Source organism: Lissotriton helveticus, chromosome 5_1, assembly GCF_964261635.1.
Source record: "Lissotriton helveticus chromosome 5_1, aLisHel1.1, whole genome shotgun sequence".
NCBI lineage: Eukaryota > Metazoa > Chordata > Amphibia > Caudata > Salamandridae > Lissotriton > Lissotriton helveticus.
In genome coordinates, this window is record NC_136065.1 from 2,018,448,308 (window position 1) to 2,018,736,665 (window position 288,358).

General features: G+C 46.1%; 1 protein-coding gene across 1 annotated transcript; it reads right to left on the bottom strand.

Moving 5' to 3' along the window:
* Positions 1-16,218: 16,218 nt before the first annotated feature.
* Positions 16,219-147,375, bottom strand: LOC144756192 (butyrophilin subfamily 1 member A1-like). Its single transcript, XM_078645793.1, has 4 exons — positions 147,300-147,375; positions 106,982-107,055; positions 53,403-53,756; positions 16,219-16,835 (listed from the first exon to the last, which is right to left on the bottom strand). The coding sequence occupies exons 2-4, from the start codon at positions 107,052-107,054 to the stop codon at positions 16,366-16,368; spliced, it is 897 nt and encodes a 298-aa protein (XP_078501919.1). The 5' UTR covers position 107,055; positions 147,300-147,375; the 3' UTR covers positions 16,219-16,365.
* Between the last annotated feature and the right edge of the window lie 140,983 nt (positions 147,376-288,358).

The window sequence follows — 288,358 nt, forward strand, 5'->3', positions numbered from 1 at the left end:
GTCTCTACCTTTATTGGTAGATGGGAGAGCTTTGGTGACGTCTGTTTAAAATCTCATTCATTTCTTAAAAGGTGCTGCTGTTCATTTTACATTGGTGAACAGAAGATAATTATGTGCAGATGCCATGAGTGGATCATGAAAATCTCCATACAGTACAACTTTACAAAAGAAGTAAACATGCTAGACATAATAAGGCATGTGAATAAAAGGAAGGAATCAAAGGAAGCCCTCGGATTGCTTTCTTTATGGTCCTCTCCCTTAAATCCATTTAGCATTGCTGCATATATGGGATGACTGGAGAAGGTGTGGACAAAACAACTCGCCTGCTGAGGGAAATTTAAGACCCGCTCACAATCCAGGGTGGTAAGCTGCATGTGCCGGAGGGGCATAGTTAATGTTCTGACATTAAAATATTTATATTGTTATTTGGTTTTTCATGGATGGATTGATGGGTGGCAAAAATTATTACTGCTGTATGCCATAGTTTATAATAACCTAGCTTAAAATTATGTAAATTTGACATGTGTATAAATCGGTATGGCATGAGTATCCAAAATAGAAGTGAAGGGGCAGGACAGAGTATGTGGCATAACGGCCAGTACTGCTAACCTTTGACCTGGGGGTCGTTTTTGGCGTCGGTTCAACATCTTGATCAAGCACACTAAAATACATGCAGACAACGAGCACACTTCAAATGCGGGTTTGCAATGCAAAATGGTATTAAGTGTCTATAGTATGCAGGTGCGGGTCTGTGTTTGTGTGACGGAGTGCAAGGAAGGAGAACAGAGTATATGCTTGATGAGTGGCTGATTGCTTTGGATACATAGCACTATTGCACTATTTAATTTACTTCCTCTGGAGGAAAACAGAAATTTAACCATACCCATTCCTGCTATGTGACTTGGCACGGTGTTTTAAATTGGAAAATAGAGTGATGTCAATTCCTGTGTACCTTATCCTTCATCATTGGAATTATAATTTAGGACTATTGTCTTGACTCAGGCAAACACTCAAATATAGGGAGTTGTCCTCTACTTGCAATCTACTGCAATGACTGAATTTATTAAATGGCATTACTAAAAAGACTGAATAAAAATCATGTTAGGAGCTACGGGGGGAAGGGGCAGATAACACACAGGAAGTGCATGCTTGAAAGTAAACCTTCAGTAGCACAGTATGGGTGTGCGAATTCTAAGAAAAAGAGTGATGCGGTACCCGAGAAGAGAGCAGGAACTGAAAGGAACAATCACTGTTACAGTTTGTTCTATATTGCTCATATGACCTTAGGCTTTCTCAGCTAAAAGTATGCTTTACTTAGTTTAGCCTTATCCCACTAGAATTGGTTACCCCTATTATAGCAATTCTGAATAGTTGAACTGCACAAAACACGCAAGTGCCAGTTAGCTTAAAGTAAAGAAAGACAATGTGAATGAGGACAGCAATTAGAGAAAAAGATTGGAACCATCTGTTTCCCTTCCCTCTAAGAACGGACATGTGAACATACCACATAAGTAGGCCAAGTGGTGCAAGGGTGAATTTTTGCATCTGGTCCCAACCTGTTGCCAAAGCATGGTCTTTCTCTCTCCAGTCTAACATTTTAACACTCCCAGGATTCTACTCTCGCACATAGAAATGTCTCAGAGATGTCATACATGAGCAGTTTACCTCTTTCTAATTTGGGGTCAATTCAAATGTCGTTCGGAAAGCATTCCTACAGAATCAGTTCCGGAATGCTTTCTGGACGACTCAGATTGGCGGATTTGGATGTATCCAGAAGCTTCCAGATAAGATTCAGTCAGACTCCCATTGACTTCAATGGCAGACTGTGTTCCGAGCGAGAACACAGGCTCCCACTGAAGAAAGGGGTGGCTGGGGAAAAACTTTCAGCATGTGGCGGGTACCCCATGGTGCCTGCCACAATGTGCATGGTTGGAAAGGAAGGTGCCCTGGGTACCCCCAAATGCCCTATTCGGAAGGCCTTAGGTGGAGGGGGCCTGCTCTGGTCCCCCAAAGACAGATTCTGGCAGCCCATTCATTACGGAGAAACCGATTCGTAACAACTGTCCGAATCAGTCATCATACTCGCTCACTCAGAAACTGAGTCCATAGAGCTGTATGATTCTGCTCCGAAAGATACGACCTGTCCGAATGACTTTTGGAACCGATCCGGACAGCCCTACCGGTTTCCAGGCATTGTACTCGGGGTGTACGATTCGGTCGGAAATAAGGGTTCCAGATCAGATCAGACTGAGCAAACACAAATGTGTGTTTGCCAAATTCAATTTGTAGCCCTTCCAAACGACATCAGATTTGACCCCTTTGTGTATTTTGGTACTATAACACCCCTTCGCACTGTATCCAGAATGTAACAAAACCTAAATGTGGACTCATTTGGTATTTGCAGCCTGAGAGGAGACAACTGGAGCAGAGTTTTATTTATTTTTATGCAACATCCATAACAAAGTGTCTTTTAAATCAAAACAGGACCTCATGTATGAGAAAAGGAAGGGTGCCACCGAGATTATTTGCAGTAACATTAGTGAGCTGCTGCTGTGACCTGGCGAAAGGGGCATGAAAGACCTGAAATTTGATCATAAATTCAAAGCAGTTCCAAACAGGGACCCCTAAAATATATTTGGCCCAGCGCCCCCCAAAGCCTTAAGATGTCCCTGAACTGGAGAACTTTATGTAAGACCTGAACTATGCAAGATATCTCAATGTGTGCTACTGCATGAGATCAAGAGGCACTCTCCGAACCCTATTTTTTCTGTTTACATCCCGATAGTTATTAGGCCTACATGTACAATAGGAAAAGACAGCACAGCTACCTAAAAATAAGGGAATGCAAAGAAAAGCATCACACGCTATTCACAAATGACACCGCACATCTTGATATTCACATTGGCACCCACAAAAAAATTACAATTTAAAAACTTTTTCAAGCATGAAGCTGAATGTTCTCTTGACCATGTATAAATGCAAGCTTTAACAAAAAAATCCTTGAGCGAAGTGGGTAGTAAACATTTTCCCAAGCTATTCAGCGTTCTCGCTGAGCAATGCCATCCAGTTAATTTGATTGGCAGTTTTACAAATTCGCTGTTGAAAATATTTGACTGCTGATATGGTCTACTGTAGAAACAACACTTTTTCAAATGTGGCACTGTCAATGAATGAAAGCAATTCTAGATGGGTCTGTGTTGTAATCTGTCTTTTTATTCTCTCTGCCCGTTACCCTTTTCTTCCCCTGGTTTCTTCCTCCTGGAACCCCCGCCTCATTTAAAATGTTGGTGCTTTCTGTCACTTGTGGAGAGTGGATGACCTTCAGGATTTCTTCTTTTCAACAGTGGCAACGATTCTGCGCAGGGGCAGTTGGTTATCTCCCCTTTCAGTTCTTTCTCCAAGATTACAGATTGGATTCCTGTGCTGTGTGTTCTGCAACTGCTTGGTGAACCATTCCAGCCACTTTATTGTTCCTCTTTTGACAGGCACTGCCATTGCTATCTTTTTATTACAGCAACTCTTGACCCTGTGTTGCCTCCTGTTTTCTGCTGTGGTGTTGGAATATATGTCTGGGTAATTTTTTTGACCAGGAAGTTTGCTAACTGTAAGGGAGCCTCCCGATTGGAGTGTCACCTCTGAGAATGCCCGCTCCAGAAACACTGGAGACCGAGGCATATATATAGCATTTCCATACAGCGAGAGTTGGTGCTTCAAACAGCCTGCTGGGCAGAGCACACCTGCAGACTCTTCCGCACCTCTAGGCCTTGAGTGAAATAAGTGAAAGGAGTGAGATCAGCTGCCTCAGAGCTCTGCAGCGGATCCACCAGCCCCAAGGTACCTGTGAGCAGGAGCAGTGATTGAACTGCAAAGTCTGCGCATGTTGGTGCTACGGGCGGACACTTCATGCAGTGAGCGTGTCAAACATGAGATAAGTGCACACCTGACTGCCAGTGCACGCCTCCTGCAGCGCTAGTGAATTCATGCAAGAATTCGCTGTCCACAACTTCTTAGTAAGCAAGAAAGGCCACTTCATTAAGACAGGTGTGAAACCAAAAACATGTTACAACATATTCCATTTATTTATTTATTTATTTATTAAACCCAAAACTTTCAGCTCACTGAGCAACCTTACTAAGGAGTAAAACCCCACCAAGTAAAACCTAACCAACCAAAGGCAACTAACTCTTGTACTACCCCCTCCTTTCCTTTACCTGCCCTTTGAGGATGGACCAACCCGCTCCAGGCTGCCCACCCCCCACTAAAAACCCGCCTACAAAAAGAAAAATAGCAACCTGTCTTAGCGTGACAAACCTACAAAACAAAATCACCTAAAGCACTGATAAGAAAAAAGGCCTAAAGGGAAAAAGAGGGAAGGGTGGGTGGGGCAAAACAAACACCGCCGCCCGCCTCCCACCGGAAAAAACGCCCTTTGCTCCCTGCGCTAGCCCTATTTAACACTTCTGTCCCTTCTCTAATTATTCCCCACCTGTGGCCCTCTCTCTGCGTGAACCTGCCCAGGGAGAGACCGGCTCGCGCACGGCTCTCCCTGGGTCCCCCCTCGCGCAAGAATTTGCTGTCCACAACTTCTTAGTAAGCAAGAAAGGCCACTTTATTAAGAAAGGTGTGAAACCAAAAACATCTTACAACATATTCCATTTATTTATTTATTTATTTATTAAACCCAAAACTTTGAGCTCACTGCGCAACCTTACTAAGGACTAAAACCCCACCAAGTAAAACCTAACCAACCAAAGGCAACTAACTCTTGTACTACCCCCTCCTTTCCTTTACCTGCCCTTTGAGGATGGACCAACCCGCTCCAGGCTGCCCACCCCCCACTAAAAACCCGCCATCCAGGAAAACCTTTAGAGTTTTCCTGCCCCACCTAGAAAGCAAATTAAACATAACTCTGAGAACACCGCAACTGAACATCCCAAAAAATGTGGCCAGCAAATCACGAAAGTCTAAGAAATAAAAGGCCTGATCCAACTGGGAAAGGTGAAACCCCATCCTCACGAAACAAATGACGCTCAGAAACTTGTAAATGAGGATGCGCCAAACTGAAAATATCATGCCCTTACAAAATAGTTGCATAGATTGGTTCAGTGTCTTCCTCGTCTGTCCATAGCTGTGCGATTCAAAGCTCCATTCCAGAGTAGACGTGGCAGAAAACCCGTCCAGATCACCATGGTGCTCGCCCAGGCGTCCTTGATGACTTCCAGATCCATCTTCATCATTCTTATCAAAGTCAGACCAGATAGAGAAAACGGATCATGTTCACCCAGGTAAATTACTAGCAAGACTGGTAGACCCCCCTCCCACACAGAGGGAAGACAAAAATGAAACAATCCCCCCAACACATTCCCCCTTTACCATGCCAATACACTTCATGCGGTAACTGTTGAGACCAAGAGACCTCCCACAAATGATGGCGTTCTGCAGAGACTGCGGCCCAATTCAAGAAGGAGTGACCAACAATCCAAACCCTCCCGTAACTCTGACCCTCCAGTGCAAAGGACCTAGGGGGAAAGAACACATATTAACAAAAAGAAGATGCACTACTTTCTAACATATTAATAGCGGCATCCCGACCTCCATCTCCAAATTCTGCGTATCTGTGACCAATCCCACCCCAATCTGGCAGCCTCAGTCGCCGCCCCAATCCTAAAAGAATGGGTGCCAAAGTGTAAAGGATTCTGCCCCACCCTCATAAGTACCTACTTTAAAAACGGCCAATAACTGGGCAACAGAAATTGGGTGCCATCCGCATGGTAAAAAGAACTACCGGCCGAAAAGCAGAAGAATCCACGAAAACCTCCCATTCCCGAACCGGGCAACCAGAACCAAACCACTCCTCCCCAGGAAAACCCATGTACCCCTACCCAACTGAATCCGCGTTAGAGACTCGTAGTCAAAGGCGCAATCTATCCCCTTCCACAAAACCTCAGTACCAGACATGCCAGGCCTGTGCTGCAGACCCAAGGGTTCCGAAGCCCAAAGTACCCCAAAAATAACCATACAAACACAACCTAAATTTGACGCACTCAAAATCATCTTAACAGCAAGAAGGCAACTGTGACAACATTTGCTGAAGGAAATCAAAAGTGACAGGCTGCCGCAGCCTCTTAGAACCAGCCTGTAGCCCACCCAAACCTATCAAAACCTTTTTGACCAAAAAACACCCCCCACCGGATCCCTCCCCCACCTGAGCTGCCCATAAAAGAGATCCCGGACAGTTTAGTGTAAAATAAAAACTCAACAAAACTGCTCCTCAGACAACCCCCCCCCCCCCCCTGGAAAAAGGAACTCATTCAAATTTCTAAAATTCCTGCCATGCTTGGAAGTAACTCCGCCGAGTAAAAGTAGCCACTGAATTCTCGACCACCTGGGCGACCCTCAAACAACTGCCTTGGAGGTACCACGCCCAGTGGTGAAACAATCATAGCAGGCAACGGACAGTGCATAAACGGACAAACAAATCCTGCCCACAGCAAGTTCATCTTCCAAGTGATTCCCACAACCTGGGGACTCTCTTTCGTGGACTGCAAGGTATCCGACCACCTACCCTGCCGGGTCCCCTGTAACCAATCGTGAAACCCACCTTGAAGCCCCATAACAAGCGCTGTGCTGCATCAGAGTCCGGATAATCCGGCAACCACTATTCCAAGACCCTCACCTTAAAAGGAATAGGAGCCCTCCAAAACGCTGTCCCAGGAAGCAGTGTGTGAGAGGGTACCTGCCCCCACATTGGAACACTCATGTTTATACTTACAGTACTGTCGGGTGACACATCCACAACTTCATGATTCCAAATCCTGGATTTTATGTGGACTGACAATTCAGAACCCAGAGGCATACCAATACCTGAATAAGGCAATGTCTTATTTATGCTAAGGTCCTCTTCCTTCTGGGCCTTGTGTTGATCAGAGTCCCCTGTCCGCCCATTTGAAACGGCGGCATCGTCCCCTCGAGACTTATCATTCACATCCGCTTGCCGCACAGGCAGCGGTTTAATAGCAACTTGCTCCCCCACATTCCCATCCCCAACACCAATAGATCTAGTACACTTAACTGGGAGACTCTCCCTTTGTCGAACAAGTTCTGTCGAAACACCGCAGGGTCCCCTCGTCACGGCTTGCTGGTCGAAGAGAACGATGAAACACAATCTTTTTCTTGGTCCGCACTTGACTCCTGCAAAAGACTAAGCGAACCAGATTTCCCCAAAACTCCCCTCCGAGTCATGACTGTCACAAGTGGAACCTCCACATCTCGTAATGCACCCACCTCCAGATCATCATCATAAACATCCATAAGGAGTTCAACTGCATGCCCAGCATAAACCCCACTGCCACTGGGCCATTTCCCATCAATTCCACCATCGTAAAAGCCATAAAATATCGTCATTGCGCACTGCGCCTCACACCCCAGAAGAGAAATCCGCTCCAGATCCCTCTTCTGTGCCCCCCCAGACTGAACCGATTCCTGTATAGGGCAATTTTTGTGCATGTTCTTGTCCCCCTTCGTCTTGAACCATAGGTGTAGTAGCGTCCTCTGTCCGCCCATTCTGAATGGCGTTAGCGTCCCCTCCAGACTTAGCATTCACATCAGCTTGCCGCACAGAAGCATTTTAAGAGCTACTTGCTCACCGACATCCCCATCCCCAATACCAAGAGATCGGGTACGCTTAACGGGGAGACTCTCCCCCTGTTGCCACACAGACCACCAACCCACCTTACCTTTAGGCAACTGCGCCAATTTCTGTTGAAACACCACAGAGTCCCCATGACGCGGCTTGGTCGATGATGGTACTCGTACTTTTGCCGGGTCCGCACATGACTTCTGCAAAATACTAACAACATGGGATTGCCACAACCCCCCCTTTTGAACCTGTGTGGCAACATCTCCAACAACCCCATCTCGTAATTCTCCCTCCTCCAGGTCATCATCATCAATATCCAGACGTAATGCATCATCATTTCCAAAACATTCCACACTGCTACCAGGCAACTCGCCAGCTCCAACACCCCCATCAGAAAAGCATATCCATCCGTATGCTATCACCATGTTCAACATAATCCCCACTGCCACTAGCAGTTCCCCAGCACCAACTCCACCAGCACAAATTGCCATTAAATATCATATCATTATTGTCCAGACCGGCGCCCTCCGCAGAAAAGAAATCCGCACAAGATCCCTTTCCTGTGCCCCCCCAGACCAAAACGCAGCGTGTTCAACCCCCAACTCCCTCTTGCCAGCCGCCGACTCGCTCACTGTAGGTGGAATCCTGCCCGCGCAGCCGCTCAAGCCAGACCGCACCGGACCAAGAAGCCCACATCCCCCACTGCGCCATCCCAAACTGACCCTGAAGCAGAACGTGGGCCCACCCACACCCAAAGACCACCCTGGGAAGCCGGGACCATCCACTGAACCCCCGCCCCTCCCCTGGGGGCCCGCGCCAGAAAATGCCGCAATGTCAGCCTAGGTCCCCTGTTACCCGCACGCACAACCATGCCCGGGTGACCTATAGCTAGCAATGGCTTGTGGGAAAGGGGCAGCTGCAAAGCATCCCAAGAGCCACAGTCCCATGTCCAAAATCGCTGCGACCACAGGCTGGCCAGTACGTCATGGCCGCAACTACATGCACCAGAAAGGGGGCTGCTCCACAGCCCCAGCCACCCTGAGCACATCAAGGGCTACCGAAATGTGAGCCAAAGGGGGCAGGACTCACCATAGAAAACCGCCCTGCAATCCGTAGAAATTGGGCCGGGTCCATCATAGAAAACTCAACTGTCCAGGACTATGTAAATGCCGACCCAGTGTGCCTGTGACTTGAGAGTATGCCATTTATTGCAGTATTACCCGTCTACCTGCGTTTGGGACTCGTGTGTAATATTTCCCCGCCACTTGTCTCTTGTAACACACTATGTGCTACCTCCCACCTTCGGGCTGCTGTCGATACCTGCACAAGCACCACCATTGAGTGCGCAACGTTAGTTCCAGTGTTTGAGTATCCCCATGCATTGCAGTATTATACCTCCGTGTGTATTCCGTACACTTGAAACCTGCACACATGGCACTGCTTCCTCCGAAAATGCACCGTTTGCTACCTCTGGTATGTGGTCAGCACACGACTTTCAATTGTACCTCAAGGAACGCAACGTTCACTCTAGAATGCGTGCACTTGTAACGTTCTCCTGTATCAGGTCTCTACCAATTGTGAAGCATACTGACACGTTCGCGGAAAGTCCGCGCTATATAAAAGCGCATAACTAACAAGAAGAAGGAAACTGCAGTGCTACTGAGGCCTGCAGCAACCCTCCGCGAAGCAACTGCCTTCCCAGCCCCCTCCGGCACCCAGAACCCCCCCACCCCTCCCATTAGAAACAGAGCAAGGACTATCCAGGGGCCCGCCCCACGACCTCGCAGCCCACCCCGAAGACCTCCCCCGCCCGCCCAGGCACACACTCAGCGGGCCGCCTGGAAATGCGGGGGTGTCCCCCGCCGCCACCGCACCGGACACGTCCTCTTTTGGCATGCCCGTCGCCATCGTCCTCAACCGCCCGCGGGGCAAGCAGGCAGACAACGGCATCGCGACGCCTCCGGCCGCCGTCCCGGTGAGCCATTCCTCCCCAGGGACACCCAGCAGCAGAAGGTCTTCCTCGCTTGCAGCCCGTAAGAGCCAGCTGAACAGCCGACGGCACGGAAGCAAAACAAACACCGCCGTCCGTCTCCCGCCGGAAAAAACGCCCTTTGCTCCCTGCGCTAGCCCTATTTAACACTTCTGTCCCTTCTCTAATTATTCCCCACCTGTTCCCCTCTCTCTGCGCGAACATGCCCAGGGAGAGACTGGCTCACGCACGGCCGCTCCCTGGGTCCCCCCTTGGGCACAACTCATAGGCCAGCTTTGTGGATCTTTTCACAAGAGCCTTCATCCTGAGAGCTACCCTGCCTCCATCCTTCATGGATTCTCAGATGAGCTTACGCTCCTCCTCTCAGCTGGTTTTGCCCTCAAGACGATGATCTTCACTCCGTAAACCACACAGCGCAACTACATACCTCCGCTCCTCCCTCCTCAGCTGTTTCCGCCTCAAGACGTCATCCTTCAGCGCCGCACCATCCTCAAGAGACTCCTGTGAGAACCTATATGTGTGTACTCAGCTGTTCACGTGATGCTAGCCTCCTGCGCTGTTCATTCCTGAGGAGATCTCTGTCTGTCCCGCGTCCAGCTTCCATCCTGTCTTTTCAGGATTCAGTGTCTTCGTGCCTTGGGGAAGTATTGTTATTGTTCCTTGGTTATCACAAGTAAGACATGTTTTTTCTTAGTAATCCTTAAGACTATTTCCTCCATATTTATATGTCTATCTCCTCATACCACGCTCAATCTCTCACGGTGATATGCACACCAGTATTGCGTGTTATTTTTCTTTCAAAAAGTATGGTTGAGGGTCCTCTGTACCATTACTTTTACACAAGCTTCCAGTAATTTTACAATATATACTCTTGCCATCAATTCACTTCTCCTCACTGTGGTACGCACACCAGTTATTGCGTGCCACTTTCCTTTAGCATCTGTGGCCTTGGATACTCTGTGCTTGGAACCCTTAGACGCAATTCTAGGTATTTTACAGTAACACTGTTCTCTTGCCAGTATCTGTGTTCTCCTCACAGTGAGACGCATACCAAACTTTTATTTCTCGCACTGCTTCAACAATTCTACTTTTATTGTTGTACTTATCTGCTTTCCAATTCGTTCCTGTTCTTTTTTCAGCATGGCAACCACTGGAATGTGTCAACCCCCATCTTTCCTAAATAAGTCTGGGGAGCCTGCAATCCACTGGAAAGATTGGATAACGGTGTTCGAATGAATCGTATATAATTGCATTGGGAGGTGAAAATTTTTTGGCATTACGTAAGCACCAAATGCTACTGCATAATTTGGGCATACAAGGTCGCAGAATATATGAGACATTACCTGAACCGGAAATTGACGATGAGGAAGATTTAGATGCTATGATGTTACATTATTGAAATTAGAAGTTCATTTTGGAGACAGAGTCAATGTAGTCCTTGAACGCCATAAGATTTTTAGTCGCGTCCAAGGTAAACATGAATCTGTTAGTAATTACACTGCAGCATTGAGGGGACTGACTCAACTTTGTGAGTATGGGGAACTTTCATAAGAGACCAATTGGTTAGATGTACGAGTAACAGCAGGATTCAGGAAAAGTTGCTTTCTAAGAACCCCCCACCCAGAGAAGCAGTCACCTTAGCACAATCAATTGAGCACATGGCCAAATGTATGCGTGAAATTAAGGTTAAACAGGAAACTGTTGCTGCAGTTAAATTAGAAAAGGTACACAATGAAGTCCTTAAAGTAAAACATAAGGATACCTATGTTAATAAACCTACTAGAGAAAGTAGTGGTTTGAAATGCTTCAGATGTGGAAGTAATAATCACTTGGCCAACAGTTTACAATGTTCTGCTCACAATGTTACCAGTAAAAAATGTATTAGAAGGGGGCACTTTGCAAGAGTATGCATGGATGAAGAAAACAAACAAGTTAAATTGGTGAATGCGGGGAGTGAGCAGCGTCAAAAGTTTGTATTCCAAGTGAAAGATGAGGAGAGTACATACAAACCAGACTACCCCAAATGTATGTTTTTACTCAATAACAGGCCAATAGACATGTTTGCAGACTCCTGTTCCCCGTTTATCCTACTCAATCAGTCAGATTTCAAACACGTCCTGGGCACTTCAGGGATAAGAATGTGTAAGCATGACATATCTCCAGAAGGATATACTAAAGATCCTATTCCCCTGGTGGGCATCATAAAAGTTCATGTAAATTTCACAGGCAGATCAACAGTGGGAAAAGTATACATTGTGGAGAAGGGTTCCAACCTTGTTGGTTGGCAACAACAGAAGGAGTTGGGTATCATACGAGACCCTAACAACAAAGACCAAGTTATACTTGTTGAGGAATCTAATAATGAAAGTAAACTGTGTAAAGAATTCCGTAAATTGTTCGTGAATGACCTTGGATTGTTGAAAGATTTCCAATATAGGATCAAAGTGAAACAGGGAGCCAAGCCTATAGTGCACAGATCTTGCCCAGTTCCTCTTCTTGTGGGAGGTTGGCGCCCATCGTCATAGCAGCCATGGCCAGGCATTTGCCTCTGTGTAGACCTACGTAGCCTTAATGAGAACAAATGAGTAGAGCGATTTCCCCTCCCCAATATAAATGAGATGTTGAGCACAATGTGGGAGGCCAACGTTTTTTGTGTTATAGACTTATCCATGGCATACCACCAAGTGGAACAACACCCAAAGTCCAGTCCACTAACAGCTTTCACATCTCCTTTTGGGGCATACATGTTTATGAGAATGCCTTTGGTCTGGCCTCTTTGGCGGCTGTCTTCCAGAATATGTGGCAACAAATTCTAAAAGGTGTCATGTTTTCAGGATGACATCCTTATTTATGGGTCATGAGTTGAAGACCATGACAGCATCTTCAGAGCCGTGTGTGAAAAACTTTCGGATGCTGGCCTTACAGTCAAACCCGAGAAGTGCAAAATCAGAGTGAGTTTGGTTGACTACCTGGGCCACACCATTTCTCTGGAAGGTTGTAGACCTAAACATAATCTCATCCAAGCCGTTAAAGATGCTCCTTACCCCAAGAATAAAGTGAAGCTCAAATCCTTCTTGGGCCTTATTAAATATATAGCCAAGTTTGCAAAATAACCTTTCTGAAAAATGTGAAGGCCTGCGTGAATTCCTGAGGAAAAACAGAGAATTTTCTTGGGAAAAAGAATACTGCTTGTTGGTGGACAAATTGAAGGAGATCATCGCCTCTCCAGCTTTGGGATCTTTTGATCCTAAAAAGAAGACAATAATGACCACGGATGAGTCCAACAAAGGTTTGGGTGCCTCATTATCCAAAAAAAGGAGAGGGTGTCGAAACCATTATTGCTTTTGCTTTCTGATCTTTGAGTCCAGCTGATCAAAACTACTTTGTTATTCAGAGAGAAGCATTAGCATGCTACTGGGCTGTTAATCATTTTACATTTTATCTGTGGGGTACCAGATTTACCATCCGCACTGACCATAAGCCTTTAACATTTATTTTCTCTTCCAAAAAGGTGCAGTACACCTCCCCACTTATATCCAAGTGGGTCCTAGGACTGGAAATGTTTAACTTTAAAGTGGAGTACTTGCCTGGGATAGAAAATATTGTGGCAGATTACTTGTCAAGGGCCCCATTGATTGTACCTCCCCAAGAAGAAAACTTAGATACTCCCACCCTTGCCATACAGGTTCCGTCTTTGATGGTGGAGGAGTGGGAAGTTAGCAGGAATAAAGATGCCAACATGAGTACCCTTAAGAATCTAATTGTGAATGGCTGCCCTGAAAAGCGTAGTGTCGTGATGACGTAATGAAATAATTTTGGGAAGTTAGATTTGAATTGACAATTATAGACAACAAAGTGTATCGCAATGAGAAAGTTGTTCCTCCTTTTGATCTCCGTAATAAAATAACAGATTTAACCCACGAAGGGCACTTGGACAGGAGCATCACAAAAAATAAAGTAAGAGCATGCTTCTGGTTTCCAAAGATGGATTCTATGGTGGAATAAAAAGTAAAAAAGTGCATTGGCTGTGCTAGGAGTGACAAGAGTAAAATCTAGCGTAGAGGTCCATTATCTCCTGTGGAGGTACCAGTCACTCCATGGTCGAAACTAGCTATTGCCATAATTGGTCCCATGGAGAGTCTGGGACCCCACAGGAGATTCATGTTCATTCTGATGGGCTACACCTCTCACTGGATAAACTTCAAATTCACACCATCTACCACAACAAACAATTTCATTGCATTCATAAAAACTGTTTTTTGTAATGAAGGTATCCCAGCAGGTTTAGTTACAGATAACGGTGTACAATTTACATCTGAAGAGATGAAAGTGTTCTTGAAAGAATTGAATATTAAACATGAAAAAAATGCTCTATACTGCCCCAAAGCAAACAGTCTTGTAGAAAGAACACATCGCATGATAAAGGGAACATATCCAACTTGCGATCACTACTGGACACAGGGTGGATTAATCCCTTAGAGAATACGTCTGGGCATACCACACTGCACCCAATCTTGTCACAGTAGTGCCCCTATTTGTTGCCTCAAGTGGAAGAGATGCAAGCCCCAAAATGAACCCTATGTGGTTAAAAGGTGGGAAGAGTGTTATAACCAATGGTCTAGACTGTCAAAAGAAAGTTCAACAGCACCAATTGAGGTACAAAAACTGGTATGACCAGAAACATGGTGTAAATGGACACAACCTGGAGTTAGGGAACTGGTAAAGAAACCCACAAAAGGACATTTTGGTGAAAGCAAATTCCAGCCTCCTCAACAATCGCTCAAGGTAGGCAGAAATGTGATTCGCCTTGAAAATGGACAAACATGGAGTGGTGACAGATTTGTAAATGTAACATGATATTCCCTATATAAGGAAGTTGTGTTGTAATCTGTCTTTTTATTCTCTCTGCATTTATTACCCTTTTCTTCCCTTGGTTTCTTCCTCCTGGAACCCCCCCGCCCACCACTCCTCTGTAGTCAATAGAATGTTCCTTCAGGAGTAAATTTACAATGTTGGTGCTTTCTGTCCCTTGTGAGGAGTGAATGACCGAAATAAAGAAGCTATTCAACTTACCTGGTGTAGACTAGACCTTCATGATTTCATCTTTTCAACAGCTTGCTTTACCTAACGAGCTTTCTTGTAGTTCCTGCACTATTCTCAGTCTCCAGGTCTTCCTTGCTCAATGCAGGACTATGCCCTACTTTGCCTGCTGATGCAATAATCCCATCACTATTTCATTTGTACTAATCTCACAGCAAGTACCACTGTTCTACCACAACTTGTAAGTGTGATTGTAAATAACCCTGGGTGGCCAACTACACTACGCTCGTGTAGTTTGTGCTACTTCACCATATTTGAATTGCACGTAGCACAGTGCACAAATGCGTAGCGTAGTTGGCATTTTTTGCCCGCTCGCGGTCGTCAACGTCAAGTTGGCGACCGTGAGCAAGCAAAATGACAACATCAAGTTGGCAATCGCAAGTGTGTAAAATACACCTCCTGGCAAGATTCTCAAAGCGGGAAGGTCAGGTTTCTCATTGCGAGTGGTCCATATGCTCGCGACCGCTCGCGATGAGAAACTACCAGTCCGCGTTGAGAAAGCTGCCGCTCAAGTAAAAACCTAATCGAGCGGCAGAAAATGACAGCTTGCACTGTGCAAGATGCAGGTCTCAATGATTGCACCGTGCGGACAAGCATCCGATAATGTGCAATCATCGCAAACAGTGCACTACGCAGTTCGCTGGGTGGACTGGTGAGTGCCATACCAGAACTGGGATCATGAGGTCTCTGCTGAGATCAGCACAGCACGCTGAGTGCACGGCATTCAGCCAGTGCTGTAGCTTCAAAGCAAGGGTGTAGATCTTGTAGTGACAACAGGGGTGCTAATGCTAACAAGCTGAAAATTGTTCCAGCAAAGCAGACTGACAGAGTGCTTGGGCAAAGGCAGACTGAAAAAAGAAACACACGAGGAACAATAGGAAATAGTATGATACAGCCAATAGAAATGGAGGAAAAGTAAGTAGCAAGCACACGTACCAATAAAAAGCAAGGGCGGGATGTAAGCCCCTTTTAAGATTGATATTTAATACAATAGATTTCACAAACATGCAGGCAAAACCTAAATAAATTGCTTTCTGGACCAAGAGCTACCTTTCTGCAAAATGTAGTGTAATTCCGTCCAGCAGTTTGGGCTGTCGTTGCGTCTGAAATATCTAAGGGAATTAACATAGGGAAAAAGCATTTTGGGACCACCCCTTTTTCTTGGCCTCCACTTGGAAAATCACCCCAAAACTTTTAACACAGAAGCTCAATGGAGTGTTGTACTAATTTTTAACATTTTGTGAAGATTCGTCTAACGACACAAAGGTTATTGGCAAAACAAAAAATGCTTTTCCTATGGAAACTAGATCCTAATTATTACTACCTACTGGCGACGCCCTGTGGGTAATATAATCGTAGAAAGATATAGATAGATAGATAGATAGATAGATAGATATTCAAGAATACAATAAACTGATCTCAAATTTGTTGTATCACAATTTGATATTGGACTGTTGTTTATATCTCTGATACAGTTTTAAACTACGAGTCATTTAAAATGCTTTATTAACATGATTCGTCATTGATAACTGTATTATATTTTGCTACAATTACATCCCATATGTTTATTGAAGTTTCATATAATCACTACACTAAACTATACATTACACCCTTTTCCTATTATCTAGGATGGGATCTAGGCATAAGCACTGACCAGGTCAAAGAGGCTGAAAACATCTTTTGGGTTCTTTTGGGCCTCTATAGTGTGTATTTCAATACCGAGGTAGTAAATTCTGGACAGAAAGAGTCCGTTGGATGCCTTAAAAAGCACCTTCTCATTTTCATATTGAACTTCAAATTGAGAATAGGGTTGATTCCTGAATTTTACTGTCTTGATGCTTTTACGGTAGTCATGTGGGTCCAAACTTAGATAGTTGCCTTTGTAGTCGGTGATTTCCACATTCCCATCATTCATCTGACAAACCTGAAACCAACAGGTGTGGTCTCGTATTTTTTTCCCTCTGATCCCATTCGGCGTTGAGCTCCAGTACATGCCGTTATCCATCTTGAAGGAGGTGCCCTTAGGAGTGCACTTTAACTCCACGGAAGGGTGAAGACCTTCGATGAAGTGTGAGTAAAAACTGGAAACATGGGGATCCTTAAATTCTAAAAAAAAATTAAAAATTGTCAAAGAAAAATGATATTAATATACCTGTCATCATTTGAGTCATGATATTCTTTACTTTGCCTCACGTTCCTAAATAGTGCTAACTGCTTCAGCTTAATAGTTTTCAAAACATGTCCATCTTCAAATCCATGTTCATGGACTTTACATTTGTATCACAGATTTTTACCCTGACGTGGTGAGAAAACATATTCAGATAGATAGCTCTCTCAACAGAGAGCTAGCTATCAAAGAAGCTGGGAGAGAAGACCAGTTACATTCTCATGCTTTTACCATCAGTGGCTTATGGCTCAATCACTCAAGCTAGTGCCCTATTCCTCTTTCTCCGTCAATATGGGGAGGGACAATTACTAATATTATTACCTGGTTGTAGTAAATAATGATAAGTTTCAGCCCCTCTAAAGACCTTGTTTGTAAAGATCGCGCACACATATGCACAAATGTTCTAGAAGACAGGTACTTACCCTAGTGACTCGCCAAGCTAGCATATTTTATAAAGTGTATGCAGCTATATTGAGCATTGAGGACCAGATTTACCAGGATGTCACTCAGCGCAGCAAGGCAACTTGCTGTGCTGCGTGAAAAGGAAACAGCAGAAATGCTACATATTTAAAAAGGTATGCCGCATTTCTGCTGCCTCCTAGGGCTGTTGCACTGTGTGCAGGCTTGCGCCAATGGGGGCATCCTTGCACCCTGGATCAGGGAGATGTAGCATTTTGGTTCAATCCAAGGTTTACTGACCTTAGTACATCTGAGGTTGTATCAAAATACATGGCTAGATGCACGGAAATGTACATACTCCATCCACGGCACTGTTTACCTTACTCACCCGAAACCATTGCATTACTTGCATTTCATTACAAAGCCACGCAAATTGGCCTTTACATGTCTTCGTAAATCCCAGTTAAGGTCTTGCGTTGCCTTGTGATCACTTGCATCATGCAAGGGCGTGCGATGCAAGTCCTTAGTAAATCGCAGTTGCGACTGGTGCAAGTAAGCGCGGAGGGGTGGGGGCAGTGGGAAAGTCAACAGACAACTGAAAAGGTAAAATAAAATAAATAAATAAACAAAACCACTTACCTTGAGCTCGCTGCATTGCTGACTAGACAATGCGGCAAGTGCAAGGTAAGTGGTTTTATTTATTTTCCTTATTTCATCATCTGTCAACTACCCGCTCCACCACGCTCACCTGCACTGGCCGAGACTTGTAAATTAGGGCTCTAGTATTCTCTGAAAAAGCTGCTACCTTTTCATTATATGCGATTTTGGTGAAGGTCATTACAGAAGAAAAGCAGAGTCTCCCACTTCAAAACCCTGATGCACTGAGAGCAACTATATTGAATTTTCCTTTAATGTATATGACGAGACTTGGATCCCCCTACATGTTATAGAAGACTCTGTGGGACATAATACTCAAGAAATGCACGCAGCGCACCCCACCTCTGCCTGGTAGCCATTTCTTACAGCAGATGAATGATGTTAGTCCACCGTACGTGTACTGACATTATCAATGGGGCGGAGGCCTGAGGGTGGCACTGATGATAATCTGCATCAGACGAAAATAGTTTGTTTACTTGTGAAATGCTTCCCGTATGGGTCTCAGAGGGTTCCCCAGTTTCCCATGAGGAAGAGAAGTTCACATCCTGCACCCCCATCAGTGCCACCCTCAGGCCTCCGCCCCATTGGTAATGTCAGTAACTAATAACAATATATTTTTTTTCTTAAAGAAGGGAAGCAGCATCATGGTGCATCCAGTAACAACAACAGAGCTACGTGTGCTGTTGCTAGCTATAAAAAGTATTTTTTTCAGACTAAACATGTAAACTTTTAAGGCTCTGTGTATGTACCACCGCCTGCCCCCAGATGTGTGCAGCAGGAAAACCTCTGTAAAGTGGAAGCAGGCAGGCCTGACACAATCTCTGCTTGAAAATATTAGAAGTGCCTTGATTTCTGTCTTTAACTCTTTCAGGGTTGGGCACGTCGGTCTTTCCAAGGCGTGCTCGAGGCAAGAGGTAAGTTATAGGCCAGCTTCTGTCCCTAAGCCTCAGAGGGCGCTGTGGTGTCCAGGGTTCTATGAAATGTATATTTTCTTCAGAACTTTCCTGGTGTGAGCTCACCTCGTCCCTCTAGTTCAGTTTTTTTTCATCCTGAAAGATTCAGTTCCAATCTCGGCTTTTAAACTGGTAAACATTGTGTGATACTTGTCAAATCCGTTTTCTATCCGGGATCGACTTGGAAGAGACAGAACAGTATATGCAATAACCCCCGCACTCGGCCCCACTCCTTTATGCATACACCATCTCTTTCCCTTCGGTATTTCCCCTCCCGCCAAGAAAGCCACTACACTTCTTGTCTCGTGGTGGTCATTTGTTGGCCGCAGATTATTAGGGTTACAAGGAAACAGTTATATATTGCAGTTTGCATGTTATATCATTATACATTTCCTTGTGATCATCTCTTGGCCCATCTGGGCCGGTTCTTTGGTAGGTTGGAATTTTCTTTGCGCCTCGTTTGCGCGGGAAGGGGGTAGCCTTTGTCCCCAGAGTTAGGCCGCCTCGCTACCTTGCCAGACTTTGTTATGCCCTGCCATCCGGCGGGGGCTGGGCTGAGAGCGCCATCTCTGCTTGCTACGCCTTCCTTTCAGTAGCAATGAAACTCTGCCGTGAGGCCTCCCAGAGTCGCTTTCCTTAGGCCACCTCACCCAGCCGTGCGGCATCTGAAGGTGAGTGGACCTATTTGGCGCACCGCCCTCCGGTGTGCCTCCGCACCAACCGTTCTCAGTGTAGCCCTTCGCCACGACGTCAGGGAGGCTGCCGTCTTCCTGCGGGTCCCCCTGCTACGTTCCGCCTTATTACTGACACCCCGCCAGTACCATGGCGCCCCACAGGTTGGACCAGAAGATTCTCATGCCCTGCTCGGAGAGGTGTACCCCATCGTTGGCATAGTACTCCGGGCAGCCCATGTGTATCAACCCGTGCCTGATTGAGCCCAGGCCATTTGCCCTGCAAAACTTGCTCACTGTGAGGTTCAACTTTTTCATTGAGTTTTCAACCCCTTTGTATGATTCCGCTCCGCGCCATTCCTTTCTACTTATCAGCTCGGACCAGATTATTGCCGTGCGCCCAAATGCCCTGGACGTCTCAATGAGGTCTTTTTGTATCCCGAGGAGCAGCGCTCTCCGCCCCATCCAGGCTAGGTCGTTCCCTTCCAGGTGTATGATCAGGACGTCCGGGTGCCGGCCTGCATCTTCCCGTAGGCCTTTGAAGGCTGCCGCCAGCTGCTCCCAACGCATGCCCGACCGTCTGAACCATCGGATGCATGTGTGCTTCGGTCTGTCCCCGAGTGAGCGCCCCGAGTTTTTCCACCATGCCTCCCTCCGTCTGACAAAGGAGTGGCCAACTACCCACACCAGTTGCGGTCTGTTGCCTGTTGGAGCAAATGGAAAAACGGCCAGTCACTTCCTGGGTCGCCCCACGCGCCCTTTGGTCATAGCAGCTGGGGGCGCACGTATGTTTTGTATGCGCGCGAGCGCCATCTTCCTACCGCTGTATTCCTGCCTCAGACATCCCATGTTGCACAGCGGTCGTGGCCGCCCCTATCCGGAAAGAGTGGGACCCAAAGCCTTTCGGCGGAAGGCCCGCCCTGCTGAGTGCTAGGCGCATCACTGCTGTGACCTGAAATTTGCTGAGCTGGGTGCCGTCCTTGTGTTTGAACAATGGCCCCTCCCCCGCTGGACTTACTGCCATGAATGCAAACAGGCAGCATTCAGCACAGTGTATCTGATCCTGGATACAATGTAATCTGATTATGGCCCCTTTGCCCCCTTTGCCTGCCTGATCCGCCTTAGGACCATCTCCACTCCCTTTGCCCTGGGCGTCACGTCGCTGGGTTAAATGCAGTGCTCAGCCAGCCCTTCCCTGGCAGGGGCCACTATCTCGCTGATGCGGAATGCCTAAAAAATGGCTGTGGTCAATGCAGCCCAAAAAAGCAGCAGCTCGTATCTATCTGTTGTTACGCCTTCCAGTGCCTCCAGCAGCACTCCTAGCTTTTCAAAGTCTATTGGGCGCCTTATGTCCACTGCCTTTCCTTCCTTCCTTCTCCGCCCTGATGTAGTGGGATGCAATTGGGCTGTGCCCTGTTTCTAGCTTTGTGTAGTGGGCCACGTCTGCCAGGTGAGGCTGTGCCCAAGACCTAGACCTCTTTCCCCTGTAGGTCCAGCCAATGAACTGCTCTGCTGCCCTGCTAGTGTCTCCGTCGTTAGCTAGTGATTGGATGCCCCCCACTTTCATCACTGTCTCTACGTATTTACTGTAGCGTTATGCTGCCGCTGGGGCGAGAGCGTGTGTAATCAGTTCCAACAGGTCTGTTCTGCCAGCTCCCATAGCTGGTTCGGGAAGGGGGTCATGTTCCTCTCTGCCCTGGTTGCCAGCTCCCTGAATTTGCACAGCATGTTTCTTGATAGCGCGTCTGCTATTTCATTCTCCACCCCTGGCACGTGCCTTGCTCGCAGCTCTGTGTTGCCTTCCAGCTGTAATGTAACCAGACGTCGCATTAGTCTCAGTGTGTCTGGGCACCTAGCCGACCCTCAGTTAATCGCCTGCACTACGCCCTTGTTGTCAGACCATAGGGTCAGTTTCTTGTCCCGGAGTTCCGTTTTCCAGATTACTAATGCCACTACGATGGGGAAGAGCTCCAAAAATATTATGTTGCCTGTTATGCCTCGCCTGTGCCAGCTGCTGCTCCACTGGCCTGCGCTCCACTGTTCCCTCGGAATCGCTCCAAATCCTGTGATTCCTGATGCATCGGTGTATAGCTCAATTTGTTTACTGGTCAGCCAGCCCTCCCTCCAAATCAGCACCCCGTTGAAGTCTGCCAGGAAGGTGTCTCACATCTGCAAGTCCCTCTTCACTTCGGCCCCGAGCCGCACGCGGTGGTGTTTGTGCTTGAGGCCCCGTGTCAGCTGTGTTAATCGCCTCGCGAACACCCTGCCTGCTGGTATGACCCTTCGTGCGAAATTTAAATTCCCTATGAGCTGTTGCATGTCCCTCAATGTGGCCTTGTCCCGCCCGCATAGGTTCCTTATGTCCTGTCTAAAGTCTTCCACTTTCCCCGGGGGTAGCCTAGATGTCCCTGTGACCGAGTCAAGCTCAATCCCCAGTAAAATGATCCTTGTGGTTGGCCCCTCCGTCTTGTCTTTAAACAGGGGTATCCCCAGCTCGCCTGCTAGAGTAATGAACGCCCTCAGTGTGTCCTCGCACTCGGAGGACGCAGCTGGGCCGGTAAACAGGAAGTCGTCCAGGTAATGCAGTTTCCTGCCCGCGGGGTGCCTATCATGCAGTGCCCACTCTATGAATGTGCTGAATAGCTCAAAGTATGCGCATGACACTGAGTATCCCACGGGCATTGCCTTGTCGTGATAGTACTGTCCCTCCCACTGGAAACCTAACAGGTGGAAATTGTCTGGGTGGACTGGGTGTAAGCGGAATGCTGACTTGATATCTGCCTTTGCCATGAGAGTCCCGCTGCCTGTAGCCTTTATCAGATCTATTGCATCGTCAATCGTGGAATATGTTACTGAGCACACCTCAGCCTCAATCCCATCGTTCACTGACATGCCTTCTGGGAACGAGAGGTGGTGGATAAGTCATAATTGCCCTTGTTCCTTGTTTGGTACCACCCCCAGCAGTGACATGACCAGCTCCCTCCCCCTTCTGGCCGGGAGGGGGCCCTCAATCCTGCCCAGTTGCCTCTCCTTCCCTATCTTTTTGGCCACCACCCCTGCGTGTTGCATTGCTGACTTCAGATTTCTCTCGCAGCTGGGAGGGAGGGGGCCGCTGAAGGGGATGGGAAAGCCATGCTCAAAGCCGTGTACTAGTGTCTCTGCATCCGATTTGTTGTGGTATCTATTGGCTAGCGCGTGTAATCTCTGTGTGTTAATGGGGGACCACGCTCGCAGGGTGCTGCCTTGCTTTACTTCCCCCTCCACCCTTTCCGCTTGCCTCATTGCTTCTTTTTCTCTCTTTTGTCGCGTTTAGGGTCGTCTTTGCGCCTACAACTTGATGCGGGGTGCCCCCCTGCACGTGGAACATGCGTGTTAGAATTTACACGCTGCCCCATATGTACATTTCCCGTCCTCAAATTTCCAGCATATAGCTGGTGGCCCGTTGGCGTGTACTCCTCTCCCTGCGCTGGCGCTCTTGTGCTTCTGAAATGGCTGAAAAGGCCTCCCTCTGCCCTTCTGAAAAGGGGTCCGAAAGGAGTGGTCGCTCCTTTCTCCCCATGTCCTGACCTCTTTTGCTACCATCATCTTATGGATGAACCCGGATACGTCCTCCTCGTTCCACTCCATCTCAGGGTGTGTCTGCATTTTTAGCCTGAAACCCTTATCATATTCTAGCCAAGCGTCGCCCTGGAACTGCCGCTTCGAGTTGTGTATGTTGGCTTCGTAAAGCCATAGATCGGCTGCGCAGCGCGGGAATTTTTTGACTATGATGCATGCCATGATCCTGAATGCGTTTAACCAATTATCGAATGTCCGTTCCTTGCGCTCCCTCCTTCTCTGCCTCCTATATTCCTCCTTCTTATTGCATGTCGTCAGATCCAGACCCTCTAACTGAATTTCCAGCAAAGAGAATATATCTATAAACTCTTTCCTCCAGATCCTTTCTTTCACTGCTAGGGGTATGAGGCTAGCTAGCACCGTGGCTCTGGTGGTCATGGATGCCGGACCCGGTGAGGGCCGTGCGTACGCCTCGGGTAATGATTGCGGTTGGGGTGTTCCCCCATGCTACCGTGGGTGACCCCATCTCCCCTTCCGCGGGTGCTGAGGCCTGGTCCCCTAACCGGTGCTGTCGCGCCGTCCCTGGGTTGAGCAGGTGCCAAGGTAACCCTGTGGCCTCCCCCCTTGTGGGTCCGTGGCTCCTCCCATCAGCCCCGCCCCTTGCCCTGTGCTTGCTTGCGCCCCCTGTGTCACTGTACCCTGCACCCCCAATCCTTTCAATAACATTGGCGCCATAGACCTGCAAAATTCTTGAATGATTGCGCTAATATGCTCACCATTAGTTGCTGTGTCCTTGGTCCCCTGGACCGGTCCCGCCGCCGCCGTGCTGGCTGCAGGTGGCTGGATCCGTTTGCCAGGTGCCTTTGTGACTTTTGCTGCGTCTGCGAGTTTCCCTGGTGCCTTTCTACTCCTTTTTGCTGCCGGTGGCATGCTCGTGCCGTGTTGTTGTCCGCTGGTCCCCTCCCCTGGGTCGAGGTCGAGTTGTTGCTGCATCCAGCCTTCCCCGTGCACTGCCGCAGCTGCTTGCCCCCTTTCTTGGCCATGTGTCCTGCGCGGGGTGCTGCTGCGGTAGTTATGCACCAAAACAACCTTGTGGTGGGGGGGGGGGTCCTGCAGCCAATGCCTCTGCACAAAACCTGGATGCTGCTCCTTGGCACCGACCTGCCTCCCGCTCCTTATTCAGAAGCACCGCCTTTGTCTTGCCACAGCTGCTTCCTTGCGGCAGCCTATGCTTGTTTGGCCCTGGCCCTGGGTCTTGTTCTGAGCCCTCCCGCCGCTAGAGGGCGCCTGGAGCCGTTGCTTGTTCCTTCTTCTGTGCTCCTTGCCGAGGGCGCTCTTCTCTTCCCTTCCCCCTGTGCGCGCTCGTTATTTCCCCCCACTCACTGCCTGCCGGGGCTCGGAGGGAGCCAGCTGCGTCCTTCTGCCGGTAAGAATACCACTGCGGGGCTTTTGTTGGTAGCTTTCGGTTGGGCCAGATTCTTTTGTGTCCCGGAGGCCCCGGGGGAGTGCTCCGCGCTGGCCGCTGCTCTCTCCAGTCCCGCGCTGACTGGTTGGGCTCCGGTCGCGTCGGACACTTCTCCGACCACCCCGTGCTGACCGGGTGGACTCCGTTCACGTCGATTGACAAACCCGCCAGCAGCTCACTTACCAGGTGGGCTCCGGTCGAGTCGGGCACTTCACCCGGCAGTCCCGCGCTGACTGGGTGGGCTCCGGTCACGTCGGGTGACTCCCGTAATCGGCTCACTCACCGGGTGGGCTCCGGTCGAGTTGGGCGCTTCTCCTGACAGTCTGGCGGTGACCGGGTGGGCTCCGGTCACGTCGGGCGATTGCCGCAGGCCGCTCACTCGCCGGGTGGGCTCCGGTTGCGTTGGGTGATCGCTGCAGGCTGCTCGTTCACCGGGTAGGCACCGGTCGAGTCGGCTAGATCCTGCAGTCCTGTGCTCGCCAGGTGGGCTTCTGTCGAGTCAGCTAGGCAGCACGGTGGCGTTGCTCACTGGCTTAAGGTGCCACGGTGTAGGGTCCCGCCGGTCGCTCCTATGTCGTCGAGGCCCACGTCGTCGATTACAAGCTCTTTGTTCTTCCGTCGCGCTGCTCCCCCGCTCCTGGATGCTAGGAGCCTACTTGGGGGAGCTGCGCTTTTAAGCCCCCCTGACTGGCGCTCTGGTGTTCGTGCACTCTCGGGATAGGGAGGTTTGAATCCCGCGTGCCCCCCCCCCATTGGCCACGGCCACGTCGGGGGGGGGGGACCCTTGTGGGCTCTCCCCCACAGCTTGCCAGGTGCCTTCCTTTTCGCGCCAGGTCGAGTCCCCCCTCCCCCTTTCTTCTGGGGGCTCCTCGCCGGGTTATGGCGCTGGCTCCTGAGTCCCTTCGGGGGCTCGCCTCTGCAATAATGCTGTTAGTTTGTTAGACACCAGGGCAAGTCTTCATTCAATCTGACGAGTGGCTCTTCGACTAGCTCGACTAGGCTTGCCCTATGCTAGGCCTTGATTGCTCCTGCCTTAGCGCCTGGATACTCTCCCGGGTGCTAGAGCGCTTTACCACTGCTCATAACTATCTTCACAAATTCTCTGGCAGAAACTACAACCAGTTTCAAAAGTTGGGAGAGCAGCTAATGTCCAGAATTTCGTTCCTAACGTAAAATGTATTTACATCTGTGCTTTTCACTGCAGTGTTCGTGCACTCACTGGAGCAAGCTTTGTGCCTGATGTAATACGCTGCAGTATGCTACCTTTTTGTGACTATTATGTTTCCTTGCAGATGCTCTTGGCTGCAGTGTGCTCAATCCCGATTCTCTTCAATGCAGTGTGTTTTGTGCAGTCACTGTGCTCTGTTCCCGATGTCTCTACACTGTGCAAAGCCCTTGATGCACCTCCTACAATGGACTATGTGCCCGTTGTTCTTTATGGCAGTGTTCCATTCTCTCTGTCTCCACTGCAGTGTGTTCAACCCTGATACTCTTCACTACAGCGTGTTTTATGCCGCACAGTGCTGTTGTTCCTAATGTCTCCACCCAGTGCAATGCTCTTGATGCACCTCACTCCAATGGACTATGTGCCCGTTGTTCTTTATGGCAGTGTTCCATTCTCTCTGTCTCCACTGCAGTGTGTTCAACCCTGATACTCTTCACTGCAGCGTGTTTTATGCTGCACCGAGCTCAATAACCAATGCCTACTATGCTTATTATGGCAGGTGCAGGGCGGAATTTACTTCTCTACTACACATGAGCATCAGTATACCCGTAGTTGCTAGGGTTTCAGATTGCTTATGTGAGACATTTTCATAATTTCGAAATTCTATAGGAACATGTGGCTTGCAGCACTTTCCTGAATGCTTTCAAGATTTCTGACGTGTGTTAGGAGCACCTAGATGATTTCTTGAAAATTACTGGGGGTCATTGGTAGTGAAAAGTAGAAAGAGCCCTAGGAGCAGTTACAGGAACAGGATTACTGGGAAAATGCTGCATTCACTAAGGAGTTAAATTAACTGAATCTAACAAAAACTGGAATGCAGTGGCAATCTCGTAGTGCATGCCTTTTTACGTCTCGCCTAGCAATGAAGCGCATGCGCTGCACGCTTTGCGAGGCATGCAGAATTTGCTGTCTATATCATATTAATTCATGTTTTTATTCTTTACAATTAAAAAAACAATACCCACGTTTATAGAGCAAATACAAAAAATTATCAGCAAACTGGAGCAGTGTCAGTTTTTTGATTACATACTACTTTAGCATCACATAATATTAAATTACTTATAACATTTCCTTTTCGAAAAAAACAAAAAAAACATAAAAATGGCAAGTCCGATTGGCATTGCCAATAATTGATTAATCTTGTCATGCTCATACTGTCCAAGTAATAGACTACAGTACATACTCAGGCACACAGAACTTACTAACACACTGTAAGGAGTTGGATTTAGCGCAGATGGTGGCCAAAGATGCAAAGAATACAAGCTCTCCTGAACCTAAGCAGGCTGCCACTGGGAGTCATTAATAGAGGTTCACCTAGAACTTGCACAGTATTATTAAGGACTCCGTGAGAGACAAAGACATGAAGTGACAGTTTAAAATGAGCGTGTTTCCATAGTGATCTTACGTAGGTAGAGGGCAGATGGCCAAGGTAGCAGTAACAAACAGAGCATATCAGTTACCACTAATCACATAGGTCATACAGCTGACAGACACTTATGAACCACATATACCATCCACCTGTAAACTCAGCAGTCTTGTGCATTTGAACAATTATACACACGCCAGACAAAACAAAAGGAAACTCGTGGGTGAGTTCATGGGTGAGGGCTTGCTTCGTACACAATTTGTATCCTAAAGTAAAAAATAGAATTTCAGTTGATTGTATCAGTGATCTGATGAGCAATTGAGTAAATTCGTCATATTCCATCATTTATCATTCTCACACTTCTCTCCACTACCATTAATTTGACATTTCTGTATGTGCTCTCTCAGGGGACAGGTTTGGCACAACACCCAAATGCAGTCAGAGAAAACTTCACAAAGGGTGTTACTGGAATATTTTAGCCCAGGGTAGTCTACCACTCAGGTAAAACAACCTAGAAACTTCTGAAAGCTAGACACCCAGTGGAGTTCAGAGACATGATAGGATCTCATTATGTTTCTTACCCAGAATGCCCTGATGATGTCAAACTGTGGCTAAAATGTTCCTTATCTAGAGGACTTCCAGAATCTGCCAGAATTCTTACAATTTCTACCACCTAGCATTCCAATAGTTTCTCTATAACAGTGTTACCTGAGTGAAGCAGTTAACCCCATTGGTGCAGGTCTCAGCCAATGGCCATCACCCGTGTCCACTATCCAGTGTGTCTGTCAGTCATTGACTACAACTGGGCTTGCACTCTTGGATTCCTTTTTTTTAAATTAAAGGGGCGGATAGACGAGTCAACCCCAACCTGCTCTCAGAGCCATCTGTGATGTCAACGTGCCACGAGCCCTGCTGACATCTCACGCCATCCAGATCCCGCGTTGCTCCTTAGGTAAAACAGAACTTAGGAAGCTCCACTGGCTCCCCGTCAGGGACAGAATTACATTTAAAGCTCTGTGCATCACACATCGAGCATTCTGGAAATCAGGCGCCACTATTAATCACACACTGGTCACCCACTACCAACCTAACAGACAGCTCAGATCCACACTTTCACACCTTCTCACAGTACCCAGAATCAAGAAGGCTAGATGTGGTGGACGCTCCTTCTTGTAAAATACGGCCAAGCTTTGGAACTCCCTACCCCTCCATCTACGTAAAGAACCAAACCTACTGTCTTTTAGGAAAAAGCTTAAAACCCAGCTGTTCAACAACTAAAACAGACTCTTGTTGCCCTCCATCACGCGTTGTCCATAGCGCTGGGACGCCTCCGGGCAGCTATCGCGCTTTACAAAAACTCTTTTCATTTCATTTCATTCATTTCATTCACTGTTGGCAAAGGAGACAAAAGGTGAGTTCCTCCTCTGTGGCCCGGTGCGGATTTAGAAGGCCGCCATGGCTCCTCAGGTTTTAGGGAGTCCTTATTGGTAGGGGGAGAATCATCTTCCCTTTCCAATGATGCCTTCTTGAAATATTTTCCTGGCTTCGGATAGCGGTTACGCTGCAAACCACAGCCAGGAAAACCACTCGCCCAAATGAAACCAGTGTTTCTGGGGTTTTGCTCTCGTGGCAAACCGGTCGGCCACCCTTGGGGCCACCATGTAGTTTTTCTTTTAAGTGGTATTACCCCTGGGGGTGCAATTGTATGTCCACAGGAAGGGAAAAGCTGTTTTCTTTTTACATTATGATTAAATTGTCAGTGTTCAACCCTCCTGGCCAGTGTTCCCTCAAACCTGCGAGTGTGAGCTTGCACACACCTTTTTCACCCCCAGCGTGCATTGTCCTATGTGAAGCACGCACATAGCCGATCCCTCGAGCAGCTTGCAGCAGGGGTCTGACTCACTCAGCTCGATCTGGGCTGCCAACAAACCTAACATTCACTCTGCGACATCCCGGCGTGGCACAATCAAATTCACTAGCACCGACGTGACAGTTAATTAGGCAGCCTAATACGATGGCCTAACGTCGCTCATCTCAGTCATCCATGCAAAGACCACCCACTCAGCTGTCTATCTCCTAAGCGTAGCACATCCATCATTGCGACCTTTCAGAACGGAGACTGCCGCCCCCGCAGAAATGCCTCAATCTACGCTGACTATACATTATAACTCACCCATGGGAGGGCTCCATCCGGACCATCTGGTGTTCACCTGAAGATGACTGTTTGATATCTTGATAGAAGGCGCCAGTGCACTCCAGACAGGTTTGTTCATGGGGAGTACAAACGCGAGCACATTCAGCCTTTCAGTGCCCCCTCAAATACAGATGTCCGTGCGCCCATGTGCCAGGTAGGCCGTAAGAAACAGGGCCGCCTGGCAGTCCAGGCGCGCAATGCCCTTAGGGCTCAAAAAACCTCCACCACCTCCCCCGTCAAGTGTGTCAGCATGGGCTGAGAAAGCTTCTAGGGCGCACAGACAGTTTTTCATCTGCCAGCCGCACGTAAGTACTTCACAGGTCTTTAAACACCATTGACTTGTTAACGAGGCTTTGTTTCACCCCTTTTAGAGCCCCTACATCTCCACTCTGCATATTGCTGGAAGAATTAGCCCCCCGCCCCGGAATTTTAATCGCCTGCCCCTCCCTGAAATTTGGCTCTAGTTGTGCCTCTGCCTGTCACATTACAGTGTAAAGCAGGGTACTCACACTGCAGAGAAGCACACAACAGCAAGTGAGCACGGCTACTGACTGGGATCATGTCATGTGGATTCCCTAGCCAGTACTGGCTTTTTAAGTAACCTAACAGCGCTTTGAAAGCCATACCACTGGCTGAACCCACACATGCAACCTTAATAGCGAAAATGCAACTTTTGCAACAACTTCTTCTCTTGGCCTGGCTTTCCCCTTTCTGCCTGTCTTATCTCTGACTCTCGCGCTCCTCAGCCAGAACTTAATTCATTGTTATGTTATGTTATAAAGGGCTCTTCTATAGCGCACGGCTACTCCATGGAGTGTCCCGGCGCTTTGGCAAAGAGAGAAATAGAAGGAAAGTACATAACACAATGCTCTCCACCTGGCAGCAAAGAAATTACTGGGCGAAAAGCCACGTCTTCTGGTTCTTTCGAAAAGCAAGCAGGTTAGAAGTAGTTCTCAAAGCAAAAGGAAGCTCGTTCCAACAGCACAAGGCCAAATACCGGAAAGAGCGGCCTCCAGTACGAGCACGTTTAATGATGGGAACAGGTGCTTTGGCCTGCATTGCGGACCTCAAGGACCTTCTTGGAGCGTAAAAAGTCATCCGCTTCCGGAGATATTTAGGACCGGTCAAGTGGAGAGCTTTAAAGGCCAGAGTCAGGATCTTAAAGGTGACTCTTTTGGCAATCGGAAGCCAATGAAGTCTCTCAAGCAACTCCGACGCGCGAGCCCTACGTGGCAGTCCAAAGATGGCTCTAGCGGCCGAGTTTTGCACGACCTGCAAACGAGCTAGGAGATATTTCGGGAGGCCTAGATAAAGGGCGTTCGCGTAGTCAAGACGCGAGCCTATCAAGGCCTGAACTATAATTTTTTTATGTTGGAGGGATATTAGAGGAAGGAACTTCCGCAGCATTTTCAAAATACCGAAGCACTTTCCGGTCAGCCCTACAATCTGGGGTCTAAAAGAAAGATCAACATCACATAAGACACCCAGATGTTTGGCTTTTTGTGAGGTATCCTCAGGCGGTGACATGTCACGCGGCCACCAAGACTTCCACTCGGGGTTCGGAGGACTTCCGAAGAAGAGCAGCTCCGATTTATTCTAATTGCATTTCAGACTATGTCTCTATAACCATTCAAACACGGCTTCCAAACATTCCCTGATCTGATTGCTGTCAAAATCTTCACCCTTGTTACACGTGAAAAGTAGCTGGGTGTCATCAGCATAGGATATGATCTGGGCACCAAAAGATTCCGCTCCTCCGCCAGAGGGGCCATATAGATATTGAAAAGGATGGGGCTCAGGATAGACCCTTGAGGAACCCCTACCTCCAGCGGAGGCACTTCAGCGGAAAACGGGGGTGCCCAGATCACTTGTCAGCGGTTGGTGAGAAATGACTTAAACCATTTCCACACCGTCCCCCGAAAACCGATCTCCCAGAGTCTTGAAAGGAGACCGACGTGGGGGACGGTGTCGAACGCCGCCGACAAATCCAGCATGACCAAGATAGCTTTCCCTCCTCCATCCAAAGTCTCTCGAATGGCATCGGTAATCTCTAAGAGGGCTGTCTCCGTGCTGTAATTCGCTCGGAAACCTGATTGAGAGTCGTGCAACAAGTTGTTATTCTCTATGAAGCTGGAAATAGAGAGGTGCACGTGTTTCTCAATCACCTTAGCCAGAGCGGGAAGGAGGGAGATTGGTCTATAGTTCGCGTGAGCAAGGGGATCTGATGTTGTTTTTTTTAACAGCGGCAGAATCAGGGCGTGCTTCCAGGCCATGGGTACCTCTCCAGATGTCAGGGAGGCGTTGAGCAGTGGGTTGAGCAAGATGTTAATTGCCGGCGCCACTCTCCCAAGGCAAGTAGCAGGACAGGGGTCAAGCGGCGAGCCTGATTTAAGTCGAGATAGGAAGTCGAGAGAGGAGGCAAGAGAGATGGATGGAAAGTCCAAAAGCAGAGGTCCTGTCTCCTTCAAAAGTGAAGGCATAGGAATCAGATGACATACACCTGAGCTAAGACCCGCTCTAGGAAAGGAGTCTTGGATAAGCTTGATTTTATTAATAAAGAATTCACTGAGTTGGCAGATCCAAGCTTCCGTGTGAGAGTGATTAGGAGAGCTCGAGGCAGGAGAAATAAACTCTTGTACAATTCTAAAAATTTCTTTGCTCCTACTATCTGCTGCGTCGATTCTGTGTTCCAAATAAGCTTTTTTTGCATCCAAGATTTGCTTATGGTAGAGACGGATGAACTCCCTGTATTTGGTTTTATCTTCAGGATCATACAGGCGCCTCCAGACTCTTCCGCCCTCTTACAGTCCTGGCGCATCCTGCCAAGAAGGGGAGTAAACTAGGGGGCCGAGATGTGTATGCCCACCGAATTACCTGTCTTACCAGGAGCTAACTCCTCAAACCTAGTTTCGAGCCATTTCTGGACCAGTTCAGTATCTTGCTCCAAATCCCCTGATAGAAAGCAGGGGTGTTGGCAAAGAGCGGCGGAAAGCATTTCGCCGTGACTTGATGAAAAGGCCGCGACAACCTTCTGGTGTCTTTCACTCCTCTAACACTGGGCATGGCCCTGATGGAGATGCAAAATTCTACTAAAAAGTGGTCTGACCAAAGGACAGGAAGCGGTGGAGAGGCCTCGATAGATCTAGTGGAGAAGATCTGATCGATCGTATGGCCTTTAATATGAGTCGGGCTAAAAATGAAAGGGGACAGCCCAAGCGGACAGACTATGTCTAGGAGCTTAATGGTGTCAAGATCAGCAGCGTTGTCCATATGGAGATTAAAATCTCCCAATAGGATACAGTGCTCCGATCTCAGGCAAGGTACAGAAAGTGCCACCTGTAGGTCCTCAAAAAAGGAACCTAAAGGGCCAGGCGCTCTGTAGATAATAATCCCTGTGCAAGTTTGGCGGGGAGATAGTTTGAGAGTGAAGCCTAAGGCTTCACTCCCCTTGATGTTATCCACAGGGAATGTCGAACAGGACAGACTCTTGTCGACAACTATAGCCACACCTCCACTACGACCCACCACTCTGTCTTTCTTATAGATGGTGTAATTTGGAGGGACAGCAGTGGCAATATCGGGGCCAGAGCACTCACTAAGCCAGGTCTCTGTGAGAAACAGACACGAGGTTTTAGAATCAGATATCAAATTCCAGATATCCATGGAATGCTTACTGAGAGATCTAGTATTAAGCAGATGACAAAGAACATGTGGTGAAGAGGATACCGGCAATACACCTTCCCGCATCGGCAAAGTCCAACCGCAGCCAGCGCAACCCTTCCTAAGCGAGCGGCCTCCTGGGAAGACATGATGACATGATGTAAAGGATCCTCGTAGCGCTAATAGCTCAGTGGAAGAATACGAAAGCATCAGAACTACTGAAACGTCTAAACCACCAAACAACAAACTACAGACAGCCAAATAGTAACACGCCTACCTCGCCGACTTCCGAGACGCGGACGAGCGCTGACGTTCATTATTGCTCCATTGCGTGCTCTTTCTTTTTTTACTGCTTTTCTCTTTTTTATGTTCATTCTATCCCTTCATTTCTCGTTTGTCCCGTTTCCCTCCTTCAACTCTGCACAGTCTTTTCCGTGGTACACTTCAGAACGTGCCATAGTGGCCTCGTGGGAAGGGGTCGGAGATAATTTCAATGCCTATCTAAATGCGATTGGTCGTTTTGTCTACTACTGAACCTTGAGATCTCGGCGTAAGACCTTTTAAGCAAACATCTGATGGAAAATGTCAAAAACACATGGAGTCCAGTGGCTCAGACTGGTTTGTGTGTCAGGAACGGCAGTCAGAGGGGGCGAGGACTTTAAGGAAGGGCTGTCACTGTCAATTATGGGAATGGCCAGATGTGGAGATATTTTATGGGGTTTCATGAAATATAAGAGCAGGTAAGAGGCAGGGAAACAATATATATTTGTTTTCTCTGGTAGGAGCCAGAGTGCTAGAGAACCCTATAGCTAGGATGTTCACTTTTCAAATGTAAAAGAAGCTGAGCAGTTCCAGTAACTTATGTTATTTGAGATTTTATTATGTTTATACATGACTTAAGAGGGAACAGCAAGAATCTGTTAATAATGTAACAGATTCTCTCTCCTCTGACATGCCGACATCTGCCAGTGGAGACTACTTGTCTTGCAGTTCCAGCTTAGTCTGGGAGACCAAGGATGCCAACAATATGTAGGCCAGAGTCAGACTGGCAGCATTGTGAGTGCAGCGATTTCTGGCACCTCAACTGCTCCCAGCCTTGCTCACTGCCCGCAGTCGCCATTACAGATCCTGGCTCCATCCCTTCTTCTCCTCCTCACCTCAGCTATTCTGCTCTCCTCGAATGCCCAGGTGGTGTATAGTGCACCCGTTCAGGGTTGGAAAGAAACAAAGTGGTTCACGTTGACTTTGTGCCAACGTGAACCTAACCAATCCTGTTGCTGCTCTCAGCATGAGAGAAGCCCCAGCATTTGTTTGAGCAGGCTAACCTAGTGCTACTTTTAGCCTAGGTCCCTGTGCCTGCAATACCTGTCAGGTTAACACCAGCTGTGCGTTGTGCAGTGTGAAATGCGCATGTCTAGCTGGCTGTCGCAAGGCGGACGTCCATTCCGACAATCCTGCTGCTGCCAGCCTGACCACCCTGAAACTCTGCCACTAGCCACTAGAACAGTGCGCACGTGCCTGACTGCCTCTGATAATTATAAAGTAGTTACAATGGTATGGTCTAGAGGGTGGGGGAGAGTCACCGCAGGTGGGGCGACGCTCCTCCGTCCTTAAAAAGGATCCACCCAGAGGTCATATTAGATTGTGTCCTGGGGTCCCAACTGGTGCTTGTGCACATTTTCTTCACACAGCGCTGTATCATTTTAGGCCAAGCGCCTGTTCGTTTTCAGTTCGAGCCTGGGCAGCCCATGTGCTGCTCTGCGAGGCAAGCTATATTGAGGTATGGCATAGAAGCTCTGCCTATTTCCCACCCATCTTTTAATTGGCTCCTGATACTGTCCTTTAAAAATTGTTGCTTTTTATTTGAGAATAGGCTTAGTAGTCTCTCCTTTGTATCGCCTTGTCTGCATTTGTATCCTCTCATAACGTCTGGACTTTTTACTTGTGTTGTTACAGTGTCTGCTTTATCTAGTGGGTGAGCATGTTTTCTTTAAATGATATTCCCTAGTCCACCCACAACGTCGCAGCACATTTTATATCATATCCCAAATGGGATGTACGACATTACAACGCATGCTTTTACATCGCATGCTTTTACAACGCGAGTTTTACAACGCATACCATTACAACGCATAGTGCTTTGGGGCGATGGATAGTGAATTATTTAATTTACTATTCCAACTCCAGTCCCCGTGGATAGTAGGGAAGGTGTTGGATAGTAAATCAAATATATTCCCTATCCTAGAGCACCCCCCAGCGCAATGCGTTGTAATGGTTTGCGTTGTAAAAGCTGCGATGTAAAAGCACTGCGTGGTAAAAGTCGCATTGTAAGTGATGTTCGCCTATCATTTGCTCATGTATTTTTTCCTTTCCGGCGCAGTCCGCTTTAACTACAGTGGCCGCGCTTATTTAATTTACGGCGGGGTCCACTTTCACTTGAGCAGCTGCGCTTATCTATTTATTTAATTTCCAGCACAGTCCGCTTTAACTACAGAGGCGGTGCTTATTTATTTAATTCACGGTGCGAACTGCTTTCGCTTGAGCAGCTGCGCTCATTTATCTATTTAATTTACAGAGCTACCGCTTTTACTTTAGTGGCTGTGCTACAAAAGCTTTCTATATTTCTTTCTTTCTTTCTTTTTATTACACTTTGTGTAAAAGCTCCCCCTAGGCACTTTCACTTCAATATTGGCCGCACCCCTTTCTTTAGACGCTGCACCCACATACGCGGTCTGGTTCCTGGCGCACATAACCTTGGCTGGAGCGCACAGAAACCTTACACTGCCGCACACAAAGGAAAAAATTTGAGGGAACATTGCTCCTGGCATACGAGCAGACCCTTGTGGGGCCCAATTTATTTTTGGAAATGAGGTTTCCCCATATATTTTTCTATAGGCAATAGTTTTTCATATAAATAAACAGATTGTGCAGAAATTATAGATTATGTGGCATTTTTTTTCTTTTCTTCATATAAGTGTGTGTTTTCCCCTTGGGAAGGCCACTGTGCACCCCACCCTCCAGGGGAAAAAACACATTTGTAAAACAAAATGACACACAATCTATCATCCCTGCATAAGCTGCAGATTTGTAGCTCAAAGTAATAAAAAGTGACTAAAAGTGATCATATTCAAGTCCCAGCAACCTTGGGTTATTTTTTAAGCAAATATGAGATGTTGTCCTCCCCCTCCAGTGATCATTGACCAATTTGTCTCATGTTTTCTTTTCTTTCCACAGACAGACAGATTGCACCATTAACTTTCTTCCAAAACCAATGGGGTCATGGAAAATGGAAAAATACAGGCCCGCCCATAATTCCCTCTGAACTGATTTCAACTAGGTTTGATGAGTTTAATTATTGTCTAACTGAAAATATTGACGTTGGGATAATTTGGAATAGTTTTGAGAACATCTGCACTTTCACTGAAAGGCTGTTAACCATGGGCAAACCATTGAAGGCCCGCCCCGTGGATTCCTGGTTTATTGAAGGCTCCACTAAGGCTCTCAAACCCCTGAAAGAAGTAACTAATAAAGTGCCCCGTGAACATGTGGAAGTTAGAGAAGCGAGGAGGAATTATACTGTTACACTTGAAAAACTAAAACAAGAGATAGAAACCCAGGCATGGGAAGATCTAGAACACGCTGCCTCTGCTAAAGATAACAAGGTGTTTTGTGAGATAGTAAGTCATTCTTTTTTTTTTACTGGCAAAACACCCTCAGGAACTGACTGTCTTATTTTAGTGGAAGACTGGGCTACCCCTTTCTTGAAAATATTCACTGATGAGCTTTTTAACTATAATCTTGATCTCCGGCCCCATTGTTAACAGATGTCTTAGGAGCTCTGTTCATTAGTGGACCGGTCAAATCTTGGAAGAAATCGGTGACAATACCTATTTATAAGAAGGGTGATTAAAAACGAAACAGCAAACTACCGGCCCATTTTTCTCATTGATTCTACTGCAAAGATTATTCGGAAAGTAATACTGGGGAAACTGGAAGCCTGGGCAAATGAGAGTGACTGCTTTACGGAGATCCAAGATGGGTTTTGACCAGCCTGTGCAACTCCAAACAAGCATTTAATCTGCCCCATATATTAAATAATTATGTCAAGGCCAGGAGAGGTGCCATGCACACGACTTTTATGGACCCCTCATCGGCCCTTGATTAAGTGGACAAAGATAAACTGTAGGAGATTATGGGGCAAACTGGGTTGATTACCCCCAATTATAAATGGTTTTGGGAAGGTTACATCAAGACACAAGCAGGAGGGTTCGCTCTACACAGGAGGGTGATTCGACGTCTCCGATTCCAGTTACTCGGCGGGGTCAGACAAGATTGTATTTTGGACGCTTTTTTTATTTTCATTTTATATGAATGCACTTGATGCATTTTTCAAGGTCCCTAACCACAGATACTCCCAAAGTGGGCAAACGTTCGATATTCGTACTCCTGTATGCGGACAACGCTGTGCTTTTATCGTACACCGCTAAAGAATCACACATTTTTTGGGACAGGTTCAATACCTTTATAGCCAATTTGTAGCTCAAGGTCAATCATAAGAACTCATATTTTGCTTAGTGGGCTGAAATACACCCACTCTAGGGAGTTTAATGTGGGAGAAACACCAATAATGAAAATATCTACTTTTAGCTATCTGGGGATTTTATTTTCAGCTAATCTGACCAGGGATAGACTGGTAAATCAGAGGTCTTAATTTACTGAAGCAGCTTGTGAGGCACTTGATAGATTTTCTAAAATAATTGGGACATAACCCCCTGAAAGAAATAGTGATGTTATGAAAGCAAATGTCTGTCAGTCACCACACATAGAGTGGGAGAATGGGGTTGCGGCCTGGTTTCATCTTTACACTCAGTAGAGATACATTTCTGTCCAAACATTTAGGATTCCCTAGATCCATTACAAGCCTGAACACACATAATGAAATAGGACTACTTGTCCTGGAAGATTTGGTGAGGCTAGCTCCTATCATACTATGAGTCAAAATATGGTTATGACTGTATTTGATATTCATCGGTGATACGGTAGAAGAATGTTTAAAACACAGCAATGCATAGGCCATTCTATGGTTAAATTATGTCAAATTATCTCTGCAAGAATTGGGGGTGGCACATCTATGGGCAAACACAGGAAATAATACCAGGCTTACCAAGGTGCAGATTAAGTTAAACTTCTTAGTTCAGAAGGAAAACCTAAGAATGGAAAAAGCCTATGACATGATAACAGCCCAAGAGTATATAGCTCTTTCCATGTGCTCTCTCAAGGAGCCCTATCTTTAGTGGATTCGAACTCCCCAATACAGCTTTTCTCTTTCACCGTTTCGTGGAGAAGTGTGGCTCAGGGGTTTGAGGCGGCAGACCTGGAAGCTGAGATCGGTCCTGGACCAGGGTTCAATTCCCCGCCTCGGCGGGTCTTGGGCTAAAAAATTCCACGGACTCGATAATTCTCACTTCGGTGCCTACTCGACTCACGGGTTCCGACTCTGGGCAATAGCTTGCTTAATCTCCACTACGGCCCCTCGCGGGGGTTTCACCTTGTGGATACCCTGCCTGGGGTTATCTCACAGGGGAATACCAGGACGGGTTCCCTAAGCAAGCGCCGTGAGACCCCTTTGCGGGGGTGATACGTGCGCTATATAAGTAACCACGTTTATGTTTTACGTTTACGTATGTACATGATTCATCATTTAGGGGCGTTCCATCCCACCGGTTAAGTCTTTGCCTCCTTGTCACCTTGTTATTGTGACGAGATTTCCTGCCAATCTACCATGCACTTTATATTATTCTGCCCACTTCATGTAGCCTATAGATCCTGATTCTTATGACTAATCCTTAACACCTTCGGCGCTTGTCATGAGCCACGGCACTCCGGTGCTCATGACGAGCTCAGCTCGCCATGAGCCGTGGAACGCTCAGGTGCGGGGAGTATTCCCCCGCTGTGCTGAGCGTTCCACGGGAGCCAATGCACCTGTGAAGAGCTCAGCTCGTCATGAGCACCGGAGCGCCGTAGCTCATGACGAGCTGAGCTCGTCATGAGCATGCGGGTGCTGTGCGCGCCCCCCTCCCCCCAGCACAGCGGGGGAATAGCCCCCGCAGTGAAGGGGTTAAAGAGAGGTATTTTAACTAGCATCTTGAAGGTTCGACTTTCTTACAGCGCTTAGAGTCCCCAGTGATCTGTTTCACTGTTTTAAATTTAGAATTCAGGCCCTGATACTGAGAAAAAGGTACCCATCATGAAGTTAAATTGGCATTGTGAGGTCCCATGATTTGTTTTGATCTGATGTTTAACCCCTTCGCTGCTAGGCCTTTTCCCCCCCTGTGCTAAACCTTTTTTTGGCTTTTTGGGGCAGTTTTCACTTAGGCCCCTGTGAAATTTTGACCACATAAGGTAGCCACGCCAAGTTTGCGTCCTTTTTTTCCCATATCATGGGGATTCTAAAGATACCCATGGTTTGTGGATTCCCCTGGGGAAAAAGTGATGTAAATGAAAGCGTCTGGTTTTTCCCCTGCAAATGTTATCAACATAGGGTTTGTGGGGCTGAAATCACAATGTTCCCAGCTTTTAGGGACTGACAGACTTTTGTCAGAAAACCAACATTTCTTTCACAGTCTTGGCATTTTACTGGGATATAGCCTATTTTTGCTATTTTTTGTGCTTTCAACATTCTTCCAGTTAATGGTAGAAATGGGTATGAAAGCAATAATGGTTTCTAGAGAGCTATACATTTCAATAAAGTAGACGATATTCTGAATCCAGCAAGGGGTCAAATGTGTAGATCCTTCAAGGATTCTTAATAGAAACTAGCAGTTAAATATAGGAAAAATTGTAAATTAGTTGAAAAAACAGCCATTTGTGCCAATGTTTTCACCTGTAACTTCTTCTAAATATGACAGCTGTTTGAAAGCAAGATACCGTTGCATATGCTGGACCTCTCTGGTTATGGGGATATATTGGACTTGTAGGTTAAGCAAGAACCTGACGAACCCAGAGCCAATAACTGAGCAGCGTCTTGCAATGGTTTTTCATTATGTACCGGCTATATAGCAATTAATTGGGGAAAATATATGCATGGAAAAATCGGTATGAAAGACACCTATGTATTTCTGAAATTAGAACAAAATATAGAGTTTAGAAACAGTAGATATTTGCACATTTCCGAAATTGGAAGAACCCATATTCACATGAGAATTCTAGGTCGTTTTTCAAAATGACTTATTTTTTACAGATTGTCTTTCATTTGGAAGGCAGAAATGCATCGAAAGTCAATAGGTAATAACAGTTGCTTCACAATTCTGTGTTACCCTAAGTCTCCCGATAAAAATGGTGTCTAGTGCTCGCGACAGGAAACGACCCAAAACGCAACGTGGAGACACTTTATTTTTACAGTGAAAACTGACCCTTGTTTTTCAATATGCCTAGCTGTAGATTTTGAACCCTAGCTCTGCCGGTACCTAGGAAAACCTAGCAAACCTTTATATTTTTGAAAACTAGACACCCAGGGGAATCCAGGATGGGGTTACTTGACTGACTCTCACCAGATTCTGTTACCAAGTTGCAAGTCTCCTGAATAAAATGATACCTCACTTGTGTGTTTGGGGCAAGGGCCTGTGACTAGGAACAGCCCAAAACACAGGGATTAAGGGTGTAGCACCGAGAATTCTAAGCGCTATATATTTTTTTATCAATTTTTAGCCAATTCTGCATTGGACACCCAGGCAAGTGAGGTATCATTTTACTCGGGAGACTGAGCGTAACGCTGTGGGGTAGGACATTTGTGCTGGCACGGTGATTCCACCTAAAAATATGTGGAAAATATGTTTTTTCAGCTAAATGTGAGGTTTGCAGGGCATTCTGGGTAGGGAAACGTTGGAGAATCCACGCAAGCCATACCTCTTTGGACTCCCCAGGGTGTCTAGTTTCAGAAATGTGTGGGTTTGATAGGTTTCCATAGATGGCGGCGAGCCCAGGGCCTAAACCCCAGGTGTCCCCCCCCAAAACAAGGTAGTTTTGATATAGGTAATTTTGAAGTCTCCACAGAACGATTTGAGCCATTTCCTGTTGCAGCCACTATGCCTACGCACACAAGTGAGGTACTATTTTTATTGGGAGACCTGGGGAAAAGCTAGGTGGGAAGAAATTTGAGGATCCACGTAGGCTCCAGAACTTTCCGACACAGAAATTTGAGAAAAAAGTGATTTTCCAGCTATATTTGAGGTTTGCAGGGAATTCTGGGTAGGAAAACATTGGAGGACCCACGCAAGCCATACCTCGCTGGACTTCCCCGGGTGTCTAGTTTTCTATAATGTGTGGGTTTGGTAGGTTTCTCTTAATGGCCGCCGAGCCCGGGGCCAAAAAATCATAGGACCCCCCTTGCAAAACCAGGTTGTTTTGCGATATGTAATTTTGATGTCACCTCAATAGGTTTTGGGCCCTTGCCTGTCGCGGGTACTTGACCCACCCATGCGAGTGAGGAAACATTTTTATCGATTGACCTGGGGGAAGGCTGGGAGGGAGGACATTTGTGGATCCACGCAGATTCCAGAACTTTCTCCCACAGAAATTTGAGAAAAAAGTGACTTTTAAAGCTAAATTTGAGGTTTGCAGGGGATTTTGGGTAGAAAAACGTTAGAGACTCATGCAAGCCATCTGAATGGAAGAATGCGGTGGTCAAGCCCCTCTTAAAGAAGCCCACACTTGATCCAGAGGTGCTCAAGAATTATCGCCCCATTTCTTTGCTCCCAGCACCTGCAAAGATGCTTGAGACGTATCTCAATCAACATCTGGCGGCTTTTCTTGACCCCTCAGATCTCTTGGATCAATACCAGCATGGCTTCAGGAAACACCATAGTAATGAGTCAGCCCTCACGGTCGTATTGAATAACATCCGCATGGAGGTAGACCAGGGACATTCCATCATCCTGGTCCTTTTAGACCTCACGGCCGCCTTTGATACCCTGTCCCCCTCGGTGCTAACATCTCGCCTGAGGGAGATAGGGGTGGAAGGGGCGGCTTTGAGTCTGCTATCCTCCTTTCTCGACCAGAGGGTACAGAGGGTTAAGCTGGGAGAATTTCTATCTCCATCCCTACCTGTGCAATGTGGGGTCCCACAGGGGTCGGCATTAAGTCCGACCCTGTTTAACATCTACGTGACCCCACTTGCCAAGTTGGTTAGATCTTTTGGGATGGAGGTAGTCTCCTATGCAGATGACACACAGATCTTGGTGTCCCTCTCGCACCCTGATGGCTCGTCCCCGCTCAACTTTAGGAACTGCATGGAAGCAGTGTCGCAATGGATGATTTACAATTCATTGAAGTTGAACGGGGAGAAGACCGAGATCCTGGTGTTCGGCCCTAACAATAACATCTGGTCACCTGAATGGTGGCTGTCCTCGCTGGGGTCTTGTCCCACCCCCACAGAGTCAGCGCGGAATCTGTGGGAGTATTGATTGAACCTGCCCTTTCCATGACTTTGCAGGTAAATAGAACTGTTGCTACCTGCTGGGGGATCATCAAAATACTCAGGAAAATAAAACATTACCTGTCCCCCCAGGCGCGGAAGCAAGTGGTGGTAGCACTTGTCGCGTCGCGACTCGACTACTGTAACGCCCTATACTTCGGTATTAATAAGAGCCTAACACAGCGTCTTCAGACCGCCCAAAATGCGGCTGCCAAATTCGTTCTGGACGCCCCCAGACTAGCGTCATCGACAGCAGCTAGGAAGGCCTTACATTGGCTTCCTATTGAAGCGAGGATCACTTTTAAAGTGCTCTGTCTGACCCATAGTGCACTTTCTGGCAATGGTGCAGGAGGGGTCAAGAAACTGCTGGCCCCCTATGTCTCGGGCAGACTCCTACGCTCCTCCTCAAAGAACCTGCTGGTGGTACCTCGCTTACGTAAGAGCAGATGGGGCGGTGGGCCTTTTCTTCAATCGCCCCTAAGTTATGGAATACCCTTCCATGTGAAATTAAAGCTCTGCCTTCGGTTTTGCGTTTTCGTAAAGCACTAAAAACATGGTTGTTTGCAAGGGCGTACTTGTAGTCCCTTTTTATTGCTTTTGGCCTTTCTGTTAGGCGCCTTGATGCCTTCGGGCTAAGTTGCGCGTTATAAGATTCTTTTCATTTCATTTCATTACCTCGCTGGACTCCTCCGGGTGTCTAGTTTTCAGAAATGTGTGGTGTTGGTAGGTTTCCCTAGATGGCCGCCGAGCCCGTGGCCAAAAACTCATGGGACCCCCTTGCAAAACCAGGTGTTTTGCGATAGGTAATTTGATGTGGCCTCAATAAGTTTTGGTCCCTTGCCTGTCGCGGGTACTTGACCCACCCACGCAAGTGAGGTATAATTTTTATTGGGAGACCTGGGGAAATGCTGGGAGGGAGAAAATGTGTGGCTCCACACAGATTTCAGAACTTTCCCACACAGCAATTTGAGAAAAAAGTGATTTCTTCAGCTAAATTTGAGGTTTGCAGGGGATTCTGGGTAGGAAAACTTTGGGGGACCCATACAAGCCATAACCTCCCTGGACTCCCCTGGGTGTTTAGTTTTCAGAAATGTATGGGTTTGGTAGGTTTCCCTAGAAGGCCGCCGAGCCCGGGGCCAAAAACTCATAGGACCCCCCTTGCAAAACCTGGTTGTTTTGCGATATGTAATTTTGATGTCACCTCAATAAGTTTTGGGCCCTTGCCTGTCACAGGTACTTGACCCACCTACGCGAGTGAGGCACCATTTTGATTGGGAGACCTGGGAGAATGCTGCAGGAAGGAAATTTGTGGATGCACGCAGATTCCAGAACTTTCCCCACACATAAATTTGAGAAAAAGTGCATATTTCAGCAAAATTTAAGGTTTGCAGGGGATTCTGGGTAGAAATGCTTTGGGGGACCCATACAAGCCATACCTCGCTGGGCTCCCTGGGGTGTCTAGTGTTCAGAAATGTGTGGGTTTGGCAGGCTACCCTAGATGGCCGCCGAGCCATGGCCAAAAACTCATGGGACCCCCATTGCAAAACCTGTATGTTTTGGGATAGGTAATTCTGATGTTGCCTCAATAGGTTTTGGGCGCTTGCCTGTCGCAGGTTCTTGACCTGCACACGCGAGTGAGGTATCATTTCTATACGGAGACCTGGGGGAAATCTGAGAGGGAGGAAATTTGTGGATTCACGCAGATTCCAGAACTTTCCCAGACAGAAATTTGAGAAAAAAGTGATTTTTTCAGTTAAATTTGAGGTTTGCAGGGGATTCTGGGTAGAAATGCTTTGGGGGATCCATGCAATCTATACCTCGCTGGGCTTCCACGGGTGTCTATTTTTCAGAAATGTGTGGGTTTGGTAGTTTCCCTTGATAGCCGCCGAGCCTGGGGCCAAAAACCCAGGTGACCCCCTTGCCAAACCAGGTTGTTTTGTGATAGGTAATTTTGATGTTTCCTCAATACGTTTTGGGCCCTTGCCTGTCGCGGGTACTTGATCTACCCACACTAGTGAGGTATAATTTTTATCAGGCGACCTTGGGGAACACTCGGTGGTAGAAAATTTGTGTCAGCCGGTGATCCTATAACTTTCTCACACAGAAATGTGAGAAACAATATATTTTTTCAGCAAAATTTGAGGTTTGCAAGGGATTCTGGGTAACAGAACCTGGTGAGAGCCAGAAAAGTCACCCCATCCTGGATTCCCGTGGATGTTTAGTTTTCAAAATGTATAGGTTTGCTAGGTTTCACTAGGTGCCGGCAGAGCTAGGGTTCAAAATCTGCAGCTAGCACTTTGCAAAAAAAGGGTCAGTTTTCACTGTGAAAATGGGGTGTGTCCACGTTGGGTTTTGGGCTGTTTCCGGTCATGGGCACTAGGCCATCCCACACAAGTGAGGTACCATTTTTCTCTGAAGACTTTGGGGAATGCAGGGTAGCTGTGGATTTTTGGGCATGTCTGTGCCGCCACCCAGGCAAATATACCAAATCCATGCGTTTCTGAAAATTAGACAATCACGGGAGTCCAGGGGTGCCTGATTTGCTTGGCTTTCACTTGGTAATTTCACCCAGAAACCCCTGCAAATGTCAAACTTTGATAAAAACCACACATTTTCCTCTCATTTCTGTAATGGAAATTTCTGGAATCTGGAGGGAGCCACACATTTCCTGCCACCCAGGATTTTTCCAAGCCATCCGGTAAACATAATACCTCACTTGTTTGGGTAAGCCTAGTGTCTGCAACAGGAAAGGGCTCCAAATGCAACATAGACACATCACATTTTTGCACTGAAAACAAAAGCTTTTTGCAATGTGGGGAGCTGTGGATTTTGGTCCCTAGCTCAGCTCGAACCTAGAAAAACCTAGCAAACCTGAAATTTTTTTTATAGCTAGCCAAGCAGGGGAGTCCAGACGTGCCTGACGTGCAATGGTCTCACTAGATAATTTTACCCAGAGCCCATGCAAATGTCAAACACACATTTTCCTCACATTTCTGTTCTGGATTCTGCCGAGGTCCACACATTTCCTACCACTCTAAGGGCCAGATGTAGCAAAATCAGAAATACCGACTCTTAATTACCGAATTTTACCGATTCGGTAATTAAGAGTAGGTATTTCTAATGTAGGTACCAATTCAGTAAATTTTACCGAATCGGTAAAAATCGGTATTTACCGATTCGGTAAATACCGAATCGGTATTTGCTATTGAATCCTATGGGCCTTGAAGCCCATAGGATTCAATATCAAATACCGATTCGGTATTTACCGATTCGGTAAATACCGAATTTTGCAAGGGTGCAGGGGGTGTCACTTTGACACCCTCTGGCACCCCTGTTTTAGGCTTGTGTGCCATGTGGCACACATACATGCCCTAAGGGCACACATACATGCCCTAAGGGCATGTATGTGTGCCACATGGCACAGGTGTACATGCACAGATGTGCATGTACACCTGAATCGGTATTTTACCATGCAATTGTATTGCATGGTAAAATACCGATTTTCAAAGCCCTGTGTCAATGTTAAAAATGGCACCTACATACCAAACATGCATTTTCAGTAATTTTACCGACCGGTATATTTACCGATTCGGTAAAATATACAGAATCGTTAATTTTACCGATTCTGTAATTTTACCGAATCGGTAAAATTACCGATTCGGTAAAATTACCGAAAATGCATGTTTTTTATCTCCCTACATCTCCATGGCCATTTACCGGTCGGTAACGGCCGAATTCGGCCGTTACCAGCCAGTAAATGGCCAAAATCTCCCACCTACATCTGGCCCTAAGTTCTTGATGAGAATGGTACCCTACTTTTTAGATGGGCCTAGAGACCAAGACACAAAAGGCCCTGTGACAGGGTGGGTCCGGATAATGAGAGAACTGACCCATGTACGGACTGGTGGTTGCCAGAGACTCAATCTACCCCTTTTGTCTCCCCGCAGCATGACGAAAGGACATCGCCACTGTATTCTCCTTGGAGACTGACGAACGAGGAAGAGGACGGCGGTACCTTTAACTGGGGTTTCGAAGGAGAGGAAACCCCGCCCCCAGCCGACGTCATTACTCATCCACCAATAAGGACAGATGCAACACGGAAGCTGGTGTGTACTGACACCGGCCGGGAGGAAAAGGACGCAAGCATTGCTGTGGTTGGAGAAGACGAGGCACGGAATTCGGGACCAAGGGCGAGTAACGAGGGAACCGTAGCTGCGCCAGGAGGCTAACGTCCCCGCGATTCGCTGAGCCATGCCCCAGGAGGAGCATGGCTTTCTCAGGTACGGAGCCGGATCTCGGGGGGGGGGGGGGAGGAAGGAAGCCCCTGACTCCTAGGCTAAACACCCGCCGAGACTGTTTTCAGCCGACTGCTACTCCTGCATGTTTTTTATTTCTTCCCCCGTTTTATTGAACACCTAACACGCTGCTATAAAGTGATCCTAACTAATTTCAGTTAAAAGGCACTTGAGTGTGTGGTGTCCCCTCACTCCCCTGCCCCTGACTACTGATACGATAAGAGGACTCAGTCCTGATAGTATCGCTCTGTTCTTTCTCCCCACACGCCTCGGAAGAGGAAGACCACCCACCGAGCAAAAACCGACCCGGGAGTTTAGAACAGAAGAGACAAAAGAAGATCCGGCCAGACTGACTACTCCTTCTTCATTTTGCATATCCTGTCCACTCAGCATAAGTGTACTTACTTAAGAAATAAACCTTTGTTTCTGCACCCCTGGCCTCAGCCCTATTCTTGCAACCCCGCCACAGGCCCTAAAGGGCTTCCTTAAGAGACAGGCAATATGGGTTGCTGTGGTGATTGGAGCTCTGCTGTGGCCCCACCAACCTACAAACTGCAGACAGTTTTGAAAACTAGACAACCTGGGGATTCCATAGAGCTGTGCCTTGCATGGATCCCATGAGGTTTTCTTACCTATAATGCACTTCAAGCTTTGACAAAATCACACATTTCCCTTACATTTCTGTGAGGGAAACGTCCGGAATGTGCAGGAATCCATAAAAGTCCTATTACCCAGCGTACCTCCCTTGTGCCAATAAAAATACTGTCCCACTAGTGTGTCTGGGCATAGTGTCTGTGACGGAAATGGATCAAACCGAGGTCAGGATGACCACAGCTACCCACATCTCAAAAAAGAGTCAATTTTCAGGGCAATAATTAGATTTGGTTATATTGCATGTCCCCTGGGCATAGTTGCGCCACGCGTAGGTAGGCGAAGTGCACTTCGCACTACGCAAGCTACGCGAACTGCGTAGTGCAATAGGGAAAATGCTGTTCGCTCTGATTGCACAGTGCTGTTTGCACTGTGCAGTCATTGCAAAAGGCATTTTGCACAGTGCAAGCGGTCGTTTTATTCCGCTCGAGTAGATTTGTACTCGAGCAGCGGTTTTCTCAACGCGGACTGGTAGTTTCTCATCACGAGCGGTTGTGAGCATACACGACCACTCGCAATGAGAAACCTGACCTCCCCGCATTGAGAATCTCGCCAGGAGGTTTATTTTCCACCCTCGCGATCGGCAACGTGATGTTGCTGATCGCGAACGAGGAAAAAGTCTCGCCGGGGTGTCATTTTGCTCACTCGCGATCGCCAACTTGACGTTGAGGACCGCGAGCAAGCAAAAAATGCCCGCTACGCTACGCTACATGTTTTCACGTAGCATATAGTTACGCAAACTACGCGGGCGTAGCATATTCCTACGCCCAGGGTTAATGTGGAGTGGAGTCCTTCCTGTCGTAGGCACTAAGCCTACCTACACAAGTGAGCTAGAATTTTTATGTGGACGCTTGAGGTATTGCTGGGTGGTAGGAAATGTATGGGTCCCCACAGACTCCAGAAGTTTCCATCACATAAATGTGAAGAAAATGTGTGTTTCTTACTAAAGTTTGACATTTGTAAGGGCTTCAGGGGACAATTATCTAGTGAAAGCTATGCAAACTGCCCAAACTCGACTTTGTCCTCATCAAGTGCGGCAAAGTCAATGCTCTGTTTTTAATATATGTCAGTCACCCTTGAGGAAGGCCTCCAAAAGCCCAAGAGGTGGGTGCATAATATATTAGGTGTGGGAATATAAGTCCCTATATGTGCCCTTCATTATCAAGGGACGCTGTAAACAATAGATGATAAATAGGATAACGCAGGCTGGCACCCAGGCACACCTGGGGTAGCCAACTCCTTTATGGTACCACCTAAATATGTAGAGTTTGGAATCAAACAACATGCCATCATCACTCCTGACACAAAACTCATGCCAGGAGCAATGTGGCATGCATCCAAGCAGCTACCTTAGAAGTACCCCACCGGGTTGCCCCAGCTTTCCTATGCTCTGACTGTATGTCCATGGTTGCAGCCTCCAAGACAGGATTCTGACCTCCTGCCAGGCAGTGGAGCCCTCCCAGGAGTCAGGAACAAAGACCTGGGCAGCTTCCTCCCAGGCTGGCCAGTGAAGTGGCACATCAAGGCAGAGAGCTTCAAAGGCTACACTGCCTCTGATATGCATCCAGCTACCTCCAAAGAAAGGGACAGCTATTTCCTACCCCCAGGCAAATTTGCGCCCGGGCAGGTGGGAACCTTAGATATTCAGGAGGAGTACTCACCCAAAGGGCAAGCTACACCTCTGGGGTGGGCTAATTGGTTTGTACAGCAGAGGAAGAGTTATGCCATTTTTAAAAGTGGTAGAATAGAGGATTCAGGGTAAAGAAAGTGACCTACAACCAACAATGTGGTCACTTCAGGAGAGTATTAGCCACTGGGGCTAGTAACATATTGGCCACTTGCACTCATACCCCTAACATGCATACATACAGGATTTAAGGGCCGCCACTGACATCAGAGCCTCCATTCTTATCCAACTTGCAGGATTTGCACAAACCAAAAGAGGGAGACTCTGTACCTTTTGCAACACTCCTGGAACTGCTCGATCAAGGCTGGCCCCAGGCTAAAGGTCAGTTCAGCCAGACAGAGGTACCCCTGTGAGAGAAGACACAACCTCAGACTATCTTGGACTAATGACACTAGTCACCTGTAAACTACAGTTAAAACAACGCTCTGGATCATGTGTTTACCATCGGACCCTTTGAGGGATCGCCCAAATCCACATGGTGTAGTGCATCATACAAACTTTAATCCTGCCTGCCAAGTAACAGGCAGCTACAATGTTCCTTGGGACCAACGGATGTTGAGATATCCAAATTCTGTACTTACCTCTGCCAAGACTTGTTGGTTGGCCATCTGATAACCGACCCCTACACTCAATGCTTCACTTAGGGGGAACTTAGAGGGAACTCAATTTCATCTTCATCTCATATCAGTAGTGGCCCCCTTGTTTTGTTTTTGAATCCTGCTCTCCGCACTACTGTGTAAGCAGTAAAAGCAGCTCTGCCACAGCGTCAGTTTGGCACCAGGGACAGCCAGGACAACTGAGCACCCAGGCTCCATGGCCCAGGTAAAATGACTCCTGTGGTCTGGTCCTGTAACCCACACCACCTTTACCCTCATTGGGTTCCACACAACTCGATCTGCAGGTGACTGATTGGCACTACCACTTTTTTTCCTATTGACCACAATTAAAAGATTCTGCAATTTTGAATTGCTGTGATTTATTTTTTCTTCTGAAATCCATAACTCCAGTCATATGTATCTGATCACGTTCATTTTGGTGTCTACATGAATATAAAAATCTGCTTTATTTATATAAATTGGTGCCGGATTTCTTTTGATTCCTGCCAATTATTTATCGTCCATGTTGGTACTCTGAAATGTTTAACACATGTTCCAATAGTAAAGCCTGGCTGCTCTTTGCCACACAACCACACACAGGAAAAAGGTTTTCAGTGGAAAAATGTGATGTATCTATGTTGTGTTTGGGCACATCTCCTGCTGTGAGCACTAGGCCTACCCACACAAGTGAGGTAGCATGTTTATCGGAGGACATGTGGGAACAATTGGAGTTTGCTGCATTTGTGCCTTCCAAATGTAAGCCAGTGTGAACAAAAGAAGACATTTTGAAAAATTCTCTCTGAATCATATCCTACTATGGGTACTCACAAATTCAGAGATGCACAAATAAGCACGGCTCCTAAACATCATATCTTGTGTGCATTTCTGAAATACATAGGTTTTATTGATACTCATTTTCCACTCAACATATTTAATCATATAAATTGGTCTATATACAGTACCCAAAGAAAAAACTTTGAACAGAGCAGCTCAGTTGTTGACTCTGGCTACCTCAGGGTCTTGGAGAACCTACAAACCAAATATAACCCCTAAAACACAAGGGTCTACCTTATGTAATGGTATTTTGCTTTTGCACATCAGCAGTCATGACAAAAAGTTACAGATGAAAATGTTGTCACAAATTGCCATTTGTTCACCTAATTTTCTATATTCCTATATTTCAACATTTAGTTTATTTGTGGAATCTTGGAGGAATCTACACGTGCTGAATTTGGAATAGAATCTTTTTTTTCAGAAATCTATAGCTTTCTTGGATCAACCATGGGTTTTACACTGGTTTCCAGAACAAACTGAAAGTAGGTTAAAAGCGTAAATATTAGGAAAAATAGACTAACTCTTTGAAAAATGCCAAAACTGTAGTGAAGAATGTGGGGGCATATTACCAAGCAATAGCGATAATTATCGCTATTGCTTGGTTAGAGAGAAAATTTTACCGCTGATCTGCGGCGATTTTTACTGCAGATAAACCTTGGTATTACCAAGGTTTATCGCAAATGCGATAAAAAACGGCCGCAATGCATGAATATCGCTGAAAAGTCAGCGATATTCATGCATTACCGAGCTAATGCTCTTAGCCATGTTATCCACCTCCCATTGGATAACATGGCTAAGAACTGCTCAGGGGCAGGTTTTAGCTTTTGGAGATATTCGCGCTTAGCGCGAATATCTCCAAAAGTTGGTAATAGGAGATAGCGATGTTAGCGACTGTTTCCAGTCGCTAACATCTTGGCACGCCCACTTTCCATGTCATTAGTGATAAATATCACTGACATGCAAAGTGGGGCCCAAGATGGTCGCTATCTCCTACTAGCTGTCGCTAACTGGTGTTAGCGACAGCTAGGTAATAGGGAGATAATTTTATCTCCGCTTTCTTGGCTTTTAAAGCCAAAAAAGCGGAGATAAACCCCCTTGATAATATGCCCCGTGGTTCTTTGATTCAGCTTTGCATGTTGCCAAAAGCCGGGCAGATGATGTCTTTAGCCAAGCAAACAGTTTGTTGAGGCCATTTTAAGGAAAAACCAAGCACTTTTATCTGGAGCACTTCCCCCCCCCCAAAATTAGAAACTACTACATGTTTCTTATTCTTGGTCCCCTCTAAAGGGATTCACAAACTGTGGGTACCTGCAGAATTTCTAGGATGTTTGAAAAAAAGGATGCACATCTGGGATGGATACCTTCTATGAACGAAATGTTATGCCAGCCTAAGTGCAAACCTCCCCAAATAGCCCAAAAAAGGCTCAGCATTTGGGGGGCATGGAAGGCCCAGCTGTCTGTGTTTTTCTCTTACCCTTTCCCTATTTTGTGTTCTCTACTGCATGTCTGTTGTTACATGGATAGGGATTCAGGACTGACAGAGGAGTTCCGTGGTTTCCTCAACTCGGAATTTGACACCTTCTCAGAGCTGCAGTATCAGGGTGTCCTTATATAGTGTCCAATGAGTGTTTCATGATAATTTAATTTGCCTACCTTTAACAGGAATACATTTCAGAATTATTATATATTTTTTTAATCTTGTGACCAGGCTCCAAGCTGCATGTAAGGCTGCTTTGGAAAGTGTGTGGTGAATGTATGGAATCAATACAAATAAGGGGCCTCATTTATGAGGCTGTGCGTCACTTTTACGCCACTGGTGCGTCACTTTTTGTGACGCACCAGCAGCGTATAAAATGTGCCTTGTTGCACCAAATTTACAAAGTGACGCATCTATGTAGATGCGTCACTTTGTAAACCCCTGCGCTACATTATACCTGCGCCAGGTATAATGTATGCAGGAGGGCGTTCTGACGCAAGAAAAGGTAATAGAAATGACGCAGTGAAATCTATAAGAGTTCACTGCTCCACTTCTAGGACGCAAATGCGTCAATGTCTTACGCCTGCCTCACAGCAGGCGTAAGACTGACGCAGGCTCTTTCACATGGGGCTTGCCCCATGTGAAAGGACACATTGCTGGAGTTGCGTCACTTTGGTGACACACTCCAGCAATGCGTCACTTTTGCGCCATGCAGATACGTCAGAAATACTGACGTATCTGTAACTCCTTGCGCAATGATGCGTCATATTGTAAATATGACGCATCATTGGTGTCGCAAGGAGGGCGCAATGAAAAGTGACGCATCGCTGTTTTGACGCAGCGATGCGTCACTTTTCATAAATGAGGCCCACGGAATGGGTGACTGACATTGGACCGAGGGTCTAAGTACTTCAGTCCTACTTGGGACGGGGCGGAATAGTCAGGCTTTCAGCCTGTATTGATAGGGCAATCTCTATTGGTTATATGTGTAGATAAACAAGGTCTGCTAAAACAAGATATCACCAGAGCACAAAGCAACAAAGAAAGAAAGGAACCTTAGCTGAGCAGGGAACAGCATCTAGCTTTTAGCTCAAGGGAATAGATAAAGAGAACATCCAGTTTAAGGGTCACACATTTATGTCCTCTTGACAAAGGGGAGGTGCTAAAAGTATTTGTTAAGTTCAAAGACATATCCTCATTCCATCACTTACCTGTTGCTAGCAGCTAGTTTTGCGCTCTAGAGAAACCAAAGCATATATACATACATATATACATACATACTACACACATGTATAAAGAAAAGAGGAAGAAGAAGCAATACCAAGACGCTGAACAAACCCCCTCACCTGATACTTTGAGCTGCAGAGCAGCCTGAACAAACGCAGCCTTTGATTGGATCTGGCATAAGTACGTCCCTTTATCAGAAGCACTGATGTTCCTCAATCTCAAGCCAACAATTCCTTTTCCGATATCTTCTGTAAGGATCTCTGTCCTCCCACGGAAATAGGGGTCCTGTTTCAGGTTGTCATCGCGCCCATTGCGGTATATGTGGACTACGGACGGCGAGCAGCGCTCAGGATAGACCCATCGCACCTCCATCATCTCAGCACTCACTTCATTGGTTAGAGGGCAGAAGAAGTCCACATCTTCACCAACAGCAGCTTCAATAGATTGACTGGGACTTTCGACTGTAAAAACATCTGTTAAAACCGGAAATTAGATAAGTTGGATGCATAAGTGATAATAATTTTTAATGAGACCATACAATCTTAACGGAATGCTACTTCATTGTAAAAACCCCTAATCTAAATATATATCTTTGTCAAATAAAGGAAATGTACTTTCCTTTATGGTTAGCGCTTGTCTTGTAATGATGACATTCTAGGCCATACTTATAAGGTTAGCACAAAATGTTTGACTTACAAAATATGTAAAAAGTTGAATTTATAGTACTGAATCCGAAATACGAAGTTTCGGAATCGATATTTGAGGATTTTTCAGTTTAAATTCCAATTGAAGCCAGGGAAAAAACTTCCTTTGTGGAAAGTGTTCTTCTGTTCCATGTATAACACAGCATTATTGTTACACTCCTGAGAGATTAAGACTGTTCATCAACGTAAGCAGTGCAACTAAACCCAAATCAGACAGAACCTTTTCAGAGACCAGTAAACCGTCATTAGTGAAAACAATCTGAAGCCATTACTGGATCTGCCTTGCAGTGCACATACCGGTATACATTGAATTATGGAAGAGTACTTGGCTAGTCTTTGCACAGTGAAGCAATGGCAAATGCAAAGTTCTCTTCAGAGAAAGTTTTTAAGACCTACGGTCAATGTATCTACCCAGAATTTTAAAACTGATAACTATTTTGGCATTGATTGCCAAAGAATGATATCATGTCTTCCAGCTTTTATTTCAGTTAACCGCACAGCTTGCCACTCATATGACAGCTGTACTGCTTTGGTGCATAGAAAGTGGCTTGAGGTGCTGCAAATGCATCCACCTTGGCTGCCTCACTCATATTCACTTTTGTCAAATCCTTCCTCCCGCTTGCTGCCACGCATGTCTACTGTACTCAGTCCTATGATGTCCTTTCCCTCTTAACATCTCCCTCTTTCGCTTTCACTAAATTCTCCCCCTCTCTTCTTGCTTCCTTCCCCATTTTATCTCCATTCCTCTCTGTCTGTTGCTTTCTGTTGAACATCCTTCTCTTGCCTGCATCCTAATTCTCTATTTCTTGCCCCACCGTCTAACAGCATCTTGCTCTTGGCCCACACTGTACTCAAACATAAAATGACATTACCAAATGGAAGGCAGCAAAGCAGACTGGAGGTGGGGGGCCAGCGCCACAGCTTGAGCTGGATGACATGGAGGAGCTGGTGTCGACAGTCATCGTTGTGGAGACTGTGGCCGGAGTCGGAGGATCGGACACTGCTCAACAGGACACAACACCACAGCAACTGGGTGAGTGACCACCAGGTACTGGGGGGACGGGAGGAGATGGCACAATGGCACACATGCACAATCAAGCACAGCACAGTGCACACCCACAATGACTCTGGGTCCTCGCCCAGATCTACAGACTGTCACAATGTACAATGCCATGCTGTCTGAATGTCAACATGTACCATGCGGCTACATACATGTGGACACTTCGTAATACACCATCTCCCCTTCACATCGCAGCGGTACCATCAACACCTCCTGCAAAGCTGTCACAGCCACCCTTCACTGATGACGAGGAGGACAACACCAGCATCGACACCCAAGCCATCCAAGACATCATGGACCTCATCCGCAACTCAACTCTAGGATCAGGGCAGGCCAGCTGCATTGAGGAGACCCCACCCACTACCCAAACCACCCAGCAAGAGGCACGCACAGCACCGGCACCCCACCAAGACCCCCAGGCACAACACATGACCTTCCAACGCCATGTGCTGGAGGGCCAGAGGGAGATCGCAGAGCAGGTTCGGTTGGGCTTCGGCAACATGGCAACTAAACATGACGCCGCCCTTGGGTGTGTAGCCATGCTACATGGTCTTCAACGAGCCCTGACTGACATCGCTGGAGTCATGACGCGGAGAGAAGAACACCTATCCGCTCAGAGTGGCTCCAGCGATACCAGCCGTTAGCTGGCAGACATGCGGAGGCTCATGGAGGACAGGGTGCGGATGGAGCCGGAAATGATGGCAGCCAAGCGCCAAGAAACCCTCCAGGGTACGCGCGCCATATACATTTTTATTAACATAACATGACATGACAGCCACCACTGCACATCAGTGGAATGTAGCAGGGATCTACCATGCCCTGCAGATCCTCATCGTGGCATTGCTGCCACCAGGCGTGGTGAGGTTGAATGCTGATGCCCCCACACAATCCACATCTCCACCCCCTGGTGTGGCTATGCCTCCCTGTGTGGCAGGCCTAACCGCTCCGGCACCTGAGGTGTCAGTGCCACACTGTGTGGCGGACAATCCACCTTCGGCACATAAGGTGTGAGTGCCACACAGTGTGGCAGATAGATTCCTCCAGCACCTGAGGTGTCAGTGCCACACAGTGCCACAGCCTGTACAGCAACACCCCAAGGTGGGGCAGGGCACATATTCGGGGGCGTGGACGTGGATGGGCTTGTGATCAGAAGGGCTCAGTAGCATTCATTTCCACCACCTCGCCTGTTCCTGGTAGGTTCTGCACGTGGCCTCATGACCTGCCACTGACCCCTGATTCACTCAGATGCATTCACCTTGGACAGCGACATAGACCACCACATCCTGTTTGATGACCAATGACAGAGCGATCAGACTGCGGACTGCACCCCTCCTCTTCCGCAGTACTTCTCTTCCACGGATGGAGTCTGGCTGGCCCTCCACGGGCATAGACAGTGTGCTGTATTCAGAATTGCCCTGTACCGCTCCAGCTGCGGAAAAGCACTGGATGTGCAATAAACATCCAGTGACGCAATGCTGTGTCATGTCTTTCCTCATTCATGTATGTATGTGTGGATGAATGTAGGGACAGTTATTTCCCTTGTGTCAATGAGGCACATCCTGTGGGATGGCAGTCAGAGGGGGCAACATGGCAATTTGTGTCACGGGTCCCGTGGACACCACAACAGGGACACATGCAGCAGCCATTTTCTTGTGCGGACATGGACTGAACCACGCTCAGTGCCCACGAGTAATTTTTCAAGCCCTGCCCCGTTTTGGCATACGGCAAGCCAGACCACTCCGCTCATGCTCCGGGGGGGGCCTCGTTGCTAGCCGTCGCAGGCGTACTCGCTGGTGGTGTGCAGGTCACTGGTCTAGTTGTCAGCATGTCACAGCCACTCCCTGAGGGCAGGTTTGCACACACACCACACCCACCCGGCACAGGCGTCACAGGCCATGTGATCCCGCAAATATAAGGGGCAGACGACATCACATACCCCTCTGCCGGTGATGGCTGGATGGTGGACCGAGGCCTTGTGGCCGGCATGGGCCTGCCCCCACGTGGCGCTGACTGGGTTTGCACAAGGTTTGTGGCAGTCGCTGCGTTGCAGCCTGCACAGGCACTCCGCCATGGGACGGTGACTTAGGGTGCACTGAGTCATTGGCACCTTGAGCTGCTGAGCCGGTGTGCAGCCTGCGATGATGGCCAACCTGGCGATCCGGAATGCCCAGGATTGCCTTGCTGGACCGCATTGTAGTCCGTCCCAGCATCCTGTGTGGGCCTACCGCAACGTGGCCCCGCTTCCGGGGTCACACAGTTAGTGGCACCCATTGGGCTGAGCGGCTGAGTAGGCTGCGATGTTGATGGGTGCCCTGGTTCTTACCATGCCATGGTGTAATATAGTCCCAGCACCAGACGTGTTACCTGGTGGCCAGTGCAGTGTGGATGCATGGTGCGGAGGGTGCCATGTCTGTGGGCCCCTGCCTTGTGGCTTGCAGAGGCATGTGGACCTGCAGTCTACACGCCGGTAGCGGAAGGTGAGCAGTGAGGCCGTGTGTGCATGGACAGGCATGCTCCGATGGGCAGTGGGAGGGGCTGAGATGCCTCTGTCTGGGTGTGCATGTGCGGACGAGCGATGTTGTCTTGTGCAAGTGTGTGTACTGTGCCAGTCATGTCTCTGGACTCTGGTTCAGATGACGGCGCTGTCTCAGATGTGGGACCTGGTGTACTGCTCTACGTACCCGCAAGTGGTTGGGGACACACCGGTGGCAGCAGGTAAGCAGTGTGGCCTGGGTGCGCAGGGTTGACTCTCTCTCTCTTCCTCTCTCTTTCTCTCTCCCCTCTTCTCTCTCTCTCTCTCTCTCTCTCTCTCCCTCTCTTCTTCTCTCTCACTCTCCCCTCTCTTCTTCTCTCTCTCTCTCCTCCTCTCTCTCTCTCTCCCCCTCTCTTCTTCCTTCTCTCTCCCCCCTCTTCTTCTCTCTCTCTCTCGCCCCCTCTCTTCTTCTCTCTCTCTCTCGTCCCCTCTCTTCTTCTCTCTCTTTCTCCCTCTCTTCTTCTCTCTCTCTCCCCCTCTCTTCTTCTACTCTCTCTCTCTCCCCTCTCTTCTCTCTCTCTCTCATCCCCTCTCCTTCTCTCTCTCTCCCTCTCTTCTTCTCTCTCTCTCGTCCTCTCTTCTTTCTTTTCTCTCTCTCTCCCTCTCTCTTCTTCTCTCTCTCTCTCCCCCTCTCTTCTTCTCTCTCTTTCCTTCGCTCTCCCTCTGTCCTTAGATGTGCGCAGGACACTCCTTCTCATCATGTTTTTTGTCTTGCAGGCTGTGACCTACGGAATGTGTCAAGGGGAGGCGCCATGTGTCTTAATTTTATTTCTGTGTTGTTTCAATAAAGTTTAATTGTTTGCTTCGATAGTGAATGTGTGATGGTCATTTCTGTGCCAACACATGCATGTCACCAGTTGTGATTGTGCGACAACAGGCGGAATATTTGGTACAAGTTTAGGTGTAGCTGATGTGGCATGTCTTTGCCTGGGGGATCTGGGGGAGGGGGGGCCTGGGTGAGGTGGCGGTGGATGTTGTGGCCCTCTTGGGTGTCCGGTGGGCATAATCAGTAGCTCCATGGCATCTGTTGTTCTTCTGATGTGGCTCTGGGCTGGGTTCCCTATTGTGGTGCAGGCTGCTGTCCAACTTTACCAGGTCAGAGCAAGTGTAAATTTCCCGCTGCTAACGCGCCTTATTGTGTGTTTTGTGTTCTTATCAGCAATCTGTCTGGTCGTTGTGAATGTTGAGGTGTGGTGTGGTGTTGTTGCGGGATTTTGCAGGGGAACTCCTACTCTGCATCTCATTAGTGATAGTTGCGGGGGTCCTCTGTGTGGCGATGTTTTTTGCGGCTGCTATCGCGAGAAAACTGGTGCTGTGGGCTTTTAGCACCAGCTTGTGAATAGGGAGGTAAATTTATCACGACTTTGGCTGCGATAAAGTGCCGTTAATTCGGCGATAGCTCCTTGTGAATATTCCTCCAAATTTACTAAAACTAAAAAATAAGGTGCCAATGAAAAATTAACCTTTAATTAATTTATCACGTCTATCCAAAGTAAATATGAGAAAAGTGAATGAGTAGTACACTGAGGTAGGAATGAGAAGTTAAACTAAATGCATGTATTATATAATAAAATGTGTACTCAATCTACATACTTACGCACAATCAGTGTACATTTAACCATACGATATAACAACAAATGATTGCTAGACAGTCATATATTATACACTAGATTAACATGATTTACGAACTTCAATTAAATTATTAACTAAGAAAAATAATCTTTAATGAGGGTTTTTAGTCAGTAACGGCAAATGAAACCATAAGAGGCAGCAAAAATTTGGGAGGTTATGTCATAAAATAGACCTCTCTATGAAAAAATAGGAAAATTAGCTTCAATTAATCAATCAGTACTTAGAAGGTGCAGGGTTGTTGAGCTTAGCAGAACAGCAAGGACTTAAGTCTCTTACTGAAATCCAGCAAGTGAGGGTGATGTTCCGAGGTGAACGGGGGTGGAGTGAGGGGGTTACAGGAATTGGCTGTGAGGTGTGGAGAAGGAGCAGCCTCCGTTGTGACTATGGTGGATGCGTGAAGTCTGTGCATGGGAGGCAGAGTGAAGGTTTCTGGATGGTTGGTGGAACCAACCCCTGGATACAGTTAAGGCGAATCACTGCTCGAGGCCATTTTACTTGATGACACCTGAGGCCATTCAGTGTGCGCTGCGACAGCAGCCGATTCTCTTAAGTGGCGTCCTGGAACAAGATGTGAAGATCTTAGAAGATTGGTTACAGCAGCAAGCCACTGAATTGCACCCCCCCTTTTGTGAGGCCTGCCAAATCCACTCGAGCTTGGGCCCCTTGGTTCTCTGGTTCTCTGAGGCCTTAAGGGATAGTAAAAGGGCCTGTAAACATCTTGAAAGAGATAAACTGACTTACAAACTGGCTTTGAAACATCATTATAAGCGTATACGTGAGGGAAAGAAACTCTTTCTGTCTACAAAAATAGATTTGGCAGCTAATAAGAGTAAAACCCTTTTCAATGTTGTAAAAAGTTTCTCCTCCCCTGCGTCTATTAGCCAACCGTTTGTTCCTACAAGCGACTGGACGGAACGAATGGCCGTCGTTTTTTATGAAACAATTAAACTGGTCCAGGATTCCTTTGAAGTTCAATCACTGGATCCGGAGGGCGCTGAGGGCTTCCACCTAGCTGCTTGTTCCAGCCCCAGTGCCTCCCTTAGGGAGTTCCCAGAGATCATTTTAGAGGAATCTTTGGTGTTCATGAAAGCTTTGAAATCTGGCTCGCCCACTGATCCCTGCCCAGCAAAGGTTTTGTCTTCATTAGCAGATGTGATCAACCGCTGTGTGAATTCTATTTTGAACACTGCTTTACGGGAAGGGCTGATGCCACAAATGTGGAAACATGCTAAAATCCTCCCGCTACTGAAGAAACCGTCGGCAGACCTTGAGGCAGTATATAATTATAGACCTATTTCGCTTCTGCCTTTCTTTTCACAGGTTTTGGAAAAATTTGTTAACAAAGTCCTAACAAACTATGTGGAGACCAATGAATTGCTGCACTCTAGCCAGTCAGGCTTTATAGCCAATTTCAGTACTGAAACGGCTCTATTGGAAGTTGCAGAAACTATTAAAGCTACATTGGACAGAGGAGGTAATGCCGTTTTGGTTCTACTGGACCTCTCCGCAGCTTTTGACACCGTGCCTCACTCGAGATTACTGAAAAGACACAGTGATAGCTGTATTGGAGGCACGGTGTTGAGTTGGTTTGCATCCTTTCTCGCCAACCGCTCTCAAACCCTCGCTGAGAAATCTGGTGCCGAAATAGTGTTATACACTGATGACACTCAGTTGTTGTTCACCTGCGAGAAAGGAGTGGAGTTTTATGCCAACTTAGGCAACACCTGTCGTTCTAAAGTCTTCTCCTGGTTAAGTCACAATCATTTAAAATGTAACTCCGAGAAGTCTGAGATTATCTTCTTCGGGCCTCAGCTACCGGATATCTGGCATGAATGGTGGCTCCAGGATAGGTCTCCCTCTGTGTCGGCTGTTTCCACAGTGAAAAATCTGGGAGTTAAGTGGACTCTACTCTTTCTATAAAGGCCCAAGTACACTCGGTAGCAGGGGTTTGCTTTTGGTTGTTGAGAATGTTGTGAAATGTCCTCCCATTGCTCTCAATCCCCTACAGGAAGACAGTGGTTCAGGTGTTGATAATGTCTAGATTGGACTATTTTAATTCCTTGTATCTCGGCCTTCCTGAATATCTTCTGAGCCGACTACAAGTGATCCAGAACGCAGCAGCCAGAGCCATTATTTTGGCAGGATCTAGAACCCATACCACCCAGCTCCTGTCTTCACTTCATTGGCTCCCGGTACAAAAAAGAATTCAGTTTAAAGCCCTGGTTCTAGTTTTTAAAGCCTTCCATAAGATCGGAGCCACTTATCTTAGGGACAGATTTCAGCCTTATCTCCCTCAGCGCACCCTGAGATCTTCATCCCAACTTTTGATCCTTACTCCCAGGGTGCTACGGGTCCGGATAGGGGGTAGATATTTTCATGCAGCTGGCTCACGGATGTGGAACAGTCTTCCTTTCTTTATTAGACAGAGTCCTGATCTACTTTCCTTCAGGAAAAGTCGTAAGACGTGGGTCTTTCAGTTGTAAGTCGCTGGCAGTGGTATGGCTTTGTTCTGTGTTATGTGTTTAGCGCCGGGACACTCCAGGGAGTAGCCACGTGCTTTATAAATATATGCTAACATAACATAACAAGTTCATGCAGAGGTTCATGTATACTGGTCCTTGGTTGAGGAGGGCTTTGTAGGGGTGTATCAGAAACCTTAATTGGCATCTGTTCTGGAACAGGAACCAGTGAAGGTTCCTCTGGGGATGTATGATGTTACAACGCATACTTTTACAACGCTTACTTTTACAACGCATTTTTTACAACGCAACATCCATTACAACGCATTCCATTACAACGCATGCATTTACAACAAATTTTTAAGAACTACCTTTACAACGCATTCCATTACATCGCATACTACCTTTACAACGCATACCATTACAACGCATAACATTACTTTGCATTTAAGGTAAGTATTGGATAGTGTAGAAGTAATAATTACTATTCTAACTCCAGGGGGTGCAACAGTAGGGTAAGTGTTGGATAGTGTAGGGGTTAAAATTACTATTGTAACTCCAGGGGGTGCAACAGTAGGGTAAGTGTTGGATAGTGTAGGGGTACTATGTGTTGTAATGCTATGCATTGTAATGGTATGCGTTATAATCACTGCGTTGTAATGACATGCGTTGTAGTGGTGTGTGTTGTAGTGTCATGCGTTGTAATGACTGCGTTGAAAAAATGCATGCGTTGTAATGGATGTTGCGTTGTAAAAGTTTCGTTGGAATGGTAGTGCGTTGTAAAAGTTGCGTTGTAAAGGTTGTACACCTTCCTCAGGTGTTGGGTGATCTGGGTCTGTTTGGGCAGTATGATGATCAGTATGGCAGCTTAATTCTGTATCGTCTGGAGCCTTCTCATGAGTGTGGTGGTGTTTCCTACATACAGTGGGTTGCCGTAGTCCAGCAGGCTGGTGATCAAAGCCTGCATGACTGTCTTTCTCATTCTTTTGGGGAGCCATCTGAAGATTCTTCGGAGCGTGCGGAGAGTGCGGAAGTAGGTGGAAGAGGCTGTGTTGATCTGACGATTTATAGTAAGTTTGCTGTCCAGGATGTACCTAGGTTGCGGTTGTGTTTTTTTGCTGCAGGAGTGGATCCAAGTTCGGCAGGGCACCAGGTGTTGTTTCAGAAGGAGGCGTGGTTGCCAAAGATCGATCTTCAAACAGTTGTCCTTCATCCAGTCTAGGACATTTTTCATGCAGTTGTGGAAGTTGGTCTTGGTGGTAGTGGGGTCTTCTGAGAGCGAGAGGATAAGCTGGGTATCGTCTGCGTAGGATATGATGTTGAGATCGTGGGCTCTGACGATGTTACTAGAGTCATCATGTAGGTATTGAAAAGGGTAGGTTTGAGGGATAAACCTTGAGGGGCGCTGCAGATGGTGAGTTCTGAGGTGAAGGCAGATAAGCAGATTCCCTGCGATCAATCCGTGAGGGGTGATGAAAATTCATCTGAGTGCGTCTCTCTTGACCCCAATCTGGTGCAGTCTCTTGATGAGTATGTGGTGGGATACAGTGTTGAAGGCTAAGGAGAGGTTCAGGAGGATAAGGTCTGTTGATTCTCCACTGTTGAGTAGGGTGCAGATGTCGTCCATGGCGGTGGTCAGGGCAGCCTCAGTGCCATCAGTGCCATAGCCAGGACAGAAACCGGATTTGGAGGCATCTAGCAGGTTGTTTCTCTCTAGGTTTCCAGGGATCTGCTGGTTGATGGTGTTCTCCAGGGCTTTAGTGGGAAAAGGGAGAAAAGTTGATGGGGCAGTAGTTCTGGAGTTAACTTGTGTCAGTGGAGGGTTTCTTGAGTAGGGGTCTGACTGCTGCATGTTTCCATGCAGAACACAGAGGGTCATGCTCCCTCCTTTCCTCTCCAAACCCACCGACATCATCTCCAGAGTCCCCCAGGGATCCTCTCTGAGCCCGACCCTATTCAACATCTACATGGCCCCCATCTCCGCCATCGTCAGACAGCACGGACTCAGCATCATATTCTACACCGACGACACCCAGCTCATCCTCTCCCTCACCAGCAACCCTAAGACACCAGAATGAGCTTTCAGGAGGGAATGAGTGGAGTAGCCACCTGGATGAAAGGCAGTTGCCTCACACTCAACTCCGAAAAGACCGAGCCAACATACCCTCGCCATAAGTTGGCAGGGTATGCTCAGACGTTGAGTCCCTTGCTCACTTTGCCACTGGATTCAAGCAAGCCTGGCTGAAGACGGCTGAAATGCCATAAACCAGTCCTAGGAAACTGGTTTCCGGTCCAGGGAAGGCATGGCTTGGCAGTTCGGGCTGGACTGTTCCCATGAGGCACAGGGTCAGACTGATTTGCATATGGCCATGTCTGAACTGGGGTGGCAGAATGGACTAAAGAACGGTGATGGATTAAGCCCAGATTTGTTGACTGGGTGTGAGTGTTTGATTGGTTCAGATGCTCCGTCCATCGCCACCCCCTTTTGTACAGCTAGTAAACTTACAGCACTGATTGTGCCACCCACTTATGTAGCCTTTTCAATCAGGTCTCAGTCCTGCCATTGCAGTCTTTGTGTGAAGATTAAAACTTCCATTTTGGGGGCTTGACCTGGAAGACCAACATGGCAGATTCTCATTGACAGCGCTCCATATACATCCCCTCTAAACCAACATGCATCCGTGCAACTAATCACCACCTGGAGCTCTCCCCAAGGTCCTAATAACCCTTAGTGTGGAGCGATGATGCGTAAGCGGCTTGAAGTGGTAGAACATCTTACTGTGACGCTCCACCAGTTGTGAAGCTGCTGGGCTGCGTGGGCTTCGGAGAAGCATCTACCACGCATGGGGCCCTTTGGGGTAAGAGCCTCACACTGAGCGTCAACTGAGGTGGGGCTCTGTCAATGCTGCATCCGGTCACCCTCCCCTGGGTGCACCATGCTTCGGGAGGGGCTGTGGTGGTGATCGGGTGGGCCTCACTACCGCTTGCAGGCTGTTTATTGGGGCCTGGGCCCAGCAATTGGTGGCAGCCAACAGCGGCCCTACTCCGCACTGGTCTCCCCCATCAATAGAGCAATGGCCTTCGCTGCCTGACATTGATGGCGGAGTGACTTCCTGGGCCCTGGGAGGACAGTGGTGCTGCCCTGGGGGGTGAGGTCCTGGTTATGAGGTGTATCCTCGGGTTGCCGCCGAATCAGTTCCAGCGGATGGTGGGGCCTGGCTGTAGAGGTCAACTACCTTGAGGCTTGACCTGGATGTGTCAGAGTTCCGGGCTTATGTTAATAATTCCGGCACCCATAGTCCCCCGGATCTAAAGATACTTGCCACACCATCGCAGTCTCCAAAATCGGGGCATCTAATGCACAGGCACATTGTTACCCACTAGCAGTGCTCATGATTGAATCACTGACCCAAGATGCGAGAACAAGACGATCGCCTTTGTGCGACACCCGAAGGAAGATGGTGGCCTCCTACATCGCATTGAGGTAGACCGGTGGCCCGGAGTGGTGTCTAGACCTCTTCCGACATGGCATACCAGCGCTGCCTGCATTGACGATCGCGGTCCAGAGTAGGCAATCCCGACATGGCGCTTTCAGGTGAAAATACCAGCTGACACTCCTGAGGACGTGAGGGGTGAGAGCAGAGAGACAAGCCGCTGCGACCGCCAGAGCCCTGAGAGATTTGCAAGGCCAACGAGGAGATGACCCAAGAAACCCCAGAGCTGCAAGCACCATCTGCATCAAGGCACAGAGAGAGGGGTCAGAGCAGGCGAGTCCTGCTGATTGGGGACTCCGGCGGAGAGCCCAGCACCACGGTGTTTGCAGACACCGTGATTGCCTTCGCTTAGCCACATGCCGAGTTACATCGGCGACACCCGGGCAGAGGAGATCTCGGGAGGCCACAAAGCCGTGTTGGGCAGGCAGAAGGCGCGAGAGACTGCTGTAATTCTTTCACTAGCTGGGCCCTGTTACAGCTTTACGACCTACGGTGGTGAGTGCTCATCTTAAAATCACACTTGCGGTGATTAACATACCAGGCGGCCCTGGGCTGATTTGGGGTGACCGCGATATTGCCCAGAGTATATGGAACTGAGTAAATAGTTGTGTGCAAACAGAGGCCATCGAGTCGTTACCATTGGATGAGCTGCTGGGATCACTAGACATGAGACGTGCAGCCCAGTGAGAAGTGCGCAGTGCCTAGTGGCGTAAGCCAGGAGGTTGCTTCACCACGCTCTGGGAACTCACAGTATAGTTACTTGGCCCGGTGAGACTTTACATACTGGGTTGGATTGCTGAACCCATCTGCGCTCTCTGTTTGCGTATGAGTGTGCACGCACATTTGTGGGTGCTTGTGCATGTCTGTGTGTGTGATGGTGTGTGTGGGCATGTACCTGTGTGTACGTCCTTGGGTATTTTTGTTCTGGAGCTTGTGATTGTATGTGTGCTTCTGTTTTTAGCAGTTTCTGTATGTGTGCGTGTGTGTGTGCGTCTGTGCGTGTATGAGAGTGTGAGTGCATTTGTGTGTGCTTGTGCATGTCTGTGCATGTGATGGTGTTTGCGTGTGCATGTACTTGGGTGTTTTTGTACTAGAGCATGGGATTTTATGTGTACTTGTGTTTTTGGATGTCTCTGTCTATGTGCTTGAGTGTGTGCTTATGTACGCATATAAGAGTGTGTGCCCACATGTGTATGTGCTTGTGCATGTCTGTGCGTGTGATGGTGTGTGCACACTGGATTTGTTATTCTCTGGCAGCCACTGTCCTGGAAATTGACTCTAACTGCCAGATGCCTGACCTTAAGATGGCCACCAGTGTACTTTACAGTCTCCTGCCTGACCCCAGGAGGGCTTCCATAGTGGTCCCCTCCACGTTGTTTTACTTCCCTGGGACTACAATTGGACATTGATCAGACCTTGAACCTATCCCCTAACCTCCTTACACATCAGGACTTGGAAGCTGTGGAACTTACCGCAGACTGTAGAGATCAAGTGATTTGGCTGATTCCCGGTGGAGCTACTATATACCTAAAGAGGAGATGGGCTGTGGACTCCCCCCCTGCCATTACCTATTCAGCCAGACCTTGGGCAGATCTTCCCCTCGTCTCAACGTCCTATCTTCATCCTACCCCTTTACCCTATCCCCTTACCTTTTCTTGCGCCATTCACCTTGTCCCCTATGTTCTTTAAATGCTTTTCTTGATACTTATGTAATTTTTAACTGATGTAAATTGCAACATTATTGTTCCTCGTGTAAAGCTCTCTGTTTCCTTCGGGTCTAGCCAGCGCTATATAATAACTCATTAATTTAAATGTGTTCCCATTTAGTACTCTTTCTCTCTTTGTCTACTTCCCTAGCTCCTATCACCTCTCCCCTGAATCTCTCACCTTTACTGCTAGTCTGCCTAGCCCGCAGTCCTTTGTGCCCTTTGACTAAGCACCCCCTCTCCCCTTTTTGGGGAAAGATCCAATATTTATACTCTGGAGTCTCAGCAAACCCGCTGAGAGAGTCCACTGCGCAAGGGAGCCACTCACACTGAGGTATGGTATGGCACCTGTAGGAGAGTAGGGTCTGCTTTCCTATGGTCACCCCAATTTTTGCTTTTTGCTTCACTGGTTTTCGACATAATGTGGCTGTGGGCCTGCTAATCAGACCCACAGCCTGCTGTTCTCTCTCTAAATTCACAGATATGTACTTTAGGTACATCACCAATTTGGTACTGGACACCTTATCAGCCCCTGTACAGTGTACTATAGGTACCCAGGGCATAGGTGCATCCAAGGCCTACCAGGGGCTGCAGCATATCTTTTGCCACCCCTGCTGGCCACCTAAACTGACACAACTGGCTGATCACTCAGCTGGGGCAAGGTCGTGTAATCACCCCTTGCTTAGATATATTATACCTATATCTAAACCTATATCTGGACACATATATACCTATAAGTCACTCCTATGGCAGGCCTTAACAATCCTGGAGGCAGAGTGCTTGGTTTTATGTGAGATGGTGCTCTAGCATGAGCTGAGCCTGTCTGCAGCTTTCGGAACCATTTCCTTATAGCTGTTCTAGGATGCGGCCATACCATATACTCTTAAGTGCATTATAATCCTTGCGGTTATTGCTAACTTTGGTTTGGCTTTAAAACATGTCGTGTAAGGTGTCATACAGTTTGTAATACTACCCCCTCGCCAGTTCTGGCGACAGGGGTAGCATTCCACCCTTCTAGAGGGAGAAGGCATGCGGGTAACAGTAAACGCAGTTAAAAATAACCAGAGCCTCAGCATCACAAAATGGATGCTGCTGCCCCGACACAAGTCTGGCCTCCTGCTGCTGACCGAAACCTGGCAGGGGAGGCTTGGACAAAGAGTTTCCTGTCACAGTGAGGTGATACACCACCCCAGACAGGAGATAGTGGATTGGAGCAGGGAGCGCTGAAAGAAACTAGACACTGCCTGGGGCACACAAGGTGTCCCATGCAAAATCCAGTCAAACCGGTTCTAGGGCACTCCAGCCCCAGCTCTGGCGCGAAACTGGACAAAGGGAAAGGGGTGTAACCACCCCCTTCCTGGGTCCCACCCATAGGAGGGACCTAGCAGGTAAACCAGCCCCTTGATTTGGAATAAAGGTGGGAGCCTTGCCCATGAGCATTAGATTTATACTGGCTGAAACTTTGATACAGAACTCTGGACCCTTCGACATCCCACTCGACGTGGAAGACTGAATAATCTCCCTTGTGGTCAAGGAGTGACCACCCTGTGCAAACAGGTACCATCCAGCGCCCAACGGTTTGCTTTGTTGCAGTTCCCGCTGGAACTCGAGCGACAGAGATCCACAAGACCCAGCCTTCCTGCCTTCCAACAGGCCGATCCACAGTTCAAGTGAATCTGAGACCCGTGGAGGCGACCTGAAGCGTGGGGCCAGCCATCTTGAAACGACTGCGAAGTGCTGACCGTGCAGCTCCCAAGGCACCCTCGAAGCTGTGCATTGGGGTTTCAGAAGCCCCAGCCCCGAGCAGCTTGTGCACCGAATGATCTCCCCTCCACACTCACCGAGTGCTGCGTGGGGCCCTTTTGCATTTTCCTGCTCGACGCGTTGGTCCGGTCGCTTGCCCGTTGGCTAGCGGCCCCAGTACCGACGAACCTTTGAATTTGCTCTGCTAGTCTGGTTGCTCCAGACTGGCCCTCGCTCCCCTGAAAAGGAGCAACCCCTCCGACCTTGCTGGTCTGAGAAAGAAGCAATCTTCTATTCCTGCGTGGGTTGCCTTTGCCTCTGTTGACTCTGATCCGGAAACCGACACGGCCGACAGCGAGAGCCTTCGTGGTACAGCTCGTGATTCACTCCTGGTCATCCTCGGTGCCCCAGAGTCCACGTAAGTAAGTAGTAAGTAAGTAATAGTTTATTAGCATAGTTAATTAAAACCATTGCAATTCATCCTTAAAAACACTAAGATGCACACAATACATTTTTCATCAGTTGAATAAAATTTCTTTCACATAAAATATGTAGTCTAAATTTAAAAATCCTAACAAAAGTTCGTGAAAATGTAATATATGTAGTAAGAGTAAAAATAGTATTCATGTTGTTCTAAATGTCCTCTGTAGGTTAGGCGAGGTAACGAATTCCAGTATTCTCGTTATTTCCGTCATCCTTAGTGTCAATCTTTATAGGCTGCCAGTAAGGGATTCTGCTTTGATTAGTAACCTCTAAAAACATGACGCAGGGTCAATTTTCTGCATCTTTGTTTCTACCTTCATGAAGTACTTCACCAGACTGCAGTTCAACTGTGGGTCGTTTGGTGCAAAGCAGGCAAGAACTGCCTGTCTTAGCGAGCGTATTCCACGCTGGATAAAATGATATTTCAACAACTGTTTCCGTTCCACCAACAACTTCTCACAGGAGCACAGCAGATGTTCCATATCTTCCGGCACCATACCACATAAACGATAGAGGGTACCCCCATTGACCCTCAGCCTCTGTGGGAGATGGCGTGTGCAAGGTAACGTGCCCAGTCTGTATTTAAGGAACTTCAGTTTTGTATAACGTGAGTACCCGAGGTCAAGATAACTCTGCTGGCCTTGCTTAGAATAGGAGTTCAGGATAATCCACCCATGTGACCTCTTTGCAACACACGCTTTGTCTTCAATCCATGGGAGGTGTTTTATTTTTTTCTTTACTAATCTTTTAATCATACTATGATTAGTAGGGGTGTTCCACAGCTCCTGTAACCCCAGATTCGCTAGGCTGTTTTTCAAATATCTGGCGGCTGGCGATGCCGATTCAGTTCTAATTCTGCCCATAAGTAGCTATTTAGGGTTCCTTTGTTTGACTTTATCCCAAGTAATTACGTATGCGCCTTGTCTTGCCAGAGACTGTTTCTGTCCTCCAAATTCCAGCCTAAGTTGGGCAGGAGAGGTTTGTTTTGGCAAACTGAATATGGTTCTATATGCCGCTATCACAGTTCTGTCTAGAGTCGCCGCATCCCTTCCTCTCTGTACTTCACTCCCATAAGTGATCGTGGGCAGCAGTTTAGCTCTTATAACTTGTGCCAGGGGCAGAAGAGATGGACGAACAAGTTTGCTATTTAGTTTTTTTAGAGAAATCGATATCGCAATGCCTTTTCCTCTAATGCTTGCTGTCTGAATTGAAAACTGGCCGCTGTTGTCAATTTTGACTCCCAGGTACTTATACACTGTTGTGTCTTCGATGCGGTTTTTGTTCCAAAACCAGCCATAGTTCGTTTTCCCTTTTTTGTTAATTGACATAGTTTGTGTCTTCTGTAGATTTATCGTCAGTTGGTTACCACCTGAGTACAGCCGAGTTGCATCCACAAGGTTTTGCAGTCCTATTTTTGTTTGACTGATTAACACTATGTCGTCCGCATATAGTAATGATGGTAGTATTTGGCCTCCTAATTTTGGTGCATGGGAATTGCAGTTGTTTAGAATCGGGGGTAGATCTCCTAAGAACAAGTTAAAAAGGGTTTGAGCAAAAAACACATACCTGTTTTAGGCCCTTGTTGGTTGGGATGCGTCTGGACAAAAGAGATCCATCACCCAGCTTCACCTGTATCCATGTGTCACTATACAGGTTAATCAGTAGGTCGAGCAAGGGCCTCGGGATCCCCCATTTATTCAATTTGGACCACAGGAGATTCCGGTTAATATGGTCGAAGGCTGCCTTATAATCGATAAAGCACAGGTGAATTGACATTTTGTTGGTTTTGGCTTTATCAATTAACAAACCCATTGTCAGAATGTTCGTTGTTGTCCCAACAGTTTTGGCAAAGCCTGTTTGAGTTGCAGGGATTAAGGAATTTTCTGTAGCCCAGGCCTGCAGTTCTTCTAAGAGGATCCCGGCAATGTACATGGTCTTGTTGTCCATGAGGGCTATCAGTCTGTAGCTACTTGGTCGTGATTTATCCCCTGATTTCTATATGGAGGAAATAATCAAGCCCTTCCAGGAGGCAGGTAATATGTTAAACTGCATTATTTCCTTGAATAGTGGCTCTAGTGCTCCAGCCCAGTCCCTTTCGCTCCGTTTATAAAGAATGGGCGGAATGCCGTTCGGGCCTGGCGCCCCTTCCCTTCTTCCCTTTTTAATTTGGTGCACGATTATATTTTGCAGGTTTGCGTCTCCTGTATTCTTGATTGTATTGCCACCTTCTTGTGTATAAAGAGTTTCACGCGCTGTTGTTGATTTGTTATCCTCATTTCCTATCCCAAAGTCGGAGGCCCTTTGTTGTGTGAAGTGATCTTTGAGATACATTGCCCATGCTGCTGCACTAATGTTGGAGGATACTCCATCATGTACAGGATTTAGAAAGGAATTGATTGATTTCCCAAATTTTCCCCCTTCGTTATTTTTTATGTCAGTATGTAGTTTTGCCCATAAGCTGTCCTCCATTTCTTTGTTAGCTTCCCACTTTGTTTTTTTCAAGGAAGCCTTCAGTGTCCTTAAGCGGTCATGTTTCACCGTGTCTCTTGGGGAGTACCTAAGTTGGCGCATTATTTGGTAGATACATATCTTTGTGTGTTTAATCTTTACTTGGTGTTCCTTTGTAAACTGGGTCATATTGTTTCCAGTCCGTCCTGTTCGAAGTTTCGGTGTTGTGGAATAACCTGCCATTTTTGTTGTAAAACACTCCCATTTCTCGACTTCCTTTGCTCCGATTCTTCCCTCAAAATGTAGTTTTGCCATATCATGCAAGCTTTCCTCATTAGCTGCAAAAAAGTTTACCCTTTTATAATTGACGGTATAAACTGAGTCAATAGGGAGCAGAGACTGCTCAAATTTAGGCTTGTAGATGTTCAATGTGATTTCCTGGGGGCAATGATCACTGTCGGTCTTTTCCCCTATTTGGAGAGAGGAGGCGTAGTGAAAGAGAGATAGTGACATAAACGTATAATCCAAGATTTTGCTAAACCTTGATGAATGAAAAGTGCATGCTGGTGGTGTGTCTCCAGAGAGTCTTCCATTTAGTACTCTGATGTTATGGGACTCAAGGTTCTCTAATGCCTGCTTATCTAATTTAGTGTATTTAGTTGTTTCTGAGATTGCTTGATGTGGTATATTCCAGGCTATATTTTGGAGGTGAAATCGCCAGTGAGCACAACGTCCGTAGTCAATATTTTAATTAAGATTTCCTCTAGGAAGTTAGCTATTTCTTTTATTACCTTACCTTTCCTTTTTGGATGAACTTAAGCATTGATTAAGATTAAATTTTCGCCCCTCTTGCCTTGTTCCGCAGTAAGAAGATTTAGTATCAGTAAGTTGGGAGTGGGCGGTCCAAGTTCCTTGATCTCGTGGACACATGCCGCAGAAACGTAAGTCACAAGGCCCCCTTGAAGATGACCATATTTTGCAGCTCACACCGCGCTTGTAAAGAAACGTAGAAAGCCAAGCAGATGCGGAGGTTCTTCTTGCCAGGTCTCTTGAAAGGTCATAATATCAAACGATCTTATGTAGCTGACAAATTCTTGATTGTTTATTTTGGAAGCAAGGCCATTGACATTCCACGAGCATATTCTGTAGTTGTTTTGTCCGCTCGGTGTGCGGGGGTTCGCTGTTGGTCATTTTGCTTGATTATTAATTGTTCTGGCGATCCATCTTAGGTCAAGTGGACCTGTTGTTGCGCCATCTAAGGCGTGTCCCCTTGCTTCCAGATCTTTTGTAATTCTTGGTCTGGTGTTCCCTATTGCGCCTCGGAGTACGGACATTCCAGATCTATTATCGCAGTTCTGCACTCCTACTCTTCCTAAAGGGATTAGAAGATTGGGGTATCTTGGTTTTGTAAAGGGGGCAGTTGAGATTCCCCAGTTCTTAAAGGTATGGCTCTCGGCCAGTATGTTCTGTGTAACTGAAGCAGTGGCCCATGTTGCCTTTGTTTTTTCCACCTTCGATGGAAACTAGGTCCAGAGTAGTCACGCTTGCCAGAGAAGGAATATGAGTTAACAGCCGTAGGATGTTCCCTCTATTCAGTATGTCATGCCTTCCTTTCGAAATGTAGTCAGGGATAAACCAGACAATATTTGCTGTTGTATCTCTATTGTCTTCCGACTTCCTGATCTTTTTGTATTCGTAGTTTCCTTCATGTCCTAATCCCTGTTCTTGCACTTCTCTCGTTGATGCTTGGTGTGTGGAAGGTTCCACCCTGGTGTTCCCTTCAAGTTGTGAATTCTGTTGTCCTTCCATGTTTGTTATTTGGTTCCCGTCCCTTTGTCCGAGGATCGATGGTTCGGATCCCCCACCACTTGTACGTTCTTTAGTGTCCGTACTTGGAGTTGCCCTTATATGCGTAGATATAGCTGTTTGTCTACTTAGTGCCGGTGTGTTGCCATCAAACTCTTCCATGACTCTCCCCTTTGTTTTGGTTAGAGAGTGCAGGGCGCTTTCACTCCCATGCAGTATTCCACTGTTTTCATTAGGATTCCTTGTAGAGTTGATGATTAGGCCGACTCATTCACTTTGAGCTGAATATTGTTGTTTTGTTCTTTTTTCCAGGCTTGGTGGAGAAGGTCTATTAGTTATTTCATGGTGAGGATCTTCTCTTCCTTCTGTGTCGTCGGTGTCTTTAGAGCTCCTTCCTTCTTCATCGTCAATATTGATGTTGTTAGGTCCACTTTGATTGGACTGGGGCGTTGGCCCAAAGAGGTGGCTGAATCCCGCTCTATCTAGAATTATTTTTTGATTTCTGCCTTTACGTTTGTTTGCCCGCCTTTCCTTTGCGTTTAAATGGTTGTCAACCCTCTCATTTAGTTGATCTACAGGCTGTTTGTCGTTCGCTATTAAGGTCTCATTGGCCACTCTTTTCCGGTACTTGTGGATCTGATTCTCCGGTACCTCGGTGTGGACATTATCAGTGGTTGCGGGGGGTGCTGTAATTTTTATTTTGTCTGTTTTGTTCGTAGTACTGGTTTCAGGAGGGTCCTTATCTATTTCCCCAGGTATTTGTCCATTATACCGGTGACTCTCTTTTTCTTGCGATGGTGGTTTTATTAAAGTGCATAGATCACTCAGCATTGATGGAAGTGTGGCCAGTTTATCGATTATCGGGCCGCATCCACAACCCAGGCCCTTGTTTTGAGCCTGATCGTGTTTGTTTTGTAGTAATGTATTTAGTGTTCCCAGTTTCCCATCAATCGCGACCACAAAGACCGCCAGTGTGTCTAAGAGTGTCAATTGAGTGTCCATCTTATCTGACTGGTAGTGGAGTGCTTCTACCAATAGTTGGACTGTTTTCAGCAGGCACTGCCATGCTGTATCCTGGGTAGCGTTTTTTTGTATTTCCTCCTTACTAACAGGATTTGATGTTTCATCTCAAGTTTCAATTGTTTTTCCTCCCTCGTGTGAGTCCTGTTTTATGTTCACATATTTTGGCATTTATTTAGAAGTTGAGCCCGCTCCTGCTTTTATCATCGTTGTAAGCAGCCCTAATATCTTCCCAGTCCTCCATTCCGAGGTCTGTGACGATTTCCGTCCCTTCTGTTCTCCCAGTTAGGTTTAGTCCCTCCATTCCAAGGTATGAGGCCATTTCTGTTTCTTCTAGTTTCCCAGCCAGGTTTGGTTCCAGGATCCTAACTTTGGTTCCTCCCCCCCAGTAGATGATCGACAAGACCCAGTGTTCCTGCCTTCCAACAGCCCGATCCACAGTCCCAGTGAATCTGAGACCCGTGGAGGCGACCTGAAGCGTGGGGCCAGCCATCTTGAAAAGACTGCGAAGTGCTGACTGTGCAGCTCCCAAGGCACCCTCGAAGCTGTGCATTGGGGTTTGAGAAGCCCCAGCCCCGAGCAGCTCGTGCACCGAAGATCTCCCCTCCACACTCACCGAGTGCTGCGTGGGGCCCTTTTGCATTTTCCTGCTCGACGCGTTGGTCCGGTCGCTTGCCCGTTGGCTAGCGGCCCCAGTACCAACGAACCTTTGAATTCGGTCTGCTAGTCTGGGTGCACCAGACTGGCCCTCGCTCCCCTGAAAAGGAGCAACCCCTCTGACCTTGCTGGTCCGAGAAAGAAGCAATCTTCTAATCCTGTGTGGTTTGCCTTTGCCAAGGCCTGTTGACTCCGATCTGGAAACCGACACCGCCGACAGCGAGAGCCTTTGTGGGACAGCTCGTGATTCACTCCTGGTCATCCTCGGTGCCCCAGAGTCCACGTGGCAGCGGAGACAAGCTTCCCGTCAACCACCTGAGTGCGCCCGACATCGCCTGGTTCCTTCCTGGTGCCATCCTCGTCACTGGCTAGTGACCGAGACTCTGTCCCCTCTGCTTTCAGGTACTCTACATCTTCGATCCACTCTTGGATCCAACCTGACTCTTCTCTCCTGGCCGCCTGCAGCATCTTCATCTCCAGGCTCCATAGAACTCCACGACGAAACCTGACACTTTGGCACCTATGCACCCACTTCCTGTGGGTGAGGTAACGATTGAACGGCGGTGCTCCTGTAGTGGTTTACACCTCTAGCATCCTAGTTTTAAGTGGCTAAGTTCTAGTTGAGTCGGAAGACTTCTAAAACAGTAACTTTGTAACTTTTATGCACCATTGACTTTGCATTGGTGCATGCGTATGCTTTTAGCACTGCACCCGATTCCCGCGGGCTACTCCCGTCCTAACTGCTGTTAGTCCAGTGTAGTCCAAGCGATTCCCAAGGCCCTAGGCCTTACCATTGTTCGTAAAGTGATACTTATACAATTTTTTTAATATATGGTTTGAGTGGCCACCGGCCCTATCCATAATTGTGCAACTTGTGTATGTTTAACTGTGTTTAAACGCTTGTGCCTCTAGATTCATAAAGAGTATAGAGGATTATTCTAGTAATAAATACAAATATTTTTATAATATATAACTTGTGTGGTGTCCTTTCATTTGATGTTACAAGACTGCATATGGTAAAACAGCTGGCTTCACATGCCCCCTTGAGTTTAGCCTGAAGGCTGCTTAGTCCATGCTACCTCTAGGATAGCTTGTCTATAAGGTTGACTTACAACCACCACCATAAGGGATTGTGTGGACTGATACAAGGTGCCCACAGAATTGTGGACATCATACATCAGGCCAACTTCTCACATTGGTGTGCAGCGGTTGGGTTTTGAGCTTGCTGTTGTTTTACCATTGCAATCTTTATATCATTTGAAAGATCACATTAAGTACTATAGGTACATATAAAACAAAAGCTTAGCATACTTAAGTTCTACTGAACTTAGTAGTTGTAGAGAAAAGGGAGTAGCACACCCTGACTACAACTCACTAGCAAGGTTCCAGTAGGAAAACACTTAGTGTAGGTAAGTGCACCACTTACACCTCACTAGAAGCATGTCTGGCACAGGTGAAACTTCCTGCTCTCTACCTGTGAGAGGTGACCCGACCAGGGAACCTTCCAGATATGCAAATCTCAGCTTTAAAGACTTGGGTGGCTTGTGCACCTCAAGGGGGCTGAGAAAGGGTCACAACCCTACTATCTCACTCCTGATAGCAATCTTAGAAAAAGATGATTTTGAGAAAGCTAGGGCAGGTCCCTCAGGGAACCCAGGAGATGGGGTAAACCCCCCAGAGACTGACCCCATTACCCCAGAAGTAGACCCCATCACTCCCATAGTGGTAGATGAGGAGGAACCAGATACAAGTGGGGATGATTCAGATGATCAGGGGGATATCCAGGTCCAAGTTGGCAGGCTTAACCAGGCTAACTTGAGCCTACATGAGAATGGAGAAGGTAATCACCTCCCCAGACTCAACAGCAGAATACTCCCAGGCAATAGAAGGGATATATCCCTTTCCAGGGACTCTCACCTTTCTAGTGCCTCAATGAACTCTCAAAGGGGAATGACTTCCCCCCAGAGAAAAGAGCATAAGGCCAGAATGAGAGCTGTCAGACTCCAGATAGAGAGGGAAGAGATAGCCATGGCCCAAGCTAAACTTGCTTTAGCAAGGGAACAAAAATTGAGTGGGGAAATACCCACTGGTGGCAGCATTATCCCTAGAGATAAAGACAGGTCCTATGATCATAGAAACTTGAGTAAGATTGTGCCCCCCTACAGAGATGGGGATGACATCCACAAATGGATAACTGCTCTGGAGAGGGCCTGCATGGTACAGCAGGTCCCCCAAGATCAGTGGGCAACAATCTTGTGGCTCTCCTTTTCTGAGAAAGGGAGAGATAAGCTCCTCACTGTTAGACCTGAGGATGCTAAAAACTACTCTGTCCTGAAGAGTGCTCTTATTGAAGGGTTTGGCCTAACCACTGAGCAATACAGGTTGTTGTTCAGAGATACCCAAAAAGCTCAGACTCAGGACTGGACTGCTTTTGTTGATTGTGCCACTAAGGCTCTGGAAGGTTGGTTGCTGGGAAGTAAAGTTACAGACTATACAGGATTGTACAATCTAATAGTGAGAGAACAGATCCTTAATAATTGCCAGAACCAGTTGTTGCATCAACACCTGATTGACTCAGATCTGACCTCTCCCCAAGAATTGGGAAAGAAGGCAGACAAATGGGTCAGAACCAGGGTTAAGCAGAAACCCCAGAACCATGGAGGTGATCGGAAAAAGGCAGACCAGAAGGGTGGAGATAAGAAAGAAAAAGACCAGAAGTCTTCTTCAGGCCCCCAAAATAATTATAATAAGGAGGGTGGTTCCCAAAATGGAAACAAAAAGAAGAAGGTTGAAGTCCCAAAGAAACCTTGGTGCGATGCCTGTAAATCAGTTTCACACTGGGGTAGTGAATGCACCAAGAAAAACCCAGTCCCTACCACTGCAGCCCCTAAGGCACCTGCACCCCTAGTACAGTCAGCAGTGGTGGTACACAGCCCAAGGGTATAGTGGGGTTGACCCTGGGTACTGAGGGGCAATCTGGCCTAGTCAGAGTCCCTACTCAGGAAGTTTTGCTCTATGATGTGGACATGGATATGTCCCCTACTGTGAGTCCCAATACTTTGGGCAAGTATAGGCAGACACCTTTAATCAATGAGAAAATGGCTCAGGCCTACAGGGACACATGTGCCAGTGTCACTATGGTGACACCTAACTTTGTGGATCCTGGACAAATTGTACTAGGTGAGAACTACCTAGTGACCAATGCTAGCAGTGCCACTTCTACACATAGTGTGGCAGTTGTTAACTTCTCCTGGGGAGGGGTAAATGGCCTCAAGAAAGTTGTTGTGAGTGCAGACCTCCCAGTAGACTGTCTGTTGGGCAATGATCTAGAGAATTACATATGGTCAGAAGTGGAGTATAGGACTCATGCAGAGATGCTAGGTATTTCAGCACATGTTGTTGCTGTAACCAGGTCCCAGGCCAAAAAGTGCCTACCTGAACCTGTGGTGGATCTTAAAACAATAGACGAACCACAACCCAAGAGAAAGACCAAGAGGGTTAAGGCAGTGCCTTCCCACTTGCCCCAGGTTGAGGATCAGCCCTCTCAGGAGGATGGTTCTGTGAACCCAGAGGAGACTGTCCTGGAAGGGCTTGAACCTGATCAGGTTGAGTTTCTGGGGACGGGGGGGGGACCCTCAAGGGCAGATCTGGGGCTGGCTCAGTTAACTTGCCCTTCTCTTGAACCCCTCAGACAGCAAGCTGCTGCTGAGGCTGCTGAGAATGCTCAAGGTACCCATAGAGTGTATTGGGATGATGGGCTCCTTTATTCAGAGGCTAGAGACCCCAAGCCTGGTGGTACCAGGAGGTTGGTTATTCCTCTGCAATTTAGGGGCTTCCTTCTCACCTTGGCCCATGAAATTCCCTTGGCAGGACACTTAGGCCAGACTAAGACTTGGGAAAGACGTGTCCCACACTTTCACTGGCCTCACATGTCAGAGAATACAAAGGAGTTTTGTCGCTCCTGTGACACCTGTCAAGCCAGGGGCAAGACAGGTGGCATCACAAAGGCCCCCTGATACCACTACCTGTGGTGGGGGTGCCCTTTGAGAGAGCTGGGATGGACATTGTTGGACCAATGGATCCCCAAACCGCATCTGGGCACAGATTTATCCTGGTGGTAGTGGATCATGCCACCAGGTACCCAGGGGCAATTCCCCTGAGGACCACAACAGCTCCTGTTGTGGCAAGGGCCCTACTTGGAGTTTTCTCCAGAGTGGGCTTTCCAAAGGAGGTACTTTCAGACAGAGGTACCAACTTCATGTCTGGATATCTAAAAGCAATGTGGAAAGAGTGCGGAGTAAACTATATGTTTACCACACCCTACCATACACAGTGCAATGGGCTTGTTGAAAGGTTCAACAAGACCCTAAAGGAAATGAGGGTTACCTGAAAAGCTTAGGCGAAGATGGGACATCCTTTTACCCTGCCTGCTCTTTGCTTACAGAGAGGTCCCACAGAAGGGGTTGACTACAGCCCTTTTGAACTTTTGTTTGGCCACCCTGTAAGGGGTCCATTGTGTCATGTGAAGGAAGGATGGGAGTTACCTCTCAAAAAGCCTAAACTTGATGTTGTGGACTATGTACTTGGTCTCCTCTCCGGGATGGCTGAATACACGGTGAAGGCAACCAAAAAACTGGAGGCCAGCCAAGAATTACAGAAAGCTTGGCATGACCAAAAGGCTGTTCTGACTGAGTACCAGCCAGGGCAGAAGGTGTGGGTGTTGGAGCCAGTGGCCCCAGCAGCTCTCCAAGACAAATGGTCTGGACCCCACACCATACTGGAGAAAAAGGGAGAGGTCACCTACTTGGTGGACCTTGGCATCCCTAGGAGCCCCCACAGGGTGCTCCATGTAAACAGATTGAAAGCATATGTGGACAGGGCAGACATGGGCTTGGTCATGGCATCAGATGGGGGCCAGGAGGAAGAGAGTGACCCTCTCCCAGACCTGTTATCCCAAAACCCTGATGATGGTTCAGTGGATGGAGTAGCCTTGGCAGGCAGCCTCTCTGACCAGCAGCAATGGGACTGCAGACAAGTGTTGCAGGCTCATAGACATATGTTCTCTCTCACACCCAGTCAAACTAACTGGTGCACCCATGAGGTGGACACTGGTGACAGTCTGCCTGTGAAGAATAAAATCTACAGGCAATTGTATAAAGGCTGAGGTGCAAGAAAATGCTTGGAGTTATTGAGCCATCAGAGAGCCCCTGGGCCAGCACAGTAGTCCTTGTGCCAAAACCTCATACCAAAGATGGAAAGAGAGAAAAGAGGTTCTGTGAGGACTATAGAGGTCTCAATGCTGTCACTAGGACAGATGCTCATCCTATTCCAAGGGCAGATGAGCTCATAGATAAATTGGCTTCTGCCAAATTTCTGAGCACATTTGATCTGACAGCTGGCTATTGGCAAATCAGGTTTGCTGAGGAGTATAAGGCCAAAACAGCATTCTCAACCCCCAGTGGACATTATCAATTTGTGGTAATGCCCTTTGGTTTGAAGAATGCACCTGCCCCTTTCCAAAGGTTGGTGAATCAAGTCCTTGCTGGGTTGGATGACTTTTGTGCAGCATATCTCGATGATATTGCTGTCTTCAGCTCCACCTGGGAGGATCACCTGATCCACCTGAAGAAAGTTCTGGAGGCCCTGCAAAAGGCAGGCCTGACTATCAAGGCTACCAAGTGCCAGATAGGGTAGAGCAAGGTTGTGTACCTGGGCCACCTAGTAGGTGGGGGTCAGGTTCAACCATTGGAGAGCAAGATACAGGCCATACAGGACTGGGCTCCTCCAACTACCCAGACACAAGTCAGAGCCTTCTTGGGCCTGACTGGGTATTACAGGAAATTTGTAAAGAACTATGGGTCCACTGTGACACAATTGAATGATCTGACATCCAAGAAGATGCCAAAAAAGGTTCAGTGGACAGTTAGCTGTCAAAAGGCATTTGATGCCCTGAAGAAGGCCATGTGCTCTGCACCTATCCGAAAGAGTCCTGACTACTCCAAAGAGTTCATTGTCCAAACAGATGCTTCTGAGTTGGGGGTGGGAGCTGTGCTTTCACAACTTAATGTAGATGGTCAAGACCAGCCCATTGCTTTTATTAGCAGAAGGCTGACCCCTAGAGAGAAACGTTGGTCAGTTATTGAGAGGGAGGCCTTTGCTGTGGTTTGGGCCCTGAAGAAGTTGAGACCATACTTATTTGGCACTCACTTCAAGATTCAGACTGACCATAAGCCCCTCTTGTGGCTAAATCAGATGAAGGGTGAGAATCCCAAACTGCTCAGGTGGTCCATTTCCCTACAAGGGATGGACTTTACAGTGGAGCACAGACCAGGGACTGGCCATGGCAATGCAGATGGTCTCTCCAGGTACTTCCACTTAGAACATGAAGACTTATCTAGTCAAGGTTAAGTTTAATGTACCTGCATTTGGGGGCGGGGGGGGTTATGTAGGAGAGTAGGGTCTGCTTTCCTATGGTCACCCCAATTTTTGCTTTTTGCTTCACTGGTTTTCGACATAATGTGGCGCTGTGGGCCTGCTAATCAGACCCACAGCCTGCTGTTCTCTCTCTAAATTCACAGACATGTACTTTAGGTACATCACCAATTTGGTACTGGACACCTTATCAGCCCCTGTACAGTGTACTATAGGTACCCAGGGCATAGGTGCATCCAAGGCCTACCAGGGGCTGCAGCATATCTTTTGCCACCCCTGGCTGGCCACCTAAACTGACACAACTGGCTGATCACTCAGCTGGGGCAAGGTTGTGTAATCACCCCTTGCTTAGATATATTATACCTATATCTAAACCTATATCTGGACACATATATACCTATAAGTCACTCCTATGGCAGGCCTTAACAATCCTGGAGGCAGAGTGCTTGGTTTTATGTGAGATGGTGCTCTAGCATGAGCTGAGCCTGTCTGCAGCTTTCGGAACCATTTCCTTATAGCTGTTCTAGGATACTGCCATACTATATACTCTTAAGTGCATTATAATCCTCGCGGTTATTGCTAACTTTGGTTTGGCTTTATCAAAACATGTCGTGTAAGGTGTCATACGCTTTGGAATACTACCCCCTCACCAGTTCTGGCGACGGGGGTAGCATTCCACCCTTCTAGAGGGAGAAGACATGTGGGTAACAGTAAACGCGGTTAAAACTAACCGGAGCCTCAGCATCACAAAATGGATGCTGCTGCCCCGACACAAGTCTGGCCTCCTGCTGCTGACCGAAACCTGGCAGGGGAGGCTTGGACAAAGGGTTTCCTGTCACAGGTAGGTGCTACACCACCCCAGACAGGAGATAGTGGATTGGAGCAGGGAGGGCTGAAAGAAACTCGACACTGCCTGGGGCACACAAGGTGTCCCATGCAAAATCCAGTCAAACCGGTTCTGGGGCACTCCAGGCCCAGCTCTGGTGCGAAACTGGACAAAGGGAAAGGGGTGTAACCACCTCCTTCCTGGGTCCCACCCATAGGAGGGACCTAGCAGGTAAACCAGCCCCTTGATTTGGAATAAAGGTAGGAGCTGTGCCCATGAGCATTAGATTTATCCTGACTGAAACTTCGATACAGAACTCTGGACCCTTTGACATCCCACTCGACGTGGAAGACTGAAGAATCTCCCTTGTGGTCAAGGAGTGACCACCCTGTGCAAACAGGTACCATCCAGCACCCAATGGTTTGCTTTGTTGCAGTTCCCGCTGGAACTCGAGCAACAGAGATCAACAAGACCCAGCGTTCCTGCCTTCCAACAGCCTGATCCACAGTCCCAGCGAATCTGAGACCCGTGGAGGAGACCTGAAGCATGGGGCCGGCCATCTTGAAAAGACTGCAAAGTACTGACCGTGCAGCTCCAGAGGCACTCTCGAAGCTGTGCATTGGGGTTCGAGAAGCCCCAGCCCCGAGCAGTTCGTGCACCGAAGATCTCCCCTCCACACTCACCGAGTGCTGCGTGGGGCCCTTTTGCATTTTCCTGCTTGACGCGTTGGTCCGGTCGCTTGCCCGTTGGCTAGCGACCCCAGTACCAATGAACCTTTGAATTTGCTAGTCTGGTTGCTCCAGACTGGCCCTCGCTCCCCTGAAAAGGAGCAACCCCTCTGACTTTGCTGGTCCGAGAAAGAAAGCGATCTTCCAATCCTGCGTGGGTTGCCTTTGCCAAGGCCTGTTGACTCCGATCTAGAAACCGACACCGCCGACAGCGAGAGCCTTTGTGGGACAGCTCGTGATTCACTCCTGGTCATCCTCGGTGCCCCAGAGTCTACATGGCAGCGGAGACAATCTTCCCGCCAACCACCTGATTGCGCCCGACATCGCCTGGTTCCTTCCTGGTGCCATCCTGGTCACTGGCTAGTGACCCAGACTCTGTCCCCTCTGCTTTCAGGTACTCTACATCTTCGATCCACTCTTGGATCCAACCGGACTCTTCTCTCCTGGCCGCCTGCAGCATCTTCATCTTCAGGCTCCATAGAACTCCACGACGAAACCCGACACACTTTGGCACCTATGCACCCGCTTTCTGTGGGTGAGGTAACGATTAAACGCCGGTGCTCCTGTAGTGGTTTACACCTCTAGTGTCCTAGTTTTAAGTGGCTAAGTTCTAGTCCAGTCGGAAGACTTCTAAAACAGTAACTTTGTAACTTTTACGCACCATTGACTTTGCATTGGTGCATGCGTGTGCTTTTAGCGCTGCACCCAATTCCCGCGGGCTACTCCCGTCCTAACTGCTGTTAGTCCAGTGTAGTCCAAGCGATTCCCAAGGCCTAGGCCTTACCATTGTTCGTAAAGTGATACTTATACCATTTTTTTAATATATGGTTTGTGTGGGCACCGGCCCTATCCATAATTGTGCAACTTGTGTATGTTTAACTGTGCTTTTGTTTAAACGCTTGTGCCTCTAGACTCATAAAGAGCATAGAGGATTATTCTAGTAATAAATACATATATTTTTATAATATATAACTTGTGTGGTGTCCTTTCATTTGATATTACAAGACTGCATATGGTAAAACAGCTGGCTTCACATGCCCTCTTGAGTTTAGCCTGAAGGCTGCTTAGTCCATGCTACCTCAAGGATAGCTTGTCTAACAGGTTGACTTACAACCACCACCATAAGGTATTGTTTGGACTGATACAAGGTGCCCACAGAATTGTGGACATCATACATCAGGCCAACTTCTCACAGCACCCCTTGCCAAAGCACTCCCTCTCCTCTTTTTAGGGAAGGATTCAGTATGTAGGCCTTGGAGTCTCAGAGACCCCTCTGAGAGAGTCCACTGCGTAAAGGGAACCTCCCACAACAGAGATAGAGAAGTGATACCACTTCCCCTGGGATCACAGCTTACTGGACTTTGGATGTTGCTTTGACTTGTCTACCAGTTTGTGTCCCCGTCGCACTTCCCCTCCTCTTTCCATGCTGTGTCCGTCACCCTCCTCTTCTCTTTCCCCCCTCATTACCCCTCTCCTGAATCTTTCCACTTGCCTGCTTTTCCACTTACGTATTTTTGCTTATTGTTTTATCTTGACCTTACAAGTAACTATGTTGCCATGCTCTAATAACTGTGAGCCTTTGTAACGATGTAACCTGTAACTATGATCTGATGCTCATGTAAAGCACTCTGATACCTCCGGGTCTAGCCAGCGCTATATAAAACCTTTAAAATAAATAAAAAATAAAATTAATAAATTGTGCTATACTCCTTTGGCCATCCTGACCTGCGGGACATCTGGTGAGTTTGGTGGCCTGTGCGGAGTGGTGCTGGGCGTTTGATGGTGAAGTGGAGCCCCAAAGTGCCACTTCATTTGTCCCTGGAGTGACTAGGAAATGTGATTTACGAAACACTGCCTGGACTACTTGCTGAGGCTGAATGGTATTCCTGAAGGGACTGAGCCTCAACGTGTTGCAGACTTCCAGGAGGTTTGGATTTGGTCCTGGACCCCCTCAGATCAACGATCCTCCTAGGTCGCAGGCAAAAAGGCCCACGAGCGCTGACCCCTAAGCATTCTCCGGGTGCCTCTACAAGACCAATGATTGGGTGAATTTGTAACTTCAGAAACAGGGAGGACCAATCCAGGTCTGAACTTCGCTGTGGGGATGCTAGAGTTCGCCTCTTTCCTGACTACACCTGAGAGCTATAGCAGCGGTGCTGCTCGTAAACTGAGGTCAAACAGAAACTCAGACCTATGGGCCTCCAATATTGTCTCCTATTTCCTGCCAGGCTCCGTGTGTTACATGTGATGGAGCGAGCTGGAGTTACAAAATTTTGTATACCCCTCGTGAAGTCATTTCCTCATAACAGTAATCTTTATTAATTGTGTGATTGGTATAACTAACCTACATAGTATAGTATGCACACACACAAATACACACAAATACACGTGGGAATACTGATCTGCTTGTATGGCAAAAATATAACTGACTAATTAATGTTGTTGTTGAGATGTGAAATAATGCAAAAGCTTTGAAATAATCAAAAGTGGCATAAATATCTTGTTGTGCATGTATTTGTGGCAGAAACCGAAGGATAAGTGAGTATAAATCGCATACGTGTTGCTTATTTGCTAGATAATAACTAACAGGGAAACCTTAGTATGGGGGGAGGTAAACAGAAGGGCTAAAATTCAATAATTAACATGTATTTGTGTTTGTTTCTATGATAGTTCCCATTCTGGCTCGTGAGGCCTACTAAAACATGGAGGCTCTCGATTACTGTGACAGTGAAAGACATTGCGCACGCGCGGCTGGAACCGAGAATGAATGTGAGCTGCCTGTGCCTGAACGAAAACGGTTCAAGGACAACTTGCCCTGGAAGTCCGATGACTGCCAATATAATATGGATGACTCTATTGTATAGCGTGGGAATAAACTCTGAACCTACAACTTGCAGACATGACAGTGCCGGACGCTAATAAAGACAATAGACCCTTTAATTTCTGCAGAAGCTACACAAACTGAATATTAGAATGATGAGGTGATGCTCATCCACCCTCGAATTGTCCAATCGGAATTTGAGTTTGTACTGACAGTTACTTTTGTGGTCAAAGTAGTGGGAGGTGTAATTCTGAACAGGTTAACAGCCTGGGCTGAAGAAAACAACATAATTTCCCCGATTCAGTACGGTTTTAGACCAGGTCACTCCACCACCTCACAGTGCCTAAACCTGTACATGGTACTGGGAAAATATACGTTGGCACCTCAGGGCACAATTCATATGGCCTTTATGGACCTTTCTTCGGCCTTTGATTGTGTCAACCGGGCCAAGCTATGGGAGACTATGGGAAATATGGGGGTGGAACAGAACCTGATCAACCTCCTGGCGGATTTACATCAGGACACCCGGGCTAATGTCTGATATTCCCAGGACTTGAAGGTAACCAGGGAATTCGGAGTACACCGGGGTGTAAGACAGGGCTGTATTCTGGCCCGTTTCTTTTTAATTTATATAATAATAATTTAGAGAATACTCTTTTAAATACAGGAGCCGATTACCCTTATGTTGGGCGCAAAGGGTTACCGGTCCTCCTTTATGCGGGCGATGCTGTTTTGCTAGCTAGGACCGCAAAAGGCCTTCAATTGTTGCTTGACACCTTTTACAGTTTTATGAAAACCAGGGATCTTGCCATAAATAATTCAAAATCCTTTGTAATGAATGTAGGCAAAGGACATAACAAGATGGTCCCATTTCATGTAAACGGGGAGAAGATCCCCACAACAAAAACCTTCTCATACTTGGGGGTCTTGTTTGACAACCAACTGAAATGGGGACCCGCCCTACAGAAGAAAAAAAAAGGGATAACCCGGGCTAATGTGGCCATCTTTAATTTCTCAAGGAAAATGGGCAAACGGCCAATTGCCGCGCTACTAAAAATTTACCAGGCGATAGGCTGTTAAGGAAGTGAGTTATGGGGGCATATAGCTACTAACGATTTGGTGGTAGCTGAAAATAATTTCTTGAAACAGCTGTTGGGGGTCCCGAGGGTATCCGCTAACTTTATAGTGCACGAAGAACTAGGTTCTCCCTACTTAAGTGACATCATAGCACTACGACCTTTAACATGCTGGCTGAATTGTTGGCTTAACAAGAATTTACCGCTAAACCACCAGCTTTTGAGAGAAGCTTTATCATGGGATAATATGTTAAAAATCCCATGATTAAAATATTAGAAAAATTGCTTCCTCGCTTTAGGGCGCCCTGAACTCTTCCTAAACCCTGACTCTATCACCATAGCTGATGCAGAGCTCGTAAAGAACACTTTTTTTCTCAGGCAGAACCTACAGCGTGAGGAGGCGGAACTAAACAAAAGTAGTGTCCGTAAATTTGTTGTTTTACAAACCATACTCTGTATGGAACCCTATCTGTCCTGGCCAATGTCAAGCTTTGACCGTTCCCTGTTACTCAGGTTTCGCCTGGGTCTTTTTCATTTACAGCTAGCAGTCCCAAAAGGTAGCCATCAAGGCCAAGTGCTACCGTCCTGCGGCTGCGACCATGAGTCTCTGCAGGATCTGGTGCACTTTTTATTTATTTGCTCATTTTATGATATACCTTGGAGGATTTATCTTAAACCTCTCCTTAAAATACTGAATTTTACCTAGGTTAGACCTGCACTTTGTTATTTACAGCTGGTAAAAGGCGAATGCACTTTATTTGTAATCAGCTTTTTAAAATTAGCTCTAAAATTTAGAAAAAGCATGGAGGGTTAAAATGCCTAGAATCTTTGTAAATCTTTGCACTAGATCAAATGTGTTTATATTTCTGGTTAAGAGGATTTTAGACATTTGGTTTTTATGATGATGATGTTTTATTAAACTGTGCTTTTATGGTTGTTTTGTGCAAATAACCGAATAAAGATATTCTGATTCTACTTTTGTAGATAGATAAAGTTAGTGACAAAAGGTATAAAAAGCCCTGACTTTTCTTAAGAAAAAACTCTCTCTCGATTTCCTCCTGAGTTGCTGTCGGAATGCTGATTTTCCTGTGATGTAAGACTCTTTGCTAATTTTTCTATTATTTCGAATGAGAACTGAATCCTTACTTGAGGTTATTAGTTATGGAAGTTAGGTAAATGAATTTTGGGAACTGTCCTTTGCTAATATTCGTGTCCTCTGATCTTAAAATAATGTCTATTTTCTGAATCTTTTAAATAAATTTCTGAATTAAATGTTTCCTCCTTTAATATTAATGATGAATAAAGAAAATAAATAAAGTGAATAAAATGAACTGACATGCTAAACCTTGCTTTGAATAAAAATTAGATTAATGGAGAATTAAGCTGGCCTTGTATTTTCCTTAGCCTAATTTTTTACTAGCAGATACATTGACCAAAATGGTGGTGTGTCTGAATAAAATGTCTTGTTAATAAACCATGGTAAAACTCATTTAAACTGCAGGTGTAAATAGTATAAATATTTAGTTTTTGATTTAGACACTCCGCTATGATACAGTAGTTCTCCTTTGAATCACACCAATCCATGAAGTAGGGTGAAATGGATTTGTGAGTAACTCGCAGTGTTATGGGCCCCACTGATGAGTAAATGTATGATTTAGTACTTCAGGGAAAGGTGATATGGTTTTAGAAAACATTTCCGGAGTAGCGCTGCATCACATGCCAACAACTTTCACTTTTTGAGACTCTAGAGTCATCCTGGTTATGGCTCACCGAGGAGCGACCCCTTCAAATTCCTGCAGAGATATCACCTTAGTAGATGAGGACCACCGGTTCGAGTTCACTGACACCCAAACTACAAAAATACTGCACCCGTTCATGCAGGAGGCGCAGTTGTAACCACTTTGCATCACCCTCCAAATCTCCCCCAATGCGGGAACTTTCTCCTTCCCTGTCACATCAGTCCCAGACCTACGATGTGGTGAAGCAAGTAACAGACGGAAATACGCTCATTGGGACAGCAACCCTCTTGCCTGCTGAAAATCTGGCCGCACGCGCCCTCTACTTAGAGAGAACTCTCGAGCAGACCCTGGTAGAGATACCCCCCGACAGCTGGCCCTTCTTTATGAAGAAATTTGTCTTCAATCCCTAGAAGCTACCACACATCTCTGGCGTGCCACCATGGCAGGGTCTATGGGTGGGAAGACAGAAACTGGAAACTTCTGTACTGAATGGAGTCCGACCAGCAGGTGAACAGCATTGTGCCAGAGATCGTCAATTGTAATGGTACGTCCTTCCAACCGCTCTGGGAGATCACCCAAGCGTTTACCCTCTGTTATGATAATTTATCCACTGACCCTGGGAGAGACTATTCTCTGTAATTCCTTACAGATGTTCCCTTATCTCACCTCCCTCAGACCGAGGCTCGAGATTTAGATGAACCCTTCTCAGCTGAAGAAGTGGGTATTGCTTTATCAGCGATGGCACCCAAGAAGACTAGAGGTCCAGATGGCCTTCCCGCTGAGTATTACATGGCTTTTCGAGACATCCTGACCCTATATCTACTAGCCCTCTGTGAGAAGGTGGGTATATTGGGTGCCTTTCCCACAGAGATTGATACAGCCACGATTGTGTTAATTCCCAAAACACAACTGGGCAGGAACTCCGCTCCGCTTGCGGTGCTTGCGGATTTTTGCATAATCCGCATTCCACGGAGAGCGTGAAGTTCATGCGAAACTTCAGACTCCACAGCGGAGCGGAGTTCAGCCCTGGACCCTCCCACCTCCACCCCCCCCTCAATAAATATTTTGTTAAATAAAAATGAATTGAAGGTAAATAAAACACATTTACCTTTATAGCAGCGTCTCTCGCCTGCCCTCCTGCTGCTCGCCATGGTCCTGCAGAATCCCTTATGTCAGACGTATGTCATGGTAGGACTGCACATGCACGCGCAGGCTCACACGACGTACGTCTGATGTAGGGGATTCTGCAGGCCCACGGCGAGGAGGAGGAGGGCAGTCCAGAGACACCACAATAAAGGTAAGTGCTTTTTATTTACCTTCATTTTTATTTTTATTTTACAAATATTTATTGAGGGGGGTTGAGGCGCGGAGCGGAGCTCCATTGAGTTTTTGCCCAACTCCATGGAGCTCCGCCTGCTCCGCCTGCTCCGCCCGGGGTTAATATTATGCCGAATATCATCCAATATCCCTAATCAACGGGGAAGTGAAGATCTTTGTGACCTTTCCCCTTTAATGCCTCTGTTAAGTGTCCTCAAGGGTTCAAGGGGCATGAGGGCTGACCAGTCATTTCTTGGGATGGCCCTTATGGTTGCCAAATGCGACCTAGCCACCCAATGGAGGTCCACTAGCTACCCGACTCAAACAGGTCCTACCCCCAATGATACATCCAGATTAGTGCGACTTCATTTATTTATTTATTTATAGTTGCTTGTAAAGCGCAGCTGACACCCTACGGGTAACCTGGCGCTGTGATAGAATGTAGACTGAGTGTAAAATAACTGTAGCTCCTGTCCATGCCAACTCGTAGTACCCGACACTGCCTTCGCCGGCTTCATGTGGGCCTGGCCCACCATCATCTTTTATCTTCTGACCTGGGTTTTTTTTTTTGATTGATTTTGAAAAGGCATTTGATCCAGTAGACTGGAATTACACCTGGCTTGTACTGGCATGGGCTGGGTTTAGGCCCTGATTTTGTGGAATGGTCCAGGCCCTGTATTCCAATCCAACGGCGAGAGTTCAGATTAATGGAGTTCTTTCACATGTTTTCTGCAGAGAGACTAGGCAGTGTTGTCCCCTGTCCCCGCTCTTATTCACGCTTGTGACTGAGCCACTGGCACAGCTCATCTGAGTAGATGCACAGATAAATGGGAGGAAATAGAGCAATGGCCTTGAAGACCAAATAGCCCTATATTCGTCCTGCTTTATTTGGCAAACCCTTCAACGAGTGAACTCTGCTGTTTTCATGTCCTGCGCTGCTTTGTGGAGCCATTAGGCCTCCAGTTCAACCCCACTAAATCAATCCTGGTGCCCTTCGACCCTTCCAAGGAGTGTTTTGATTGGCAAGATAATATACCCATCTGTCGTCTTAGCTTTAAGCATTTGGGCATCTGCGTTGCTCAACACCCCAAGCTCACGTGGTCTATTAATTTGGAACAGCTGCCGCAGAAATCCAAAACGTATCTTGTTAAATGGCAATCTCTCTCGTTAAATGTCATGGGCCGTATTGCCCTTTATAAAATGGTGATCCTACCTTGATTTCTTTACACCTTTCAAAATGTGTCACTTCTGATACTATGGAAGTGATGATACTATGGAGGTGGTTTCGGACCCTAAATGGGGTAGAATAGGAAAGTAGGATCTGCTTTCATGGTTACCCCCACTTTTTGCTTGGTGTCAGTAAGGTTTTAACTAGTCTGACTGGGATCCTCCTAAACAGCACCCCAGTCACTATGCTTTCTCCCTAAATTGACCATGATAATTACTTTTGTACATCCACAATTGGCTTCTGGTGTACCCATGTATGTCTCTAGTATATGTGTGAGTTGGTGCTTGCACCCCTCATGGCAGATATAAGTTTCCTTATATCTGTGGTCACTGCACGTAAAATCTATGAGTCTCCTCAATGGCAGGCTCTTCAGTCCTGAGGGCAGGGTGCTTGGTTATAAGTGTACCCCTGCATGAGAAGGATCCCCCTAAAACAGCGGAGTCCATTCTCCAGTCTTTGTAATTGGTGTCAGCCATTTTAATACATATAATGGATATCAGTCCTTACGTGATGTCTAACTATATCTCCTTGTGTTTGCTTTGTTCGCCCTATGCTGACAGGGTATGCCCAGACATGGCCCCTTGCTCACTTTGCCACTGGATTCAAGCTAGCTTGGCTGATGAGAAGTGTTAACCCGAAACTGGTCCCAGGATGCTTGTTTCCGGCTGAGGGAAGACCTGGCTTGGCAGTTCAGGCTGGACTGTTCCCATGAGGAACAGGGTCAAGACTGATTTGCCAATGGCTGGGTATGAACTGGGGTGGTGAAGTGAGCTAAAGAACGATGATGGATTCGACCCAGATCTATGACTGGAGGTGAGTGTCTGCTAAGTTTCAGCGTTCTGTCCATCATCTACTTGTGTTAACTATATAGTCGATACACCGAACCCATGTTTGGTATCAACCATGTTGGAATCATACCACAACACCTAATCCGGTGTTAGTAGTATGATTCCGATGTACTGAGGGGCTCCCAATGGGTACCCCCCTGTACTGCCAGTAACAGCCTTTCAGGGTCTGGCAGCAAGCTAGTGCTGCTGCCGACCACAGACATGATTGTGCGCTCCTGCTGTTGAGCCAAGTGCAAGCAGGGGCAGGCAGAACAATAGGTTTCCTGTCATAGGTAGGTTTGACCACCTCCCAGACAGAACTTAGTGATTTAGGCTGGGGTGGGGGTGCTCGCCAGCGCCTCCAGATGTCTTTGAAGGGCACATTTGATGCCCTCCTTGCATACTCCAGTTTTTAGCCAGTTCAGTGTGCCCTTGGAACCCGCTCTGGTGTGAAACTAGGCCAAGGACATGGAAGTATCCTCCCCTCTGTCCAGCAACTCCTCTGGGAGGAACCCCTGAAGCATTCTAACTCTTCCCGAGGGTACTTAAGGTCTTTCCTGTGAGTAGCTCAGCAGAATTGTTGTGGGACAAGACTCATGCCTGAAACCACATACATTTTTGACAGTCTGCACACTTGGAATTCGCCTGGAACCATAACTGCACCAAGGAAGACTCCTGCTGCTCATTGTCACACTGTTCTGCAAGTCTTCTTCACAGTCTGTATTTTTTCCAGGATCTCCACCAGACCTGTGGTGATCAAGAGTACCCAAAGTAATCTTCCTTGGAGTGAAGGAGTTACTCCCCTGCATCTGCAGGCACCACAATGAAGTTGACCAGTCTGCTGCTTCTGATGTCCCACAGACTTCAAAAGGCTCAGAAACACAGTTAGTGGTTCGGCAACTCCTGCAGGGGCTGGCCTCTCCTCTCTGCAATTTTGAGGCTAGTGTCCCTCGTTGGAACCGCTGGAACTGAACCCCTGTGCACCGCATTGACTTGCCGTTGCCAAGGATTTTTGGCTCAACACTCCAGAGATCTTGGGACTACAAGAAGCTCCAGCCACCAGCATCTCTCCTTGCCAAGTACAACATCCTCACTGCATCCTCTGCACCCTGGGTATTTCTTCTTGGTGAGCTGCTCCGTGGGGTTCCTGGGTACTTACTTTGGGAGGTGTCCCCGACTTCTCTGGGTCTTCTGGTCCAGGTCCCATCCTCTTCTGCAGTTTGCATTCCACTTTCTTAATATATGGTTTGGTCTCCCCCTGGAGACCACTGTATTTTTTGCTACGTACCTTATTGCAATTTAAGTGTTGTGTATTTGTTTTGATTTCTCAGGGTAGTGTTAGTAAGTGTATTATAATAAATAGCCATTATGTTTTCATTTAACCTATACTACAGGATTAAACTGGTAAAACAAGCTGCTTAACACTCCTTCAGGGTAAGCCTGAAGGCTGCTCTCTAGAGCACAGACTCAGATGACTTCTGTAGCCGCGCAAATACGCAAAGGGCCCAAAAGAGTTTGGAAAGAGCTGCGCCAGCTGAGAACTGAAAACACAGCTGTCACAGGGAGCCTCCATGGCCTGATGGGGGACCAGCAGTAATGAAAGACAGCCACCTGTCAACTGCTAAACCTAGGCCGGTTTTGAGAAAAGTGCTCACACGCCTCTGTTGTTAAAGTGAATGCACAATGCAAAAATAAACACGCTGTCGCCATTGTGCAAAGGCAGCCGCCTGTTCATCCAGGCGTGATCCATCCATTCATCCAGGCGCGATCCAAACATACGGGAGCCTCCATCCGCTTGTGAGGTCCGCCACTGCATGTAAAAAGAAGCCCCGGTCGCAGCGGGAATACCTGACATGTTCGCAGGAGCCCAGAAACACTTGTAACTGAAAGCAGAGGTGAGCGGTCCCTCACCTCCGCCTCCTCTTAGTTGTGCGGTGCATTCAGGACAGAAACAGGGGGCAACAGAGGGTGGCTGTCTACACCTGGACCTCCCTGGTCCCTGACCCCTCTGAGAAACAGTGTGGGTGTGAAGGGTGTTAGGCGAGAATACACTCAAGGAGGAGGATGCCTGACTCCAACATGGCGGCCGTGCGAGCCCCAATCATCAGGAGGCAGCGGATGAGGGATCTCAGAATACCCGAGTGCCTGACCTCGTCATGGCCACCACACAAATGGACTAAACCACTAGGCTCCTACCTACTATTGCTCACTCTCGAAGCCCTTACACCCCCCACCCCCTTCTCGCACCACTGGTCTGCAGAAAATAGTCCCTCCAACCACACCAGACTCCATGTACTGGCTCATCAAGCTTTCACCAGCGAGGCTAGGGGTGCTCATCCACCATCCTTCCCCACCCGGCTCTCCCACCATGACATAAGCTAAGTGATCTTCCTCCGACCGTTGAGACCTAGCTAGCTCATTGAAGCCCGGTGGAGCTACCTGCTAGCTAAAGAGGAGCTGGGTTGTGGACTTCCCCCTCAGCCGTCACCTACCCAGCCAACTTTGGGCAAACTTTCCTTCGTCTCTCCGTCGTATCACCCCCCTACCCTTTTACCCTTCCCCCCTACCCTTCTATGCTCCATGTATCTCTCCTTCCTATGCTCTTTAAATGTTTTTCAACCGAGATCTTGCTATTTGGATGATGCCCGGTGGAGCTACCTGATAGCTAAAGAGGAGATGGGCCTAGGACTTCCCCCTAGGCCGTCACTAACCCAGCTAGAATAGGGGCACTCTTTCCTTTGTCTTGCCGTCGTATCTCCCTCCTACCCCTTCATCCTACCCCTTACCTTTCTACGCTCCATATTTCTAATTTTCTATACTCTTTAAATGTTTTACTAGTAACTGATGTAACCTGATGTAATTTTGTAACTTTGTGGAACCTCATGTAAAGCGCTCTGACACCTTCGGGTCTAGCCAGCGCTATATAAAACTCATTAAAAATAAAAAAAATATAAATATTTGCATAGCGCTTTCACGTTAACAATAGCTGCCAGCTAGGGGTGGGCGGACAACTCCGTTCCGCCCACGGAATGTGCGGAGATTTGCCCCTTCTGTCTTCCGCAATGTAGGTGGAGAAACAAGGCAAATGTCCGCACACTCGGGGCATAACGGAAGTTGGCCTTCCACCCGCTGCCCACCTTGATAAGGTAAGGTTATTTTAAATGTAATTTTTGCTTTTTAAGGGTATTTAATACTGCGGGCGGGAGGCAGGCGGCGGGCGGGCGGTGCGTAACGGAACTATGCGAAGAGTGCGGAGATTGGTTTCATCTCTGTGCCTCTCCGCGTAAGTCCCTTACGCACATTACGCCCACCCCAACTGCCGGCCCACACAGCACTAGCGGGGTGGGGCGGCAGCTATTGTTAAAGTGAAAGCGCAATGCAAATATAAATACGCGGCCGCCATTACCAAAGCCGAATGAAATGAAATGGAAAAAAAAGTGCCTACTGACTATTGAAGGAGACCGTCCTGATGGGGAGTCTCAAAGGAAGATAGGGCAGTAACAAGGAGGGACTAAGAAGCCTCATTATGAATCGGAAGCCAGCATTTACCATGGAAAAGGACACCAGCCAATGAAAAATATGGGCAGAGCTTCCACACCACTTTTAAAACGTACCCTACTATAGCATGCCTCGCAGAGCGAGCAGCGCTTGCACTGTAACGCTAGGTTCGAACTAAAAAGGAGTAAATGTATGCACATTTTTGGGCTGGAAACTGAAAGTCCAGTAAGTCTCCTAAAGAGAGCTCCTATTTGGAGCCAACCCTGGTTTAAAAATGTCTTATCCAATATGAGGAGTGGACCCCATGAAGAAGCAGGCCACTTTAGTGGGCGAGAGTTCAGTCAAATAAGGGAAATTTATCTTGAGTGTGAACCATTACTATGACTGTGCCAATTTAAGAAAATCGCTGGGTATGGGTATTTGTAAGTTGAGCTATACACAATGCTACTCACTGCTCAATAGTTTCTTCAATACTGAACAATTTGCACTAGCGGTTCAGACATTACAGAGGGCCCTAGAACACCATGCTGACAGGATTTAACAGATGAAAGGAACCGGGATCTCTGTAAAAAAATATATAAATGTAAATCCGTATCTGTAAAGCGCAAACTACTCACCCTTATGGGTCTCAAGGCGCTAAGGGCCGTTGTGGAAATTAAGTGAGCTATTGCCCAGAGTCACATGGTGCTGAGCTGAGCTGCCACCGGAGCCGGGGATCGAACCATGAACCCTGTGCTCCGAAGTCAGCAGCCCTGGCCGCTGCACCACACCAGTCAAAAAATCTCATACTGAAATGGTTGAGCATCTTCTTTCTATGATATCACAATGTGTATTTTACCAATAGCATGGGTGATTGCACTGAAATTACTTCAGCTTCCACAATTGGCAGATAACATGTAGATCTGCATGGCTAGTGCCTGTTTTATTTATGTTTCCTATATGCAAAGAAGGACAATAATGTTTCTCCTATGTCTCTTTCCACTGCATATCTGTGCACTCATTCCCCAAAGGTTCCCACTCACTGCAATGCTGTTCTGCCTGAAATGTGTGTCTTGTGGTATGGACCAATGTTGAACTTGATACTTTCTGAAGGGTCATCCCCAGACCTTTTGTCTTCCTCCTCCTATTTTTGCTGAATTCATTTTTGTTAGCCGTAGGACTCTGTGCTCTTTACCACTGCTAACCAGCTAAAGTGCTTGTCCTCTCTCTGTAAAACATGTTAGAATTGACTTATACCCAATTGACACATTTAATTTACTTGTGAGTTCCTGTTAAAGTGGCACTACAGGTGCCCAGAGGGTGTAAACTAAATACTACTAGGGGGCTTGTAGCACTGATTGTGCCACCCATTTAAGGAGCCCTTTAATCATGTCTCAACCCTGCCACTGCAGCCTGTATGTACAGTTTGTAACTGCCAATTTTGACCTGGCATGGGTTTTGATCTTGTGGAAGAGTTGGGTGTCGTCGGCATAGAGGTGGTAGTTAATTCCAGCTTGTTTAAGAATGTGGGTGAGGGGTCCCATAAAGCGGTTAAAGAGAAAGGGGGAGAGTATAGATCCCTGTGGGACACCTAATGAGACCGGAGTAGGGTTAGAAAGACAGGCGTTGATTTTGATTTTCTGAGTTTGTTGTTGTAGATAGGAGAGAAACCATTTGTGGGCAGTACCATTTAGACTGAAGTGATCACTGAGCACATTAAGTAGGGCAGAGTACTTAACAGTATCAAACGCTGCTGAGAGATCTAGGAGGATAAGGAAGCAGGTCTCGCCATTATCCAGGGAGTGGTGGATGTCATTGACAATATTAAGCATGGCAGGTTCAGTGCTCCAGCCTTTCCTGAAGCCTGATTGTAGGGGGTCGAGTAAGTTGAAATTTTCAATGCGTTTGTCTAATTGGAGCAGGACACATTTTTCAAGGGCTTTAGAGAGAAGGGGGAGGTTGGAGTTGGGGCGAAGATTGTTAAGATCATCGTGGTTGGCATTAGGGTTTTTAACAATGGGGGTGATCTGACCAAGTTGAAGGGAGATGGGGACGCATGCTGTGGTAAGGGAGGTGTTGATGATTGTGGTCCAAGATTGGGTAAGGATGTGTTTTAGGTCTTGGACAAGGTTAGATGGGAGGGGGTCTTTAGTATGGGAGGATGATTTACGTTTACCAATGATGTTTAAGACTTGCTGTTCAGTTACCAGGAGGAAGTGAAGTAAGGAGGCATTGTTTTTTAGTTGTGAGTTAGGGTGATTGGTTTCAAGTGGTGTAGATGAGGATGAGTGTGGGCAGTAGCCTAGGGGAGGTGCAATAGGTAAGTGAGGGGAGTAGTTGAGGTAAGGTGCTGAAGTGGGTAAGATTGAGGATGGAATAGGGGATGTGGGGAATGAGGTATGTGCTCTGGTGGTCATGTTAGGCTTGTGTTGGGAGTTGGTTGGGATCTGTGTTAAGAGGAAGGATTGATCGCGTTTTGTGAGGGCGGGGTGAGGAGAGGTTGAGCTTGGAGTTGAGCCTCAGGAACACCAGGGGGATGGGTTTAAGATTCCTGGTCAGTTTTTGTGGTTTGTTAATTTTTTGGGGGTAGGTGGTGCTGAGGTAACAATGGTGAACAGTATGAGGTGGTGGTCAGACCAGTCGATGGGTTAATATTGGTCAGGAAGGCCAGATCCTTATTGGTAATAATGGTGTCCAGGATGAATGAATGAATGAAGGGATTTTTATATAGCGCATGGCTACACGGGAGCATCCCAGCGCTCAATGATTAGTAGAATCGGTGAACACTTTTAAGGAAAGAGCCAGGTTTTGAGTTGCTTGTGAAAAACAAGATGATTAGATTGTTTCCGCAGCTGCAACGGCAGGCTATTCCAAAGCTTGGAGTCGTTGTAAGTAAAGCAACGGCCTCCACTTCTGGTCTTCCTTATCCTTGGTACCACTGCGAGGTTCAGCTCACCTTAACAGAGGCTTCTAGAGGCCTTGTAAGGGTGAATCAAAGATTCGATGATAGGAGGCTCATTGCCCCCCAGGGATCCATGAACGACGCACAAAGCCTTGAAGTAAAATAAATAAATAAATGTAAATCTGTATTTGTAACGCACAAACTACTCACCCTTATGGGTCTCAAGGCACTGGGGGCCGTCGTGGAAATGATGTGAGCTATTGCCCAGAGTCACATGGTGCTGAGCTGAGCTTCCGGCAGAGCCGGGGATCAAACCATGAACCCTGTGCTCCAAAGTCAGGTGCCCTGGCCGCTGCACCACACCTCCACACCTGTAGTAGATTCTTTCATAACCGGTAACTAGTAGAGCATGTGGAGTCCTGGTTTAGCGGAGCTTCATTTCTGGGTACCCGTAAGGAGCCTTGCCGCTGAGTTCTGCACGGTCTGTAATTTTGAGATTACATTGAGGGGGGCACCCAGGTAAAGGGCATTATTATAATCTATCCTCGACAGGATCAATGCTTGGACCAGTATTTTTAATGCTTGCTCTGGTAGCAAAGGCAGAATTTTTCGAATAATTCTGAGTAGGCCGAAACAGAGCGCTGTGGTTTTCCTGGCTTGGACTTTAAAGGATAGGTCTTGGTCCAGCCACACACCCAGACTCTTTAATTCAGTTTTCGGTGTGGGTATTGGGCCCGTGCAAGCTGGGCACATGGTATTGACTTTGGGGATAAGCTGGCTGCCCAGTAGCATAAGTTCAGTCTTATCGCCGTTGAGTTTTAATTGAGAGAGACTCATCCAATTGATGACTTCCTCCAAGCACTGGTGAAGGTCCAGGGATGCATGATTAGATTGGGTCAATGCTACCACCAACTGGGTATCGTCGGCGTATTTGACTATGTGAATCCCAAAGGGCACGACTATCTCCGACAGTGGGCGCATATAAATGTTAAAAAGTGTATGGCTCAGAGACGAACCCTGTGGGACTCCACATTTGAGAGGGACTGGTTTAGACAGAGCGTCACCTGAGAACACATAAAAGCACCTGTCCTCCAAAAAGGATTTGAGCCACGATAGTACCTTACCCGATATGCCTAGATTCATCAGACGGTGGGTCAGAATCTCGTGGTTCACCGTATCGAAGGCCGCACTTAGATCGAGAAGTATAATGGCGGCTGTGCCTCGTGAGTGAACAATCTTCCTTGCTTCCTCCACCACCGCCAGTAAGGCGGTCTCGGTGCCCTGTCATGGGCGAAAGCCCGTTTGTGAGGCATGGAGCAGGTGATTGGATTCCAGTTATGTAGATAGGGTGTGGTTAACTATTTTCTCTGCGATTTTGCTAATTGCCGGGAGCAATGAGATGGGGTGGTAATTGCCCAAATCTGACTGGTCCAGGTGTGGCTTTTTAAGCAGAGCTTTTACCATGGCTTTCTTCCAGTCCCGGGGAACAGTCCCCAGAGAAAGGGAGGAGTTGATCAGACAGGTCATAATAGGGGCCACCGTAGCTGCTGCCAATTTTAAAACCTTAATGAGGGCGGGATCCAGTGGTGATCCTGACTTCACCTTCGTTTAAGGTGGCTAAGAATGACTCCTGAGTCAATGGTGTGAAGGTTTCAAGATAATGTATGTCTCCAAGCTGACCTATGGCAGTTAATTCGGAAATGTCATTTTTTTGTTGGGGGAGATTTTTAGAATATTAAGCACCTTAGTAGCGAAAAAATCTGCCAATTTATTGCAAGGGTCGATGGACGGGTCGGGGGCTGCCGGGGGGGGGGGTCTGGGCATTTAAGACGTTTTTTTGCAATCAAGAGGGTCTCTCTGGAGGAATTGGCTGACCCTGAGATCTTTTCCGCAAAGTAGGAGGCTTGGGATTGTTTTATTTCAGCCTCATAGTTAACAATGGCCATCCCATATTCCAATTTCTTTGCTGCCAAGAAATCCTTTCTCCAGATCCTTTCTAGGCGTTTACATTTTTGCTTTAACACCCACAGTTCAGGGGAAAACCATGCAGCCTTGTTGTCGCCTAGTTTCTTTAGTATTAGTTTCTTAGGGAGCACTGCATTCAATGAATCCTCAATCCAGTGGGTGAACTTCTGATAATCTGTAGTGGGATTAAGTTCCAGACCAGGTGCGGTGTTCTTTATTACCTGGACCCACTCTTCCAGTGGAAGTTTGGCCCAACGTCGGGCCAAAACTCGCCTAGGATGTAAGTGCGGTACCTGGGAGGGTAGGGTCCAAATTGTGGGAATGAGGAAATGATCGGACCATGGTATGGGCATGGGTGCTTTGGCACTGAGATCAGACATGTTGGAAAAGATCGTATCAAGAAGGTGACCCTTAATATGAGTCGCTTTGGAGACCTTCAGGTGAAGTTGACAAGCAGCAAGGCCTTGTATTAATTCTCTGGCTGATGACGCTAGAGGGTCATCAAAATGTAAATTGAAGTCTCCCAGTAGAGTAAAATTAGCTGAGGAACTGGCCATCGTTATAACAGTTTCCATCAAGGATTTGTCAAATTGGCCCAGTGTCCCAGGAGGGCGGTAAATAAGGATGCCCGAGAACGATAGTGATTGCAAAATTCACATTCTCACAGTCTGCAAGGGGGCTGTCAAGTAACCTACAGACCAAATGATCTTTATATATTATAGCAATCCCACAACTCATCCCCAGCATTCTGTCTTTCTTCTGGATTAAGTATCCTGGGGGCAGTGCCTGGGCCATTCCGGCTCTGAACTAGGATTCAACCATGTTTCTGTAAGGAATAAAATTTCCGGCTCCTGATCCTTTAGGAGCATAAAAATCTCGGCCGTGTGTTTTGGCAAGGATCTGCAATTAAGCAGAAGGAGCTGGAAAGAAGGGCCACCTAGAGCCTTGTGGGAGAGCCGTGGAGCCGTGGAGCTGCCCATAGTCTGATGCTCGTTCAGAGACTAAGTATGCCTACAACCGGGACCCATAGTATTGTTCAACTGTTTGAGGACAGAGCTAGAATAGCGAAAGGTTTCTGGGGTCAGAGGGGTAGGGGTACTGGCCCCTGGTCCCGGTCGGGCGCAGACGGGATTGCCTTAGGCGCGCCAGCTGCACGCCCCCTGCGTGGTCGCGTCATGTGTCGTAATTGTAGAGTCAACTGGGTGTCGGGTTCAGCAGCTAGAACGCTGACCCTGCGCCAATCTGCAAGATTCCTAGCCCAAATGTTCCCTCACTTCCCCTTGATCATTGAACACAGCTCCTTGTTAGCAATGTCAGCGAGCAGCAGTGAACGTGAGTAGAGGCAATTCAATTTTAAAACAAAGTGTCCGATAAAACAACACACACAGATTAGCACCAATCCAATATTAAAATTTTTAGGCAGAATGAGAGAGGCAACAAGCCTCGTAGTGTGAGTGTACAGATCATACCTCTTCTAGTAAGCCTGTAAGGATGGCTCCTTTGGTGTGGGTTGGAGACTGGCATAATTGTTTGAGGTCATTAACCTCAAGCAGATTAGTGAGGAGGGTGATTGAGGGATCATCGGTAGCGTTCAAGTGGAGGTTGAGATCACCAAGGAAGAGATTATTAGAGTTGGAAATTGAGGATTGTGCAGAAGTTTAGAGAATTCATCAATGAAAGGTTGAGGGATTCCAGGAGGGTGATAGATGTTATGTAGACGAATTGGGAGGGAACCTTATACATTTAGTTCAGCTTCGAGGTATTTAAAGGAGGAGTGGCCAGAATTATTGACAAGGGATAGCTGAAGTTCATTTTTGAAGATTATGGCTAAACCGCCCCCTACTCTGTCAGGTCTATCTTTCCTAAGGATAGAGTATCCTGGGGGAAAGTAAGTAAAGTATGCTTATTGAGTGGTCTTTGAGCCATGTTTCCGTGAGGAACGCAATGTCAATGGATTCACTAAGGATCGTTTCAGAGATTTCAGTGGCATATCGGATGGCAGATTGACAGTTCACGAGCATGCAAGGCGAGGGGTTTGAGGTTGCTCTTGGGTGGAGGGCAGGAGTGGATTGTGGTGAGTTGGGGAGGGGGTCTGGGGGAGACGGAAGAGGAGGGGGTTCTGTCAGTTCCTAGAATGACGGGGATGTTGGAGTAGGAGAGAGGCGGATTAGTGATTGGTGAACTAGTATGGTAAGAGTTGCATAGGTAGGAAAGGTCAGAAGGTGAGAGAAGCTCAAGGTGTGGCGAGGTCTATGCATACGACAGCGGAGAGGGGTCGTTCTCCAATGATTGGAGGTAGTGTTGTAATTTCGGTTGGAGTAGGGGGACTTAGCACATTTGGGAAGGGTTCTTGAGCTGAGGTAAGAGAAATTGTCTCTGATTCAAGAGAGTTCAGTCGTCAAATTAGAGAGATTGTGTTCAATATTGCGTAGGCTCTGGGTTATTCGAGTGAGGGGGACACTGTTTGGTAGGGGGAGGGAATGGTCTGTGTTAACTGTAGAGGGAGGATTGTAGAGAGTAGGATGTGAGAGGTCATTGGGGGCATAGTGAGGGGGGACCAGGCTATTGGGTGTGATGGGTGGTGTGATGAGGCACAGGAGATTAAGAACCTCCCGGGATGTGGTAGTAGAAGTTAAATAGGTGTGAAGAGTGTGGAGAGAGATCACGCCAGGGTGAAGGGGTGGTGTGTTATATGGGGGAGGAATAATGGGATAGGGGAGGGAGAAGAAGGGGCAGGGGACAGGGGGACACGATAGGGGAATCAAGGTGGGTGGTCTGGGGGAAGGATGGGGGTTAAGAGTTTTATTGAGGGTAGGAGGGGGTAGGCTACTAGTGTGCATGTGTGGATGGGCGAGGGGGAGTGAAGTAGGGATGTCAAGAGGGAGGGTTGTTGGGGGAGAGAATATTTGGGAAACAGAGATTGGGGGTGGCATAAGTCAAAGAGCTGTCTGGGGAGGGTGATGTCAGTGATTGGAGGATGGTGTTAGCTGGTGGGTGGGAGGAGAGGGGGAGAGTGGGGTCAGAGGTACGGGAGAGGATGGGAGGGCATTGTGCGATTGGAAGGATGGCAGGTTAGGAGTAGTTTTGTTAAGGTGGAAAAACAGGATGTTGAAGTGGTGTTCAAAGACGGTGAGGTGGGATTCAGCGGCTTTGCAGCGCAAGCGTCATGGATGGGATCCTTGATGATGGCGCAGGACCTTGCATCGCAGTCTTGCCACATCTCGGAACCAACACATCGCCACGATTTAAGGTATTCTGTTCAGTGGGCCTAACTGGGTCCCTGTAGACAGCCCATGCTCCATCGCAGTGGGCATGAACTTGTGACTTTGTCCCGGTCCAGTTAGACCAAATACCACAGTTGGGGCTTTCTGCTTTTTGGCATTATTTTTCTGAAATCTTTAAAATTGCATGTCTCCGGTTTTACTGATTGGATTTTTGTCACTCTGGTCTTGTTTTATTCATTAAAATTTACTCTATTTTAAAAACCTTTTGGGGTTCCTTTTGTGGTGTGATTGTAAAGTGTTACTGAATGAACGATTGCATAAATATGTTGCACATTGCCTCTGAGTTAAATCTGACCACTCTGTGCCAAGCTACCCGAGGGTTGAGCACAGGTTAATTTAGGGTTTGCTTGTGACTTCACCCTGAGAAAAATTGTGGTTGTTGCTTAGGAACACAAACCTCAATGAATACTCAATGTATTACACCCTGGGTATGCTTAAACAAAGACTGCACTTTGCCAGACATCATGGCAGCCTGAGCCCCCCAGTCCCCACTGCAATGGAGATCACAGTGATGTGCCTTGGGTCCCCACTAGTGAGCCCAAGTTGACCTACAAAACAAGATTAGCTGTTCAGGACATAGGAGAGGCTTACTCAGTAAGGGAGGAGTGGTAACCAGAGAGGGATGTAGGATCACAGATCATCTCCATTGTTTTACACACAGCAAAGGTTATCATCAACCAAGGCCCCAAGATAGAATTTTCACTTGTCCCAAAGAAAACATAACTAGAATATTCTCCCAAGTCAGGATTCTGCCCTGATGCATCCCACTCCTCCACGGGGCGCCTGTTGCCTTCCTTGAAACATTATCCATGTTTGCACTAGATGGAATCCCTTCCATTCAGTAATCTACATGCTTTCTTTAAAGAGGGGTTTTGTAATGTCTCTCCAACATATTGAATATTTGAATGGATCCTGAGTACAGGCTGAGAGCGTAGGGTTTGCCGTGCTAGGCTCTAGCAGGAGCCATGTATTTACCCATCCATGTACTCATTTGTCCATCCATACACGCACTCATCCATTGATACACCATAACACTCATTTATCCATTCATCCACCAATTGATTCATTCTGATATTCACTACTCCCTCTTACTTAAAACCAAACACATGAACTCCCTCATCCATTACGAGGACTTTCTCTGATCAAAAAGTCTTACCTAATGACTTCGTCAATGCCTTTTTAACTCGGAGCACATTCAAAATCAAGCACAAATTAGCACCTGCAATAGCTACATACATGTGGGCAGATTAATATGTGAATAAGGCAAACACCAGGGCTGGGAGGGGCTGACCTGTTTCCTGTCCCTTTGTGTGTATGGCTTTAGCTCGGCAATAATAGCTAAGTCTAACTATATGTAAAAGAAGCAAAATCATAGACGTATCTTATTAATGTAATTATCCTTCATTTAACCTCTTGGAAACAAATGTGGTGGTTTTGCAATTGAGTCTGAAATCCTTGTTTCTACATTTGACCACTTTATTCTATCCAAGAAGACTCCCTTGTTCTTCTTTTACTTGCAAACATAGGGAATGCTTCAACGATTTATTGATAATACGATTTTCACAAAAATAGATTTTAATAGGTCATCCAAGAGCACAACAACATATATAACCACAAGTCAGCTCCTTGAATGTTTAAAGCACTTATTCCAATATGCCTAGGCCTATGTTTGAAGTACATTTGTGACTTTTTAGGAATTTACAACGGATTTCAGGTGCACTCCAGGGAATCTCCGGCAGTTGCAGATTCACAGGAGTAGCAACATTGATAATCATTCACGCACAGGACTTTGCTCCAGGTGTACGTTTTTGCATGGGCAAAGGTGGCGCTAGATTTTCTAAATTATAGTTTTATTTTAATTGATAGAACATTGTGGCTAGTGAAACTGGTGTCGCGTGCTGCCAAAGTCTGCCATAAATCCAGAAGCGGCTCCTCCGTTAAGGCGGTGGAGCATTACCCCACCTCTCCGAGCAGATGAAAGAGGCTCAGTTGGGGGGAGCTAGGCTATGTGACGTCAGAGCACTGCAGGGGGAGGAGCGGTAAGTGGTAAGAGCACTCAGTAAGTGTGCATGACGCTTTGGCCGGCCGTCTGGGGCCATGCGCACTTTGGATGATTGCATGTTCTCCACCAAGGCTACATTACAGCCTGGGTGAAGAACATGCCCAGGCCGAAAGCCCCTGTCTGAGCACCGAACCACGGTGCAAAGACCAGTGTCAACACTGCAATGCAGCTTTGTGATTGGCTGTGGAAGACTGGGAGCCTAGGTGCTTCCTGCTGCCAGATTCAAGCACGACCAAGAGGACCAGGTAGAGGCGGTGGCAAGCGCAATTCCAGGTGGGTTATTCTCACTCCTCCCCGCCTCACCACTCTATATATCAATAATTCTATCCAGGATAACAAGCACTAGGATGCACAGCATTTGGTGGTAGGAGACACCTGGAGTTACCCAGTTTCACAAGTATTCGAGGTAGTATCTTAACTCTTTAATAATCACAATCAGCTGAGTATGGTCCATTTGACATTTATTAGTTCCTTGTGATACAGGCAGCCACTGTGTGTTTCGCCATGGTATTTATAAAACCATCCACTTTTAGGGCCTAATCAGACACTCATAAAATCACTTATCATCCAGAAAAGATCCCCATAGTCTCTCTAAGTCTACTGGTAGAAAAGTTTACTCGAAAAGTATCTCTAAGGCAAAATATGCAGTCTATTTCATTTTTATTTTTGTTTCTCCAAGGTGTTCACATTTTGCCTCTGTAGGAATAAATTCCTGTATACCACAAACTATATTGATGATACGGGTTTCTCTTTCCTATTTTGAAAGCTAATCTATCTATTCTCTTTAGAGGAGTAGATTTGTGTATCTTTTTGAGGAGAGAAACTGTCTGCAAATGTTTGTGGTTCCTTAACCATATGTGCTTGTTGGTGACTGGAAGGCCCACGCCCCTGCAACTAGATTTGCTCAAAAGAAAATCCTCCTAACTGGTACAATATCTGAGTAAGTAGACCTATTTGTGAGGATGAGATCCAACCACATCTGAGGCTGTGAATTAATGCTGACATTTTGCCTTGCAGCTTTTTTTATTGGGGCATCTGCATTGGACATAGCTCAGTGAATTAGGTATTTCATCTTTTTGTAAACAGATGGAATTTAAAGGAATCTGTTGGATTTGGCGGGTATTGCTCACATACTTGATAGATTTGTAGACAGTGTCATGCAGTTGGAGGTCTCAGATATCTTCTGAGTTAAGGCAGAACACTCCATCCCGCCCCTTTGCACTGCTGCTTCACACATTTATTACCTATTGCAACAGAAAGGATTCCTACCTGAAGATTCACCTCCATGACTCGAAAGAAGAAGCGCGAAGACAACCACCACCGCGTGACGGATCACCACCATCCTGCAGGAGAATCAAGGGCAAGGGTTATTATGTGCAATAAACTGTATGACTTGTGATCTCCTGTTCCTTGCGAACATGGGATTATGTGTATGGAATAATTCATCCTCAGTTGTCAGCATCGGCAACAACTGTGTATTTAATGAAGGTAGGTTTGGATATGGCAGCATCTTACAGGTAATGAGTGTTGGAACTTCAGGTAGACAGTGATCCCACAATTTGGAAGGTCTCTCCGTGGAAACAAAGGGCAGGGTTCCTGCCACTGACTGAATCTAGGCTAGAAGCGCAGGGAAATTAGTTGTTCATCTGTTGATGTGATATTTTTGTGATGGATAATAATCATCCTATCAATGTGTAGTTGCTAGAAATTTTTATATTTTGGTTTTGTGAATAGTGGAATAATTGACTCTCTCTTAAGGTGGTAAAGATGAGAGCACAATGTGCTTGTTAAAATACCCCTCACACACTAAAAAAATCCAATAGTGTCATGCTTCATCATTGGGGTCTAACACTAACTCTGACCAAGTTACCAAAATCATTAACAAGAATTGGAAAATCCTCAATAGTGGTGGTCTCGACATTCCGAAACCCATGTTCTCTCACAAAAGAGCCCAAAGTGTAAGAGACATACTGGTACATACCAGACCAAAGGAGGCTAAGACCCCAGGTAACTCCAGCTTTGTACAAGGACACTACCCATGTGGTGGATGCAAGGTATGCTGTCTTACCAAGAAAAGCAAAAAATTGACTTTCATGAATGGAACTACATGGGAGCAGAGAAGCTTCAGCAACTGTAACAGCTCGAATGTCGTCTACATGATCACCTGCCCTTGCAATCTCAAGTATATTGGCATGACAAGCAGGGCTGTAAAAATAAGAATAGGCGAACACAAAAGTACTATCAAGTGCAAAAAGTCAAGCACGAAACTAACCAACCACTTCCTTGAAAGTGGGCACAAACCTGAGGACATAGCCTGGACAGTGATCGAGCAGATTGACAACGAGAAATACCTACTGGAAAAGGAACAAAGATGGGTTTTTCGTGTCCAGTCAAACAAACATGGGTTGAACGATGAAATACCGTGGGGTCAGCTGTAGACCATCCTACTCCCCCTTGCTAAGCACCACCCCCCTGGGCCACACACACAATCTTCGCTCACCCTGTAGAGACCAATGATGGACAATATTGTCTGTGATTTACTTCACCATCGCCACTAAGAAATTGATTCAAATTTGTAGTGGCACTCAGCACCTGGTTAATAGCCGCTACCATGATTGAGTAGATACTAAATACTTTTCCGGTGACCTTGTAAAATAATCTGGACTAATGCCATCTCGAACTACCTTAGTGACCCCTCGGGACTTTCAGCAGCCGGCAGCATCGTTTTAATGGTCCCTGTGTGAGCCTTCTCGCATTATCAGGAAAAGGTTCTAATAATATAAACTAACAAACAGGACCTTTGAGCTCAAATTTGTAATTAATAATAACATTCTCAATTTAGGCAAAATGTTTATTGACCAACAGAATAGACATTGTAGAAAGACTTCCGACATTGCACACCCCGTGTTCCATCGGGGGCGGCCATTTTAGGTCAGCGCGCTAGTCTTCTAACGCGTGACCAGCGCTCAGTGAAGCTTAAAGGTTTACCGGTCTCCAGACGCGAGCAGTCTCCAGAGCGGCAGCACGGGTAGGAGTAAGGTAATACCCTTACGCGGCTATTGTAAGTACTAGACTTTGCCAAAGGTCTCTAAACACCTGGTCTAAGAGACAGGGGATAACATGGAAATGTGTGTGTGTGTGTTTTGACGCTATGGGCGCGGTTTTCTTTCCTTCCAGATTACCGCGGTGACACACCTACCGACTGTCAGCTCATGAGGCACATCCTAAGCGCCTCAGCAGTATGTATGGCAATCTATATAACAATCTGTGTGTGCGTCATGGGGATTTTAATGACTACCTCTTTCGGTATTGAAACAGAAGACATTATTATCGGTTGTGAAATCGAAAAAACGGGTCTCCCTTTTTTTAACCTCGTGTGGTGCCGATGTGTGCATCGAGTTATGAATGTGTGTGTGAGTTATTATGAATCCGCCTCAATTATGTGGGGCAACAATATGTTCGGAATAAAAACGAACGCGCAGGGGATGGCAGATTGAACCATCACTCTGTCCATAAAGTTTTAAATACATTCTTTATGAAATGGGCAAAACATGAATGACCCGTGGGACTTGTGGCGCTACTTAAATGTTGTGTCTATAGACAAATCACAGTTACAATGGTAAAGATTTGTGCTTCTCGCTTTTTTCTCCCTTTTCTTACAGAGACCAATTTAGGTCATCACTTTTGATACTTTTTCGCTTCCCTTGGGCCAGCTCATGCCCTGAAGCTAAAACTAACAGTTGATTTTTACTGCTAGTTTTTAGGACGACAGGCTTACTATACTTAGCAACTGAGTTAATTCCTAGTAGGGGCCACTAGAAGGTCCTGATGAGTAAGCAGTAGGGGACTGCTTACGAAACATGTAGACCAGGTAGTAGCTATTTGCTCTACCCCAAAACCCCCTTCTTAACGTCCCCAGCTAGGGAAGTGAATAAATTGTTTTTTTCCACTAGCCAGAGGATTTTTAGCTTTTTTTATTCCCACACATTACTAGGTCCCTACACTTCACTGACACCACTCACCTTGCACTATCACATAGCCTTGTCACATTATCAGTGCTCCCGCGTAGTCCGTCAGGTCGTAGCACGCCCCGCCCCGTAGAGGGACGGGAAGACCCCAATGATGAAGCATGACACTATTGGATTTTTTTAGTGTGTGAGGGGTATTTTAACAAGCACATCGTGCTCTCATCTTTACCACCTTAAGAGAGAGTCAATTATTCCACTATTCACAAAACCAAAATATAAAAATTTCTAGCAACTACACATTGATAGAATCCTTTTGTTTGTGCATATCTGACCGGAGGGTGATTCTGTCAACACCTCTTCACTTCCTCTTTTGTTTTGGGATAATAATCATCATCTGGTCGACGGATGGGTAACCACTACCTCCTTATTGCGAATGCTCACATCCCCCTTCTATTAGTTAGAATGATCAAGGGTTTCAGGATATAACTCCTCAACTCATGAACTAACACTATTGAAGCCAAAGTGCTTAATGTGTATGCAATGTTGAAAACAAGGGTAACCGCAACATGTTTGAGTACCTGGGGTGATAGAATATGGTTTTGTTTGGAACAGGGGTTCATTATGTAATTAACCACGTCAAAAAAGTAATGTCTATATCATATATAGAGATTCAGGAAGAAGTTATTTTTTGCTATTATTAGAATATACATAGTACGTGATATCCTATATTATTAGATTATACCTAGTGCAGATGATACCCATATTAACCAAAACAAATAAAATGTCTATAAGACAGGAACTGATTATACTGTAAATGTTTTTATTTTTGCAGTACAAAGACATTTTTTTATGTAGTATGTTCCAAATGATCAGGTGCTCACAAACTTGAACAAGTGTGCAGTGATAAGTGACCAGTGAAAAAACATTGCATCAAAAGAACTAAAAAGACACATGACTACTGTTATTTCTTTATTTTTGAAGTGCAAGGATTGGAGTCTATATGTGTCCGTTGTCAACTGCATTTCGGCCTCGAGTTAATGTGAGATCATTATCAGAATAGGGTAGTAAGTCCCGAATATCGTCTGTATCACAAGTAAGAGGGGTATCCTAATCATGCCTCATAGGGTCTCCTTCCTCATAATTGTTTTAAATAAAAGTCCGTTTACCATGGAACTTGAACCCAATGACATCAGAGTTTTTGCTTTTGGTGAAAAAGCGATTAATATAATTGGGTATCTTGTGGCTGAGATTAGTTTGTGCACATGGCTATGTTATGTAATGTATATGTAGTTATTGATGGTCAACAGGTATTAGGGTTGGAAACATCAGGGTAAGTTAGCAATGTCATTAATTCCTAATGCTAAAATAAAAATCCACAGTGTTTATTTATTGTTGAAGGAGGGAAAACAGTCAATAGTTTAAGATTCAAGCATGATCGATTGGAAAAGTTGTTAAATACTCACAAAGCAATTATTTCCTTATTGTGAGAAGTTGGCCTGGTATATGATGCTCACTAGTTCTAGTGATCACCTTGTACCATGCCAAGCAACCCTTATGGTGCAGGTTGTAAAGTCAACCTTATAGACAAGCTATCCTAGGGGTAGCATGGACTAAGCAGTCTTAGGCTAAACTCTGTAAAGGCATGTAAAGCAAGCTGTTTTACCTTACACAATCCCCTGAATACCAAATGAAAGGACACCACACAGATATATATTGAAAATATATATAGATTTATTTCTACAAATATCCCTGATACTCTGTATGAGCACAGAAGCAAATGCGATAAAACAAAACACAGTTTAAATGCACGAAAGTTGCACAATTATGGATGAGCCCTAGGGGCCACCTAAACCATATACTAAAATAGTGGTATAAGAACCACTATGGGGAAAGTGAAGAGGCCTAGGGCCTGGGGAATCGCTGGAGCTGTTCGGGACTAGCAGTGAAGAAGTCGGGAAAGGCCCGCGGGACTCGTGTGCAGTGCGGAAAGTGCACGCTTTACCAATGCAATGTCAATGGTGCGTAAAAGTTACAAAGTTAGTTATTAAGGAACCTTCCGAGTGACCTAGAAGGATGAAACTTTAGACACAGACACTAGAGGTGTATACCAGTGTGGGAACACCGGCGTTGCTGAGTTACCTCACCCACAGGAAGCGGGTGCACAGGGTCGAAGTAGTGTCGGGTTTCGTCACGCAGGTCGATGGTGCTTGGAGCTGAAGATGCTGCAGGCGGCTCGATGTGAAGAGTTCTGGTGGATCCAAGGGTGGATCTGAAGAGGTGAAGACCTGAAAGCAGAGGGGACAATGTTCAAAGTCACTAGCCAGTGACTACCGTGGAACCAGGAAGGGACCAGGCGATGTCGGGTGCAAACAGGTGATGTCGTGAAGATTGTCTCTGCAGCCACGTGGACATGAAGAGGTCAAGGACGTCCAGGAGTCGGTCACGAGCTGTCCCACGTAGGCTCTCGCTGATGGCGGTGTCGGCAACTTGATTGGAGCAAACAGGCCTTGGCTAAAGCAAGCCACGCAGGAAGTGATTCAAGCTTCTCACTCGGACCAGCAAGGTCAGAGCGGGTGCTCCTTTTCAGGGGAGCAAGGGCCAATCTAGAGCAACCAGACCAGCGGTGTAGTTTGTCGTTTTCGTCGCCAAGATGGCCGCTAGCCACGTGGCAAGTGGCTGGGATGGTGCGTCGAGTGGCACGGTGCAAAAGGGCCCCACGCAGATCGTGGAGATGCTGGGGGGCTGATCTTCGGTGCAAGGGCTGCTCGAGGTTGGGGCTTCTCAAACCCCAAAGCACAGCATCGAGGGTGCCTCAGGTGCTGCGCAGTCAGCTTCTCGGGGGTCTTTCAAGAGGTCCAGTCCCACGTCTCTCGGTGCCTCCACGGGTCCCTTCTTTGCAGGGACTGTGGATCGGGCTGTGTGAAGTCTGGGAGTCTGGGTCTTGTCAGGCTCTGGGCTCGGGCTCCGGCGGGAGGCGGCGGCAAAGCAGACGTCGAGTTGCTGGATGGTGCCTGTGTTCACAGGGTGGCCACTCCTAGGCCACAAGGGAGATGCTCTTCAGTCTTCTGTGCAGCAGAATGTCGAAGTCCAGTCGTCTTCTTTATTTCAAGTTAATTCAGGATGATCTGAAGTCTCAGGACACAGCTCCCACTCTTATTCGAATCTGGGGGGCCGGATCACCTACTAGGTCCCTCCTCTGGGTGGAACCAGGAAGGGGGGCGGTTACACCTCCTTTCCTTTGTCCAGTTTCGCGCCAGGACTGGGGCTGGAAAGCCCCAGCACCGGTTTGAACTGGCCTATGCACAGGGACACCTTGTGTGCCCCCGGCATGTCTGATTCTATTCAGCCCTGTCCTACCCAATACACAAAATCCTGTCTGGAGTGGTGCTAGCACCTCCCCAGGCAGGAAACCCTTTGTCCCAGCTGCCCTCGCTGGAAGGACTCTCAGCAGCAGGAGGTCAGACTTGTGTCTGTGGTGGCAGCATCCATTTTGTGATGCTGAGGCTCGGTTTAACTTTAACCGGGGTTCAGGCTAGGTACATGTCGTGTCCCTCTAGAAGGGTGGAATGCTACCCCCGTCGCTAGAACTGGCGAGGGGGTAGTATTCCAATTCGTATGACACCTTACTCGACATGTTTTGATAAAGCCAAACCCAAGATAGCATTTAACCGCGAGGTTCATAATGCACTTAAGAGTATATGGTATGGCAGTATCATTAAACAGCTAAAGGACATGGTTCCGAAAGCTGCAGACAGGCTCAGCTCATGCCAGAGCACCATCTCACATATTTCCAAGCACTCTGCCTCCAGGATTGATGAGGCCTTCCATAGGAGTGACTGATAGGAACATATGTGTCCATTTTAGGTTAGGTATAGGCATACTACACCTAAGTAAGGGGTGGTTACACCGACTTACCCCAGCTGAGTGATCAGCCAGTTGTGTCAAATATGGAGGCCAGGCCAGGGGTGGCACAATACATGCTGCAGCCCCTGGTAGGCCTTGAAAGCACCTGGGTACCTGGGTACACTGTTACAGGGGCCAATAAGGTGAACCAGTTCCAATTTCGTTATGCACCTAAAGTACATGGGTAACAATTTAGAGAGAGAACAGCAGGCTGTGGGTCTGATTAGCAGGCCCACAGCCACATTAAGTCATAAACCAGTGAAGCAAAAAGGGTGACCATAGGATAGCAGACCCTACTCTCCTACACAACCCCCCCCCCCCCAAACGCAGGGACATTAGACTAACCTTGACCAGTTGTGTCTTCATGTTCTAAGTGGAAGTACCTGGAGAGACCATCTGCATTACCATGGTCAGTCCCTGGGCGGTGCTCCACTGTAAAGTCCATCCCCTGTAGGGAAATGGACCACCTGAGCAGTTTGGGGTTTTCACCCTTCATCTGATTAAGCCATAAGAGGGGCTTATGGTCGGTCTGAATCTTGAGGTGAGTGCCAAACAAGTATGGTCTCAACTTCTTCAGGGCCCACACCACAGCAAAGGCCTCCCTCTCAATGGCTGACCAACGTTTCTCTCTGGGGTCAGCCTTCTGCTAATAAAAGCAATGGGCTGGTCTTGACCATCTACATTAAGTTGTGAAAGCACAGCTCCCACTCCCAACTCAGAAGCATCTGTTTGGACAATAAACTCTCTTGAGTAGTCAGGACTCTTCAGGATAGGTGCAGAGCACATGGCCTTCTTCAGGTCATCAAATGCCTTTTGACAGTATTCTGTCCACTGAACCTTTTTGGGCATCTTCTTGGATGTCAGATCATTAAGAGGAGTCACAATGGACCCATAGTTCTTAACAAACTTCCTGTAGTACCCAGTCAGGCCCAAGAAAGCTCTGACCTGAGTCTGGGTAGTTGGAGGAGTCCAGTCCTTTATGGTCTGAATCTTACTCTCCAGTGGTTGAACTTGGCCTCCACCCACAAGGTGGCCCAAGTACACAACCTTACTCTGCCCTATCTGGCACTTGGTTGCCTTGATAGTGAGGCCTGCCTTTTGCAGAGCCTTTAGCACTTCCTTCAGGTGGACCAGGTGATCCTCCCAGGTGGAGCTAAAGACAGCAATATCGTCCAGATATGCTGCACAAAAGTCATCCAACCCAGTAAGGACTTGATTCACCAACCTTTGGAAGGTGGCAGGTGCATTTTTCAAACCAAAGGGCATCACCACAAACTCGTAATGCCCACTGGGGGTAGAAAATGCTGTCTTGGCCTTAGACTCCTCAGCTAACCTGATTTGCCAGTAGCCAGCTGTCAAGTCAAATGTGCTCAAATACTTGGCAGAAGCCAATTTGTCTATGAGCTCATCTGCCCTTGGAATTGGGTGTGCATCTGTCCTGGTGACAGCATTGAGTCCTCTGTAATCCACACAGAACCTCATCTCTCTCTTTCCATCTTTGGTGTGAGGTTTGGGGACCAGAACCACTGGGCTAGCCCAGGGGCTCTCTGAAGGCTCAATGACACCTAACTCCAGCATCTTTTGCACCTCAGCCTTGATACAGTCTCTGACATGGTCAGGCTGCCTGTAAATGTTGTTCTTCACAGGAAGACTATCACCAGTGTCCACCACATGGGTACACCAGTTAGTCTGACTGGGTGTCAGGGAGAACATATGTCGATATGACTGCAAAACCTGTCTACAGGCATGTTGCTGATGTTCAGTGAGGCTGCCATCTAAGGCCACACCATCAACTGAGCCATCCTCAGGATTCTGAGTCAGCAGGTCTGGGAGAGGGTCACTCTCTTCCTCCTGCCCCTCATCTGTAGCCATGAGCAAGCCCATGTCTCTCCTGTCAACATATGCTTTCAGCCTGTTAACATGGAGCACCCTGTGGGGGCTCCTGGGAGTTCCAAGGTCCACCAAGTAGGTAACCTCTCCCTTTTTCTCAATGATTATATGGGGTCCAGACCATTTGTCTTGGAGTGCTGCTGGGGCCACTGGCTCCAACACCCATACCTTCTGTCCAGGCTGGTACTCAGTCAGGACAGCCTTTTGGTCATGCCAGGCCTTCTGTAATTCCTGGCTAGCCTCAAGGTTTTTGGATGCCTTCTCCATATACTCAGCCATCCTGGAGCGGAGACCAAGTACATAGTCCACTATGTCTTGCTTGGGCTTTTTGAGAGGTAACTCCCATCCTTCCCTCACCAGACATAGGGGTCCTCTTACAGGGTGTCCAAACAACAATTCAAAGGGGCTGAAGCCAACACCCTTTTGTGGGACCTCTCTGTAAGCAAACAGAAGGCAGGGCAGAAGGATATCCCATCTTCGCCTGAGCTTCTCAGGTAATCCTTTGATCATGCCCTTTAGGGTCTTGTTGAATCTCTCAACAAGCCCATTGCATTGTGGATGATAGGGAGTGGTGAACTTATAGTTGACACCACATTCCTTCCACATAGCTGTCAAGTATCCTGACATGAAGTTTGCACCTCTATCAGATACTACCTCCTTAGGAAACCCCACTCTGGAGAAAACTCCAAGTAAGGCCCTGGCCACAACAGGAGCTGTTGTGGTCCTAAGTGGAATTGCCTCTGGGTACCTGGTGGCATGGTCCACCACCACCAGTATGAATCTGTGCCCAGATGCTGTAGGGGGATCCATTGGTCCAACAATGTCAATCCCTACCCTTTCAAAGGGCACCCCCACCACAGGTAATGGTATTAGGGGAGCCTTTGTGGTACCACCTGCTTTGCCACTTGCTTGGCAGGTTACACAGGAGCGACAAAACTCCTTTGTATCTTCTGACATGTGAGGCCAATGAAAGTGACAGACAAGTGTGTCCCATGTTTTGTTCTGGCCTAGGTGTCCTGCTAAGGGAATATCGTGTGCCAAGGTAAGAAGGAAGCCCCTAAATTGCAGAGGTATGACCAACCTCCTGGTTATACCAGGCTTGGGGTCTCTACCCTCTGAATAAAGGAGCCCATCATCCAAATAAACCTTATGGGTACCATGAGCATTCCCAGCAGCCTCAGCAGCAGCCTGCTGTCTGAGGGGTTCAAGAGAAGGACAGGATAACTGAGCCTGCCCCAAGTCTGCCCTAGAAGGTCCCCTTGTCCCCAGAAACTCAACCTGATCAGGTTCAAGCTCTATAGGGACAGTTCCTTCAGGGGTCTCAGAATCATCTTCCTGTGAAGGCTGATCCTCACTTGTAGGCATTTGGGAAGGCACAGCCTTTACCCTCCTGTTCCTTGTCTTGGAAGGTACTTGGTCCATTGTTCCAGGATCCAAGACCTGAGGTTCAGAGAGGCACTTTTTGGCCTGTGACCTGGTCACAGCAAGGACATGTGATGATATCCCTAACATCTCTGCATGAGTCCTGTACTCAACTTCTGACCATAGAGAGCTCTCCAGGTCATTGGCCAACAAACATTCTACTGGGAGATCAGCACTAACCACAACTCTTTTTAGGCCAGTTACCCCTCCCCAGGAAAAGTTAACAATTGCCACACTATGTGTAGTAGTGACATTGCGGGCATTGGTCACCGGGTAATTATCACCTGGTATGTACTGTCCAGGGTCCACAAAGCTAGGCGTCACCATAGTGACACTGGCACATGTGTCCCTGTATGCTTGAGCCACTTTTTCATTAATTAAAGGCGTCTGTCTGTACTTGCCCAAATTATTGGGACTGACAGTAGGGGAAATATCAATCTCCCCATCACAAATCAGAACAGCCTGTGTGGGGACCCTGACTAGGTCAGAATCTCCATCAGTTCCCAAGGTGATACCCACTACCCCCTTAGTCTGTGGACCAACACTGCCAACTGTACTAGTGGGTGCAGGTGCCTTAGGGATGCAGTGTTGGGGGCTCCACCCTTTTTACAATCACTTGTCCAGTGAGTGGTGCTTTTGCAAAAGCTACACCAGGGTTTTCTTTGACCTTCTTTCTTCTTCTTCTTCTTGGAAGTTTGGGACCCACCCTCAGTATTAGTTTGGGGCCCTGTTGAAGACTTCTGGTCTTTAGCTTTCTGCTCCCCACCCTTCTGGTCTGTTTTCTTTTGGTCACCACCCTGGTTCTGGTTCTGGTTCTTTTGCTTAACTCTGGTTCTAACCCATTTGTCTGCCCTCTTTCCCAATTCTTGGGGAGAGGTTAGATATGAGTCAATCAAATGTTGATGCAACTGCTGGTTCTGATAGTTATTTAAAATCTGTTCTCTCATAAGCAAATTGTACAATCCTTCATAGTCTGTAACCTTACTTCCCAGCAACCAGCCCTCCAGAGTCTTAGTGGCACATTCAACAAATTCAGACCAGTCCTGAGTCTGTGTCTTCTGGGTGTCTCTGAACATTAACCTGTACTGTTCAGTGGTTAAGCCTAACCCATCAATGAGAGCACTCTTCAGGACCAGGTAGTTTCTAGAATCCCCATCACTAACTGTGAGGAGTCTGTCTCGGCCTCTACCTTCAAAGGAGAGCCACAAGATTGCTGCCCACTGCTCCTGAGGGACCTGCTGTACTTTGCAAGCTCTCTCAAGTGCAGTTATCCATTTGTGGATATCATCCCCAACTTTGTAGGGGGGCACAATCTTACTCAGGTTTCTATTGTCATAGGACCTGTCTTTATCCTTAGGGATAGTGCTGCCACCAGTGGATTCTAACCCACTCTCTCTAGGCTGCCTTGCTCTAGCAAGTTTCTCTTTGGCCAGGGCAACCTCTAACTCTTGCCTCTGGATCCTAAGTTCAGCCTCTCTCATTTTGGCCTCATGTTCCCTTCTCTGAGGGCTAGTCAACTCCCTTCTGGAGTTGCCATGAGAACCTCTAGAAACATGGGAAGCATTGGACTCACCTGAGTGATTCCTCCTCCTCCTATGCTCCTGGTTAAGTCCATTTGGGGGTCTGAATGGGTTGGACCCACCTTCAGTCCCAAATAAGCTTAAGTTAGCCTGGTTAAGCCTGCTGACTAACACCTGGCTATTTCTACCATCATCAGAATCACTTTCTTCCTCCTCCTCCTCCTCTTCTTCTTCCTCAGGCTGAGTATTCCCAGGGGTCTGGTCTTCCTCATCTATCTGGATGACAGGGGCAGGGGCATCAGGGTTATCATCTTCAGTGGGAGATCCTCCATCTCCAGTCCCTGAGGGGCCTGGTTTGGAGTTCTTTAGAGCTTCAGACTGGTCTAACAGCTCTCTGAGGTGTCCTGCTGTAGGAGTAGGAACTGTTTTGATTCCACTCATGGAACACAGTTGCCTCAGTTCCTTAAATGGAAAGATAGCAAATTTGGATGGTGCCCTTGGAGGGTCACTCTCAACAGAGATGGGTCCAGTGGATCCCTCTGCTCCAGACATTGCTCTAGTGTGGTGGATGTGTTGCAATCTACCTACACTTGTGTTTTCATACAAAACCTATCTAGTAGTTGTAGTCAGGGTGTGCTACTCCCTATCCTCTACAACAACTAAGTTCAGTAGAACTTAAGTATATCTAGTCTTGTTTTAGTGTACCTATCAGGTACCTGTATGATCTTTCAAATGATATTTTCAAAGATTGTAATGGTAAAACAACAGCAAGCTCAAATCCCAATCCGCTGCTCACCAATGTGAGAAGTTGGCCTGGTATATGATGCTCACTAGTTCTAGTGATCACCTTGTACCATGCCAAGCAACCCTTATGGTGCAGGTTGTAAAGTCAACCTTATAGACAAGCTATCCTAGGGGTAGCATGGACTAAGCAGTCTTAGGCTAAACTCTGTAACGGCATGTGAAGCAAGCTGTTTTACCATACACAATCCCTTGAATACCAAATGAAAGGACACCACACAGATATATATTGGAAATATATATAGATTTATTTCTACAAATATCCCTGATACTCTTTATGAGCACAGAAGCAAATGCGTTAAAACAAAACACAGTTTAAATACACGAAAGTTGCACAATTATGGATGAGCCCTAGGGGCCACCTAAACCATATACTAAAATAGTGGTATAAGAACCACTATGGGAAAAGTGAAGAGGCCTAGGGCCTGGGGAATCGCTGGAGCTGTTCGGGACTAGCAGTGAAGAAGTCGGGAAAGGCCCGCGGGACTCGGGTGCAGTGCGGAAAATGCACGCTTTACCAATGCAATGTCAATGGTGCGTAAAAGTTACAAAGTTAGTTATTAAGGAACCTTCCGAGTGACCTAGAAGGATGAAACTTTAGACACAAACACTAGAGGTGTATACCAGTGTGGGAACACCGGCGTTGCTGAGTTACCTCACCCACAGGAAGCGGGTGCACAGGGTCGAAGTAGTGTCGGGTTTCGTCACGCAGGTCGATGGTGCTTGGAGCTGAAGATGCTGCAGACGGCTCGATGTGAAGAGTTCCGGTGGATCCAAGGGTGGATCTGAAGAGGTGAAGACCTGAAAGCAGAGGGGACAATGTTCAAAGTCACTAGCCAGTGACTACCGTGGAACCAGGAAGGGACCAGGCGATGTCGGGTGCAAACAGGTGATGTCGTGAAGATTGTCTCTGCAGCCACGTGGACACGAAGAGGTCAAGGACGTCCAGGAGTCGGTCACGAGCTGTCCCACGCAGGCTCTCGCTGATGGCGGTGTCGGCAACTTGATTGGAGCAAACAGGCCTTGGCTAAAGCAAGCCACGCAGGAAGTGATTCAAGCTTCTGACTCGGACCAGCAAGGTCAGAGCGGGTGCTCCTTTTCAGGGGAGCAAGGGCCAATCTGGAGCAACCAGACCAGCAGTGTAGTTTGTCGTTTTCGTCGCCAAGATGGCCGCTAGCCACGTGGCAAGTGGCCGGGATGGCGCGTCGAGTGGCACGGTGCAAAAGGGCTCCACGCAGATCGTGGAGATGCTGGGGGGCTGATCTTCGGTGCAAGGGCTGATCGAGGTTGGGGCTTCTCAAACCCCAAAGCACAGCATCGAGGGGGCCTCAGGTGCTGCGCAGTCAGCTTTCGGGGGTCTTTCAAGAGGTCCGGTCCCAAGTCTCTCGGTGCCTCCACAGGTCCCTTCTTTGTAGGGACTGTGGATCGGGCTGTGTGAAGTCTGAGAGTCTGGGTCCTGTCAGGCTCTGGGCTCGGGCTCTGGCGGGAGGCGGCGGCAAAGCAGACGTCGAGTTGCTGGATGGTGCCTGTGTTCACAGGGTGGCCACTCCTAGGCCACAAGGGAGATGCTCTTCAGTCTTCTGTGCAGCAGAATGTCGAAGTCCAGTCGTCTTCTTTATTTCAAGTTGATTCAGGATGATCTGAAGTCTCAGGACACAGCTCCCACTCTTATTCGAATCTGGGGGGCCGGATCACCTACTAGGTCCCTCCTCTGGGTGGAACCAGGAAGGGGGCGGTTACACCCCCTTTCCTTTGTCCAGCTTCGCACCAAGACTGGGGCTGGAAAGCCCCAGCACCGGTTTGAACTGGCAAATGCACGGGGACACCTTGTGTGCCCCAGGCATGTCTGATTCTATTCAGCCCTGTCCTACCCAATACACAAAATCCTGTCTGGGGTGGTGCTAGCACCTCCCAAGGCAGGAAACCCTTTGTCCAAGCTGCCCTCACTGGAAGGACTCCCAGCAGCAGGAGGTCAGACTTGTGTCTGTGGTGGCAGCATCCATTTTGTGATGCTGAGGCTCGGTTTAACTTTAACCGGGGTTCAGGCTAGGTACATGTCGTGTCCCTCTAGAAGGGTGGAATGCTACCCCCGTCGCTAGAACTGGCGAGGGGGTAGTATTCCAATTCGTATGACACCTTACTCGACATGTTTTGATAAAGCCAAACCCAAGATAGCATTTAACCGCGAGGTTCATAATGCACTTAAGAGTATATGGTATGGCAGTATCATGAAACAGCTAAAGGACATGGTTCCGAAAGCTGCAGACAGGCTCAGCTCATGCCAGAGCACCATCTCACATATTTCCAAGCACTCTGCCTCCAGGATTGATGAGGCCTTCCATAGGAGCGACTGATAGGAACATATGTGTCCATTTTAGGTTAGGTATAGGCATACTACACCTAAGTAAGGGGTGGTTACACCGACTTACCCCAGCTGAGTGATCAGCCAGTTGTGTCAAATATGGAGGCCAGGCCAGGGGTGGCACAATACATGCTGCAGCCCCTGGTAGGCCTTGGAAGCACCTATGCCCTGGGTACCTGGGTACACTGTTACAGGGGCCAATAAGGTGAACCAGTTCCAATTTCGTTATGCACCTAAAGTACATGGGTAACAATTTAGAGAGAGAACAGCAGGCTGTGGGTCTGATTAGCAGGCCCACAGCCACATTAAGTCATAAACCAGTGAAGCAAAAAGCAAAAATTTGGGGTGACCATAGGATAGCAGACCCTACTCTCCTACACTTATGAATTAGGAAAAGTGATTGGTTTCACACATTAGATTCAGCTTATTCATAATGATTGTCCTGTTAAACATAAACAAAGGCATATGCCACTGTCTGTTAAGGAAGAATGTTCAATGATGATAAAAGGTATGTGGAAAGCGGCATTATTGGATCTGTGGATTCAGCTGAATGGGTTTCTCCTATTCTATTAGTTAAGAATGAAACAGGCAAGTTGAGGATATGTGTATACCTCAGATCTTTTAATAAACGGATTGTAGTGGATTGCAATGTATTACCACACATTCAGAAAAGGTTTGCGAAATTGGAGAGGAGGGCATTATTATTCAGTTGGACAAGTGTAAATTCTTATTGTAAATTCTTACAGACGGTGGTGGGTTATTTGGGTCATATAATTTCTCATGCGTGTATTTCACCAAAGAAAGATTACCTTGAAGTAATATTTGGAAAATGTTCATCTCTGCAGGGTTAGGCCCAAACCCTGAGAATTAATGCATCTTCTTCTACAGGAGCAGAACCAATGCATCACATTTGGAACGAGCGCATCACCCTCTGAACCAATGCATTGCTGCCTTTGCATGGGGAGAACCAATGCATTTGCCTCTGTTGTGGGAACAGGACCAAAGCAGCACCCCAGCTGCACTCCAAATCTTCCTCCATGTCAGTGCAAAACACTATCCAGGTACTTTTGTTAAGGAGGCCCAATACGGGTTCCTCCATCTGGCCCATGCTTCATCAGACTGAACTATTGACTTTGCCCTGACCAACCTGACCGGATATACTATTGTTTCTAAGTGCTAATTGACAGTTATTCTTTCAAAATTCATATCTCAAGTTCAATTATTGCATTTTTGTCATTTCTAGTCTTGTTTTATTTATTAAATTGCATTCTCTTTTTCTAAACTGTTGTGGATTATTTTTGTGTGGTGTTTTCACTGTTTTACTCTTTAAAGTATTGCACAAATACTTTACACATTTTCCCTGAAGTTAAGCCTGACTACTCTGCACCAAGCTACCGGAGGGTGAGCACAGGTTAATTTAGGCTGTTTGTGGCTTGAATGGTGGTTTATGCTAGGACAGGATGCATACCTCTGCCAACCAGAAACCCAGTTTCTAACAGCAATTAAATCTTTTCAGTCTACCAGTGATAAAGATCAACTTAGATATTTATTTTTGAACTTGCAAGTACTATTCCAGATTTGTAAAAATATTTAGTGGCATTGACTTGCCTCTCTGGTTACTATTAAAAGAAATTGCCAAATATGTAGATGGTGGAGAACAAGAACAAGCCTTTGTTACATTGAAAACACAGATTGTTAATTCTTCACTTTTATCTGCATACACTTGCAAAGCACGCAATGGTGTGACTGTTGCTACCGGTGCTAATGGTTTAGGTGCTATTTTGAGTTAGTTTAAAGGTGATGTTGAATTTACTATCACTTTTGCCTCAAGGGCTTTACCTTTTGCAGAATGTAAATTTACAGCTGCTGAACAGGAGTCTTTAAGAACATATGTTTGGAGTAAACAATTTCAACTGACGACAGATCATGAACATCTTATTTCTTGACTGTCCACCAATGGTATTGAAAAGGCTTTGTCAGGAGTTATAAGAATCCTAGCTAAATTATATTAAGGATTAAGGCATGGTTTTTAAAAATTGGGTTGGGGCAGCTTTGGGAGGAACCTGGGACCATTACTAAATCCTTGGTACCTCTTGTTAAAAAAAGGTTCTGGGTACTGATGTTCTCGGAAAGTATTGAATATTTTGCACATGGCACTTTAAACATGAGGTTTTTAAATGTTAAAGACAGCTACGGCTTTGAGTCCTTCTTGGACGACATCAAGCCACCACAGGCATGAGCGCTGTATACCAAACTTAGATATGGAATAATTCCTTTAAACACAAGGAGATGTAGCTGGGGAAATGTGGTGGTTAATGTACTGTGTCCATCGTGCCGAGACACTTGAGCATTTTCTCTTTTGCTGCCCGTCCTCTGCTGACTATAAAAGAACCTGGATAGCCCCTGTCTGTCGTATGCTTTCTATTAGGTGTCATTCAGGAGCTATACACATTTTTAAATCTGATACCACACTTTGGCTAGTTTTTGCCATCTCAAGATTCCTGCTATTTGCTTGGAGGTTGAGGCTAAAATATGTAATTAAGCCTACAAAAATGGCTGTGTTTACATAGCCTAATTTGTCCAAATGGATGACTTAGCCTACTGTGCTTTTGCAGGAATGTTAAACCTTGTTTTTAATGGATATTTTGATAATACTATTTTAATGTACATTAACTGTTTTTATTTTTATGTGTTGTGTTTTTTTTCTACGATGTGATTGATCATATCTTTGATCGAATAAAACAATATCAATATTAATATATTTGCCAGGTATTCAAAATGTAGGAGAGGACTGTTCATCAAGATTGTCGAAGAGTCAAGACAAACCAGCTGATGAAGGTGATGTGGAAGAGTGTTTTGTAGCATTTGTTGATGATGCTGTTTTTATTGGTTGTCATATTCTTACTACAGCTGAATAAATTTAAGCTTCATTGAAAGATGAAGAACTTAATTGCCTTAGAAAATACATTGTGGAAAGTTGACCTTTAGAAAACCATCTATTTAACCATCTATCTAACAATAAGTATTTTGGAAGATCAAGAATGGTTTATCCATTGAAGAGTTAGTTATGAAGGGCCAATGTTTTATTCCACCTAAAAATATCAGACATGACATTGTTTTGTATTGCACATTTAGGCCATCTGGGGCAATATGGTACCATTAAAAAGGTTAGGGAGTTTTTTTGATGAGCAATTATGGATGCTGACATTGTACGTTTAGTTAAGAATTTTAATTTATGCCAGAATTCTGATAGAGTTTTGAAGACATTAAGTGACTATATTATTAGGAGAGTGATGGCTGGTGAGCCAAGGAAGGACCTAGCTATAGATCTTTTAAGACCATATGACAGTGTTGTTCCATTAAAATCATATGCCTTAGTGGTTATTGACTATTTTTCAAGATAGCAAAACCCAAATGAATATCTACACTCAATAATAATGAAGTCATTACATTTTTATAAGAATGTTTTAAAAAGGGGGAAATTCCAGCTTTGTATTGACCTCATATGAATGGTTTAGTGGAAAGGTTGAATACATTGATTGTGGAAGGTGTTGAGTTAGCCAGCAAGTCTAGAATTGATGTAAAGAAACATACTTCTGAGTTAATTTGGTCATACCATTGTATCCCTCATTCATCTAATGGCTTTGTCCTTACTTGTTAATGAAAGGAAGAAAGCTGAGACAAGGACTAAATCCTAGTTGACTTACTGGATGTAATGTTGACCTTTTTATGAGGGGCATTTATACCAAGCAAAACATAATGTAATGCATTTGTGCAACAAATCTGATAATTGTCAATACATGGATTCCAAGAGTGCAAGGCCGAATTCTTTGCAAGTTGGAGATTGTGTCAAGATCAAGATTCCCGGACATGGCATCAAGGGAGACTAAACGTTTTCTAAGGCATGGAACGTCGCCATTGTCTTCCTAATATTGCCAGATTTTGTTGATGATTCAGTAGGTAGCTCTTTGTATAATGTGAATAACATAATTTTTTGGGTGCACCAAACATCAATACTGTACTAAGTGAACGATCTTCAAGAGGTAGTAGAATTGTACTCAATGCAAAACCTTCTAAAAAGTTGGAAGATTTTGAATGATGCTGTTGTGTATTATTTTGTAAACTTTCGTGTAACATGAAACTTCAAAATTTTCTTTTATTTTTTTAATTTGTTTAGTTTCTTGAAAGGGAGGTGGTGCATTCAAGTTTTACAAGTTCTAGTGGTGAAAGACTCCTGAAAATGTTTTTCGATCCTGTAAGGTCTATATTTCCCATAGGATAACATTGGCTTACCTTATTACTTTTAATAAGTGTTAACTTTGATTGGGAAAAGGTAGACATGTCATGTTTGGTCTCAAATGAAGGGTAATCTAAAATCTTCTTTATTGGTAAAATTAGATCATTAGCCACAATTCTGAAAATCTCACTTTTAGAAAATTGGCATTTTTTTGTCCTAACCATTTAGTACCTGCTGCCAGTGTTCAGAGTCACATTGCCCTGCTGTTAGGCTTTGTGTATTCCTCTTATTCCTCTTATTCTCTGGTGCTTACATTTCCACTTCGTGAGCATATTATCATATATTTTGAACATTCTGTACAAGGACTAAGTTTAGCACGCATATTGTTGTCAGTTATCATTGGCCTCTCAGCAGCAAAGCTATCACATTAAAATAAACAATAGCAGTCTAACTGGGACTTCAGCATGGCCACATTGGTGATGTTTATTATATAAACAGAATCACTTCCTTGTTTAGTTAGAGGACCATTTTGCTGACACTGTGAGGCCATCCCATGTCAGAATTCTAACCCAGCGAATTCCTGTTCACCTCAGCGAAGGATGCAACAATAGGGCTTAGGTGTGCGCAGAATGAACCATCTTGACAGGATGAATGGGGCAAAGGTGTTACCTGCCACACTTGTACATCAAAAGGGTTTGTCTCCACCACGCACAAAGAAACCTAACACTAGCTTTTTGTCAAAGAGAGGGGGAAGGAGTCCACTACCTCTCATCCCAGCACAGTTCACCCCATTGTATTTTAGTAAACGTGGTATGCTTACTTCAATGTTCCTTTAGTTTTTCACCACGGTTGGTACATAGAGTGCTGTTGTCTTTAGACCTGTGTTTCTGGGATTAATCCACCATCAATTTAGAGCAGAAGTAGTATAGAGAAAAGAAACATCATCCAGGTTTGCTGGAAATGCTGCTCAAGTCTACACAGTTCCTAGTACCACTCATAGGCACACAGGTGCATCTCCGGAGAGCTTGTCTGCTCGTTCGCTCAAGGGAACCCTTTAAACAGAGAGGGGTGAGGGAGCACACGGCCTCTCATCCCAGCACTGTTCGCCCCAATGCCACCTGGTAAATGCAGAATGCTTACTTCAAAGTCTCTGTCGTTTTTCACTACAGTTATTGCAGATAGTGCTGTTATCTCTGGACACGGGTTTCTGGGTTTAGCCCTTCATTAGCAGAGAGAAGTGTCATATGAGCACATTCTAAGATCAGGTACAACATCACCACCTGTCTTTTGTTGAACACTAAACATTGACATTTGACACACTTTCATTGAGTGCCTTTGCAGTATATTATTCTCTGGTGCTTACATTTCCACTTCTTGAGCATATTATCACATATTTTGAACATTCTGGTCAAGGACTAAGTTTAGCACGCAAATTATTGTCAGTTATCATTGGACTCTCAGCGGCAAAGCTATCACATTAGAATAAACAATAGCAGTCTAACTGGGACTTCAGCATGGCCACGTGGGTGATGTTTATTATATAAACAGCATCACTTCCTTGTTTAGTTAGAGGACCGTTTTGCTGAGCCTGTGAGGTCACCCCATGTCAGCATTCTAGCCCAGCTAATTCCTGTTCACCGCAGCGAAGGATGCTTCCCAGCTCTGCACCAAAACAAGCTCCCTGATGATATTTACCTTCAGGTAATGGGAAAGCTATATCATCCTACAGGGACTGGCTGATTCACCCACCGTAGACATACTAGGATATGTAGCGCTAAGTAGGAGTAGATAACATTATAGTACTTATATGCAAGTATACATTCTCTGTTACAGCACAATGGTTGAACTGTTTATCTTCTTCACCATTTTCGTTATGCTGATCACATTATTCTGTTTCTCTCTAATGATTATTGCAGCACATGTCTTATACTCAAGAATCACAATGCTTCAAAAAATATTGAAATGCCATGTTGTGTATCTCTTCGGGTGCATGTGTTACTAAGCAAAAGTATACTCGATCTGTTACCACAATTTCCTTGGGGAGTCAGGATTGTCACGTTTTGAGGTTGCACAATTCATTTTTTCCCTTGTCATATTAGGGGTACAGACGGTGCACTGTGAGCTAGCAGGACTTATGGCCAACATAACCTAAGGGTGTGCGTGGAATCAGACTCACACAATCCTGACTTTAGGTTGTTTAACCAACGCACAGTTCATACTGAGAAAGTATAAGCTGCACAACAGCAGAAGTAGTAGAGAGAAAAGAAAAGTAATCTGGGTTTTGCGGGAAATGCTGCCAAGTCTTCACAGTTTGCAGTACCACTCACAGGCACACAGGTGCATACCAGGGGAGCTTGTCAGTTTGTTGCCTCAAGGAAACCTTTTTTAAAAGAGAGGGAGGAAGGAGCACACTGCCTCTCATCCCAGCAGAGTTCAGCCCATTACATTCTGATAAATGCAGAAAGCTTATTCAAAAATTGCTGTTGTTTTTTTCCATAGTTGGTGCAGATAGTGCTGTTATCGCTAGACACATGCTTCTTGGTTTAGCCCTTTATCAGTAGAAGGCAGAAGAAGTAGAGAGAAATGAAAAGTCGTCTGGGTTTGCTCGAAATGCTTACCAAGTCTTCACAGGTCGCATCCCAAGAGAGCCAGTTGGTTCAAGGGAACCATTTGAACAGAAAGAGGGGAAGGAACCCACTACCTCTCATCCCAGACATTTGTCACCCCAGACCTCTCACAGCCTTGGCAGGGGCACATGTTCAGTAATTGTTTTACAGAACTGTGCCAACACCAGATAGATAGGTAGATAGATAGATAGATAGATAGATAGATAGATAGATAGATAGATAGATAGATAGATAGATAGATAGATAGATAGTAGATAGATAGATAGATAGATAGATAGATAGATAGATAGATAGATAGATAGATAGATAGATAGATAGATAGATAGATAGATAGATAGATAGATAGATAGATAGATAGATAGATAGATAGATAGATAGATAGTAGATAGATAGATAGATAGATAGATAGATAGATAGATAGATAGATAGATAGATAGTAGGTAGATAGATAGATAGATAGATAGATAGATAGATAGATAGATAGATAGATAGATAGATAGTAGATAGATAGATAGATAGATAGATAGTGGATAGATAGATAGATAGTAGATAGATAGATAGATAGATAGATAGATAGATAGTAGATAGATAGATAGATAGATAGATAGATAGATAGATAGATAGATAGATAGATAGATAGATAGATAGATAGATAGACAGATAGATAGATAGTAGATAGATAGATAGATAGATAGTAGATAGATAGATAGTAGATAGATAGATAGATAGATAGATAGATAGATAGATAGATAGATAGATAGATAGATAGATAGATAGTAGATAGATAGATAGATAGATAGATAGATAGATAGATAGATAGATAGATAGTAGATAGATAGATAGTAGATAGATAGATAGATAGATAGATAGATAGATAGATAGTAGATAGATAGATAGATAGATAGTAGATAGATAGTAGATAGATAGATAGATAGATAGATAGATAGATAGATAGATAGATAGTAGATAGATAGATAGATAGATAGATAGATAGATAGATAGATAGATAGTAGATAGATAGATAGATAGATAGATAGATAGATAGATAGTAGATAGATAGATAGATAGATAGATAGATAGATAGATAGTAGATAGATAGATAGATAGATAGATAGATAGATAGATAGATAGATAGATAGATAGATAGATAGATAGATAGATAGATAGATAGATAGATAGATAGATGGTTCAGGTTCCCCTCAGCACAGTGAGGGCCAGGCCTGGATGAGAAAGACAATTCCCTTCCCAGAGTATGGTAGAAGAAAGGGTTCTCTGCAGCCTGAAGAGTCAGGTTCACCAGAGCTTTGCTGTGGTGGTCGTTGAAAGCGGAAACATCTTGGCCTGAATGGGCCTGGTCGCAGTCGCAAAGAGACTGAAGTTTCAGGATCTCTTCTTTTTCACTTGAGGAGTGCACTTTGATGCCTGCCAAGGGTCCAGGCCTAATTTAGGAGTTTTTCACTACCAGGACATGTAACACGTCAATGTGCATGTCCAACATTTAAAATATACTGCACCCTGCCCTTTGGTCTGTTAAGGCCTACCCTAGGGGTGACATTTATATATAAAAAAAAGAAGGTTTAGGCCAGACAAAATGTATATTACACTGTTTGCTAGTGCTCACTTGTGCTGAAGTGTCCTTATAGAGGGGAGCAACCTACTTCAGGAATTCCCACCCTTATTCACATCTTTCCAACACCTTCCTCATAAAGTGCTAGAGTACCTAGCCACCTTTGTTTATTTAACATGTTCCATTGTTATAAATGTTTTCCCAATGTTCATGGTAGTGTTTCCTCTTGCGAAAACGCTCTGGTTTGTGTGCATCAGCTTCTCCGCTGCCTACAATAGTCATTTTGCGAATATTTTGCGTAATATTTTAGTGCCATTGGTAATCATTGACCTGTAAAATTCATAATGCTCCTGAGTATCTGGGAGCTCCCCTTTGTTATTGCTTCATAGTACATTGCCAGCATGCCTGGGGCAAATATCCCTAAAGTCAGAAAGTTTTAGTTTTTCTATAGATAGTTAAATGTTGATACATATTCCATTGCCATTTCGTGTCATCAATTCACTGTTGGAAAAAAATAAATGAATAAAGGGGCTGATTTGTAGTTTGGGGGATGGGGGTATAATCTGTTAGTGCGATGGTGTAAAGTACTCTGTTGCCCTGACAGAGTCCCTGCTTGCCAAGTGTCGAGATTGGCACTGGCATCACGACGGTTCCTGTCAATGCATTATAAATTTAATGTCAACACGATGGAGCAGCACGGCACTCTTACAATGTTTTTCTTTTAAAACACCAAAGAGGAATTTGGCTTTAAAAAATAAAACAAAAGCAACGCCCCCCTTGTCACAAAAGTTTTCTTTCCTTGTGTGTGAGGCGTTTTTCAGTTTTCACTGCCACTTACAACCAGGATTTACCTGATGGTGATGAACAGTGAAAACTCACTATGTGTTCACACAATCTTGATCAAGTAGGCAGACACATGGCAAAACCTTCGACCTCCCTTATCCTGTGGAGCTGCTGGAGGGTTAAGTCAGCGCCGGAGATAGACTAGCCTTTTTTGATGACATAATGATGGTCTACCCAACTATAAACGAGACAGGTGTACATTCAGTTTAGGGAGAGGGTACTCTGTCACAAAGATGAGGGAGTACCCACTCCGACAAACTATAAATCAGGCCCTAACTATTCAGAGACTGACTAGGCATTAGCTTAACATGGCAGTTCCCCTGCTGTTTCAAGGTGTCTTCAGTACAATTGGTCACATTGTTGTCTATTAACATATCTAAAGGTATGAGGATCCCTTGTATGCTGCAGCCTTTCCAAGCACATGTCGGGTTAACAGGCATTCTGCACTGAGCTGGGACATCCCATTGGCCAGAGGTTTGTCTCACATTCCTTGGGGGCAGCATTTACCTCTCATATGATTCTTCAGGCTGAGTAAGACAAATAGTGGGATACAAACCGATAATGCGACATATCAACTTAAAGGTTTTGCCAATGGTTTTATCTACACTGCACAGCTTCCCTGTTGCTCTGCAGTATGGCTACAGTTGAATAAAAATGGTAAAGAGGAAATGCTCCATGGGAGCTGCAAACACAAGATTGACAAGCTCAGGCCTGAACAAAATACAGAAAATGAGTGGGACAGGAAGCCCAACCAATGAAAAGCAATGGGCAGTTTCCAAGCCCCTCTATGTTCTTGGTATGCCGCAATATGTCTGCAACAAACGGAAGAGGACTTCTGGCATGAAGTGATCCTTTAACAGCTGTTGGGGCATCACTTGTTCAAAAAGTTAGGAGTATCAGGCCTGTCTTCCTCGGCGATAGCCCATCCTCATTCAGTTGTAAGTCCCTCTTTCTGTAGCATTTAATCCTAGAGGGATATCAAACCATGTCAGGATTTGCGCGACCTCTAGCTGTGGTAGTGGGCGAGGAGAAAATAAATTGGAAATGATGCTTGGCTGCTACTTCAGCCAAAGCCTCATGTGAGTTTTGAAACTGGAATTATAACAATAAAGGTAAGGCTAAATTTTGGGTTACAGGTGAGTAGTGGAAAAGGGTTGGAAGGGTAATTTTAGGGTTTATGAGTGGATAGTGGTAAAGGGTGGCAAGGCTAATTTTGGGATTTATGGATGAGTAGTAGTAAAGGGTGGTAAGGGTCATTTTATGGTTTAGGGGTGGGTAGTGGTAAAGGTTGGTGTGGGTAAATTGTGGGTTTAGGGGTGGGCAGTGTTAAAAATTCTAGGGGTTAGGAATGAGTAGTGATAAAGGGTTGTAAGTGTAATTTGAGAGTTTAGGGGTGGGTTTTGGTAAAGGGTGTTAGGGGCAAATTTAGGGTTTAGGAGTGGATAGTGGTAAAGGAAGGTACGGGAAACAGCCCTTGAAAAGCCTAATCAACCACTTGCTATGGCGAGACAATATATTTGAGGGAGAGCCATATTCAGACCTCCTTGCACCGTATGACGAGAAAACTGAAGCCTGAACTGCCACATTAACTCATAGCCTCTTACTCCAAACTCACTAAATGTGGCTGGAGGCCCTTGTTGAGCAGCCAAACCTTCAACAATGTATAATACAAACAAAGGACAGGTGTTCTGATTGGCTGATTGCAGAGCTGGCTCGGACAGCAGATCCGGGTTGCAATTAACCAGAGGGCAGCTCACATTTGTGATTTTAAAGCACCATCCATCATAACTTGGTGTGTTTCCAGCTCATGTTATGCTTCTTCCCATTGGCTAATTACAATCAGCTTGGTCGGGATCTGCAACTTGGAGTGTGCGTGTACTGCCACTGTCAGCCCCTACCTGCAGTGACTCTGTGCCTGGTCTGAACTGTGGGAGAGTCAGCCCCCAGTAATGTCTGGGGCACTTGCTTCCCACCCCCCTCACAAGAAACCTTCATGCGCCTCAGGCTGCACTTTTGAAATATAATATTTTATGCCCCTGCCCCCGGCTTGCGTTTTTGCACCTCAAAGCGGGTTCTGCACCATCTCTTTCCACAGTGGGCAAGTCCCTCTGGTTAGGATGGGTCACTAGCTCCCTCCCCATAACCTTTCCCTCCAGGTGCTTTGCCGAGTAATTGTAACAGCTGCGGCCACTGCTGGAGTCACTGATCATAACAATTTCCATGCAAACATTTTGAATTGTTCGTTTTCGCACCAAAGGGAGATTTTGTAACTAGTATCACCACGTTTTTCCTTATAAATGGGAGTGTAGAAATAGCTGGGTAGCAACACCTTATCGATTCCACCCAAAATACTGATTTGCACAGGATCACACAGTGCACAGGGCAAACAGGATTAGAACTCTTGCTTGCTTGTTCTACACGTTTACAGTCACTGGACCAACTTTTGCTAGAACTGCTAGTGGAGCACCTGTGTGACCTAGAGTACAAGCCATTGTGTTCAAGAAGTCGGAGCGTCCATGTTGAAATCGTGGTGAAAATACGATAGTGTTGCTAAGGAAAGTGAAAACAGACAGAGTTACAAAGGAGCCCATAGTGAATGCACCGAATGCTTATGATGGAGCAAGATTTAGAAATATATTTATTTCAACTCGCAAAGTTAAACTTCCATAATAAAAATAATTGAATTAACGTGAATGGAGTGAATATTATTAACCAACCTAGATTAGATTGCAGTTCATGACACGCGGTAACTAATATATGTGCTCATATATATGCTTTATGTTGCATCTGCATGTACGTGAAAAATAATAAACTAATCTTGTCTATTGTTTTGTCAGAATTAAATGCGGTTGATTTATTAATGGCATGTGCTTATTTGCGTGTGCTCATGTTTTGTCTTTTTGTCTTTACGTTGCACAATTTTGTTTGTTGCTTTATTTGCTTCTGCTAGGTAACATTTATTAATGGGTTAATATTTAGTAATCAATCAATCAATCAATCACGGACATTTATAGAGCGCACTACTTACCCGGAGGGTCTCAAGGCGCTTGGGGGGGGGGTGCTGCTACTGCTCGAACAGCCAGGTCTTCAGCTTCTTCCTGAAGGAGAGGTGGTCTTGGGTCAAGCGCAGGTCTGTCGGGAGGGAGTTCCAGGTCTTGGCGGCCAGGTAGGAGAAGGACCTTCCTCCTGTTGTCGTTCTTCAGATGCGGGGGACGGCGGCGAGGGTGTGACTGGCTGAACGGAGGTGGCGTTTGGGAGCGTAGAAGTTGATGCGGTTGTTGAGGTAGCTCGGGCCTTGATCGTGTAGGGCTTTGTGTGCGTGGGTGAGGAGACGGAAGGTGATTCTTTTGTTGACGGGGAGCCAGTGCAGGTCTCTCAGATGTCCGGAGATGTGGCTGCGTCGGGGGATGTCGAGGATGAGTCTGGCTGAGGCGTTCTGGATCCGCTGGGTGGGTAACAGAATAAAGTCTATTTCTTTTATTAATCAATGTTTTGTTTTTGTTTATACATTAGTTTTACGAATGGGCCTAAAGAAAATGGCTGGCAGTGCTGCAGTTTTCAAGACTTGACCAGAGTGAAGCCTTCTCTCATGCGCAGAGAATTTTGCTGAGCTGACAACGTTTTGTGCAGAAATAACTATGGTCGAGTCGGATATGTTCTTGGAGTCATAGCCAAGGACAGGATGCTGAATGTCCTGCCAAGATTAGGAAGTGAAATGATTCTCCTCGGTAAAAGTATCATTTTGAGGAAGCAAAGAGGATGGTGAAACTAAGAACAATAAGGGCTATGATGAGGCCCCGGTCAGGAGAGTGTGACCTAATAGTGGACTGACATGGCTCAGCCAATGGGAAGTTTGGATTTTCAGAAAAACTTGTGATAAAGATACTTTAGTTAGTCATAAAAGGTATAACAACTGTCCCCATGGGAGGGAGGGGGTTCTTCTCCCGATTCCAGTTAGATGTGATGTGCTGACGGACTCTTTGGAGCACGTAAGGATCAATAGGGTTGAATGACTTTTACCTTTATTCCTTTAGGTGAAGTGAGTTTTAGACAGGAAAATAGGGCTTAGGTGATGGAAAACTGTTTATTCTTCATTTAACATGCTATTTGATTTTGCTTGAAACTTTCAGACTAATTTGCTAGTCCTCTAATAAAATGCACTTTTCTTGAATAAATAGTTAATAAATAAGATTTTTGAAAAGACAAGCTGGTCTTGTTATTTCATGGTCATTACCATCAGCAGATCCATTTGCCTAAGTGACTTAATTAAATGCAAGGCTTTACAAAAACCATGGTGAAATTATTATACTGCAGTTGTATATAAATGTGTATATAATTTGTGAATAGGTTTTATTAATTAGGTCACATGATTCAGTTGCTCAAAATATGTCACGTTAGTTTATGGGCCTTGTGACTGTTTTATGATTAATGGTGAGTATTGTGGAGATAGGTAGAGTTACTTATGACATATTTTCTATAAGGGCGCTGGATCACTTATAACCGAATCATGCCTCTCACTCCTCCTTCCAAATAATCATGGGTGAACGCATCAAGTTTGGTCCTAGTGAAGTGGTAACTCATGGCACAGGAACGAGGCCCAGTGTTTTGCAGAGGGATGCCTGTTTATTCCTCCTATTTCCCTGACGTTTGTGGATGAGGTGCAGCCTGAAATAGTTTGTTTCTCTGCTGGACCTATCTGTGTTGCTATGTGGGACCTGTCATCCAGGCAGTCTACATGTATATGCCTGCTGTGATGTTCATGTCGTTTGTAAGTGTGCTGTAAGCATGTTTGCAGCACTCTGGAACATTTTTGTTCATGCCAGTGTGCGTGTGCGTGTGATTTGTCATTGTCATTTTGTGCTCAGTCGTCGTGTGTGTTAGAGGGAGAGATACGGAGCCAGAGATCACCTGATGAAAGTCTTATGGCAGGAGCTACACTAAAGTCTTTAATTTAGATCAAACAGAAAACGACAACAGAAACCGTTTGTACAGCTCCTATTCTCAATGAACATAATTGAAGATTTTCATATTGGGATAATAAAGAATTAGTAGGGGATTGGTTAAATAAAATATTTGGCTAAAATCACACAGTTTGTTGAAGCTGGGAAGCCGGGATTAATTTTATTTTGCACAAATGAGCCACTAAATGGGTGTGTATTTGTCTATTTTTTTGACTCACACGCTAATGCTTTGTTTTTAACTCCTTGTGCTTGAGGGCAGAGTGAAGGTGGCAGGCAGAAGCCACATGAAAGCTCAGCTCGCTCGCAGTTCGAGGTTCCAAGTGGACCTTGAGCTGAACCAGAGGCCGGCATCGGGCTCGCGCTTTCAGTGGCTCACCCACCGCTATGCAGTCTTGCCTACACTATTGCCTGCTGCAGAACCAGCTTGGAGTTGTTCTCATTCAAGTGTCCTGCTTATGCTCACTTCCTGTGGCCTGAGTTTGGCAGCCATTTTGGGGGTAGCGCTCTAGTCTTCGGCAGCCTCCGGCTGCCTTAAAAGAACAGCTTGGCACTGCCGCCTTAGAAAGCTGCTGCTGAGCTACGAGCAGCATGTAAGTGACTGAATGCGTGAATTGGGAAAGAACTCTCTGTTAATCGTGCGCCGATAGGCGTTTTAATGCTTGACTTAGAAGCATTTTTTAGCATTTGAAAACACTGGTTTTAAAAAGGTTAAATCGTAACCACTGTTCCTGATATTCAGTAAAAACGCTGATTTAAAAAGCGGAATTGTACTGTTATTTTTATTTCGCGCACTGCCCGATTTCACTCCCCTCCTTCTTCACTCGGTATTCGGCGCCGCTCCTGCCGGTCCACCGCAGCTTGTGCTGTTTGTATGGAGGGAGTCCTGGCAGGCGTAATACCATCGCACCCTCACTTCCTGTGGCCCGAGTTTGGCGGCCATTTTGGGGGTAGGGCTCTAGTCTTCGGCAGCCTCCGGCTGCTTTAAAAGAACACCATGCCACGTCCGCGCAGCGGGCGCGCCGAAGGCGTGCCGAAGGCGCGCCAAAGGCAAGCCCGTCTGCGCCCGTCCGCGCTCGGCCCGGGCTCAGGGCCACCCCCCCTGCCCGATCTACTCCAGACAGGGTGATTTATAGATACAGTAGGGAGACACTAATAATGCTCGATCCATTGGCAGGTAAGGCAACCTGCCCATGACTATCACCTAATATAACATCTAAGGATAATAATCCCTGCCCACACTGTCTAACCTGTCTACCGCATATAAATCCCCTCCTACTCGACCTATTAGCAAAATCTGACCAACCCTCAGCTAACAGCCATATCCCACCAGGCAAGACATCGCATCTAGAACAAGGGCACAGACCTAAAGAAGAGTTGAGAAGTGGGTTACTAAACGTTAGGTCCCTTCCTAAACATGCCACCGAGATACAGCTACTGATCGAATCCAGTAACCTGGATATCCTGTTTCTAACGGAAACTTGGACGGTGGCTGGACTAGAGCTAGAACTGGGTCCATCATGCCCAGAGGGGTATAAGATTCTCCATAACCCCAGGCCTAAGGAACGAGGGGGAGGAACGGGAATCATCTTCAGGGAGGAATTGAACATCGCTATGTTGGACATAGACAAAATCTCCTCAGCGGAATTGTTTGGGATATCGATTAAACTCGACTCAGGTCACTGCCTCACTGGCCTAATCTGCTACAGGCCACCAGGGTTCATTAATGCTACGCAACAACAGGAACTGATCGCTGTCATTAACAACTTGACACTCACCCATAGCAGATTACTAGTACTGGGGGATTTCAACCTATGGACCAACGGCAATCTAGACACAGCCTACCATAACATCATACAATCCTGCACCAACCTAGGGCTAAAACAATGGGTAACTACTCCCACACACAGGGAAGGAAACATTCTAGATCTAATCTTCGCTGAAGAAGATCTTATAGCCATGGGAAAAATCCAACCAGTTGGATGGTCAGATCACCATCTTATAACATTTGATATCCACACCCTGGTTAACATAGGACCAGTAAATATACAGGTCAGAACCTTTATCAGCCGTGACTGGAAAGGATTACAAAAAAGGAAAGGGGAAAAGAAGACTGACCTCTTTCAGCTGCAGACCCTCTTTAAACCAGAGAATGACGTTACCGCAAACTATCGCTCATTCTGTGATCATGTAACCAGGAAACTTGACCACATAGCACCGCTGAAAGTAATCAGGAAAAGAGACAACCCCTCCGCGCCCTGGTATACGGAAACACTGAAAGATCGGAATTTTTTTTGTAAAAAAGCAGAAAGGCAATGGAGAAGAGGTTACAAAGAACAGAATAGACTACTCTGGAGGCTGACAATAACTAAATACAAGAAAGAAATTGCCACAGCCAAAGCAGAATACTTTGCAGCCATTATCCTAGAAAGTTCTAATAAATCGCGTGATATTTTCAAAATTGTAAAAGATTTGTCCCACCCTGAATGCACCAATAGTAATATCAAACCTTCACAGGAACTATGTGATGGTTTGGTCTCCTTCTTTCAGGAAAAAATTACCAAACTAATAGAAAGTATGAAGGATGCCCCACTTCCATAGCGCAGCACAAGAGCAGCATGGAGAACGGGAAGAAGAGTGAAGGAATGATGAACACCTAATACCAGGGGCTATTTTGGATAAATTCGATACCCCCGTAGAACAAGATTTCGCGCAAATAGCCCTTAACGTAACATCTGGATCCCCACTGGATCCACTACCCCACAAAGTAGTAAAGGAATTTGGGGCTGAATTCTTTCCTGTACTCCGTCAGTTATGTGTCCAATCCCTCGGCACAGGCATTGTGCCGAGAGAGTGGAAACAGGCAGTTGTCACACCCCTGCTAAAGAAATCTATTCTGGACCCCAACTGCCATAAGAATTACCGACCCATCTCGCTCCTGCCGTATCCAGTCAAGATCATGGAACAGCTGGTCAGTAGGTCATTGTCCCTCTTCCTGGAAACTAATAACATCCTTGAAGAGGAGCAATTTGGGTTCAGACCAGCCCATGGGCCTTGGCCTTACTGATGGTCCTGGATGACCTGAGAATGAGGGCGGACAGGGGAGAATCAGCAATTCTAATTCTGCCTGACCTGTCCGCCGCGTTCGACACGGTGAGCCATGACATACTGCTGACATTTTGAAAACCTATGGAGTGGAGGGAGCGGCACTTGACTGGCTCCGCTCTTACCTGACAGATAGATGGCAGGCAGTGGCACTTCCCCCGTACCAGTCTGAGTTTGCTACGGTCCCACATGGGGTCCCACAGGGGTCTGCGATCAGTCTGATCCTTTTTAATGTCTACATGCAACCCCTGATGGGCATCATCAAGGCTCACGGCATTAGCGTGATCAACTATGCGGATGACACGCAGCTGATGATTTCCCTTGATGGTGCCTATGCAGAATCACTTGAGACTTTCCACACCTGCATGTTGGAAATGGCAACCTGGCTAAAAAGTAACTCACTACAGTTTAACAGCGGAAAAACTGAGATAATGTAATGCAAAGTGGGAAGAATAGCCAGAAACCTGCCTGTTGACTGATGGCCTCTAGACTCAGGTGAGCCATTGACACCAGTAAAAACGGTGCGGAATTTGGGGGTCAGCCTCAATGACAACCTGAGTCTGGAGACCAACGTCAACAAGCAGGTGAGCAGCTGCTTTGCCCTAATGTGGGGCCTCCGAAAGCTACTGCCCCTACTTCCAGCACATACCAGAGCAACCGTGGTCAGAAGCACTATCCTCAGCCGCTGGATTACTGTAACGCTCTGCTACTGGAATCACCTGCTTATCTGATTTCCAGACTCCAGAGTATCCAGGCGGCAGTAGCGAAGATGGTACTTTCTCGAGGACGACGGTCCTCTACCACTCTGGCCCTGGCCGAGCTACATTGGCTGCCCGCGCATCAGAGGATCCTGTTCAAATCTCTATGCACCGTTTTTAAAGCAGCACACGGCTTGGGTCCCAAACCTCTTCAGAACAAATTCAAATGGTATGAGCCCACACGGACCCTCCGTTCCTCATCCACTAATCTCATTAGTATTCCTAGGATCAGGAAAGCTACTCACGGTGGCAGAGCCTTCAGCATAGCCGCAGCTCATCTCTGGAATAGCCTCCCCATGGCAATTAGGAAAACTAATGAATTGATGCGTTTTCGTAAAAAAATAAAGACTTGGCTCTTCCCTAAAATCTAACTACCCTAGAGCATTGCTCATTCCACTCACTCTGCCCTCTGTTGCTCAGTTCTTAGTCGCACTTTCACAGCGCCAGGATGCCCGTAGGGTTGCAGCGCGCTTTAGAAATGGCATAAATAAATAAATAAAATAAATGCTGTCTGCGGACACACACAGCCTTTGTGTAAACCTATGCTTATCACAGCAGGGACCACTGAATCTGGCTCCAATCTGGACACCCACAGCATAAGCACAATGATTAAGTGTGAAATCTCTTCCCCTTGTCCTTCCTGAACCACCAATTAAGGACATACGAAAAGAACAGACCTGGCCAAGAAACGTACTCACCTTCAACAACAGAACCTACAGCCACACCATCATGCACCAAATGGCAGTGCTCTGAAAGAATTCGTCAGAAGCCCCTTCAATAAAGTTTCTGCAATTTCTAAATGAAGTCCTGTCTCCGCGCCTCTCCACTTTCCACTCACAGGAATAATTGCAATACATTTTCGTTGTCAGGGGAGGCTGTCCTCTTCCCCAAACTTGTGCTATGTTAAATCTGGATCGCTGCTAATGTTTTTAAAAAAAGTTGGGGCTAGTTCACTAGTTCAAGTACACTGCATGTGGGTTGAGTAGATTCTTCAGGTTACTAGATCTGCAGTTCTAATAACATTTGTAAGATTTTTCGAGGCATGGGTAATTTTAGGGTTTAGTAATGGGTAGTGGTAAAAGGGGTGAATGGTAATTTTTTAGGTTTAGAGGTAGGTAGCGGTAAAGGAAGGTATGGGTAATTTTAAGGTTTAAAGCTGGGTATTGGTAAAGGCAGGTTAGGAGTTTATAAGTATATACAATAGTAATTTAATTGTAATTTAATATATTTAGTATAACTATATTAAACCAATATATATCAACCAATTCCAGTTTCTCCTGGAAAAAAAAGGCACTGACATCACGAGGATAATTTTCTGCACAATTTTAACATGTTTCGGCAGTTCTTACTGCCTTCTTCACACACAATGAGCGCCATTTCTCCTGCACATATATACCATGACGCAGTTCAAGACTATCATAGACATGGTAAACATACTCTTAAAATTGTTCCTTCCAGTCTTTTTTCTCTCCTTTGCACTTTTTTCTAATTTTCATTTTCTGTTTAACGTGTTTTTATAAATCTTTTTCATTGCACATTTTATTGTTGTGTGACACTCCTACTGCCCGTGCTCTGCAACATGCTAATTCACAATAATTCTAAATTTTGATCACATTCATGCAAATGGGTTTCAAAGTGCTAGTGACGTATATCTATCTATCTCTCTCTCTCTCTCTATATGTATATATATATATATATATGTATGTATATATACATACATATATAAATAATTAAGGCTTTGAGAACCCCATTAGCATGGGAAGGCCATTTTGTTGTTAACTAATAACTTTGGCACCGTCCGACTAATCCTCACCAAACTTTATAAAGAAAAGTTAATCCACCTCTGCTCCTTCCTGGACAAAAGTTTCAGAGTGATACGTGAATGAGGGGCTAAGAAAAAGGGGGTTGCCGCAAAACATGTTTTCCCAATGTTATATCTACATAGTATTGAATGACTTAAGATCAATTTTCCAAGACTCAGCTCCAGAAAAGATACGCTCTCCAATCAGATCTTGTGTGTTTTTATTTCATGTCAAAATTGCGGGGACTATATTTCCATCGAATTTACACTGGAATCGGCACTATTGACCTCGTATTCATATATGGGGAGCATTATACAAATGTACGAACGCTTCAACGATTCAACACAATACGCTCTGGAATCTCAAAATCAAAAAGGCTTTTTTGATTTTCTACCCGTGAGCAAGCCTTGAAAAAGCCCTGCAGGCGAAACGCGCATCGGCTGCTGCTGTGCCAACATATGTTTGATATGAAATAAAAACACACAAGATCTGATTGGAGAGAGTACCTTTACTGGAGCTGAGTCTTGGGAAATTGATCTTAAGTAATTCAATAATATGTTATGAATAAATTCTTCTGTGACATTATATATTCAAACTGGATTATAGAAATAATGATTAGGTGTGCTCGGGTGTAGTAGATATAATATTGAGTCAGGATTCTTGAAATCCATAGACGGATTGACTCCCTAGTGGGTGGATGCAAAAACACTCTTTTCAGAGCACCCTTTACTTGGAAACGTGTAAAAGAAAAACTTCTCCCTTTTTTTAGGAATTAGAAGGTCAAGAGATGTGCATTTCAAATTGAGCAAACCTACTTCATGGACTCTTATGTTTTCCCAATGCATTTTCCTATAGGAAAATTAGACATAGCTACAGCAAAAATGGCTGAACGGAATTACCCCATATTTGGCAGAAAGCTATATCTTGGTCCAGAAAGTGTGATTTGTATGTGATTTGATGTAAATCAGTTGAGTAGTTTTTTGAGAAATGAAGATTTAAAATGCATTTACATATCGTGCCTTGGTAAAACCGAGAGCCGACACATCTAAAGGTAAGATATGATTTGCTGCACCATATCAACAAAGATGTGGCGGAAACCATTGTAGGACTCGGGGACACAGTCCCCTCGCCTGTAAAAAAGGAAAACAAATATGGGGTATCCAGCACCCCCCAGGCCTGATGGAGGGGGTCACAGACGGGTCCCTCCCCATCAGTAGCGGACCCATGGTGGGAGTGCTGCCGGGCACTGACATGGAGCAGGGGCGAGGCAGGGTGGGGAGTAGTACATTCTGGAACACGGCTGCACAGAGGTAAGCACACAAACAAATAAATAATGAATGCAATGCAGCACGCACCACAAACTTAATTATTTTTATTTGTTTGTGTACTTACCTCTGTGCGGCCGTACTCCGGAGTTTACTACCCGCTACCCTGCCCCTCCCCCACCCCACCTCAGCGCCCGGTAGCACTCCCACCAAGGGCCGCTAATGCTCCCCATGGCCATTTTTTCAACGGTAAACGCATATCTGCAGAGGATCCACATAAAAGGGCATGCTCCTGAGCTTTTAAAAAATAAGGGGCATATTTACAAAGAAGTGACGAATTGCGACCTTAGCCTTCTTGGCTTAACGCCACACTCTGCCACTTCTGCAATGCAGGGCTGCACTGTATTTTCAATACTGTGCAGCCCTGCATTTCCTCCTGCACCGGTGCTAATTTCATCTGCATACCACCAATGCAGGCTCCCTTGCACCATAGTGCAAAGGTGCCTGCTTTGTGGAAATGATTGTTCATGTGCAGAAAGGTGTCATTTCCTGCCCATAAACAATCTTAACTTGTAACTTCTATGTATGCTGCTTTGTGCAGCAAATATAGAAGTTGCAACTCGTCATTTAAAAAAGAGATTGTGTATGTGCAGGAAGGGGCACCTTCCTGAACATAAACAATCATGCATTGTGTTTTGCTGTTTAAGTGGCTTAACACTTCCTTGTAAATAAGGCAAGGCCTGTATCGCCATAGGAACTTCAAAAAAGTGACGCTCCTGTGTTGATAGGGACTTGTAAATATGCCCCTAACTACCCCTCAATGGGGGCTAGGGCCACTGGGGGTGGTGGAACCTATTTATGGAGGAAGGGGGCATGTGTCCCCCTTCCTGAGCCGTCAGGTGTCCCCAGGGACTCCAACCAATTGTTTTCTTATGGGGAGGGGGCATTCAGCCTGTGTCCCTCATCTCCTGGGCCCTAAGTAATAGTTTTAGAGAGGAGAACTTATATCCCGCCCTCGCTGAGTCTCTTCAGGGTCCCAGGGACCCAATTCCCTCAGCCCAATCAAATAGTTTTGGGGAGAACAGCTACATCCCCATCGACCTTGGCCATACATTTTAAGGAAAAGCCATCACGCCCCATCACTGACCCTATAAAAGCAGTGTCCTGGAGACCTCATCTCCCGGGACACTACTGTGTTCCCTGTTCAGAAGAGTGTGGTTAAGGAATGTATACTTTATTCCCTGTCTGCATTCTCCCAGACAGGGAAGCCAACTTTGCTCCTTCCTGGTGAAAGCACAGAAAAACTTTTCTCACGTTAGATGGGAACAAAGGGATGGAGCCGGCTCCTGCTGCACTCAGAATGGGTGCTAGTGGAACAGCTGGCAGGGAACTTGAGGCACCCATCAAGGCCCCAAACTTAAAATATTCTGTGGGTGTGCTGGGTAGAAAACGGACACCCAAACAAATAAAGAAATAATTATTAAAAGGAATGATAAATGAGTGGTAGGAGCCGTTGATTTATTATTCACTGCTATGCGCAAGGAGCACAACATAATTTGTGACTGTCTCTATTATTAAATATTGCACTGTGTAAATATATTAAATGAAGTTTGATTACAGTGATTGATGACTTTTTGAAAAAAACAGTAGGTCTGCTTAATATGTTGATATATTAATGTTCGTGTGCTGACCCCATGATAAAACCAACTAGCCCAGCACTTTTTAGATTTTGGTATTTTGACCCACTGCCAAAGCCAGTAGATCTTCGTTACTTAAAACACCCTATATATTGTTCCATGACATAGGCCTGCGTGGTGGGGTGGTCGTGCTGTGTGGTGAGTAGGCACCCAACGCCCTCAAGCCCGGGCATATGGCCAACCCCACACCTGCACTGGGATGAATATCTTAAATTACATTAAAAAAAAACAGAGATTCACAGAACGCCCCCCACACAGATTATAGTGACTTATGTTTATGTGAAAATTTCAGTTAAAATAAATAATTTTACATTTACAAAACTAATCAAATTCACTAGTTATAGTTATCTCATTTAACTATAACTTGTGACCTAAAGTAACTATAACTCGCACTCTCGCCATGCACTGCTAATTACCTCACATAATACATAATTCATGACATGTTCTATGTCAATAATGATGGCAATACTGTGCAAATATGTGTATGTAGGGTTTTTACTTACCTTATAATAATTGGCATGTGTGGTAAAGATGCTTGGAAAATGGCATGTGTGGTAAAGGCGGGGTGGAAAAACCATGTATGCTAAAGGATTGCAACGCATCATCATACAACCACTGCAGCAAAAGGAACCACTTATACTGAAGGGTCGTCGGTGTTTGAAGAATATCTTACCTTTGAAGACGACATAACTACTAAGTGACAGTTCTCCATGATAAATGCTGTAAAATGTAAGAAGTTGATATAGACAGAAGCTTAACCCCTGCCTAGGCCACAGCTTGCAGTAAGGCAAACGAGCCAAATACTTAACAAGTGAAACTATCTGCTGCCAGTCTGTGCTACACTACACATTGCAATGCTTGGAGGGCTGTTGTTACCGTAGCTGATAGAAACTGGGCTTCTTTGCAGATTCTCTCCTCACTTTTTGCCCCCATTAGAACTGCTAGATGCTATTTTTTTAACTCTGATAATGCACTGTGACCTGTTTACCCGGCCTCAGTGCCTGTGCTCTTTCCTCTAAAAGTGATTGTAATTGGTACACCTATTAAGAAAGGTACTTTGCCCACTTATAAGCTCCTAGAGTAACCCTGTAAAGCAAGGTTTGACTGTAAGTGACCGGCGGGCCACAGAGTAACATGAGCTGGCTACCGACGAAACTCAAGATAGCCAGTTCTGTTATGGAATGACCAAATTGTGTCATGTTTGGTGTCCAACACCGTGCTTTTTCACCACCACATAATTCTTGTGTTGAAAGTGAGCTAGAACAAAGCACAGGGATGCCACCCTGCGTGGGTGCCCCCCAGGATACACAGCACCCGTGCCTTGATGGGTTTCCCCAAGCCGTTTTCCACCAAGACAAGATTCCGCCCTCCTAGTGGGGTGTGGTAGCACTTCCCCACAATAGAGACAGAGGCTCGAGCAGGAAGGAGGTCCAGTACTCCCAGTGTTTCCCCCCCCCCCTTCTTTTCAAAGGGACCAGTCTGATTTTAAAGGCATCTATGTTTGAATTATTTAAAAGTTCACAACTCAGGTTGTATATATGATACAAAGTTAGTATTTGTATCTATATGTATGTAACAATACTATATATTGGTGTCAGATTTCTTTTGAGTTGTCTCAATTACTTATGAACCATAATGGTACTATATAATACTAAACGCATGTTCCCCCAGTAATGCCTGACTGCTCTTTGCTGCACTACCAGGATTGAGCTAAGGATTATTGTTGTGGAATTCAAGGATCATCCACTGTGTATAGTGAGAATATTGCTTGGTAAGGCCCCCCGGCCATGCCACATAATATTCCACCTTGCAACAAGCGCCTTTCAGGCCGTGCTCTGGTAAATATTTGACAAACACATGGTCTTCACTCAGAAACAATTATTGGCAAATTGGAAGAGTGGGTTCTTCTTGCAATTACTCATCTGTAGCTTTCACTACTCCTGATTCAGTTTCAAAAGACAATTTCATTTATAATATGTGCAAAATATGCACGTTCTTTCAAATGCAATACAATTTCGTTTATAATATGTGCATAGACATGTTCTTTGAAATACAATACAATTTCATGTATAATACTTGCATAGTATGCATGTTCTTTCAAATACAATAGAATTTCGTTTATAATATATGCATAGTATGAATGTTCTTTCAAATACAATGGAATTTCGTTTATAATATGTGCATAGTATGCATGTTCTTTCAAATACAATACTGTTCGGTTTATAATATATGCAAGTATGCACGTTCTTTCAAATACAATACAATTGTATATATTGTCCAGAGCCCTATTATGTTTTCTCCAGTCAGCTGAATATGCATCACCAATTTGCCCACACTTCTTGGAAAGGGAGAAAGGGACAGCCTCCAATGTTTGTTCTTTATCCGACTGTTGAAAGTAGTCCATGTAAATATATATTTTTTTCTATATACAATAAAAAATTACTGAAATAAAAAAAAAAGAAGAAAAAAAAAGAAAGTAGTCTAATGTGCTTAGAATCTATTTCGTTTAGTTTTTTCCAGCAAACTACAAACTGTAATGCTAGAAAATGCAACATAATGCAATGACCCATTCACTGACCTCGGCTCCCCCAGCATGTCCCTGATAAACGTTTCACTGTTCTATGTTACGCTCACTCGTTCCCTCAAATTAGTTTACGCTGAGGATCACCCCACAAATCACGGAGACCCGGTCACACGAGTGCGCACAAGAGCACACCAGTGTTTGTGCACTGGAGGTCCAGCAGGGAGAAGGTGCAGACCTGTGCCTCTTGCGCAGGCATCTGCAGAAACACTTTTTACTTTAGAAGTTTTAAATATCCCAGAGTTTACCTCTCTGGTGTAAAATGAAATGTGTTCACCCACCTGTGCACTGAGAGCGACGCCTGGCTCTTCGTCTGCCTCCAAGTTGATTTTCTTTCTGGGAGTCAGGATTTCAGTTTTTGTGGGACTGGGTTAACCGGCTGGGGTCCAGAGCTGACAGCAAGTAACCAATTGGCAGGCTCCTACTACGTAAATCATGTTGCAAAATTACTTCTCGGGAAGTGACCTTCTAGGTTGACCTGTAGTCTGTTTAAATATGCTAGCCAAAAGTCAACAGATTTAACGTTTTAACAAGAAATGACAGATTCAAATGTTTTGCGGTCTCAAGACAGACCGTCAATGAGGGGTTTTAGCACAATTCAATTTACAGTCTAATGTACTGTTATTTTAGCCGAATAGAACTTTCAAAGAGCGGGATAGTGATGTATGTGTGCAATAAAGAGATGCAGAGAGTGGGGTAGTGAGATACGTGTGCAATGAAGAGATGCAGAGAGTGGGATAGTCATATTATTGCACACATATATGACTATCCCACTCATGCAGAGAGTGGGGTAGTGATATATCTGTGAAATAAAGAGATGCAGAGAGTGGGGTAGTGATATACGTGTGCAATGAAGATATGCAGAGAGTGTGGTAGTGATATATGTGTGCAATAAAGAGATGCAAAGAGTGGTGTAGCGATACATCTGTGCAATAAAGAGATTCAGAGAGTGGGGTAGTTATATATGTCTGCAATTAAAGACTTGCAAAGAGTGGTGTAGCGATACATGTGTGCAATAAAGAGATGCAGAGAGTGGGGTAGTGATATATGTGTGCAATAAAGAGATGCAAAGAGTGGTGTAGCGATACATGTGTGCAATAAAGAGATGCAGAGAGTGGGGTAGTGATATACTTGTGCAAGATAGAGATGCAGAGAGTGGGGTAGTGATATATGTGTGCAATAAAGAGATGCAAAGAGTGGTGTTGCGATACATGTGTGCAATAAAGAGATGCAGAGAGTGGGGTAGTTATATATGTCTGCAATAAAAGACTTGCAAAGAGGGGTAGTAATATATGTGTGGAATAAAGAGATGCTGAGAACAGGGTAGTTACATATGTGTGCAATAAAGAGATGCAGCGAGTGGGATAGTGATGTACGTGTGCAAGATAGAGATGCAGAGAGTGGGGTAGTGATATACGTGTGCAATGAAGAGATGCAGAGAGTGGGGTAGTAATATATGTGTGAAATGAAAAGATGCAGAGGGTAGTGACATACTTGTGCAAGATAGAGATGCAGAGAGTGGGGTAGTAATATATGTGTGCAATAAAGAGATGCAAAGAGTGGTGTAGCGATAAATGTGTGCAATAAAGAGATGCAGAGAGTGGGGGCAGTTATATATGTCTGCAATAAAAGAGTGGGCTAGTAACATATGTGCACAATAAAGAGATGCAGAGAGTGTGGTAGTAATATATGTATGGAATAAAGAGATGCAGAGAACAGAGTAGTTACATATGTGTGCAATAAAGAGATGCAGAGAGTGGGGTAGTGATATATGTGTGCAATGAAGAGCTGCAGAGAGTGGGGTAGTGATATATGTGTAAAATGACGAGATGCAGAGAGTGGGGTAGTGATATACTTGTGCAAGATAGAGCTGCAGGGAGTGGGGTAGTGATATATGTGTGAAATGAAGAGATGCAGAGAGTGGGATAGTGATATACGTGTGCAAGATAGCGATGCAGAGAGTGGGGTAGTGATGTACGTGTGCAATGAAGAGATGCAGAGAGTGGGGTAGTGATATATGAGTGCAATGAAGGGATGCAGAGAGTGGGGTAGTGATATACTTGTGCAAGATAGAGATGCAGAGAGTGGAATAGTGATATACTTGTGCAATGAAGAGATGCAGAGAGTGGGGTAGTGATATACGTGTGCAATGAAGAGATGCAGAGAGTGTGGTAGTGATATATGTGCGCAATGAAGAGATGCAGAGTGTGGGGTAGTGATGTACTTATGTTTATGGGACTTGTAAAGCGCTCGTATACCAATTGTCTCATGGCGCTAAAGGGAGAGGAGAGTTATCTTTCAGGCCCTAGCAGTAAGCTTGGGTGAATAACCATGTCTTAAGTTTTTTTCTAAAGCTGGAATATTCTGAGGTTAGTCTGATTTCAATTGGAAGGGAATTCTACTGAGTGGGGCCTAATACCGAGAAGCGCGTGCCACCCATTCTCTTTTGTTTAAATCTTGGAATAGTCAACATGTTCATTGTCGCTGATCTAAGCAGCAATGTACATGTCGCTTAGATCTTGAGATCTTGGAGGTTATTAACGTGGGTCCTGATTCATGGAGAGCATTAAAAATCATAAAACTGGTCTCAAACATAGACCGCTGTATCACAGGAAGCCAATGAAGCTGCTTCATTGATGGTTTGGTGTGGCAATGTCTCGGTTGCTGAAGGACCAACCTAGCTGCTTGATTTTGAATGAGCTGTAACCTATGAATTTGGCTGGCAGGGAGTCCTAAATACATGGAATTGGCATAATCCAACTGGGACATTATTAGTGCGGGCAAAATAGCTATGCTTGCCTCCTTGGAGAAAAATTTCCTGAGTTTCTTGAATATCTTCAATTAATACATGGAAGTAGATGAGACCAGGCTAATCTGTTCCTGCATGGAAATATTAGCATTTATCTTAATTCCCAGGCTTTTCACTGAGTTTTTGGGTATGGGGGGTATACTCAATGCAGCTGGCCAGTGTGCTGGTGTCCACTGTTCTATTCTGTTGTTTGAAATAATTTTTTCCGTTTTATCGGAATTTAACTTGAGATGATTATGAGTCATCTACTCCTTGATGAAAAGCACAGTATGTTGGAATGTGCCCTTGGAGTCATTTGTGTCATCAAGCGGGAAGATCAGCTGCATATCATCTCCATAATTATATACCTTCACTCCTCTTTCTTGAAGAGCATGAATCAGGGGACAGATGTATATATTAAACAGATGAGGTGAGAGGGAAGACCCTTGAGGTACCCCACATGTAGTATTCACCTGGGATGAACTCAAAGGTGGCAGTCTGACGGACTGGGAGCGCTCCTTTAGGAATGAAAGCATCCACTCCAGGGCTGTGCCTCTCAGACCTGCCGCTGCCAATCTGTCCGCACGGATACGGTTGTCTACGGTATCAAAGGCTGCGGACAGGTCTAATAACACCAAGGCCTGAGTGCACCCCCTGTCTGCACCTTCCTTCAGGTCATCCATGACACTTAGAATAACTGACTCTGTAGAGTGCAATGGTTTGAAACCTGCCTGATGGGAAACCAAGAAGGTGGAGTCTTCGATAAAGGCATAGGAGTTTGGTCACATGTGCCTCCAGTAGTTTGGCTAGGTATGGAAGGAGCGAGATAGGCCTGTAGTTGCTCAGAACGCTAGGATCTACTCCCACCTTCTTTTGTAATGGCACTAGCACTGCCTCTTTGAAGGTGGGTGGGACTATCCCTTGCTCCAGGGAGGCATTTTGAAGGGAAAGGAAGGTGGCTGGGAAGTGAGAGAGCAGTTATTTTTGTATCCTAACAGGACAAATGTCATTGGGGGGAACCTGACTGAACCTTGTTTCTGAGTTCTTCCAGTCGATCAAGAGTGATCTTTGGGAAGTTAGTCATCGTAATAAGATTTTCATATGACTTATAAGATTTCCATTCCAAATGGCCTGTGGAAATTGAGTTCTGGATGGTCTTGATTTTTTCCACAAAGAATGTGTTCAGCTCATCACACAAAACCTGGGAGGGTGTGATAGCCAAGGTAATTCGGTCAGGACTAGAAAGCTCTCTGAAAATTTAGAAACTATCTCTGGCCTTATTGCTAGAGCTGAGCACCCAAGAAGAATAGTAGGCCATTTTTGCCTCTACTATGGCCACTTTGTATTCAATAGGTGCTTTATCATACTTCTTACTTTCTGACGGAGTATAACTTCTCTGCCACTTCCGTTCTGCCTGATGCGTTTTAAGTTTATCAATGTTTAACTCCTCTGTGAACCAATTGGAGGTTTAATGCCGCCTCAGGGACCTTTCTTGCCGCTGTAGAGGGGCATGCACTTTACATGCTTGAAATAGCCAGTTAGAGGTGGCTCTCTCCATCCCCGTAACATTTTTCATAATAAGCGGGTGAGTGGACTGCAACATATTAAGAAACTCCGGTAGGCAAGACCGGTTCCAAATTCTGGTCATAGGTATTGTATCACTCCAAGGTTGAACTGTGGATAACCCATTTACTACGAAATAGATGAGGTAGTGATCTGACCAAGTGCATGGCTGTACCAGTAGATCAAGGACCGAGAGATTAGCGGTCCATAGTTGGTCTAATGTGTGGCCTTTGATATAGATGGGCTGTGTTATATGCCCTTCTAAATTCAGGTTGGTTAAGAAGTCAGTGAGCTCTTTGGAGCCCTGATTCTCCCCTTCCTCAGAAGGCCAACAGTTCAAGTCTCTGATTAGCAGAATTTTGGCAAAGTCTATGGTGAGTGGAGTAACATAATTAGCTAATTCGGTGACAAACCTTCCCATAGCAATAGGGGGGTCAATATATCAGTATGCACACTAAGGTGAGCTTGGGCAAAGCGAGTTTTAATGTGAGACTATAACAGCAGCCACCCCTCCTCCTCTTTTTCCAGCAGGTCTATTAGCCTGCATCAAGTAGTAGGTATTAGGGAGGGCTGCAAGGATGTTGGGCGTGGATTCCATGGTCAACCATGTTTCCGTAATTAAAAGTATGTCAGGGGCCATAGTGTCTAAAAGGTTAAAAATCTCCAACTGATGCTTGACCATAGAGCGTGTGTTTAAAGAGACTACCATAACCTCTTCAAGATCGGGGGTCATTATATTAGTGGTCGCCTGCATGAGTTTAGTAGGATACAGGGTTTCAAATGATGTTAGGGGCAGCGGAGGTGCGACCGGCTCGGGGTTTAAGATACCATACCGTTCAAGTTTATATTTGAGAATAGGTTCAATCTTCTTATCTGCCCTAGGTGCCAATGAGCGTAATTCTAGAGACGTAAAACTAATAAACTGGGCAGGATGACTGGCCCTAGGCCCCGCCTGGGCGCGGACGGGCGCAGACAGGCTTGCCTTCGGCGCGCCTTCCATTTGATTAAATAGCGGCCGTGGCGGTAATTCCTGGCCTGCTGCCCAGATGTTAGCCCCTCCTCCCGCAACCAGAAGCGGGTGTATCAGCCGAGGCAGGCAGTCCCCCAAGCAAAGATGTCTGTCCCCCTCCGCATCAATCGAGCACCTTGTGCAAGATAGAGATCCAGAGAGTGAGATAGTGATATACGTGTGCAAGATTAAGATGCAGAGTGGGGTAGTGATATATGTGTGCAATGAAGAAATGCAGAGAGTGGGGTAGTGATATACTTGTGCAAGATAGAGATGCAGAGAGTAGGATAGTGATATCTGTGTGCAATGAAGAGGTGTCAAGATCAGGATAGTGATATATGTGTTCAAAAAAGAGATGCAACGAGCGGGGTGGTGATATATGTGTGCAGTGAAGAGATACTGAGAGCAGGGTAGTGGTATATGCGTGCAATAAAGAGATGCAGAGAGCAGGTAGTGATATATGTGTGCAACAAAGAGATGCTGAGAGAGGGCTGTACTACATATCAATGCAAGATATACAGAGATCAGCGCAGTGTTATAAGATACAGGGAAGAGCTGCACAGGGGTGTTATATTAGTGCAATATAGAGATCGAATAAGTAGAACCGTGTTAAATGAGTGCAACAGCAATATTTACGGATCAAGGTATTGTTATATGTGTGCATTGAAGATATGCGGAGAGAAGGGGGGAGTTATACAGAGTCATTGCATCTAGTTCCAGAATGCTAGCTTCACTGACTTTAGAAGGCACATGCTATGCCAAACCTTTTTTGGTACAATTATCTGCATTGGCAATAGTAGGTAGAGCAGGCTTTAAAGCTGCCTGTGAAACAATAGCTAACGTCTACATGGTAAAATGGTTGGTAGAATGGGGTGTTGTAAGTATGTTTCTTAGATTATTTTAAAGCCTTTGATCACCCTAGCAGAAAGTTGCTGTGGGAAAAATGTGGTCAAATGGAATCCTTCCGACCTTAAGGGCCGTTAAATATCTTCAGACTGAAGCATTGGTGGTGGTGGTGACATATAAGGAATGCAGAGGAAGAAAGTTGGGTTCTTGCATTGACTCTGCCCTAGCTAACTGTATTTAACTCATGTATTCTCAAGTTTGATTTGAAATAGTAAATGTAAATCGCATAACATATAATAATTCTAGGACTGAGACATGGTGCGAATATGCACAGTGTTTAATGTATACAATCAGTTCGACATACTGATGTATGAGAATGCCGATTCTGCTGAATTGAAAGAACTAGGTTTAATTATTCAAAGAAAGATCAGAAAACAGTATAAAGTGGTCCAGTGCCGCAGGGGAAAGAGTTCCGGCTGATAAAATTGGGCCATTTGTGAATGGGTGCAGAAGAGATCCTCCGACTCATAATCGGCCTCTAAGGTCTTGACTCCTTATCCTTGTTTGTAAACTCCTTTTGGTCAAAAGGTGAGATGAATACATTTTGGAGAATTTGTTTCTTCTTGATTCCTTTTTTTATAATTTGGGGAGCTTTGGAGAACCCAGGAAAGAAAATCAGGAACCATTTAATGCTCAGCCACCTTCTGACCACCAGTTGTGATGCCCAATTCACGTCTTCTTCTGCATTGTTTTTAACACAGCCTATCTCTGCGCTGGCCCTGTCATTGTCCATACACTCCCTTCGCTACTGCCTCATACATATCACTCCCTGTAAACGCCATCAGGACCTTTCTACAGAGTCCTATCCAGAACCTCTTTTGCACAACTCTCGCCTTAAATGCCTGGACCCTCGAAATTCATATCCCCTGTCCACAAAATGGACACAGACTTTAGAAATCAAAAGCAGCGTGTAATCCTGGTGATGTGGAATCATAGACATAAACAGAGGTGTCATGGATAGGAGCAGAGCCAATACACGTCAGCTTATAGCATGCAAGAAAACGCACTATGGTCCAGACTTACTAAAGGCTTGTATTGCTTTTTAATTTTAAGACAGTGAAAGTCCTTAACTGTGATTGCCTTGTTTCAGAAGACAATTTAGGCCCTTAGCCTCCTTGTGTGGTTCTGCCTGGTTACTAAATTCAAGGCATCGCAAGTCAGCACAATTTGCTGCTTTGCGCCACCTTGCGGCAGAAAGTCATTTCCTGAGTGGAGTGTGGGCGTACCCATGCACCCACCCATGGATTTTGGTGCATTTCCAGATTTACAAAGGGTTGTAGGCCTGAGAATTTGTCAAAATGGTACACCTTCCAGACCAAGATCTAACAAGGAGAAATATCTTAATTTCTCCTCATTACTTCCTCTCTCTGTGTGTAATGCATTCTCTGGCACAGAAAGAGGAAAATGCCTTTAAGGATTGTTGTAGGTCAGGAAGGTGTACCTTCCTCTACAAAAAAGGGTGCTTGTGTTGATGCTTGCCAGCACTCAGTGCACTAGTGTAAAGAGGCAGCAGAAAAGCAACATATCTTTGTAAATATGGCACATTTCTGATGGCTTCCTTTCACGCAAGGCACTGCGTGAAATGTTAGTGAATCTGCCCTTCTATTTTACAAGCTCTATCCCCAGACCAGGACCACAACATAAGTTAGTAAGATGTTCTGGTTATTTATTTGAATGTGTTCTGTGAACAATTAGGTTGCTGGTTTGCTGGGATGTGAGCCTGGGGAAGCAGCAACCACAACCTTTTGTCAGGGTAAGGCACAAGTCAACCATCAATTAACCTGTGCTCAACCCTCTGGTAGCCAGTCAAAGAGCAGTCAAACTCAATTTGGAGGCAATGTGTGAGGTATTTTTGCAGTACTTCGAGCAGTAATAGAGTGGAAACATCACAATAAAACCTTCTTTGATCAATAAAACAAGATCAAAACAAATAATTAAATACAAAAATACATAAAGAACAAAAATCCAATTAGTTGGGCCAGAAATAATCAATTTTAAAGATTTTAGTAAAAAGAGCACCACAAAGCACAAAGTGCCAACAGAGGATATATGCAAAAGACACACAGATGATGGATGGAATGTAGAGCAAATCAAACATTCTCCTCCAGCCAATAGATCTGTGTTAAATTCATTGTTCTCTTGCTCACCAGGCTTCCCAGTTTAGACCCAGCCATATGCAAATCAGTCTTGAACCTTTGCCTCTTGGGAACAGTCCAAACCGAACTGCCAAGCCAGGTCCTCCCTGAACCAGAAACAAGCATCCTGACACCGATTTCAGGGCATCACTCCTCATCAGCCAGGCTAGCTTGAATCCAGTGGCACTGTGAGCCTGGGACCCTTGTCTTTGGCATACCTGGTACAATTAGGGTGAGCGAGCAAAAGGCACACAGATGATTGACGGAATGCAGAGAAAATCAAATATTCTCCCCCAATCAATAGAGCTGGGTTAAATCCATTGTTCTTTTGCTCACCATGCCACCCCAGTAAAGATCCAGCTATATGCAAATCAATCTTGATCCTGTGTCTCATGTTAACAGTCCAGACCCAAATGCCAAGCCAGGTCCTCCTTGGACCGGAAACAAGCATACTCGGACTGCTTTCGGGGCATCACCCGTCATCAGTCAGGCTAACTTGAATCCAGTGGCACAGTGAGCCGGGACCCACTTCTGGGCATTCCCGGCACACTGTTGGCAAGAAAGCAAAAGACACATAGATGATGGCCACTAGAACCGGTAAAAAGGTACAGGTTCAGGCCAACACGATGGAGCATGGGGTGCTAGAGAGACACATTTAGGCTTGCTGAACAAAGTATCTTAAATCCTGGTTCGCAGAGTGCTGTGAGGTTTCACGTTGAAGATGCGTTGCACAACCAAAGAGATGTGTCGGTTCCAAAATGCGGTAAGGCTGTGATATGAGGGCCTGCTTTGATGTTGAGGATCCTGTCGACGGGGCTTGAGATGCGAAGTACTGCATCAAAAATGGATGCACAGTCAGGGCGCTGTGTCAGTACTGTAGAGCTGCAAGGCTGTGCTGCACAGTCTGTCATTGTTGTCATGGCTGCCGTCGACAAGAAATGTAATAGTATGACCAAGGATGCATCACACGATCGGCAGCCGCAGCCAGGGCAAGAGAGAGCGGTGTGGCCAGGTGGGGAGGGGGAATTTCAACGGACTACTACGAGGGAAAAACAAATACACAAATAATTTTCCCTCATCATCGTCCATCGAAATCCCCCCCACCCGGCCCCACCGCTCTTTCCTGCATGGGCCGCGGTCGGCAGTCGGGCTGTGGTGGATTGCGGATATTTGTGATTGTTCCAACTCACGCAGCAGCAATGCTTCAGTTCTTCTCTCGTTTGCTCCACACAGCATAGGATATGTGTCTGCTCCGCTGGATCCACAGAAGCTGGCAGAGCACCTTGAGCCCACTTTCATGGGTCCAGGACTGGGTGGAACCACTTAGTAGGTTAGACTCAAATATGGCAGAATTAATGTAAAGATGCAAGGCTATTGGAAGTTTGTTGTGTCCCAGAGGCTTCTGATCAGGAGGCAAGCCAGTTAACCCCTGGAGCCTCTCTGGATTCTGGATTGAAGAGATGCAGGTCTGCTCCTCACCGAGGTAAGAGGGCAGTAGGTCAGCAGTTCCCTCATAGCAACAGTCCAGCAGAGTGGCAGTCCTTTCACCAACACAAAAGTCATAGTTCTTGGCAGAGTATTCACAGGTCCAAAAGTGTAAAGAAGACTGAGGTGTAGTATTTATACACAATGAGGAGAAGCTTTTAAAGTCTTGCCTTTGAGGTGCACAGATTTCCGGCCTTTCTGGCTTCAGACTAACTGCAGTGCAAATGCAGCCCTTTGCGTGGAGACAAAACACAGCCTATTCAAGAGTAAGTGAGGATGGGCCCAGCGCCTCCCTCCCATCTTTCCAGTGATTGCCCATCTTGTTACACATAAGCTCCCCCTTGTGTGTGGCTGTCTAGGAGGAATACATTAAGCCCATCTGTCACCTACACCAAGTCATGGGACCCAGAGACAGGATGCAGGCACCAAAAGACTAAGGCATATAAATGTCAACTTATTAAAAGTGCAAAAGAACCAACTGATAGACGGAATGTTGGACAATGCAAACATTCACCCCCAGTCACAAAGATATGGGTTAAATCCACCATTTGTTTGCTCACCACACCACCCCAGTTTGGACCCAGCATTTGCAAATTGAACCTGTTCCTTTTGGGAACAGTCCAGCCTGAGCCCCCAAGCCAGGCCCTCCATGGATCCGAAACAAGCATCTTGGGACCCGTTTCAGGGCATCACCCTTCATCAGCCAGGCTAGCTTGAATCCAGTGGTGTAGTGAGCACAGTACCCATGTCTGGACATACCATTCCCACTTAAGGAGACATATGCAAAAGAAACAATTGATGGACAGAATGCTGGACAAAGCAGACATTCACCCCCAGTCACAAGGGTCTGGGTTAAATCCATCATTCATTTGCTCATCACACCACCCCAGTTTGGACCCACCCTATGCAAATCAGTCTTGACCCTGTTCCTTGTGGAAACAGTCCAGCCCGAACTACCAAGTCAGGTCCTTCCTAGACCGGAAACAAGCATACTGGGATCAGTTTCAGGGCATCACCCTTCATCAGTCAGGCTAGTTTGAATCCAGTGGCGTAGTGAGCACGGGACCCACGTCTGGGCATACTCTTCCCACTTAAGGCAACATATGCAAAAGAAACAATTCATGGAGGGAATGCTGGCCAATGGAAACATTCACCCCCAGTCACAAGGATCTGGTTAAATCCAATATTTGTTTGCTCACCACACCACCCCAGTTTGGGCTGGAATATTCCCAGAGGGAGCAGGGTCAAGACTGATTTGCATATGGCTGGGTTCAAACTGGAAAGGCATGGGGAGCAAAAAAAGATGGATTTAGGCCCAGATCTCTGTATTGAGGTGAATGTATGACATTGTTCTGCATACTGCCCATCAATTGTTCTTTTTGCATTTGACACACGGAGTGGGATGGGTATGCCCAGATGTGGGTCCCATGCTCTCCCTGCCACTGGAGTCAGGTAGGTATATTAAATGCTACTAGTGATTATTCAGCACTGATTCTGCTACCTACTTATGTAGACCTTCAAACATGTCTCAGACCTGCCATTCCAGCCTCCGTATGTGCAGTTTTAAACTGCCCCTTTGATCTGGCAAAGTAAACCTTTCGCAAGGTTCCAACCTTCCTTTTTCAGTACATATAAGTCACCACTAGTGTAGGCCCTGGATAGCCCAGAGGGCAGAGTACAATGTGTTTCAAAAGTAGGACATGTACTTTTAACTTTTAAGTTCTACGTGTCCTGGTAGTGAAAATTAATTTTCACTACTGCAGGACTTACCTTTTCCATTGGAGTTACCGCATTACATTTTAAAGGTGTCATTTCCAAATGGGAACAGGTAACCGGTTCATGTCCGGTGTCTCGGGAATTGAAATATACAATCCTATTTTATGGTACAGTTGGATTTTTAATTACAATTTAAAAAAAGCTTATTTTAAAAAGTTCAAAAAGAACAATTGATGGACAGATATTAATCCACCACTTTTAATATTCCTGTATTTGAAGGTTACATATGGTGTTTACATCCACTTGGTCCTAACCCACTACTAAGCCCACATTATGGCCTTCTTTCCTTATGGCAGAAGAATTTGAGGAACATTTATTGTTTTTTTGTTGCTTATTCCAGACTTAGTGCCAAATAAGTAACTCCGTTATGTTGTATTGTAGGCATATCTGACAGGATTAACAATTTAAGAATATGTAAAACTGACTCGAAACTGCTCATTTTGTACTCCGTTTCAAAATGTATCTACACAGCATTGCTGACAAGATCTAAAACACTAGGGAATTTTGACAATTTCGATCTCTAAAAAGTATTTTTGTTTAAATCTAATTTCTTATCAAAATGTTTTTATCAAGTTATTTTAAGTTTATTGTTTTTGTAATTTGGTCACCTCATCAATATCTAAAGGCAAATCTACTGACTTTATCAATAGATCACTACCTAAATATAACAGAATTCACATGTTCTGATTCAACATTAATACCAATAGGATTCAAAGCCATATTTGTTTAAGTTCATTATTAATAGAAAAAGCTTTGGATTTTTAATTCGTTGAATGAAGCATTTACACTAAAAACAAAGATAATAAAAATGCCACACTCTGTATTTCACACTCCCCAGGACACATAATTGCATCCATAATACCAGCCACAAAGTCCCTCTGCATTCTTTAACTAAAGATGGAATTCTCCAGCTTTGGAAAAACCTAAAAATTGCATGAACCTTTCCTTCAGTCATGTTCTATATGGGTTAGTTTTCATAAATTATTTTTGTACAGTTGCTGCACTCCCTGTAGTACCCCCACAACAATTTCTAAACATGTTGGTGGGCTTCCTGCCCACAAATGGGCACCACAAAGCAGTAAAGATATGCTAATTAGCACACAAAGGGGCATTATGGGGCACTCATTGGCGGTAGCAATTGATAATAAATTATACGCTCCAACCTCCTATATATTATTACTCTTTGTGGCCTCGACCTGGAACAATGAGGTTTTTTTCTCTGTGCCCATGTCCAACCCTGGACACCCAGAGGTTCAAGGCACCAAGGCCCCCAAGGCCCCGCCATCTCCCTGCACTATGCAAGAGCTGGTATTCATTGACTCCAGTCCCATCTGGGAATACCAGCTAATATTTATTTTAGTCAGGGGCTGCACAGGAGCCCCATGGCTCCTACGACACCACTTGTTCCTGCACTTTGAAGGAGCCAGCATATGAATTCTTTATCTACCGCTTGAGGGTAGCAGTATCTTGCTGCTTCCACTGCAAGCAGGAGCTGAAGAGCCCCCTGTCGTGAAGGGAAATTGCTGGGGTGGCTAACAACCCACTAGACTCATGCCCAGTGCAGGAAAAGGTCTGCAACACATTGGTGCTGGCCCAAGGCTTTACTTTTGCATGGTCCCTGGAGGATGGAACCCCTAGGGCCAAAAGGTGGCTCGGGGAGGGAAGCACATGTCACTGCCTCCCCACAAAATTATTTTAAAAAATGCCTTCTCTCCACCCCTGACACACCACAGGGTGACTCCTCATTTTTTTGCAGCACACGTGACCCAGTATTATTTTTCTTTAATTTTAAGGCGGCGGAAGTGGGGTTTTAGAACAAGGGCGAGGGGGTCATGTACTTTTTTTATAACATTTTCAGGACAGGAGACCAAGGCCACAAGGCTTGAATTTATACATTTCAGCCCAACTGTCCATAAGCTATACATTTATAACCTACATTTCTCCAAAACAAGTTATCATAGTTACAGAAGCTCACAAGAAGCATGATTTCTGCACAAAGATCTAGCTTTATGCCATATTTGGTGTAATTCTGTTCAACTGTTTTGGCTGTAGAGCTGCCTAATGTTTCCTACGGAATCTGCATAGGAGAAAAGTATTATCTCCCATCTCCAGTTCCCGGCGAAAGCCATCGAGAAGATCGTCAACAGACAACTGACCCAATTCCTCGAAGAGAACAACACCCTGGACTCGTCCCAATCGGATTCCACAGCAACCACAGCACTGAAACTGCCCTCATCGCCACCACAGACATCAGGACCCTGCTGGACAATGGTTTAACCGCAGTCCTCATCCTCCTGGACCTCTCGGCTACCTTCGACACTGTCTGCCACCACACCCTGCGTGAAAAAGCCCTGGACTGGATCACCTCCTTCCGCACCAACAGAACCCAGAGAGTCCGCCTCCCTCCATTCCCATCCGAAGGCACCACGATCACCTGCGGCATACCCCAAGGATCATCCCTCAGACCGACCCTTTTCAACGTCTACATGACACCACTCGCCAACATCGTCCGATCAGACGACCTCAACATAGTCTCATATGTCGACGACACCCAGCTGATCCTCTCCTTCACCAAAGACCCTGCCAACACCAAAACCAACTTCCACGCAGGGATGAAGGTCGTCGCCAAATGAATGAAGAGCAGTCGCCTGAAGCTGAACTCGGACAAGATGGAGGTCCTCATCCTCGGCTCCACCCCCTCCGCCTGGGATGATTCCTGGTGGCCAGCCTCGCTGGGAACTGCGCCGACACCCACTGACCACGCACGCACCCCGGGGTTTATCCTGGACTCTCCTCTGTCAATGACCCAACAAGTCAACTCCGTCTCCTTCTCCTGCTTCAACACCCTCCATATGCTTTGCAAGATCTTCAGATGGATCTCCACTGAAACCATAAGGACGGTCACCCGAGCCCTCATCATCAGCCGGCTGGACTATGGCAACGCCCTCTATGCGGGAACCACGTCCAAACTCCAGAAGAGACTCCAACGCATATAAAATGCCTCCGCACGCCCCCATCCTCGACATCCCCTGCCACATCTCCACGCCCACCTGAAGAACCTGCACTGGCTTCCCGTCAACAAGAGGATCACCTTCAAGCTCCTCATCCATGCTCATAGAGCTCTCCAAGACGCCGGACCAGCATACCTCAACAAACAACTCACCTTCTACACTCCCAACCCCCAGCTTTGCTCCGCTGACCTCGCCCTCGCCACATTTCCACGCATCCATCGAACAACCACCAGGGGCAGATCCTTCTCCTACCTCGACGCCAAGACATGGAACACCCTCCCCATCCGCCTACGACAGACCCATGACCTCCTGACCTTCAGGATACTCCTCAAGACCTGGCTGTTTGATCAGTAGCTGCTCCCCCTTGCTCCCCCCAGTGCCCTGAGACCTTCATGAGTGAGTAGCATGCTTTACAAATGTCTGATTGATTGATTGATATGTATGCCCCCACATTTCTTGGCCACGTTTGACGGATCACCCCCAAAATGTTCCGGGAAGAATCTGGGGGGAATTCTTTTTTTAAACATTTTTTTTAATGTAAAATAACAACTTGTTATATGGCACCAAAGTTCCACGCTCATATGACCGAAAAGTGAGTCAAGAGGGACAAGGACTAGGCCACCCATTGTATCAATATAACACAGGACCCAATAAAACAAATAATCATTAAAGAAGTATTTTTGTAAATCGGAGATGGGTCAGTAGAATAATCATCATGAACAAGATCTAATAATAATTATAGAAGTTAATATATTGTCTAAAAAAAGGTGGCTTTATTGTGAACTTTAGCGGCTTTAAAGTGTGTTATAGAATAATTATTTTAATTATATTATGTGTATTATCGCTATCACCTCTTGGATTTCAACAATCTACAAGTTGAATTAAAAAAGTCTTCAACTTTTTGTAGGGTCTGCCTCATTGCTTCAGACAGAGGGTGCACCCCCTCCCTCACACGCGCTGAAGTGCACTTTCCCAAAGCATGCTTGTTCTGTGCTGTAGGAAGTGGTTTCTTCTGTGTCTTCACTCCTGAACTTCTGAACTCCGTAGAAATTGCATATGATGAGTAATACTGATGAACTGTATCCTGTGGGCGGACTTGTCTCAGATCTCCACCCTTCTGAGGAATAACTCCCTAAAAGACTATGCAAAAAATGTGCATTTCAGCAAAACCCTTGTCTCTGTCTGCGAAAGTCAAATACCATCATCTGTGGAAATGGTAAAGGCCATGTCTGCAAAGATGCTTTTTTTATTTCTTGTCTCACATTTTGTAAAAAGGGCACTCGGCTTGGATCAATCTGCTTACCGCACAGCTATTCAAATACCCGGTTTGACATGGTGCTGCCTGCTGATTAAATGGCTTCTCTGTCTTTAGCCTCTAGTTTTTGCAGCTGTGGTAACTTAGACTCTGGCTGCAGTAAGGGTTGGAGCCCATTCCTGGCATGTGACACGTGTCACTCTGTCATGTGGCATTTGCCAGAGCTCATGTGACATGTGCTACAGCATGTCATAGATTTATGACATGCTATTACATGATTAACTGCAGATGATGCCAGTTGGTGATTTCCAAAGGATATTTTTTCACGCGGCTAAAATAAATAAAGAGAGAAAAAGAAAGAAAAACAATATTAAAAGGAATTTTCCAAGGTGGGGTTGAACCCTTGTCAAAATGCAAGACAGTCCCTGATACTAACCCCTGTACCATCTGTTATATTCTTACATGAAGGGGTGCAAAGCCTTTTTGTCATAGACAGAGAGTGCTGGTCCTTCTTCTGTTTCTATTCTGTTTTGCTTTCACATTCTACGAATCCACACTTGATTTTCATGCTTTATAAATAAATAGCCCTTCTTTTCTTTCACTCTGGGACTTGCCCCATGCATTTCTTTTTCTTACACAGCCATTCCCAAAGTCTCATTCCACAAATTAAGGGATTTCTTTCATAGCAAACCTTGCCCCGCTTCCACATTCCACAGCATGTCACAGATGCCTGAAATGCACTGGCTTGACTAAAAAGGCCACAAATCTCACAGACACTGCTAGGGGTGATTTAAAATAGGGCATCTTTCATTTGGGTAAAATAAAAATCGAATTTCCCCGGCTGGGGCTTGAACCTTGTCAAAATGCACTACAAGCTCCTGTGCACTACCACTGGACCATTTTTCCAGCAATAAAAAACTTTGTCCAAAGCCTTTGTGTCATGGAAAAAAAGGTGCTGTCCTTCTTCTATTTCCATGTTGTTTCCCTTTTACATGCCACAAATCTACACTTGATTTTCATCATTTATAAACAAAAAGGAGCCTTTCCTTTCTTTCCCTGTGGCACTTGCCCCATGCATTTCTTTTTCTTTCACAGCCATTCCCAAAGTCTCATTCCACAAATTAGGGAATTCTTTCATAGCAAACCTTGCCCCCTTTCTACATGCCATAGCATGTCACAAATGTCTGACATTCACTGACTTGACTAAAGAGGCCACAAATCTCACAGACACTGCTAGGGGTAATTTACATAGGGACATCTTTCATTTGGGTAAAATAAAATAAAAATGAAAAAGAATATAAAAACCGGATTTCCCAGCTGGAGTTTGAACCCTTCTCAAAAAGTACACATAATCACTTTGAGCTACCACTGTACCATCCATTGGATTGTTAAACTTCCTTGGCCCAAAGCCATTTTATCAGGGAAGGCGTGTGCCTAGCTCTCCTTTCTTTCTATGCTATTTTGTTTTTACATGCCACAAATTCTATGTCATGACCGGAGTCTCCGTTGAAGCTTCTAATTTCTTTGCTACATTACCCATGTTTTCCTGTACCGCCCATGTCACATGCTCCATTTATACATGAGCTACCCATATAACTGTAGAGGTCACCATTTTGTTCCTCTTTCTTTGCTGCTTCACAGCCAGATAAGTGCAGGTTAATATGTTATGCTTGTATTGACGTAATTATAGGTATCTCATATCTCTATTGCTTAGAATGTTTATTTTCTATATGCTTGTAATGCCATAGTTAAAGGTATTTCCTACCTCTATTTGCTGTGCATGTCATGATTTCTATGGGATGCAGTTCTATGAGGGCAGGAGTGGTAAGTTGACCAATCACCTACAGCATGCGCTTCAGTGTTGGGATTCCGCCTTTATTTTCTGAACACTTATGGCGGCAGCACTCCGACGCTGCTTGCTGCCTTAGTGGAGCGCACACCTCGCTGATGTGCACAGTCCTCTTTTACTTGCAAATGAGGACCACACAACGCGCATGTGCAGAAATTGAACGCGACGCTCAGGGATATTGATAAGAGCGTTTGCTGGCTTTTTTTCACATAACGTGACTTGGCTCGGTATTTGGTGGCAGGGGTGAATGCTCCCCCTATGTCCTGTCTCACAAGTGTGTGCGAGGTTGTAAACATTTGCATAGGCTTTGCCTCAACAGGTTTTTTGGTTCAGATTCCTACCTCCATTTTTATATTAAGGCATAATCCTTGGCCTTGCAGGGTTAGTTCCATTCCCCGCTGACTCTCTCAACTCCCAGTTAATTGAGTGTGCATGCAGAGAGAATGGCACAATAGGAGCCCTATAAGGTGGAGGCAGACAACTACAATGAAGAAGGCAATGACCAGCTAGAGCGTAATTTGGTGGATGCAGTGGACTCAAGTGTACAGCAATCTGTGACTAAGGCCCTGGTATGGGGTCAAGGTCCCTTCATGGGGTAGCTCTGTGGGTTTGCATGCCTGCAAGTCTGGCAACCCCAAATTCCTCCAGCCAACAATGAGGTGGGCCCATCAAAAAAGGGCAAAGTCAAGACGTAATCACATCCAGAGGAACATGGAGAGGCTTTTGCAAAGCTGAAGTGCAAGAGAGAGACTGAACACGATTATAATGCCAACCCATAGAGAGAGTCCTCTCAGTCTCACACTGTTGATGGCCCAGGACCTTCAGACACTCATTTATGATGGACTATACAACTTCTTCAGAGTCTGGGATTCCTGATCAACTCCCAGAAGTCAGTCCTGTCGCCAGTCCAGCAAATGGCATTTCTGGGTTTCCAGATAGAATCAGTCTGAACACAATTGCTCCTTCCAACCCAAAAGATTCGCAATATCAATAGGGAATTGAGGTGTGCGTTGTGCAAACAGACTGTTTCATTGAGGTAGATTGCCAGGATTGTGAGACTCCTGGCCTCATCGATACAAGCCATATTTCCATGTCCCTTCCATTACAGATCCCTTCAGAGATAAAAAAAAATCCAACACTTACGGAAGGGTCTATCTCACACAGAACCCCCCACCCCTCCCACTGATGGGCAAAGCCAGGACAGAGATAACATGGTGGTTGGGCGACATGGAATCCTGGAATGGTCAAGCCATTTTTGGCACCTCGCGAGAAATAGGAATCGAATTGGATGCCAGCTGGTTTGGTTGGAGATTGAGGTGCGGGACGATGTCGACAGGGGGTCGGTGGTTGGAGACAGAGCTCAGGCTCCACATAAATTGCCTGGAACTCCTGCAGGCTGTTTCGGTATCAAGAGTCTCTGCCCGATAAAGATGGTCTATTATATATTACTGGGAATGGACAACATCTCAGCAGTTCCCTACATTAACAAGCTCGGGGGACGAAGTCCTGTCTACTAGCAGAGATTGCCAAGGACTTCTGTCACTTCGGCCTCGATCATTGCATCTCCCTCATAGTGGAGCATCTACCATGCAAGAGGAACACCATAGCCGAGTAGAACTCCAGACACTTACGAGATTTCAGCAACTGGAAACTGTACAAATTGAACAGATTGTAGGGCCTGTGTGAAATAGATCTGTTTGCATCATGACTCAATTGGCAACTGACACATTTTTTGAGCTTGCGCCCAGATCCGATGCCCAGGCGACAGATGCATTTATCCAGAACTAGGATCAGTTCCAAGGCTATACCTTTACCCTGTTCCTGATGATTCCCCGTGTCCTTCACAGATCAGTTGACAAGGCGCAGAAATTATTTTGGTGCCACCTTACTGGAGAACACAACCTTGGTTCCCAGTGGCTCTAACTCTAGCAAGTGCGCCTCAAGTTCTACTCCCAGTTCAGCCGGATCTCCTCCTAGACACGGAAGGTATTCCTCACCCATGGAATCTATCAGGTCAACTCAAGCTGATGGCTTGGATGGTTTCAGGCAAAGATGGCATACCCAAGGCATTTCGCAACAAGCAGCATCCTTCATCAGGCAGGCCTGGCCAGATAACACCCATAAAAGATATTCTTTAACTCTGAGGAGATTGTGTGCTTGGTGCAACACATAGAGTGTTGATCCCATGGGGGCACAACATTGAATAGTAATAAACTTTCAATCAGAACTAACATCTTCCGGTTTAGCATACCGAACAGTTCTTAACTTCAGATCGTCAATCTCCGCAGGACACCTCCCAGTAGAAGGTAAACTATTGGATGAACACTCTCTAATCTGCAAATGGATGAAAGGTATCCATTTGGTCAAACCTCCGAGACCCAAGTATACACCCATTGGGGGACAGGAAAGTTATTCTCAAATTCTTGGAGCAATGGCCGTGGCCTGCAAACAAATACTTTTAGTGCAAACAGCTTTCGGGCCAAGCTCACAATGTTATTATGTTGATTTCCTGTAAGAGGGTAATGGACTTACGAGTATTGGATCTATCAGGTAGAATATTCTCTCCAGAAGGCATTTTCTGTACTATCACACGTCACAGCAAATCTTTTTCCATGTTGGTAACCTATCCAAGTTTCCCAAACAGTAGTAAATTATGTGTGCTGCAATGCTTAAAGGATTATGAAATTGCTACTTGTGATATGACATAGGAGGCTGGAAGACAACTACTCATTGCCTTACAAAAACCCTAAAAAACAGTGTCTACAGCTACCATAGCCAGGTGGATGAAATGACTACTGGCAGAAGCAGGTGTCAACATTTCTGTCTTTGTGGACATTCTGCTAGACGAGCCATGGCATCCAGATCATATGCTCTCGGCTCTCGTGTAGAATACATCATAAGAGCAGCCGACTGGATCTTTGAGGCTCATCCTTTACATGCCTTTGAACTATAATTCAATTGTCAATAGTGTATTGTTATAACTGATATTGATACAACATTGAGTTGTTTCTGTCTTATTTCTCCCACCTGATGATTTTTGACAATAGTCTATGCTTTATATTTATGATGCCAGCTTTTACTTTGGGGATCTCTCTCCTTTGGAATTCTTTCCCTTGAGAGGAGTTATATATGGCGTGTTGACTCGCTGCAATTTTAATCCCATTACAGAGTTCAGTCACGGGCTGTGGTTGGTGATATACATCCCTGTTGGATCAACTGGAAGTTTTAAGTCCACGTTGGCCTGTATGGATCTTTGGTGACTTTTACCCTGTTTCCCTTATCAAACAAAGAAAGAGGACACAAAATGGTGACTTCCACAGTTACATGGGTAGCTCATATATGACTGCAGCATGTGGCATGGGAGGTACAGGGAAACATGGATAATTTAGTTTGTGTTTTACTTTATTAAGATTGGTTGCTGAAATTAGTTGTAAAGAAATGAGAAGCATATTCCTCGCCTCAGTGTCCTTAATAGAATTCTTGATGCATCGGCTATTAAACATTTCATCCACACTAGCTTTTCATGCTTTATAAATAAATAACCCTTCCTCTTTCATTCTGAGACCAGTCCCATAAATATATGTTTCTCACAAACTCTTTCTGTATAACTTCTGCCACAAATTGATATGTATTTTGCAATGCTCCAAAATACTTTTACTTTTCAAGACTGTTAGCCACAAAATAGCTATTAATTGTTCTCTTTGTGTTCTATATAATAGGATTGCTAAATATGTTCAAGTATGTAAGAAAAGTACATTTGAAACATTCTACTGGTCAGTCTAGACCCCTGGATAACAACCAAGCAGCTTCTTAGTTCCTGTGTTTTGCCTAAAGGATTTTGCATCCAATAACATGAGTGAGATCAGTTGCACTGTTGACTGTATGCTATCCCAATGTTTGATTTTATCGCGTTCGCTTTTTAACTGGTGGCTAATTACTGTTTACTTTTGTATATTTACTTGACGGGCTCTCACCTCCACATGCTGGGGAATATCTGCCTGGTTCCGCCCCGTTCCTCCGTGGCTGTGTGCCGATTGGGCAAAGGGCGTTCTAGAACCAGCCAGACTCGCGTCTCACAGCATTTCCGGGTTTTTGCTATTCAAACCCATGCCATGGTGGGTGTGCATCTGGTGCGCTGAAGGCGCGCCTAAGGCAAGCCTGGCTGCGCCGTCCGCATCCAGAAGGGGCCGGGGCCCGAACCCCTGCTTGTTTTTGCGTGCAGCCTCGACTCACTTACTCCTCTCAAGATCTTAGGAGTTTTAAACCCACCTCTAATGATTTTTGTCAGGTTCTTGACCCCTGATGCCAGCATCAGGTTCTGCTCTCATTGTTTATTTGATAATATCTTCCCCACTTATTCCTGGCCTGGCCCCCACCCTTCTTTCGGAGGAGAGACTTCCCACCTTTCCAGAGTTGACAATTCTGTCTGACATTCATCTAAGGTTTTCCACTGTTTTAGTCTCAATTGTCGCTCCATTCCCAAACACCAGTTACACCCATTTCACTTACTAGTTGACATGCATCCACATGTGTTTTTTGTATCAGAGACCTGGCTCCACGACAGGTCCATACCAGATGGAAATGCAGCACTACCACAAAATGTTGCTCTATTAGGTATAAATAGACCTCTGAAAACTGGTGACAGTATTGCCATTCTTTAAAAAAAATCTATAACTGCAAAATTGAGGCACTCACGATTCCCAACTGGTGCCCTCATTTACCGTCCCCCTGGCTGGGGTTCTCTGTTGACGGAATCACTTGCCCTCTTGTTCTTCGTGCAGCAAATTTTCTGTATTTGGGTATAAGAATTTCCATTTTTATGATCCTAGTAATAAATCTGCTCGAAATCTTTTGGACAATCTGTTAACCCTGAATCTTTCACTCATTAATTCCTCACCTTCCCATGTAGCAGGTCATCTTTTGAACCCTATTTTTATGAATCTTCCTACTGTGTCCACTGCTCCTCCCATTCAGCTAGGCTGGTCTGATTACCTTGCCATTTCTTTATTGATTTCTCCTTGACTCATTTGCCTTGCCATCCCGCTTGGAACTGGTCTCACTTGAAATAAAGGTACTTAATGAGCTGCTTCGACAGACTGTTCCTTCGATTTCATCTCAACTGAACTCAAACCAGCTACTTGTCGATCACTGGTTGTCCGAGGCTATCAATACCATTCTTCCCCTTTCTACTGACTCCCAATCTAGAGTGCTACTCCCCGCTCCGTGGTTTGCTGACTCTGTAGAGCTGGAACAAAACAATGTAAAGTTTAGGAAAGACTGTGGAAAAAGCATTTATGTGCCAGAGGCCAAAGCCACTTATCTGGAGGCACAAACATAATATCATGATCTTCGCAGATCTGCTCGTGCCTCCTTCTATACGGATAAAATTACGTCCATCCAAAATTGTCAAAAAGCCCTATTTAAAGTTGTGTCCGAACTTTCTACATCCAATATGTTCTTGCCATCCTCCTCCTTTCCATTACACCATAGAAATTAACTTGTGCAGTTTTTTCGTAATAAAGTTGTGTCTATTCATCGTGAGCTTGATTTGGATTCCTCTTCTCATTACAACTTCATCTTTCCCACTACTCAGCTTTCTGACCAGGTTGTGAATGTTGCCCCTGATTTTGCATCTGATGAATCTTGTCAAGTTAAGGCTTGGCTCCCAATTGATTTAATTCCTTTGAGAAATCTACTTGGAAGCATCAAGTATGGCTCCCCACTTGATCCTCTCCCTCCTTACAAGCTCAGATGCCTGGATGAGCCTTCCCTTGAGGTGATTGCTCAGCTTCTTAATTCCTCCCTAAATCTGGGCCAGTTGCCTCACAGTTGGAAGCATGCTCTGGTGCTTCCACTATTGAAAAAGACTGGTTTAGACCCCCTCTGCTGGTCTATCTACAGGCCTGTATCTCTTCTCTCCACCTTTTCCAAAATATTGGAAAAACACATTAACTCTCCACTTTCTGCACATGTGATGAATCATAATCTATTTCATCTGTCTGGCTTTCGTCCTGGTCACAGTACCAAATCAGCTCTGTTGAGGGTCATGGAGGACCTTAGGCAGCAGCTTGATTGTGGGGGCTAAGCAGCGCTCATCCTTTTGGATTTGAGCGCTGCTTTTGATACAGTATCCCATTCCATTGTGGTGGAGCGCCTCGTAAGTTCTGGTATTAAAGGTGTAGCCTTGCAGTGGCTGATTTCTTTTTTGGAGGATCGCTCCTTTCAAGTCTTTTCTCACACCATGAAATATAACCCCGCTGTCTTGACATCTGGAGTTCCGCAGGGTTCGATCCTGAGTCCTCTGAAATTTTAATCTTTACGTTCGCCCTTTGGCATACATTGCGGAAAAATCTGGGTTGACCATCTTTTCATACGTTGACGATGCGCAGATTATTTTTTTCTTTATCATCTGCTCAACATCAAGATCCTTCTTCACTTAAAATTGGTCTTCGTAACATCTCCTTGTGGATGTCCAGCAATGCTTTAAGGCTGAATGGTTCTACAATGGAGGTGATCATCCTGGGGAACAATCCTGAGCTTTGGGAAGCCAACCACTGGCCTATATCTCTAGGACCTTTCCCCACCCCCGTTCCTAAGGTTAAGAACCTGGGATTTTCCATCGATTGCAAGCTCTGAAGTACTGGGTTTTTCAGAACCGGTACTGAACCGGTAACCCAGCGGTGCCAGGGACAACACCCTAAGACTTCGGGTCCTTCCTGTTTCAGACTACAGAAACACAGAGTCTTCTAGGTGAAGTCAAAGATCGAATTTATTGGCTGCAACCAAGTAACAGGTATCCTAGAAGTACAACACGGTGTATATTCTCAGGAGACTGCTCAAACTTACAAAGCCAGCCTTCTCTTTTTATACAAAATATTATGCTTCAGGCAAACATTCTTTACATTACATTTGACCATTCACATATTTTCACTACAAAGAAAAAGCAGAGTCATGATGATAAGCCCACATTTCAGTTTGTTCAGCCCACAATCAATTACCCGGAAAGGCCCAGTATTTTCATCAAATATCGACGGACCCCCAATAAAAACGGGCACCTCCTCCTCGTAAAGCAAGTCATAAAGTAGGAAACAGGGACAGGTGTGTGCAAGATTAGGCATGGTTTGTGTGCGATGAAAGGTTTATGGCACGTTGTGCCTTGATACTATCTCGTTCGGCCACTGGGAGAGGAACTGACCGAACAGGTTTGGCCTGGGGCAGTGGAGTCAGCTTGCCCAGGTCGTAGAGAAGTCAGGAAGGGTGTACGTGTCCTTCAGAACCGTGTTTAGCCTTAATTATTGACCTATGTGAGGGCAACTCACAAAATGGCTGCTGTACACAAAATGGAACCCGAGGGTTCAGGACGAAAACTGCGATTTCATAGTGAAATCGCCACTCGAATATGATGAAAATGCTTGTGCATAGTGTACTAACCATTCTCGGTCTTCTGATATCAAAATCGTCATGGTACGATGATGTTTATAACACGGGTCCAGAATTTGCAGTACTACAGACCCTCCTTTTGCCCTTACATAGGCAATAACCTATACTCATGCTAATCTGAGTCCAGGTCTATATTCCTAAAGTCATTGAGATGTTGCTGTAGCATCATCCTATTACTTAGCTCGTCCCTCGATACAGGCTTCCTTATACACGATGTAGCACAGAGGCCACATATAGCAGGAGCACACTGTACGCACAGACAGAACAGGAAAAGGATGGCTAAGACCATCCCAATGACCATCAGAATTTTCCATCCCCAGCCGGATACCAGTTCCCAGAACCATCCCATTAACGACCAATCTCCTTTGTCTACATGAATAGATTCGGAAATCTTATGTAGTTTGGAGATGGCCTGGTACACTGTTGGAGCGTTATCTGGAATGAAAACACAGCAACTCGATTGGATCACTCTACATACCCCACCTCGGTCTGCAAGTATGACTTCTAACGCGACACTGTTCTGAATGGTCATAAGACGATCCGACTGGAGCTCAGCAGTCAAGCTACTAAGGGCACCAGCAGTTTCAACCACGGTGGATTCAACCACCCTTGTTAATTGCCTTATGTTCCTGCTGTTAACCATGGGTCCCCAGAACGGCAGAAAACCCCTCACGAAGTCTCCAAATTCTTGTTCTGCCGTGTCCTCTTCACCTAAGACACCTCTAACTATCCTTGTCTTATGGTAATCTGCCGCCGCTGTGGAGGTGGGAGGAAACAGGAACGAAACGTAGCATGTTCCCGAAAAGTCAGTGGGCAACCATGTATAGGCTCTATCATGGCAGATGAAATAGGTACCCTTAGCTGCTAAGAACGGAGGGGAAGTCTGAGACGCAAAAACATATGTTTCAGTGCAGGTGCTTTTCCCTAACTGAGCTCTGGGATTCTTGCCAATACCTTGCAGACATAAGTGACCCTGATGGGGTACAATCTAAATCGGGGAAGATCTCTTAGCTTGCTGTTTCTCACTCAGAGTAACTCCATATCCGGTCACGTTGCATCCTATATATACTAGTGTCTCTTCTCTTGGGATAGTCTCATAGGAGATATCTTCCTTAATCATGTCTACTATACCCTTAACTAGAGCACTATTCTTAGGGTTGTCTGTCACAGAACGTAGGGGCTAGGTCTCATGTGCGTAGATGAACATTGTTCTGTATGCCCACACAGAACCATTGTGGCTGAAAGGCAGAACCAGATAAGGGATACCTTTATTCGTTGTGTGAGGCATAAGACCACACACCCAACAGTTAGTCGTGTTTATTACTAGTTGGTGTTGGTGCAAAAGCTGAACGAAGGAGTTATTAATAAACTCTAATCTCCTAGCGGATTCATGTTTTTTAATGTAAAAAAACAACTTGTTATATGGCACCAAAGTTCCACGCTCATATGACCGAAAAGTGAGTCAAGAGGGACAAGGACTAGGCCACCCATTGTATCAATATAACACAGGACCCAATAAAACAAATAATCATTAAAGAAGTATTTTTGTAAATCGGAGTTGGGTCAGTAGAATAATCATCCTGAACAAGATCTAATAATAATAATAGAAGTTAATATATTGTCTAAAAAAAGGTGGCTTTATTGCAAACTTTAGCGGCTTTAAAGTGTGTTATAGAATAATTATTTCAATTATATTATGTGTATTATCGCTATCACCTCTTGGATTTCAACAATCTACAAGTTGAATTAAAAAAGTCTTCATCTTTTTGTAGGGTCTGCCTCATTGCTTCAGACAGAGGGTGCACCCCCTCCCTCACACGCGCTGAAGTGCACTTTCCCAGAGCATCCGTGTTCTGTGCTGTAGGAAGTGGTTTCTTCTGTGTCTTCACTCCTGAACTTCTGAACTCCGTAGAAATTGCATATGATGAGTAATACTGATGAACTGTATCCTGTGGGCGGACTTGTCTCTGATCTCCACCCTTCCGAGGAATAACTCCCTAACTGACTACACAAAAAATGTGCATTTCAGCAAAACCCTTGTCTCTGTCTGCGAAAGTCAAATACCATCATCTGTGGAAATGGTAAAGGCCATGTCTGCAAAGATGCTTTTTTTATTTCTTGTCTCACATCTTGTAAAAAGGGCACTCGGCTTGGATCAGTCTGCTTACCGCACAGCCAATCAAATACCCGGTTTGACATGGTGCTGCCTGCTGATTAAATGGCTTCTCTGTCTTTAGCCTCTAGTTTTTCCAGCTGTGGTAACTTAGACTCTGGCTGCAGTAAGGGTTGGAGCCCATTCCTGGCATGTGCCACGTGTCACTCTGTCATGTGGCATTTGCCAGAGCTCATGTGACATGTGCCACAGCATGTCATAGATTTCTGACATGCTATTACATGATTAACTGCAGATGATGCCAGTTGGTGATTTCCAAAGGATATTTTTTCACTCGGCTAAAATAAATAAAGAGAGAAAAAGAAAGAAAAACAATATGAAAAGGAGTTTTCCAAGGTGGGGTTGAACCCTTGTCAAAATGCAAGACAGTCCCTGATACTAACCCCTGTACCATCTGTTATATTCTTACATGAAGGGGTTCAAAGCCTTTTTGTCATAGACAGAGAGTGATGGTCCTTCTTCTGTTTCTATTCTGTTTTGCTTTTACATTCTACGAATCCACACTTGATTTTCATGCTTTATAAATAAATAGTCCTTCTTTTCTTTCACTCTGGGACTTGCCCCATGCATTTCTTTTTCTTACACAGCCATTCCCAAAGTCTCATTCCACAAATTAAGGGATTTCTTTCATAGCAAACCTTGCCATGCTTCCACATTCCACAGCATGTCACAGATGCCTGACATGCACTGGCTTGACTAAAAAGGCCACAAATCTTACAGACACTGCTAGGGGTGATTTAAAATAGGGCATCTTTCATTTGGGTAAAATAAAAATCGAATTTCCCCAGCTGGGGCTTGAACCCTTGTCAAAATGCACTACAAGCTCCTGCGCACTACCACTGGACCAATTGTCCAGCAATAAAAAACTTTGTCCAAAGCCTTTGTGTCATGGAAAAAAAGGTGCTGTCCTTCTTCTATTTCGATGCTGTTTCCCTTGTACATGCCACAAATCTACACTTGATTTTCATCATTTTTAAACAAAAAGGAGCCCTTCCTTTCTTTCCCTGTGGCACTTGCACCATGCATTTCTGTTTCTTTCACAACCATTCCCAAAGTCTCATTCCACAAATTAGGGAATTCCTTCATAGCAAACCTTGCCCCCTTTCTACATGCCATAGCATGCCACAAATGTCTGACATTCACTGACTTGACTAAAGAGGCCACAAATCTCACAGACACTGCTAGGGGTAATTTACATAAGGACATCTTTCATTTGGGTAAAATAAAATAAAAATGAAAAAGAATATAAAAACCGAATTTCCCAGCTGGAGTTTGAACCCTTCTCAAAAAGTACACATATTCACTTTGGGCTACCACTGTACCATCCATTGGATTGTTAAACTTCCTTGGCCCAAAGCCATTTTATCAGGGAAGGCGTGTGCCTACCTCTCCTTTCTTTCTATGCTATTTTGTTTTTACATGCCACAAATTCTATGTCATGACCGGAGTCTCCGTTGAAGCTTCTAATTTCTTTGCTACATTACCCATGTTTTCCTGTACCTCCCATGTCACATGCTCCATTTATACATGAGCTACCCATATAACTGTAGAGGTCACCATTTTGTTCCTCTTTCTTTGCTGCTTCACAGCCAGATAAGTGCAGTTTAATACGTTATGCTTGTATTGACGTAATTATAGGTATCTCATATCTCTATTGCTTAGAATGTTTATTTTCTATATGCTTGTAATGCCATAGTTAAAGGTATTTCCTACCTCTATTTGCTGTGCATGTCATGATTTCTACGGGATGCAGTTCTATGAGGGCAGGAGTGGTAAGTTGACCAATCACCTACTGCATGCGCTTCAGTGCTGGGATTCCGCCTTTATTTTCTGAACACTTACGGCGGCAGCACTCCGACGCTGCTTACTGCCTTAGTGGAGCGCACACCTCGCTGATGTGCACAGTCCTCTTTTACTTGCAAATGAGGACCACACAACGCACATGTGCAGAAATTAAACGCGACGCTCAGGGATATTGATAAGAGCGTTTGCTGGCTTTTTTTTACACATAACGTGACTTGGCTCTGTATTTGGTGGCAGGGGTGAATGCTCCCCCTATGCCCTGTCTCACAAGTGTGTGCGAGGTTGTAAACATTTGCGTAGGCTTTGTCTCAACAGGTTTTTTGGTTCAGATTCCTACTTCCATTTTTATATTAAGACATAATCCTTGGCCTTGCAGGGTTAGTTCCATTCCCCGCTTACTCTCTCAACTCCCAGTAAATTGAGTGTGCATGCAGAGAGAATGGCACAATAGGAGCCCTATAAGGTGGAGGCAGACAACTACCATGAAGAAGGCGATGACCAGCTAGAGCGTAATTTGGTGGATGCAGTGGACTCAAGCGTACTGCAATCTGTGACTAAGGCCCTGGTATGGGGTCAAGGTCCCTTCATGGGGTAGCTCTGTGGGATTGCATGCCTACAAGGCTGGCAACCCCAACTTCCTCCAGCCAACAATGAGGTGGGCCCATCAAAAAAGGGCAAAGTCAAGACGTAATCACATCCAGAGGAACATGGAGAGGCTTTTGCAAAGCTGAAGTGCAAGAGAGAGACTGAACACGATTATAGTGCCATCCCACAGAGAGAGTCCTCTCAGTCTCACAGCATGCAGAGGTCCTAGACTCAGACTGCTCTTACCACACTGAGGACAGTGATGAGGGTGAGAAGGCAAGACCCAGTAGGAAGAAACGGGCTCCAGTCCATACCCTTCGGGTGCTCCAATTCGAGCCCACCGATTCACCCCAGGGAGTCCAATTGGGTTCCCCCTCTAGAGGTTGTGGAACACCTTTAAACCCATCTACGGTGGAGCTCTGATAAAGAGGTACGTGCATGCCTCAGCATGGTGTACCCCGCCAGACCTGGCGGGTAAGATTGCAGAAACGCCAGAGGTAGATCCCGTCAAGGTCACTTTTATGAAAAAATATGCAAGGGATCTGAAAAAGGGCCTGGATCACTCATGTTGGATGTGCCAAGATAAACTACTTGACCTGACAGGCACTTTGACTAAGATCTGAAGCTTAGCAGACTTAGCCAAATAGTCCAGCTCCCCAGTAAATACTGACGATCTGATTGGCTGGGCTCAGCGAGCAGTCTGCATGTTATGGAACACCAACTGCACCATCTCTACAGAGCACCGGAGATCTATCCTGATGAGATTAGATCCTAAACTCAATGATCTATCCAATTTGGAAGCCACCCAATGGCTTACAGCCTATTATTCGGGGGCTCTCTAGATTTTGTACCACCTATTCATGGCCCGAATGTTGCTAAAAAAGAGTATTCTGGAGAGGTCTTTTTGTCAGGGCTGGGGGCCATGGAGGGTGTGCCAGGCTGTGGAACCCAACAAGGCTACTAGGCCTGTGGCAACGGTGGTTGGAATGGAGACCAACCAGATCCCACCTTCTATCCCACTCAACCCAGAGGTGGCCAACCCAGATTCTGCTTCAGATCCAGACATGGACAATAGAATGCAATCCAGGACACAGGATATATTGGTATGAGTTATACCCTTCTCAGAAGTGATATTGGGAGCAAGAGTGTCGCTATTCACAACAACTGTAAATGTATATCCATGGACCCATGTGTACTGGACATCATTCAGGGCTTCAAACTGGAATTTTACGAATCTCCAACTTAGTCTGGCCGCCCAAGACAAATGTATTTTTCCCAAACCCAACAAGTTTTTATATTCAAACTCTCCTAGCCAAAGGGGCAGTATGCCTGACAACTCCACACCCCAAAGGGTTCATGAGCCCCATCTTTCTGTTCGAAAAGAAGGGCAGTGGTCACTACTAGTCCTAAACCTCAAAGATTTTAATGTCTGGATAATGTACAGACATATCAAAATGGAACAAATTCTCTTGCTAGGAGATATTCTACAGGAATGCGACTGGATGGTCAGTCTGGTCTTCGAGGATGCCTACCTCCACATCCCCATATTCCCACCTCACAGATGGTTTCTACAGTTCATATTACGAGGAGAGTGCATGGAATTCAAATCCCTTCCATTGGGTCTCTCATTGGCCCGTGGTGTTTCTCTAAAATGATGAGACCAGTCGAAGAAGCACTGAGGGCTTGAGGACTATGTCTAATTGACTGGAGAACCTCCTGTTGATGGCCCAGGACCTTTAGACACTCATTTATGATGGACTATACAACTTCTTCAGAGTCTGAGACTCCTGATCAACTCCCAGAAGTCAGTCCTGTCGCCAGTCCAGCAAATGGCATTTCTGGGTTTCCAGATAGAATCAGTCTGAACACAATTGCTCCTTCCAACCCAAAAGATTTGCAATATCAATAGGGAATTGAGGTGTGCATTGTGCAAACAGACTGTTTCATTGAGGTAGATTGCCAGGATCGTGAGACTCCTGGCCTCATCGATACAAGCCATATTCCCATGTCCCTTCCATTACAGATCCCTTCAGAGATAAAAAAAAAAATCCAACACTTACAGAAGGGTCTATCTCACACAGAACCCCCCACCCCTCCCACTGATGGGCAAAGCCAGGACAGAGATAACATGGTGGTTGGGCGACATGGAATCCTGGAATGGTCGAGCCTTTTTTGGCACCTCGCGAGAAATAGGAATCGAATTGGATGCCAGCCGGTTTGGTTGGAGATTGAGGTGCGGGACGATGTGTGCGGGACGATGTCGACAGGGGGTCGGTGGTTGGAGGCAGAGCTCAGGCTCCACATAAATTGCCTGGAACTCCTGCAGGCTGTTTCAGTATCAAGAGTCTCTGCCCGATAAAGATGGACTATTGTATATTACTGGGAATGGACAACATCTCAGCAGTTCCTTACATTAACAAGCTCGGGGGACGAAGTCCTGTCTACTAGCAGAGATTGCCAAGGACCTCTGTCACTTCGGCCTCGATCATTGCATCTCCCTCATAGTGGAGCATCTACCATGCAAGAGGAACACCATAGCCGAGTAGAACTCCAGACACTTACGAGATTTCAGCAACTGGAAACTGTACAGATTGAACAGATTGTGGGGCCTGTGTGAAATAGATCTGTTTGCATCATGACTCAATTGGACACTGACACATTTTTTTAGCTTACGCCAATATCCGATGCCCAGGCAGCAGGTGCATTTATCCAGAACTAGGATCAGTTCCAAGGCTATGCCTTTACCCCTTCCTGATGATTCCCCGTGTCCTGTCACAGATCAAGTTGACAAGGCGCAGAAATTATTTTGGTGCCACCTTACTGGAGAACGCAACCTTGGTTCCCAGTAGCTCTAACTCTAGCAAGTGCGCCTCAAGTTCTACTCCCAGTTCAGCCAGATCTCCTCCTAGACACGGAAGGTATTCCTCACCCATTGAATCTATCAGGTCAACTCAAGCTGATGGCTTGGATGGTTTCAGGCAAAGATGGCATACCCAAGGCATTTCGCAATGAGCAGCATCCTTCATCAGGCAGGCCTGGCCAGATAACACCTATAAAAGATATTCTTTAACTCTGAGGAGATGGTGTGCTTGGTGCAACACATAGAGTGTTGATCCCATGGGGGCACAACATTGTATAGTAATAAACTTTCAATCAGAACTAACATCTTCTGGTTTAGCATACCGAACAGTTCATAACTTCAGATCGTCAATCTCCGCAGGACACCTCCCAGTAGAAGGTAAACTATTGGATGAACACCCTCTAATCTGAAAATGGATGAAAGGTATCCATTTGGTCAAACCTCCGAGACCCAGGTATACACCCACTGGGGGACATGAAAGTTATTCTCAAATTCTTGGAGCAATGGCCGTGGGCTGCCAACAAATACTTGTAGTGCAAACAGCTTTCGGGCCAAGCTCACAATGTTATTATGTTGATTTCCTGTAAGAGGGTAATGGACTTACGAGTATTGGATCTATCAGGTAGAGTATTCTCTCCAGAAGGCATTTTCTGTACTATCACACGTCACAGCAAATCTTTTTCCATGTTGGTAACCTATCCAAGTTTCCCAAACAGTAGTAAATTATGTGTGCTGCAATGCTTAAAGGATTATGAAATTGCTACTTGTGATATGACATAAGAGGCTGGAAGACAACTACTCATTGCCTTACAAAAACCCTAAAAACCAGTGTCTACAGCTACCTTAGCCAGCTGGATCAAATGACTACTGGCAGAAGCAGGTGTCAACATTTCTGTCTTTGTGGGCATTCTGCCAGAGGAGCCATGGCATCCAGATCATATGCTCTCGGCTCTCATGTAGAATACATCATAAGAGCAGCAGACTGGATCTTTGACTACATATAAGAAATACTATTATAAACCTATCGTAGATGTGGCACCTGTGGTGGTAATACAACTTTAAACTAGCATAATCAGAGCCTCCGGTGCTGATAAAGAATGAAAATGTGTCTAGCTGACGCATCAAGAATTTCCAATTCTATTAAGTACACAGAGACGAGGCTCATCCTTTACATGCCTTTGAACTATAATTCAATTGTCAATAGTGTATTGTTATAACTGATGTTGAAACAACATTGAGTTGTTTCTGTCTTGTGTCTCCCACCTAATGATTTTGGCAATAGTCTATGCTTTATATTTATGATGCCAGATTTTACTTTGGGGATCTTTCTCCTTTGGAATTCTTTCCCTTGACAGGAGTTATATATGGTGTGTTGACTCGCTGCAATTTTAATCCCATTACAGAGTTCAGTCACGGGCTGTGGTTTGTGATATACATCCCTGTTGGATCAACTGGAAGTGTTAAGTCCACGTTGGCCTGTATGGATCTTTGGTGACTTTTACCCTGTTTCCCTTTGGAATATTCTGTTCTTATAGACTTATCGAACAAAAAAAGAGGACACAAAATGGTGACTTCCACAGTTACATGGGTAGCTCATAAATGACTGGAGCATGTGGCATGGGAGGTACAGGGAAACATGGATATTTAGTTTGTGTTTTACTTTATTAAGATTGGTTGCTGAAATTAGTTGTAAAGAAATGAGAAGCATATTCCTCGCCTCCGTGTCCTTAATAGAATTCTTGATGCATCGGCTATTAAACATTTCATCCACACTAGCTTTTCATGCTTTATAAATAAATAACCCTTCCTCTTTCATTCTGAGACCAGTCCCATAAATATATGTTTCTCACAAACTCTTTCTGTATAACTTCTGCCACAAATTGATATGTATTTTGCAATGCTCCAAAATACTTTTACTTTTCAAGACTGTTAGCCACAAAATAGCTGTAAATGTTTCTCTTTGTGTTCTATATAATAGGATTGCTATATATGTTCAAGTATGTAAGTAAAGTACATTTGAAACATTCTACTGGTCAGCCTAGAAACCTGGATAACAACCAAGCAGATTCTTAGTTCCTGTATTTTGCCTAAAGGATTTTGCATCCAATAACATGAGTGAGATCAGTTGCACTGTTGACTGTACACTAGCCCAATGTTTGATTTTATGGCGTTCTCTTTTTAACTTTTTAACTGGTGGCTAATTACCGTTTACTTTTGTATATTTACTTGACGGGCTCTCACCTCTACATGCTGGGGAATTTCTCTTCTTTCCTGGTTCCGCCCCGTTCCGCCGTGGCTGTGTGCCGATTGGGCAGAGGGCGTTCCAGAACCAGCCAGACTCGCGTCTCACAGCATTTCCGGGTTTTTGCTATTCAAACCCATGCTATGGTGTGTGTGCATCTGGTGCGCTGAAGGCGCGCCTAAGGCAAGCCTGGCTGCGCCGTCCACATCCGGAAGGGTCCGGGGCCCGAACCCCTGCTTGTTTATTGCGTGCAGCCTCAACTCACTTACTCCTCTCAAGATCTTAGGAGTTTTAAACCCACCTCTAATGATGTTTGTCAGGTTCTTGACCCCTGATGCCAGCGTCAGGTTCTGCTCTCATTGTTTATTTGATAATATCTTCCCCACTTATTCCTGGCCTGGCCCCCACCCTTCTTTCGGAGGAGAGACTTCCCACCTTTCCAGAGTTGACAATTCTGGCTGACATTCATCTAAGGTTTTCCACTGTTTTAGTCTCAATTGTCGCTCCCTTCCCAAACACCAGTTACACCCATTTCACTTACTAGTTGACATGCATCCACATGTGTTTTTTGTATCAGAGACCTGGCTCCACGACAGGTCCATACCAGATGGAAATGCAGCACTACCACAAAATTTTGCTCTATTAGGTATAAATAGACCTCTGAAAACTGGTGACGGAATTGCCATTCTTTAAAAAAAATCTATAACTGCAAAATTGAGGCACTCACGATTCCCAACTGGGGCCCTCATTTACCGTCCCCCTGGCTGGGGTTCTCTGTTGACGGAATCACTTGCCCTCTTGTTCTTCGTGCAGCAAATTTTCTGTATTTGGGTACTTGAATTTCCATTTTTATGATCCTAGTAATAAATCTGCTCGAAATCTTTTGGACAATCTGTTAACCCTGAATCTTTCGCTCATCAATTCCTCACCTTCCCATGTAGAAGGTCATCTTTTGGAAACTATTTTTATGAATCTTCCTACTGTGTCCACTGCTCCTCCCATTCAGCTAGGCTGGTCTGATCACCTTGCCATTTCTTTATTGATTTCTCCTTGGCTCATTTGCCTTGCCATCCCGCTTGCCAAAGAAAACTTGGAACTGGTCTCACTTGAAATAAAGGTACTTAATGAGCTGCTTCGGCAGACTGTTCCTTCCATTTCACCTCAACTGAACTCGGACCAGCTACTTGTCGATCACTGGTTGTCTGAGGCTATCAATACCATTCTTCCCCTTTCTACTGACTCCCAATCTAGAGTGCTACCCCCCGCTCCGTGGTTTGCTGACTCTGTAGAGCTGGAATAAAACAATGTAAAGTTTAGGAAAGACTGTGGAGAAAGCATTATGTGCCAGAGGACAAAGCCACTTATCTGGAGGCACAAACATAATATCATGATCTTCGCAGATCTGCTCGTGCCTCCTTCTATACGGATAGAATTAAGTCCACCCAAAATTGTCAAAAAGCCCTATTTAAAGTTGTGTCTGAACTTTCTACATTCAATATGTTCTTGCCATCCTCCTCCCTTCCATTACACCATAGAAATTAAATTATGCAGTTTTTTCGTAATAAAGTTGTGTCTATTCATCGTGAGCTTGATATGGATTCCTCTTCTCATTACAACTTCATCTTTCCCACTACTCAGCTTTCTGACCAGGTTGTGACTGTTCCCCCTGATTTTGCATCTGAGGAATCTTGTCAAGTTAAGGCTTGGCTCCCAAATTGATTTAATTCCTTTGAGAAATCTACTTGGAAACATCAAGTATGGCTCCCCACTTGATCCTCTCCCTCCTTCCAAGCTCAGATGCCTGGATGAGCCTTCCCTTGAGGTGATTGCTCAGCTTCTTAATTCCTCCCTAAATCTGGGCCAGTTGCCTCGCAGTTGGAAGCATGCTCTGGTGCTTTATTTCACTCTTACCTATCCTGCTTTCTCCCTTTGTGATGTGTTCTCATTTATCTCTTTTTCTATCTTTCCCCTTTTTTCACTCTTTTGCCATCTTGAAACAACAGATGCGGAAAAATAAGTGCTGGTCGCCAAAAATAAGTGCTACTGCCCCACACAGGCAACCACTGGCTCAATTTAAGCACTGACAAAAATGCAGTAAGTCCAGAGCTTCCAATCGTAACAATCAGCTCAACAATCCCACACTTCGTCCTCTGCTCTCTTTCTGCAGCCTGAATCTTTCCAAGTTTCCTTTTCGTCTTCATTTGTCACTTCCTGCAACTGCCTAACTTCATCCCACGTTTCAAAAGAAGAAGAGAACATTAGGTGGCAATTGGTATTTTCCCTTTCCACCCCTCTGTTTATGACTACTAAATTAAGTGCACAGAAATGCGCTACTTGATCTGCGTATCTGTTGCCTTTCTTTACATATTCATCTCCTGACCCATGTGTGGAACATTTGACCGCGGCAATCTTTTTGGACAATTGCAAAGAATCCAACAAATACTTCACAGTCTTACTGTTCCAGATCGGGGAACCTGAAGAAGTCAGAAATCCCCTTTGCATACATAATTGGCCGAAATCGTGCACAACCCCAAAACCATATTGACTGTCAGTAAATATGGTTACCCTCAAGCTTTTGGCAAATTTGCAGGCTCAAATCAGAGCTATCAATTAGACAGGATGCTTCTAGAACTGCCGCCACAGTGCATACAGCATAGGCAAAGCACAATTCACCTTCTCCATTCCTCAGACATGATCCTTCAACAAACAACATGCAATCTGATTCTTCTAGTGGGGTATTCTCAATGTCAGGCCTTGGTTTGGTGCACATTTCAGTCAAATCCAAACAATTATGATCTGCTTAATCTCTCACTTCCTCACAATATGAATTCGGCAACAGGGTTGCCGGATTTACGGTAGTACACCTCACTACAGTCACATTCTCAGGACCCAAAATCACTCTTTCGTACCTAGCCAGCTGTAGGTCAAGTGTTGCGTCCTCATTCAGGTCAAAAGAATCTCAACTGAATGTGGCACATATACCTTAACTGGATGTCCCATCATAATCACTTCACTTTGTTCCAGACTCACCCAAGTAGGAGCTACTGCTTTTAAACAGCCTGGCAACGCTGCAGCCACTGAATCCAAAATAGTAGAAGAATATGCTACTGGACATCGTGCCATTCCATGTTTCTGAGTTAGGACTGAAAATGCACATCCATCTCTTTTACAACAGTACAACACAAAATCTTTTGCATAATCTGGCATTCCCAATGCAGGTGCCCTACAAAGGCTGTTTCGCAACTTAGTAAACGCTTCCATGCTTTCATCATCCAAAACAATCGGATCTTTCAAATCTTTTTGTGTCAACATCTGTAGGTTTTGCAATCAGTGAAAAGACACTTATAAACTTTCTGCAGTATCCACCATTCCCAAGAACATTCACACTTCCTTCTGAGTTTTAGGTGGGCTCATTTTCGGAATCTCACTGATTCGTTTCGGTGTCACTTTCCTGACTCCCTGTTCTAATTTGTGTCCTAGATACTGAACTTCTTATGTACAAAAATTTAATTTTGCTGGTGATACTTTGCGTCCACCCTCAGCCAAATGGTTCAGTAAGGCAACGGTATCTGTCACGCATGCCTCTTGTGTCTTTGATGCCACTGTACTGAACCAAAACCGAATTTTCTGGCATAATCAATGTTTCAAAACACTTTTTCAAAATCTGATTAAAAATTGAAGGACTCTCTGTGTAGTCTTGAGGAACCGGCACCATGCCAAAACACGGTCTTCGAACTGGAAAGCAAACAAATACCGGGTATCCAGATGTAATAGAATCGAGAAATACATGGCACAAATCAATCACTTTGTACCATTCAGCATAGCAGGTAATTTGATAGAGGATCACTTCTGGATTTGGCACTAGGGGACAACAGGGAACTACAATCTTATTAATTTTCCTTAAATCCTGCACTATTCTGTACTTTCCACTTGTATTTTTTATTTCCCATAATAGGCGATTCACAGGGACTTTCTCATTATTTCTTTCAGAATTCCTTGCTCAATCATTTGGTCAATTACAGGAGTAACTCCAGCTATGACTTCAGGACTCATATTGTACTGAGGTGTGTTTGGATACGTGGCACCGTCTTTCACTGTAATCTGAATAGGGTCGACATTCGCAATTAGACCAAATCTCCTTTCCTGTGAAATCCCATACATCAGACCTTACTGTATATTTTAATTCTTCAGGCAAATTGTCTTCAGTAAGAAGTGAAAACAACTCATCCACTTCTGTTCCTTGCTTTGCTAACCTCATCTTGAATGTGACATCCTCATCAGGTGTCTGAAATGCAATACCATCTGGTGTACAGTAGATGGTGCAGTTCATCTTACTGAGTAAATCTCAGATTCACCGAACTCGTATCACATACCATGAACCGATGCATGCGTCTGAAACTTCCAATTTGTACTTCTATTGGCTTTGTGACTGGGGTAATAAAATGCTTATTAAAGACTCCGACAACTTGGAAAGTTTCTCCCCAGAGGGATATGTCCGGAATTTCTTCTGCTCTCACAGTAGAATGGGTAGCACCAGTATCCACTAGGACTGTAATGTCATTACCTTCCACTTTTCCATCAACAAATGGACCTGATTGATCTACCACTAAAGATGCGCCAAGCATGTACTTTTCCTCCCCCCGCAGGCACTGTTATTGAGATGAGTCTGAATCACTCTCATTGCACTGCTACCAGTATTGGGGAACCATTTGTACATTTTGATTCTTATCAACTTGATAACCTCCGTGAAATCCAATGTTCGCACAGTACCTCTGCACTTGAGCATTGACAATTATTTGGCATAGGAGCTTGTGGCACCTGTAACTGTGGAGTAACTACCTGCTGCTGCTGTTGATTCACAGCCACCTCATTCTGCATCTGTAGATTTAAATTTTGATTTACCCCATTATTCTTTTGAGCAGATCTACACTTGTTCTTCCAATGTCCGTACTTTCCGCACGCATGACAAGGAAATGTCTTTTTAGCCTTCTCTCTTCTCATCCCACTGGGTACCTGACCATTTTGATTTTGGCCTTTCATCTGATAATCCATTTGAGAACCACTGTTTGCTTCCTGACGGTCTGCTACCTTCACTTGCACCCACATCAGTTTCTCTTTTAGCTTTTTATGTCTTGACTCGATATCGTCACTACAATATTTTGCATACCTCAAAATGTCATGTATCGTTTTACTTTGCCAGCAGATCATATGCTGATGAATCATGTTACTAATCTCTGGTTTCAATTCAAACACGAATCGATACACAAAATGTTCCATATCTTTGTCACCCATATTCTCAAACCCACTGTACTGTTTACATACCTGTAACAACCTTTCATAGTAGGCATGTACTGATTCTTTTGGTTCTTGGGTTGTTCTGTCTATTTAATCCCAATCTGTTTCCTTAGGGGAAATTTTTCCTTTTAAGTATGTGATCACCTGATTATATTTTTTCATCACCTCTTCTGATGGTGCACCTGTTTTAGAATCTCTCGGATATTCCTCTTTAGGCCAATCAACAGGAATCTTACACTCTGTCCACAAGTCGGCTGGAACCACAATTTCAAACAGACCATCTAAATCTTTCAACACAACCTTTGATACTTTCACAAACCTCTCTACTTGTTTGTACCACTCAACAGGTGTCTCCCTCAACCTAGGAAAATCATTTGTAAAGGATAATATATCATGTCTCGTTCGTGGAACATGAACATATCCACCACCAGGGACTTCTGTCCTCGGACACGCCCTTTTGACTTGTCCTGTCTCCCTTAACGGAAACATAGATGCCTCTTCAACAGCTGCCTCTTCTTTCTTTTTTATTCATCTACCTTTCCACTGTTCTACATCTTCCCATTACTTCAAAATATTCATCAACTCCTTTAATTGTATTCGTTTAACAGACGCATTAAACTCTCTAAATTCTTGTCAGTTAAGTCCAACCTATAAGTTTTCTGCAACACATTTGACTTCCCCATGTCTATTCCATATTTACTAGCAGCCTCTGTTATTTTTTTAAATATTTTTACACAAAAACAACAGCTCTTCATCTCGGTAGGTACTGGATCTGTCTGGACTTATTGTAATAATAATCATCTCTTCCAAATCTACTCTCAGCTTGCTCACATCTATACTCTGTGGCTCGGGTTTTCGCTTTTCCATTCCCTTTATCCAATCATCTAATTCATCTGGTGAAGGACCTACTGAACTCCCTCTGGCTGGAGTGACATTCAGCTCTATTCTTCTTGGATCTAGTTGCGCACTTCTCTTAGGGGTTTCAGTTATCAACTCACAAACCGGAAGATCTAACAGTGAAGTATTTGGGTTAACCTGTTCATCCTCATCAGCTACCGTCAGCATTTCATTCCTGACACTACTCTTAGGAACTGTTAATGCGTGTACTTTTGAAATAGTCAGTTTTTTTCCATACAATTGAACTATGGAACCGATTGTTACCGGTACCGTCAATGCTTCTGCATTCAAATTTAAATGATTCATTTTCTGTGTCAGATCATCTCTACATGTCCATTTGACTTTCTAGTACTACTCTAGTTATTTTTGGGACTTGTGAAACATGCTTAGCTAGTGTGGTTCCATTAATGGTGCTTTTGGGGTTACCTACCCTGAACTTTCCTGATATGGCGGAAGCCTTTTGCTCAAAATGTCTTCTAATAACTCATCATCAGGATCTGTTTGTTTATTTTTATTACGTTTGTAATATTTTATTAAAATGTATATTACATTTATTTTATTTTGATAGTTGTATATTTAATATTAATGCATTCAATATATATTATTTTATTTAATATTTATATAAAAGTTGATATTTTATACAACTATTTTTTTTACATTGATATTTTTGAGTATATATTTTTGCACTTACCTCTGGGAGTTTAGGAGCCGATATTTTGGTTGTCTATATTTTTAAGTCGATATTTTTAACATCGATATTTTTTACATCGATGTTGTGTCAGTGAACCGAACATTAACACTTCCACCACAGCACCACGGACCCCTTATAATCGTGCCCCTTCCTTGGAAAAATAAAGACTGAACTAAGGAATGGAGATAATTGTATTCTTGCTCATATCTTTCAGACGGTTCTTCACTCTCTAATCACAACTGTCTAAAAACCAGACGGTCTCCCTCCAGGTGGATGAACGTAGATCACTTGGAGAACTGAGCACTCAAGTGATAAAGACCCAATAATGATGCTATTCACCTAACCAACAGAATGGAGAATCAACATATACCACACCTTGAGTTAAATGTAAATGATGGTCTCCAAAACATGAGATCGCAAAACCCTGGCAAAAAAAGGACATGGGATTCATTCTCCTCTGTTTCTGAATGTCATATACTAGCAGTGATGTGGGGGATTGGCGAACATTTTTTTATGCTAGCGCCTGGTATGTGACACTTGGCAATGCTGCAGCCCAATACAACAACCATAGAGACTCTGCTGACTGTTGGAAAGCAATAGAGCTCTATTTCTTCCTCAAAGACATAAGAAACACATTGAAAATTATACCTCATCACACTTCTATTTTGATCTGTATGGAACTTCTAATAAATGGTCATTATGAGCTGTAGATAATTAAATCAGGAGATATGTCATTATGTGACGTAGCATGGGTGATAACATTTGTGAAATTCTTCTCTTAGAGTTGGTATCTTCAGTGCTTTCATATGTAGCAAATTACTTACTTAGATATATTGACAGTTGGACATTTCCCCCAGTGTTTCATGATCACCTTGAAGCGTAAATGTTCTAAATAATGACATAGTAGTGCAACAGAACTGGGAGGCTTGTCTGAAACACATAAAAAATGAAACAATGATGGATCGACTTTGCGTTATGTTTATTAAGTACAATCAGATAGCACTGTAGTAGTCTATTATTGATATACCATCTACTTTTGATGTCACCATAAGGCACATGTTTAAATTGCCTTACACTTACCATTCGATGCCTGAAAGAATATGGTTCATATTCATAGAAGCTCGTTATCTTTTGAACATTTTGTTAGTTCTAAAATTACTTTTTTTCCTTCTTTCTAATTTTAGATTTTTTCTAGATTTTTTTTAGCAGGACACACGCCCAACCAAACCAATAGTCTCAACAGAAAACAGGAGGACAACAAAGGCGTAAAAAATGAAGGCTTTTGGGGATGAAACTGGTGAGCCATGACAAGCCCACAATTGGTCATATCTCTTTCTCTCCCACAACAATGACAGCATGGCAAGGAAGCCAATATGTTGCTGTACTGCCATATTGCTTTACTATATTTCGATTCTGCTTCAATGATGCATTTGGTTTTTAGTTTGGCGGTATTCGAGGTGCAATATAGACCTTCACTATCCAACCTGCGCCCCATAAGGAACTCATCACATTAAATATAAGGGATTTCCGCTGGCCATACCCTTTTGGCAGATTCACTGAAATGATCCTATAGCCTCGTCATTATCCTGCTGTAAACAACATAAGCTTCAAGGCCTCTATGTTTGCCAACATCGATACGGACAGACGTTTATATGCGTCACTCTCAGCCCAGACATACTATTAGTGGTGCCTTATAATAAGCAATAACCTATTTTTTTATGAAATTATCCCTTATCCATCACAGTAACATTGAACAGTTGGGTTAGACTTCCAAATTACCGTCCCGCCATAAGATATGAGAACTAATCATTTGTGTCTGTTAAGCAAGCTGCTATATCGCGCCATCTGCTGAGCAAGTTGCTATTTATTGAATTTCAGTGTCAATTTTGGAACTGTGTTTCACAGGATGAATCATTTTATCTAAAATTCTATTTTTGTATATTGATGTATTAATGTTTCTATATATGAATTGATATGAACTAAGCTATTGGAAAAAGGAGAAAATATGAGATTTATATAATAAACAAGAATATATATTTTTGACATTATCTGTGGATTGGTTGATTATTTGATAGATCATAATAAGTGGTTACAATTAGTGCATTACACCTAGATCTTATTGGCATTTGTTAATTTAACTTGCTATAGTCCTTTACCTACTGCATTTGCATCATGATATCAGGAGCAGCTACTACTCATGGAAAATATGCATCAAGTGTTGGTGGAGGTGCAAATGGAGCAGAAGAAGTAGAAGATGCTATTGGAGGGACAGATGCAGCGGGTGGTGGTGGAGGTGCTGATGAAGCTGGAGTGGAAGGTGATGCAATAATCTAAGCCACAGCAAATCCTTCTGCTTCAGCCTCGTTATTCTCCTTCTGCCACCTCATTTCTGCACCCGACAACCTGATAGAATGAATTGCATGTAGGTGTTTTCTCATCCCTGTGGTACCAATGGAAAGCTGTTTAATATTCCCACAGGAAATAACTTTGTTACATAATGTTGGAAGGAGGATTATTACTAGGGGTAAGTAGTGGAGTGGAGTGGCTCACTGGTTAGAGGCGGCAGACCCGGGAGCATTGGACGGCCCGGGACCAGGGTTCAATTCCCGACGCGGCAGGGTCTTGGACCAGGGTCAACGGACCCGATAATTCTCGCCTTGGTGCCTACTCTAACTAGGGATCACACTCGGCAACTCTGGGCATTAGCTTACCTCATCTCCACAACGGCCCCTCACATATCCCGGGGATGCCTGGTTTCACCTTGGAGATACCCAGTAGGGACCATCTCACAGGGAAAGCCAGGACGGGTTCCCCAGCGGTCTACAGCACAGAGATACTCCTTCGGGAGTTGATTCTAGTGCTTTAGAAACCCAAAATCAATCAATCAATCAATCAAGTATGCATCTACCACTAGCAATAAGCCACCAATGCAATATAAAGTTTAGTAAATGTCTCAATAAATGAGTTCCTTTCCCAACCCCTGGTAGCTGGCAATGAGCAGGCAGGTTTAACTTAGGAGACAGGTGTGTAAAGCATTTAAAAACACCAATATATTAAAGAAGTAATACACATCACACAATAAAAATCCAACACCAATTTATAAAATTAGCACTTATGTATATCTTTAAAATGACACCAAAACAACAAACGTCCTATGTAGGTAACCAGAGATATGAATTTTTAAAGAATAAATACTTTCTCGTGCTTAAAAGACAATTACACCAACGTGGGACATCTGGTTGCGCTTGACCGGGACAAAGTCAGAGTTTGAGGCTGACCGAGATAGAGCCGTGGTTGAAAACACTAAGCAGGAGGTCTCTGTCAAAACTTTACCTCTGCACTTAGAAACGTTTCTGGAGCTTTTTCTCCTGACTTCGATCGGACCTCTCCACCACGCCAGATTTGGAGTGCTTTTGTTGGCTTGACTTTCTGTGAGGCCCCAGTGAAATCGTGGAAGTCTGGAGCTATGGAGCTTTCAAAGGGACAAACCTGATATGCGGGTATTGGTTGAAGGAAGTCAACTCTTGGCTATCGACCTTGGGTCAGTCACCTTATGGAACTTTTTCACAAAAGTTCTCCAAACTTCAGGAGGTACTTCCTGAAGTTCCTTTTGAGAGTTCAATGTGTTCACAGACACAATCCAATGTTCCAGAGTCTTTGAGTTGCTCTTCAGAAGTTGGGACTACAGTTCCAACAATGCATCTGGCCAAATCCTTTAAGGTCCAGCTGAAGGTGGTCAGCTGGGTTCTACTAGCTAGAAATGATGCAGGTGGAGCTCTTTTAACCTGTTGTTTTCAGGGAGTCCACTCCTTCTGTTTTTTGAAGCAAGGCAAAGTCCTCAGAGCTGTAATTCCTTAGTTTGCAGCAGGCGCAGTCATTCACGGTGCAGTTCTTTTGGTGCAGGCCATGGTTCCAGCAGGACAGTCTTTTTTATTCTTGTAGTTTCAGGCAGCAGATCTGAGAGACTATGCAACTCTCACACATTTATTCAGTGATCTAGGACCAAAAGCAGGGGGTAGCTCTGTCCAATGAGGTGCAGGGTGCCACCCAAAAGCATGACAGCTTCCTCCAAAGTGTGACATGTTCTTGTCCCACATAGCATTGTACTTCAAAATCTAACATGGAAAATTTCTCTCCAGAACGGTAAGATCTGGCTTAACCAGCCTACTAGTGTGGCTCATTTCCATTACTACTTTCACTACAGACCTCCTGCAAATTCCATTCCTGGGTCTGCCATCTGGCTGTGGGGGTACTGGAATATGGGTTAGGTCTGGCATTGCATGCTGTCCTGCTCTCCCTTTGAAGCTCAGTTTGATTTGCCTAGCCCCATCTCAAGCATTCCTACGCAGCTGCGGAGCTTCCCCCATCAGATAACCTCCGCTCTGAAAGGCCACGTATCACCTCATCAAAGTGGCCAGGCTAAGCCTGTTAAAGCTGACAAATCAGGGAAGACTGCTAAAAGGCTGGATCTTGGCTCACAGAAAAGAAAGCTCTATGACTTATTTTCTGTACTAGTTATGAATAATTCCATAGTGGCAGCAAGTTTGGGGATTTATCAATACCAATCCTTTCAGTTCTTGAATGAAATTTACTCCCTTTCTAGCAATATTTATACTTAAATACATTTTGCAATGTTAGCCTATGAAGCTAAGTATCTACAATGGGGAACACCGAAATGGATTTTTTCCATCACCAGGGCATTTAAAACATCTTTTATAATGTTCCTGCTTATAGTTACATGGCACACTGCCCTTGAGGCACCTGGGGGAGACCGTAGCGGTGACTTATATGTAAAAATAAGGTAGATTATCACCAAACTCAAATTTACATGCAATTTACTTTCAAAGTCAGTCTTCAAAGTAGGGCTGCCTTTAAAATGGCAGTGGGCACACATAGGCACACATACAAGTGCAGGAAATCTGCTGGGCCTCTAAACCTCCCTGTCCTGTTATATATGAGGGACTTATAGGTAGTTTGAATTCCCCTTGCCCTATTATATACTAGAGACTTACAGGGTCCGTCATTGCCAATTGTAATTATACATAATTACCATAAACCTTTTTAATCAGAGAACTTGCCCTAGGCCTGGATAGCAGAGCCTAGGGTACAGTCATAGTCAGTTGCCACCAGTATCTCAGTGAAACAAGCATTTGCAATGCAATAGGTCTCGGATTTGAGAGAGTTTAAGCTATTGGCATTGTAAATGACAATGCCTTTTATTTATCTGTTTTGTAAATGAATACATAAATGAAAGGCATTATTATTTACAATGCCAATAGCTCTAGCTTTTGTAAATGTGGCACCTCGACCAAGAAGTTCAGTGACGCACCGCAGAGCCTGGTTTAATGTTGCGTAATTATTTATTTGTGCTACGGCCAGAAATGCATTCCTCTGGTAAACGCCGAATGTAATCAGCCTCTTAAAATACCTAAATTAAAATATGCTGGAAGAATAGTTTCACATATTTCTGACATATGTTGCTTGCCAAGTATCGAATAGAAAAGTGTGCAGCAATTAAAAAAGGAATGTGCAAGTACAAACAATAGGTATGGTCCTCTTTTTATTGTACCCATCTCAGCATGAAATATCTGGTGTGAACGGTAAAAGCAGTAGTCACTGCCCTGACAAAGGCCCTGACCTTACCCAGAGTCTGACTATATCAGCAGGGTTGCTGCTTATATGAACATATCTCGCCTGCCTGGCAGTGGGTCGTCTGAAATCATGGAAGACAGAATGTGTACGGCTGGCAAGGGGTGCACTGGAGGGTGTAGGAGTTAGGGCATTGTCGGACAGGGGCTGAGGGGGCCCAAAGGGGGTGGACTGAGCGGGTCGGCGCAGCTCGGTGCACTCTGTGCAAAGCGGGGCCCTTATTCCGACCCGGAGCTGCAGCCATGGCAGAGGTCAGAGAAAGTGCCCATCGCTCTAGCAGAGCACGAGGATGTGGAGCAGTGCACCGAAAGCACAGCTAAACTTCTACTGTTTTTTGTGCCCGGTGCCTGTTGGGACGCCTTGTTCTCCGGTGCAACAAGTGCTGGACCTTGGTGCAGATGGTAAGTTTGTGCAATTCACACCCACTTAGGGGGAGAGTGCATTTTAGGTGCGGCAGCGATGGGGTAAATGAACTGCTACATCGTGTACTGAAGAGTGGCTAGATGCAAATCCCAGCAATTTCAGATGAAAAAAGGTGCAAACCGAAGTTACGTTATGATTATGGGCGAGATGTAGGTAGTCACAATTTACTGATTGTAAAATACCGATTTTTACCGATTCGGTATTTAAGAATCGGTAAATGTGATGTAGGTAATAATTCGGTACAATTTACCGATTCGGTAATATTCCTTATTACCGAATCAGTATTTACTGATTCGGTAATGAGAAATACCTTCCCATGCATTCCTATGGGCCTGGAGGCCCATAGGAATGAATGGGAAGCCATTCACTATTACCGATTCGGTAAATACGGAATCGGTAATAGCGGGAGCATATTCAGGTGTGGCAGGGTGTCACATTGACACCCTGTTGCACCCCTGAATCGTGCATGTGTGCACATGTGGTGCACATACATGCCCTAAAGGCATGTATGTCTGCCACATGGCACTGTGAAAAAATGGAAATAATTGCTTTATTTAAGGTATTCGGTATTTACCACCAACTTGTAGTTGGTGGTAAATAAAGATTAATTAATGCAAAAATGCACTCACTTGGCTGCCACCTTCATTAGTTATAAGGCTGGCGACCCGGTGGCAGAGGGTTCGCGACTGCTAGCTGGAGTGTTGCCTGTTATTTTAAAAATTGTTTGCATTTGTGTAATTCGCCTTGCTGATTACGAGCATAGGCGCGCTCTGTTTTAAATCTTTTAAAAACTGTCTAACTCACCTTAAAGTTGACAGGTTACCAACTTGGTGTTTTCTTCTCCCCCCTGAGGCTTGGCGGTCGGTTGTGGGCTGAGCGTCCCGGCTGGCTCCCACCGATCGCGGGCGCCATCTTGGCTTGGGCTTGTCCAGGTGACCGAGACCTGGGACACACCCCCCGTGCTCCTCCCCTATTTAAACGGCCATTATGTGTCAGCGCAGCGGACGAGCGCAGCGGGCGCAACGAAGGCGCGCCGAAGTGGCGCCTAAGTCAAGCCCGTCTGCGCCCGTCCGCGGCCGGACGGGGCTAGGGGCACCTCACTATGGTCAAACCCAGGTGTATTCCTCTTTGGATCTTCTTTCTTTTCAGGGAAATTGGCCACTGACTCATTGTCAGTGAAATTGCTCTCCCACCCTCGCAGCTCCACCATTAAGTGAGGTGCCCCTGCCCCTGCACTCTTGAGTGTTGGTGATCGAGGCCCTCCTCCACCCGCAGGTTTCCCTGCGCCTCATCCCTAGTGGTCCAGTGGACCTCTGTCTCCTTTCTTTCTTTCTGCTCCTTCACTCCTTTTTCTCCCCTTTCTATCTTTCACCTTTCCGCACCTCTGCTCTTTTGCGCCTTATTTCTGCCCATTTCCCTTTCTCTCCCTCTGCTCCTTCACTCGTTTTCACTCGTTTTTTTCCCTTTCTATCTTTCACCTGCCTGCACCTCTGCTCTTTTGTGCCTTATTTTTGCCCATTTTCCCTTTCTCTCCCTCTGCTCCTTCACCCGTTTTCACTCGTTTTTATTACCCTTTCTCTCTTTCTCCTTTCTGTTCTTTTCTGCATCTCTGCTGTTTTGTGCCTTATTTCTGCTTATTTTCCATTTTTCTTTATCCCTTCTTTCCTCCCTTTACCTTTCCCCGCCGCTGCTGCCCCCGCGGCCCCTCCCCCCCCAGCACGACCGGCCCAATCCAGCTCCCCTCCCCGCTCCCGCCTCCCAGCTGTCCAGCCCTCCCCGACCCCTACTTAATGGCGGCCACTGCGGGGACAGGCGAGCAAGACCACTGACTCATTGTCAGTGAAATTGCTCTCCCACCCTCGCAGCTCCACCATTAAGTGAGGTGCCCCTGCCCCTGCACTCTTGAGTGTTGGTGATCGAGGCCCTCCTCCACCCGCAGGTTTCCCTGCGCCTCATCCCTGGTGGTCCAGTGGACCTCTGTCTCCTTTCTTTCTTTCTGCTCCTTCACTCCTTTTTCTCCCCTTTCTATCTTTCACCTTTCTGCACCTCTGCTCTTTTGCGCCTTATTTCTGCCCATTTCCCTTTCTCTCCCTCTGCTCCTTCACTCGTTTTCACTCGTTTTTTTCCCTTTCTATCTTTCACCTTCCTGCACCTCTGCTCTTTTGTGCCTTATTTTTGCCCATTTTCCCTTTCTCTCCCTCTGCTCCTTCACCCGTTTTCACTCGTTTTTATTACCCTTTCTATCTTTCTCCTTTCTGCTCTTTTCTGCATCTCTGCTCTTTTGTGCCTTATTTCTGCTTATTTTCCATTTTTCTTTATCCCTTCTTTCCTCCCTTTACCTTTCCCCGCCGCTGCTGCCCCCGCAGCCCCTCCCCCCCCAGCACGACCGGCCCAATCCAGCTCCCCTCCCCGCTCCCGCCTCCCAGCTGTCCAGCCCTCCCCGACCCCTACTTAATGGCGGCCACTGCGGGGACAGGCGAGCAAGACCACTGACTCATTGTCAGTGAAATTGCTCTCCCACCCTCGCAGCTCCACCATTAAGTGAGGTGCCCCTGCCCCTGCACTCTTGAGTGTTGGTGATCGAGGCCCTCCTCCACCCGCAGGTTTCCCTGCGCCTCATCCCTGGTGGTCCAGTGGACCTCTGTCTCCTTTCTTTCTTTCTGCTCCTTCACTCCTTTTTCTCCCCTTTCTATCTTTCACCTTTCTGCACCTCTGCTCTTTTGCGCCTTATTTCTGCCCATTTCCCTTTCTCTCCCTCTGCTCCTTCACTCGTTTTCACTCGTTTTTTTCCCTTTCTATCTTTCACCTTCCTGCACCTCTGCTCTTTTGTGCCTTATTTTTGCCCATTTTCCCTTTCTCTCCCTCTGCTCCTTCACCCGTTTTCACTCGTTTTTATTACCCTTTCTATCTTTCTCCTTTCTGCTCTTTTCTGCATCTCTGCTCTTTTGTGCCTTATTTCTGCTTATTTTCCATTTTTCTTTATCCCTTCTTTCCTCCCTTTACCTTTCCCCGCCGCTGCTGCCTCCGCGGCCCCTCCCCCCCCCAGCACGACCGGCCCAATCCAGCTCCCCTCCCCGCTCCCGCCTCCCAGCTGTCCAGCCCTCCCCGACCCCTACTTAATGGCGGCCACTGCGGGGACAGGCGAGCAAGACCACTGACTCATTGTCAGTGAAATTGCTCTCCCACCCTCGCAGCTCCACCATTAAGTGAGGTGCCCCTGCCCCTGCACTCTTGAGTGTTGGTGATCGAGGCCCTCCTCCACCCGCAGGTTTCCCTGCGCCTCATCCCTGGTGGTCCAGTGGACCTCTGTCTCCTTTCTTTCTTTCTGCTCCTTCACTCCTTTTACTCCCCTTTCTATCTTTCACCTTTCTGCACCTCTGCTCTTTTGCGCCTTATTTCTGCCCATTTCCCTTTCTCTCCCTCTGCTCCTTCACTCGTTTTCACTCGTTTTTTCCCTTTCTATCTTTCACCTTCCTGCACCTCTGCTCTTTTGTGCCTTATTTTTGCCCATTTTCCCTTTCTCTCCCTCTGCTCCTTCACCCGTTTTCACTCTTTTTCTACCCTTTCTATCTTTCTCCTTTCTGCTCTTTTCTGCATCTCTGCTCTTTTGTGCCTTATTTCTGCTTATTTTCCATTTTTCTTTATCCCTTCTTTCCTCCCTTTACCTTTCCCCGCCGCTGCTGCCCCGCGGCCCCTCCCCCCCCAGCACGACCGGCCCAATCCAGCTCCCCTCCCCGCTCCCGCCTCCCAGCTGTCCAGCCCTCCCCGACCCCTACTTAATGGCGGCCACTGCGGGGACAGGCGAGCAAGACCACTGACTCATTGTCAGTGAAATTGCTCTCCCACCCTCGCAGCTCCACCATTAAGTGAGGTGCCCCTGCCCCTGCACTCTTGAGTGTTGGTGATCGAGGCCCTCCTCCACCCGCAGGTTTCCCTGCGCCTCATCCCTGGTGGTCCAGTGGACCTCTGTCTCCTTTCTTTCTTTCTGCTCCTTCACTCCTTTTTCTCCCCTTTCTATCTTTCACCTTTCTGCACCTCTGCTCTTTTGCGCCTTATTTCTGCCCATTTCCCTTTCTCTCCCTCTGCTCCTTCACTCGTTTTCACTCGTTTTTTTCCCTTTCTATCTTTCACCTTCCTGCACCTCTGCTCTTTTGTGCCTTATTTTTGCCCATTTTCCCTTTCTCTCCCTCTGCTCCTTCACCCGTTTTCACTCGTTTTTATTACCCTTTCTATCTTTCTCCTTTCTGCTCTTTTCTGCATCTCTGCTCTTTTGTGCCTTATTTCTGCTTATTTTCCATTTTTCTTTATCCCTTCTTTCCTCCCTTTACCTTTCCCCGCCACTGCTGCCCCCGCGGCCCATCCCCCCCCAGCACGACCGGCCCAATCCAGCTCCCCTCCCCGCTCCCGCCTCCCAGCTGTCCAGCCCTCCCCGACCACTACTTAATGGCGGCCACTGCGGGGACAGGCGAGCAAGACCACTGACTCATTGTCAGTGAAATTGCTCCCCCACCCTCGCAGCTCCACCATTAAGTGAGGTGCCCCTGCACTCTTGAGTGTTGGTGATCGAGGCCCTCCTCCACCCGCAGGTTTCCCTGCGCCTCATCCCTGGTGGTCCAGTGGACCTCTGTCTCCTTTCTTTCTTTCTGCTCCTTCACTCGTTTTTCTCCCCTTTCTATCTTTCACCTTTCTGCACCTCTGCTCTTTTGCGCCTTATTTCTGCCCATTTCCCTTTCTCTCCCTCTGCTCCTTCACTCGTTTTCACTCGTTTTTTTCCCTTTCTATCTTTCACCTTCCTGAACCTCTGCTCTTTTGTGCCTTATTTTTGGCCATTTTCCCTTTCTCTCCCTCTGCTCCTTCACCCGTTTTCACTCGTTTTTATTACCCTTTCTATCTTTCTCCTTTCTGCTCTTTTCTGCATCTCTGCTCTTTTGTGCCTTATTTCTGCTTATTTTCCATTTTTCTTTATCCCTTCTTTCCTCCCTTTACCTTTCCCCGCCGCTGCTGCCCCCGCGGCCCCTCCCCCCCCAGCACGACCGGCCCAATCCAGCTCCCCTCCCCGCTCCCGCCTCCCAGCTGTCCAGCCCTCCCCGACCCCTACTTAATGGCGGCCACTGCGGGGACAGGCGAGCGAGACCACTGACTCATTGTCAGTGAAATTGCTCTCCCACCCTCGCAGCTCCACCATTAAGTGAGGTGCCCCTGGCCCTGCACTCTTGAGTGTTGGTGATCGAGGCCCTCCTCCACCCGCAGGTTTCCCTGCGCCTCATCCCTGGTGGTCCAGTGGACCTCTGTCTTCTTTCTGCTCCTTCACTCCTTTTTCTCCCCTTTCTATCTTTCACCTTTCTGCACCTCTGCTTTTTTGCGCCTTATTTCTGCCCATTTCCCTTTCTCTCCCTCTGCTCCTTCACTCGTTTTCACTCGTTTTTTTCCCTTTCTATCTTTCACCTTCCTGCACCTCTGCTCTTTTGTGCCTTATTTTTGCCCATTTTCCCTTTCTCTCCCTCTGCTCCTTCACCCGTTTTTACTCTTTTTCTACCCTTTCTATCTTTCTCCTTTCTGCTCTTTTCTGCATCTCTGCTCTTTTGTGCCTTATTTCTGCTTATTTTCCATTTTTCTTTATCCCTTCTTTCCTCCCTTTACCTTTCCCCGCCGCTGCTGCCCCCGCGGCCCCTCCCCCCCCAGCACGACCGGCCCAATCCAGCTCCCCTCCCCGCTCCCGCCTCCCAGCTGTCCAGCCCTCCCCGACCCCTACTTAATGGCGGCCACTGCGGGGACAGGCGAGCAAGACCACTGACTCATTGTCAGTGAAATTGCTCTCCCACCCTCGCAGCTCCACCATTAAGTGAGGTGCCCCTGGCCCTGCACTCTTGAGTGTTGGTGATCGAGGCCCTCCTCCACCCGCAGGTTTCCCTGCGCCTCATCCCTGGTGGTCCAGTGGACCTCTGTCTCCTTTCTTTCTTTCTGCTCCTTCACTCCTTTTTCTCCCCTTTCTATCTTTCACCTTTCTGCACCTCTGCTTTTTTGCGCCTTATTTCTGCCCATTTCCCTTTCTCTCCCTCTGCTCCTTCACTCGTTTTCACTCGTTTTTTTCCCTTTCTATCTTTCACCTTCCTGCACCTCTGCTCTTTTGTGCCTTATTTTTGCCCATTTTCCCTTTCTCTCCCTCTGCTCCTTCACCCGTTTTCACTCTTTTTCTACCCTTTCTATCTTTCTCCTTTCTGCTCTTTTCTGCATCTCTGCTCTTTTGTGCCTTATTTCTGCTTATTTTCCATTTTTCTTTATCCCTTCTTTCCTCCCTTTACCTTTCCCCGCCGCTGCTGCCCCCGCGGCCCCTCCCCCCCCAGCACGACCGGCCCAATCCAGCTCCCCTCCCCGCTCCCGCCTCCCAGCTGTCCAGCCCTCCCCGACCCCTACTTAATGGAGGCCACTGCGGGGACAGGCGAGCAAGACCACTGACTCATTGTCAGTGAAATTGCTCTCCCACCCTCGCAGCTCCACCATTAAGTGAGGTGCCCCTGCCCCTGCACTCTTGAGTGTTGGTGATCGAGGCCCTCCTCCACCCGCAGGTTTCCCTGCGCCTCATCCCTGGTGGTCCAGTGGACCTCTGTCTCCTTTCTTTCTTTCTGCTCCTTCACTCCTTTTTCTCCCCTTTCTATCTTTCACCTTTCTGCACCTCTGCTCTTTTGCGCCTTATTTCTGCCCATTTCCCTTTCTCTCCCTCTGCTCCTTCACTCGTTTTCACTCGTTTTTTTCCCTTTCTATCTTTCACCTTCCTGCACCTCTGCTCTTTTGTGCCTTATTTTTGCCCATTTTCCCTTTCTCTCCCTCTGCTCCTTCACCCGTTTTCACTCGTTTTTATTACCCTTTCTATCTTTCTCCTTTCTGCTCTTTTCTGCATCTCTGCTCTTTTGTGCCTTATTTCTGCTTATTTTCCATTTTTCTTTATCCCTTCTTTCCTCCCTTTACCTTTCCCCGCCGCTGCTGCCCCCGCGGCCCCTCCCCCCCCCATCACGACCGGCCCAATCCAGCTCCCCTCCCCGCTCCCGCCTCCCAGCTGTCCAGCCCTCCCCGACCCCTACTTAATGGCGGCCACTGCGGGGACAGGCGAGCAAGACCACTGACTCATTGTCAGTGAAATTGCTCTCCCACCCTCGCAGCTCCACCATTAAGTGAGGTGCCCCTGCCCCTGCACTCTTGAGTGTTGGTGATCGAGGCCCTCCTCCACCCGCAGGTTTCCCTGCGCCTCATCCCTGGTGGTCCAGTGGACCTCTGTCTCCTTTCTTTCTTTCTGCTCCTTCACTCCTTTTTCTCCCCTTTCTATCTTTCACCTTTCTGCACCTCTGCTCTTTAGCGCCTTATTTCTGCCCATTTCCCTTTCTCTCCCTCTGCTCCTTCACTCGTTTTCACTCGTTTTTTTCCCTTTCTATCTTTCACCTTCCTGCACCTCTGCTCTTTTGTGCCTTATTTTTGCCCATTTTCCCTTTCTCTCCCTCTGCTCCTTCACCCGTTTTCACTCGTTTTTATTACCCTTTCTATCTTTCTCCTTTCTGCTCTTTTCTGCATCTCTGCTCTTTTGTGCCTTATTTCTGCTTATTTTCCATTTTTCTTTATCCCTTCTTTCCTCCCTTTACCTTTCCCCGCCGCTGCTGCCCCCGCGGCCCCTCCCCCCCCCAGCACGACCGGCCCAATCCAGCTCCCCTCCCCGCTCCCGCCTCCCAGCTGTCCAGCCCTCCCCGACCCCTACTTAATGGCGGCCACTGCGGGGACAGGCGAGCAAGACCACTGACTCATTGTCAGTGAAATTGCTCTCCCACCCTCGCAGCTCCACCATTAAGTGAGGTGCCCCTGCCCCTGCACTCTTGAGTGTTGGTGATCGAGGCCCTCCTCCACCCGCAGGTTTCCCTGCGCCTCATCCCTAGTGGTCCAGTGGACCTCTGTCTCCTTTCTTTCTTTCTGCTCCTTCACTCCTTTTTCTCCCCTTTCTATCTTTCACCTTTCTGCACCTCTGCTCTTTTGCGCCTTATTTCTGCCCATTTCCCTTTCTCTCCCTCTGCTCCTTCACTCGTTTTCACTCGTTTTTTTCCCTTTCTATCTTTCACCTTCCTGCACCTCTGCTCTTTTGTGCCTTATTTTTGCCCATTTTCCCTTTCTCTCCCTCTGCTCCTTCACCCGTTTTCACTCGTTTTTATTACCCTTTCTATCTTTCTCCTTTCTGCTCTTTTCTGCATCTCTGCTCTTTTGTGCCTTATTTCTGCTTATTTTCCATTTTTCTTTATCCCTTCTTTCCTCCCTTTACCTTTCCCCGCCGCTGCTGCCCCCGCGGCTCCTCCCCCCCAGCACGACCGGCCCAATCCAGCTCCCCTCCCCGCTCCCGCCTCCCAGCTGTCCAGCCCTCCCCGACCCCTACTTAATGGCGGCCACTGCGGGGACAGGCGAGCAAGACCACTGACTCATTGTCAGTGAAATTGCTCTCCCACCCTCGCAGCTCCACCATTAAGTGAGGTGCCCCTGCCCCTGCACTCTTGAGTGTTGGTGATCGAGGCCCTCCTCCACCCGCAGGTTTCCCTGCGCCTCATCCCTGGTGGTCCAGTGGACCTCTGTCTCCTTTCTTTCTTTCTGCTCCTTCACTCCTTTTTCTCCCCTTTCTATCTTTCACCTTTCTGCACCTCTGCTTTTTTGCGCCTTATTTCTGCCCATTTCCCTTTCTCTCCCTCTGCTCCTTCACTCGTTTTCACTCGTTTTTTTCCCTTTCTATCTTTCACCTTCCTGCACCTCTGCTCTTTTGTGCCTTATTTTTGCCCATTTTCCCTTTCTCTCCCTCTGCTCCTTCACCCGTTTTCACTCTTTTTCTACCCTTTCTATCTTTCTCCTTTCTGCTCTTTTCTGCATCTCTGCTCTTTTGTGCCTTATTTCTGCTTATTTTCCATTTTTCTTTATCCCTTCTTTCCTCCCTTTACCTTTCCCCGCCGCTGCTGCCCCCGCGGCCCCTCCCCCCCCCAGCACGACCGGCCCAATCCAGCTCCCCTCCCCGCTCCCGCCTCCCAGCTGTCCAGCCCTCCCCGACCCCTACTTAATGGCGGCCACTGCGGGGACAGGCGAGCAAGACCACTGACTCATTGTCAGTGAAATTGCTCTCCCACCCACGCAGCTCCACCATTAAGTGAGGTGCCCCTGCCCCTGCACTCTTGAGTGTTGGTGATCGAGGCCCTCCTCCACCCGCAGGTTTCCCTGCGCCTCATCCCTGGTGGTCCAGTGGACCTCTGTCTCCTTTCTTTCTTTCTGCTCCTTCACTCCTTTTTCTCCCCTTTCTATCTTTCACCTTTCTGCACCTCTGCTCTTTTGCGCCTTATTTCTGCCCATTTCCCTTTCTCTCCCTCTGCTCCTTCACTCGTTTTCACTCGTTTTTTTCCCTTTCTATCTTTCACCTTCCTGCACCTCTGCTCTTTTGTGCCTTATTTTTGCCCATTTTCCCTTTCTCTCCCTCTGCTCCTTCACCCGTTTTCACTCTTTTTCTACCCTTTCTATCTTTCTCCTTTCTGCTCTTTTCTGCATCTCTGCTCTTTTGTGCCTTATTTCTGCTTATTTTCCATTTTTCTTTATCCCTTCTTTCCTCCCTTTACCTTTCCCCGCCGCTGCTGCTCCCGCGGCCCCCCCCCCAGCACGACCGGCCCAATCCAGCTCCCCTCCCCGCTCCCGCCACCCAGCTGTCCAGCCCTCCCGGACCCCTACTTAATGGTGGCCACTGCGGGGACAGGCGAGCAAGACCACTGACTCATTGTCAGTGAAATTGCTCTCCCACCCTCGCAGCTCCACCATTAAGTGAGGTGCCCCTGCCCCTGCACTCTTGAGTGTTGGTGATCGAGGCCCTCCTCCACCCGCAGGTTTCCCTGCGCCTCATCCCTGGTGGTCCAGTGGACCTCTGTCTCCTTTCTTTCTTTCTGCTCCTTCACTCGTTTTTCTCCCCTTTCTATCTTTCACCTTTCTGCACCTCTGCTCTATTGCGCCTTATTTCTGCCCATTTCCCTTTCTCTCCCTCTGCCACTTCACTCGTTTTCACTCGTTTTTTTCCCTTTCTATCTTTCACCTTCCTGCACCTCTGCTCTTTTGTGCCTTATTTTTGCCCATTTTCCCTTTCTCTCCCTCTGCTCCTTCACCCGTTTTCACTCGTTTTTATTACCCTTTCTATCTCTCTCCTTTCTGCTCTTTTCTGCATCTCTGCTCTTTTGTGCCTTATTTCTGCTTATTTTCCATTTTTCTTTATCCCTTCTTTCCTCCCTTTACCTTTCTCCGCCGCTGCTGCCCCCGCGGCCCATCCCCCCCCCCCAGCACGACCGGCCCAATCCAGCTCCCCTCCCCGCTCCCGCCTCCCAGCTGTCCAGCCCTCCCCGACCCCTACTTAATGGCGGCCACTGCGGGGACAGGCGAGCAAGACCACTGACTCATTGTCAGTGAAATTGCTCTCCCACCCTCGCAGCTCCACCATTAAGTGAGGTGCCCCTGCCCCTGCACTCTTGAGTGTTGGTGATCGAGGCCCTCCTCCACCCGCAGGTTTCCCTGCGCCTCATCCCTGGTGGTCCAGTGGACCTCTGTCTCCTTTCTTTCTTTCTGCTCCTTCACTCGTTTTTCTCCCCTTTCTATCTTTCACCTTTCTGCACCTCTGCTCTTTTGCGCCTTATTTCTGCCCATTTCCCTTTCTCTCCCTCTGCTCCTTCACTCGTTTTCACTCGTTTTTTTCCCTTTCTATCTTTCACCTTCCTGCACCTCTGCTCTTTTGTGCCTTATTTTTGCCCATTTTCCCTTTCTCTCCCTCTGCTCCTTCACCCGTTTTCACTCGTTTTTATTACCCTTTTTATCTTTCTCCTTTCTGCTCTTTTCTGCATCTCTGCTCTTTTATGCCTTATTTCTGCTTATTTTCCATTTTTCTTTATCCCTTCTTTCCTCCCTTTACCTTTCCCTGCCGCTGCTGCCCCCGCGGCCCCTCCCCCCCCAGCACGACCGGCCCAATCCAGCTCCCCTCCCCGCTCCCGCCTCCCAGCTGTCCAGCCCTCCCCGACCCCTACTTAATGGCGGCCACTGCGGGGACAGGCGAGCAAGACCACTGACTCATTGTCAGTGAAATTGCTCTCCCACCCTCGCAGCTCCACCATTAAGTGAGGTGCCCCTGCCCCTGCACTCTTGAGTGTTGGTGATCGAGGCCCTCCTCCACCCGCAGGTTTCCCTGCGCCTCATCCCTGGTGGTCCAGTGGACCTCTGTCTCCTTTCTTTCTTTCTGCTCCTTCACTCGTTTTTCTCCCCTTTCTATCTTTCACCTTTCTGCACCTCTGCTCTTTTGCGCCTTATTTCTGCCCATTTCCCTTTCTCTCCCTCTGCTCCTTCACTCGTTTTCACTCGTTTTTTTCCCTTTCTATCTTTCACCTTCCTGCACCTCTGCTCTTTTGTGCCTTATTTTTGCCCATTTTCCCTTTCTCTCCCTCTGCTCCTTCACCCGTTTTCACTCGTTTTTATTACCCTTTCTGTCTTTCTCCTTTCTGCTCTTTTCTGCATCTCTGCTCTTTTGTGCCTTATTTCTGCTTATTTTCCATTTTTCTTTATCCCTTCTTTCCTCCCTTTACCTTTCCCCGCCGCTGCTGCCCCCGCGGCCCCTCCCCCCCCAGCACGACCGGCCCAATCCAGCTCCCCTCCCCGCTCCCGCCTCCCAGCTGTCCAGCCCTCCCCGACCCCTACTTAATGGCGGCCACTGCGGGGACAGGCGAGCAAGACCACTGACTCATTGTCAGTGAAATTGCTCTCCCACCCTCGCAGCTCCACCATTAAGTGAGGTGCCCCTGGCCCTGCACTCTTGAGTGTTGGTGATCGAGGCCCTCCTCCACCCGCAGGTTTCCCTGCGCCTCATCCCTGGTGGTCCAGTGGACCTCTGTCTCCTTTCTTTCTTTCTGCTCCTTCACTCCTTTTTCTCCCCTTTCTATCTTTCACCTTTCTGCACCTCTGCTTTTTTGCGCCTTATTTCTGCCCATTTCCCTTTCTCTCCCTCTGCTCCTTCACTCGTTTTCACTCGTTTTTTTCCCTTTCTATCTTTCACCTTCCTGCACCTCTGCTCTTTTGTGCCTTATTTTTGCCCCTTTTCCTTTTCTCTCCCTCTGCTCCTTCACCAGTTTTCACTCTTTTTCTACCCTTTCTATCTTTCTCCTTTCTGCTCTTTTCTGCATCTCTGCTCTTTTGTGCCTTATTTCTGCTTATTTTCCATTTTTCTTTATCCCTTCTTTCCTCCCTTTACCTTTCCCCGCCGCTGCTGCCCCCGCGGCCCCTCCCCCCCCAGCACGACCGGCCCAATCCAGCTCCCCTCCCCGCTCCCGCCTCCCAGCTGTCCAGCCCTCCCCGACCCCTACTTAATGGAGGCCACTGCGGGGACAGGTGAGCAAGACCATTGACTCATTGTCAGTGAAATTGCTCTCCCACCCTCGCAGCTCCACCATTAAGTGAGGTGCCCCTGCCCCTGCACTCTTGAGTGTTGGTGATCGAGGCCCTCCTCCACCCACAGGTTTCCCTGCGCCTCATCCCTGGTGGTCCAGTGGACCTCTGTCTCCTTTCTTTCTTTCTGCTCCTTCACTCCTTTTTCTCCCCTTTCTATCTTTCACCTTTCTGCACCTCTGCTCTTTTGCGCCTTATTTCTGCCCATTTCCCTTTCTCTCCCTCTGCTCCTTCACTCGTTTTCACTCGTTTTTTTCCCTTTCTATCTTTCACCTTCCTGCACCTCTGCTCTTTTGTGCCTTATTTTTGCCCATTTTCCCTTTCTCTCCCTCTGCTCCTTCACCCGTTTTCACTCGTTTTTATTACCCTTTCTATCTTTCTCCTTTCTGCTCTTTTCTGCATCTCTGCTCTTTTGTGCCTTATTTCTGCTTATTTTCCATTTTTCTTTATCCCTTCTTTCCTCCCTTTACCTTTCCCCGCCGCTGCTGCCCCCGCGGCCCCTCCCCCCCCAGCACGACCGGCCCAATCCAGCTCCCCTCCCCGCTCCCGCCTCCCAGCTGTCCAGCCCTCCCCGACCCCTACTTAATGGCGGCCACTGCGGGGACAGGCGAGCAAGACCACTGACTCATTGTCAGTGAAATTGCTCTCCCACCCTCGCAGCTCCACCATTAAGTGAGGTGCCCCTGGCCCTGCACTCTTGAGTGTTGGTGATCGAGGCCCTCCTCCACCCGCAGGTTTCCTTGCGCCTCATCCCTGGTGGTCCAGTGGACCTCTGTCTCCTTTCTTTCTTTCTGCTCCTTCACTCCTTTTTCTCCCCTTTCTATCTTTCACCTTTCTGCACCTCTGCTTTTTTGCGCCTTATTTCTGCCCATTTCCCTTTCTCTCCCTCTGCTCCTTCACTCGTTTTTTTCCCTTTCTATCTTTCACCTTCCTGCACCTCTGCTCTTTTGTGCCTTATTTTTGCCCATTTTCCCTTTCTCTCCCTCTGCTCCTTCACCCGTTTTCACTCTTTTTCTACCCTTTCTATCTTTCTCCTTTCTGCTCTTTTCTGCATCTCTGCTCTTTTGTGCCTTATTTCTGCTTATTTTCCATTTTTCTTTATCCCTTCTTTCCTCCCTTTATCTTTCCCCGCCGCTGCTGCCCCCGCGGCCCCTCCCCCCCCAGCACGACCGGCCCAATCCAGCTCCTCTCCCCGCTCCCGCCTCCCAGCTGTCCAGCCCTCCCCGACCCCTACTTAATGGAGGCCACTGCGGGGACAGGCGAGCAAGACCACTGACTCATTGTCAGTGAAATTGCTCTCCCACCCTCGCAGCTCCACCATTAAGTGAGGTGCCCCTGCCCCTGCACTCTTGAGTGTTGGTGATCGAGGCCCTCCTCCACCCGCAGGTTTCCCTGCGCCTCATCCCTGGTGGTCCAGTGGACCTCTGTCTCCTTTCTTTCTTTCTGCTCCTTCACTCCTTTTTCTCCCCTTTCTATCTTTCACCTTTCTGCACCTCTGCTCTTTTGCGCCTTATTTCTGCCCATTTCCCTTTCTCTCCCTCTGCTCCTTCACTCGTTTTCACTCGTTTTTTTCCCTTTCTATCTTTCACCTTCCTGCACCTCTGCTCTTTTGTGCCTTATTTTTGCCCATTTTCCCTTTCTCTCCCTCTGCTCCTTCACCCGTTTTCACTCGTTTTTATTACCCTTTCTATCTTTCTCCTTTCTGCTCTTTTCTGCATCTCTGCTCTTTTGTGCCTTATTTCTGCTTATTTTCCATTTTTCTTTATCCCTTCTTTCCTCCCTTTACCTTTCCCCGCCGCTGCTGCCCCCGCGGCCCCTCCCCCCCAGCACGACCGGCCCAATCCAGCTCCCCTCCCCGCTCCCGCCTCCCAGCTGTCCAGCCCTCCCCGACCCCTACTTAATGGCGGCCACTGCGGGGACAGGCGAGCAAGACCACTGACTCATTGTCAGTGAAATTGCTCTCCCACCCTCGCAGCTCCACCATTAAGTGAGGTGCCCCTGCCCCTGCACTCTTGAGTGTTGGTGATCGAGGCCCTCCTCCACCCGCAGGTTTCCCTGCGCCTCATCCCTGGTGGTCCAGTGGACCTCTGTCTCCTTTCTTTCTTTCTGCTCCTTCACTCCTTTTTCTCCCCTTTCTATCTTTCACCTTTCTGCACCTCTGCTCTTTAGCGCCTTATTTCTGCCCATTTCCCTTTCTCTCCCTCTGCTCCTTCACTCGTTTTCACTCGTTTTTTTCCCTTTCTATCTTTCACCTTCCTGCACCTCTGCTCTTTTGTGCCTTATTTTTGCCCATTTTCCCTTTCTCTCCCTCTGCTCCTTCACCCGTTTTCACTCATTTTTATTACCCTTTCTATCTTTCTCCTTTCTGCTCTTTTCTGCATCTCTGCTCTTTTGTGCCTTATTTCTGCTTATTTTCCATTTTTCTTTATCCCTTCTTTCCTCCCTTTACCTTTCCCCGCTGCTGCTGCCCCCGCGGCCCCTCCCCCCCAGCACGACCGGCCCAATCCAGCTCCCCTCCCCGCTCCCGCCTCCCAGCTGTCCAGCCCTCCCCGACCCCTACTTAATGGCGGCCACTGCGGGGACAGGCGAGCAAGACCACTGACTCATTGTCAGTGAAATTGCTCTCCCACCCTCGCAGCTCCACCATTAAGTGAGGTGCCCCTGCCCCTGCGCTCTTGAGTGTTGGTGATCGAGGCCCTCCTCCACCCGCAGGTTTCCCTGCGCCTCATCCCTGGTGGTCCAGTGGACCTCTGTCTCCTTTCTTTCTTTCTGCTCCTTCACTCCTTTTTCTCCCCTTTCTATCTTTCACCTTTCTGCACCTCTGCTTTTTTGCGCCTTATTTCTGCCCATTTCCCTTTCTCTCCCCCTGCTCCTTCACTCGTTTTCACTCGTTTTTTTCCCTTTCTATCTTTCACCTTCCTGCACCTCTGCTCTTTTGTGCCTTATTTTTGCCCATTTTCCCTTTCTCTCCCTCTGCTCCTTCACCCGTTTTCACTCTTTTTCTACCCTTTCTATCTTTCTCCTTTCTGCTCTTTTCTGCATCTCTGCTCTTTTGTGCCTTATTTCTGCTTATTTTCCATTTTTCTTTATCCCTTCTTTCCTCCCTTTACCTTTCCCCGCCGCTGCTGCCCCCGCGGCCCCTCCCCCCCAGCACGACCGGCCCAATCCAGCTCCCCTCCCCGCTCCCGCCTCCCAGCTGTCCAGCCCTCCCCGACCCCTACTTAATGGCGGCCACTGCGGGGACAGGCGAGCAAGACCACTGACTCATTGTCAGTGAAATTGCTCTCCCACCCTCGCAGCTCCACCATTAAGTGAGGTGCCCCTGCCCCTGCACTCTTGAGTGTTGGTGATCGAGGCCCTCCTCCACCCGCAGGTTTCCCTGCGCCTCATCCCTGGTGGTCCAGTGGACCTCTGTCTCCTTTCTTTCTTTCTGCTCCTTCACTCGTTTTTCTCCCCTTTCTATCTTTCACCTTTCTGCACCTCTGCTCTTTTGCGCCTTATTTCGGCCCATTTCCCTTTCTCTCCCTCTGCTCCTTCACTCGTTTTCACTCGTTTTTTTCCCTTTCTATCTTTCACCTTCCTGCACCTCTGCTCTTTTGTGCCTTATTTTTGCCCATTTTCCCTTTCTCTCCCTCTGCTCCTTCACCCGTTTTCACTCGTTTTTATTACCCTTTCTATCTTTCTCCTTTCTGCTCTTTTCTGCATCTCTGCTCTTTTGTGCCTTATTTCTGCTTATTTTCCATTTTTCTTTATCCCTTCTTTCCTCCCTTTACCTTTCCCCGCCGCTGCTGCCCCCGCGGCCCCTCCCCCCCCAGCACGACCGGCCCAATCCAGCTCCCCTCCCCGCTCCCGCCTCCCAGCTGTCCAGCCCTCCCCGACCCCTACTTAATGGCGGCCACTGCGGGGACAGGCGAGCAAGACCACTGACTCATTGTCAGTGAAATTGCTCTCCCACCCTCGCAGCTCCACCATTAAGTGAGGTGCCCCTGCCCCTGCACTCTTGAGTGTTGGTGATCGAGGCCCTCCTCCACCCGCAGGTTTCCCTGCGCCTCATCCCTGGTGGTCCAGTGGACCTCTGTCTCCTTTCTTTCTTTCTGCTCCTTCACTCCTTTTTCTCCCCTTTCTATCTTTCACCTTTCTGCACCTCTGCTCTTTTGCGCCTTATTTCTGCCCATTTCCCTTTCTCTCCCTCTGCTCCTTCACTCGTTTTCACTCGTTTTTTCCCTTTCTATCTTTCACCTTCCTGCACCTCTGCTCTTTTGTGCCTTATTTTTGCCCATTTTCCCTTTCTCTCCCTCTGGTCCTTCACTCGTTTTCACTCTTTTTCTACCCTTTCTATCTTTCTCCTTTCTGCTCTTTTCTGCATCTCTGCTCTTTTGTGCCTTATTTCTGCTTATTTTCCATTTTTCTTTATCCCTTCTTTCCTCCCTTTACCTTTCCCCGCCGCTGCTGCCCCCGCAGCCCCTCCCCCCCCCCAGCACGACCGGCCCAATCCAGCTCCCCTCCCCGCTCCCGCCTCCCAGCTGTCCAGCCCTCCCCGACCCCTACTTAATGGCGGCCACTGCGGGGACAGGCGAGCAAGACCACTGACTCATTGTCAGTGAAATTGCTCTCCCACCCTCGCAGCTCCACCATTAAGTGAGGTGCCCCTGCCCCTGCACTCTTGAGTGTTGGTGATCGAGGCCCTCCTCCACCCGCAGGTTTCCCTGCGCCTCATCCCTGGTGGTCCAGTGGACCTCTGTCTCCTTTCTTTCTTTCTGCTCCTTCACTCCTTTTTCTCCCCTTTCTATCTTTCACCTTTCTGCACCTCTGCTCTTTTGCGCCTTATTTCTGCCCATTTCCCTTTCTCTCCCTCTGCTCCTTCACTCGTTTTCACTCGTTTTTTTCCCTTTCTATCTTTCACCTTCCTGCACCTCTGCTCTTTTGTGCCTTATTTTTGCCCATTTTCCCTTTCTCTCCCTCTGCTCCTTCACCCGTTTTCACTCTTTTTCTACCCTTTCTATCTTTCTCCTTTCTGCTCTTTTCTGCATCTCTGCTCTTTTGTGCCTTATTTCTGCTTATTTTCCATTTTTCTTTATCCCTTCTTTCCTCCCTTTACCTTTCCCCGCCGCTGCTGCCCCCGCGGCCCCCCCCCCCAGCACGACCGGCCCAATCCAGCTCCCCTCCCCGCTCCCGCCACCCAGCTGTCCAGCCCTCCCCGACCCCTACTTAATGGCGGCCACTGCGGGGACAGGCGAGCAAGACCACTGACTCATTGTCAGTGAAATTGCTCTCCCACCCTCGCAGCTCCACCATTAAGTGAGGTGCCCCTGCCCCTGCACTCTTGAGTGTTGGTGATCGAGGCCCTCCTCCACCCGCAGGTTTCCCTGCGCCTCATCCCTGGTGGTCCAGTGGACCTCTGTCTCCTTTCTTTCTTTCTGCTCCTTCACTCCTTTTTCTCCCCTTTCTATCTTTCACCTTTCTGCCCCTCTGCTCTTTTGCGCCTTATTTCTGCCCATTTCCCTTTCTCTCCCTCTGCTCCTTCACTCGTTTTCACTCGTTTTTTTCCCTTTCTATCTTTCACCTTCCTGCATCTCTGCTCTTTTGTGCCTTATTTTTGCCCATTTTCCCTTTCTCTCCCTCTGCTCCTTCACCCGTTTTCACTCTTTTTCTACCCTTTCTATCTTTCTCCTTTCTGCTCTTTTCTGCATCTCTGCTCTTTTGTGCCTTATTTCTGCTTATTTTCCATTTTTCTTTATCCCTTCTTTCCTCCCTTTCCCTTTCCCCGCCGCTGCTGCCCCCGCGGCCCCCCCCCCAGCACGACCGGCCCAATCCAGCTCCCCTCCCCGCTCCCGCCACCCAGCTGTCCAGCCCTCCCCGACCCCTACTTAATGGCGGCCACTGCGGGGACAGGCGAGCAAGACCACTGACTCATTGTCAGTGAAATTGCTCTCCCACCCTCGCAGCTCCACCATTAAGTGAGGTGCCCCTGCCCCTGCACTCTTGAGTGTTGGTGATCGAGGCCCTCCTCCACCCGCAGGTTTCCCTGCGCCTCATCCCTGGTGGTCCAGTGGACCTCTGTCTCCTTTCTTTCTTTCTGCTCCTTCACTCGTTTTTCTCCCCTTTCTATCTTTCACCTTTCTGCACCTCTGCTCTATTGCGCCTTATTTCTGCCCATTTCCCTTTCTCTCCCTCTGCTCCTTCACTCATTTTCACTCGTTTTTTTCCCTTTCTATCTTTCACCTTCCTGCACCTCTGCTCTTTTGTGCCTTATTTTTGCCCATTTTCCCTTTCCCTCCCTCTGCTCCTTCACCCGTTTTCACTCGTTTTTATTACCCTTTCTATCTTTCTCCTTTCTGCTCTTTTCTGCATCTCTGCTCTTTTGTGCCTTATTTCTGCTTATTTTCCATTTTTCTTTATCCCTTCTTTCCTCCCTTTACCTTTCCCCGCCGCTGCTGCCCCGCGGCCCCTCCCCCCCAGCACGACCGGCCCAATCCAGCTCCCCTCCCCGCTCCCGCCTCCCAGCTGTCCAGCCCTCCCCGACCCCTACTTAATGGCGGCCACTGCGGGGACAGGCGAGCAAGACCACTGACTCATTGTCAGTGAAATTGCTCTCCCACCCTCGCAGCTCCACCATTAAGTGAGGTGCCCCTGCACTCTTGAGTGTTGGTGATCGAGGCCCTCCTCCACCCGCAGGTTTCCCTGCGCCTCATCCCTGGTGGTCCAGTGGACCTCTGTCTCCTTTCTTTCTTTCTGCTCCTTCACTCCTTTTTCTCCCCTTTCTATCTTTCACCTTTCTGCACCTCTGCTCTTTTGCGCCTTATTTTTGCCCATTTCCCTTTCTCTCCCTCTGCTCCTTCACTCGTTTTCACTCGTTTTTTTCCCTTTCTATCTTTCACCTTCCTGCACCTCTGCTCTTTTGTGCCTTATTTTTGCCCATTTTCCCTTTCTCTCCCTCTGCTCCTTCACCCGTTTTCACTCGTTTTTATTACCCTTTCTATCTTTCTCCTTTCTGCTCTTTTCTGCATCTCTGCTCTTTTGTGCCTTATTTCTGCTTATTTTCCATTTTTCTTTATCCCTTCTTTCCTCCCTTTACCTTTCCCCGCCGCTGCTGCCCCCGCGGCCCCTCCCCCCCCCAGCACGACCGGCCCAATCCAGCTCCCCTCCCCGCTCCCGCCTCCCAGCTGTCCAGCCCTCCCCGACCCCTACTTAATGGCGGCCACTGCGGGGACAGGCGAGCAAGACCACTGACTCATTGTCAGTGAAATTGCTCTCCCACCCTCGCAGCTCCACCATTAAGTGAGGTGCCCCTGCCCCTGCACTCTTGAGTGTTGGTGATCGAGGCCCTCCTCCACCCGCAGGTTTCCCTGCGCCTCATCCCTGGTGGTCCAGTGGACCTCTGTCTCCTTTCTTTCTTTCTGCTCCTTCACTCCTTTTTCTCCCCTTTCTATCTTTCACCTTTCTGCACCTCTGCTCTTTTGCGCCTTATTTCTGCCCATTTCCCTTTCTCTCCCTCTGCTCCTTCACTCGTTTTCACTCGTTTTTTTCCCTTTCTATCTTTCACCTTCCTGCACCTCTGCTCTTTTGTGCCTTATTTTTGCCCATTTTCCCTTTCTCTCCCTCTGCTCCTTCACCCGTTTTCACTCGTTTTCTACCCTTTCTATCTTTCTCCTTTCTGCTCTTTTCTGCATCTCTGCTCTTTTGTGCCTTATTTCTGCTTATTTTCCATTTTTCTTTATCCCTTCTTTCCTCCCTTTACCTTTCCCCGCCGCTGCTGCCCCCGCGGCCCCTCCCCCCCCCAGCACGACCGGCCCAATCCAGCTCCCCTCCCCGCTCCCGCCTCCCAGCTGTCCAGCCCTCCCCGACCCCTACTTAATGGCGGCCACTGCGGGGACAGGCGAGCAAGACCACTGACTCATTGTCAGTGAAATTGCTCTCCCACCCTCGCAGCTCCACCATTAAGTGAGGTGCCCCTGCCCCTGCACTCTTGAGTGTTGGTGATCGAGGCCCTCCTCCACCCGCAGGTTTCCCTGCGCCTCATCCCTGGTGGTCCAGTGGACCTCTGTCTCCTTTCTTTCTTTCTGCTCCTTCACTCCTTTTTCTCCCCTTTCTATCTTTCACCTTTCTGCACCTCTGCTCTTTTGCGCCTTATTTCTGCCCATTTCCCTTTCTCTCCCTCTGCTCCTTCACTCGTTTTCACTCGTTTTTTTCCCTTTCTATCTTTCACCTTCCTGCACCTCTGCTCTTTTGTGCCTTATTTTTGCCCATTTTCCCTTTCTCTCCCTCTGCTCCTTCACCCGTTTTCACTCTTTTTCTACCCTTTCTATCTTTCTCCTTTCTGCTCTTTTCTGCATCTCTGCTCTTTTGTGCCTTATTTCTGCTTATTTTCCATTTTTCTTTATCCCTTCTTTCCTCCCTTTACCTTTCCCCGCCGCTGCTGCCCCCGCGGCCCCCCCCCCCAGCACGACCGGCCCAATCCAGCTCCCCTCCCCGCTCCCGCCACCCAGCTGTCCAGCCCTCCCCGACCCCTACTTAATGGCGGCCACTGCGGGGACAGGCGAGCAAGACCACTGACTCATTGTCAGTGAAATTGCTCTCCCACCCTCGCAGCTCCACCATTAAGTGAGGTGCCCCTGCCCCTGCACTCTTGAGTGTTGGTGATCGAGGCCCTCCTCCACCCGCAGGTTTCCCTGCGCCTCATCCCTGGTGGTCCAGTGGACCTCTGTCTCCTTTCTTTCTTTCTGCTCCTTCACTCGTTTTTCTCCCCTTTCTATCTTTCACCTTTCTGCACCTCTGCTCTATTGCGCCTTATTTCTGCCCATTTCCCTTTCTCTCCCTCTGCTCCTTCACTCATTTTCACTCGTTTTTTTCCCTTTCTATCTTTCACCTTCCTGCACCTCTGCTCTTTTGTGCCTTATTTTTGCCCATTTTCCCTTTCTCTCCCTCTGCTCCTTCACCCGTTTTCACTCGTTTTTATTACCCTTTCTATCTTTCTCCTTTCTGCTCTTTTCTGCATCTCTGCTCTTTTGTGCCTTATTTCTGCTTATTTTCCATTTTTCTTTATCCCTTCTTTCCTCTCTTTACCTTTCCCCGCCGCTGCTGCCCCGCGGCCCCTCCCCCCAGCACGACCGGCCCAATCCAGCTCCCCTCCCCGCTCCCGCCTCCCAGCTGTCCAGCCCTCCCCGACCCCTACTTAATGGCGGCCACTGCGGGGACAGGCGAGCAAGACCACTGACTCATTGTCAGTGAAATTGCTCTCCCACCCTCGCAGCTCCACCATTAAGTGAGGTGCCCCTGCCCCTGCACTCTTGAGTGTTGGTGATCGAGGCCCTCCTCCACCCGCAGGTTTCCCTGCGCCTCATCCCTGGTGGTCCAGTGGACCTCTGTCTCCTTTCTTTCTTTCTGCTCCTTCACTCCTTTTTCTCCCCTTTCTATCTTTCACCTTTCTGCATTTCTGCTCTTTTGCGCCTTATTTCTGCCCATTTCCCTTTCTCTCCCTCTGCTCCTTCACTCGTTTTCACTCGTTTTTTTCCCTTTCTATCTTTCACCTTCCTGCACCTCTGCTCTTTTGTGCCTTATTTTTGCCCATTTTCCCTTTCTCTCCCTCTGCTCCTTCACCCGTTTTCACTCGTTTTTATTACCCTTTCTATCTTTCTCCTTTCTGCTCTTTTCTGCATCTCTGCTCTTTTGTGCCTTATTTCTGCTTATTTTCCATTTTTCTTTATCCCTTCTTTCCTCCCTTTACCTTTCCCCGCCGCTGCTGCCCCCGCGGCCCCTCCCCCCCCCAGCACGACCGGCCCAATCCAGCTCCCCTCCCCGCTCCCGCCTCCCAGCTGTCCAGCCCTCCCCGACCCCTACTTAATGGCGGCCACTGCGGGGACAGGCGAGCAAGACCACTGACTCATTGTCAGTGAAATTGCTCTCCCACCCTCGCAGCTCCACCATTAAGTGAGGTGCCCCTGCCCCTGCACTCTTGAGTGTTGGTGATCGAGGCCCTCCTCCACCCGCAGGTTTCCCTGCGCCTCATCCCTGGTGGTCCAGTGGACCTCTGTCTCCTTTCTTTCTTTCTGCTCCTTCACTCCTTTTTCTCCCCTTTCTATCTTTCACCTTTCTGCACCTCTGCTTTTTTGCGCCTTATTTCTGCCCATTTCCCTTTCTCTCCCTCTGCTCCTTCACTCGTTTTCACTCGTTTTTTTCCCTTTCTATCTTTCACCTTCCTGCACCTCTGCTTTTTTGTGCCTTATTTTTGCCCATTTTCCCTTTCTCTCCCTCTGCTCCTTCACCCGTTTTCACTCTTTTTCTACCCTTTCTATCTTTCTCCTTTCTGCTCTTTTCTGCATCTCTGCTCTTTTGTGCCTTATTTCTGCCTATTTTCCATTTTTCTTTATCCCTTCTTTCCTCCCTTTACCTTTCCCCGCCGCTGCTGCCCCCGCGGCCCCTCCCCCCCCAGCACGACCGGCCCAATCCAGCTCCCCTCCCCGCTCCCGCCTCCCAGCTGTCCAGCCCTCCCCGACCCCTACTTAATGGCGGCCACTGCGGGGACAGGCGAGGCAGACCACTGACTCATTGTCAGTGAAATTGCTCTCCCACCCTCGCAGCTCCACCATTAAGTGAGGTGCCCCTGCCCCTGCACTCTTGAGTGTTGGTGATCGAGGCCCTCCTCCACCCGCAGGTTTCCCTGCGCCTCATCCCTGGTGGTCCAGTGGACCTCTGTCTCCTTTCTTTCTTTCTGCTCCTTCACTCCTTTTTCTCCCCTTTCTATCTTTCACCTTTCTGCACCTCTGCTTTTTTGCGCCTTATTTCTGCCCATTTCCCTTTCTCTCCCTCTGCTCCTTCACTCGTTTTCACTCGTTTTTTTCCTTTCTATCTTTCACCTTCCTGCACCTCTGCTCTTTTGTGCCTTATTTTTGCCCATTTTCCCTTTCTCTCCCTCTGCTCCTTCACCCGGTTTCACTCTTTTTCTACCCTTTCTATCTTTCTCCTTTCTGCTCTTTTCTGCATCTCTGCTCTTTTGTGCCTTATTTCTGCTTATTTTCCATTTTTCTTTATCCCTTCTTTCCTCCCTTTACCTTTCCCCGCCGCTGCTGCCCCCGCGGCCCCTCCCCCCCCAGCACGACCGGCCCAATCCAGCTCCCCTCCCCGCTCCCGCCTCCCAGCTGTCCAGCCCTCCCCGACCCCTACTTAATGGCGGCCACTGCGGGGACAGGCGAGGCAGACCACTGACTCATTGTCAGTGAAATTGCTCTCCCACCCTCGCAGCTCCACCATTAAGTGAGGTGCCCCTGCCCCTCCACTCTTGAGTGTTGGTGATCGAGGCCCTCCTCCACCCGCAGGTTTCCCTGCGCCTCATCCCTGGTGGTCCAGTGGACCTCTGTCTCCTTTCTTTCTTTCTGCTCCTTCACTCCTTTTTCTCCCCTTTCTATCTTTCACCTTTCTGCACCTCTGCTTTTTTGCGCCTTATTTCTGCCCATTTCCCTTTCTCTCCCTCTGCTCCTTCACTCGTTTTCACTCATTTTTTTCCCTTTCTATCTTTCACCTTCCTGCACCTCTGCTCTTTTGTGCCTTATTTTTGCCCATTTTCCCTTTCTCTCCCTCTGCTCCTTCACCCGTTTTCACTCTTTTTCTACCCTTTCTATCTTTCTCCTTTCTGCTCTTTTCTGCATCTCTGCTCTTTTGTGCCTTATTTCTGCTTATTTTCCATTTTTCTTTATCCCTTCTTTCCTCCCTTTACCTTTCCCCGCCACTGCTGCCCCCGCGGCCCCTCCCCCCCCAGCACGACCGGCCCAATGCAGCTCCCCTCCCCGCTCCCGCCTCCCAGCTGTCCAGCCCTCCCCGACCCCTACTTAATGGCGGCCACTGCGGGGACAGGCGAGCAAGACCACTGACTCATTGTCAGTGAAATTGCTCTCCCACCCTCGCAGCTCCACCATTAAGTGAGGTGCCCCTGCCCCTGCACTCTTGAGTGTTGGTGATCGAGGCCCTCCTCCACCCGCAGGTTTCCCTGGGCCTCATCCCTGGTGGTCCAGTGGACCTCTGTCTCCTTTCTTTCTTTCTGCTCCTTCACTCCTTTTTCTCCCCTTTCTATCTTTCACCTTTCTGCACCTCTGCTTTTTTGCGCCTTATTTCTGCCCATTTCCCTTTCTCTCCCTCTGCTCCTTCACTCGTTTTCACTCGTTTTTTTCCCTTTCTATCTTTCACCTTCCTGCACCTCTGCTCTTTTGTGCCTTATTTTTGCCCATTTTCCCTTTCTCTCCCTCTGCTCCTTCACCCGTTTTCACTCTTTTTCTACCCTTTCTATCTTTCTCCTTTCTGCTCTTTTCTGCATCTCTGCTCTTTTGTGCCTTATTTCTGCTTATTTTCCATTTTTCTTTATCCCTTCTTTCCTCCCTTTACCTTTCCCCGCCGCTGCTGCCCCCGCGGCCCCTCCCCCCCCAGCACGACCGGCCCAATCCAGCTCCCCTCCCCGCTCCCGCCTCCCAGCTGTCCAACCCTCCCCGACCCCTACTTAATGGCGGCCACTGCGGGGACAGGCGAGCAAGACCACTGACTCATTGTCAGTGAAATTGCTCTCCCACCCTCGCAGCTCCACCATTAAGTGAGGTGCCCCTGCCCCTGCACTCTTGAGTGTTGGTGATCGAGGCCCTCCTCCACCCGCAGGTTTCCCTGCGCCTCATCCCTGGTGGTCCAGTGGACCTCTGTCTCCTTTCTTTCTTTCTGCTCCTTCACTCCTTTTTCTCCCCTTTCTATCTTTCACCTTTCTGCACCTCTGCTTTTTTGCGCCTTATTTCTGCCCATTTCCCTTTCTCTCCCTCTGCTCCTTCACTCGTTTTCACTCGTTTTTTTCCCTTTCTATCTTTCACCTTCCTGCACCTCTGCTCTTTTGTGCCTTATTTTTGCCCATTTTCCCTTTCTCTCCCTCTGCTCCTTCACCCGTTTTCACTCTTTTTCTACCCATTCTATCTTTCTCCTTTCTGCTCTTTTCTGCATCTCTGCTCTTTTGTGCCTTATTTCTGCTTATTTTCCATTTTTCTTTATCCCTTCTTTCCTCCCTTTACCTTTCCCCGCCGCTGCTGCCCCCGCGGCCCCTCCCCCCCCAGCACGACCGGCCCAATCCAGCTCCCCTCCCCGCTCCCGCCTCCCAGCTGTCCAGCCCTCCCCGACCCCTACTTAATGGCGGCCACTGCGGGGACAGGCGAGCAAGACCACTGACTCATTGTCAGTGAAATTGCTCTCCCACCCTCGCAGCTCCACCATTAAGTGAGGTGCCCCTGCCCCTGCACTCTTGAGTGTTGGTGATCGAGGCCCTCCTCCACCCGCAGGTTTCCCTGCGCCTCATCCCTGGTGGTCCAGTGGACCTCTGTCTCCTTTCTTTCTTTCTGCTCCTTCACTCCTTTTTCTCCCCTTTGTATCGTTCACCTTTCTGCACCTCTGCTTTTTTGCGCCTTATTTCTGCCCATTTCCCTTTCTCTCCCTCTGCTCCTTCACTCGTTTTCACTCGTTTTTTTCCCTTTCTATCTTTCACCTTCCTGCACCTCTGCTCTTTTGTGCCTTATTTTTGCCCATTTTCCCTTTCTCTCCCTCTGCTCCTTCACCCGTTTTCACTCTTTTTCTACCCTTTCTATCTTTCTCCTTTCTGCTCTTTTCTGCATCTCTGCTCTTTTGTGCCTTATTTCTGCTTATTTTCCATTTTTCTTTATCCCTTCTTTCCTCCCTTTACCTTTCCCCGCCGCTGCTGCCCCCGCGGCCCCTCCCCCCCAGCACGACCGGCCCAATCCAGCTCCCCTCCCCGCTCCCGCCTCCCAGCTGTCCAGCCCTCCCCGACCCCTACTTAATGGCGGCCACTGCGGGGACAGGCGAGCAAGACCACTGACTCATTGTCAGTGAAATTGCTCTCCCACCCTCGCAGCTCCACCATTAAGTGAGGTGCCCCTGCCCCTGCACTCTTGAGTGTTGGTGATCGAGGCCCTCCTCCACCCGCAGGTTTCCCTGCGCCTCATCCCTGGTGGTCCAGTGGACCTCTGTCTCCTTTCTTTCTTTCTGCTCCTTCACTCCTTTTTCTCCCCTTTCTATCTTTCACCTTTCTGCACCTCTGCTTTTTTGCGCCTTATTTCTGCCCATTTCCCTTTCTCTCCCTCTGCTCCTTCACTCGTTTTCACTCGTTTTTTTCCCTTTCTATCTTTCACCTTCCTGCACCTCTGCTCTTTTGTGCCTTATTTTTGCCCATTTTCCCTTTCTCTCCCTCTGCTCCTTCACCCGTTTTCACTCTTTTTCTACCCTTTCTATCTTTCTCCTTTCTGCTCTTTTCTGCATCTCTGCTCTTTTGTGCCTTATTTCTGCTTATTTTCCATTTTTCTTTATCCCTTCTTTCCTCCCTTTACCTTTCCCCGCCGCTGCTGCCCCCGCGGCCCCTCCCCCCCCAGCACGACCGGCCTAATCCAGCTCCCCTCCCCGCTCCCGCCTCCCAGCTGTCCAGCCCTCCCCGACCCCTACTTAATGGCGGCCACTGCGGGGACAGGCGAGCAAGACCACTGACTCATTGTCAGTGAAATTGCTCTCCCACCCTCGCAGCTCCACCATTAAGTGAGGTGCCCCTGCCCCTGCACTCTTGAGTGTTGGTGATCGAGGCCCTCCTCCACCCGCAGGTTTCCCTGCGCCTCATCCCTGGTGGTCCAGTGGACCTCTGTCTCCTTTCTTTCTTTCTGCTCCTTCACTCCTTTTTCTCCCCTTTCTATCTTTCACCTTTCTGCACCTCTGCTTTTTTGCGCCTTATTTCTGCCCATTTCCCTTTCTCTCCCTCTGCTCCTTCACTCGTTTTCACTCGTTTTTTTCCCTTTCTATCTTTCACCTTCCTGCACCTCTGCTCTTTTGTGCCTTATTTTTGCCCATTTTCCCTTTCTCTCCCTCTGCTCCTTCACCCGTTTTCACTCTTTTTCTACCCTTTCTATCTTTCTCCTTTCTGCTCTTTTCTGCATCTCTGCTCTTTTGTGCCTTATTTCTGCTTATTTTCCATTTTTCTTTATCCCTTCTTTCCTCCCTTTACCTTTCCCCGCCGCTGCTGCCCCCGCGGCCCCTCCCCCCCAGCACGACCGGCCCAATCCAGCTCCCCTCCCCGCTCCCGCCTCCCAGCTGTCCAGCCCTCCCCGACCCCTACTTAATGGCGGCCACTGCGGGGACAGGCGAGCAAGACCACTGACTCATTGTCAGTGAAATTGCTCTCCCACCCTCGCAGCTCCACCATTAAGTGAGGTGCCCCTGCCCCTGCACTCTTGAGTGTTGGTGATCGAGGCCCTCCTCCACCCGCAGGTTTCCCTGCGCCTCATCCCTGGTGGTCCAGTGGACCTCTGTCTCCTTTCTTTCTTTCTGCTCCTTCACTCCTTTTTCTCCCCTTTCTATCTTTCACCTTTCTGCACCTCTGCTTTTTTGCGCCTTATTTCTGCCCATTTCCCTTTCTCTCCCTCTGCTCCTTCACTCGTTTTCACTCGTTTTTTTCCCTTTCTATCTTTCACCTTCCTGCACCTCTGCTTTTTTGTGCCCTATTTTTGCCCATTTTCCCTTTCTCTCCCTCTGCTCCTTCACCCGTTTTCACTCTTTTTCTACCCTTTCTATCTTTCTCCTTTCTGCTCTTTTCTGCATCTCTGCTCTTTTGTGCCTTATTTCTGCCTATTTTCCATTTTTCTTTATCCCTTCTTTCCTCCCTTTACCTTTCCCCGCCGCTGCTGCCCCCGCGGCCCCTCCCCCCCCAGCACGACCGGCCCAATCCAGCTCCCCTCCCCGCTCCCGCCTCCCAGCTGTCCAGCCCTCCCCGACCCCTACTTAATGGCGGCCACTGCGGGGACAGGCGAGGCAGACCACTGACTCATTGTCAGTGAAATTGCTCTCCCACCCTCGCAGCTCCACCATTAAGTGAGGTGCCCCTGCCCCTGCACTCTTGAGTGTTGGTGATCGAGGCCCTCCTCCACCCGCAGGTTTCCCTGCGCCTCATCCCTGGTGGTCCAGTGGACCTCTGTCTCCTTTCTTTCTTTCTGCTCCTTCACTCCTTTTTCTCCCCTTTCTATCTTTCACCTTTCTGCACCTCTGCTTTTTTGCGCCTTATTTCTGCCCATTTCCCTTTCTCTCCCTCTGCTCCTTCACTCGTTTTCACTCGTTTTTTTCCCTTTCTATCTTTCACCTTCCTGCACCTCTGCTCTTTTGTGCCTTATTTTTGCCCATTTTCCCTTTCTCTCCCTCTGCTCCTTCACCCGGTTTCACTCTTTTTCTACCCTTTCTATCTTTCTCCTTTCTGCTCTTTTCTGCATCTCTGCTCTTTTGTGCCTTATTTCTGCTTATTTTCCATTTTTCTTTATCCCTTCTTTCCTCCCTTTACCTTTCCCCGCCGCTGCTGCCCCCGCGGCCCCTCCCCCCCCAGCACGACCGGCCCAATCCAGCTCCCCTCCCCGCTCCCGCCTCCCAGCTGTCCAGCCCTCCCCGACCCCTACTTAATGGCGGCCACTGCGGGGACAGGCGAGGCAGACCACTGACTCATTGTCAGTGAAATTGCTCTCCCACCCTCGCAGCTCCACCATTAAGTGAGGTGCCCCTGCCCCTGCACTCTTGAGTGTTGGTGATCGAGGCCCTCCTCCACCCGCAGGTTTCCCTGCGCCTCATCCCTGGTGGTCCAGTGGACCTCTGTCTCCTTTCTTTCTTTCTGCTCCTTCACTCCTTTTTCTCCCCTTTCTATCTTTCACCTTTCTGCACCTCTGCTTTTTTGCGCCTTATTTCTGCCCATTTCCCTTTCTCTCCCTCTGCTCCTTCACTCGTTTTCACTCGTTTTTTTCCCTTTCTATCTTTCACCTTCCTGCACCTCTGCTCTTTTGTGCCTTATTTTTGCCCATTTTCCCTTTCTCTCCCTCTGCTCCTTCACTCGTTTTCACTCTTTTTCTACCCTTTCTATCTTTCTCCTTTCTGCTCTTTTCTGCATCTCTGCTCTTTTGTGCCTTATTTCTGCTTATTTTCCATTTTTCCTTATCCCTTCTTTCCTCCCTTTACCTTTCCCCGCCGCTGCTGCCCCCGCGGCCCCTCCCCCCCCAGCACGACCGGCCCAATGCAGCTCCCCTCCCCGCTCCCGCCTCCCAGCTGTCCAGCCCTCCCCGACCCCTACTTAATGGCGGCCACTGCGGGGACAGGCGAGCAAGACCACTGACTCATTGTCAGTGAAATTGCTCTCCCACCCTCGCAGCTCCACCATTAAGTGAGGTGCCCCTGCCCCTGCACTCTTGAGTGTTGGTGATCGAGGCCCTCCTCCACCCGCAGGTTTCCCTGCGCCTCATCCCTGGTGGTCCAGTGGACCTCTGTCTCCTTTCTTTCTTTCTGCTCCTTCACTCCTTTTTCTCCCCTTTCTATCTTTCACCTTTCTGCACCTCTGCTTTTTTGCGCCTTATTTCTGCCCATTTCCCTTTCTCTCCCTCTGCTCCTTCACTCGTTTTCACTCGTTTTTTTCCCTTTCTATCTTTCACCTTCCTGCACCTCTGCTCTTTTGTGCCTTATTTTTGCCCATTTTCCCTTTCTCTCCCTCTGCTCCTTCACCCGTTTTCACTCTTTTTCTACCCTTTCTATCTTTCTCCTTTCTGCTCTTTTCTGCATCTCTGCTCTTTTGTGCCTTATTTCTGCTTATTTTCCATTTTTCTTTATCCCTTCTTTCCTCCCTTTACCTTTCCCCGCCGCTGCTGCCCCCGCGGCCCCTCCCCCCCCAGCACGACCGGCCCAATCCAGCTCCCCTCCCCGCTCCCGCCTCCCAGCTGTCCAGCCCTCCCCGACCCCTACTTAATGGCGGCCACTGCGGGGACAGGCGAGCAAGACCACTGACTCATTGTCAGTGAAATTGCTCTCCCACCCTCGCAGCTCCACCATTAAGTGAGGTGCCCCTGCCCCTGCACTCTTGAGTGTTGGTGATCGAGGCCCTCCTCCACCCGCAGGTTTCCCTGCGCCTCATCCCTGGTGGTCCAGTGGACCTCTGTCTCCTTTCTTTCTTTCTGCTCCTTCACTCCTTTTTCTCCCCTTTCTATCTTTCACCTTTCTGCACCTCTGCTTTTTTGCGCCTTATTTCTGCCCATTTCCCTTTCTCTCCCTCTGCTCCTTCACTCGTTTTCACTCGTTTTTTTCCCTTTCTATCTTTCACCTTCCTGCACCTCTGCTCTTTTGTGCCTTATTTTTGCCCATTTTCCCTTTCTCTCCCTCTGCTCCTTCACCCGTTTTCACTCTTTTTCTACCCTTTCTATCTTTCTCCTTTCTGCTCTTTTCTGCATCTCTGCTCTTTTGTGCCTTATTTCTGCTTATTTTCCATTTTTCTTTATCCCTTCTTTCCTCCCTTTACCTTTCCCCGCCGCTGCTGCCCCCGCGGCCCCTCCCCCCCCAGCACGACCGGCCCAATCCAGCTCCCCTCCCCGCTCCCGCCTCCCAGCTGTCCAGCCCTCCCCGACCCCTACTTAATGGAGGCCACTGCGGGCTGCGGGCGCGCCACTGGTGCACCGAAGGCGCGTCAAAGGCAAGCACGTCTGCGCCCGTCTGCGACCCGTCCGCGACCAGCACCAGGAACCCTGGACCTCCGCCCGCCAACGCTACGACCCAGCAGCACTCCACGCACTCAACCCAGGCTGCAACAACAACTGCAAGCTAGCATCACCAGCCGACACCCATGGACCCTTCAGCTGTCACCACTGCCGGCACACCTGCAGCACCGCCAAGAACACGGATCCAGCACAACCCGCCCACAAGAACACAACCGAACCGAAGACCCTACAATGCATCCTCCTCAACGTCCGATCCCTCCACAAACACGCCACAGAAATCTGGGACCTCCTCGACAGCACAACCCCAGACGTAGCATTCTTCACCGAAACCTGGACCAACACCACCTCAGGACCGGACATCGCCATCGCCATCCCCCAAGGATACAAGATCTCCAGGAAGGACCGCCCCATCCACCCAGGAGGAGGAATCGCCATCGTCCACAAATCCAGCCTCCGCCTGAGCACACTCCCTGACGAGTCCACAGAACTGATGGAACACCTTCACTTCAAGATACTGGCCAGCCCCACCGCCGCCCTCCGAGGAACCCTCATCTACCGACCCCCTGGACCCCGCGGACCCTTCGCCAACTCCATTACGGACATTATCTCCCCGCAGGCCATCGCATCCACCAACTACACCCTGCTGGGAGACCTCAACTTCCACCTCGACAATCAACTGGACCCCAACACCACATCCCTCCTGGACAACCTCCACAACATTGGACTCCGCCAGATCGTGACCGAGCCCACGCACTCAGCAGGACACACCCTCGACCCCCTCTTCACTACAGGAAACTCCATCACCTTCAGCCACACCACCGAACTCCCATGGACCGACCATCGTTGCGTCCACTTCACCTTCAGAACACCCACCATCCACAGACACCAGCACCTGCTTCCACAAAGAAACTGGACCAAAATCACCAATGACCAGCTCACCTCCTCACTCAACAACTCCACCCCAACCATCGCGGAAAACGACGACCCCAACACCGCAGCCCGAACCCTGCATAGATGGATCTCGGACAGCACCAACACCATAGCCCCCCTCAAGAAAAACAACAATACCCGTGCCAAGAAAGCCAGATGGTTTACCACCGAACTTCGAGAGTCCAGGCGCACATGCCGCCGCCTCGAAAAGGCCTGGAGAAACACCAAATCCACAGAAGCCCACAACAACTTCAGAGCCGCCACCAACGCCCACCATCAACTCATCAGAGAAACGAGGAAAAAAGCGATTGAAGACAGAATCTCCACCCACGCACACAACAGCAAGGAACTCTTCAGCATCATCAAGGAGTTCGGCCAACCCACCAGCGAGTCTACCGACATCCCTCCCTCACAAGACCTCTGCGACAAACTCAGCATCTTTTTCCACCACAAAATCAAGAGCATCTACGACAACTTCGACGAAGACAACCAACACACTGAACCCTCACCAACCACCCCCGACACCCGGAAACCAGCGATTGATGACTGGACAGCCCTCACCACCGAAGACACACTGAAGACAATGAAGTCAATCCACTCAGGGCCCCCCACGGACCCCTGCCCCCACCACATCTTCAACAGAGCCGCCAACACCATCGCACCCATGCTCCGCCAAACCATCAACCGCTCCCTGGCGACCGCCTCATTCCCCGACGACTGGAAACACGCCGAGGTCAACCCCCTCCTAAAGAAACCCTCAGCGGACCCCACCGACCTCAAAAACTACAGACCCATCTCCCTGCTCCCGTTCCCAGCGAAAGTCATCGAGAAAGCCATCAACAGCCAACTCGCCACATTCATTGAAGAACACAACATCCTCGACTCCTCCCAATCCGGCTTCAGAAAAAACCACAGTACGGAAACCGCCCTCCTCGCCGCAACAGTCGACATCCGCACCTTACTGGACAAAGGAGAAACAGTAGCCCTCATCCTCCTCGACCTATCAGCGGCGTTCGACACAGTCTCCCACCGCACCCTAATACGCAGACTCTACGATGCAGGAATCCAGGACAAGGCCCTCGACTGGATCTGCTCCTTCCTCTCCAGCAGGACGCAGCGGGACAGACTCCCCCCTTTCCTCTCGGACCCCACACCTATCACCTGCGGAGTCCCCCAGGGCTCCTCCCTCAGCCCGACGCTCTTCAACGTCTACATGGCTCCACTTGCCCCCATCGTCAGAACCTACGGACTCAACATCGTGTCATATGCAGACGACACCCAGCTCATCCTCTCCCTATCCAACGAGCCCAACACCGCCAGACGCAACTTTCGAGAAGGCATGGAAGCCGTCGCCAAATGGATGAAAAACAGCTGCCTACAACTAAACACCAACAAAACAGAAGTACTCATCATGGGCCCAAACCCCGACGCCTGGAGTGACACCTGGTGGCCCACCGCCCTCGGAAACCCGCCAACCCCCACAGACCACGCACGCAACCTGGGAATCATCCTGGACTCCGAGCTCAAAATGGACCGCCAGATCAACTCTGTCTCATCTTCCTGCTTCCACACCCTCCGCCTCCTTCGTAAGACCTTCAAATGGATCCCCCTCGAACACCGAAAGACCCCCCACCCCTAGCGCCTTAAGACCCTTACGGGTGAGTAGTCGCGCTTTAACAAACTCCTGATTGACTGTCTGATTCCACACTGAACCACATTGCTTCACTTGGCCTCAGCTTGAGCCGCCCCTCTACATTCCCCTCTGTTCTTTCACAGCCCTCACCTGTTTCCCTTCACTATAGGTCCCCTCCTTCCCCTCCCTTGTTAACTGTCTGCCTGCTGAATACTAGATCTGCTGTTAAGCACCATCACGAGCTGTCTGTTCTGCTCGTCTCTACTCAAACTGATCTCTTGTTTCTTACGGAGACTTGGTTTTCCCAGTCCTCCCTCCCTTCTATACTTGCGGCTCTCCCCCCCATCTTACTGCGCCCTCCGGGCTGACCGGCCGGCGGGCAAACTCGGTGGTGGCGTTGCCCTTATTTTCCGCTCTAAATATCAATTTCAGCGCCTCCCCTCTTCTTCTATTGCGGCCACTGACCATTTACTCATTCGTTCCTCTGTTTTCTCTCCTCCTCTCACCTGTCTGTTGGTGTATCGCCCTCCCCAGTCTATTCTCTCCTTTCTTTCTGATTTCCAGGACCTCCTTTCTACCATCTCGGTCAATAATGCGTCAGTCCTGGTACTCGGGGATTTTAATTTTTGGCCCTCTGACCCTCGAGAATGTGCGTCTTCTAAAGATTTTACAGAGACTTTGCGTGAGCTTAACTTTACCTCCCTTGTTCACGCCCCGACGCACACCCATGGACACATCCTTGACCAGGTCTGGTCCCTCAATTGTCCTGTTCTATCTATGTCTATTGCTCCCTGTCCCTGGTCCGATCATTTTATGATTTCTTTTTCCCTTTGTTTGAGGCCAGTAAAAAAACCCCAGCTGGTTAAAAACTCATGGGCCCGAAATTGGAACAGTGTCAATATGTCACTTCTATCAGCTACCCTCATGGCTTCCTCGCCCAACCTGCAGGATCTCCCTTCCTCTTTACAAGCTGAGACTATTAATGCCTGGCTTGCGAGTGGCTGCGACCCGGTGGCTCCACTTCGACGGATCATGACTAGAAGACTCAAGGAGGCAAACTGTTGGTTCACTGAGGAATTAAAATCACTCAAGTTGGGGGTTCGCCAGGCGGAGCGTTCGTGGAGAAGGGCCTACTGCCCCAACCTGAAACTTCATTTTCTATCCTGTCTGGGGGAATACAAAAGAGCCATTCTCTCCACCAAAACGTCCTACTTTTCACATAAAATATTGGCTGCAGAGAACCAGCCTAAGGAAATTTTTTCCATTGTCCACGATCTGGCGTTCTCTGATAGAACCTCCTTGAAACCCACCCCGACCCAGCACTTGTGCGACTCCTTGAACAACTACTTTGTGGAGAAAATTGAGATCATTAAAACCAATATCCCCCTCCCTTCCCAGTCCTTTGTAGACCCATGTCTCCCTCCTTCTGATGTCCACCTGTGCTCCATTCCGCTCCTTACTGAGGATGTTTTTCTTGACATCCTCCCCAAAGTCAAGTCAGGCTCCCCGGTTGACATCTGTCCTGCCCGTATTCTTCGTCAAATCTATTCTGCATGTACCTTGCCCCCTCTCTCCTTCCTGAACTGCTCCCTCGCGCAGGGAGTTGTCCCCCCTCTTTTGAAAGCAGCTACCATTGTTCCCATCTTGAAGAAGCCCGGGGCTGACCCCTCCTCCCTAACCAACTATCGCCCCATTTCTTTGCTTCCTTTTCTGGGCAAGGTGCTGGAACGCCATGTCACCGCAGTCTTCAGCACATTTGTGGAGGAGAACGGGGGGTTAGCCCTCCGCCAAGCTGGCTTTCGGGCTAGACACTCCACTGAGGCTGTGGTGGTGTCGGTCTTGGACAATCTGAGACAGGGCTTAGACTCTGACCAACCTCAGGCACTGATCCTCCTCGACTTATCCGCCGCCTTTGACACGGTGGATCATTCCATTCTTCTTTCCCGTGTCAGGGCGGCGGGTATCGGGGGTACAGCCCTTGTATGGCTCTCCTCTTTTTTGAGGGACCGCACCCAGGCGGTTCAGTTGGGAGATTTCTCTTCCACATCTCTCCCGATTTCATGTGGGGTCCCCCAGGGGTCCTCCCTTTCACCTCTTCTGTTTAATCTATATATCGCTCCTTTGATTTTTGCTCTTCAGAAGCTGGAGGTCGCCGTCTACAATTATGCCGACGACCTACAGCTCATCTTTGATCTTTCTTCTTCCTCTCACTCTGTCTCCAACTTTCACTTGGTGATGTCTTTTATCAGGGACTGGATGAATCATAATCATCTCAAACTGAACCCGGACAAGACCGAGTTAGTCTTGACGGGGGTTCATCCAGTCCCTGGAATTCCTTGTTCTGGCCCCCTTCTTTAGGTTCCCCTTCCTCTCCTTCTTCCTCAGTTAAAACTCTGGGCATTAAACTTAATGACCAGCTCACCCTCCATTCTCAGATCGGGTCTGTCGTATCAGCCTCTTTTTTAACTCTTCGCACTATTCGCACTGTTTCTCGTTTCTTTTCCTTTTCTGCATGTAAACTTATCCTGTCCGCCCTGGTCATCTCTCGTCTAGACTACGGGAATGCCTTATACAATGGCATCCCGGCTTATAGTCTACGGAGATTGCAATTGTTACAAAACCAGGCGACCCGCTTAGTTTACTCTCTCCCTAGATTTCACCATGTCACTCCCCTTCTAAAGGAACTCCATTGGCTCCCGGTTCGCGAGCGTGCACTTTTTAAATTGGGATGCATGACTTTCTTGGCCCGTTTGGGCCTTGCTCCGGCCTTCATCTCCTCGGCGGTACAGCCCTACGTGCCCTGTAGAGAATTGCGATCTTCCTCTCTCTGCTTACTCACTGTGCCACGTTTCAAGCGTAAGAAATGGGGTGGAGCTAAATTCTCTTACTTGGCCCCTGTGTTTTGGAACTCCCTCCCCACTCACCTTAGACCTTCCACCCAGTATCTTTCTTTTCGCAAGTTACTTAAAACTTTCCTTTTTTCCCAAGCTTTTCATTTGTAATTCCCTTCACATTTTTGCTTAGCAGTCCTATTTGTCTCCAACTATGCCTGTACTTATAAGCGCCAAGAAACCGCATGGTGTACGCTGCGCTATATAAATACTTTAAATTCAAATTCATAAGGATTCGGTAATTTACCGTTTCCTTAAAATAATGAATCGGTAAATTACCGAATCCTTATTTGAAGCCTCCTACATTGGAAAGGGTTAAATACCGGTCGGTAACTGAATATTTACCAATTTTCGGCCGTTACCGACCGGTATATACCTACCTACATCTGGCCCTATATTACTTTAATAAGAGCTTGTTAAGCTAGAAATACAACGTACACAAAGTCAGAAGTGTAGCAAGGAAGATCCTGACCAGGTTTATTGAAATTTAGCATTGTAAACGTAATCCGTAAGCGTGCATCTATCATCATTCACCTTTCATTCTGTCTGCCCGGTAGTCATTCACTCCGCCTGTTATAATAGAGATACATTCTTCCTATCGTTCAAATTTTGACCCAAGTCCCTCCCATCTTGCTAGTTACGTATGAGCCTTTTATTTCAAACTCTTACCATTGAAGTTTGTCAAATTGCCGAAGTCAATTACACTGTCATCGAAAGCGGAGAAAGTGGAATGCTGATTGTAGAGAAGATCGGTAGAATCCCACTTCCCCAATTGCTCTAACGCCAAACAGAGGTATTGGAGCCTTGCAGGCTTCTAGAAAAAAGAGCAGGGGGTGAGTAGTGTATGGGAGTATTTTTAATGTAAGAATTTGGATATAATAGAAAGCAGAGGGGAGTGAAAAGAGTCCAGAAGTGGCTATGCTTGCTAATAATATGAAGCCAATGGATGATCAGGTTTAACGTCTGTCTGCGCAAGTAAAAACACAAATAAACTGAAATTGATGAAAGTTGTATTGGTGTCACTCCTCCCGAGCTACGCCCCATTCTATAACCCATCATTAAGCAGAATGGGCACTGCTGTGGTGAGAGAAGTCCTGTCAGTGCGCACCACCATCCTCCTCCCCTTGCCTTCCTGGAGACTGTTATTAATCCAATGATTAAACATTTATTGGCGGTAGCACCTGGTTTCTTCCCCAATACGCTCCCACGAGACTCAGACACCCACAGAAAGGGAGGCAAAGAGAGAGGGAGAGGGGAGAGACGATCAACTGCGGGAGGGGGCGGGGGGACACACATGGCAGCAAATACTGTTCCAGTAAAGGGGTTGATAGCCTCGGAAGGATCAAAATGACGACAGAGGCGTCAGGAGGCGGGACTAAGAAGCCATAACACCATACAATGCAGATTTTATGGATAAAGCCTATCAAAACGATGGGTGGAAAGTGGGCCGAGCTTCCCCTACTATACTGTATACAGCATCTCTCTAGCGAGACAGCGCATGCGCTGCCTAGTCTGAGACCTAAAAAGGGGGTGAACAGGGCAACAATTGTGGTTTTATAATATATTGATTGCAAAGAGCATGTTTGGAATTTAAATGTTTCCCCTCCAGGCATCAAATAAAAAAATTATTAAGGCAATTGAGTCTTTCAATTTCTTCCTCTACCCCACCTCTTATTTCTCCTCTTGCAACAGCACAGGATCATCTTCTTCAGCCATTGCAATTGTCCAAAACTTCTAAGGCGGCTTTTGAACATAAGATTTTCCCTCTTCCAAAGGGCACAACATTGTCCTTTGAAGTGATCAAATTGAATTGGGATAAGAGGTATACACTTCCTGTTTCCCAGGCTTGATGGAGTTCTGAGCCAATGAAATGATGTTTTACCTTGGTAGTATCTCAATACTATTGCATCACTATTGTGGTGTTGGTATAGTTCACAAACGCAACCTACAGTTACAATGCTAACACATATACCGTTAAAAAACATAACTAGCTATGAAAAATAAATAATAATTGTTTGGTGTAAATATCATTTAAAGAATGTTCATAGATACTGTGGTACTATCGAGGAACCGATAGTGAAAGCAAAACCTTCATGCAAACGACACTGACAATCACATTGCACTTTGACCTTTCTCTGAAGTACTGTGGTTCCAAAACATAAATTAAAAATAATTAATGCCATAATAGACAACATTATATGATTGAAAACAAATGTAAAAAAAAATACAAATTCAATGAAAAAACCAAGGTGTAAGATTAGTTATAGTTAGGAAAACACAATTTACTATTTCTTTAAAAAAACAACTTAACTACACATGTTCACACTACAGATACATCATCTAAAAATATGTTTACCTGCTTATACAGAAAAGAAGTTATACTCTAACTTTAACTGTATATTGAAAGATTAAAACCAAGAAGACAAACAAGCATTAATTGTAAAACTTCCATTATAATAATGATATTACAACTAAACTAAATGTAGGTTCCCCAAACTATCAAAATCCATACTAATAAATCTATACAAATACATTTAGTTTTATTAAATGTATATACTTTACAGAGACCAACATATCAAATGAACCAAGTTCAATAGCATTACATAAAGCTAAACGTCTTTAGATCTGTACGGGATGCCCCGACATCTAAAGAGAACACTGTAAACGACTACCTACATTGGAAGTGGATAAAATATTGGTATGGTAAGCCTGAGAATGTATATTATTAGTTTGGGTAGATGGGAGTCCATCACAATTAATAATGTCACTATCTTGTTAGGTCCAGTAAAGGTTTCATCCAATTAAACCTGAGCCCATCCCTGATAGCTGGAGTCGACAGGCTTAATTTAATGTGTAAAGTATTTACAGGTGGCATAACAGTTAAAAAGCCCAAAACACAACACAATAAAAATCCCCCTTCAGTTTAGAAAAATAGAGAATAATTTAGTAAACAAAATGACACCAATACAACAAAAATCTAAGGGCCAGCCAGATGCACGACGCATTTTACGGGTCGCAAATGGCCCATCAGGCTGTTTGCGACCAGCAAAATGCATTTTCCCATGTACTTACCCTATTTTGTTTGTCGGTAACCTATTACCAACTCGCAAAAAAGGGTTTGCGAGTTACTATTAGGAAGAGGCGTGCCAAGGGCTTCCCTTTGTAAAAGTGAGTAGATGGGGCATGTATGAATGGTTTTGTGACCGGAATGCACTAGCAAAACATTCATACTTTACCATCTCTGGGAAGGAGGTGGTGACCCTTTTTAAATGGGAAGGGGCCCCCCAGGGACTCCTTCCCCTTTGTGAATGGTAGTAAAACCATTTTTTCAGAGCAGTAAGTGGTTACACAGACCACTACAGACTCTTAAATAAGCATTAGAAATGCAATAGGTCTCACAATTGGTTGAGTTAGAACTATTCAGGGGCGTAACACAGGCCCCTGCATACCCCGCGCTGCGGGGGCCCGTGCTGCAGGGGGGCCCCCTCAGCATAGTACTCAGGACTGAGCGCTCCAAAGCACCCAACTTAAAAGAAGCTGACCTTTTTCTGGCCTCCAGTACGGGCTTCATACGGATACCTAACTGGCACATGCATATTTGTGTCTAGTTTCTGTGGTGTCATGTGTCAGGTTCTCACGCCCCGCTCCGTCTCTTTGCTAATGGTAAGACAGGCGGCAAATCTCTCTCAAAAATAGGGATCCCGGGGGAGGGACGGCTGACAAGGCGTCAGAGAGCACCGGTTAGTGTCATAGAGCGCGAGGGAGTGACAGGGGCTGGGTGAGAGGGAGAGCACGGCTTCACAGTGAGAGTGGGTGAGAGAGAGCGGCCAAGCCTGGGTGGCTGAGGGAAAGACAGGGTGACTGCGAGAGGGACAGCACAAGTTAGAGACAATGGGAAGAGGGTGACAGAGAAAGTGAAAGAGTTGGTTAGAGTGGCAGAGAGCACAAGGCATTGAATGAGAGTCAGCAAGGTAAAGAGGCAGTGAGAGCGAGTGAATAACAGGAAATGAGTGCGATAGTAAACGATAATGTAATGGCGAGGGAGGATGAGAGGGAGTAGGAGGGAGTGACAGACTGTGAGAGAGAGTGAATACGAAGGAGAGAGATGGGCAGAGATACAGCGAGTAGATGAGAGACTGTGTGAGGGGACGCATGGGTGTATTCGTGAGAGAGAACGTGTTTGAGCCAGTGCTTTAAACAGGCTGGTCTTTTACATTTGAAAGTTTCAAAGAGATAGAGAGAGCGAGTACGCGTCTGAGAGACAGTAAATGTGTGCGAGTGTGAAAGAGAGAAAGATATGGGACAACAGAGAGGAAAGAGGCAGAGTGAATAAGAAAGCGCGAGAGGCAATAAGTGCGTGATTGTGGGAGTGTTACAGGGGAGAGAGGGTGGTGACAAGTCTGGCCTTTTCATAGATGCCTGAAGGTTTAATGGTCGCCTAGTAGTGTAGTACGGAAATTTTGGACCTGTGTCATAAACATCGTCGTATCATGACGACTTTGGTATCAGCAGACCGAGAATGACTAGTATACTATATACACGCATTTTCGTTATATTCGAGTGACGAAATTACCCTCAAATCAGAGATTCCGTCCTGAACCCTCGGGTTCCATATTGTATACAGCAGCCATTTTGTGGTTGCCCTCACATAGGCCGATGACTAAGGCCAAGCGAGTCTTAAGGACACGTACACCTTCAGCTGACTTCTGTGTGACCTGGGCAAACTGACTCCACTGCCCGAAGCCAAACCTGTTCGACCAGTTCCTTTCCCAGTAGCTGATCAAGATTAAGCATCAAGGCACAGGAGATCATAAACCTTTATTGCACACAATATTTCTTATCTTACTCACACCTGTCTGTGCTCCTTTCTTTATGGCCTGTTTACGATGGGGATGTGCTAGGTTTTTATTATGGGTTTGTGCAGCTTGTGTAAGAAGGAATGTTGGGTTTTGCATGCTTGCGAAAGCTAGGACTGACCCTTACTTTTGTACTGAGTCATGTAACGTTAAAAACATATAAAAGGCCTCTGTCCTCTGTGTTCCTCAGACTACCTCATTCAGTTGCTACGGCTTCTGGGTGACGTGGCCTCACTTATGAAATTTAATAAAGATGTATTTTCATATTGCAGCTTCTGTGCCAAGTTCTTTGTTATATTACAAAGTATTCCCTGAGAATGAAATTTTCGAGTACTTCAGTTGGCGCAGCCAACACGGGGCTCATCAGGGAAGTGACTTTCTGTGGGAGTGATTGTGTCAGGAGACTGAAATAAACTGAGGAGGACAGAACAGGATTCTACTAAGAAGGTACTCTGTGCACGGGGATTCTGGAGATTCTTTGATTCTGCAGCCCAGTATATTTCTGATCTTCCTGATTTTGATCCTCCACATGATGTCACTCCTGACTGAGAACCTTTTTGGCGTGAGTATTCTTAAAAAGACCATTAGGTCATGTAGAACTTGACAGTTAGAATCTGGATAACATTTTGATTAGTAAAAGTAAGAGTTAAGTATAGGTGGGTCGCTCCCAGTCCTTTGTTCTTTGATTCTTTGATTTTGATTGGTTCTTAGTTTGTTTGGTCCTTAGTTTTATTTGAATATTGCAATTTTCAAAAACCGAGGGTCTTGTATATTTATGAGTGTATCGATAGAGATAGCCCCTTGAAGTTTGAAGCTAGATTAGTGAGCTATAAGATGCCTGATCTTAGCAAATTTGGAGCTTAGTGTTGGCCAACTTTGTATACGTTTGGATTAGCCGGCTTCCCCTAAAGGGAATATCTAAATAGGTTTAAATTTAAAAACATATTTCTTCCGTGGTGATTTTGTATCCCCAGGGAATTAAAATATGACATAATACAAAACAAGGATCCTTTGTTCTGCGCAGTTTTATGAATGGAGATATGCAGAACGATTTTTGGTGTTCTGCCAGCCAAAGCTAGTGAATTAAGTGTATTGTGGCTTCGTGCACATACAGCAGTCTGTTGGGCTGTGTTTTGCAGTCTTTTGGAACCCTATTGAGACGTGTTTCTTGTAAATATGACTTACAGCTAGTATTTACAAATGGCTTTGTTTTCGTCCTGAGTGTCGATTTGTGGGTTCAATGTGTGTTTCAATGTCTATGTGGTTTTTCTCATTAGTGTAACTTCAGTAATAGCTACAGCGCTGTATTGTGTGTCCTGAGTGTTTGAATCCTTTCTCTTTATGTCTGTAATGAGCTCAATATGTGTTTGTAGGTTTTTGATGTTTTCAGTCTGTTAAGTAAAATGTCAGATTAATTAATATTAAGTAGAAATTAAATAACACTCCAGCAATTTACTATGTCACATGCTAAAATCGCTATGTGTTGCTATTTAATTTACAGACTAAGCAAAAACGCATATGTGCAAACGGTTAAATGCTTAAAATAGATAAAGTTAAAATTCACATTCACTAGGAATATGAAGGGCCTCAAAAATAATTGTGTGTTTTGTAGCAAAACAAATTTATAGCATTTTTTACTGACATGCATTGTAGTACATTAAAAGGCAAACACTTCAGCTAAAGTGAATTTTTGCTAGATTTAAATGCATCTTATTGCACACGCATTTTTAAAACTTGCAATATCTGTTTTCAGTAAGACTGAAAGCGTGCTCAGGTTTCAGCACTGTGCAGGGCCTTTCCTGCCGTTAAGGCAGCAGATGTTGTTTTTCGAAGACCATGAATGGCATTGGAATGTTTATTTAGCACAGTTGGATTTTTCATTTCAGAACAGTGTTTTAGAGGGTTACAAAAATAAGGTTCATCACTTTGTATCACTGGAAGACATTCCAATTACGGTTTTCCTCTCTTTAAGCATTTTTTTAAAGTATATTTTTGGTTCTGTTGCTACATACTGATTGCCCTTTAAGAAATGGAACGAAAAATGTCATGTTTTAAGTTAGGCTTTTGTGCTTAGGCGCATAAATGAATGGATCTAAAAATGATAGGCAAGGGATGCAGCTTACCTTTATATGTGGCATTATCATAAAAATAGATATTGGTTTCATTGAACGAAAAATTATTAATTATGGAACAATTATTTGAGAAGAAAATAAGTGTTTTTTAAAATCGTTTTTTGATATTTATAAAGCTTAATACTCATACTATGACCTCCCAGTATTAAAATTTGATTTAAGTTATGTGTTGCTGTATAATTAGGTAATTTGCATGTTGGTTTTCACTTGGCGCAGGCGTAAAAACTCATTTTTTCAAAGGAATTAGATGTGATATGCTTAATGTCCAATATTTGCAATGTGTAAATCACATTCTGAGGATGATTAATAAGTAATATAATTGTAGGATTTTTATTTTTCAGTGCCCCAAAGATAAAAGTCGAAATTGAGTTAAATGTATTTTTAACACAGCATTCTTGTCATTTACCATAGCTAGGAAGTGTCCCAGGCTTCAGTAAATGCATACATTTGTGTATAATACAAACTTGCGAGCTGTTATTAAGGTTGTTTTTCATAGCTCAGTGCCCAGTGCAGAGGTTTGTGTTTAATATCAGGGTTGAAGGTTCTAACTTTAGCGGGGCCCATTTAGGCGTTCATCCATGTTAGGTTGCTAAAATGAGTACCATTGTATAGGGTGGTAGCAAACATTTGTTCTAAAAACTGGTATGTGTGAATCATTCACAATAAATGTAGTAGGCCTCGGAATGTGCAGAAACTGTGGGCTAGGAGAACAGGCTGCTCACGTTGCGCTAAGATGCTATCTTTAGTTTTCCTGTAAACAATGGAGGAGGCTGTCATGTTGATATTTGTGACCTTTTAAATTCGAGCCTTGTCTCTGTGAACAGGCCCCTGAAAGGTGGAATTTCTGGTTTCTCCATAAGAACATCAATAAAATGAAAGAACTTAATTCCAAAAGGGAAATAAAAAAAGGTTTCTTTAAAAGTCCCAAAATCATGACATTTGTATTTCTACTCTAAAAAAATAATGTCTGCTAATAGCTTTTATTTGACAGAAAAAGAAGTGTTGCATTACGTCTTAGACAAAAAATAAGATGCAGCCTTTTACTAATATTTGGCAGCCTACATGAATAAGTAAGAACGATTTGCCAATTAAGAATTATTTTTTATCGTGGAGACTGTGGCACAAGGCTAACATGCAGTGTCAGGGAAAGGGTTTTACTTTTGGAAAGTTAAAAGAGCTTCATGTTGCAAGATGACTGACACGATGGTAACAGTTAAGTAATGGAAATTTATTTTTGTGTTTTTTAATGTTTATCATGTTTTGTCTTCTGCTTAAAAGTTACAATTGATGTCTGTTTAGTATGAGAAATGTCTCTCTTTTGTGTGCTGTGTATTTTTTTTCTTTTCGCTTCTCCTCACTGATCATTCATGGATTGCTCTGGGGGATTTTAAGCCTAACAAGACACGTGAGTTTGGTTGGTTGAAATGAGATGGGGTTTTTTTTGCGCAACTCCTTTGGAAAGAAATGTCCATGCGTTTTTCATGTTTGGGTATTTGGTTCTATCATGAATTGTTCTTGCTGGTTCTGTGTGTCCCTCAGTTGTATTTGACAGCAGATACCCACTTATATTGGTGATCTACTGTCAAAGAGGAGGGTAAGGATTTTAAACCTGACATGGTATTATGCGTCACCGCTCATTTATATATGCTATTGTTTTACAGCGATTATATCTGATGGCTTGACGTCTGTTTTATGTTTTATGTTGCCGCTTAAGAAATTATTACAAGTTCACCTGTGTTGTTGTGAGGGGACATGTATGACGATACGTGTCGCTTCGCTGATACTAAAATTCACAGATAAGATTTCTTTTCATATTGTGAACCAGACAGACAACACTTCACCAGTGTATGTCAAATTTGGCTATAAGTATTGAAGAAAAATAAACAGCAAATTGTGTCATTTGTAGTCACGATACTGCCCTTTCCTGTAAGGAACAGGCAGCCCTAAAATTATATATCCTGATTGGACGTAAGGATAAATTATAGATTTGTGACTCTTGTACATGGTGACCTAATTTCTATATTACATTAGTCAGCTTTATTCTACTTCCTAAGTAGTATATGGCTTGTACCATAAAAGAAACCAGGTTTCAATTTTTCCCTGAAGAAGGAACTGGAACATTAGCTGAGATTACCGTATATGGTGTAGCGGCCAGCGGTAGAGTTAAATTTGTAAACTATTGTGATTTTTTTTTGGTGTATCACCCATACTCTTGGTATTGTGTCACATGCCTGACTATCACCCAAGCACATCGTGCCTAGTTATTGGGGGTTTTAGCTGTGTCCTAGTCCCATTCCTCTTTTCCGTATTCCTTTCACCAGTCAGCTTTTATTATTATTAGTGTATTGTTCAGGTTCGCACTTTCAGATTGCAGTAATGTACCATGGACCCCCATTTTATGTATAATTCCCTGTTGCATAACTAGACTGGTTTCTAAGATAAGCTTTCCACCTCAATAGGAGACACCTTAAGTTTTTTTGAATATGACAAATTCAATGCCTATTCTAATTAGGTTTTTAGTTCCTTTTTCGACTGCTTTAATTTTTGATGGACCAGTTGTATTTTAAATAATGGAAATACCAGGACTCTCTAGTTCTTGTCTTTTGTTTCCACATCTTGATCATTAGCTTTTGCATTGCATAGTCCACCTGATGCACAATTACTAAATGAAGGTATCTATATGTCCCTGATAATATGTATGTGATCTCTCTTTTGAGATGTACTAGATGAGGAATTTAGGAACACTTATATGTAATCATTGAGATAAAATGTGTTTACCCCATTAGACGATGCCACTATGTGTGAGGACATCCATTCAGATAGAATTCCCATGTCGCTATCTACCCTTAGATGGTGAAGGATATGCTCTCACACGGAAACCCAATTGAAGAGCCTAGAGACACTGTTTTGCATATTGCCTTTGTTTTTGTATTGCCTTTGAGAATGAACGTGTATTTCAACGCAGAATTGTCCCATGGCGTGTGGCCACTCCTTTGAAGATCGCAGGCCACCTGTTTGCAGTCCCCTTGTTATACAATGAACTGTTTAAAGCATTGCACTTGCTTCATCAGAAGGAGTTCAACATCAGAAAAGAAGGAGGAGCTGGTTTTGCCACAGAACCAGAATTTCAGTGCAAAAGAGCGCCTGTCATGTGCTGGTTAACCTCTGACAGTGTGCAGTCCCTTGAGATTTCAGTGCAAAAGAGCGCCTGTCATGTGCTGGTTAACCTCTGACAGTGTGCAGTCCCTTGAGCCCCTTGGCCTGAGTTTTGGCCACGCACCCCCTTTTTCCTTTGCTTCAACGGAAGTGCAGTGCACCGGAGAAACCAAGAGTGGCAAAAGGCACTCCATTCTGGTGCCCATGAAAAAGCAGCCTGAGCGTCCTCTGACACCGAATGATGAGTGTTGGAGTCTGATAATGGTCCCGGGTCTGCACGAGATTATCTGTGCCCATGACCAATGAAGAGGACAATATCTGTAGTGTCTGCCGCAGAGGAGAGATACGGTGCACTGCCTTGAGACCTTGAGACTTTTTGAATGAGCTATGAGTGTTTGCCAGGAGGGCACTCCAACAGATACTGAGCATCAGAGCATGGGAGGCCTGAATCCAAAGGCCCATGCAACAATGGGAGCAGACTTGATTGGACAATAGAAGCCTGCCAGAGAGGCTTTTTGAACAGACTCTCGGCATACTTGGTTTCACAAGAGGTTTCCGTGTGATTGTATAGACTAAGGGGCCGATTCCGATCCTGGAAAAACGCTGTACAAATCGTGGTATGGAGCGTTTTCCCCATACAACTCGTACTTGTAAGGAGGCCCCTACAACCTAGGAAGTACGATCCGTACAAATAGATGCACTCCATACAAATTGTAAAAAAGACCATACAACTCATATATACAAGCGATTCCGATTCGGATTGCTCTGTACACGACGTTCCCATGTATTCCCGGCAGCAGTTTACAACCCGGCAAGTACGATTCGAACAAACGGCACTCCATACAGCTCTTTTTTTACAAGAGCCTAAAAGTGCCGGAAAAACCTTGTACGCCCCGAAAATAGTACGAGACAGACCCCCTCCTGTACACGTCGTACACCCCATGAATACAGGGGTACGTTGCGTATGTACGGTGCGTACGAATGGCACGGAAAGTGGGGTACGGTGCGTACATACGCGATGAAGGGGTACTGGTTGTGTACGCACCGTACAAGCACCGTACCCCAAAATCGCGTGTGTACGCACCGTACCCCAAAATCTCGTATGTACGCACCGTACCCCAAAATCGCGTATGTATGCACCGTACCCCAAAATCGCGTACGTCGCACCGTACCCCAAAATCTCGGATGTACGCACCGTACCCCAAAATCTCGTATGTACGCACCGTACCCTAAAATTGCATACGTACGCACTGTACCCCAAAATCTCGTATGTACGCACCATACCCTAAAATCGCGTACGTACGCACCGTACCCCAAAATCACGTATGTACGCACTGTACCCCAAAAATCGCGTACGTACTTGCGTACATGCGTGATGTTGGGGTACGCACGATACACACGCCTCGCATGTGGGGGGACCCCTGTACGCCTCATACCCCTATACGACCCGTACCCCGGTATGAGTCATACCCCCAGAACGAGTCATACCAGGGTATGAGGCGTATAGGGGTTCGCTTCGTTGCCCGGTACGAGTCATTCCCCGTATACAGGCCATTTTCCATACAAATCATATGCTGACAACCCGGTACGAATCGTACTTGACGGGTTAGACAGCCTTTTTACAAATTGTATGGTCTTTTTTACAAGTCCGTGTCGTACAGCTTTTCCCGATCTGATTTGTAAGGATCGGGCCGATCTGTATGTATTTTTCCAGTACGAATCGTACTACACGGGTTGGAAGGGACTTTTACAATTTGTATGGAAAAAAATACAAATCCTATTTGTATGGAAAATAAAAATCCAGGATCAGAATCGGCCCCTAAGTGTTAGGAGAATGATTCTTATTGTTCTGCTGGCATTATTTTAAAGTAGTATTCTGTTTAGTAGAAGCAGAATAAAGTCAATTTTCGGTGGAAGAGTATCCCCTTTTCACCTCAGAGCATTAATGAGGGTCACCACTATTTCACTTGAACATATAATAAGTTACAGAAATGCATAGGAAGACCTAAAATGTTACTAGATAATTTTAGGATTTACTTTTTGTTTAGGGTTGTGAAAAAATATAATTTCGTTTGTAATATGGGTCACTAATTTCTCCTGTTGTCTATATGTTCTTAACAACGTGTTTCTAGTGTTTTTAAACATGACATTGTCTTTTATGGGTGGGATTGTTTTTGCTGCCCAATTCACATCTGTACCCACCTCCCAATCTATGTCTCTTCCTACTACTACTTCTTTGCATTCTTTCCATATTTTACCTGAACATGGACTAGTTAGGAGGTCAGAGTTTGCTGATAATTCCTTTTGTACAGTTTCTGCATCAACACCAGTTAGTAGTGAACATCACTAATTGTTGGGTGTGTGGTCTTATACCACATACTACAGATAGAGGCATTCCCTATTTGGTCCTGCCATATATGGCCTTTGTGCTACTGCGTGTGTAAGGAGACCTGTCCCGAGAGAGTTGCTAAGTAATAGGATTATGCCTCAGCAACATCTTGATGATTTGATAAATATAGACCTGGACTCAGACTAGCGTGAGTATAGGTTATTGCCTATCTAAGGGCAAAAGGAGGGTCTGTAGTACTGAAAATGTTTGACCTGTGTCATAAACATTGTCGTATCATGACGATTTTGGTATCAGCAGACCGAGAATGACTAGTATACTATATACAAGCATTTGTCATATTCGAGTGACGAAATCACCCTGAAATCAGAGATTCCGTCCTGAACCCTCGGGTTCCATTTTGTACACAGCAGCCATTTAGTGGTTGCCCTCACATAGGCCGATGACTAAGGCCAAGCGAGTCTTAAGGACACGTACACCTTCAGCTGACTTCTGTGTGACCTGGGCAAGCTGACTCCACTGCCCGAAGCCAAACCTGTTCGACCAGTTCCTTTCCCAGTAGCTGATCAAGATTAAGCATCCAGGCACAGGAGATCATAAACCTTTATTGCACACAACTATGTCTTATCTTACTCACACCTGTCTCTGCTCCTTTCTTTATGGCCTGTTTACGATGTGTTCCTCAGACTACCTCATTCAGTTGCTACGGCTTCTGGGTGACGTGGCCTCACTTAGGAAATTTAATAAAGATGTCTTTTCATATTGCAGCTTCTGTGCCAAGTTCTTTGTTATATTACAAAGTATTCCCTGAGAATGAAATTTTCGAGTACTTCAGTAGCTTCAAGGGCATCAACGGCACGGCACGTACTCATCAGAGGCCAGGACACTGGGCAAAGAGCTCCAAAGCCTCTTACAACTCTGTATTTATCTGTGTCGAGTAGTCAAGGCCATGCTCATGATGGGGCAGGGATGGGGAATAGAGGGATCTGGAGTGCATTGGAGTGAGGGTGTGTGACATCGTCATGGGTTCCATTTGGAATCAAGTTATTTTGAGTGTTCTTTATTAGACAGTTGGAAATTAGCTGTTGGTGGGTGAGGTGAATAAATACGACTTGAGACTACAATCGATATAATGGTGATTATTTTAATGTGGTAGACACCACATTAATTTGGCGACAAGCATGGGACTGCATACCTCTCACCTAAACATCAAGTTGCCTCTTCTGGGAATCGTCCCCATCAGAAGTTTGTGTGTGGTGCTTCTCCAACGGCTGAGTTTTGGTTCAGATGGGAAGTTGAGCGATACTTCTCCAGGGGCTGATTTGATCATGAGTTGACTGGTGTTTCAAGGATTGTTTTCTGCTCGGTGAGGAGTTTTACAGAAGGGTCAAGAGCTGAAACGCATATGCGTTTCATCATCTCTGTGCAACGTACAGCATGAGGTTCCCAAGCCTTATTTTCACCTGTGGAAGAGCGAGCGTAGCGTTCCATAGTGTGTTTGTCAAACCTCACTTTCAGTTTGGGAGGAGTAAGTGTGATATTTCACAGCCTGCGTCACAATACTCTGTTTAAACATGCATGGACACCATTTTGGATCGGGAAACACGATATTATTGGAATATCAACGTGATTTCGGTAAATTTATTATCACCATTTTCTTTGTGCAAGACTTCGGTTGCTGTTGTCATTTCATACAAGAGTTTATTTGTTATGTTCATTCAAGTGATGTGAACAACTGAGACTCTAAAGAAATATATGTGCCAGTTTAAAAGGGTGCTGATCAATGGTGATTAGCACACCAATTATTGTTATCTTCATTTTGTTAAATGTGTGCCAGATTAAGAGGGTGCTGTTCGATTGTGAGTTTAGCACATCATTTATTCTTATCTACATTTTGCTGATCGACAGTGATTAGCACACCAATTATTTTTATCTGTATGTTGCTGATCGACGGTGATTTGCACACCAGTTATTTTTATTGTGTGTTGTTTGGTATATTGCTTAATAATATACAGCGGTGATCAGCACACCTTGTTTATTCCACGTTTAGTAAGTTGCCTCATTTTAACAAGTCTTTCAAGATTTCTTTTTTTTATATAATTTAAGAACTCAGAAGTGAACTTTACTGTTAGTCATGCAGAACGTAACTGCACCACAATTTTTCTTGAGCAGTCTAGGTGAACCGGTCATAAAGTGGCAAAAAAGAAAAAAGATTTTAGCAAATTATGCTAGAGTCTGTGGAACAAACTTAAGGGCAGAACATAAGCATTCATTGTTACTACACTGTCTGGGAGGAGAAGGTCAGGAAGTGCTTGAGAATTTACCTGAGCTAAGTGCAGCTGATCAGAAAACATTAAATGAGTATGAGATATGCATCTTACAGTTAGATCGTCATTTTCTCCACGTGTCAGCACTATTATGGAGAGATAATATTTTGGACTACATAAACAGAAGAAAGACGAGTCTATTGAAGAGTTTGTCACGAGTCTAAGGAAATTAGCTGCAACCTGTAAATTTGGTGGAGCGGTAGAGGAAAGTATTTAGAGATCAATTTGTATTAAAGTGTGCACATGATAAAATTAATGAAGAGTTATGGTTAAAAGATGAATCTCCATTAGATGATGTTTTAGCGATTGCTAAAAGAGTTGAACATATAATGAAATGTGTAGATGAATTAAGTAATGGCAAAAACAAATCAAATGCAACATCTTCAAATGTTGAGGAGGTGGTCTGTCAAGTTAAAAATAAGACATCCGTTGATTTAGATAATGTCAAACCACTTTGTATGGCTGTAGGAACCAGCACTTATGACAATAAATCTGTTTTAGATGTGGCCGCTCCGGTCCTTGGGCTAATACTTCATGTTGCCATGCATTACAGGTTATTTGTAATGCCTGTGGAAAGAAAGGTCATTTTGCAAAATACTGTAAGAGTAAAGTTAAGAGAGCGGAACAGCAACAAGTAAAAGAAATTATGTATCAGATTGATGATGGTAAAACTAATCATCTCGCTCATATTGTCAGAGTTGGAGGTGCTGAACTCCAGATGAAATTTGATTCATGCTTGCATCTCACCATTATTAACAAAGAGATATTTGATGCTCATTTTGGTGATTGTATCTCTCTTAAAAAAACAGATGTTTCTCCTGTTGGTTATGGAGGCATTCCGATAAACTTGTTGGGTTACTTCATGACTTGTATTGAATTGAGTGGTAGAATGACTGAAGGGAAAATGTATGTTGCTAAGAGAGGTGATTCTTTTTTAGGATGGCCTCATCAACGCTGTTTGGTGTGCTTCTTAATCCCAATGCTGATCCGCAAGTTAAAGTTCAGTCGGTTGACCATTCGGTTGCTGTTCTTAGTGAACAGTTTGCTGATGTATTTCAAGACAAACTGGGTTTGTCTCAAAAGATACACGCATCATATAAAACTTAAAGAGGGTGCTATTCCTGTAGTTGCCAAAATTAGATGAATACATTTAAATGAACAACTCAGTGTGCAGAAGGAGATTGGGCATCTGGTTGTGGGTGTCATTGAGGCTGTTGAAGCTACAGAGTGGTTGGCTCCAATTGTTGTTGCGAAGAAAGCTAGTGGTGAAATTAGTCTTTGCATTGATTTGCACTCCGTAAATAAAGAAGTAGTTGTTGATGGATTTCCCCTACCCAACATTTATGAAATAATTGGTACCTTGGCCGTGGCTAGGTTTTTCACAATACTAGATTTGACTTCGGCCTATCATCAGGTTGAGTTAGATAAAGTTCCACATGACCTGACTGCATTTGTGACACCTATGGGTACATTTAAATTTTTAAGGATGCCTTTTGGGCTTGTATCAGCAGCATCTGTGTTTCAGCAGATAATGTCTAATGTGCTTAAAGGTCTTTCTGGTGTAAAATGTTATCAAGACGATTTGTTAATTTATGGTAGCACAAATGCTGAGCATTTTTCAGGAGTGTGTGCTGTTTTAGAGAGGCTGAGAAAAGCTGGTTTGACACTTAAATTGGAGAAATATAAGCTCTGTGTGGAAGAGGTTAATTATCTTGGACATCGCATCACGGGACAAGGTGTTTATCCAAAGAAAAATCTTGTAGACACCATTGTAAAATTGAATGAACCTAGTAACAAGGAAGAGTTGTTGTCCTTTTTGAGCATGGTTAAGTAGTATTGTGAATTCATTCCAAGCTATGCCAATAAAACACAGAAACGTAGATCTTTGACTAGCAAGAATGTGACTTTTGATTGGAGTGCAGACGGTGCTAAGGAATTTATTTGTATTAAAGAGGAATTGAAGAAAGCACCTCACTTACAAGCGTTCATTCCAGGACTTAAAACAGTTATTTTGACAGATGGAAGTGCCAAGGGCATTGGTGCTGTTTTGCTTCCGAAGAGTGGTGGTGGGGAGCGACTGATAGAGTGTGAATTGAGATGTGTGAGAGGATCTGAACTCAATTACTCTTAGCTATCTTTTGGACCTTAAAGAAGTACAGGAACTTGGTTTGGGGTACGAAAGTAAAAGTTCTTTCTGATCATAAGCCCTTAAAGGATGTTTTCTCTAAAAAAAGGTCTTGATTCAATTTCTTCACACATTAGAAAATTGATTATTTCTCTTCAGGAGTATGACTTTGAAGTTAATTATATTCCAGGTGTGAATAACAATACTGCAGATTGTTTATCCCGTTTGGTGGATATTAAAGAGATTGATCTGGAGGAGTGTTTTGAAGATGATGTTGTTAACGTTTGTGAAGTAACTTTGGGTGCTGTTGATGAATCAGAATGGAAGAGTGAGTTAATTGAAGATGTGGACATTTTCAAGGTGATTGAGTTGTTGTCCTTAGGTAAAAACAAACATCTTGAAAAACCTTGGTCTTTGATTTGTGAAGAATTATCTGTGATGGATGTTATGCTTATTCGTGGGACAAAACTTGTCCCACCTCAGGGCATTCGGAATAAGCTTCTTATTCTTGCACATGAGGGTCATTTAGGTATTGTGAAGACAAAGAGTCTTTGAGGGTGCAATTCTGGTGGCCGTGGATGGACACAGAAGTTGAAAGGATGGTGAGGGATTGTTTTGAGTGTTCTGCAAGTGATAACATTTTGAAAACCAAACGGATGCCCATGGTCTGCAGGAGACTTTCTCTTCATCCTTGGGATGAAATCGCAGTTGATATTATTGGTCCTTTGAATGGTGTGAATGATACTCCCTATTTGATTGATGTGGGAGATCTATATTCAAGATGGATTGAAGTGTACTCAGTAAGAGATATTTCCTCACACAGTGTGATAATGTTTTTAGAAGAAGTGTTCAAGAGCCAAAGTTATCCCAATTTTATTCTTTCTGATAATGGACCACAATTTTGTTCTTCAGAAATTAATACATTTTTGAAAGATTGTGGTATAGACCATACAAGGAGTTCTGTTTATCATCCTGAAACAAATGGGGCTGTTGAGAGGGTTTGTTAGAGAATCATTTTGGGAATTTGTTGGGGGGAAAAGAGCCTAGGAAACATCTTTTTATACTTTTAAACTGCACATTGACGGCACATTGACTCGCCTTGCTCACACTCCACCCTCTGATCCTGCCCCTCGGCTCACACGCTGTTTGCTCACGTGGAGGCCACCATTGGGCATCTGCCGCAGTAACCTTCGCTGATTGGCTGACTACTAGCCAATCAGCGCACAGCCCCGGCGGAGCTCGTTGTCTCCCGAGGCCTGAAAAGGGCACCGGCTAGTTAGTGCTGCTGTTTGCTAGAGAATCATTTTGGGAATTTGTTGGGGGGAAAAGAGCCTAGGAAACATCTTTTTATACTTTTAAACTGCACATTGACTCGCCTTGCTCACACTCCACCCTCTGATCCTGCCCCTCGGCTCACACGCTGTTTGCTCGCGTGGAGGCCACCATTGGGCATCTGCCGCAGTAACCTTCGCTGATTGGCTGACTACTAGCCAATCAGCGCACAGCCCCGGCAGAGCTCGTTGTCTCCCGAGGCCTGAAAAGGGCGCCGGCTAGTTAGTGCTGCTGTTTGCTAGAGAATAATTTTGGGAATTTGTTGGGGGGAAAAGAGCCTAGGAAACTTCTTTTTATACTTTTAAACTGCACATTGACTCGCCTTGCTCACACTCCACCCTCTGATCCTGCCCCTCGGCTCACACGCTGTTTGCTCGCGTGGAGGCCACCATTGGGCATCTGCCGCAGTAACCTTCGCTGATTGGCTGACTACTAGCCAATCAGCGCACAGCCCCGGCAGAGCTCGTTGTCTCCCGAGGCCTGAAAAGGGCGCCGGCTAGTTAGTGCTGCTGTTTGCTAGAGAATAATTTTGGGAATTTGTTGGGGGGAAAAGAGCCTAGGAAACATCTTTTTATACTTTTAAACTGCACATTGACTGCACATTGACTCGCCTTGCTCACACTCCACCCTCTGATCCTGCCCCTCGGCTCACACGCTGTTTGCTCGCGTGGAGGCCACTATTGGGCATCTGCCGCAGTAACCTTCGCTGATTGGCTGACTACTAGCCAATCAGCGCACAGCCCCGGCGGAGCTCGTTGTCTCCCGAGGCCTGAAAAGGGCGCCGGCTAGTTAGTGCTGCTGTTTGCTAGCGAATCACTTTGGGAATTTGTTGGGGGGAAAAGAGCCTAGTAAACATCTTTTTATACTTTTAAACTGCACATTGACTGCACATTGACTCGCCTTGCTCACACTCCACCCTCTGATCCTGCCCCTCGGCTCACACGCTGTTTGCTCGCGTGGAGGCCACCATTGGGCATCTGCCGCAGCAACCTTCGCTGGTTGACTGACTACTAGCCAATCAGCACACAGCCCCGGCGGAGCTCGTTGTCTCCCGAGGCCTGAAATGTACACTAGGTCTAGGACGCGCAGCGGACGCGCGCAGTGGGCGCGCCGATGGCGCGCCGAAGGCAAGCCCGTCTGCGCCAAGGACGCGCATAGCGCCCGTTATGCGGCTTCTGTAGGGCAGAAACAGGGGCACGCGGCGACTGGAGAGCCTAGACGTTACACCAGTAAGGAACTTTTTAGCATAGGCGAGAGGGGGTGGGAGAGAGGGACCCTAACATTGTCTATGACGGCCTCCCCTTTGGCGGACTATTTGAAGGGTGACATTTTAGTCGGTGGGCTTCTGAATGTGAGGTCTCTCCCTAAACATAGTGTGGATATTCAACTGGTGCTTGAAACTCACAAACTTGACCTCCTCTGCATGACCGAAACCTGGACTGTGCCAGGCTGTGATGTTAATGCTGGGATCGCCTGTCCACCGGGGTTCAAAATGCATCATAAGCCCAGATCGACTGGGAGAGGGGGGGGGTAATTTTTAAAGACACCATTGACTTGAATGTCATTAGTATGGAAGAGTGTAATGGCTGCGAATTATTCGCCTTCTCTATTAAGAACGCACAGAGGCCTGTATTGACGTGTATCATCTGCTACAGGCCCAGCAGGAGGAATTACTGGAACTATTTTCCAATATGGCAGTTATGCATAGCCACCTGATGATCCTTGGGGACTTTAATTTGTGGATGAACGGCACTTTGAATACGGGCTTCCTTAACATGATTCACTCGTGTGAGGCTCTTGGTCTTTCCCAGCGAATTTCCCAGCCTACTCACACGGCAGTCATCGGCTGGATCTGATCTTTTCGGAGGCTAATCTTCTTACGGTTGGAGATGTGCTTCCCATGGTATGGACTGATCACTCGCTAATTAAATTTTTTGTAAAGACAGGCCTACCCCTAGTAGAGACATCTGGGCCAGTAAGGGAGTATGTTAGCAGGGACTGGAAGTCCCTGGCCAGGAAAAAAGATGCGTCACCTACATTTATGGTTGAGCAATGCTTCACCTCGGCCTCAGACACTGATGTGAATTATGCTGCCCTGTGCTCAAAGATTATCTCGGTGCTGGACACCTCTGCTCCTTTTAAACACCATATGAGTAGGGCGAGGCCACCTGCACCTTGGTTCTCAGACAGCCTCAAAAATCTGAGACTGGAATGTAAACAAGCAGAAAGAAGGTGGAGGCATGCATATCTGGATAGGGACAAGCTAGCTTGGAAAGCCAAGCGAGGGGTCTATAAGAAGGAGATTCACACTGCAAAGGTAGAATACTTCGCACGGGTGATTCTCAACGCCCCAAACAGTTCTCGTAGCATATTTAACATCCTGAATAGTCTCACCAGCCCAGAGTGTGTCAAGAACGACTTCCCCCCCTCTCAGCAACTCTGTCACAACCTAGCAAGGTTTTTCCAGGAGAAAATCAGGTTGATCATTGACGACCTGGGGATGGAGCAGCAACAATCTTTGGAAAAAGCTGACTGTGATAGCCTGCAGACCCCCTGCGCTGCCTATGTATTAGAAGGAGTTGAACCTCTCACAGTCTTTCCTCAGTTGTCTGTAGAGGAGTTCAGGGAAGCGACCTCTGGCATTACATCCGGGTCCCCGCTCGACCCGTTACCTTTAAAAATCTGGAAGGAGTACGAGTCTGAGCTCTTCCCTGCGCTGCGGCGGGTGTGCAACCAGTCGCTTGCTACGGGAGCGGTTCCACCTCGGTGGAAACAAGCGGTGGTTACCCCCCTACTGAAAAAGTCCTCCCTTGATCCGGATTGTCTAAAGAACTTCAGGCCAATCTCGCTACTACCATATCCTGCAAAAATTGTAGAGCGGGTGGTGGCAGGCACCCTTTCCAAGCATTTTGAACATCGCAAGCTCTTAGAGGACGTTCAATTTGGCTTCCGTCCAGCTCACGGCACCGAGACAGCCCTTGTGACCGTGTTGGATGAACTACCCTGGCAGGCAGACAGGGGACAGGTGGGGGTTTTGATCCTGCTTGACCCGTCTGCCGCCTTTGATACGGTGAACCATGACATTCTGCTGGATAGGCTGAGAGAGGTGGATGTTGCAGGGAAAGCCCTTGGATGTTTTGAGTCCTTCCTCCAGGCTAGGGAACAAGCTGTGTCTCTCCCCCACTTTTAATCCGCCTTCTCTACCATCAAGCAGTTTAAGATCAAAACTGTTAATTATGCGGACGACACGCAGCTGATCCTGCATTGGGAGGGGAATGACTCCACCTCCTGAGAGGAATTCCACAACTGTATGAGAGCCACTTCGGAATGGCTGAAAGCCAATTCCCTGCAATTCAATACAGGGAAGACTGAAGTGCTCTATTGCCCTAGGCCTAGGATACATTCTCCTCTACCTAGTACTTTCTGGCCGAGGGATTTCTCACCCCAGATCCAGCCTGTGAAGGTAGTCCGGAATCTGGGTGTGATGTTCAATAGTGACCTCTCCCTGGAGGCTCAGGTTTCTAAGGTGGTAGCCAGTTGTATGGCCATCCTTCGCCTCTTGAAAAAAATCTTACACCTGCTACCGTCCCTGGCAAGGATAGAGGTGGTGCGCTGCACCGTGCTCAGTAGCATAGACTACTGTAACTCCCTGCTGCTGGAGTCTCCCACCTATCTCTTGGATAGACTCCAGAGACTCCAGTCGGCAGCTGCCAAACTCGCCTTAGATTGGCCAACCAGATCCTCCTCTTCGGGGGCCCTGGCTCAGTTGCACTGGCTCCCTCTGAGACAACGGGTGATGTTCAAGTCACTTTGTCTGACCTTTAAAGCCCTACATGGGTTGGGCCCGGCTTGTTTTCAAAGGAAATTCTCATGGCATGTGCCGTTCCGCAATTTACGGTCCGCTTCGGCTACGATGGTGACTGTACAGAGATTTAGAAGATCCAGAGCAGGTGGCAGGTCGTTTAGCGTGGCTGCGGCCAAGCTCTGGAACTTTCTGCCTATTGATTTAAGGAAGATCAACTGCCTTCTCACTTTCAGAAGACAGTTAAAAACCTTGCTCTTTCCCACCCTGGCTTAATCTGTAGTCTGCAACTAATCACATCTTTCCCTTGGGTTCTCCAGCGCCAGGATGCCTCTCGAGGTGGTAGTGCGCTTTATAAGTACACTAAATAAATAAATAAAATAAAAATAAAACTCTAAAAAAAAGTATTCAATTCGCCAGAGCAACTAATATTTGTTGAAAAACCGTTCTGCAAAACAGAATCACTGCTTATCGCATGTCTCCTCATTCAACAACTGGAAGAACTCCCTTTGAGTTATTCAAGGGTAGAGCTTCAAACTCAAAGTTGTGTCCGGGGTGGATGATTTTGAACAAAGGTTTGAAGAATAACGACATTGGTGAATGGAGGTGTAAAGAGCTTGATAAACAAAAGATGAGGAAAATTTATTTTGATGAGAAAAAATATGCACAAACGTGTGATGTGACTGTGGGAGACTGTAAAAATCAAGTCACCGGTTGGTTGCCAACCTTGGTCTTAGTACACTGATGTGAGAAATGTTGTCAAAATGTTCAAGAATGCTGTAAAGACTGAATTTGGTAGGATTTGGAATAAAACCAAAGTTGTCGTTGACAGATCTAATCCAAATTCTGCTTTTGTGAAAGAGAATCTTTCTGACAAATGTTCTTCATCTAATGGTGATATTTCCTCTTATGCAGGATCTCGCACTTTGCCTGTCAATTTTAGTTAAGAGTCAGAGGGTATGTAGACAACCTTCGTTTATAAGAGAGACTATGTGTGTTAAGTTCTCTTTTGTTATTTTGTTTTATTCATTTTTCTGTAAAGAGGGAAGATGTGGGACATCATCATGGGTTCCATTCGGAACCAAGTTATGTTGAGAGTTCTTTAGTAGACAGTTGGAGATGAGCTGTTGGTGGGTGAGGTGAATAAATATGACTTGAGACTACAATCGATCTAATGGTGCTTATTTTAATGTGGTAGGCACCACAGGGAACATGACTGTTTAGTCATGGTTCAGGGCAACTGGTATTATGTGGCACTGGAGGACCAAATTATGCAGCAATTTTGACAAAATCATGCGACAAAAAAGGCAAATTATATAGTGCCTTGCAGAAAATGTTGTGATAGTAGTACTTTATCTTTTTGTAAACTTTGCTCATTAGCAGTGTCTCAGGCCTTCCCCTGCGTGGTAACAGGTGTCACTGAGTTTTTAGTTAAGTTTTATCGGTTTCAGCAAGAAATTATTTGGGTTGGGTAGGGAAAGGGGGAAGTAAAAGCTGCAGATTATGCTGCAGATGATGGATTATGTGGCAAATGCAGTGGATTCAAAATTATGCAGAAAATGTCATGGTCTTAGATTCACATAATTCCAGTGACCCTGCTCTTATTAAATGACAGATGTAATGCAATTAGAACAAAGATGTTTACCCAGTCAGAGTTATTTCTTGAAATTAAGTAACTCTTTAATACACACCTTGACATTATATAGCAGTAAAAATGATAAAAAATGGTGTTGGTCTGGTGCTTCCATGAATACAAAAGATATCGGCTGTCATGCTTGAATTCAGCTCAGCTACTGGTAGTTACTCTGGTCCCACTACAGCCCACCAATTTCTTTTCCCACCATACCACCACAGAAAGGATCCATCCATGTGTTAAACTGGTCTTTGACCTTCTCCACAGTCCAGCCCCAACTGCCAGGCCAGGTCCCCTCTGAACAGTTCACAAGCTACCCCAGGCCGGTTTAACACTGTTTGAGGTTTGTCAGTAGGGTGTAGCTTGCCTCTAGTCGTACTTAGGGTGTCAAACAGGAATATAAAAAAGTAATGGGTGCACTGCTTTGATTTACATTAGTTACCAGTAATTACTCTTGAATGCATTTCAGTCCATCATTCTGTTGCCTACCTTGCCACCTCAGGCATGAAACAGCCATATGCAAATCAAGCTTGGCCCAGCTCCTATAAGAACAGACTAGCCCAAACTGATAGGCGGGGAACACAAGCAACCCAGACCAAATTTGCCCTATTTGGGTCTTGTCAGTAGACTGCACTTGTCTCCAGTGGCACAGTGAGCCCCGGACTCACATCTGGGCATACTCACCACAATTAGGGCATCACATGGAGGAATACAAAAACTTAATGGTAGAAATGCCTTAGCGACTAGTAATTAAGCCCATCATGTTTTGTTTACTTCACTGCTCTGTGATTTTCGAGCACACGTTGGCTCTTGGGGTTGAGGAGGAGACCTGAGTCAATGAAAAGTTGTCTCTTGATCCCCAGGGCTTTAAGTGGGCCGAGTCTTGCCGGCGCTCAGCACCATCATTTCTGAAAAGCAGGTGCTGAGACTGGTCCCTATCTGGGTCTACATTTTTGCCCTCATCCTCAGGATGAAAAAAAAAACCTTAACACTGCATTTGATGTAACCCAAAGAGACTCGTTATAGTTCTTTCAGTGTTTCATCATTTCAAAACTGAAACATTTTCAACGTTCTGTACAACGAAGTCATAGTTGATGCTTATTTATCTTATCTACAACCATTGACAAAGCCAATATTTCTAGCTTTTTGTAGGTGTAATGTTACTTGCTGTATTATATATCTGGATGTAAAGACAGAGGTAGCAAAATACCAGTCAGGTGGCACACTGAGCTATACATAGATTTTTAGCTCAGGTGCTTTTAAGCCACACCCTTAATTACATCAGTCACGATCCTTTGAGAGACCCCCAGTTTTTTCACCCAACATAAAGCCCTGTCGGTCCCCATTACAACTAATGGCATGGGATCAGTGGTTCACAGTCCCCAGAGAATCTTTAATGCATGATGGGCAGCTAGAACAGTCTTTGCCCCCAAGTCAAGTGACTGGCCAGGTCAACAAAGGGACATGCAGGCAGGCCTTGAAGTACTTCCATGAGCTCAGCATTTCAGCACAAAACCAGCCATGTACTGTATCAGTGTTCACGTGAACATAAGGCCACATAGGGGAGCATTCTAGTCTTCGATGAGCTCAGCATCTCAGCATGAAGGCCAGCTAGGCGATGGATCAGTATGATGGAGCAGATTTCATCTGGAGTCAGATTTGTGCTTCAGACAGACTGCACTTAAATTGACATGCACATTTTGGTGCAAGTTAAAACACATGGCACATGAAAATATGAAAATGAGGCCTAGTCAGTCTTAAATGCTATTGCTGAATTAACATGTGTTTTTTTGCAGTGTAGAGAAAACTTGTGATTTAAGTGGCCTTTTTAGCTTTGAAGAATAACCATGGAATGTGTTCTCTTTTCCCGGCTCATTTTTCCCTGTAATGTACACCCCAGTCTTAAAAGACTTTGGCTTGTTGCATATTTAGAAAACAAATAATCTGTTTATAACACCTCTTTTTATAATGTGTGTTAATTAATAATGCACTAAACAGTACACATGGGGCTAAACGCTTTTTTGCATGAAAAGCTATCTAAAACATTATTGTATGTTGCTATGAGTATGTATTAACTGTGTGCACTTTTAAAATTTACACTAATGCATAATAATGCTATGTTGTAAATTGCACTTTTTTTGCATGTTGTGCACAAATAATAAGAACAGCTGCTTAAAACTAATAGCTTTGCTAGGAAATCTTTTATAAAGGATATTAGTATGGGGTTGGGACAACATAATGAGCTGATTTGCATAAAGTTAATACTCTTTTGTGTTTGTTCTGTTTCTGGGCCTAGGAAAAAATGGCCGCCTGTGAATCCCGCATTAAAAGAAGAGAGCATGTGCAGATTGTACCAGCTTGCCTCAAGAACAGAAGGAGTCAAGGCCATTGTGAACTGTACATTCTTGTGATTGTGCCAATGTACCTGTGTCAGTTAAAGTATCCTTCCTGCCTGCGATGCAACAGGAAGGAAGGGAAAAAGATAGAAACATTTTTCCTAGTAAATGTTGCAAAACCATATAAATGCATTAATCATTAAAACTTCTTTTGTTAAAACTGGTATAGTTAGGAATTTATTTAGAATGTGATCAGGTTGGGGAGACCTCTTGCCATTATGGCTGACCAATCAGGTACAGATCAGGATGGGGAGACCTCTTGCCATCGTGGCTGACCAATCAGGTACAAGCTTTTCTGAAAATGCAGCATTTTGTGTAGTCTGCCAAGTATTAGAGTATAAATGTTGACCTCTTTGGAGGCGTGGTTGGCTTTTAGGCTTTTGACCTAGGCTTAGGCTCCTTAGGCTCTGCTTCATTCAAATGGGTTAGGTACGAGAAATGTTGCGGGAGATTGCTACAGCCTGGGAGGAAATTTGCATCCGAGGAGAGGGGGTTTCTTGCTCATATTTTGTTTTAGATAAGTCCTTGCACTTCATATTTTTGGCACAGCAGGCCACATTCCATTAAGGTCTCGTAAAGGAGGGGGCTCTTTCAAGGAACAGCTCCTGTCAGTTCATGGGGAGAGAGGGAGACAGATTGAGCATCACCAGAGCAGAGAGTGCAGCTGATTAGAACAAGTTTAGATGCTAAAATTCTTAATTTATACTTTTGACTGATTAATTAGTTTTGAAAGGATTTATTTGTCTTATACTTTTATTTCTCTTTATGGGAGATTTTTTTTTACCAATTATTAGCCTTGCAAACCCACTGTTTTACTTAGAAACTCTTTAGGAGTTTTGACTGATATTTTGTGCCACATTTTCTTTTCTACATGTGATGCTTATATGCAGACTGTAATATGTTCTGTATTAATGCTATTTTTCTTGTTTTCAAAATTCTGTAACCTGTGTGATATTTTACTAATGAATAAAGGATCAGAGAAAACCTTAACTTTTGACTAGAAAATAAAACCCTTTAAAATACTCAACAACTCTCTTTATTGGCTTAAATAATAATTGCAATTTTGACTGGGCATGTTTATGTAAAGTCTCCTGAAGGTAATACATGGTGTCAAGGGCCCAATACCTTTTCAGTGGTAAATTCGAGGTAAATGAGGTTTTGTATTGAGAAATTATGGTGAAATTACCTCTGTATCAGTTTCTGGTAAGCAGAGGATGGTCATTATTGATTAGTTTGGTTATTAATGATTATTGATTTCACCATCAACTATTCAACTAATGGATCATTGACCTTAGAATGGAAGTAAAATAATTGCCCAAGTTAGATAAATGTCCAAATTCTGATTCCTGACTCCAATGCTCAGAACCTTAAGGCTAGCAGCAGTACTGGAAGGAGATGCAAGAAGGTGATTGCTGGAGTGGTGTGAGTATCAATAGGGTTGTGAAATGTTGTTACTGTGCTAGAATGTATTTTTGAATTGTTGAAAATAGTAAGGATTTTGACTGCTGGTGAAATTGTGCTCATTTTAAATTGATGGTGTTATTGATTATATTGGTAATTTCATAGGATAGAATTTTTGATTATTGATTATATGTTCTTAGCATGAAAAGTCAGTGTTTTGTTTTATGTTGTCTGGAAACACAGGTACAGTGATACCTGGGAATCCCGGGAAGGAATAGCGGTTGGTAATTGGAAGCCACACTGCTCTGAGGTTACTCGTCTGTTGGAATAGCACTGAGAAGCTAGGTAGGGCTGGCAGTGTTAAATTAGGGACTATTTTCTTTGTAAAAGTGAGAGGGATTGATAGCAAAGAGTTAGCTGGTGAAACTTTGGTGTTATATCACCTAGAAAGGGTAACACTGAAGGAGTAGCAGGTTCTTCTGAGCTTGAGTGAAGGGTAAGCGGAAGGGATTACCTGCAGTGTTTGAAGAGTAAACAGAAGTTCATACTTTCTGAAGAGTAAGCTGAATGTGTTACTCGCAGTGAAAATAAATCTATCCTATATTTAGTGGAACAGACAGAGTAGCGAAGGTTTTTATGTTGTTACTAATAGAACTAACGATTAAGAAAAACTCAGAAAATATTGCAGTAAGATTTTGTGGAGGGTCAGTGGTAGGAGTAAAACTGACTGAAATTCAGACTGACAGCATTGGAGTGTGGAAAAGTAAATTTTGCCATGTTCTGTGTCCCTACGCCTCATCCATCATATGTTATGTGTGCATGACCAATATGCATATGTTATTCCCCATGTCCGATTAATGACGCAATTACAGTTGTGTCCACCTCTGGTATGTCAGTTTCCAGTCCTCGTGAATACTACGAATATCAGGCCTATGTAAAGTTATATTGCCACGTTTCTCAGTGTGCACGTTATTTCATTATAAAGTCCCCGTTTCTAGGCCTCAACAGGGCCCGGACCACAGATTCAGCTCCTGTCTCCTGAAAGCCTCGCTAAGGAGCGATACAGCCCCCACCTGTATCCTCGACCCTTCACTTACTTCCTGCCTCGCAGTGCCCGGTGCAGCTTGGCTCTGCCTCTGAGTCTGCCAAGAGTATGTTATGATTCCAGCTATCAGTTCAGTCCTTCTTCTCTGCATTCCTAAGCTACTGAACTGCATCAATAGTTTCCGTCATTGTCTAGCCTATTCGGCTCCACGTTAGAGAAATACTGCATTTACTGGTCATTTAATATTCTTCATCACGCACTACATGTAGAATAATGCATGGTCCAGTCTTAGAATCAAGTTAGCTTTTCCCCTCATGACTCCTAGTTTATATCAACATGTTCCCTAAACATCAGATACCAGATAGGGTTTAGGTACATGTCGCTCCGACCCTCCAGACTCAAGTCTCTGCTCCTAGCACAGAGTTCGTAGCCCCAGCTTCTCCTAGTAACACGTCATTGCCAGTTTTCGCGCACCATTAGGTTAGAGGTCCCGGCTCCTTAGGTAGCCCCCTCCAATGTTTCCGCCCATTCATGACATATTCTGTTACGTTTGCATCACATGTCTATGTATACTCCCAGTTACACCTACTTTTACTGTTATCTCTCGCGACTGCTACGCGTCACGCCTTCTGCTCCACCCACTGCTACGCCTACTGCAATGTAATGCTATGTGTTTGCGCTATGTATATAAGTTGATGTATTGTTATTAAAAGTTAGCGCGCTCATCCCAGACCAAGCCCCAGCAGCTGCTGGGTCATTCTATGCAGGTTGTCCTGATCCTGTCCTTATGCTGTAATAAACCTGCAGAAACTCCTACTACCTCGAATCTTGACTCTTATTTTATTGAGCTATCTGTTATTCATTCATTCACTCAAAAATAGATCCGGTATTATTTATTTATATACCACATAATGGCGCCCGAATAGGGACTTGCCCTTTCCCCACGCGTCGGTGAAGCCACGCCGACCCCCTGACCCTCTGCAGCCGTGACGGAACCATACCGGCCACGTGCAGATATTTCTGCTTCAAGTATCCCTCAGGCCCACGGAGGAGACGGAGGAGGCGGTCCAGCATCCGAACGAGACAGTGGAGGAACGCGGCGAGTCCCGACCAGAGCCCAAGCCGAGAGTCCAAGGTCCGAGGTATCCGGAGGCCCACCCGTAACTGAAGTCCGAAGTCTGAAGTTCGTCGTCGTAGCAGTCCAGTCCCGTCCGAGGCCTTCCGTTCCGTGCTGCCCGGTGAGTACCATTGCTGGGGTAGTATCTAGACAGGACCAATCTAAATTGACTCCTGGTCCGTGGGTTGGTGGTGCCCAGACTCACAAACGAAGTGTTCACCTAGGTGGATACGGGTCTTGATGCGTCCCTTTATGGGACCGGTATGTTCCGTACTGTTACAGCAGTGCATCCAGTAATTCTAGTCTGTTCCGTTCTCGAGACATTCTGTTCTGTTCTGTTCTCAGTATTCCAGGTATTCCAGGTAATATTCTGTTCGAACTGTCATTTATAATGTTGTTCAATGTATTTCCAATGTCGTGGTATGCCTGAATTGTTTTCCCAATTGTTATTGTTTTTCGTGTATTGTATTGTGTTCCGATTCAAGTTTACAATGCCGCTCTTTTCCAAGTTACGTCAGTTAAAAACTAGAAAGGGTTTATTAGAGGAAGCAGTTCCTGTCCCGCCTAGGGACAGTCCAGGTCACTTTATGTATCAGAAACATGGCATAAGCGCCATAATGTATCTAGATTTATGGGTAGAGTATACCAAACAGTTAGAAGAAAAGTATAGATGGCCCGTATCGGGTACATGGGATGCCGAATGTATCATGCGAGTAGAAGAAGCATTATGGAAAAAGAAAGCCAGACAGTCACAGAAAGATGCCATCGAGTTATGGCGTAAGGAAGCTCATAGAAGAACTGAAAAGGAAGTCAGAAAGTCGGAGTTAAGTAGAGAATCCCAGGAACGAGCCCAAGAAAGAGAATTAATCGAGATAGGTGAACGAGTCAAAACCGAACAGTTAGACAGACAGAGGCATGCCCTTATTAAGGGTATGTATCCTCTCCTTGCCGAAGGTTTGCCAAAAGCGACCCCAGAGGCATCCAGTAATTTCCCGCCACCATTAGTTCCGACTAAGCTACGTCACAAACAGACCGCAGCTGATATTTTTATTTCGTCCTACTTGGACGACACAGTCTCAGAATATGCAAATCCTGTTCGCACTCCGCCAGTCCCTGTAAACCAGGTAATTCCTGCTCCTCCAGACACCGGGGTGCCCTTAACAGCTCCCCCGGCCCAGTCCGCCATACAAGTCCAGCCCACGTTACAATTACCGACCCTGCCAGGACGAAGAATGTCAGTCGACGATTCTAGTCTAGGGGCCGCAGGAGGAGGTCTTCCTCAAACCCCGCCGCCACACAAGCGTTTAACATTACTCGAATTACATGCTCAAGCGTTACAGCGCACGCCTAAACATCAGTCTGTTACAGAAATCAGGCAAACCCTTAACGAATGTGTCTATGATCCAGTTCCAGGCGAATATAATATGGTTTTATATTCCTTACGTGTAAGGAGAGTGACCGAGTATCTAGTCACCTTGCCGAATATGAAAGAAGATCTAGACAGAATATATCGTTTCATCCGTACAGGGGATGATCCAGAAAGTATTGGCGAGATTATGTCTCAAAGGAAAGCCGAGATCCAGCTCATGATATTAAAGTTCCTGATCAATTGTCTAATAAGAGAACAAGATTACCCGTCTAAAGATCCCGCCGAAATGAGAATCCTGACAAGGTGGAGTGATAATATAGCCGAGGGTAAGCACAAGACCGTCAGTGCCATGGAAAGTATGTACAAGAAAATCCGTAAAGAGATAATAAAGATACACGAACAGCGTAAAGCAGCACAAGTAAGCGAGAAAGAAAGTATCTCTGATCCTGAAGAGGAAGACGAGAATCCCGCCAGAATAGCGTATGTAGGAAAATCTAGATTTCCAGATCGTCATTTACGTCTAGAACCCAAGTCTATTTTTCATCATCCAGCACCAGAACAAGGTTCTCTAGAACAAGTATTTCAAGCTACCGATCACATTCTGAAATCACGAATCGGTTACAGTGAGTTAAGTACCATGCATGAACAAGAACTAGCCCGATCAGCAGTCCGATGGATTACTGATTCCACCACTTTTCCAGACGAAATAGTGGCACAAATGTTTCTGAAATTGTCCCCAGCCGAGCAACGACTGGTGGGTATGTATATGATCCAGCACCTCATTACTCTGTATGAGGGTCAACATTCTGATCCAGGTCCGTTACACGATATCCTGAACGAGTTACTCCAGTATAAATGGAGAGGTCTAGGTACCGATTTAGTTAGTGTCATTCTAGAACAGCGTCACAAGTATAGAACGTTTCTGAACCCGCATTTTGTTCATGTCTCACCCCCAGAAAGAAAATCATTTTACATAGACAGACAGAATCCGTTACGAGAAGTCCACCCAGTCCAAGGGGCGGGTGGCGTAATGCAACGAGTGTTTGTATACACTCCGATTTCAAAGATGGAACTTCTTGAAATGAAGAAATTAATTCCCTGTCATGACAAAGATCCAGCAGGGTTCCATAGAGAATTAAAAGACATGCTCCGTATGGGAGAATACACTTACCCAGATATCATTAAAATGTTAAAGGTCCTGTTACCCGCAGGGGTGTATGAAAAGCTAAAGGAAAAGGAATGGGAGGTGGGAGAGAAAAAGATAGATTGGGCAGCTCTAGAAGCTGAAGACAAGGCACGAGTACCAGGTACCGGTCTTGGAGATAAATGTAAAGAATTACCAGAATTATTGATTCAAGTTTTACCCAGGTTATTGACAACGAGAAAAGAAGACTGGGATGCAATCTCAGCCTGTAAACAGAAACAAGATGAAGATATTAGTGATTTTTATTCTAGATTTGAAAAATGTTTCAGTATTAACAGTGGTCTCAAGACAAGTAGTGAGTCATACCCTCATCTTTTCGTTACTAAATTAGTCGAGAATTCAAGCCCACAAATTAAAAATCGAGTTTTGAAAGTCGAAAGCACCTGGCAAGCAAATACTCCGTCCCAGATGCTCCAGATGCTCCAGTATCACCAGAATAGAATTAGGGAAGAACAAGAACACGAAAGAAAACGTATGAAAGACACGAAAATGAAAGTGCTAGTTGCACAATCTGTTCCCCAAGACAGTCAGAAGAGGGGTCCGAATCAAGCCAGTCATCCTGCAGCTCCCGTTAAAGGGAACTGCAATTATTGTAAACAGCCAGGTCATTTTATAAACGAGTGTGCAGTTCTGAAACATAATATAGCTACTGGTAAGACCAAAGAAAGACCACGTCCGCCGAGACAAGAACAAGTTTCACAGATTCCTCAGCCACAGAATGCACAACAGACAGTTTCCGCACCGCAGCCTATTGCTGCAACACAGCACGTTACATCGCAGATGTACCAGTATGCACAGTCTGAGTATCCGGAGTACCAGCCATACTCATGAAACAGCCTGGAGAGGGAGGTAGGTTTGCCTCTCATCGAGATACCTGTAGATCAAGAAGGTCCCTATGTTCACAGTCAAGTATTAGGGAAAGACAGAAAGTTTTTGATCGCTCTCAGGCTCAAGAAATGTTTCCCTTGGATTTTCAGGAAAGCCAATAGTTAATGAGATATCAAAGCCAGTCACTCTAGAAGTAGGTCCATTGTCCCGTACTACTGATCTGTTACTTACTAAGTCATGTCCAGAAAATCTATTAGGCATAAAGACACTGAAAGAATTAGGTGCAGTTATTTGCTGTTCCCCAGAGGGAATACGATTGTTCCTACGTGACTTTAAGGGTCACTATGTATTACGAGATTTTGATTCAAGATTGTCTAATGTTCCACAGCATTTATGGGCGCAAGGTCCAACTGATGTAGGTTATATGCAAATCACACCCCATCGTGTGACTCTCAAACCAGGTGTAGTGTTACCCCGAATCAGACAGTACAGATTGCCACCTGAGGCTGTAGCAGCCTTATCCAAAATTATTGACGAGCTCATGGCTCAAGGAGTAGTTGTAGAAACTGACTCCAATGTATGCAATTCTCCGATCATTCCAGTCATGAAACGTACTGATCCAAATGCACCCCCAGTATATCGATTAGTGATTGATTTACGAGAGCTTAATAAATGTATTATTCCTCAGTACCCAGTTGTCCCAGATATTTCTTCCCTGTTAACAGCCATTGATTCCGAAGCCATGTTCTTCACTGTCATAGACCTCAAGAATGCATTTTTCAGTGTCCCAATTCATCCAGACAGCCAGTTTCTTTTCGGATTTTGTTTAAATGGAAGGAGCTATATGTTCACATGCGCTCCTCAAGGTTTCACAGAAAGTCCTAGTATTTACAGTCAAGCACTTAAGAGACAACTAGACAACATTCACATGCCAACTGACACTGCCCTGCTCCAGTATGTCGATGATCTCCTGATCACAGCCCGTTCCGAACGTGACTGCGAACGAGCGTCACTTACAGTTTTGTATTTCCTTGCCGAGATGGGGCACAAGGTGTCACCTTCGAAGCTTCAATTCTGTGTCCAGCAAGTGGTATACTTAGGACACTTGCTGTCCAAGAGGGGTAGGCAGTTGACACCCGACCGTATCCAGTTAATAGCGAGTCTTCCCCAGCCCAGAACCCAGAAGGAGGTACGTGCCTTTATCGGCCTTACTTCTTATTGTAGACAATGGATTCCCCAGTATGCATTTCTAGCCAAGCCACTGATACAGTTAACGACACAGGAGGCAGCCGTATCGACTGTCCTCCCTTGGACATCTGACCATACACTTAGTTTCAACGAGTTAAAGAAAGCTTTATGCCAAGCTCCAGTTCTAGCTACACCGAACTACAGTAAGCCTTTTACACTTTTCGTTACTGAACGTGAAGGTACAGCATTATCTGTTCTCACACAAGATCAAGCAGGACAATACAAGCCCTGTGCTTATTTTTCGAGCACATTAGATCCAGTCGCCCAGGCGTTGCCTGTGTGCCTCAAGTCAGTAGCAGCCACAGCTCTAGCTATCAGACAAAGTGATTCCATAGTTTTAGGGCATTCCCTGACAGTACAAGTTCCACATTCAGTAGAAGTTCTTTTAAACCGAACACAAACACAGCACTTGACAATTGCACGTTTAACAGGTTATGAATTGACACTGTTCCAGCCACACATAGAAATTAGACGCTGCAACGTCCTGAATCCTGCTACACTGTTACCATCAGTTAATTCAAAACCAGACACACATGACTGTGTGGAAGTAGTTAACATTACGACTAAGCCAAGACAAGATCTGACAGACATTCCGTTACCAGATCCTGACCTGACACTTTATGTGGATGGTTCATGTATGAGAACTAGTACAGGAGAACTAGTCGCCGCGTATGCAGTGACTACTGACACCGAAGTTATTGAAACACACCGTATTGATACCCTGTCCGCTCAAGCAGCAGAGCTAGTCGCTCTGACACAAGCCTGTATACACGCCAAGAACCTGAAAGTTAATGTTTACACGGATTCACGTTACGCATTTGGAGTTGTACACGACTTCGGAGTGCTCTGGCAGGAGAGAGGTTTCATGACTTCTCATGGAACCAAGATTCAGCATGGTCTCCTTATTCAAGCCCTGTTAGATGCCATACATTTACCGACATCTATTGCTATCATGAAATGCAAAGCACATACGAAAGTTACTGACATTATTTCTCAAGGTAATGATCTAGCAGACCGCACAGCCAAGCTTACAGCACAGACTCCAGACATTCCAGTTAACATGACACATACTCCAGATCCGACTACATGCATGACAGTTAAGGACCCTACACAAGACGTCATAGATATACAGTTACATGCTACCCCCGATGAAATCAAGAAATGGTCTGAACAAGGAGGGGTCCAGACAGATCAAGGATGGTTAACGAAGGGTAGAGCCACATGGTTTCTCCCCGATTGTATGGTTCAAGTCATTATCAATACCGCACATAGTCCAGCACATTTAGGAGAAAAAGCTATGTTAGACAGTATCCAGAACATTTGGTTCAACAAGCATTTACGAGCTGCAGCCAAGCAGAAAGTCCGCACCTGTATGATATGTTGTCAGTTTAACCCAGGTAAAAGTGTCCCGGTGGAACAAGGTGGTTTCCAGCCCCCTGACCACCCTTTTGAGGTCCTCCAGATGGATTATATTCAAATGGAGCGATGTCGAGGTTTCAAGTATGTCCTTGTAGTTGTATGCGCTTTGTCCAGGTGGACAGAAGCATATCCAGTCCCAGATTACACAGCCGCGACCACTGCCAAGCAGTTGGTTCGTGAATTTTTCCCTAGATACGGACTCCCTAGAGTCGTATATTCCGATAACGGTCAGCCATTCTCCTCAGAGTTAATGAAGCACGTTTCCCTTTTGTTAGGGTACCAGTGGAAGTTCCATTGTGTACGCCATCCTGAAGCAGCCGGTCTCGTAGAGAGACATAATCAGACTCTGAAAATCCGCATTGCAAAAGTCTGTAAAGAAAAAGGTGTGGACTGGCTAGTAGCTCTGCCAGTCGCCCTGTTTTATATGCGCATGGTTGCACATTCCAGATCAGGTCTGTCCCCGTATGAGGTCGTATTCGGCCACCCCCCTAATATGTGGGGTACTCCTAGACCCCGAAGTATTACTGATGTTTCATGTAATATGCTGACAGATTACCTAGCTTCCTTGATGTCTGCCCTCAACTCATGTCGTTCACAGGTTGCTGCCGCCTTTCCAGACAATACCGAGGTGGCACCGCATGAAATCGTTCCAGGCTCCCTAGTGATGGTCCGGAATTTCGACAGATCAAGTCCGCTGGAACCACGTTGGAAGGAGCCACGTCAGGTCCTCTTGACCACCCGTACTGCCGTCAAGTTGGAAGGCAGAAAAGGATGGATCCACCTGTCTCATGTTAAACTTTTTAAAGGACTGAAATCCGTTTCTAAAAACATTTCCCAGGATTTGAAGGACTGCCAGAATATTGCTCTTAAGGACTGTCCCGCACAAGACATTACTACAACCCCTCCCTTGTTAGAGAAAACTACGCAGCAGGAGTATAAGTTAAAGCTCAGGTCTAGTAAAATAAGTCAGTCAGTTTGATTGTATAAGTCCTCCCCTAGGTGAAACGGTTAGACTGTTTCTGACATGTATAAAATAGACCCCCATAGTGAGAGAGTCAGTAATAACTCAATTCAATGTATCGTTTTTCTGAGTTTCGTATTATTCATCAGCATAATGATTTCCTGCACCAGCTATGCATTCTATCTGTATTTTCCAGTTCCTCATGTAAATATGTCTACTAATGCTACAGTAGAGCACACGTTTAGTGATCTGCCTCCTCACGAATATTCTTACCGCCTTGCTATGCGCAACAACACATTTATCCGTATGTTACATTACTCACACCAGACCAGCAATGCCACTAATTGTTGGGTGTGTGGTCGACTCCCCCCTTTCCAGACATCGAAGGGAGTTCTGCCACTGTTTCCTTATCCATTCTCACATAATGGTTCGTGTGGAGCATGGTCCACGTTAACGTCATCCTCAACAGATATGTCTTTTCTTAACAGTACATGTTTTCCAGACAAGCAAGGTTTCCCCCACAGAACAGGTTTAGATCTAGAAAATGAAGTATATAATTTAGGTAATTATTCGTCGAATTTTATGGTCTTGAATGTTCAGTCTGATACTACTCCAGACTTACCTGCTATTTCAGTACTACCAGTCAAAGGCGAATTATGTGTCCGTAGTTATGGTTCCGTACATGTAGGACATAGTGAATGTACTACTGTTATCCAGTATAGTGACAGTGGGAAATCTGTTTTCAAAGCTTTACGTCATTCTTATTTTATTTGTGGTCAAACTGCATATGTCCGTCTGCCCCTCGATTGGGAGGGAACCTGTTACATTGCCTTCCTACTGCCACCTGTTTTCCTAGCCCCATCTGATTATCACAGAAACACACATCTAGTACACATTAGACATAGAAGGGAGTCCCCAATTGTCGATTATACTGAAACTACTCTAGAACAGTATACAGATTTCAATAAAGGTTTCTTCTTCTTTGTAGGACCTGTCCAGAATAGTAAACTGATCCGTAGGTTAACAAGAACCCTTGAAGCTGTAGTAAATGAGACTGCCTCTGCTCTAGGTAACCTAACCGAAGAACAATCTGCTATGAGATTTGTCGTTTTGCAAAATCGTCTCGTCCTTGACGTCATACTGGCCGATAGGGGCGGGGCCTGTAGAGTCATCGGATCTAGTTGCTGCATTTTCATTCCAAATAACGCGCCGTCTGTTTATTCAGCTATAACCAGACTCCATAAAATTGCCCATCTGTTACACCAAGATCCAGGCACCTGGACATGGTCAGGTTGGTTCTGGAATATAATTTCCGCATGGGGATGGAAAGTCCTGTCCTTTTTAGGTATTGCAGTAGCGATCATATTTAGCTGCTGCCTCTGTATACAATGTGGCCCTGCGATTTGCAGCATGTGTGCTACCCCTTGTATTCCTAGTCCCAAGCCCCGTTCTAAATCCCGTTCCAAGACAATTCGAGACGAGCAAATGGTACTGTATGAAATGATAGATGGTATCATGAAAATTGATGTTTCCTGATGGAAACGTAGTGACAAGGAGGGAATGTGGAAAAGTAAATTTTGCCATGTTCTGTGTCCCTACGCCTCATCCATCATATGTTATGTGTGCATGACCAATATGCATATGTTATTCCCCATGTCCGATTAATGACGCAATTACAGTTGTGTCCACCTCTGGTATGTCAGTTTCCAGTCCTCGTGAATACTACGAATATCAGGCCTATGTAAAGTTATATTGCCACGTTTCTCAGTGTGCACATTATTTCATTATAAAGTCCCCGTTTCTAGGCCTCAACAGGGCCCGGACCACAGATTCAGCTCCTGTCTCCTGAAAGCCTCGCTAAGGAGCGATACAGCCCCCACCTGTATCCTCGACCCTTCACTTACTTCCTGCCTCGCAGTGCCCGGTGCAGCTTGGCTCTGCCTCTGAGTCTGCCAAGAGTATGTTATGATTCCAGCTATCAGTTCAGTCCTTCTTCTCTGCATTCCTAAGCTACTGAACTGCATCAATAGTTTCCGTCATTGTCTAGCCTATTCGGCTCCACGTTAGAGAAATACTGCATTTACTGGTCATTTAATATTCTTCATCACGCACTACATGTAGAATAATGCATGGTCCAGTCTTAGAATCAAGTTAGCTTTTCCCCTCATGACTCCTAGTTTATATCAACATGTTCCCTAAACATCAGATACCAGATAGGGTTTAGGTACATGTCGCTCCGACCCTCCAGACTCAAGTCTCTGCTCCTAGCACAGAGTTCGTAGCCCCAGCTTCTCCTAGTAACACGTCATTGCCAGTTTTCGCGCACCATTAGGTTAGAGGTCCCGGCTCCTTAGGTAGCCCCCTCCAATGTTTCCGCCCATTCATGACATATTCTGTTACGTTTGCATCACATGTCTATGTATACTCCCAGTTACACCTACTTTTACTGTTATCTCTCGCGACTGCTACGCGTCACGCCTTCTGCTCCACCCACTGCTACGCCTACTGCAATGTAATGCTATGTGTTTGCGCTATGTATATAAGTTGATGTATTGTTATTAAAAGTTAGCGCGCTCATCCCAGACCAAGCCCCAGCAGCTGCTTATGCTGTAATAAACCTGCAGAAACTCCTACTACCTCGAATCTTGACTCTTATTTTATTGAGCTATCTGTTATTCATTCATTCACTCAAAAATAGATCCGGTATTATTTATTTATATACCACAGGAGAAAAGAAATTGCTTTGAACTATTGCAAAAATGAAATTGTTTGAAGCTTTACAGAAACTGTTGGAAGGTAAAGTGAAAGAATTGTTTTTAATTGGTGGTGCTCCTGAAGGAACACCTGTGGATTTTATGTCTACCAATTTGGGACAAAGTTCATGTATGTTGGTTCATCGGTGGTGCAAGATTACTGAAAAGGAGGGTTCTTTGAGGTTTCAAAAATATGGTACTTTTGAATGGGAAATTATTGACAAATTAAGGGAAGGGTTTTGTGAAATAAAGACACCATCTAAAGCTGCACAATTTGAGGCCTTAAGCATGTGGGAAAAGACAGCAAGAGCAAAGCAAGTGAGGATAAAAAGGTAAAGCACCAGATACTGGAGAAGGGAATTAGTGATGATAAAAACCTTAAAATAAATAATGATTTAGGGGATAAAATAATGGATGCATTGTTAACTGAGTGTCCGCCACTTTATGTGGTTCCCATTAAAAATACTGAAAATAGTGTACCAGTAAGTACAACAGTGGCTACTGCTTGTGTTGAACAGAGAGAAACACAGATTGATAGAACTGTGCAGACATGTTATATTGACCCACTACCTGTCGATTCAGCACTGACAGTGATACCTCCAGGTGTTACTGCTTCAAATGTGCCTGATTCCGTTCAAGAATTGCAAACTGCAGATGAACAGGTAATGCCTAGAAAAATTATGACTGTTCCAATTAATATGGTCCCTACTCAAAAGGTCCAAAAGGCTGCAGAATCAGTGATTATGGCAGGGTTTATTTCAGACATTCAGAATTCACAGATTATTGAACAGAAATTACCCCAGACAGTGCAAGCACTGAAAGGTGAGGAAAAAATGGTATTTACAACATCTACAGCCCAGGATAAAATAAATATATTTGAAAATGGGATTTTTCAAACCTGCTTTGAGGAAGCAGCAGTGATTAAAAAGATAGAGAACATAGGGGAAAATTCACCCAGACCCTGAAAAAGAAAAACAGCTTAATGTTTTAAATTTAACATGTGAACATGAAGAAATGAACAGTCCCTGCTGTTTAAATCAAGAAAATATGAAACAGTGTCAGGAAAAAGAATTTCCCTGAGTAAGGAAACAGCTGCATGTGCAGTAAATACACATGATGGACTGACAGGTTTGGCTCAAAATTATGAAATTGCCCTTACCATAACATGCAGTATATCTGCTCAATTGGGAGTCACTGTTGTCATGGGAGAGAGAAATGCTAATTCAGTTGCACAAATGTGTGTTCTGTTAGCATATACATTCTATGGAATCTTCACAGGTGAATTAAAAGAGGCTCAAGAAAATGTTGCAGAAGCAGAACAACAGGGTTGTATCAGAAATGTTTTTGAGAAAAATGACAACTGCATAGTGGCAAATGTGTTATTGTACAAACTGATGCCCAGGTATAGATTGCCAGTTTCTCTAAAATCAGATCATAATGTTGTCTCAAAAATAATGAGTGCAGAGCAACAGATTGGACAAGGAATAGATTGTAGCTATCTGCCTGAAGTATGAGGCATAATAAAGCAACACAAGGGCAGCACAGAGTCACCTTTTGCAAAAGACTATGTTTCAGCATCACCAAAGTGGCTTTAAAATGCATATGCAAATGCACTTGTGGAAAACACTGATGAGAACACTACCCATTGCTGTGTAGGTCTGGTTGATGTAAAGCGTGCAGTTTCTCACCAGATTGCAGCTGCTACACAAGATCTGCATAATGGATGGTGCAACAACTTTGATCTGAGAGATGCTGTGCTGAAACATCTGAATCTGATCAAAGTGAAAATAAGACTGAAAGGCCTTTGTTGAAAAAGTGCAAAGGATTGATGATGCTCTGTCAGAGTTTCTCAGCACCTAAGTGGTCAAATTTGCATGGACAAAGTACAGAATGCCACACTGTATGAGCCATACTGATGGCAAGGTGATGACAAAGAACAAAGAAATGCTGAAACTGTCCTGTTGAATTCTCCTTTTATTATTTTAGTTACTTATTTTAGAGAAGACTAACAGTTGCAAGAAGCTACTTACAGAACTCTGCACTAAATATTTGAGCGTGGCTATATATGATCTGATTACAGACACGACTTGTGTTTGCCTTAGAAATAGAAGTAAAATTGTTATATGCTCAGCTTTTGCAATAAAAATGTCACCTGTGAAATCAAATAAGAGTGATGATTTAATAATAAATTGAGGTATTATGATTTGAATCATCAGAAGGGTGGATTGATGGAGCAGATTTCATCTGGAGTCAGGCATTGCTTTATTTTTGTGCTTCAGACAGACTGCACTTAAATTGACACGCACATTTTGGTGCAAGTTAAAACACATGGCACATGAAAATATGAAAATGAGGCCTAGTCAGTCTGAAATGCTTTGGCTGAATTAACATGTGTTTTTTTTGCAGTGTAGAGAAAACTTGTGATTTAAGTGGCCTTTTTACCTTTGAAGAATAACCATGGAAAGTGTTCTCTTTTCCCAGCTCATTTTTCTTTGTAATGTACACTGTCTTAAAAGACTCTGGCTTGTTGCATGTTTCAGTTTCTAACACCTCTTTTTATAATGTGTGCTAATTAGTAAGGCACCAAACACTACACATGGGCCTAACGCTTTTTTGCAAGAAAAGCTATCTAAAACATTAAAGCATGTTGCTATGAGTATGTTTTAACTGTGAGCGCTATTAAAATTTACACTAATACATAATAATGCTATGCTGTACATTGCACATTTTTTTGCATGTTGTGCACAAATTATAGGAAAAGCTGCTTAAAACTGATAGCTTTGCTAGGAAATCTTTTATAAAGGCTATTAGTATGGTGTTGGGAAACATAATGAGCTGATTTACAATAAAGTTAATACTCTTTTGCCGCCTGTGAATCCAGCAAGGCTGTGACTTGCATTAAAAGAAGAGCATGCGCGGATTGTACCAACTTGCCTCAGGAACAGAAGGAGTCAAGGCCACTGTGAACTGTACATTCTTTTGATTAAGGCAATGTACCAGTGTTAGTTAAAGTATCCTTCCTGCCTGCGATGCCACAGGAAGGAAGGGTAAAAGACAGAAAAAAATTTCTTAGTAAATGTTGCAAAAACATATAAATGTATTATTCATTAACGCTTCTTTTGTTAAAACTGGTATGGTTAGGAATTTAGAATGAGATCAGGATGGGAGACCTCTTGCCATCGCGGCTGACCAATCAGGTACAAGCTTTTCTGAAATTGCAACATTTTGTGTAGTCTGCCAAGAATTAGAGTATAAATGATGACCTCTTTGGAGGCGTGGTTGGCTTTTAGGCTTTTAGGCTTTTGGCTCAGGCTTAGGCTCTTTAGGCTCTGCTTCATTCATATGGGTTAGGTATGAGAAACGTCGCGGGAGATTGCTACAACCTGGAAGGAGATTTGCGTCCGAGGAGAGGGGAAGTTTCTTGCTCATATTTTTTTAGAGAAGTCCTTGCACATCATTTTTTTGGCATGGCAGGCCACATTCCTTTAAGGTCTTGTGACGGAGGAACCGCTTTCAAGGAGCAGCTCCTGTCAGATCATGGAGAGGGCGAAATACAGATTGAGCATCACCAGAGCAGAGAGTGCAGCTGATTAGAAAAGGTTTAGATGCAAACATTCTTAGTTTATACTTTTAACTAATTAATTAGTTTTGAAAGGATTTGTCTTATGCATTTATTTCTCTTTATGGGAGATTTGTTTTACCAATTATTAGCCTTGCAAACCCACTGATTTACTTAGAAACTCTTTAAGAGTTTTGACTGATATTTTGCGCCACCTTTTCTTTTCTACGTGTGATGCTTGTATGCAGACTGTAATATGTTCTGTATTAATGCTATTTTTCCTGTTTTCAAAATTCTGTAACCTGATTGATATTTTATTAATGAATAAAGGGCCAGGGAAAACCTTAACTTTTGACGAGAAAGTAAAACCCTTTAAAATACTCAACAACTCTCTTTATTTGCTTAAATAATAATTGCAATTTTGACTGGGCATGTTTATGTAAAGTCTCCTGAAGGTAATATATGGTGTCAAGTGCCCTATACCTTTTCAGGTAGATGAGGCTTTGTATTGAGAAATGACCCTGAAATTAAAGCTGTATCAAATATATGGCCCAGCTGGAGACCGTCAAGTGTGGTTCTGGGGCATCCTTCAAGAACTGTGTTCATTGTGTTTGTGTACTAATACAACATAGTGGGTAGGAGACAGCAGATGAAGATGAGGTACTTTTTTACAATTATGTGTGAGTCCAAGTATTGAATTAGCAAAGAGTGCTGCAGATCTGGCTTAAAATGCATTTGCAGTGCTGCATGTGAGTCTCAGTACTGGGATAACAGGAGGTACTGCAGTTTAGGTTTACATACAGTACACTGTATGTGTGTGAATGTATGTGCGTTCGTGGTGTTCCATTGCCAGATAGTGGGCCGGGAGGGATATACCGTTCATATGTAAGGTACTTTGGCAGAGTGGCATGTAAGTCTCAGCATTGTAAAGAACGGCAGATCAGGGTTTGACTGGGACAGAATATAGGCCAGGCACCAAAATAAAAGTGGATCCAATTTGTGAATTAGATAGCTAAGTAAGTGGCGGATATTTGCAAAATGAGGCAGTTTTGTACTTGTAAAGACACGCTGCATACGTGTTTTACAAGGTATGAAAGATTTCATGAATTTTTGCTTGCTGAAGACAGTGTTTGTGTATCAAGAAAATCAACACCTACAATCGACCCAGCAGACCATACAACAGGGCTACAGGCAACACAAGCCAGAAAACTGGCCCTTAGGCTAGTCTGATCCAGTGCAGCTCTGGTTCAAGCCACACCCTAAGAGAGGAGGCGTGTGTGTGGGTGTTTGTGCCTGTGTGTTGATTCACATGGTAGTTTGTGTGGTTGTGTGGGGTTAGGGGAGGCGGAAGGCCATGAAGAGGTGCATGAGAAGAAGTATGTGTGCATCCACTTTTAAAATAATCCACTGCCATTATTCAGGTGCCTACTTTCAAGAGGAACATGGTTGAAATGTTCATGTAGGAAACAAATCAGTTTAATTCAAACATTCCCAGATTAGGTATTACCCCAACTATATTTGAAATTTCTGTTGGCATTCTCAGCAGAGAGGCGCATGCCTGAAAGAGCAACCAGGAACCTCCACGCCAACCACCCCTCTTAAAACAAAAAGGGGATTATGTTTCAGGAAAATGCCTATTTCAAACAAATCTCCTCTACACTCTCTCTTGTAAAATGTGCTGATAGAGCAGCCATTTAGAGTCTGGCTGATCCTGGTGTCTAATGCCTATCTGACATCTCAAGTGCCCTCCAGTAAATACTGTTTTCTCCACTGACCAGGTATCTTCAGAGCAGCGCTCAAAATGCAATATGCAATACAAGAGAGCTGGTACTCCCCGTTCGAGAGCACCTGTTTGCAACTGAGAAGTAAAAGTACTCTCATTATTAGAATTGCATCTCTGCGGAGAAGTGCAGGTACTTAGTACCTCTCCATATACGGCACTGCTTCACTGTAATCGTAAATGTAGATACCTCTGATTACGTCACAAAAGTTTTTTTGTTGATACTTTTTCTTCCTGGGAATTTTGTTTACACTTTAACCTGAAGTACACACATGTAAAATGCTTTGACACCCTTTTGGGTAAGCAGCGTTATATGAAAAACTATAAATAAATGATGATTACTGGAGGGCAGCGTGGCCAAGACAACTGCTACATATAATACAAATCCTTTACTTGAAGTCTACCCTACATTACTACAACAATAAAACCTAAAAAATCAGCGGCTAGAAACCGGCTGAGAGAGATTGTTCAAAACTATTGTCAAGGCGCATTTCCACTTGGAAAAAATACCTTTCTGTTGCTCTTTACTGGGGGAGTACAATTCACATAGTTATGTGTGTTAAACTGGGTTAGTGCTGCAACAGATCTTTCACGTTGCAGTTTGAGCATTGCTGCATGCCAGCACGTCAAGGGAGTCCATTGGGTTGGCCAAGGGCCTGTTCAACGACCCCTGGCTTTCCGCCAAAAAATTAATGATTTCCTCCTCTGTTTAGAGTCTTTAAGTGGATATGGTGATTCCAGTGATCAAACAAAAAAACAAAAATTGTAAGAAATAACAAACAGCGTAAACACTGGATTAATCATGGTTCATGTCTAAGCAAGTGCACATGTGCTGTGCAGCAAAGGGCACAAAGTTATAGCACAATGTGTCTGAAAGCACTACAAACATAATGGGCAAAGCCTAGCGCGACCTAGCGCGCGCCACCATTATGGCGGTCGGACATGTCCCCGGGAGGCAGGAGAAGGTGGGAGGTCGCCACGCCAGGTGATGACGTGGCACCCTCACCTCCCTGTACATCCAATGGGGTGTTCGGCGGGGCCGTAAACTGGAAGCACTTGAGTGCTTCCGATTCACACGATCGCCGGACAGGGGGAAGTCCGGTTTAGACCGGTCTGCCCAGCAGTGCCCCTTTAAAAGGGGGCAAGGGGAGCGGGGTAGTCTCTTGTCCCTTTTGCTCCCACAGATCATCACCCGGGCCATCAGCCCCCAGTAATTTGTTTTCTTTTTGTTACAGGCGCAGTGTGTCAGCGGCATTGTATTTGGCGGCATCGGCAGGGACAAGGAACAGATCGTTGGATACACCGGTATCAGCAGCGATGAGGAACAGCGTCGGGAGCTGTGTCGCAGTACCGGAACTTTTTTCATTGTCCGCGCAGTGGAGCAGTAGACGAGTGGCTGCTATGTTGAGGCTGAACACAGCGGAGCAGAGAGAAGCGAGGCCATGAACGAACTGCATTCAAACGTGAGACCAACTCGTCGGACAGCGTGTTTGTTTTACGGTAGCCCGGGGAGACGCGAGAGCGTGTGGGGGGCATTGGCATAGTGACAGGGTCTTTTTGGGTCAGTTTGGCAATTTTCCTGGTGGGCCATTTAAATAGTGCATTGGTTTTTGTGGTGCAGTTCAGTATTCCATGACATCGGTGGGGCTGTGGGTCGACATTGAGAGAGCGCAAACTGACCTAAATGTATGAGTGCATCACACTTACCCGTAGTAAGCACAAATCATGAGGAGAAATGCCATGAGTGCTAGTAGTATCTGCAATTATATTCTGAATGTATAGCTAATGTAGAGATTTAAGTAGAAATGGAACTAATACAGAAATGTGTGACACTATATGATTTTATTAGATGTGATTATTCCTGAATCCATGTCGTGTAGCTGTTAAAATGTAAGATGGCATGTGGTTAAACGCAGAATGTGGTAGGCCTCAGGGCCAGAGCTAGAAGGTGTTTCTTTTCACGACATAGATTGCACTAATGTTTTGGTCATTGCATTAATGGGCCATGATTATAGATGTGTTTACTGAATAATAGAATAAGAGTATTAACATGCTTTAATTAATGAAGAAGTTGAATGCTATAATCATTATGAGAAATGTTGTAGGCCTGAAATGTTTAACATTGATTTACACGTACATGTCTGGGCCGAGAAATGTTGCGAACCTTTTTGGAAGTCTATGAGAGTTGGGTTCTTGGCTGCAGATGTCTGTCTGCAAGAGAAAAGGGAGGATCCGATTATAAATAATATGAATAGAGGTCTGTTCAGTAGACGGCCCAGACATGGAGGAGGGTTCCGGAATGTTTTAAGGGGTATCAGCGGGCCGGAGAAGAGTCTGAGAAGCAAGGTCAACTCCAACGTATGAGGCCCAATACAAAGCAGCATGGAAAAAGCCAGAAGCTACACCACGTGAGGGGCGTCTCACGAGGGGCGTCTCAAATGTTGTTGACTGTTTTGTATTAGGGACAGCACCCCTGGGTGGAGTTAGAGCAGATGCCTGAGGACCCTTTAGAGAGCGGATGGGTAGGCAGAGAGGGGTCATGACTGGAGAACTATAGGTTTTCACCAAGAGACTAAGAGTGAGTGACTTCCCTTGGGGGTCATTCACTGCTGACACCTTTTGTTAGGTTGAGACTTGGTTAAGTAGGGATACCATCTAGAGCAGGGTAGGGACAGCCTAACCTGTGTGTGTTTTCCTCCAACTTAAATGAAGGAGAGATCTCAATATGCGTCAATGCTGATAGCTTTATTATTCTTAGAACTTGTGCTGGTAATTTCCGTTGCTCGTCTGAGGGCTTTCAGAGAGCACATGTATGTAGTTGGACCTGTGTATCTCGTGAATCTCATTCTGAGATGCCTGTATTTGCAGCTTATCCTAACCTTACAATAAACTTTTGAAAGCTAGAAGTTGTTTGTGATCTTTTGGAGCGGGGTCCTTTATTGGGTGAACTAACTTGGTAAGAGATGCACTTTCTTTCCTCAATGACAGGCAACAAAGGTTCAGTCGACCAGATCGAGGTTTAGATCAATAGTGATAAGGTATCGATCAAAATCTCGCCCTTCCAGTTGGTAGCTATAGAGGATGGTTGCCTTCTTGAGGACGGTGACCTAGGCCAGGTTAGCTTACCCCAAGGCCCCTAGAGATCGATGATCGGAAGAACCGCCCGCCGAAGAAGATCCGGATGACGTAAGACAGAAAAAGCAGCAGTATCGGTCGAGAGTGAGTATAAAGGGTCATGCGTGTTAGATTGCGGTGTTTTTGTATTGTATCTATGTTGTAATGTCTGGCGGAGTTGAATGTCTGTAGAGTGACTGTGGAACAGGTTGTGAGCGCGCGCAACCGGTGGAAATCTTAAGTTCAAGGAGAGCTTAAGTGGTTCGGGTGTATCGGACACCCAGAGTAATTGTCAAATAGTGTGAAGGGGGTCATGAGGTACCATTGATCACCCGAAAGACCGAGATAGGGGGAACGTAAGAGTGAGTGCGTGAGTAACGGACGCTGGTCGGAGGTTACTGTGTGTGTAAGCAACCTATCAGAGAGACGATAGACATTTCGTCAGTTGTGTTGACAATTACATATAGACTGTGGACGTACAGTCGAGGGAAGTGACCGCTTGGTCGGAAGTAGTCATTTTTCGGTGTATGAATGGGACGCATGCATGACCGGGAGACGAGTTGAGAAAGGAGGGGTGCTGCTGCGAAGCGGAGAAAAGTGACGTCAGGAAGTGTCGCGCAGTGATTGGCTGACCGGAGAAAGACCGCGCTGTGATAGGCCAGCTAGCAAAGACGTCAGAAAGTGTCGAGCTGGGATTGGCCGACCGGAGAAAGACCGCGCTGCGATAGGCCAAGTTAGCAAAGCCGCGTTAGGATTGGTGGATTGTCATCAGGAAGTAAACAGAGTAGCGAGGCTGGATATTGTGCGCATAATTATGAAGTGTTTTAAATGGCTGAGAGCGGCGTTTAAAAAAGAGAAGCGGGGATCGGATGAAGGGGAAGAAGCCCCGCCGGAGGGTACGCCGGCTCGTTACATGGCAGTGAATGTTGGGCTGCATACGATCCTTTGGATATCAGAGTGGAGTAAGATTACGGAAGGAAATGAGGAACTGACGTTCCCGAAGTACGGGACGTTCAGATTAGAGGTGTTACATCGATTAAAATCAGTCATGACCTCAATGAGACCCTTGCCTAGACCGACCCAGTTTGAAGCCCTTGATGCATGGATTAGGGCAGCGCATGAAAAAAATATGAACAGACGACAAGAAAGGGTGAAACGATCGGTAAGGGCAGTGCAGGATGCCAGGTGGGATGCGGATGCTAAAAGATGGAGAGTGCATAACATGGAAGTAAATAAACTGTACCCAGTGTTAGAGGTGCCCGGAAATAAAAGCCCCCTAGAAGAAGATGATGAGAGCGAAACAGAGGACAGCCTGATAAACAGATTATTGACAGACAGGCCACCCCCGTATAATAGAGCAGGGGGAGAGGTCGAGCATAGTGAAGGAGAAAAGGGGGGCAATGCAGGGGAGCATGGACCGCTTCCCAGTTCAGAGTGGGATCCTGAGGCAAAGAAAGAGCTGTCCCAGCCTAGTCAGGTGCAACAGGTAGTCGGGAGGTTTGTGGTACAAAGAGCGCCGGAAACGGAGTGCGCCACATCCTACGGATTACCAGCTGCACTACAGGTACCTGTTACCATAGGTCCTATAGTATCGATATATGACCCAGAGAGAGCAAGAGGGGAAGAACGGGTACGGAAGGACGGAGAAAGAGCAGAGACGGCAAGGAGGAACGATACGATCAATTCCCCAAGTCAGATGCCGATACCCAGAGAGTGGAGCACCCCGATGCACACAGCAGGGGATCCAGGAGGGGATCCTGGGGGCCCTAGATGGCCAGTGGATCTGAGGGGATCTGGACGAAAATCCTTTCAAGAGCTAAATGAGTACATGAAGAAGTGGGATGAGGCAGTGGAGGCTCACAAGAGCATCATAGCTGCAGAAGCTGAAAGGGAAAGTCAGGACAGCAGAGCTCGGACTCACTGTGGGGCTGGGGAGAGCAGCCCGGAGTGGGACTGGAGAGAGAGAGATAGTAGGGGAGTCACCCATTGGGCCCGGAGTGGAGATAGAACGGACCTGGAAAACGGGGGCCCCGGGAGTGGGGGGGTGGCGCGCCCAATACTCAGTGAAGGGGAGAGGAGAACGCAAGAGTATAGAAACAGCTTTAAGTGTACCCACTGTGTGCCCGGCACCAGAGAACTGAATGGGAGTTGTGAGAGGTCGCACCATAGTCCCTGTGATGACGGACACGAGCGCAGCCCAGGGAATATGGGGAACCAGGAAGGATCGTATCGGATACTGAGCGATACTAGGCAAAGGGAGAGTAGCGACCAGAGGGAAAATAACAGAGAGGCGTACGGTGAAAGGAGAGAAGAAGGAGAGAGTGGGCAGAGCAAGAGTGGGGGTAACAGGCCCGTGTTCCATCACCTTCCAAGATCGGATGGCCGAGCATGGGACCTGGAGAGATGGGAGCAAGGGAGAGCACTCATTAACTCTCCCGAGCCCAAACGTAGAGCTCGGAGTTGGGATGGTAGGGAGACTAGTGAGCCCCCTTCGAAAGACATATTGCGAGCTGAGATAAAAGCTAAGAGACTCGATGTCGCCAGCTTAAGGTCAGACCTGGATGACATGATAGATGGTACCCTGCCTTTAGAAAGAATGGAAATGTATGAGCAGGATGAAATACTGTATATGGCAAAGGACATCACTCGAAAAGCGAGAGCAATCCATGAGAAGTTAGTCGAACTAGCAGGCAAATATATGGTGGACCTGTCAAGAACCAAAGCATTACAGGGTAACCACAGGCTACATTACACAGATCGAGACCTAGATGAGAGGAGAACGATCGGGCTGAAAACGCACATAAGGGAACTGATCACTGGAATAAGGACATGGAGGGCACTAGATAAGTGGGAAGAGAGGTGGTCCAAGAAAGGGACCGTCAGGAGAAGCACGCTTGGTACGACACCAGGAAGGCTGCAGGGAATAGAAGCATACCCTTTGCGTGAAGTCGCAAATGGGAATTATGTACATGTCCCTTGGAGTAGGGGAGATTTAGCTGCTTTTACCACCTCCTTCCCCAAATTGCGGGAAAGCCCAGTGGAGTGGTACAAGCAAGTTGAGAGATTTGTAAAAATCTCAAAGGTCCTATGGATAGATCTGAACACGCTGTTTGACATTGTAGTACCAGGAGATCTGTGGACAGCATGCAAGGTTAGCGCTGAGTGGCCCACAACGGAGCCGGAGAGAGATGCTAAGACTAATGGGCCGTCCGAGATTGTGATGGCAAAATTCGAGAGAGTGATGACTTGGCTGAAAGAGAAAGTGCCAATGCAAGACATAGATTGGGTCAAAATAGACCGAACCAGACAGGAACCCAAAGAGACAGTTCACGAATATTATGAGAGATTGCTGAAGGCGTTTAAACAGTATAGCGGTTTGGATGTAATGGATCCAAAAGACATAGGGCAATTTGTGTCCAAGTTCGTCCTGGGACTGAGACCGGATATTAGTTTAATGATTCAGCAACACTTGATTTGTTGGCAAAATAGACCCCTAGACGAAATACTGAGATATGCCAGGTACTGCTGTGATGAGATAGACTCCAAGGCTAAGAAACTAAAAGAAAAATTGATGGTGGTACAGATGCAGGCAGCAGGGAAGGGGGGACAGCAGCAACAGCAGCAAGGAACAGGTACAGGAGGAAAGAAGCAGTACAGTCAGAACAAGGGCAATGAGGAGAGTTCCACCTTTAGACCCAGAATAGACATAGCTGCCTTGAAGAAAACGACTAGGTGCCACCAGTGTAACGAGGTGGGGCATTGGAAACGCGAGTGTCCCTACAATGTAGAGATAGGAGAACAAGAGGAAGAGGAGGAAGAGGTCCAGAGCGCGCCTACGAGAGGGGTGACGCCATACCAGGGAAAGGTGCTCAAAGGGGGGGGGGCTCCTCCCCGAGCCCAGTTCCCGCAACCTCCCCGAGTAGGGAATATGGGTAAGACCTATAGACAGATGCCCCTGTTTGTAGAAGGAGAAGAGTGCTATTATGTGGACCCATTAACCGGACAGAGAGTGGAAAGAGAAGACTGCACCCTCGGGGCAGCCTTGGAGGTGGACCAGAGGGGACCCTATGTCGAAGCAGAAGTAGCAGGGTGCCCCACGACATTTCTGGTGGACACAGGAGCCACTAGGTCCACGATCAGATCAGCTGCAGTTCCAGACCTGCCCATGTCTGGAGAGACCATACAAGTGGTGGGGGTCGCAAACAGGAGAATAACCAGCCAATTGACAGAACCGGTACAGGTGAAAATAGGGAAGTACAGCGATGAGCACCAGTTTGTGGTTTGCGATTCAAGTCCTGTGTGTCTGCTAGGCAGAGACCTGTTGTGTAAATTGAATTGTACAATATACTGTACACCTCAGGGAGTGGAGGTATTGACCAATGATGATGACGCAGACTTCAAAGTTGCAAACTCAAGAATATGCGTGGAGCTGTACCCTACTTTGACAGTAGATGAGCTCCCCTGGGACTTGAGAGAGACAGTGGCACCAGAAGTATGGGACTTCACTGGGGAAGAGATTGGATTGGTCAAAGGGGTGGACCCAGTGAAAATTGTAGTGAAACCGCATGCTGAGTTCCCAAGAACACCCCAATATAAATTGACTCCAGAAACGATTGCAGGCATAAAACCCGTGATCGAGTCCATGATTAAACAGGGAATACTGAAAGAAATCGTGGGTAGTCCATGCAACTCCCCGATTATGGGTCTGCAGAAACCAAATGGGAAATTCCGGATAGTACAGGACCTTCGAAAGATTAATAACATAGTCGTTTCGTGTTGTCCAGTGGTACCGAATCCATCAGTGATACTGTTTCAGATTCCATTCCAAGCTGAGTGGTTCACTGTGATTGATCTTTGTCAGGCTTTCTTTTCGATCCCTCTGGACGAAGAAAGCCATTTTCTTTTCGCATTTAAGCTGGAAGGTCGCGTCCTAACATGGTGTCGTATTCCTCAGGGGTATACAGAGAGCCCATCGATCTTTAACCAGCTTTTGAAGAAAAATCTTGAAAGTCTAGTGCTGCCCCAGAAGTCAGTTCTGGTCCAGTACATAGACGACCTCCTCGTGGCGTCAGAAACAGAAGAAGCTTGCAGGGAGGACTCCATTGCTTTGTTAAATCACCTAGCTGCCAATGGGCACAAGGTGTCCCCGGGAAAGTTGCAGTACTGCCTGACAGAAGTGCAGTACTTGGGACACAGAATAGAGAAAGGCAAACGAAAGGTGTCACCAGACAGGATAGAGGCGATCATGAAAATGAATGCGCCTAAGACACAGAGAGAGGTCAGGATGTTCCTAGGGATGGTGGGTTATTGCCGACAGTGGATCGCGAACTTTTCACTGAAAGCAAAGCCCTTGCAAAAACTGACGCATAAGGAGGTGAGCGATCCGGTACCATGGGACAAAGACTGTTTGATGGCATTCCTACAGCTGCGAGAGGACCTGTGTCGTGCTCCGGCATTGGGAATGCCTGATTACAATAAACCATTTTTGCTTTACTGTTGTGAGAGAGAAGGTTGCGCGTTGTCTGTGTTAGTCCAAATCCATGGGAATGCCCGTAGACCAGTTGCTTATTTCTCGGCTACTTTAGACCCAGTAGCCGCAGCGTTGCCCGGATGTCTCAAATCCGTTGCTGCAACGGGTGTCAGCATTGAGAGATGTGAAAATATCGTCATGGGGCACCCGTTAGAGGTGTGCGTGCCCCATTCTGTTGAACTGTTGATGACCAGGACCAAAACACAGCATCTGACCAACAGCAGGCTCACGCGCTATGAGCAAGTTATTCTTGCTGCAGAGAATGTGACCCTCAGGAGATGCTCTGTTTTGAACCCTGCCACCTTGATGCCACTCCCAAATGATATCGAGGATGATGATGAATGTACAGACCATGACTGCCTCGATGTGACTGAACTATGCACCAAACCCAGACCCGACATCGTAGATGAGCCACTGACCGACCCAGATGAAATTTTCTTTGTCGATGGCTCATGTGTAAGAGACGAAGTTGGGCAGTTGAGAGCAGCTTACGCTGTTTGTACAATTACTGGAGTTGTAGAAGCTGGGTGCCTGGAAGGAGTACACTCCGCTCAGGTAGCCGAGATTATTGCCTTGACACGTGCTTGCTTGGCAAGCAATCAAATTCGAGTCACCATATACACCGACAGCCAATATGGTTATGGGGTGGTTCATGATTACGGGCAGTTATGGTCTCAAAGAGGGTTCATGACCTCTTCAGGCTCTCCCATTCGCAATGGAGAGTTTGTGCGCCTGTTGTTAGAGGCGTTGCAATGTCCAGCAGGTATCGCAGTTGTAAAGTGCACCGCACATACCAGAAATGAGGACTTCGTCTCGAAAGGCAATAGATATGCCGACGAAGTCGCGCGGTATTGCGCGGAACAAGGGTACTCTTTCACAGAGGTGGAAGTGGGTGGAATAAATGTAAGGACTGAATTAGCCATGATATTGGAAACTGTTGATACTTGGGACGAACTGGCAAACATGCAAGAAAATGCTCCTGATTTTGAAAAAGAAACATGGGAAAAGGCAGGATGTGTAGTGGGTGAGTCCCATTTTTGGGTCTCAGCAGATGGCAGAGCAGTGTTGCCCAATGAGATGGTGAGCCCAATGGCCAGACACATACATGGTCCCGTACACCTAGGGAGAGACGCTATGCTGAGAGTGTTTAGACAGACCTGGTACAATCCTAAGTTTAGAATAGCAGCAGAAGCAGTGTGCCAGCGTTGTGTGACCTGTCAGCAGCTGAACGTAGGGAAAAGAACACCAGTTGCACTGAGCCACATAGGAAGGTCTGGAGGTCCATTCAATCGAATGCAGATAGATTTCATTGAAATGCCGAGGTGCAACCGCCTCCGCTATGTCCTGGTGGTTGTTTGTGTATTCTCCAGATGGGTTGAGGCATACCCTACACGTAGGTGCGACACCCTCACAGTGGCCAAGTTACTGCTTAGGGAACTCATTCCGCGCTTCGGGGTGCCGGCCTCTTTGGAATCAGATAGGGGAACGCATTTCAACAGCGAGCTTGTGAAGATGATTTGTGCGGCTCTGAACATAGATCAGAAATTGCATTGCAGTTACCGACCAGAAGCCTCAGGAATTGTGGAGCAGATCAATGGCACGATCAAAGCCAGAATTGCAAAAGTGTGTTCCTCAACGACCCTGAGTTGGCCTGACGCCCTGCCATTGGTCCTCATGAGCCTTCGTAGTACCCCAGACAGAAGAACGGGGTTGTCACCACATGAGGTGTTAATGGGGAGAGCAATGAGGCTGCCATCTGTCCCAACTACTGCACTGTTAAATATCACAGATGATATGATCCTGGACTATTGTAAGGGGCTGTCTGACGCCATTCATTCTGTGTCCCTTCAGGTGCAGGCTGCCGAGGTTCCATCGTGCCAGGGCCCGTGCCATGACCTGTACCCTGGGGACTGGGTCCTGGTGAAAAAACATGTGAGAAGAAGCTGCTTGGATGTTCGTTGGCGTGGGCCCTTCCAGATCATCCTGATCGCGAATACGGCTGTAAAGGTGGGAGGCCTGCCCAATTGGATCCACGCGTCACATACGCGAAGGGTTCCAGCACCTCGGGAAGAAACAGCTCCTCTCTCGGATAGACGTCCAGCAGAGGACCGAGAAGCCATAGAGGGGGCTAGCCAAGCTGTAGAGGTGCCAGCGGAAGCAGGGAACGAGTCTGACCAAGCTGAGGACGGTCAGTACAACAGCGAAACAGACGACGCTACAGAAGGAGAAAGTAGCTGGGAGTACGAGTCAGACACTGACAGGTCTGACAGAGAGCGAGAACAGACAAGAAGGAGAAGGAGTAGAAGGGCACGTGGAGAAGCTAATTGGCCGCAAAGAAAGAGCTCTAGCCTGAGGTCAACTCCAGAGATAACCCTCCCTCCGATATCAGAAGACTCAGACCCGGAAGAAAGTGCTCAGGGCGCGGAAGCACCGGACCGAAGAAGGTCAAGAAGAGTGCGTGTGCCTAGCAGAAGATACTCCACACCTGAGTGGACATATCTGGCGACAAATGTCTTTGAAACAGGAGACAGGGAGGATTCGAGCGGTGGTGGTGTCCAGTTCTGAGCCCATCGTCACCGTGGAAATACGACTGTTGGTACCCGGAGTCGAACAAGAAGGGTCACTAACATTCATGCTCCCCAGACCTCCCCGCCTCAGCAAGTTAAAACACATGTTTCTCTCAGAATTGCAATTCCCCGACTTTGGTACAACGATAACAGCCCATGAAGAGCACAATCTTCGTTTGGAAATACTGAACTTTGCTATCGAAGCTGCAGGCACAAACCTGATAGTAGATGCTTAAAGGACTTTGTAAATAAAGCGAGCAGAAAAAGAAGATTACCTAGCGCCCAGGAAGCAGAGAATATTAGGGAACTTCCCTTGAGTTGATGGAGAAGGGCTAGGGTTGTCTGTATTGAACTGTTAAAGGACCTTTGCGAAGAAGGTTGTCAGCTTCCAGTTGTGTGGATTCTAAAGACAAAAAGAGTAAAAAGAGACTGTAAAGGAACGAGAAGAAAAGTTGTGCCAAGATAAGAGAGAGCCGTATTGTCTGACGAAATGGAAGCCGGCACCCAGAACCGCAGAGCTAAATGTATAATAGGTACACTAATAGTAGGAGTGATAATATTAATAGCTTTAGTGGTAACAATTTCTTATGTAAAGGGACATGAGGAAGAGGCGAAGGTAACTGATGTGAAATCTGTAGAAACGCTTACACCCACTGTTGCTGGTGAGAAAAGGGAAAACACTCAAGAGAAAGCGTTATTAGCTGCAGAAGCCCGCAGGTTACACGTAGATGAGTCCCAAGGAGACTTTAGGTCAAATGCTTATGCTAAACTCTTATATGAATACGTGGATGCCATGGAGGTTAAGGACTGTTACGTCTGCATGCAGTTGCCGGCGTCTGTAGATGAAGGCATTAGATATCATCACCTCCCGCTGACATATGGCATTACATGTAGCTTATTGCTTAGTATATTTTATGGGAGAGATAGTTTTGAATACTATTTCTCCAACTATGATTCAGTGTTGCCAGAAGTCCCAAATTATAAGCAGATGAACAAATGGGACTACTGGAAGAGTGAAGACAGATTGGCCAAGTTCTTCATTCCTTGGATTACCTTAG

Excerpts from the sequence above, each read along its gene's own strand:
- LOC144756192 (XM_078645793.1), bottom strand. The coding sequence starts at position 107,054 with ATGGTGGTGATCCGTCACGCGGTGGTGGTTGTCTTCGCGCTTCTTCTT. Across the intron at positions 53,757-106,981 it reads TCATGGAGGTGAATCTTCAG|ATGTTTTTACAGTCGAAAGT; the intron begins GTAGGAATCCTT and ends CGGTTTTAACAG. Across the intron at positions 16,836-53,402 it reads TCTGCAGCTCAAAGTATCAG|AATTTAAGGATCCCCATGTT; the intron begins GTGAGGGGGTTT and ends ATTTTTTTTTAG.